General features: G+C 39.7%; 2 protein-coding genes across 10 annotated transcripts; one reads left to right on the forward strand and one right to left on the reverse strand.

Moving 5' to 3' along the window:
* Positions 1 to 23,661: 23,661 nt before the first annotated feature.
* Positions 23,662 to 107,385, forward strand: slc25a12 (solute carrier family 25 member 12). Of its 2 annotated transcripts, none has more exons than XM_073047229.1 (18): positions 23,662 to 23,720; positions 24,437 to 24,490; positions 42,509 to 42,651; positions 44,553 to 44,668; positions 56,073 to 56,212; positions 57,674 to 57,820; positions 67,158 to 67,296; positions 68,396 to 68,489; positions 68,757 to 68,841; positions 76,567 to 76,651; positions 80,093 to 80,251; positions 84,991 to 85,043; positions 87,699 to 87,779; positions 94,840 to 94,980; positions 99,099 to 99,237; positions 100,060 to 100,218; positions 100,326 to 100,416; positions 105,411 to 107,385. In XM_073047229.1, the coding sequence occupies exons 1-18, from the start codon at positions 23,709 to 23,711 to the stop codon at positions 105,601 to 105,603; spliced, it is 2,031 nt and encodes a 676-aa protein (XP_072903330.1). In that variant the 5' UTR covers positions 23,662 to 23,708; the 3' UTR covers positions 105,604 to 107,385. The 2 variants fall into 2 exon arrangements, with proteins under 2 accessions (XP_072903330.1, XP_072903331.1); XM_073047230.1 differs by lacking the exon at positions 23,662 to 23,720 and adding an exon at positions 23,787 to 23,813.
* Positions 107,386 to 107,685: 300 nt separating this feature from the next.
* Positions 107,686 to 214,433, reverse strand: LOC140728471 (cytoplasmic dynein 1 intermediate chain 2-like). 8 transcript variants are annotated; one of them, XM_073047234.1, is made up of 17 exons: positions 214,297 to 214,433; positions 193,239 to 193,362; positions 181,556 to 181,667; positions 172,714 to 172,801; positions 165,360 to 165,419; positions 165,003 to 165,118; positions 149,689 to 149,772; positions 133,001 to 133,163; positions 132,810 to 132,909; positions 125,822 to 125,947; positions 124,177 to 124,323; positions 121,085 to 121,198; positions 118,013 to 118,146; positions 113,763 to 113,907; positions 111,880 to 112,020; positions 111,566 to 111,691; positions 107,686 to 108,724 (listed from the first exon to the last, which is right to left on the reverse strand). In XM_073047234.1, exons 1-17 carry the CDS (start codon positions 214,356 to 214,358, stop codon positions 108,623 to 108,625), a joined length of 1,944 nt encoding a protein of 647 aa, XP_072903335.1. In that variant the 5' UTR covers positions 214,359 to 214,433; the 3' UTR covers positions 107,686 to 108,622. The 8 variants fall into 8 exon arrangements, with proteins under 8 accessions (XP_072903335.1, XP_072903334.1, XP_072903332.1 ...); XM_073047233.1 differs by having other exon boundaries at positions 149,689 to 149,769; positions 172,714 to 172,852; positions 214,297 to 214,432; XM_073047231.1 differs by having other exon boundaries at positions 172,714 to 172,852; positions 214,297 to 214,431.
* Between the last annotated feature and the right edge of the window lie 73,925 nt (positions 214,434 to 288,358).

A 288,358-nucleotide genomic window follows, 5' to 3' on the forward strand; every position in this document is an offset into this window, starting at 1 on the left:
TAGGCTTATTCCTTTTACAATGGATAATAAACTTTTACATAATTGGTTCCAAAAGGGGATTAAATATATAGGTGATTGTTTTGAAGGAGGTATATTGATGTTGTTTGATCAATTAAAAAATAAATATAAAATATCAAATAACACTCTTTTCTGTTATTTTCAATTAAAGGCTTATTTACGAGAAAAGCTGGGTCAAACAATGTTGATGCCAAAATCTAGTGAAATAGAAATATTAATTCGAAAAGGAAAAATTAAAAAATTTACATCTTGTATGTATAATTTGATTCAAAAACAGACAATTAAATTAGGAATTCATAAATTAAGACAAAAATGGGAATCTGATTTGAATGTTAAAATTGATGGAAAAAACTGGTCAAGATTATGTTCTGATAGTATGAGAAATACAATAAATGTTCGACTTAGATTAATACAATATAATTTTTTACATCAATTATATATAACACCACAGAAAATAAATAGATTAAATTCAAATATGTCTGACCAATGTTTTCAATGTAATCAAGAAATTGGTACTTTTTTACATTCTACTTGGTCTTGTTTTAAAATTCAACCATTTTGGATAAATCTAAGACTTTTATTGGAACAAATTACTGGAGTACAACTCCCACATAGTCCAGTATTATTTTTATTAGGAGACATTGAAGGGACAATACCAAAACTCACATTGAATAAGTATCAGAAAAAAGTTATCAAAATTGCATTGGCAGTAGCCAAAAAAGTTATCGCAGTTACTTGGAAATCTGATTTATATTTAACTATGGATCGTTGGAATAATGAAATACAGTTGTATTCCACTTGAAAAAATTACATACAATCTAAGAAATGAATATGATATATTTTTGAAAATTTGGCTCCCATACCTACAAAAGATAGGATTAAATACATAGGTCCTTTGAAGATAAAATTATAAAGTAATTGGGGAAAGTAAAAATAAATATTAAAATTATTTTGAACTCCATGGAGCATGTGGGGATCCTCCGATATCCAGGCAATCTTTCTCTCTTTTTTTTTCTTTCTTTAGATAAGGGTTGGGGGGGGAGGGTTAAGGGGAGGGGGGAGGGTTAATATTATTTTCTCACTATTTTATCATCACATTTATTCTTTGTAATTTTCTAAATTTTAATAAATAAATAAATATTTAAAAAATTCCTCAACTAGATATGTCAGTCATTGATTATACTTCACAACTCCATGGAAATTATCTTTGAGAATGGTCCCTTGACAAAATATATTTATCATTAATATTTTTTTCAGCAGACACTACAGTGACAAGTCTGTTAGTCCACTAATTTCTCACACCTTTCTTAAATATTGAAGTGGTATTTCCAAAAATCTAGAGAGATTTGAAAAATTAAGACTAATGCTTCTGCAGTGTCCTTATCTATTTGTTTTAATATTGGGGTAAATTAAATAAATGCAAATATAGTTTGCACTAGATCGGGGGCAAATTAAAAGGAATTATAACCTGAGAACACAGGAACTTTCACCTGAGCTTTAAATTTGTATCCCTCACTGGTAACACAAAATTGAAATAGCCAAATATACAAGTAGATGGCAGATTCACCAGCATGGACTTGATTGGCCAAATGGCCTTATGCGCAGAAATAATTCTATGATTTTAACTTCAAGATGAGCAATGTTTATGATTATTCCACCCCCCCAACATTAAAGAACCCAAAATTGGAAGACAAGGTAATACAGCAGCAGTAAAAGAGTAAGCATTTAGTTTCAATGTGAGACCTCTTATTTCCCCAAAACTCCTCCAAACCTCAGAATATTGAAGTTTGTAAATGTTGTAACTGTTCACTTGAATAAGTTAGTAGTATTATTCCAGAGTAGTCTGCGTTTCCAGAACTGGAGAGAGTGAGCAGTTTCAAGTTCCTGGGTGTCAAGATCTCTGAGGACCTAACCTGGTCCCAATGTATCAATGAAGCTACAAAGAAGGCAAGACAGCATCTATACTTCAATAGGAGTTTGAAGAGATTTGGTATGTCAACAAAAACATTCAAAAACTTCTATAGATGTACCGTGGAGAGCATTCTGACAGGCTGCATCATCGTCTGGTATGGGGGGGGGGGGGGAGTGGTGGTGGGCTACTGCAGAGGACTGAAAGAAGTTGCAGAGGGTTGTAAATTTAGTCGGCCCTATCTTGGGTACTAGCCTACAAAGTACCCAGGACATCTGCAAGGAGCAGTGTCTCAGAAAGGCAGCTTGCATTATTAAGGATCTCCAACACCCAGGTCATGCCCTTTTCTCACTGTTACCATCAGGCAGGAGATACAGAAACCTGAAGGCACACACTCAGCGATTCAGGAACAGCTTCTTCCCCTCTGCCATTCAATTTCTAAATGGACATTGAACCCTTGAACACTACCTCACATTTTTAATATATTTCTGTTTTCTGCATGATTTTTAATCTATCCAATATACATATACTGTAGTTGATTTACTTATTTATAATAATTTCTTTATTCTATATTATGTATTGCATTGAACTGCTGCTACTAAGTTAACAAATTTCACGACACATGCCAGTGATAGCAAACTTGATTCTGATTCTGCTTTATTACAAGTTAATTTTACAGTCAAATTAAGGATTAACACCATGACCTCTGTGAATCTTCAGAAGTCTTAATTTTGAATTTGGTCAGACCTAATGCACGTTTGAAATGAGTGACATATAAAGGAGCCGAAGCCATTGTGATGGGACTATTATAGATTTTAAAATTCCCGGATATTTTCTGGGGATCAACATCAACAGCGTTCTTCTAAGAATTCTGAACAATTCTTTCTGGGAGCTAACTCACGGTGCCATATTTATATTTGTACAATAATAGAACATAGTGGTGTGACAACAGTTCCCCCTTGTGATGTGAACTGGATGTTCATGCTCATGTGGATTCATTCTCATGTGGCTGGTAGGTTAATCTTTTTCAAAAAATGATTAAAAATTCACCAACTAAAACAAGACCTAATTTAAAAATAATAAGTTGACTCATTTCACATGAACAAAAAGACTTGTAATTAAGCTCAATTATGTCCATTTTCACAAATTACCTTATATAATAAAATGAAGTTCAGGTCATGATTCCCATGTTATTAACTAATATTATTTGACTTAAATTTGATGATTTTTAAAATTATCTTCCAGCTGTTCCAAACTCAATCATAGTAAAAGCGTTCATGGCTTCCTCTTTGTAAATCTGACTGCTGATATATCTTGTATTAAACTTTCTGTTTGGAGCACTGAGAGATGGTTAGTCACAGAGATACAGCATGGAAATGGAGCCTTTGGTGCTGATCATCACCGCACATGTGATCATAAGGAGCATTGAGCACCTGAACCTGGTCTCTGGCACTACAAGGTAGCAGTTCTACAATTTGTGCCACTGTGCCACTCTGTGCTGTCCTGGTTCTCTGGACATCTCCTCTTCGGTACATAGAATAAAAATCTTCCTAACCCAACAGATGTAAAATTTTCATCAATTCTTGAAATGTTAATTATTACTAATCATATTTACAATAGAATCAAGAATTTTAAAATTAAAAGGAGGCAATTCCACCCACTGTGCATGTCGCAACTTTTTGTTATTCATTTTTTGGAAGATAGGCATCAAGGACAAGGGCAATCTTAGTTGGATCTAACATACAAAATTCTGGTACTGATATCCTGGAAGAGTGATGATTGGCAACCAATCATCTTTCTATATGTGAAATTTGATTCCAGCCACATTAATTTAATTTTTGTCAGTGATTCTTGGTATCACACACAGTTAAGTATTGCCTTGATTTCAAGAACAATTCTTCTGGCTTCATCATTAGAATTCATTTCTTTGGTCCATATCTGGATCAAGCCTGTGATAATTTCTGGAGCCCAATAATCTTTCCAAAACCCAAACTGAATATCAGTAAGTAGATTATTGGAGAGTAAAAGCAGCTGATAGCATTATCATACCTTCCATCATTGTGCTGATGATTGAGTGAGTCTGGTGGATGGGATGTATCCAGTGATCACAATGAGGAAATCTGTACGTTATTAGTATAGTATGATTATAAGAAGCTGGCTGTAAGACTGATTGGACAATATTTAGCAAGAATGAATTTTTGCTACTGATAGTTCAGTGTCTTGTGGTTGTCCATTTTAAAATTCCCATTTAGCCACTTAAGATGGTTGTAGTTCCTCATAGCACAATGGTTGGTGAGAAGATAGGAATTTTCTTCTGTAAGGACTGTAGATTGGTCATTTCTAACCTGCTACAGCTACTTTGGTTAGAACATAATTAAGTAGATTTATTCCTTATATTCAGTCACTCACAATATACTGTAGACCCAGTCTTGCAGAATGCATTCAGGATTCAGTCAGCTCATGTCAACAGTCATGCTTCCAAGCTATGCTTCGTAACAGACATTGAGGCACCCATCCAGATTGAATACTATATTCTTGCTATTTTCAGGACTTCTTCCAAATGTTATTAAACATGGAGGAATACTGATTTATCAGCTGAAATATGACAGTAGGTGGTAATCAAATGAAGATATCCTGCCTATTTTTGACCTGATATCAAGAAACGCGTGGGGCCTGGATTCCATCAAATTAAGTTGCCTTCAATGATTTGTGAATTGCATCCCTGGGATATTGCACCAATCTACCATTTATATTATGACTTCTTGAATGTATTTTGATTAAATTATATATGCCAAATGTTTGTTCAATGTCTTTCTGGTCTCCTTCAATCTTGTTTAATAGTTATCACATTGCAAAGTTATGTAATAAACAGAAAATTCAGAAGTGTACGCTACAAATTCAAGTTCAGGTTTTTTTCAATGTGATAAGAAAGCAAAATTCTTAATGCACACCTTTCTTGGGTATCTGCTACAAATTTATGCTAGCTTTCCCTGATGAACCCAAATGACAGTTAATTTTGAAAATTAAAAAAATTGTAGAGTTGGAAATCTGAAATAAGAACCAAAAGTGCTGGAATTATTCAGGTCAGTCAGCATCACGGAAAGAAGCAGAGTTAGGATCTCAGCTCTTAGCTCATTTTATCCTTTCCATCACTAACACTAGGCTGATTGACCTGTAGCCAAATTTGGACTGGATTTCAAATGTACCTAATTAGCTGTAAAGTGTGTAAAAGGGCTGGATGGGAAAGAGTTTGTCAAATATGTTCGGGAAAGTTTCCTTAAGCAGTACAAAGAAACCCCAATTAGATAGAATGTGAAACTAGATCTCCCCTTAGGGAATTGAATTGACTTTATTTCTTACATCCTTCACATACATGAGTAAAAATCTTTATGTTACATCGCCATCTAAATGAGCAATCATAGTAATTTATAATAAATAGAACACACAATGTAATATAGAGTACACGCAAATCAGCATGAGTTCATCAGTCTGATGGCCTGGTGTAATAAGCTGTCCTGGAGCCAGTTGGTCCCGGCTTTTATGCTCCGGTACTGCTTCCCGGATGATATCAGCTGGAATAGATTGTGGTTGGGGTGACTTGGGTCCCCAATGACCCTTTTTACACACTTGTCCTTGTAAATGTCCTGAATCATGGGAAGTTCACAACTACAAATGCGCTGGGCTGTCTGCACCACTCTCTGCAGAGTCCTGCGATTAAGGGAGGACTTAAGAGACAAGCAACTTAAGAGGCAAGGAACAGAAATTTGTGTAGGGGGACACTTTGCATCTAGTGATTATAATGCTATTAGCTTCAAGGCAATTATGCAAAAGGATAGGTCTGGTCTTCAGGTTGAGATTCTAAATCGGAAAGGGCAATTTTGATAGTATCAAAAAGATCTGGCAAATATAAGACCTTGGTCAGACCCCACTTGGAGTACTGTGTTCATTTCCGGTCAAGTCAATATTGGAAGGATGTGAATACTATAGAAAGAGTGCAGTGGAGATTTACAAGGATGTTGCCTGGATTGGAGAGTGTGCCTTATGAGAATAGGTTGAGTGTATTTGACCTTTTCTCCTTGGAGCAACAGAAGATGAGAGGTGACCTGAAAGAGGTGTATAAGATGATGAGAGGCATTAATCCTGTGGATAGCCAGAGACTTTTTCCCAGGGCTGAAATGGATAACATGAGAGGGCATAGTTTTAAAGTGCTTGGAAGTAGGTACAGAGGGGATGTCAGGGTTAAGTTTTTCACACAGAGTGGTGGGTGTGTGGAATGCACTGCCAGCAACGGTGGTGGAGGCAGATACAATAGGGTCTTTTAAGAGAGTCTTAGATGGGTACATGGAACTTAGAAAAATAGAGGGCTATGTGGTAGGGTAATTCTAGACAGTTTCTAGAGTAGGTTGCATGGCACAACTTTGTGGGCCAAATGGCCTGTAACATAATGTAGATTTCTATGTTCTAAGTCCTAAATGTTGGATTGGGGTAGGTTGTTTCCTAGCAAAGGCGTACTTGGTAAAGTGAAATTTTGAGAGTATAGAATTTTTATTTTCCTGCCAAAATAAAAGCAAGGTTAATGATTTATGGAAACTTGGTTTTCAAGAGATTTTGAGGCCCTGGTGCATAGCAGGAATAGGTAGACAGGAACTAAATGAGTACTTGAGGAGTATTGGAAATGCAACAGAGCAGTTAAAAAGGAAATCAGGAAGGCTAAAAGAAGGCATGAGGTTGCTCTAACAAAGTGAAGGAGAATCCTAAGTGCTTCTCCAGATACATTAAAAGGATAGCAAAAATCAGAGTCATAATATATGTGTGGAGCAGAAGGGATGGAAGAGATCTTAAATGGATTTTTGTTTCTGTATTTAATCGGGAGACGGACAGAGTCTATAGATGTGAGGACATGCAGCCGTGGGGTCATTGACCCTATACATTACGGAGGAGGAGATGTTTACTATCTTGAGGTAAATTAGGGTGGACAAATCCCCAGGGCCTGGTAAAGTGTTCCCTTAGACCCTGTGGGAGGTTAGTGCAGAAATTGCAGGGGCCCTAACAGAGATACTTAAAACATCCTTATCCATGGGTGAGGTGCAGAGGACTGGAGGATAGCTGATGTTGTTCAGTTGTTTAAGAAAGACTCTCAGAATAAGCAAGGAAACTATAGGCTGGTGAACCCAACATCAGACATATTTGGATAGGCAGGAACTGATTAGGGATAGTCAACATTGCTTTGTGCATGGTAAATTGTGTATAGCTAATCCGAAAAAGTTTTTTGAGGAAGTTACCAGAAAATTTGATGATGGCAAGACAGTGAATGTTGTCTATGTGGACTTTAGTAAGGCCTTTAACAAGGTCCCGCATGGGAGGTTGGTCTAGAAGGTTCAGTCACTTGACATTTAAAATAAGGTAGTAAACTGGATTAGTACCATGCTACAGGGATTGGTGGTGGGCCTGTTGTTGTTTATAATCTATATCAATGATTTGGATGATAATGTGGTAAACTGGATCAGCAAATTTGCAGATGATACCAAAATTTGGGTTGACAGCAAGGAAGGCTATCAAAGCTTACAGCAGGATCTGGACCAATTGGAAAAATGGCAGATGGAATTTAATGCACTTCGGGAGGACCATCGAGGGAGAGGTCTTACACAGTGAGAGGTAGGACATGGAGGAGAGTGGTAGAACAGAGAGATATGGGAAAACAAATGATAATTCCTTGAAAGTGACATTACAGGTAGATAGGGTTGTAAAGAAGCTTTTGGCATATTGCCCTTCATAAATCAATGTATTAAGTACAGGAGTAGGAATGTTACGTTGAATTAATACGTTGTATTAAATACTTCTGAGTATTGTAAATTTGGAGTATTGTGTGTAGTTTTGGTCACCTACCTACAAGAAAGATGTGTAAATAAACTTGAAAGAGTGCAAAGAAAATTTACAAGGTTGTTTCAGGGACTTGTGGACCTGAGATAGAGGGAAATGTTGAATAGATTAGGACTTTATTCCCTAGAACGTAGAGGATTAAGGAGAAATTTGATAGCAGTATATAAAATTGTGAAGGGTACAGATTGGGTAAATGCAAGCAGGCTTTTTCCACTTAGGTTAGGTGAGACTAGAATTAGAGGTCATGGGTTAAGGGTGAAAGGTGGAATGTTTAAGGGGAACTTCTTCACTCAGAGGGTGCTAAGAGTGTGCAATTGGTGAATTTGGGGTTGATTTCAATATTTGAGATACAGTATTTGAATAGGTATATGGATGAAAGGGGTATAGAAGACTATGGTCCAGATGCAGGTCGATGGGACTAGTCTGGCATAGACTAACTTTTCAACTGATGATATCCATAATTATCCCTATGGTAAATGTGGCGTCAACCAGGAATAGTTCCTTTGTTCTACCTATAAATCCTAAATTCTCTGCAACTTCAAGCTAAATTGTTTTCACTCTTTACTAGTCTTGACAAAAGGTCTTTAACCTAAAATCTTAACCATGTTTCTCTTTCCCCAGTAGAGCCTGAATGTTTTCAGCATTTTCTGTTTACTTCATTCAGAGGCTGTTGATTTTTTTAAATAATTCTCTATCCCAAAGGGCTGTGAAGACTGATTGATTTATGGTAGTAATTCACAGGATTCTGAACATTCAGGGAATTAAGGGATATAGGACCAAAATATGAAAATGAGGCTGAGGGAGAAGATCAGTCATGAGCAATTAATGATAAGGAATGTTCAAAAGGCCCATTGGCCTACTCCTGCTCCTAATTCTTATACAATGGCAATTTGTAGTTATAGAGGGTCATATTTTATTTCTGTTGACTTCTCAGTCTTTACTGCAAATAGTAAAGATATATTTAATTCTTATGACTGCAGTTTCTCATTTTTTATTGGTTGGTTAACAGCATTCAGACTAAGTCAGTTAGCATCTGGAAGCAGATAATTTGCCAGGTACAGTAGATGCAAGTTCAAATGATCAACATAAAAAAGTTCATATTTTTATCATAGTAAACAATATTTAAGTTAGTGACCAACCATTTTACATTATGTTCTCACTGACATGAAAAAAATCATGCATATTTGTTCAAATTTTCAGGAGATTCCCTGTAGGAGTTAAAGAATGTGCTAAATTAATAATGAGACAAATTATCTCAGTTTGAGATAAATTTGCAGTGTGGTTTTCCATAATTAATTCCTGTTTAATGTTTATTTCCTGTAACTGAGAATGATTTTTGCAGTTATCTATAGGAAATTTCATAAATAATAGAAAATATAGTACACAATGTCCACTTTTTTCGACAAGTCAAAGACTTTTGGACTCAAATCAAAATATAGCACATTCTATTTCAGAAATAATTTTCTTAAGAGATTATTTGATTCATGGTATGCTTATTCTATTCAACTGCTTTCAGCTTTCATAAAGTGAAAGTAGTACTTTTTTAACCCTCACATAATCAATTTATTCTAACCCAAACTCAAGATTTAAAAATTAGATGATAACAATAATGTTAATACATTTTAAAATATGACATGGAAACAAGCCCTCGGCCCAAGTCATTCATGTCAACCATGGTGCTCACAAAGCTAGTCCCACTTGCTCACATTTGGCCTTTATCCCTTTGAATCCTTCCTATCCTTGTATTTATCCAAATGTCTTTTAAATGTTGTTATTGAAACACCTGCATTGATGTAAAAGTGTTTCTAGCTAAATTCCTTAATGTCAGGAATTGTAAAGGAGGCTTGACTCAAAAGCAGAGCAGAGGAGACAATTTAGCAGTAAACAGTATTTTATTAACAAATTGAAAAATAGTAAGTCACAAGGAGCCACAAAACAAGAGAGAACAGACATTTAACATGACAAGGCAACAAGATAACTGAAGGTGTTGAGCAACTGGTCGAGGCTGACTGGTTCAATGAGTGAACAAGGATTGTGGATGAGGATTGGGTTTAAGTATGCTGCAGGTGATGAGTTGGAAATGTGGTAGGTGACTCCTGTCTGTGCCGCCTAACACTTAACACTTGAGAAGGAAATATGCATCCATACTAGATATGTTCTGTATACCACTCCATGTCCCAGCAACAGTGTTGACTGAAGTGGCCTAGCAAACTGCTTAGTTGAAGGGTAATCAGGGACATATGATTATCCCCAAATGAACAAATGATCTGCCATCCCACACTTGATTCTTTCAATGCTCATTTCATTGGTGTTCCTTCCCTAATGGTTTACAAGCACCAAACAAAATGTAGTTGTATGTTTCCTGTCTGGTAGTTAGTACCAAAGTTCATCATTCCCATCTCAGAAATATCTTGAACAGCAGCACAGGAAATTAAATCTAATCACATTTGGAGAAGGACTTCATACAGTTGCTTTATCCACCTATCTGCATAAGCATGTGTTTTTAATGTATTCAATGATTATTTGTGGTGAAGGTCTCTGGCTCTGCTGGTTGTTCTTTGTGCACACACTTGCCTGAATACTTTTTCCACAATACATTTAAGTTCTTATTTGCTTCATCACCCCTCTTTACTTTCCATTGATGTTTCCTGGTCTCCTGTGCAGCCATGTCTCTCTGCTACTTGTGATAGTCTTTTCAGTTAAATGGGTTGTCTGTTCTAATTTCTTTCTCATTTGTTGAAACATTCCCAAACAATTCTTTATGCCTAAGTTTTAACTCTTCGAATAATTTTCTTTCAACACAGCATTCCATTTTTATATTCTAATTATTAAAAAAATTTGGTTTGGGGAAATTTTTTTTACAGTAAAAGTGTTAAGAAAGTTAAGGCTGTGTTGCTGATTTAGGGAACTTAACGAAGACAGAGGGAAATTGACAAATATTCCACCGCCTGCACTTACGTCCCTCATATTGAGATATCCAAAAATATACATGATTATCACATGAAACCTGAATGATTGAAATTATACAAGATATCCAAATTGTTAGAGCGATGAATTTAATCAGTAGAGGTTCTCTGCTGCCACATTAGGAAGTAGATGTCATTCATTACTTTCAGTAAATCTTTTCAGTATGTTAGCATTTTCCTTTGTCTATTGTAACAGCTTGTCACAATCTTCATTCAACATCAACTCAGTACTGGATTTAACTGCCATAAGCACTATGATAATTTCAACGAGAATATAGTATCCATTATAAGAAATTATATATGGTGGAGAGTGACTTTGAGATTGTGTTATATTGTTGGGCCCTTTTATTCTTCTAAATTATAATAAAGCTTTCACTTTTCATTGCTATCATAAGCTCTGATATAAATTACACTATGAATTATACCCAAACAGCAAAAAAAAGTTTAGTTTTGCATACAGACCTGTAATCTATTCAGTCAGAAAAAGATGAATTATGATGTTTCAGATTGTATTTTTATCTCCATCTGGACTTAATGTCAATAGTATATTTTTTGAAATAATTTTTTTCAATTATTTTGAAATTGAAATCTTTTCATTTTCACAATGACAGAAAGTAGCAAATAGCATATATTTATGTACACACTGGCAGCTGTTTCCTGTACCCAAGATGTAACCAGTGAAAAACTCCATTCACCATGCTCCAAAAATCACAGTAATATCCATTCTACCCCCCCCCAAACACATTCATTTGCACTTACTTAATGGAAGTGAACACCAACTCAATTTGAAAGCTGAGAACGTAAAACTAGAGATCAGAGGTGTTAAATTCCATTTACTTAGCAAGATTAAACTGACCGGTTTTTGGCATTGTTAGGTACCCCTAGGCTTCATATTTTCTGTGGACAACCACTTTAAAATGGCGGGAGAATGATATTGGCTTTTGGACATCTTGTGGGGAGGGAGGGAGAGGGAGAGAGGGAGAGAGGGAGAGAGGGAGAGAGGGAGAGAGGGAGAGAGGGAGAGAGGGAGAGAGGGAGAGAGGGAGAGAGGGAGAGAGGGAGAGAGAGAGAGAGAGAGAGAGAGAGAGAGAGAGGGGGGGGGGCACCCAGCGCAGATGTGAGAGAGAGAGACAAAGATTTAAAGTTATGGCTCCATAGCTGATTATTTAATTTTGCTCCAAGGACACTTTCTTTGCCTGCTTGTAAGATTCTTGCTGAGATAGTAAGATGTGACCAGGTGATGGACGTGATGGATGGCTGGTCCGCCGGCAGGGGAGATAAAGGGCAGGTCTGCTGAGACACAGGCAGACACGCCACAGGACACTGAAGGAGCATTGTGCACCCACGCGAAGGTGGGGGTTCGGAGGATCGATTCGGGGGAATCGATCAGAGGCTCACAGTATGTGAAGGCAGACCGGTGGGGGCTTGTGTCTGTGTCCACCCTCGCCTGGGTGACAGGCTCACCACTGAAGAATCGTCTGGCCAGGAATGGAGGGGTCACAGTCGGTGACCACAACAGCACAACAGGACAAGAAGATAATAGAAGGTTTGCCTGCTGCAACTGCTCACCTCTCGCTCGCTCTCTCTCTCTCTCTCCCCAAAGGTACAACAGCAACTGCCTCAACTTAAACTAAACTGAACTGAACTCTGCACCATCATAAGACTATTCATTTACCCCTAGACTTCGATAGAGTTTGGTTTTGATTCCTATTTCCACATTTCTGTATATATCATTGCTAACCTGTTTTATATGTATATTTGCATTATAGTGTACTGTATTACTGTTTACTAATAAACACTTTTAGTTACAGTACCACCAGACTCCAACGTATTATTCCATTTCTGCTGGTTTGGTAACCCGGTCACGGGGTACATGACAGCATATTGATCTAAAGAATATTTAGAAGGTAGAAATTCCAGTGTAACTTCCTGCAGCTTATCAATGCCAAACACAAATTGTTTGCTGCCATTTTTAATTCTGTCTTTTATAAGTAAGCCACAGTCAGAATCAGGTTTATTATCACTGGCATGTGACGTGAAATTTGTTAACTTAGCAGCAGCAGTTCAATGCAATACACAATATAGAATAATAAAAATAAAATAATAATAAGTCTTATTCAGTATACTTTATACAGTATATGGATATTGAATAGATTAAAATTTATGCAAAAAACAGAAATTCAATATATTTTTTTAAAAAGTGAGGTAGTATCCAAGGGTTCAATGTCCATTTAGGAATTAGATGGCAGCGAGAAAGAAGCTGTTCTTGAATCACTGACTGTGTGCTTTCAGGCTTCTGTATCTCCTACCTGATGGTAACAGTGAGAAAAGGGCATGCCCCGGGTGCTGGAGGTCCTTAATAATGGATGCTGCCTTTCTGAGACACCGCTCCTTGAAGATAGCCTGGGTACTTTGTAAGCTAGTACCCAAGATGGAGCTGACTAAATTTACAACCCTCTGCAGCTTCTTTCGGTCCTGTGCAGTAGCCTCTCTACATCAGACAGTGATACAGCTGTCAGAATGCTCTCCACAGTACATCTGTAGAGGTTTTTGAGTGTATTTATTGACATACCAAATCTCTTCCAATTCCTAATAAAGTATAGCCGCTGTCTTGCCTTCTTTATAACTGCATCAGTATGTTGGGACCAGTTTAGATTCTCAGAGATCTTGACATACAGGAACTTGAAACTGCTCACTCTCTCCACTTCTGATCCCTCTATGAGGATTGATATGTGTTCCTTTGTCTTACTCTTCTGGAAGTCCACAATCAGCACTTTCATTTTACTGATGTTGAGTGCCAGGTTGTTGCTGCGGCACCACTGCACTAGTTGGTATATCTCACTCCTGTACTACCTCTCGTCACCACCTGAGAATTTACCAACGACTGTTGTATCCTCAGCAAATTTATAGATGGTATTTGAGCTATGCCTAGCCACACAGTCATGGGTATATAGAGAGAATAGAGCAGAGGGTTAAGCACACACCCCTGAGGTGCACCAGTATTGATAGTCAGCGAAGAGGAGATGTTATCACCAATCCTCACAGATGGTGGTCTTCCGGTTAGGAAGCCGAGAATCCAATTGAAGAGGGAGGTACAGAGACCCAGGTTCTGCAACTTCTCAATCAGGATTGTGGGAATGATGGTATTAAATGCTGAGCTATAGTCGATGAACAGTATACTGACATCGGCGTTTGTGTTGTCCAGGCGGTCTAAAGCCATGTGGAGAGCCGTTGAGATTGCATCTGCCGTTGACCTACTGTGGCGATAGGCAAAAAGCAACGGGTCCAAGTCCTTGCTTCAGTCTAGTCATGACCAGTCTCTCAAAGCATTTCATCACTGTCGATGTGAGTGCTACCGGATGATAGTCATTACGGCGGCTCACGTTATTCTTCTTAGGCACTGGTACAATTGTTTCTTTTTTAAAGCAAGAGGGAACTTCGGCCTGTAGCAGTGAGAGGTTGAAAATGTCGTTGAATACTCCTGCCAGTTGGCACAGGTTTTCACAGCCTTACCAGGTACCCCATCGGGACCTTCTCCCTTGCAAGGATTCACTCTCTTTAAAGACAGCCTAACATCAGCCTCTGAGACAGAGATCGCAGGGTCATCAGGTGCAGCAGGGATCTTCACAGCTGTAGTTGTATTCACCCTTTCAATGCGGACATAGAAGGCGTTGAGTTCATCTATACATTTTGGACCAACCTTCTTTTGACAAAGGCTTTGCCAAAAGCCACATAAACCACATCAATCACACTGCCCTCATCAATACATTTAGTTAGCTCTACAAAAAATTCATTAGTCAAGTAGCATCTCCACGTTGACCATTCCTGACATTTCACAACTAAATTAATATTGATCCTCAAAGCTTTTACCAGTAATTTCCCTACCATTGATGTTAGATTTGCTGGCCTATAATTACATACTTTTTCATGGTTGAGCTTCTTGTACCACATTTGCTATCTTCTGGAACTTCATTTTTGGCCAGCAAAGATTTAAATATTAATTTAATTATCAATACATTTAACTATTTCACATATTACATTTTACTTTCTGGTTATATTAGTATAACTTTGATTTAATGTAACCTGTTAAAGAACCTGTTAAAAATGTTAAGGAAATAGTTGAAAAATTATCTCTACCATTTCAGATTTGGATGTGAATACTGTACTTTAGAATACCGCACCTGGAGAGGTGCAATTAATGTATCGGCAAAGTTGACAAACCAGTATCTGCTCCTCCATCAAAGCTCAAATCATATAGAGCCAGTTCTAGTGAGCAGACAGCATTGTTTTTTATCCCCGACACCAAACTCCTAAAGCAGATTCTTCACTTCAATGCCTTTCCAGGCAAAAGATTATGAGGAGAAAAGTAAAATTGATTCAAGGATGTTCTTGAAGTCTCCTTGACAAAACATAACGGCTAACCTCCTTGTGGGAATTCTTAGGCTATATCCATTCAAAATGATGAAGGACATCCAGAAAAACTGGTGTAATTTTGTCAGGAGCATGCAGAAGCTCAGTGAAAATATATCAGAAATATTTCTACACTATCCACCTCTGCCAAGTACCTCTTGCCTTCATTTGTGACAGTGTTTGCAGCTCCTTCATGGGACTCATCAACCACATAATCCCTACAGAAATAGAGTGGGACCCCAAGAGAATGCCTAAAAAGAAGAGGTGGAAGCAGGCTCAGATTCTATAGCAATTTTCACAATGGGATTTCACAAATCCTTGATGTGGAAAATGTGCGGGGCAAAAGGAGAAAGGTAGGACCGTGGAACTAATCTGACAGTTCTTTCAAAAGAAAACTAGTGCAAATGGATTATGTTTTCTTCCTCTGTTATATGCAATTTATAAATGTTCCAACCAAATATTCTCTGATTTGTAATCTGATAGTTATTAGGCAGGACAACAATCTGCATGGAACTGGTCACAGGATTCTAATTACTAAGGCAACCCTTCACCATCGCTTGCTGTCTGTTATTACTAAGCCAACAGGGGATTTAATTTGCCAATTTGTCTAGGATACCAGGGGCTGTAACCTTTTGGACCAACCTTCCATGCAGGATGTTTTCATAGCCTTAATGATATTGGCATTCTTTCACTTCTTGTAACTCACTCAGGCAGCAATGTCAGTGCTGAAGTGTCTAAGTTCTAGGTTGTGTTAGTGGTGTGATGTTCAGTTCTGGCACTATTAGATGTGAAATTCTAATTCCTAGCATCATTTTATTGCATAGATATTTGTATAATGGGCATAAACACTCACATATACTCTACTCATATTCACAAATACAGATGGCCACAGAACATTGGCACACTTAGCCTTAGATCTATTCCTTAATGCCCTTTCCCAGTTCCTTCCCTCTCTCAAGATGACCAGCCTCTTTCTTACATCCCCCTTTCTCCCTCACCCTCTGGCTAGTTCTATCCATGCATGTAATGCACAAAAGAATTGGGCTCAATGTGCAAAGCATACAAACAGCGCCATCCTGTCAAGCTTCTATGTCCAGACCACATCTCCATTCCAAGCAGGAAAGGCACAATGGCACAAATGACTTCTTTTATAAGAATCTGTGCTCAGTACAGATGATATTAACATAGAACAATACAGCACAGTACAGGCCCTTCACCCCACAATGCTGTGCCAACCCTCAAACACTGCCTCCCATATAACCCTCCACCTTAAATTCCTCCATATACCTGTCCAGTAGTCTCTTAAATTTCACTAGTGTATCTGCATCCTCCACGGATGCAGGCAGTGCATTTCACGCACCAACCACTCTCTGAGTAAAAAACCTTCCTCTAATATCCCCCTTGAACTTTCCACCCCTTACCTCAAAGCCATGTCCTCTTGTATTGAGCAGTGGTGCCCTGGAGAAGAGCCGCTGGCTGTCGACTCTATCTATTCCTCTTAATATCTTGTATACCTCTATGTCTCTTCCAATCCTGCTTCTCTGAAAAGAGTAAAGCCCTAACTCCCTTAATGCATAATTAATCCCTAACTCATAATGCATACTCTCTAAACCAGGCAACATCCTGGTAAATATGATATGAGTGAGGTTGATGTTCTGGAGCATGTTGATATTAAGGGAGAGGAGGTGTTGGAGTTGTTAAAATACATTAGGACATATAAGTCCCACGGGTAAATACAGAATATTCCCCAGGCTGCTCCACGAGGTGAGGGAAGAGATTGCTGAACCTCTGGCTAGGATCTTTATGTCCTCGTTGTCCACAGGAATGGTACCAGAGGATTGGAGGGAGGTGAATGTTGTCCCCTTGTTCAAAAAAGGTAGTAGGGATAGTCTAGGTAATTACAGGCCAGTGAGCCTTACGTCTGTGGTGGGAAAGCTGTTGGAAAAGATTCTTAGAGATAGGATCTATGGGCATTTAGAGAATCATGGTCTGATCAGGGACAGTCAGCATGGCTTTGTGAAGGGCAGATCATGCCTAACAAGACTGATAGAGTTCTTTGAGGAGGTGACCAGGCATATAGATGAGGGTAGTGCAGTGGAAGTGATCTACATAGATTTCAGTAAGGCATTTGACAAGGTTCCACACGGCAGGCTTATTCAGAAAGTCAGAAGGCATAGGATCCAGGGAAGTTTGGCCAGGTGGATTCAGAATTGGCTTGCCTGCAGAAGGCAGAGGGTTGTGGTGGAGGGAGTACATTCAGATTGGAGGGTTGTGAATAGTGGTGTGCGACAAGGATGTGTTGTGGGACGTCTACTTTTGGTGATTTTTATTAACAAACTGGATGTGGGGGTAGAAGGGTGGTTTAGCAAGTTTGCAGACGACACAAAGGTTGGTGGTGTTGTAGATAGTGTAGAGGATTGTCGAAGATTGCAGAGAGACATTGATAGGATGCAGAAGTGGCAGATGGAGTTCAACCTGGAGAAGTGTGAGGTGGTACACTTTGGAAGGACAAACTCCAAGGCAGAGTACAAAGTAAATGGCAGGATACTTGGTAGTGTGGAGGAGCAGAGGGATCTGGGGGTACATGTCCACAGATCCCTGAAAGTTGCCTCACAGGTAGATAGGGTAATTAAGAAAGCTTATGGGGTGTTAGCTTTCATAAGTCGAGGGATAGAGTTTAAGAGACGCGATGTAATGATGCAGCTCTATAAAACTCTAGTTAGGCCACACTTGGAGTACTGTGTCCAGTTCTGGTTGCCTCACTATAGGGAAGATGTGGAAGCATTGGAAAGGGTACAGAGGAGATTTACCAGGATGCTGCCTGGTTTAGAGAGTATCAAGTCAACTTTTATTGTCATTTCAACCATAACTGCTGGTACAGTGCATAGTAAAAATGAGATGTTTTTCAGGACCATGGTGTTACATGGCACAGTATGAAAAACTAGACTGAACTACGTAATAAAAAAACAACAGAGAAAGCTACACTAGACTACAGTATGGATTATGATCAGAGATTAGGGGAGCTAGGGCTTTACTCTTTGGAGAGAAGGAGGATGAGAGGAAACATGATAGAGGTGTACAAGATATTAAGAGGAATAGACAGAGTGGACAGCCAGCACCTCTTCCCCAGGGCACCACTGCTCAGTACAAGAGGACATGGCTTTAAGGTAAGGGGAGGGAAGTTCAAGTGGATATTAGAGGAAGGTTTTTCACTCAGAGAGTGGTTGGTGCGTGGAATGCACTACCTGAGTCAGTGGTGGAGGCAGATACACTAGTGAAGCTTAAGAGACTACTAGACATGTATATGGAGGAATTTAAGGTGGGGGGTTATATGAGTGGCAGGGTTTGAGGGTCTGCACAATATTGTGGGCCGAAGGGCCTGTAATGTGCTGTACTATTCTATGTAAATCTCCTCTGTACCCTTTCCAATGTTTCCACATCCTTCCTATAGTGAAGCAACCAGAACTGGACACAGTACTCCAAGTGTAGCCTAACCAGAGTTTTATAGAGCTGCATCATTACCCTGCGACTCTTAAACTCTATCCCTCGACTTATGAAAGCTAACACTCCATAAGCTTTCTTAACTACCCTATCTATCTGTGAGGCAACTTTCAGGAATCTGTGGACATGTAACCCCAGATCCCTTTGCTCCTCCACACTACCAAGAATCCTGCCATTTACTTTGTACTTTGCTTTGGAGTTTGTCCTTCCAAAGTGTACCACCTCACACTTCTCCGGGCTGAACTCCATCTGCCACTTCTCAGTTCACTTCTGCAATCTTAAAGAATCCTCTACACTATCCACAACACCACCAACTTTCATGTCGTCTGCAAACATGCCAACCCACCCTTCCACTCCCACATCCAGGTCGTTAATAAAAATCACGAAAAGTAGAGGTCCCAGAACCGAACCTTGTGGGACACCACTAGTCACAACCCTCCAATCCGAATGTACTCCCTCCACCACGACCCTCTGCTTTCTGTAGGCAAGCCAATTCTGAATCCACCTGGCTAAACCTCCCTGGATCCCATGCCTGCTGACTTTCTGAATAAGCCTACCGTGTGGAACCTTGTCAAATGCTTTACTAAAATTCATGTAGATCACATCCACTGCACTACACTCATCTATATGCCTGGTCACCTCCTCAAAGAACTCTATCAGGCTTGATAGACACGATCTGCCCTTCACAAAGCCATGCTGACTGTCCCTGATCAGTCCATGATTCTCTAAATGCCCATAGATTCTGTTTCTAAGAATCTTTTCCAACAGCTTTCCCACCACAGATGTAAGGCTCACTGGTCTATAATTACCCAGACTATCCCTACTACCTTTTTTGAACAAGGGGACAACATTCGCCTCCCTCCAATTCTCCGGTACCATTCCCGTGGACAATGAAGACATAAAGATCCTAGCCAGAGGTTCAGCAATCTCTTCCCTTGCCTCATGGAGCAGCCTGGGGAATATTCCATCAGGCCTCGGGGACTTATCCGTCCTAATGTATTTTAACAACTCCAACACCTCTTCTGCCTTAATATCAACATGTTCCAGAACATCAACCTCACTCATATTGTCCTCACCGTCATCAAGTTCCCTCTCATTGGTGAATACCGAAGAGAAGTATTCATTCAGGACCTTGCTCATTTCCACACCCTCCAGGCACATCTTCCCACCTTTATCTCTAATTGGTCCTATCTTCACTTTTGTCGACCTTTTGTTCTTCACGTAATTGAAGAATGCCTTGGGGTTTTCCTTTACTATGCACTATTTTCTACCATGTGGAACCTTGTCAAATGCCTTACTAAAATCCATGTAGATCACATCGACTGCACTACCCTCATCTATATGCCTGGTTACCTCCTCAAAGAACTCTATCAGGCTTGTTAGACACGATCTGCTCTTCACAAACCTATGCTGACTGTCCCTGATCAGTCCATGATTCTCTAAATGCCCATAGATTCTGTCTCTAAGAATCTTTTCCAACAGCTTTCCCACCAGACGTAAGGCTCACTGGTCTGTAACAGAAAATTTTCTATTTTCTATGCACTTTGTTCATAATACATTTAGATCACCAACCTAACACATATTACCTATCAGGGTTCGTGAGAGTTTCAGTTGACTTTGTTTTCAGATGTAGTTGAGCATTTTATTGAAAAACTACTGGTTAATATTCTAATTATTTTTTAACTTTCACATTCATCTTTATATCCAGGTATGGATATCATTAAGAATCATAAAGTAATACAGCATGGAACAGACCCCCTCAGCCCAAAAGGTCCCTGCCAGCCACTGCATCTTCCCTGCTAGTCCCAGTTCGCTGCATTTGGCCCATAACCCTCCAAGCCCTTCCCATTCATGTTACTTTCCAAATGCCTCCTAAAAGTTGCAGTTGTACCCATTGTGACCACTTCCTCTGGCAGCTCATTCCAGGTACTCACTACCCTCAAAGTTCAGATTTATTATCGATGTACATGTACAACCCTGAGATTTGTTTTCTTGTGAGCATACTGAATAAATCCAATAACCATAATAGAATCAATGAAAGGGTGCACCCAACAGGTGCAAAAAGACAACAAACTGTGCAAATACAAAAGAAAAAATAAACAATGAATATTGAGGACATGAGATGAAGAGTCCTTAAAAGTGAGTCGATAGGTTGTGGGAACATTTCAATGAGAGGGCAAGTGAAGTTGAGTGAAGTTATCCCCTCTGGTTCAAAAGCCTGATGGTTGAGGGTAATAACTGCTCCTGAAGCTGGTGTTGTGGGTCCTGAGGCTCCTGCACCTTCTTCCTGATGGCAGCAGTGAGAAGAGAGCATGATCTGAGTGGTGGAAGTCCTTGATGATGGATGCTGCTTTCCTGCGACAGCATTCCGAGTTGATGTGCTTAACAGTGGGGAGAGCTTTACCCATGATGGACTGAGCTGTATCCACTACTTTTTGTAGGGTTTAACGTTCAAGGGCATTGGTGTTTCTATACGAGTCTGTGATGCAGCCAGACAATATACTCTCCGCCACACAGCTATAGAAATTTGTCAAAGTTTTAGATGCCTTGCCAAACCTTCTCAAACTGTGGGCCAAATTGCTTATCAGGCAAGACTTAACATGTTTCATGACCAACCTCTCAAAACACTTCATCTCTATTGATGTAAGTGCTACTGGACAATAGTCATTTTACCCTCTGTAAAAATAGCATTAATTTCAAAAAAGACAGGTAGCAGATCTAACTACATTTATCCATTTACAGTAAAACTCTGATAATTCAAGAACCTCAGTTGTTTGATCTAGAAGATAATTGGAACTAATGGGTGGTACTTCCCAACACAATTTTAATTCTTTTTTTCTGTAATAATTCAAGTCTAATAATTTGTTTCCTAGTGAACCTGGTAAAGTTAATGGAAACATGAAAACTGGGGCCCAGTGAATTGAAAAAGAACGCTGCAAACTTCACCTGGTGACCCGGATGTCAGATTATCAGGATTTCCAAATAGTTGTACAGCAGATATAGGAGTGAGCCAGTATATTCTTTATGAGTTGTTTCCACCATCCATCAAGAAATAAATCAGTGCATTTAATCCACTTAATAACTTACCAGAAACGTTTCACATTATGGAGTCATAGAACACTACAGCACAGAAACAGACCTTTTGGCTCACCTAGTCTGTGCCAAACTATTAATATGCCTAGTCTCATCGACTTGCACCCTGACCATAGCCCTCGACACTCCTCCCATCTATGTACCTATCCAAATTTCTCTTAGATGTTGAAATCAAACCCACATCCACCACTTTTGCTAGCAGCTCGTTCAACATTCTCTGAGTGAATAAGATTCCCCTAAACATTTCACCTTTCACCCTTAACCCACATCCTTTAGTTCTAGTCTCACCCAACCTCTGAGAAAAGCCTGCTTGTATTTAACCATATAACAATCACAGCACGGAAACAGGCCATTCCGGCCCTCCTAGTTCGTGTGGAACTCTTAATCTCACCTAGTCCCACCTACCCGCACTCAGCCCATAACCCTCCACTCCTTTCCTGTCCATATACCTATCCAATTTTACCTTAAATGACACAACTGAACTGGCCTCTACTACTTCTACAGGAAGCTCATTCCACTCATTCCTCATTTACCCTGTCTATTCCCCTCATAATTTTGTACGCTGCTATCAAATCACCCTTCATTCTCCTACACTCTAGGGATTAAATTCCTAACCTTTTCAACCTTTCCTCAAGTCCTGGCAACATCTTTGTAAATTTTCTTTATGCTCTTTCAATCTAATTGACATCGTTCCTGTAGGTAGGTGACAAAAATGGCACAAAGTACTCCAAATAGGCCTCACCAATATTTTATACAACTTCAACATAACATCCCAACTCCTGTACTCAATAATTTGATTTATGATGGCCAGTGTGCCAAAAACTGTCTTTATGATGCCCTTTCAAGGAAATATGGAGCTGTATTCCCAGTTCATTTTGTTCTACCACACTCCTCAATGTCCTACACTGGTTTGTCCTAATCTCACACTTGTCTGTATTAAATTCTATCTACCATTTTTCAGTTTATTTTCGCCTCCGTTCCAGATGTCACTGCAAGTTACTTGCTGTCCACTAAACCCCATCTTGGTGTCATCCACATTACCATCCAGGTCCTTGATACAAATGACAAACAACAATGGACCCACCACCAAACCAGGCTGCACACCACCAGTCACTGGCCTCCAGTCAGAGAACCAACCATCTACCAGTCTTTTGCTTCCTCCGTGAAGCCAAAGTCGAATCCAATTTACTACCTCATCTGAATGCTAAGTGACTGAACCTTCTTGACCAACCTCCCATTTGGACCTTGTCAATGGACTTGCTAAAGTCCATGTAGACAATTCCCATGCCTTGCCTTCAACTTTCATGGTAACGCCCTCGAAAAACAATACAATCGGTTAGACACGACCTACCTTGATGACGACCCCCTAATTAGTTCCCGTCTCTGCAAAATCTTAGATATCCGGTCTCTTAGAATAACTTTCCCACTACTGATGACAGGCTCACCGGGCTATAATCTCCTGGTTTATTCTTGCAGCCTGTCTAAACAACGAAACAACATTCGTTATCCTCCAATTCTCTGGCACCTCACCCGTGGCTAAAGGACGTTTTAAATATCTTCACTAGATAGATATTTAAGCCTTAACCACGATGTAGCCTATATGTAAATTGTATCGTCTATATTATTTGCGGAATTGCGTTACGCTCTTAATCGCAAAGTGAAATCCTGCAACTGCAGTGGGTGAGCAGACTGCAAATGAAAGATGGATGTGCAAGATACGGTCTGAGGAGGGAGAATTCTCCTCGACCGGAAAGTCCTTTTGCGGTTGCCCGCAATTCTCATGCATTACCGGCAGCCGGAATTCCCCAAAGCAGAGCCGGCGAAGCGGACCCGTCCGGCGCTGGCGCGGCTCCTCCGGTGACCCCTCGACCCCTGACACGCTGACGCTCGCGCGCTTACGTCACAGCTTCTTGTGACATCAGAGCTGCAGCATGGCGGTCAAGGTGACACAACTGAGAATAACTATGATATTAGGTTTTAGAATAGTTGGAACTGAATAATTTGCTGGTTGATTTGCTAAGCTGATGAAGCTGGTGGTATTGTCAAGCCTTGTATAAGATTTTAATTGAAAAGTGAATGCTGATCTTTTTTTTTAAGCTTGTTGGTCTTTATCGTTTACAGGCCTCGCGCTAGTCTGGCCTTGAATTAGCTTTAAAATAATTTTAAGTAAAGGAGATTGTTAATTGATTTTAACGTCTGAATGTAAAGTCAAGATGTTGCAAGTTTTGTTTTGACATTTCGCTATCTTCTTCCAGCAACAAACTGTTTCTGTGCAGTTCTTTACAATGCTTTATGGTTCCGAGACGATAGTGGAACTGTCTTTCGACTGTCGGGGAGAAATACAATCACCAGTTTTGCAAATAAGAATCCTTGTAATATTTGGTAATACTTGGGTAATTTTTAAACGGCTAGGCTTGACGAGAGATGATTCGCGAATCTTTTTATTAAGGGGAAAATGTATTAATTTCAAGCTTGAGTTATTAGTTGTAAATTATGGGCAACAGCTGACCTCACCGTTCACATACATAAGGTAATCTGTTGTATATGAATAGCGAGACACTACAACTGAATATTGAGAAATGGAGTATTCCAATGAAATGAACACTTTTATCACTGTGTTCATTTTTATTGACAATGACAATGTTTTTTTTCCCCTCAGGTGCAGTCAACAAAAAGGGCAGAGGTCAGCGAATTAAAGGGAGTATTTTTGAAGGTAATTGACATTTTTATGGTGTTTAATAAACTACTTTTTCGCTGCTAATGTGTAGTTTTGCTTTCACACCAGGAGAACAATGGAAATCATACATCGTTCTGAAGTAACATACTTTTAAGTTGTGTTGTAGTGCTTTAATTTTTTCATATTTCTAGTTCTGTAATCTAGATTGTGAATTAGTTTAGATGGATGAGTTTAACTGTCTTGTTGATCATTGTAGCTAATGTCAAATTGGTAAGCGAATTTATTATTGTCACGTACTGAGGTGGTATTAGTGAGAGTGCCAGATACTATGGGGAGAAGTCAAGGAAAATGGGCTTGAGAGGGAAATATTCAGATAGCAGAGCATATTTGATGGGTGGAATGACCTAATTCTGCTCCTATGTTTTATGATGTTACACTTTGACACTGAGTAATTTAGTATTATGATTTCACTTCTAACATAATGTTTGTAATGTTAAAAGTAGAGAGGTATTTTTTAATGCACATCAGAATACAGTATTTGAATACAGTGTTTGAGATTTAAATTCAGTCTGCGATAGAGGTTGGTTTATAGCAAAGGGATTATTTTATTTGTAACAATTTTTACCTCTAATACAATGTTGCACAGAACCAATCCTTTCTAAAGTTAATATGTAGGAAGGTAGTTTTGGTAACTATCTTTTCTTTTTCTTCTATCCCTACCTGGAAATATAAAAATAGTTCCTTCTGATTGTTGATGATTAGATTACAAAATAGACAGCTGGCTTATCTGTTAGAAGAAAGGTCATTTTGTTTTGTAACCTTCACAGCCAAGGAACCATGATGTTTAACACTGTGTTTAGCTGTACTTCAGGAAACTTTTCTGGGGTCTTTAAAAGAGTCTTGGTGTGAACAGAATCAGAATCAGGTTTATTATCACCAGCATGTGCCATGAAATTTGTTAACTTAGCAGCAGCAGTTCAATGCAATACATAATCTAGCAGAGAGAGAAAAAATAGTAATAATAAATAAAATAAAACATAATAAACAAATAAATTACACATATTGAATAGGTTATTAAAAAATGTGCAAAAACAGAAATACTGTATATTTTAAAAAAGTGAGGTCGTGTCCAAAGCTTCAAAGTTCATTTAGGAATCAGATGGCAGAGGGGAAGAAGCTGTTCTTGAATTGCTGCGTGTGTGCCCTCAGGATTCTGTATCTCCTACCTGATGGTAAAAGTGAGAAAAAGGCATGCCCTGGGTGCTGGAGGTACATAATAATGGATGCTGCCTTTCTGAGACATTGTTCCCTAAAGATGTCCTGGGTACTTTGTAGGCTATTGCCCAAGATGGAGCTGACTAGATTTACAACCTTCTACAGCTTCTTTTGGTCCTGTGCAGTAGCCCCTCCATACCAGATAGTGATGCAGCCTGTCAGAATGCTCTCCATGGTACAACTATTGAAGCTTTTGAGTGTATTTGTTGACATGCCAAATCGCTTCAAACTCCTAATAAAGTATAGCTGCTGTCTTGGCTTCTTTATAACTACATCAATGTGTTGGGACCAGGTTAGATCCTCAAAGAATGACACCCAGGAATCTGATCCCTCTATGAGGATTGGTATGTGTTCCTTCATCTACCCTTCCTGAAGTCCACAATCAGCTCTTTCGTCTTATGTTGAGTGCCAGGTTGTTGCTGTGGCACCACTCCACTAGTTGGTATGTCTCACTCCTGAACATCCTCTTGTCACTACCTGAGATTCTACCAAGAATGGTTGTATTGTCAGCAAATTTGTGGATGGTATTTGAGCTATGCCTAGCCACACAGTCATCTGTATACAGATAGTAGAGCAGTGGGCTAAGCACACATCCCTGAGGTGTGCCAGTGTTGATCGTCAACGAAGAGGATCTGTTATCACCAATCCGCAGAGACTGTGGGCTTCCGGTTAGGAAGTTGAGGATCCAATTACAGAGGGAGGTACAGAGGCCCAGGTTCTGCAACTTCTCAATCAGGATTATGTGAATAATGGTATTAAATGCAGAACAATAGTTGAAGACGGCATTCTGATGTAGGTGTTCGTGTTGTCTAGGTGGTCTAAAGTCATGTGAAGAGCCATGGAGATTGCATCTTTCTGATCAAAATCTGACCAAAGCAGTCCCTTTGTGACCAAAATCTTAAGTTTGCAGTGTGCAATTTCTTGGTATTCTACTTGATTTTATAGCTAAATTAAAAATGGACAAAACTTCAAATGAGAATGAGATCCTGTTTCCATGCCTCCTTTTACTTTATAAGTACATCAGTGCTTCCAGTATTTCTTCACAGCACATGTGATACATGATTATAAAAAAATGCAAACACTGAGGGCAGGAGAAATTTTTTTTTGTAGTAAGAAAATAATGACAGTGCTCAACAGATATATTTACAAAGGGGAGGAGCTGGTTGAATAACTAAAGAGGATTAAAAAGACTATAGACTAAAATTGTTAATTGAAATTCAAATTAGTAAACGAATCATTGCTGCAAGACCAAGGAGGATTAATAAGTTATTGCCACTGCTAACAATTTTCCAAAATTAATTTTGAGAATTGTTTCACAAGCTGGAAAGAATAATATGGATGACTTTAGACCAGTAAACTTTGCTGGAGAGTCCAGGTTTGTGATAGTTATTTGTCAGACACATATTCAGACAATGTGGATTTGTAAAAGGCCAACCTAATTTAAGTTGTATAATTTAGATAAAGTGAAACCAGTGAGAGGGAGATTTGCTGGAGGTTAAAATCTGTGCAGGAAGTCCTTCATGGTTTATTCAGAGATAGAGAGTGGAATACAACCTTTGAGCAGCACCACTTAGCAACCACAATTTAATCCTAACCTAATCACAGGACAATTTACAATGACCAATTAACCCAGCTGGTATGTCTTTGGACTGTGGGAGGAAACTGGAGAAAACCCATGCATTCCATGGGATGAATGTACAGCTCATCCTTGTTGAGGACACCAGGATTGAACTCTGAATTCTGACCACCCTTCCCCCTCCACCCCCCAAGCTGTATTAAAGTCATGCTAACTGCTATGCTGCAGTGGTATATTTAATTACAGATGAAGCATTTGGGACTTTATTTTAGCACGGGAAATAGTAATTATTTAAAGTGTAGTTATTTTTTTGTGAGCGTTTGCAGTGAATTGTATTTTCTGTTAAACTTTCATAGTTGGAAATTATTAACTTATTGAAATCAACAATTGAGGTAGTCTCAGAAATTCTAGTGGGATGGTCTTGATTAGTCTTAGAATCATAGAGAGATACAATTTGAAAGCAAGACCTTTAATCCAGAGTCTACACCAATCCTTAACAAATCATTTACAGTAATCCTACTTTAATCTTATTGTCTTTTTTTAATTCCCCCACATTTTCATCAACTTCCCCAGATTCTTTCACTTATTTACACACTAGGAGTAGTTTGTGTTGACTGATTAATCAACTGATCTATGTGGGATGAAAGTAAAGCATGAGGAGAATCTGCAAACTCACAGGCATCATTTGGATCAAGACTAAAGCCAGATCTCTAGTTCTCTGGTAGATGTATCACTGTTATTTTACTTTTTTGTAAGCAGGCATGTTTGATGCCATTTTAAATTGTATGGAAGCAATTATCATCTCAACTATATTTAGCCATTTGCATATTGTCAAAATTGATTAAAAACAATATTATTGAGTCAGACCAAGACAGCACAGAAATAGGCCCTTTGACCCATTTAGTCTGTACCATAACCCTCCATATCCCACCCATCCAAATTTGTCCAAATTTCTCTTAAATGTTGAAATTGTTACTGCATCCATTACTTCCTCTAGCCCCTTGTTCCACACAATCACAACCTTCTGAAAGAAGTTGTTACCCCTGAAGTTCTGTTTAAATATTTTATCTTTTGCCCTTAACTTATGATTTCTAATCTCACCCAACCTCAGAAGAAATGCCTGCTTGAGTTTACTCTATCTATATCCTTCATAATTTTGTATACCCCTAATAAATCTCCCCTCGTTCTCGTACACTCCAAGGGATAAAGTCCTAACCTATTCAATCTTTCTCTATAACTTGGGTCCTCAAGTCCTGGCAACGTCCTTCTAAATGTTCTCTGTTCTCTTTCACTATTATTGATATCTTTCCTGTAGATAGGTTACTAGAACTGCACACAACACTTCAAATTTGGACAGGTACAAGCTGGAGGAACTCAGCAGGTCGGGCAACATCCGTTGAAACGAGCAGTCAACGTTTTGGGCCGAGACCCTTCATCCCCTGCTGAGTTCCTCCAGCTTGTTTGTCCCTGTTGATTTGACCACAGCATTTGCAGTGTACTTTGTGTTTACTTCAAATTTGGCCTCACCAAGTCTTGTACAACTGCAACATAACATCCCAACTCCTGCCTATTCCTTATAATTCTAGCTGGCTGGCTGTGCTTTGATCTAGAACAGGGGTTCTCAACCTTTTCTTTAATGCAATGGACTGATACTATTAAACAAGGGATCCATGGACCCCAAGTTGGGAACCTCCGATCATAAGGCTAAGTATATTGCTTATTAGAAGGACATGCGTGCTTGGTCTGAGTTTAGCATTGTACAAAAGTTGCTGAAGCCAGTTTAGTATGTAGTAAAAATCTAGAATAGCCTATCTTTTGAATCTTAATTGTCACTGGGGGAAGTGCAAAACTGTTCAAAATATTAATTGGGAGAAAAAATGAAATATCAACAAAAATTTATTTGAAATGCTTTCATTAAAACTATACCTTTAAAATAGCCTGGTGGCAGGGTTATTTGAATATGGTTATTTCGGATGTAAATGCCAACAAGCCCGCTGAGCTGGATGTATGCCATTTGCACTTGACTGGCTACTGAATTGGATGGCATATCAAATTAAGATGGTTGATTATGGGGGAAATGAAAATATGGACCAGCTGCACTATGACCTGTCATTAAATTGCAGTCAGTTGGCAAAAGGTATGATGACATCTGTGACTGCTTGTTTTCAGCAACCATTGCTTTTGGAGAAGTTTGGGAGGAAAGAGAGGATCTGGGAAGTTTAATGGTTGTAAACATTGCTTAATATATCTTTATGGAATTAGTACATCGTAAAGTAACTCATGAGACTTACAAATTTAATCCTTGGTTTTCTTGTTTTAAATGATGTGAATGAATGGTGGGTTACTGGTATTGCTTATCAGTCTAAATTAGTAAAATTTGTAGTTAAAAGATAAATACTAATTAAAAATGAACTTCTAAAATGCTTATGTAGATTTGTTATGCATTTTTTTGAAGTGTAACCCATACATTTAATGGTGATGATCAATGGTTATTGTGTAATAACAGCTTTGAATATCATAAAAATATTTGGCTTATAATAGTGGTGTTGACTGAATAAGAGCTATCTTGTTCATCCCATTTTTGTGCTCTTTTGTCATAGCTCTGCAAATTTGACGTCACTTTTAATCGTGTGGTATTTGAATGTAAATAGAGAAATTTTGATGTCATTTACAATTCATCGTAATGATCTACCATTGTTGCTGGAAGTAATCTAATAAAACAATAATTAGAATTTCCCTTGCATGCATAGCTTTTTACATCTTTTCCAGGACAAACAGTTGAAAGTGAGAGTTGAAAATGTCACAGGGAAATGCATGGATCTGGGACGTAAGCCAAAGAGTTAAGCAGTTAACTATCTCCTTAAGCAATAGATTGATAAGGAAGTGTCAATTAGAACAAGTGAATTCAGTGCCAGATTGTATAAAGAACAAGTTAGGAAAAGACAGATCAACATTAAAATGGCTCTGGATAAAAGAAGACAATGGAGAAGTAAAATGTGTTTGAAGTTTTCTTCAGTCAAAATCTGAAAATATGAAACTTAACAGTCCAAATTAATTGCATTTATAACCTTTTAACCATAAATGCTACCACAAATTGCATTTGAAGAGTGTCATATATATTTCTATTAGGCATATTGATAAAGTCTTTCTGATTAATTTTATGGCGATAGTTACTGATTTTCGTGTAGCAGTAATCTGTGATATCATCAGGCACAGGAGAAATAACTCTACTGCTAGAGGAAAGATCAGAGAGGTAATTTTCCAGTACTTAAATTAGTATGCTTAAATTCATGGAAAGTTCACAACAGAAAAGGTGATCATTTGGTCCATTATTTCCATGTGTCCTGCCTTTTGGAGCAACTCACTAAATTCATCTCCTGACCTTTCACCTTGCAAATGTTTAAAGTTTTAAATATTTTATCCAATTCCTGCTTTGAAGGGCACTGTGAAACTGCCTTCACTAGTTCTGCAGGTGCCAACCACAAGCCATGTTCTACAACTTAACAATTATACCAAGACAGCAGTATCCCTTCTTTTCTTGTAATTGTAGTTGCAAGGAGAATAATGCATGAGATTTGCTAAAAATGCTAGACAGCAGGCAAAGCAAAGGAAGTTAAGTGTTAAGCATACTAGAGATAAAATTGTTGTAATTTTAGGGGTTTGTGAAAAACAGGTGTTACTCTTAGAGTGGCATTCAAAGTAGTTATTGTGGAGTGGGATTATTACTTAAAGGTTACCAAGATGTGAAGGAAAGGTTAACAACTTTATTTAGTGGCTATATACATATCAAAGCTGGCGAAAAGCCAATTTCTATTTTCTATCCTCAGATTATTTCTGAACAGGCAGCTGGATTTCTGTCATTGACCTTCTGTACCAATGGTGACTTGGGAACTTATGAAGTACTCTGTGCTATTGGAGTCTGAATTTTTTTTTCTTGTTAGTCCAGAACATTACAGCACAGAAGCAGGCTCTTTGGCTCAGCTAGCCCATGCTGAACTATTGTTCTGCCTAGTCCCATCAATCTACACCTGGACCACAGCCCTCCATACCCTTCCCACCCATGTACTTACCCAAACTTCTCTTGCTATCAAACCCGCATCCTTCACTTCCACTGGCAGCTCATTTCACGTTCTCAACACCTTCTGAGTGAAGTTCCCCCTCAAGTTCCCCTTAAATATTTTACCTTTCACCCTTAACCTGTGACCTGCAGTCATAGTCTTGCCCAACCTCAGTGGAAAAAGCCTGCTTGTAGTTATCCTTTCTATACACTTCATAATTTGTATACCTGTACTGAATCTTCTCTGGTACAAGGAGAAAAAATCCTAACTTAGTCAACCTTTCCATATAATTCAGATCCTTAAGTCCTGGCAATATCCTTAAAATGTTCTCTGTATTCTTTCAATTTTATTGATTTCTGTAGGTAGGTGACTAGAACAGCACACGATACTCCAAATTTGGCCTCACCAATGTCTTGTACAGCTTCAACATGATGTCCCAGCTCCTGTACTCAATACTTTGATTTATGAAAGGCTAATCTACCAAAAGCCATATCTACCTGTGACGGCATTTTCAAGGGGGCAAAGAAGTGGCAGATGAACTTAATGGGTACTTTGCACCTGTCTTCACTGTGGAAGACACCAGCAGTGTGCCAGAGTTCTGTGAGTGCAGTGGAAGCATGGTCCTGGAGGACTGGAAGATTACAAATGTCACTCTCCTCTCTCAGAAGGGAAGAAGGCAAAAGAAAGGAAATTATAGGCCATTTGGCTTCTCAGTGATTGAGAAAGTGTTGGAGTCTATTATTAGGATGTTTTGGGGTACTTGGAGACAAATGAGAAAATAAGTCAAAGTCAGCATGGTTTCTGTAAAGGGAAGTCTTGCCTGACATATCTGTTAGAATTCTTCGATGAAGTAACAAGCAGGGTGGACAAAGGAGAGGCAGTGGATGTCATTTATTTGGATTTTCAGAAGGCCTTTGACAAGGTGCCACACTTGAGGCTGCTTAACTAGATAAAATCCTATGGCATTACAGGAGAGATGCTGGCATGGATAGAGGAATTGCTGACAGGCGGGAGACTATGAGTGGGAATGAAGGAGGGCCTTTTCTGGTTGCCTATGTCTAGTGGTGTTCCTCAAGGGTCAGTATTGGGATTGCTACTTTTCACATGGTTGTCAATGATTTGGATAATGGAATTAATGGCTTTGTGGCAAAGTCTGTGGATGATACAAAAATAGGTGGAGGGGTAGGTAGTGCTGAGGAAGCAATGTGATTGCAGTAGGACTTGGACAAATTGGACAGAATGATAATGCATTTTGGTAAAAGAAACAAAAGTGTGGATTATTATATAAATGGAGAGAAAATTCAAACATCAGAGTTGCAGAGGGATTTAGGAGGCCTCATGCAAGACTCCCAGAAGGTTAATTTACAGATTGAGTCTGTTTTAAAGTGGGCAAAAGCAATATTGGCACTTACTTCAAGGAGAATTGAATATAAAAGCAAGGAGATTATGCTGAGGCTTTCTTTATAAGAATAGTCAGGCTGCACTTGGAATACTGTCAACTGTCTGAGCACCTCTGTGACATTTTTCCAGAGTGATAATGCCGCACCTCCCCCTTTAATACGTCTCCCTCAATCATATATAAAATAATGAAATCTAAGACTAGTGAGCTGCCAGTCCTGTCCCTCCTGCAACCAAATCTCACTAATGGCTACAATGTCATAATTCCACATGTTGATCATCAGCCTTGGCTACAGTACTCAGTGCATTGAAATAGATACAACTCAGGACATAATTTCCACTATGCTCAACCTATCGATTCCTGTCTTTGTATGTAGACTTAACATAATCTTTTCACAAAATGACTCCACTATCTGCCTTGGAACTCTGGTTCTCATCACCTGTTACTCTAGCTTAAACCCCTTAGAGCAGCATGAGCAAACCTTCCCGCGAGGGTATTGGTTACCCTCCAGTTCAGGTATAAATCATCACATCTGTAGAACCTTCCCTAGAAGAAAGCCTAATGACCCAAAAACCTGACGCTCTCCTTCCTGCACCATTTTCTTAACCATGTGTTAAATTGTATTATCATCTTATTTCTGGCCTCACTAGCACATGGCACAGGATCCTGGAGGTTCTGTCCTTTAACAGCCTGTCCTGTTCTGCCTGTTATTTTCTCAAAGAATTTCAACATATTTCTCAGGCAATGTTTCCCCTCAAGGAAACCACGTTGACTTTGGCCTATTTTATCATGTGTCTCCAAGTATCCAAAACCTCATCTTAATAATGTACTCCAGCATCTTCCCAAACAAGCTCCCTATTCTAACCCTGTCTGCTCCCACAATGGCTGCTCCACCTAAACCCAACTTCTTTGTATTGGTCATTGCCAAGTGCCTAATTACCCAATGATTTCAAGCCCATTGAATATCCCAAATGGTTCCGCTCACACACACTCGTCACAAGCAACAGCTCACACGATCCCAACGCTGCCAAATTTATTCATCTTTTTCTCACAAGAAAGATATTGATTACATAAAATATAACAGTAAAGGTATTCTGCTGAAATAAGTAATAAACAGGCAATGGCTCTGAGCTTGCAGTAGTAATGTTGTGTGGCTCCCATGTATGAATATTTAATGGCGGAAATCTGTAAATTTGTGTCATAATACTGTTCCTCCATAGGGAGCACATTGACAGAGATATAACATCACCAAGTTTCAGTGATATTTAAAATTCAGTATTTAAAACAAAATGCTGTTATTCAAATGACTAAATTAATAGAAGTGGATAATTAATTTTAAGTGTATATAGTTGAAGGAAGTAAATTTTGTCATTATTAAATGGTCCTCAATTTACTTTCCTTCTGTTGCTGACCCTGGCAGCGTCATCTTATGAATACAAAACCACAGCAGATAATCAATAAACATTGAAAAATGGAGAAAAAATGTCAAATCATGGCTGTTGCACATGTTCTTTGCGCCTGTCTATGAGTACCTTATCCTGGCTGATGGACAATGTACATTTGCAGCTGGGTAGGTGGTGTCTGCAAGGAACAACATTCCTGAGCCAACTAGCCTTTTCTGTGGGACTTCATTAAATAATCCATGTTGAAAACACCTGATACATTCTCCTTTCCACTTCTGCTGCCTCAACAAAAATATTCTATCATGTTTTCTGAAACACTGTTCGCTATTTAACATATTGGGCTGCCTTTCCTTTGCCAATTCACACTTCAAGTGCCTTTTAATATTTCCCTTTATTATTCTTCACAAAAGCTTTCCTGGAATAGAAGTAAAATTGCATAGCATGCCTTTGTCTGCCCATGTCCTTGCACTCTGTTTGAATATAGGTTTTATTTTTGTCATTTTCCTTTACTCTGGCACATCTCTTGTCTAGGGAGAATTGAAAATTATGGCAAGACTTTCATTAGCCTCTACATCTAGTAACCTCTTTCAAACACCTAGGATGCATCCCAGTACATTTCAAGGATAGCCGGCCTTTCTAATATGCCATCCTTTCACTCTATTACTGAGTCTGCATTAAAGTTTTGACAACATCTCCTTCCCTGGGAAAGACTGATTTTAAAAATGACTTAATATTCCAGCCATACTTTCTGTATCAAAGGATAGACCAGTCTTTAATCAGCTTGCCTCATAAAACCAATTTGTGAGTTTTTTATACCTATAGAGACTTTTCTAGCAGGTCAGGCAACATGAGTGGAGAGAGAAAGACAGTTGATATTTCTAACCATTTGAGTTCTAATGAAAGATCATTGACCTAAAATGTTTATTTTCATTTTTTCCTTCCACAGATGCTGGCTACTTGCAGCATTTTCTGTCTTTATGTTGGATATTAAATGTTTTATTTTTCTTGTTTTCACATTAGGCTTATTCAGTTGTACCTGTCTATTGTTCATCACTTTTACTTTTTCCTCATGTTCTGAGTCTGGTTCCTTTAACTTTCCTCCTTTTTTTTTGCTTTTTATTTTGCACCAGATTGGTTTTATTGTTTACCAACAATCTGTTGAGAACACAGTGGATTGACCAGCATCTTTGGGAGGAAAAGAAGTTTTGACATTCGGGTCAACTATTGTATTGGGACAGAGAGATGGTCAGTACATAGGGCGTGGTGAAACAGGAGTCTGAGGTGATTAATAGATTTAGGAGGAGTGAAATTCAAAGTAAATTTTATTATCAAAGTACATATACGTCACCATATACAGCCCTGAGACAGGCAGATTGTGCTATGTAGGGGAGGAAAGCAAGGATGGAGTTAGGACAGTGGCAAGCGAATGTTAGTTGGAGGCAGATGAAAGGGAGAGGGGGGAGAAAAGGAAAAAAGGCAGGAGAAGGCGAGTGTAAAGATTGGAGACAACTGCTGCAGGCAGATAGGCAGGGACATAAAGGGCTACCAGTGCCGGATTCAATTAAGTAAAGGAACTGAGAATGGGAACCATTAGGGGCGAAGTGAATTGCATTTAGGACCAGACTAGATGGGGGAGGGATTTGTAGGTAAACCTGTGTGTGTCAAGAGTTGTTGAAGTCAGGATTGGAGGGGGTGAAGATGCATTTTCTCTTTCCCACCACTCTTGGATGGTGGTAACCAGTTTATGCTTTCCCGTTTCTGTCATAGCAGAATTTTAGAAGAAGGCAATGAATGGTTCCACAATTTATGCAGCCATTTAAAAAAAGTGCAATATAGGGCTTCAAATCCAGAGGATGTGTTTATCAGAACTGGATTTAATATCACTGGCACATGTTGTGAAATTTGTTATTTTACAACAGCAGTACAGTACAATATATTTTTAAAAACTCTATAAATTACAGTAGAGATACTGTAAAGTGGTGCAAAAAGGGAGCAAACAATAGGTAATGTTCGTGGATTGGGTCATTTTCTGTTAAGAAATCTGAATGGCGCAGGGGAAGAAGCTGTCCCTAAAACATTAAATGTGTGTCTTCAGGCAGGTCTATCGTTTGATTCAGAAAGTATGGCTGGAATATTGAATGAGTCATTTTTAAAATCAGTCTTTCCCAACAGTCCCTGATGTTAGCAAGGAGTGAATGTTCTGAGTGATGGAGGTCCTTAATGATGGATGCCGCCTTTTTGAGGGATCGTCTTTTGAAAATGTCCTCGATGCTGGGGAGGCTAGTGCCCATGATGGAGCTGGCTAAGTTTGCAACTTGCTGCAGCTTTTCCAATCCTCTGCAGTGGCCTCTCCATACCAGCTGGTTATGCAACTAGTTAGTGTGCTTTCTATGGTACATCTGCAGAAATTTGCAAGAATCTTTGGTGACGGTTGCAACTACATTAATATGTTGGGTCCCAGTTAGATCTTCAGAGGTGTTCCTGTTATTCCTTGATACAGTTCAAGGTAGTGCATCAGGCACATATGTCAAAGGAAAAATTAGTCCGTATTTTTTCTAATATTAATCCTATTTGTGATTGATGTAATATTGAGGTGGCTACTTTAATACATTTGTTCTTTAATACATTTGTTCTGGTCTTGTATCAAGTTAGATAATTTTTGGAAAGAAGTCTTTAAAACTTTATCAAAGTTTCTGAATTTGGACCTGCAACCGAATTTACTTACAGAAATTTTCGGGATCATTCCATCGGAAGCAGGAGATATTCCTGATTCCGCTCAACTGATGATAGCTTTTACAACTGTATTGGCTAGGAGAGCCATTTTGCTTAAATGGAAGGATTCTAATCCACCTACTGTTATTTATTGGCTTGCCTCCATTATGTCCTGTTTAAGTTTAGAGAAAATAAGAAGTTGGACATTTGATACATCCTCTAAATTTGAGGAAACTTGGCAACCTTTTATTCAATATTTTCATATGCTCTGACTTAACGGCCCTTCCAGTTATCTTTTGAAGTTTTGGATTTGATCAGAAAGTTTTTCCTTTTCGCTTTCACTATCAGTTTGAGCTGCCCAGTTCTTTTTTTTTCCTGTTTTTATTGTGTTTTGGGGTTTTTTCCCATACATTTCAATTATAAAAGTTTCTTTTTTTTTCTTTTTATGGATAAGAGAAGAATCAATTACCTTTCTCTTTATAATATACTATTAGATTAATACTATGTTTGATCTTGATAATGTTTATTTTTCCTTTTATTGGAACTGTTATTGATATAGATATTTGTGATAATTCTCCTCTTGTTTATATATAATGTACTTTTTAATTTAACTAATAAAAAGATTGATAACGAAAGATCTTCAGGGATGTTGACACCCAGGAACTTGAAACTTCTTACCCTTTCCACTGCTGATCCTCAATGAGGACTGGTGTGTGGCCCTTTGATTTTCCTGTGCTGAAGTCAACAATCAATTCCTGACGGTGACTGCAAGGTGGTTGTTGCGATACCATTCAATCAGCTGATCTATCTCGCTCTAGTATTCCTCCATGTCACCATTGTGAGATTCTGCCAACAACAGTTGTGTCATTGGCAAATTTATAGATGGCATTTGAGATGTGCTTAGCCACACAGTCATGGGTGTAGAGAGGGTAGATCAGTGGGTAAGCACGCATTCTTGAGGTGCGCCAGTGTCGATTGTTAGTGAGGAGGAGATATTACTTCTGATCTACACTGACTGTGATCAGTCAAGAATCCTGTTGTAGAGGGAGGGGCAGAGGACCAGGTTTTGAAGCTCGTTGGTTAATACTGAGGGTGTGATGGTGTTGAACACTGAGCTCCAATTAAAAAGTAGACACCTGATGTTCGCATTGCTGTTGTCTAGGTGGTTCAAGGCCAAGTGGAGAGTCAGTGAGATTGCATCTGCTGTAGAACTATTGAGGCGGTATGTAAATAGTAGAGGGATACGGTCCTTGCTTAGGTAGGAGTTGATTCTGGTCATGACTAACCTCCCAAAGCACTTCATTGCAGTATATGTGAGTGCAATTGGGTAGTTTAGCAGTTCACCCTACTCATCTTGAGCACTGGTATGATTGCCACCCTCTTGAAGCAGGTGGGAACCTCTAACTGCAGCAGTGAGAGATTGAAGATGCCCTTGAATATTCCTGGTTTTCAGTGCCCTACCAAGTACACCATCAGGGCCTGACGCTTTGCGAGGATTCACCGTTTTGAAAGATGTTCTGACGTCAGCACCTGAGTCAAAGATCACAGGGTCACCAGATGCTGCAGGGTGTAGTTTTATTATCCTTTTCAAATAGTGCATAAAGGCATTAAGCTTATTTAGGAGAGAAGCATCACAGCCATTCATGATGTTAGGTTTCGCCTTGTAGGAAGTAATGGCCTAAAAATCCGATTTTGTCTCTGAATTTCCATTGGAATTGTTACTTTGTTTTAAACTAACCTATCTTAGGTTATAACTGGTCTACTTGTATATTTCTGGATAACCGATCTTGAATACTATAGACCAAGCCTTCAGCAGACTACAGATGTCCTGGTTCATCCATGTCTTCAGTAGCTTTTGCATTTTGCTAGGAAGATATACAGAATATTTGCTTGATGTTTCTGTGCTTTTGCATTCCAGTTATTATTCCCTATCTCAGCTTGTGAGGACCACAGTTCACTAATGCAGTTCTCCCCTGTGTCTCTGTGATTGGGGGGCATCAGCTGGGACATTGAAATACCAGCTGTCAAATGTTTCATTGATTTGAGTTTACAAACTTTACAGGAGCTGGTAGTGCTGGAAAGGAAGGGCCGCAAGCTCTGAAGAGAGGAGCAGAAATGGAGGGGAAAAATGCGATGCATGCTTACGCAATATTCATATTATAAATTAAAATAGATTGTGAGAATTCAGTGATCTTCTCAATAATGACCAGTATGCTTTTCTGTCGAATTGTTGGGATACATTGTTCACTGAAAGTCAATTCTTGGAAGAGATCTTGAGCTACTACTACTTTATATGAGCGTGCTCATGTTGCAGTGTATCCGAATGATGTTCCAGCCACAATTGATTAACAAGGAATGTATGTTAAGTTGTGAACTCTAGAGTAGAGCAACCATGTCTTCAATTAGTGTGTCTTGATGAGACTGGATCAAAAGTTTGCAATGGAGCTGTAACTGGGAGATGAGATTTTCTTTAGTATTTTCCTATGAGATTATTCATCTTTTGGCACGGCATCCAGATTTTAACTTCATTCACCATTTCCATTCATTGGTACTTAATGATGGCAACCTGGAGATTCAAGGTTATAGAAGTCCTGACGGAGGGTCTCAACCCGAAATGTTGACTGCTCCTTTCAACGGATGCTGCCCGACCTGCTGAGTTCATCCAGCTTTTGTACATCAAGGTTATAGAAACTCTTTTCTATCTTATATATTGAGATGTCAGAGCAGCATGACAAAATTAGGGCACTTGTTCAAACGTGCGTTCCGGTACGGCTTTGTAACTATCTTACTGAGGATTTGAAATAATATTTGAAAGCAACAAATATTGCTTCTTTAAGTCATGGTTTCATTGAACTTGAGTAAGCATCCATCTCATGAAATTGCACTCCTGTAAAAGTACATGATAATTCTTTGTACAATTTCAAGTGCAATCTAATTTCTTTAAATTGTTGTCATCAACCTTTATTTTTAAATTATAGCATAATCTTGGCCTTCTCCACCACGCCAGTGCTCTTTCTCTCTGCTCACTTTGCTGTTTCTGGATAGTTTTGAATTTGGGAAATGATGTAAAACCAGTGCTAATGGTTTCAGCCGATAGCTGTGCTTCTTCACACTTTCATTTCTCAATCTCCCATACATCTCTTTATTCTCTTTCCTGAGAATTGTTAGTATATACTAACAATATTGTTTTAGGGAACACATCTATTTTAGCAGAATAATATTCTTGTGCAATGTGAATGTATAATTCAAAAACACCATAATTTCTTAGCTTGCAATTTAAACAAAAGTAGCCTTAATCACTGTATGAAAATAATTTGTCCTAGCTATCAAAATGTGACTTGTCAATTAAGAGGGATATTTCAATGTGAAAATTCAAAACAAAAAAACTTACAAAACACTGAAAATTGGGTCTAGCTTTCTGGGTACCTTGGTTGCATGTACTTGTTGATCAAATGGCTTATATCTATGGTTTATTGCTCAATGGTTTTGACTATAACACCATCACTGGCTTGTGAGAATCTCTGACCTATGATCACTCAAATGGAGAAAGAGCATTTGGGATGGTATTAAGAACTTCTAGTTTTTTTGGAGTCAGGGAACATAGAAGCCCAGCAAAAATGGCCTAAATAGCATAGTACCTCCCAAACTACACACCCTGCCCTCCCCATTTCTAACCTCCTGCCCCACTAACGGCTGAATCAAATGTGGAGTAGAAGTAAGTCATCCTCTATTGAGAGGCTGCATAAAATAATGGTGATAATCAGTATATTATATGTAAAATATGCTGTTTGAGATTAAGGCTTGCATTTGGAGCAGCGATGTTTGCATGAATTCTTTGGGATCTTTTAGATTAATGCTGATTTAGCTGTTAATTTTATGTTTAGGTTTGCTCTTTCATTCCCTATGTGTATGACCTTGAAATCATTGGGAAAAGCAGTTTCATGTTGTATTTGATTTGTCTTGGTTAATGATTTGTATATCTGCTGTGCACTGCATAGATGACTAGATCAGGCTCTATTCATTTCCAAATAATATAGTTGCTAGCAGCAGATGATTCTCAAAATGATAGCAATATGAAGGAAAGAAAGAAGTTGCAATCCGTGTGGGGATTTATGCCAGGTACTCCTGCACCCAGGTTTGTGACACAGCAGGATATGGCAGGGGGGAGGGCTGTCACTATAATGCTGTAATAGCTTTTAACATTGACTCCATTAGTACTGGGAATATGTCATAGGTGCTAAGTGAAGTACAGTGTCTTGAACATCCACAAAAAGTAATCTGATATTAACCATATAATCTCTCTTCATAATGTTGTTTGAGGACTAATTCCCACCATTGATCTTCAAAATAGTATCATTTTTTAAGTACTCATGATGGTATTGCTAGGGTCTCATTTTAAAGAGTCTCACAAAAGATGCACCTCCTACAGTGCACCACTTCCTCATTACTGTGGTGAAATCTGAACACCTTTCCCACATCCTCTTGGGCTCAAAGTTATCCTTCATCTGAATATCAGGCTCATTTGGTGTTGCGGTGGTATCACAGACACCCTCTGCATAATCTTCCCTGAGTGCCACTTCAAGCTTCATGATTTATGCCCTTTCATAATATCTTCCCACCAAGTCCAAAGCATCTTAGGCTGTAGGCATTTTGTTTTGAAACATTTCCCAATCCTAAAGTCAGCTAAACTTTCATTCCAGCTAGTGCAGAAAAGAAAACCTTTTTAAAAAAAAAAAATTTTTGAGAGAAAGTGACACTTCCAGATTCCCTAAACGTGAAATCTCTACCAACATTGCCAACTCTCTCCAAAACCCACTTTGTTCAAAATCGTAACCTTCAATTTTTATTGCTGAATAAATCTGGCACTCAGCAATGGATTGACTTTGAACAATCCTTTGAAGTTTGGGAAAGCTTCAAGTGATCATAAATGCCAGCCTTACCGGTGTCATCTCCATCCTTTGAACAGATAAATGCAAAAAATTGTTCATTGTGACCAATTTGGAAAACATTATAACTTCTTAATATGTCATCTGGAAATGGCATCTGATCAGGTAATGTTTGCTGCTGATTCCTCCATCTGGCCAGTCTTGATTCCTGTACTTCCTGACTTGCCATGTTCTAGTTTATCTGCTCCCTCGCAACTAGCTGGGGCTTCTTCAAAGCCATCTATAAATAAACTTATCAATGCCCTGCCATTTATAAGCTGAAGTGCCGATTCCATTCCTATACCATATAGGTTGATAACTAGTTGATAACAGCATAGTAGATCAAACTGTTCGTTTAAGGATAATTGGATTTTTTTTACAACAAAGAATATTTGCATTCATTATGAAGAATACTGAAAAGCAAATATTAATATGTATTTTCATGTTAGAATTCTTAGAGTTAAATACTAAAATATATGTAAACAATCATTTTGCTCTGAAGATACTGCATTATAAGACAGTTAGCATGAACATTTGATTGATGTCATTGGGAGGTTAGCTCATGGTTCCTGAATTAATGACTAAACTACCTCATATCAAAGTACTATTTGCAGCTTATATATGTATTGAACATTACTCCACTACAATCCTAGAATCCTTCCATTATCAATTATTTGCTATCGCAACTTTATTATTTCTCTTTTAGTTTTGCAGCGTGACCAAGGATGGGGAGCAGTACATGACTCCGGCAGACTTTGTACAGAGATATTTGGGCTTACACACAGATCCACTGTATAACCCAAAGACTGTACAGCTTCTAGCTGGGGTGGCGGATCAAACTAAAGATGGGTAAGATGCCAAATTAATAGCTAATTTTAGAAAAGCACTAAAATGTTTTTTGAAAAATGTTTGTCATGGTGGTATACTGTGTAAGCAACACTGGACCTTTGGGGAATTTGGAAGCATGGAGTCAGTTAAATTTATGATTTTACTATTACAGTAAAAGCAAAATCTATAGTTATTGGCACAAACATATGAAAAGCAACAGTCTAATTAAGCTATCGAAATTGTAGCAAAGTGTGTCGAATTTGATATGTTCTCTCATTTTGTCTATTTTACTTAAATATTCTGATAATTATCAGAATAAAGAAAATGTGATTTCTTTTGCAAGAAAGTTTTGAGATAAATTTCCAAAAAAGTTATCATTTCACTTGGTACCTGAAGTATAATTTTTGAATTTCATTCTGCAGGAGAGTTGGCTTGATACCTTAATGGAGTTTTTACCATTATTACTTTTAATGTTCACATCATTTCAGAGGAATATATTTTAACAGTTTTATTTAAGAGCTTAACAAAAATGACCAAGCTACCGCATTTGTTGTGTTCTCATTAACTTGGAAAGAAGACACCAGATGAAATTGAACCCTGATGGTTCAGATACTACATGATGAAAATTGCCACATCTTGGTTGAGGTGGTAATGCTAACAACAAATCAGCAGCCCTCATTCAAGATCAGTAGTGCATTCGACAGATTAGAAAGATTGCTTTTATTCTGTTGTTGCATTAATTTATTTTTGACTTTTTATTTCGTTTCAATATTGTAAACACTCTTCTCAGTTACTGAATAACCTTCCATTATCTTGATTTCTTAATTGAAGAATGGTTCTTGATAAGTTTAATATAAATATAGAATAATCAAAATATTAGTCATGATTAAGGGGTGAAATTTCAGCAAAATAGTAACTGTGCAAGTATAATTGGACACAGGAATGAGGCTAATGGACACTATTGGCTGCGTACTTTGTCATCAGCATACTGATGGAAGGTTTGCCAACATTGTGGTCAAGTGGCATTTACTCATTGATCGTTATACACACTAGATCTTTATTCCCTAGAGTGTAGGAGACTGAGAGGTAACCTCTTAGAAGTTAATAAAATCATGAGGGGCATGGATAAAGTTATGGAGTGCAAAACTAGAGAACACAGCTTTAAGGAGACCTGAGTGCAAAACTAGAGAACAGAGCTTTAAGGAGACCTGAGGGGCAACTTCTTTACTCACAGGGGAGTGAGTACCTGGAATGAGCTGCCCGATGAAGCGGTCAAGGCAGGTATAGTAGCAACATTTAAGAGGTTTTTGGAGAGGTACAGAGAGAAGGATCTTGGAGGATTATGGGCCGAACGCATGCAACTTGGGTTCACAAGGAGGAATCTGTGCTTGGCATGGACCAGTTGGACTGAAAGACCCATTTTCCCTACAGTTTTTTTTTATGACTCTATGTTGAGCACTGAGAACCATCAAGACAAATATAACCTTTCTGACACCTCAAATTTTATATTTTAATGCATTCCTATTCTTTGTGAAGATATTTAAAATATAATGAGCACGTTATCTAATTAGTTCAACCTACTTTAACTCTGCTTTGATTACTTAAATTGATCAGTTTAACCAGCTAACTACATCCCATCTTGGTGATCAGACTGCAGTTGAGCACTGTAATTAGCTCACTCACTGCAAAATAGCATTTCTTGTCTGCCGTTTGAGTACTACTCATAGATGGCATTTCCTGTAATTTAACGCTTCATCGGACGACTAATTTAATTCTCCCACTGCAATATTTATTGTGTCTTTGAAGTTAAAAAGATAAACATGAGTTATATTCTTTGTTTTGCTTTATAAACAAAAGAAATCCTTGAGGCATCAGCATTTTTGTTGAGTTTTCTTTAATAACTATTAATATTGAAATTGTAGGTTGATCTCCTTTCAAGAATTCCTGGCATTTGAATCTGTTCTTTGTGCCCCTGATGCCTTGTTTATGGTGGCTTTTCAACTATTTGACAAGAATGGCAATGGAGAGGTGACATTTGGTAAGTTAATCACTTTGATATTCATGTGCGTAGAAACATAGAGAACCTACAGCATGATACAGATCCTTCGGCCCACAAAGTTGTGCCAAACATGTCCCTACCTTAGAAATTACTAGGGTTACCCATAGCCCTCTATTTTTCTAAGCTCCATGTACCTATCCAAAAGTCTCTTAAAAGACCCTATCGTATCTGCCTCCACCACCATTGCCGGCAGCCCATTCCACGCACTCACCACTCTCTCAGTAAAAAAACTTACCCTGACATCTCCTCTGTACCTACTCCCCAGCACCTTAAACCTGTGTCTTCTTGTGGCAACCATTTCAACCCTGGGAAAAAGCCTTTGACTATCCACACATCAATGCCTCTCATCATCTTATACACCTCTATCAGGTCACCTCTCATCCTCCGTCACTCCAAGGAGAAAAGGCTGAGTTCACTCAAACTGTTTTCATAAGGCATGCTCCCCAATCCAGGCAACATTCTTGTAAATCTCCTCTGCACCCTTTCTATGGTTTCCGCATCCTTCCTGTAGTGAAGTGACCAGAACTGAGCACAGTACTCCAAGTGGTGTCTGACCAGGGTCCTATATAGCTGCAACATTACCTCTCGGCTCCTGAATTCAATTCCACGATTGATGAAGGCCAATACACCGTATGCCTTAATTGAAGTAAATGTTATACCGGGCTGAATGTTGTGGAGTAAATGATTAAATATGCATCAAAAGCAACAAGAATTCAATTAGTTGTTTAAGAATTGCAAATAAGCAGCCAAGGGGTATTGTTATATCTGTCAACTGTAACCCATTTTGCCAGTTAACTATCTTTGAACACAGTCGTAGTTCAGTAGTTTCCATGTATATATTTGGCAACTTTTACTACAAAGTGATTTATTCCATGGTTGTAGACATCCTTGATCAGAACTACTGAAACCCTGGGAGAATTGTGCAATAAAAATGTGTCTGAAAAGGTCAGTAGATTAAGCAGTGTCTGGTGAGGGGAACAGAGCTGATGTAGGTTAGTGGAATTTCAATAGAATTGTGAATTATATAGGTTTACCATAATGGAGTGCATACTCGTTTCATCATTTTATTCTTGCTGGACATGTCTATTAGTACACTGTTGATTTTTGAAACTATTTTTCATTAATTATTTTGTTTTAATTAAAATGGTTGCTGGTAACAACATGATTGCAATTTTTACAGGGTGTATGTAAAAAGATAGGGAAAATGTGAATCTAGAAGAAGATTGAGCAGAATAATTCAATTCTGAAAAGTTGTATTTGTTTAAATGTTTTTCAACAACAAAAATTGAGTAGCTTAATAAATGAAGAAAATGATCTGTTCTTTCAAGTTGTTTTAACTTTCCAATCTCTAAGTTTATTTTTTATATAATTTTGTTGCATGTTGCAAATTCCTGAGTGTCGAATTTTCCTTGATTTAGTGTTCTTGCATTTATTTAGCATTCAAGCATTTTGCTTTTTTTTTTGGAGAATTATGATGGATTCAGTGAGCCTAAAGATGTGCTGTGGGGCAGTTGTAGAGTTATTATTTACTCACAATTTCCTAGAACTAGAAAAGTGTGTGGATTTAGTCAAACAAAGAACAGAAGATAAAAGTTACTGATTTCAAAGTGCAGTATTTGCTTCCATGATTTTGCAAGTGTGGCTGACTTCACTTTTTAGTTTGTAAGCAGAGGTATACATTAACTTGCAATTTGTTGCTACTTGTTGAAAATGATAAGTGTGCAGTGTACTTCAGATGTTTGAATAGTGATTAAACGGTAGATTCTCAAATATTTTTTGATGTGATAATTCCTGGTCTGCAGATGTTGGTGAGGTTGAACCAGACTTGTTGCGTTTGGGTATGGGAGAGGTGATGGAAAATTGAGTGGGGGTGATGCATGTTGTTTCAGTACTGGATAGGAGGATTTTAAGGAGTGGCAAGCCTGTCAGGTTCCATAGCATAAGGTTTGTATTAGATTGGAACAATAGGGGAATATTAGCACAGGTGCAAGTTGAGGGACATTGAAGAGGTGATGGAAAATGAGATGACAGTGTCTGAAGCATTATTGGGGAAGAGAGGGGGAGCTTGTATCGGAATCGCTGAGCCTGGGATTAAGAGCCATATGCAAGTCTGCTGACAACTCCACTGTTGTGGGCTGTATCAAAGGTGGTGATGAATCAATATACAGGAGGGAGATTGAAAATTTGGCTGAGTAATGTAATGACAACACCCTCTCACTCAATGTCAGTAAGACCAAGGGACTAATTGTAGACTTCAGGAGAGGGAAACCAGAGGTCCATGAGCCAGTAATCATTGGAGGATCAGAGGTGGAGAGGGTCAGTAACTCTAAATTCCTGGGTGTCTCTGTCTCGGAGGACCTGTCCTAGACCCATTATATAAATATAATAGCAAAGGAAGCACGGCAGCGCCTCTACTTCCTCAGGAGTCTGTGGCGGTTTGGCATGTCATTAGAAACCTTGGCAAACTTTTATAGATATGTGGTAGAAAGTGTGCTGTCTGGCTGCATTATGGCATGGTATGGGAACACCAATGCCTTTGAGTGGAAAATCCTATAAATGGTAGATTCAGCCCAGTACATCATGGGTAAAACCCTCTCAACCATTGAGCACATCTATATGAAACGTTGCTGTAGAAAAGATTTTAAAAGATCCTCACCACCCAGGCCATGCTCTTTTCTTGCTGCTGCCATCAGGTAGCAGGTACAAGTGTCTCAGGACTCGTACCACCAGGTTCAAGAATAGATACTACCCCTCAACCATCAGGCTCTTAAGCAAAAAGGAATAGCTATACTCATTGTATTTGTGTTCCAACAACCGATGGTCTCACTTCAAGGACTCTTTATATTGTTATTTCATGCTCGTTATTTATTGCTATTTATTTATATCTGCATTTGCACAGTTTGTCCATTGATCCTGTTTACGGTTAATGTTCTATAGATTTGCTGAGTATGGCCATCAAAAAAGAATCTCAGGGTTGTATGTGGTGACATGCATGTACTCTGATAATAAAATTTACTTTGAAGAGGAAAATGACAAGTAAAAAGTGGGTGGAGTGCCTAGATCACTTGGGAGGACATGCCAGAGTTTATTGATACCGAGGCCAAATAGCTGTGGGATGTGACATACTAGTGGGTCTTTGAATCTTTATGAGTAGAGTACTGTAGATGTCGGATTATAAGCCGCTACTTTTTTCCCACATTTTGAACAGCTTTGAACACTGCGGCCTTTACTACGGTGCGGCTAATGCATGATTTTTTTTCATGCCGCCAAAAACATTTTGCCTCGTAACAGTAGACCAATAAAATTGATGAGTAGTTCACAGAGGTCCAATGAAATTGTACGATAAATCAAGCGCACTTTCACAATTAAATTATTGTAAATCAGTCATTTGTACTCACCCTCATCAACATGGAAAACACTTGAAGAAAAGCATTGTGCTGCCTTTATGGCAGTTATTTAGTTTATAATATTTTCGCTTAGTAATTCATTTGTTAGTATTTTCTAGTTAAAGTTAGAAGTACTACATCCCGGGATACTATGACGTCACATCCGGTTTCGCCGCGTCTTGTGGGAAATACCGGTTTGCGATAAACGGGAAGGTGGGGGGCGAGCGCGAAACGCTGCTTTTAAGTTAAAGGCGATCAATAACTTTTCCTGGTAGGCTGCAGTATATATTTTTTTACCAGTCGTTAGGAGATATTGGAATGTATACGCAACGTAATTTGTGTGTTACCGATACGTATGTATATTTAAAAGTAGCCGTGTTACAGGCACGGTTCGAAAAAAAGCATTTGCAATATGTATTTGTTTATGTTACCATATGGATTTAATTAAAAGTTAAAAAATCCTCACGTGTAATATCTTTCTGTGTAAATATCTCATATTACAACGTGGGACACCTGCGGCCGAAAATCCGGTGCGGCCTAAAATCCGGTGCGGCTTGTACAAGTACAAAATTGATTTTCTTTTTAAAATTAGAGCCAGCGGCTTTTAATCAGGTGCGCTCTGTAGTGCGAAATCTACGGTAAGTGCTTTTTTTACATTTGTGGTTTATTAGTTCTTGTCAGTTTATGTAATATCAAATCGTAAGTGTTTGTGCCTGAACATGGACTTTGCCCAGAAATACACCTTTGAGTTCACCAGTGTCCACACTAATCAGTCCCTTCCTAAAATACCACCTTCTTCTGTCTCCTTCTGTGCCTTAGTGGTTTAAGTGTTCATCGGGATATTTTTTAATTGTCACAGTAGTATCTGCCTCTGTCACCCATTTAAGCACTACATTCCTGATTCCAACCACCTTCTGGATGAAAAAGTTCTTTCTCCTCCTCGTCTGGATGTTTTGCATGAATATGGAAAATGGTTTAGAGTATTGCTAAATTTGGTATTTTATAAACCTTTGAGCTGTAATCCAATCAAATTCCTATATGGAGACCAAGACATATTGCACTGAGTAATTTGCATGTTTGTTTTTGGTAGTTGTCAAGAACTGGACGAAGAACAGACCGTGTCTGGGAAAATTTATTGAAGGAATTCTGATCACAATATGACCAGTCATATATTCAGTGATATAGGAAATACCTAATAAAATGGCTACTGAATCTATGTTTGTGTAACCCATCCACTTCAAGGTTCTCTGTGTTGTGCATTTAGAAATGGTCTTCTGCACACCATTATTGTAACCCATATTTATTTGAGTTATTGTCACCTTCATGTCAACTTAAACCAGACTGGCCATTCTCCTCTGACCTCATTAATAACGCATTTTGGCCCACTGAACTAGAGCTCAGGGGATGATTTTTCTTTCTTGCTCCATTATCTGTAAACTCGAGAAACTTGCGTGTAAAAATCCCAAGAGATTAGCAGTTTCTGAGATACTCAAACAACCCTTTCTGATACCAACAATCATTCCACGGTCAAAGTCACTTGGATCACATTTCTTCCCCATTCTTGTGTTTGATCTGAACCATTTGACTGCCATGCTTTTGTGCATTGAGTTGTTGATACACAATTGGCTGATTAGCTATTTGCATAAATGAACAGGTGTATATGTGTACCTAAATAAAGTGGTCACTGAGTGTATTAGGTTGGTTATTTTTTTCCAGTTATAATCTAACATTTTTATTTGTGTTAAATATAATTATTTCGAAGTACACACATTAAGTAAAGAAAACTGGCAACTAAATACATTTAAGAACATATTTTCCATCAATAACAGTTCACAAATTTATCTTCATATAAATAGCAAATCATGTGATTTAATTTATCTTTTCATTCTTGTTGCTTAAAGGTGGTAGGGATATTGAAGAGTGTAGGGGTGATAAAGGGGAAGTTATAGGTGGAAAATGTTGTAAGGAACTTCTGAAGTTAATTTCCTGTTAATGAATAGGGATATAATCCTGAAACATTTTGCAGGGATGTGGTAACTTAGGCAAAAAGCCGGTTAAGGGTAGTGGACATTAGTTTTCTGCTGGTTGAGACATGTGGTGGATCTCCCAGTGGAATGTAATTAGATAAAGTTCAGAAATTTAAAATAAGTTAGGCAATAGTAAATAGTGACCAAGTTCTTAACAAATCTGGGGGAAGTGAAAGGGACAAACATGGCAGCTGTACTTCAATATGATTAAATTTGAAGTAATCCACTTCGGAAAACCAAAATGAAAAGGCTGTGTAGTATAGATTACTCTATATTATGAAGATGAAGGAGTACATATCCACGTGGAGTTTTGAAGGTGACCAAGAGGTTATGGTATATGGCATACCTGCTTATTAAATAGTAGTATTGAAGAAGGGAACAAAGCCATCATGGTAAGTTATTACAAATCATTGATGAGGTCTTTTATGTATTGTATTTAACTCTGGGCCATTGCGCTCAGAGCGTATGCAATATCAAGGTGAGGGTACTGAGATGATTTTTGAACAACTGGAATTATCAGTAGAGTATAAAGCCCAAGGGGAATTCCTTTTGATTCTCAAAATGACACAGGATTTTAATAGAGCAAAGAAAGGATCAATGGCTTTCTTTGATAAGTGAGTTCATAACTGGGCGTCACATTTAAAATAAGTAGCAAAAGAGCTAGAGGCGGAATGGCAATTCATTTTACACAGGATTAAGATGGAAACTGCTATATACAAGTGATCGCAGGTTATTCCATAGTGATCTTTCAAGATCTATCGGGCATGTACTTGAAGGGGATAGAGAGAGGAATTGATAGAAAGAAGAGTAGTGGGAATGGAAAGTTATGGGCATTGACATGAGAGTTTTCAATATTCAATTTCACGTGCCCCCCCAGTGAGTTGGGAAGGTATAGGCGGCTTTTCTTAGAATGTGGGCACAGTGTCTTGAATCTATGCAGGGAGTACGTTTTGATCAAAAGGCTCAATTTAAATGTCAAAAATGCAAGTTGCTTTTGAGAGTGATGTATTTGATATGGAGCTGGACAAATTCATTAGGAGGCAAATGCAAATATAACACAAGAAGTTTCAAGAAGTCTTGGCAAGGGTAAAAAATGTGTATGAGAAGCAATTATGAAGCAGACCGATGGGACCTTTGGTTGTATTTGTTTGTCCTCTTTTTCATATATTGCTTTTAATAAAGTGATTACACAATTTCACAAGCTAAATGTTATTACTCTAAAAAGATCAACGCTAACAGTATAGTTGCTTGCATTAAAGCAGGAAATTGCTTTATGTCCAGAATCTGTTTCTAAATTGTAAGTCATGTATCACTTCTGTTTCTCGCTCTGCCCTAACACCTCCTGGTCCTCTGGTCCTCCTAATTTTATCCTCCAGCCCCACCCCCTTCCTTACCCATCCTCGTCCCCTTTCCCTTCCTGATCCATCCTTCTATTTCATACACATTCCAATCTGGTTTGACCTGACATTCATTTCTGCCCTCTTCTAATGGTTTCTATTCTCATATTTATCAGAACGTGGCACTGGTTCTGCTTTTTGTTCCTGTCTGTCAGCAGCTATCTTGCATCATCACACTCCCTCCCCACCCAACCCTGCCTCTTGCTCTATCTGTTATTGTTTTCTTTTTCCTTTCTCTACCTCCATCTATCATTCACCTGCCACAATCTTCAAAACTTTTCCTGCTCTTTTCCCCAACCTGGCACAACCTGCCCATCATTTCACACCTCTTCTCAGTCCACCTATCACTTCAGAATCCTTTCTTGCTATTCCCCTTCTTCCCTCTGCTGGTCATCTTGACTCTCCACTTTCAATCTGAATGCAAGAATTTGACCTGAAATAGCTTAGCATGGACTAGGTGGGCCGAGGGGCCTGTTTCTATGTGGTAATGTTTTATGTCTCCTTTTTTTTAAAAAAAAGGCAAAAGTATGAACATGTTCAGAGATGCTGAAAGCTAATTTTGTCTGAGTGATTTTAAAACAGCAGGAACATTTGTGGAAAAATTGCAATTAATTGAGTTACAAATTAATAATTAAAAATAAGTCACTGAAAATTCCCAGCCAACCAAACTTGAGTTTTACTCTAATAGAATAAAAAAAATCTAAATAGATGATAACAGAAAGGAAAGATCTGATAATCTAATTTGCTGAAGAACTCAGCCAATTGAGAACCATCTGTGGGAAGAAAGAAACTTAATATTTCAGGTTAAATCCTTGCATTCAGATTGAATGGGCAAAGAAATGGCAGATAGAATGTAGTGTAGGGAAGTGAATGGTCATGCACTTCGGTAGAGGGAATAAAGGTGTAGACCTTTATTTTCAAAATGGGGAGAAAATTCAAAAATCAGAGGTGCAAAGAGAGTTGGGAATCCTGCACAAGGGCTCCCTGAAGGTTAACTTGCAGGTTGAGTAGTGGTAAGGAAGTTAAATACATGTTAGCATTAAATTCAAGAGGACTGGAATACAAGAGCAATCATGAGGGTGTATAAGACATTCAGACCACACTTGAAGTACTGTGAGCGGGTTAGGCTCCCTTACCTCAGAAACTATTTCCTGGCATTGGAGAAGGCCCAGAGGAGGGTCACAAAAATCATTCTGGGATTGAAAGGGTTGATGTCTGAGGAGTGTTTGATTGCTCTAGGCCTGTACTTGTAATTGAAATCGATCAAATATTGAAATAGAGTGGAAGTGGAGGGGTTGTTTCCTATAGTGGGTGAGTCTAAAATCAGAAGGCATAGCCTCAATAGAAGAACGTCCCTTTAGAACAGAGGAGAGGGAATTTCTTCAGCTAGAAGGTGGTGAATCTGTGGAATTCATTGCCGAATCATTGAGTATATTGAAAGTCATGGTTGATAGTTTCTTGATTAGTAAGAATGTCAAAGATTCTGGGGAGAAGGCAGGACAATTAATCAGAAGGGAATAATAAATCAGCCATGATGGAATGGCAGAGTAGGCCCATTGGGCTGAATAGCCTAATGCTCCTCCTACATCTTATGGTCTTGTGTATACAGTTCTCTACTACCCTTGCATTTCTTGATTCAGTTTAGTAATTTTATAACTTCTGTACAGACTTTGTACCATTGACATGAATTGAATTTACTTTATTTCTTACATCCTTCACACACGAGGAGTAAAAATCTTTGTTATGTCTCCGTCTAAATGTGCAATCATAGTAATTTATAATAAATAGAACAGTCAATGTAATATAGAGTACACTCAAATCAGCATGAGTTAATCGGTGTGATGGCCTGGTGGAAGAAGCTGTTTCGGAGCCTGTTGGTCCTGGCTTTTATGCTGCAGGACTGTTTCTTGGATCGTAGCAGCTGGAATAGATTGTGATTGGGGTGACTCGGGTCCCCAATGATCCTTTGGGCCCTTTTTACACACCTGTCCTTGTAAATATCCTGAATCATGGGAAGTTCACAATTACAGATGCACTGGGCTGTCCGCACCACTCTCTGCAGAGTCCTGCGATTAAGGGAGGTACAGTTCCCATACCAGGCAGTGATGCAGCCAGTCAGGATGCTCTCAATTGTGCCCCCGTAGAAAGTTCTTTGGATTTGGTGGCCTATACCAAACTTCCTCAACTGTCTAGAGGTGAAAGAGCACTGTTGTGCTTTTTTCACCGCACTGCTTTTGTGTACAGACCACGTGAGGTCCTCGGTGATGTGGATGCTGAGGAACATAAAGCTGTTTACCCTCTCAACCCCAGATCCATTGATGTTAATAGGAATGTCTCCATTCGTCCTGTAACCCACAACCAGCTCCTTTGTTTTTGCGACATTACGAGAGGGGTTGTTTTCTTGACACCACTGGATCAGAGAGATGACTTCTTCCCCATAGGCCACCTCGTTATTGTTTGAGATAAGGCCAATCAATGTAGTGTCACTGGCAAATTTAATTAACAGATTAGAGCTGTGGGTGGTGACATAGTAATGGGGAAACAGGGAGTAAAGGAAGGGAGTCAGTACACAGCTCTGAGGGACTCCTGTGTTGAGAGTCAGAGGGGTGGAAGTGAGGGAGCCTACTCTTACAACCTGCTGGCGATCTGACAGGAATTCCAGGATCCAGCTGCACAAGGCAGGGTGAAGGCCGAGGTCTCTGAACTTCTTGTCGAGCCTGGATGGAATTATAGTGTTGAATGCTGAGCTGTAGTCTAAGAACAGCATTCTCACATTAACATCCTTCTTCTTCAGATGTGTAAGGATGGTATGTAGAGAAGTGGCTGTTGCATTGTCTGTCAATCGGTTGTGTTGGTAGGCGAATTGTAGGGGGTCCAGTATAGGTGGTAGCAAGCTGCAGATGTAGTCCTTGACCAGCCTCTCAAAGCATTTGCTTATTATTGAGGTGAGTGTGACAGAGCGCCAGTCATTCAGGCATGTTACCTTGGTCTTTTTTTGGTCAAGGGACAATGGTGGATGATTTGAAGCAGGGGGGTCACTCTACACTGGGCGAGGGAGAGCTTAAAAATGTCAGTAAACATACCTGCCAGCTGTGCTGCACACATCCTGAGTACTCGCCCTGGGATGTCGTCCTGTCCCGCAGCCTTGCGACTGTCCACTCTTTGGAAACATCTGCGTACCTCAGCCTCGGAGATGACCAGGTTGCATCTTTCCTTGGAGGCTCTGAGTTAGCGACATCGAACTGAGCATAAAAGCGTTTGAGCTCATCTGGGAGAGAGGCTGCGATGTTGGCGGCACCATGGCGTTTGGCTTTGAAGTCTGCGATGGAATGCAGCCTTCGCCACAAGTCACATGTGAATCTTAACTCAATCTTGACTTCCTGTTGTCAGAAACATGTAAAGTGCCAGCACTATTTAAAGTAACAGTGATTGTCCTTAGCATTTTATAGCTCAGGTGTAATAATGCAAAGACAAATTCAATTTGAATTGTTGCACTTTTGTTTATGTGTGTGAAGGCATTTCTAATTTTTATATTCTTGTTCATCTTTTTAAAATTACTGTTAAGGAATATTATTGTAGCTATCTAATTATTCAAAGATCAAATTTAATGTCAGAGAAATGTATACAATATACATCCTGAAATGCTTTTCCTTCACAAACATCCACGAAAACAGAGAAGTGCCCCAAAGAATGAACGACAGTTAAACATGAGAACCCGAAATACCCCCAGCTCCTCCCTCCCGCATGTAAGCGGCAGCGAGCAATGATCCCCATTGGCAAAAAAAGCCCATCAGTACCATCACCAAGCCCAAGCATGAGCTAAGGGATAGCAGAGACACAGACCAGAGTTACCCAAAAAGCTTTGCATTTCATTTGAAATTTGACAAATCACAGGTTCTCTCTCTTCCTAGCAAGGGAGAGGGAGGTGTCCCCCATTTTCACAGCGAGCGGGAGACATAACAACAACCCACTGGTTTATGATCTTAAAAGTCCATTTTGTCACTTTTTTGAGCTCTGTGTCCAAAGACTGCAAAGACCTTGGATCTTTGGGGCCACAGTGGAAAATTTTCCGGCCTCCTCAATGAGACACGAGTCTCTGGCCATGACACCAATCCTCAATCCACCCATCTCCAGAGCCCCAAAATCTTAGGCTTCTGAACATGATCGAGACTCTCAGGCAGTGGCCAGTCGTGGAACCCGGAGAATGGGTCCTATTCTCACAAAGAACCAAAGACTGAGTGTAACTAGCAGGTCAGGGTCTTCAAAAGAACCCTGAAAGTGAAAATTAAAGATATTAAAGGTAGAAATAGAGCTCTTTCCGAAGAGACAAGCAAAGGAGTCGCCATCATTCCTCCTAAGCTCTGCAGTAAAATAGGCTCTGACTTCGGGGATTTCAATTCTTTGCTTACTTTTTTTAAATACACTTAATTTTGTGATAAGATATTTGACAGATTTACCTTCAACATTTTCCATTGCCTAAACAAATCACAGCTTTAACAATTGGTAACATGCATGATTATTATTTGGAACTAATGTGAAATTTATGACATTATCTTTTAAATATTATTTTTAGAAAATGTTAAAGAGATCTTCAGCCAAACAATTATTCATCATCATATCCCTTTTAATTGGGATTGTGAGTTTATACGGCTCCACTTTGGATTTGACAGGAAAAAGCACCTCAGCTATTCTGAATTTACACAATTTTTACAGGCAAGTTACAATTTTTATAATTTATTTTGAACCTATAGTGAAGCTGTTTAAAGTAATCTATGTTTTAAATGTTAATCTATAACAAATCATTTTCCTTACTGCCACAAGCCTAATTTGTTTTTTTGCCTGCCTAATTAGCAGAGTATTTCTAGTATCCTCTATTTTATTTCAGGTTTCTGGTGTCTCATTTACTTTACCTCAGAACTGCATTTTGCTTTCATAAAATATAAAGCTACTTTGGTGACCTTAAATTTGGTATATTAAACTTCCATGCTTAAAAAAATCTTAATCAAAGAATTAGGTTCAGTGCCATTTATCACATATCTTTGGGGTTCTCCTATTCATATCATTCAAGGACAGTTGCATTTATCTTATCTCATGCACAAATAAACATTCAAAATGCTGAAAATCTCAAGTGGGGCTTAAAAGGAGTATTAGCCAGTGTTATTTTTGAATCAAGATTGCTGAGAAAAAAACAACATCTCTCCACTTAACTAGGACCTGGCTTTGTTTAATTGGCTGTTAAGTATCTTGTATTTTAATTGTAAAATACCAATAACACTTGTACATTAGGCTGTGATGCATGTATTAGATAGAAATACTTCATGAATTTGTAATTTTCACAAGCGTTATCTCCCGCTCCAGTGTTCACTCTCCCCCGCTCCCATCTTCACTCCTCCCCGCTCCTGTCTTGCTCCCTTTACCTATGTATATGTATCTCTCCTGATCTCACTGCCTGCCTTCCTCCCTAAGCCTCACACTGCTCACCTTGTGCTCTCTATCCTTCACGCTCTTCTGGCTCTCCTCATCGAGCTCCATTTTATTAATTTTATTTTAATGCTTTTGCTCTTTAATGGAATGAAATGGAATAAGTTGAACAACCTCGATGTACTGATGTATGGAAAACTGTTGGTATGGCACACAAGCAACTGTTTTTCATTGTATCTCGGTACATGCGATAACCTTCCAGTTCCAATAAATGGTGAATGACTCAGATACCAGGAACATAAGGTTAAAATATACATGATGGCACCAAATACAGAAATATCTTTGGAAATTTGTATCATGTTATGGAAGGTAATGAAAATTTGATATAATTTGAATGAGAGCACTACATCTCTCTCCAAAGAGAAAAAGGAATGGAAAAAGGAATGCATTTATGTAAGGGTGAGTTCTGTGGAACGAGCAGCGGCTTCTTAAGCTAATTTGCTTAAAGATTCATTTTTGTCTGGATGCTACCTTCCTTTTGGAAGTTGATTTCCCCCATTCTCTTTTTATAGTCATTTCCTTGGTGAGATTTGTTATAATTGATATGATGTATGCTGAAGACAGAGTTGAACTTATAATTTTTTTGTTGTATTATTTTTCTTGGCAGTAATGGATATCACCCCAATGAATTGAACAAATTTTTTTGTGAAATAATTCAATTTCTTAAAAATAATTGTATTTTCATTTTTGCAGGAACTACAACTTGAACATGCAAGGCAAGCATTTGCACTCAAGGACAAAAACAAAAGTGGTACAATTGTAGCATTAGATTTCAGTGATATCATGGTTACAATTCGTTCACATATGCTCACTCCTTTTGTTGAGGAGAATCTAGTTTCAGTAAGTGAAATAAATTCTTCTCTGAGAAAAGACCTGTAAATTGAAGTTAAATCCTAGTTGAAATAACCTGCTTTATTTTTCTTAGAATAATCCACTGATTGATTGTTCTTTATTAATGAAACCCCACTTAATACTGTTTTCTCACTGAGCTTTTATTCCGTTTTCAATTTGAAATAGAACATCAGACTTTGTTTTAAAAATAGTCATATTTCAGGAAGAAAATGCCATAAATTATTACATTGTTTGTTGCTTCATTCTCTGGTCTTCCACTATGGTAATCTGCTGCCAAAGAGATTATGCTTTGAATTGCCAGCATTTGTATGAATTGGGGGATACATACAAGCATGTGGAGAATTCACATTTTTGTTTTCTGTTAGTCACAATGATTAATTTCTAAAATCACATGAAATTTAACATAATGGACAACCCTGGCACTTCACAAGATGAACAGCTGCATTCCCTACAGTAACTATTCATTTCATATGGTTGGGTTAGCTTCAGACTTGTTTCTTGATTTAAATATTTAAATATGAGTAGCATCAATTTTTGATTTATTTTAAACAACTGTTTAATTGATCACAATTTTCTAAATTAACATCATCAACTTCAACTCTAGTCAAAAATATAACAAACCCTTAGACAGGAGTAGAATAGATTTTCCCTTTAATATTCTGTGTGAATAATCATCACTGCTGGTATACTGTTTAAATATTGGAAGTCATTTTAAACTTCTTGCTTCAGCTTTTTGAGATGTAGAATTTAATGGTTACTACAAGTATCAATAAGATTGGCCTAAAAGGATTTTCTTTGCTGAGGAACTGCTGATGAAGATTTCCAAAACATGTGGATTAGTTGGCATTTAATGAGGCTTTGATTACAGGAAAGCAAATTTTAAAAAAAATAATGCCCACTTTTCTTGAATATTCAGTTAATTTGGTAATGTTGACGGATTAATGTTTAGAGATTAAAAACACGTGTTTGTTCATTGGAAATTTTTCTGATTAGTTGCAAACAGTTTGAGATTGTCACATCTCTTGACAGGAATTTATAAAGCTGTATTTATGCAGCTTTGAATATAGTAGAATTGGATGCTTCCTACTCAACCCCTAATTGTCACATTTCATGGTGCATAAGGATAAATAGTATTGTTTCTATTCTTTACTCTTTTCATAGCTGTTTATTGTGTGATTGGTATTTAATGTATCATGTTAGATATGAAAGTGGTCGAAGTTCTTCTCTGCCATCTTTTTGTTTAGTTACTTTATTTGTGTTTGTTTGTCCTCCACTCCTGACAGTACTTCATATTCTCCATAGTTACTCGGGTACAGTGGTCAGCATCAATCCTACTCAAGCAATCGCTGCTGTTTCTTAAGCTTGTGAGCGTTGGCAGGCTCCTATAAGATGGTGTTAAAACTGAAAGTTATCTCTGAACAGCAGTTAGTGAGAATCTTGACAGCTTTGCAACTCTTACAAGTTCATCTTCCATTATACTTAATTATTTAATGTTATTCAATGCAAATTTTAAAAAAATTTGGAACAAAATACTAGATATTTCAGACAGCACTTGTGGAAAGAAAATAGAGATAATGTTTCAGGTTACCATTTGTTCAGAACAGTGATTATTTACCTGAAAGATTGACCCTGTTTTTCTTGCTTTACAAATACTGTTACCCCATGAGTAATTCCAGAACTTTATCTTTTTATTTGTACTCTCTGTTGGAGCACACTGCAGGATTCATTTCTGTGATGAAGTTTTTAAGTTTTAAAAAAAAAGTGAAGGTGATGGAATCTGAAATTAAAACAGAAAATGCTGGAAAATCTCAGCTGTCCTTTAAGCATTTCACTGGATCACCATGAGCACAGTGTGAAAATGATGTACATAAGATCTTGTCTCCTACCCTATCCGTATGATCCTTGATTTTAATATATTTAAGAATTCAGACATCACATTTTAATTGATCAGGGAGTTCCAGCAAAATTTCTCCTTGTCTCATTCTTAAATCAGTGCCCCCTCATTCTGTATTTAATACAGCATTCAATCTGTCAAAACCCAGAAATACTTCAGTAAAATTAGCTCTCATTTTTCTAATCCTTGATGAATGCAAACCTTACCTGTTCAGTCTTTTTTCATAAAATCATCTTTCCATGCCAAAATCATTGCAGTGAACCTTCTCTGAAATGCCTGCAATGAATACATATCTTTCCGGAAATGGGACAAAATCTGTACATAGTGCTTCAAATGTAGTACATACATTCAGTACAATGCAAAAGTATTAGGCATATGTAAAAAATTCTGTAAAGTAAAGAAGCTTTCTAAAATAATGAAATGAAAAATTTATAAATACCAAAAAATTTACTATAAAGAGTAATAAGAGGTAAAAGCACTAAATCAAATCAATATTTGTTGTGACCACCTTTTGCCTTTAAAACTGCATCAGTTTTCTTGGGTACACGGTCATTTAGTTTTATGAAAAAAATCAATTGGTAGGTTGTTCCAAGCATCTTGGAGAACTTGCCACAGTTCTTCTACAGACTTTCATTGCCTTGCTTGCTTCTGTCACTCTAGATAGTTCTAGGCAGCCTCAATGATGTTGACATCAGGGCTCTGTTGAGACCATACCATCTGTTGCAGAACTCCTTGTTCTTTTTGCTGAAAATACTTCATTATGACTTTGGCCGTATGTTTGGGGTCATTCTCCTGTTGCAAAATGAAGTTGGGACTGATCAGACACTTCCCTGATGGCATTGAGAAATCTGCTTGTACTTTTCAGCATTGAGGATTCCACTAATTCTGACCAGATCACCAACTCCATTTGCAGAAATGTAGCCCCCAACTTTCAGGGAACCTCCATTGTGTTTCACTGCTGGCTGCACTCAACCACATAGCGCTCTCCAGCTCCTCTACATAACAAACTGCCTCCTGTTTGAACCAAAAATTTCAAATTTCAACTCATTAGTCCTGAGCATTTGCTGCCATTGTTCTTGTGTTTATGTGCATAGGCGAGTCTCTTGGCTTTGTTTTCTCTTCAGAGGAATGGCTGTTTGGTAGCAACTCTTCCATGAAGAGTTCTGACAGGACTCCAAAGCAACACACACAAAATGCTGCAGGAACTATGGAAATGAATAAACAGTTGATGCTTCGGGCTGAAACTCTTCTTCAGGACTGGAGAAGGAGGAATCTGATAGAGGAGGAGAGTGGACCATAGGAGAAAAGGAAAGAGGAGGAGACCCAGTGGGAAATGTTAGGCAGGTGAGAAGAGGTAAAAGGCCAGAGTGGGAAATGGAGGAAGAGAGGAGGAGAGAAAAATTCATTTTACCTGAAGGAGAAACTGATATTCATGCATCAGGTTGGAGGCTATTCAGGTGGAATATAAGGTGCTGCACCTCCACTCTGAGGGTGGCCTCATCTTGGCACAAGAGGAGGCCATGTACCTACATGTTAGAATGGGAATAGAAGTTAGAATTAAAATGTTTGGCCACTGGGAAGTTCCGCTTTTGGCGGATGAAGTGGAGATGCTCAGTGCTTCTCCAGATTGTAAAAGGGTTGGATTGGGTTCCAGAGGTTTCTGTGAGTTCAGAGCCAATAGCAGTGTTGGACTACTGATTTAAAAGGGGTGTTAGTTTGATGTATCTCTTGCTTGCTGCAGTCAGCTGCATGCCCACTCTGTTTCTCTTCCTCAACCTTGCTTGCTTCTTTGGGCTTCTTCAGAAGAGCTTGGACAGCGCATCTTGAAACTCCTGTCTGCCACAAAACTTCTGCTTGGGAGGTACCTTGCTGATGCTCTTTGGAAGCCATACCATCTGTTGCAGAACTCTTTGTTCTTTTTGCTGAAAATAGTTCTTGGTGACCTTGGTTGTATGTTTGAAATCATTGTGCTAACAATGCTTGTTTCTATACTCATTCGGTTACCAACTGTCACATCCACCACACCCTCACCTTTTCAGTTTGGTTGTCCTCCACCCAGTTTGATTCCTTCTACACCCTTTTCTGTTTGAGTTAACCAGTTTAGTTCATTCAGTCCATTGTCATTGATCATTAGCACCTGTTTGTTACCTTTGTTTAATCATGCACTGGGCTATATACCTATCACCCCAGGAGCCTCCGCATGAAACACATCATTCTCTGCAACTTCTGCTGTCTTCAAAGGGATCCTACCATTAAACATATTTTTACCTCTCCCCTCCCTCTATTTACCACAGGAATTACTCCCTCTGTGATTTCCCCTGTCCATTCTTCCCTCCCTACTAATCTCCCTCCTGGCACTTATCCCTGCCAGTGGCCAGCAAGCTGCAGTTCTTCCAGCTGTAGCAACACTTCACCTGTGAATCTGTTGGGGTAATCTATTGTGCCTAGTACTCCAAATGTGGCCTCCTCTACATTGGTGCATTGTAAATTGGGGGTGCTCTTTTTTGAGTACCTCTGCTCAATCCACCAAAAGTGGAACTTCCCAATGGCCAAGCATTTCAGTTCAGGTTCCCATTCACTCCATGCCCTCCTCTTGTACAACAGTGAAGTTTCCCTCAGGGTGGAGGAGCAACACTATATATTCCATCTGGGTAGCCTCCAACCAAATGGCTTGAATATTGATTTCTCCTTCTCGTTTTAAAAAAACCCTCCCCGCTCCCCTCTTCTATTCCCCACTTTGGGACTCTTCTCTCTTCTCACCTGCATATCACCTCTCCCTGGGTCCCCTTCTCCTTCTCTTTTTCCTGTGGTCCACTCTCCTCTCTTATCACATTCCTTCCTCTCCAGCCCTACCTACCTGGCTTCACCTAACATCTTCTAGCTATCCTCCTTCCCCACCATTTTATTCTCGCATCTTCCCCATTCCTTTCCAGTCCTGAAGAAAGGACTGGGCTGTCAACTGTACTTTTTTTCCATAGATGCTTCCTGGCCTGCTGAGCTCCCCCAGCGTTTTGTGTGTGTTATCTGTTTTATCATAATTCCTTTCAAAATGAAAAACTTCATATTTTTCACATTAATTTCCATTTAGAATCTTCACATTATGAGAATCTTCACCTCCTTAAATGTTTCCAATTAATTGTCTAACTTGTTACTAATTGTCTAACTAATTCCCTTTCCACTTTATCTAATTCTATCTATATATTGTTTTTATCTTTTAATTTTATTTAAGTTTAACACAGTTGATACAGTTTGAAGTTTCTGACTCACATGTTCTATCCTGCTATGGTCACCATGACCTTAGGTGATCGTGTACTCTGAAGTTACACTTGCCTCATTCTGTGTTGCTAAATTTAAAATTCACACATTGCTTTAGGAGCATAATGCTTTAGGAAATTATCTTCAATACAGTCTGTGATTTATTGTTGCTGTTTTCTATATGTTAGTATACATAGTGCACCGGTTTATTATGTTACACAAAACAATATTAAATACTTTGCATTTCATCTGAAACCAGAATTCAATAAATACAACTCAATGTGCAAACAGCCAATGTATTGGTATGTTCGCTTGCTGTAACCTCCTGGCTGAATCCGATCTAGAGTATAAGTCCTGCTATTGGCTTCTTTAGAGAACTTATTGAAAGTTCTTTTGTAATAACTGACACAGTTTGAGGATCTTGATGCTAGTTTTCAGGGAATGTGAGTAATCATCCAGGTAAGGGAAGCTTAAAGTCAGGTTATGCCTGTGGTGTTGTTAAAGTTTTCTTCACTTTTGGAAAGAAAGAACACAGGTCTGGAGTGACATGGGTTAAACATGGGTGCTTTTGGGATGTAAGAATTTGTAGAAAGATCTTACAAAGGTAGATGCTTGATATTTTGGTCACTTAGAGGATCTAGTAGTAATTGTCTTGAGGGTGATCATGGCAGTCTTGAATCAAAGTAGACATGTTTAGCTCTCTTAACTCCATTTCTACTTATTTATTTCTCTGTAACCTATAATACATGCTTCCAAATATCAGCACTGCTGAATGTTATCAAATCACACAATCCTCTGCACGCAGTTGCTTTTGCCTAAAGCCTGCTAATGAAATCTTCATTTCTAATTGGGTTTTGAGTTTTAATAACAATTAAGGTAGTGACATAACCACAGACATGAAATGTCCTCGCAAAGTTAGCCATCTCTGCTTACTGGCTAGGGCCACACTTATCTGGAGCAAATTCTCTGGCAGCAGCTTCCAGAGCAGTCAACTGTAAAATAACAGGCAGAGCACTGCTGACCTTCTGACCATGTGTGCTCCAACATGGCAGGGCCAGCATAAGCCTTGGCCAAATATATGCATGTGGATAACTCTGACATTAGCAAACACTTAAAACCTTTAAAACGGATGGTAAAAAACCAACAGTAACTGACTTTCACTGGACACTGTCCAATATGGTGATACAACTCTCTCAAGGACAGTAATGCTGGCAGTTCACAGCATTGGTAGCATTTCTGAGAAAAAAGAAAGGCACTAATTTAAAATCAGAACTGTAATCGCACAATGTGCTGTAACAATCACATAGTTTAATGTATTAAATCAATGCCATAAAATATAGGTGCAAAATTAGGCCATTTGGCCCATTGAGTCTGCTCCACCATTTCATTGTGGCTGATCCAATTTTTCCTCACACTCCCAACCTCTTGCCTTCTCTCCGTATCCCTTCATACTCATCAAGAATCTCAACCTCTGCCTTAAATTTACATACAGACTTAGCCTCCACAGCTGCCTCTGGCAAAGTATTCCACAGATTCACCACTCTCTGGCTAAAGAAGTTCCTCATCTCTGTCCTAAAAGGACGTCCCTCTATTCTGAGGCTGTGTCCCCTGATCTTAGACTCTCACACCATAGGAAACATCCTCTCCACATCCACTCCATCAAGGCCTTTCACCATTTGATGGGTTTCAATGAGGTCACCCCTCATGTTTCTGAATTCCAGTGAAACAGGCCCAGAGCTATCAACTGCTTTTCATATGTCAAGCCATCCAATCCTGGAATCATTTTCATGAACTTCCTTTGAAACTTCTCTAGGTTCAATACTTCCTTTCTAAGATGAGGGGCCCAAAACTGCTCAGAATCCTCCAAGTCAGGCCTCACCAGTGCCTTATAAAATCTCAACATTACATCCTCTCTTTTATATTCTCATCCTCTTGAAATAACTGCTGACATCACATTTGCCTTCCTCACCACAGACTCAATCTGCAAATTAACCTTTAGAGAATCCCTTTAGAAGTCAGTCATTTGTATTTCTCTCTATTTAGAAAACAGTCAGCCATTTCACTTCTTCTACCAAAGTGCATGACAATATACTTCCCAACACACTATTCCATCTGCCATTTCTTTGTCCATTCTCCTAATATGTCTAAGTTCATCTGTAGCTTCTCTACTTCTTCAAAGCTACCTACCCCTCCACTTGTTGTCATATCGTCTGAAAACTTTGCAACAAAGCCATCAATTCCATCATCCAAATCATTGACATATAACATAAAAAGAATCGGTCCCAACACAGACACCTGTGGAACACCACTAGTCACTGGCAGTCAACCCAAAAAGGCTTCCTTTATTCCCACTCCTTGCTTCCTGCCAATCAGCCAATGCTTTGTCCATGCTAGAATCTTTCCTGTAATACAATGGGCTCGTAGCTTGTTAAGCAACCTCACGTTTGGCACCTTGTCAAAATCGAAGTGCAGAACATCAACCGATTCTCTTTTGTCTGTTCTGCTTCTTTTGTCAAAGAATTCCATCAGATTTGTCAGGCAAGATTTTCCTTTGAGGAAACCAAGGCCTCTGTTATCATGTCCCTCCAAGTACCCTGAGACCTCATCCTTAATAATCAACTCCAACATCTGACCACTGATATCAGACTAACTGGCCTATAGTTTCCTTTCTTCTGCCTCTCTCCCTTTTTGAAGTGTAGAGTGACATTTACAATTTTCCACTCTTCCAGAACCTTGAAATTTGAACCTTGATTCTTGAAAGATCATTACTATTGCCTCCACAATCTCTTCAGTCACCTCTTTCAGAAATCTGGTCCAGGTGATTTATCTACCTTCAGGCCTTTCAGTTTTCCAAGAACCTTCTCTCTAGTTATGGTAACTTCACATACCTCATGCCCCCTGACACCTGGAACTTCCACCATACTGCTAGTGTCTTCCACAGTGAACACTGATCCCAACACTTATTCAGTTCGTCTGATATTTCAGTGTTCCCCATTACTAACTCTCCAGCGTTGTTTTCCAGCACTCTGATATCCATTCTTGCCTCTCTTTTACACTTCAAGTATCTAAAGAAACTTTTGGTATCCTCTTGAATATTATTGGCTAGTTTACTTTTGTATTCTATCTTTGCATTCTTAGTGACTTTTTTAGTTGCCTTCTGTTGGTTTTTAAAAGTTTCCCAATCCTCTTAACTTCCCACTGATTTTTGCTCTATTATATGCCCTTTCTTTGGCTTTTATGTTGGCTTTGACTTCTCTTGTTGTTAACAGTTGTTAACACTGTTGTGTTAACTTTCCTCTTTGGGATGTATATATCATCTGCCTTCCGAATTGCTTCCAGAAATTCCAGCCATTGTTGCCCTGGTTGCATCCCTGCCAGTGTTCTTTTCCGTTCGGTTCTGGCCAACTCCTCTCTCATGTCTCTGTAATTCCCTTTACTCCACTGTAATACTGATACATCTGACTTTAACTTATGATCACTTTTCCCTAAGGGTTCTCTTACCTACAGCTCTCTAATCAATTCTGGTTCATTGCACAATATTCAATGCAGAATAGTAGGTCGTTTAGTGAGCTCATCCACAAGCTGCTGTAAAAAGCCACCTCTCCTGTAATCCAGCACCAGCATGATTTTCCTAAACTACCTATGTATTGAAGTCCCCCATGCCTATTGTAACTTTGCCCTTTTGGCATGCATTTTCTATCTCCCTTTGTAATTTGTAGACCACATCCTTATTACCGTTAGGAGCTTTTTTTTACAACTCTCATCAGTGTCCTTTTACCCTTGCCATTCCTTAGCTCTATCCACAATTATTCAACACAAATACAAATTAATTGTGCCATTTGCGATGAGAGAAATTATTATGGCAACATCCGATTTACTGATAATGTATGTGACACAATACATTCTCAGTATTAATACTTTTAAATTAAAATCCATCATGAATATCAGCTGCATATTCTAATTATAATCCAAGCAGTAATTAAACTGAATTGCTTGAGACATTTAAAAGGATTTGCTAATATAATGGGTCTATATTATATGGTATAATACTCTGATAATTTAGAATTTTTATCACTTTTAGTTGAGCAGCATTAATAGTGATTTCTCAAAGTTTATTTTTTTTGGAGGGTTTGGTTTACAGCTATTTAAAACAAGACTATTCTTTTTATTCAACAGGTAGCAGGTGGAACTAGTTCTCATAATGTCAGCTTTTCTTATTTCAATGCTTTCAACTCTTTGTTGAATAATATGGAACTGATTAGGAAGATATACAGCACTTTGGCAGGCACCAGAAAAGATGTGGAGGTTACTAAAGGTAAAAGCATTCTTTGATTTCCCTCCTCCAGACAAGTGAAAATGCAGTAAATTTATAATGGAAAGGATGGGAAAAATCAGGGGACATGTTAAATATGAAGACATCCAATTGATAGGTTAATAAAGGCAGAAAAGGAGAAAGAATGTCAATAAAGAACTTAAATACTTTTGGATAAGAGCAGTTGGAGAAAGAAAACATAAATCTAAAGGAATCTAAAAACTACAGTAGAAACTAAATGATTTTGTCCTGTGCAGTTTTACTAAATACACCCTATACAATGACATGGGTCCTACTTGATAATATGCCAGAATATCCTTGTTACTTCACAACTTTAAATCATTCATGAACCTGCAGTTGCTCTCAGTATGAACTTGAATAATCTGGTCCCAGCACAGGTACTCATGCTAAATTAAACTTAAATCTAATTTACTTGCAAATTATATTATAGAAGAACTTTGATGTTGATGACTTTGGAAAATTGGGTCTTGGCTATTTTTATAGCATTTATTTTAGAATTGTACTAGGTATTATCATTGTAGCACTAGACAAATAAACTGGCGTATCTCCCTCACTATCCTGAGTGTCCTCTGACTGGAGAGTCAAATGGTGTAGCTACGTAAATATCATAGCTACAAGGGAAGATCAGAAGTTGTCGCAGCAAATGACTGGCCCCCTAATACCACCATGCTTTTCCACCATCCACAAGGCATGAATCAGGAGCAGTACCACTGTTATAAAAGACATTGATGCTATTTGGGACAAAGTAATCTGATTGTTTGGCATCCCATAAATCACTCTAAGCTTTGATTATCCACTGTATATTATCCACAAAATGTATTGCAGTTACTCATACAAGTTACTTTGATAGCACCTTCTGAAAAGGAGTAGGTTCATGGCTCTGTACCCAATTGCAGGTTTCCCAACTTCTTGCAGACTTGGAAATGTACCATTGCTTCTTTAATTTCATACCAAGGAGCGCTGTGCTGTCTTGGTTTCAGGAAGAGTTTTATCCCAAATGCTAATTGCTTTTATCTGTACTATGTACTATATTTGTCATTGAAAATGACCTATATAATCTTTATTTTCTTTTGAAATTTAGAGGAGTTTTCTCATGCTGCCAATAAATTTGGACAGATTACACCTCTGGAAGTTGATATCCTTTTCCAGCTTGTGGCTCTGTATAGTCCAACCGGGTAATGCATTTTTTAAACAGAAGGATATTCTTTAATTTTTTAGTTTCATATTCATTTGTTTCACTTGAATGTATGGTAACCTTGGTGGATGATAACAAAATAAGTTGTATTTAGATATCAATTACAATTAAAATCTTAACTCTAAATAGCAAAAAAATCTTTCTCTGATCAAATTTGTTCTGTGTTATAATTATTGCAGCAAAACAAAGATAAGACATATTGAGCTCAGTGTGTGTTACACTTTTAATACCTGGGTTTTGTCTTCAGACGAGTCTCTCTGGCAGATATTGAAAGAATAGCACCATTGGAGGAAGGAGCCCTACCCTATAACCTGGCTGAAATCCAGAGGCAGGTAAGAGGCAAATTGAGATGAATACAATTGCTTAACAATATTGATGGAGAATATTAAAAGGACAGCAAAATTATGAATTTATACTACTGGTATTTTATAAGGCCTTGGAATTGCATTCTTAATTTGCTCTGAGTAAATGACTGTAAATATTCTGAAATCCTTGGTCATTTTGTTTTGAAGCTTGCATTAACATTTGAATGCCTTCATTCAAATAATGGCATGCATTAAAGGCAAATATGCAATCCATGCAAAAATAACAGGATGATTTAGAATAAGAATTTAAACAAAAGGCTTTTGGATGTTGGGAAAGGGTAGATTGGACAGAAGAGTAGATGGGCTGAGAAAGGAGAGCAAGAAATGGAGTTGAATCAAGGGAGTTTAAGTTTGCTGGAGAAGAGTGAAGATTAGAGAGTGGGGAAAGCAGATAACTGGTGGCAGAGAAAAATTATAGGCAAAACCTGGCTAGGAGAAAGCAAACAGAGGGTATAAAGCAAAGTGAGGGAAAAACTTCAGGTTGAGTGTCTGTGAGTGTAACAAGTTTGTACTAGCAATGGAATTTTTCCTTCATAAAATTGTATGTTGTCAGCAGAGGGTTTAGCTGAACACATTCCTGAATTGGTTGTGTATTTATCAAGGAATTAAGGTTATTCTCAAACCCGGATAAGCATTAGAGAAGAATGCAGCCTCTTTTGAGGAGATTAATGAGCCAACCATAAAAGGTTTTAAGTCTGGTTGTTAGTCCCAGTTATCAGATGAAATAAAAACAGTAACTGAGTCCACTAGAGCAAATGAGCAGAATTGCTGTAATAACAGCAAAACCAGTTAAGATTGAAAGTAAGTGTTCTAACATGTTCAGTCAATTTAACCAGTCAGACTTGCAGCAAATTGAGAATTTCATTGTTGCATCTCCACATTTTGACATAACTTCCTCTGGCAATGTAAGATAATTATGTGTTACTTTTGGAATGAAGTTTGGAAACATTAGATATTAACTAGCTTGTATGTATTCCCATAGGCCCTGGTGTTATCACGTTATTTTGCATGTTCTTTTCAATTTTGCAGTTTTCAGTGTCTTATTGGTTTAAATTCTGTGGATGCTGTAAGCATTTGCAGAGAAGTGCACATGCTCTCATTATTTTTCCTTTTGGATCTATGTTTCTGCAGTTTCTTAATTTACAATTTCAGCTGCCACTTTTAAAACAAGGTAACTGAGGAAAGTTATAGAGTCGTGGAAAAGTACAGGACAGAAACAGGCCCTTCGGTCCACTTAATCCATGCCGATCCATTTAAACTGCTTAGTCCCATTGACCTGCACCCAGACCAGTCCTTCATACCCCTGCCATCCATGCACCACTTGTGCTGGCAGCTTGTTCCACACTCTTGAGTGAAGAAATTACCCCTTATGTTCCCCTTAAACTTTTCACATTTCATCCTTAACCTGTGACCTCTAATTGTAGTCCCACCCAACCTCAGTGGAAAAAGTCTGCTTGCCCTATCTATACCCCCCATAATTTTCTATACCTGTTTCAAATCTCCCCTCATTTTTTTACATTCTATGGAATAAAGAGCTAATCTATTCAATCTTTCCGTATAACTCAGGCTTCTAGTTCCTGCAAGATCTTTGTAAATTTTCTCTGTACTCTTTCAACCTTATTGGAGGTAGATGACCAAAGCTGCACACAGTACTCCAAATTAAGCCTCACCAACATCTTATACAACTTAGACATAACACCCCATCTCCTGTACTCAGTACTTTAATTTATGAAGGCCAGCATGCCAGAAGCTTTCTTTACGACCCTATTCACCTGTGCTGCTATTTTCAAAGAAATTGTGGACCTGTACTCCCTGATCCCTTTGTTCTACCACACTCCTCAGTGCTCTATGTTTGTTGTGCAAGATCTACTGTGGATGGTCCTACTAAAGTGCAACAATTCATACTTATCTGCATTAAATTCCATCTGCCATTTATCAACCTTTTTTTCCCAGCTGCTCCAGTTACCGCTGCAAGCTCTAATAGTCTTCCCTGCTGATTATTACAGCCCCCAATCTTGGTGTCATCTGCAAATTTACTGATTCAGTTAACCACATTATCATCCAGATGATTGATATAGATGACAAACAACAACGGACCCAGCACCAATGCCTGTGGCACTCCACTAGTCACAGGCCTCCAGTCAGAGAAGCATCTATTTACTACCTCTCTGGCTTCTTCCACAAAGCCAATGTGTAATCCAATTTATTACCTTATCTTGATTTGACCAACCTTCCACGCAGGACCTTGTCAAATGCCTCGCTAAAATCCATGTAGACAACACACTGCCTTGCCTTCATCAATTTTCCTAGTAAACTTCCTTGAAAATACTCTAAGTTTAGCTAGACCTGACCTACCATGCACAAAGCAATGCTGACTATCCCTAATCAGTCCCTGTCTATCCAAGTATTCATATATGTGGTCCCTTAGAATGACTTCCAATAACCTTCCCACTATTGATGTCAGCCTCAGCAGCCTATAATTTCCTGTTTTATTTTTAGAGCCTTTCTTAAGCAGCAGAACAACGTTAGCAGTCTTCCAATCCTCCAGCACCTCACTTGTCACTAAGAATAATATCTCAGCTCGGGCCCCTGCAGTTTCTGCACTTGCCTCCCATGTGGTCAGAGGAACACCTTGTCAGGTCCTGGGGATTTATCCACCCTGATTTGCTTCAAGACAGCAAACACCTCCTCCTCTTCCTCCTCTCTAATCTGTATAGGGTCTATGAACTTGCTGCTGCTTTGCCACACTTCAATGGACTGTGTGTCCGAGTAAATACAGATGCAAAAATCCATTGAAGATCTACCGCATTTCTTTTGGCTCCATGCATAGATTCCCATTCTGATCTTCCAGTGATCAAAAGGAGAGAGAAAAGGATCAAAAAGAGAGAGAAATAGAGTGAAAACAGCTTAAGGTTTATTGTTCTCACTATATTAGCTGGTTGAGATGTAAGCAAATAACTCAATAGAGAATTTTTTTGTGTATTTAGACTTGCGGTGTCCTGGAATATTATTTTACTACTTTAATCTCATAGAAGTATTAGTTAAGAGTAATATTAAGATTAGTCAGTCAGGAGATCTCTTTATTTGATTATATAGTGTTATTAGTGGTGACCTTAATAGTCAAGATATTACAAACTACTTTAGTCCAATAAAACTCCTTATAGCCTGTTACATCTTTTAAGATGAACCTGCAGGCTTTGAAATTAGATTTGCTATCATTGTCCCTCACTGAGCCTCTCTAGAAATCTATCAATTCAAATTCATAGCTTGCATCCTATGTAAATTATTGTTCCTTGACTTCATTGATCTTAAAAATATATTTTGATGCAGCTTATCATACCATCCCACTCCACAGCCTTTGGTTTGTCAGTTAGTTGAGTCTGCCTACATTTGAAGGTATTCTTACCTGTTTGCTTGCAGCAAGAGGATCAGCTGTAATGGATTCTGTTTCTAAATTCCTACAGCTACCTTTGGTATCTCCCTCGGATCTACCTTGCTTTGTTCTATTTATCATCTGCCTGCTACTCTTGGTGACCGTGTCTGAACATGCATAATTTTCCACTTGTATATGAGAATGCCTGTTTCTACCTCGCTGTTATTGGCCATTATTCTCATTCCTCTATCCTTCTCCATGGTATCTGACTGAGGCTGAACTTACCTGCTCAAATATGATACAGTCTTGCATCCAAGATGAACTTTTATTTATAGATGTGCTCCAGCACATAAGACTGGTTATTTCCATCTCTACAGCATCACTGGACTTTGAATCTATTTTTGCACAGCTGCTAAACACTTCGTGCCCTTCTTTCTTCTAAAACTGGCACTGCCAATGCCTGATTAGCCAGCTTCCCAGTTCAGTGCTTCATAAGCTTAAGGTCCTAATTCAGAGCACTGCTGTCATTTTTGTGTGTACTTTCATCCTTATTGTAATTCCTCCATAGGTCTACATGTTTGCCACTCTCCAATTCCAACCTCAAAAAGAGCCCCCTTGTTAATTGCTGCACATTTTGCACATGTATTTGGAGCTGTTATTGTTAGCGATTAACTGGACTTTGACAACTTGCTCTCATTTCTCAATCATGCTTTATTTATTTGTGCACAGGGAGAAAAGTCCAGCCCTTGTCATCAAACCGTTCTGAAACTGCTCAGAATGGTCAGTGTTTGACCCAATTGAAAACTTTGTGCACTTTCTAATTATTTATTTGCTAATATGTAGCAGTCACAATACATTCTTCAAGTGTTAATAACCAAAAGAAACTATACATTAATGGCCATTTATACCTTAGTGCCCATTAGTTAGTGTGTGTCTTGCAATTTTTCATTTGCATCCATAATTTCATCTTGGTCTGCTGAGTTTCTCCTTGCTACTTCATAGCTGTTCACATGGAAGCTTATCGTCCCAGCAGCTGTCCTGTACAGCTGCAGTTTGCTGCCTATTATCTTAACCATTTCCATGCTGCTGTTTCAGAGCAATGTAACTTCTGGTTAAGCTGTAATTTTTTTTTGTGTTTGTATTTTCACCTTCATTGCAAATCTCCCATACCTTTTAGATACTTGTCACTCTTCAATTCCATCCTCTAAAGCAGGTCCTGTCTTAACTGCTGCAGCTTTTGCGCCTATACTGAGAGTTGTCAAATCCTTAAGCTTGGTAATCCTCTTTCAAAAGTTTATCTGCTTCTCTAGGATGTTACTTAAAACCAACATTTGATCATCTATGGTTATATATCTTTGTATTATTCTGTGTCAACTCTTCTTTGATTGCACTCATGTTTACCCTTTAGAATCAGAATCAGGTTTAATATCACTGGTGTATGTTGTGAAATTTGTTGTTCTCTAGCAGAAGTACATTGTAATACATAATAATAAAAACTATAAATTACAATGATGAGTATGCATAAAAAATTAAATTAAATAGTAGGGCAAAAAGAGAGGGTAAAAATACTGAGGTAGTGTTCATGGATTAATTGTCCATTCAGAAATCTGAAGCTGCTCCTGAAGCTTTGAGTGTGTGTTTTCAGGTTCCTTTACCTCCACCTTGGGGTAGTATTGAGAAGTGGACATGTGCTGGGTGATGGGGTTCCTTAATGACAGTTGCTGTCTTTTTGAGGCATCACCTTTTGAAGGTGTCCTTGATGCTGGGGAAGTTGGAAGTGGCAAATGAAATACAATGTTGGAAAGTGTATGGTCATGCATTTTGGTGGAAGAAGTAAACGAGCAGACTATTATTTAGATGGGGAGAGAATTCAAAATGCAGAGATGTAAAGGGACTTGGGAGTCCTTGTGCAGGATACCATAAAGGTTAACCTCCAGGTTAAGTTGGTGGTGAAGAAGGCGAATGCAATGTTGGCATCCATTTTTAGAGGTGTAGAATACAAGAGCAGGGATGTGATGTTGAGGCTCTATAAGGCATTTGTGAGACCACACTTTGAGTATTGTGTGAAATTTTGGGTTCCTTGTTTTAGAAAGGATATACTGACATTGGAGAGGGTTCAGAGAAGATTCACAAGAATGATTCCAGGAATGAAAGGGTTACCGTATGAGGAACGTCTGGCAGCTCTTGGGCTGTATTCCCAGGAGTTCAGGAGAATGAGAGGGGAGCTCATAGAAACATTCCAAATGTTAAAAGGCCAGAACAGATTAGATATGGCAAAGTTATTTCCCATGGTAGGGGAATCTAGGACAAGAGGGCACGACTTCAGGATTGACGAAGGAAGGACGACCATTTAGAACAGAGATGCAAAGAAATTACTTTAATCAGAGGGTGGTAAATCTGTGGAATTTATTGCCACAAGCAGCTGTGGAGGCCAATTGAAGGTGCATTGAAGGCAGAGATAGATAGGTTATTGATTAGCCAGGGCTTCAAAGGGTATGGGGAGAAGGCAGGGAAGTTGGGATGACTGGAAGAATTGGATCGGCCATGATTGAATGGTGGAGTGGACTCAGTGGTCCGAATGGCCCACTTCTGCTTCTATATCTTATGGTCTTATAATAGAGCTGGCAGATTTTACAACTTTCTGCAGCTTTTTCTAATCCTGTGCACTGGCCCCTCCATATCAGACAGTGATGCAGCCAGTTAAGAATGCTCTCCAAAATACATTTAAGGAAACTTGGGAATCTTTGGTGACATACCAATTCTCCTCAAACTCCTCATGAAATATAGCAGCTGTTGTGCCTTCTTTGTAATTGCATCAATTTGTTTGGCCCAGCATAGGTCCTCAGAGAAGTTAACACCCAGAAACTTGAATGCTCACCCTTTCCACATCTGATCCCTCTGACTTCCACTTCCTGAAGTGCACAATCAATTCGTTGGTTGTACTGGCGTGAGTGCAGGGTTGTTGTAACACCAGTCAATCAGCTGATCTACCTTGCTCCTATACACCACCTCACCACCATCTGAAATTCTGCTATTGTTGTATCATTGGTAAATTTATGGATGGCGTTTGAACTGTGCCTAGCTTCGTAATCGTGGGTGTAGAGTGAGTAGAGCAGTGGGCTAAGCACTAAGCACACATTCTTGAGCTGTCCCAGTATTGATTGTCAGCAAGGAGGAGATGTTATTTCTGATCTGCACGTTCTCTGGTCTTTGGATGAGGAAGTCAAGGATCTGGTTGCAGAAGTGAGGTATGGAGGTCCAGCTTTTGGAGCTTGTTGATCAGAACTAAGGGTATGATTGGTATGAGGATATCATTTAGGACTGTTTTACTCTGCTTTATATTCATTTTATTTATCCTGCTCAAGTTTATTTTATCCTGCTTTCTAAAATACTTTTTGCTGTGGATTACTGATGTTGTGCCTGTTTTATGGAACATCAAGTTGATGAAAAAGGGGAAAACTGAACTCACTCTGCTTACTTCGTTCAGAGATGAGAGATTAGAAAGGTTTGACATGGACAAACAAGTGGGCAGCCCTGAGAACCTGCAATGCCACAAATTCACTCGAGCCACATACAGATATTCCCCCCACCACCCATGTGTTACAGCTGTTCAGGTTATCGATTTCACCCTTACACAGCTGACAAATTGCTATCCAAAAATTTGAGATACCAAATCACTCTCACAGAATTTCTATGTGTATTAGTGTGGGGATGGGGTGTAAATAAGTCAAAACTATTTCTTTTGCAGCTTGAGTTGCTTTCACAGAAGATATGCCTTATTTATGGAAAATTTGGATACAGCCAGTATCCCTTCAACCAACTTGCTGTACTCAGTTTTACTGATCACAGTAATGATAGCTTTGTAAGCCTGTTGAAAATTGTATTGAAGAAATATAAAAGAATAAAATTCAGCATACTTAAATGCTTTAGATATGAACTGGTATATTTTTCATTTGCTTGAAATAATCCACATGGAAAGAAGGTTCCAAAAGAATAGGTTTTATCCTTAGGACAGCTGTATTCAGCAAGGCAAAAGTATTGTATGTTGGTTTGTGCTTTTCATTTGTCTAAATAAAACTTGGTTATGGAAATGAAATGAGCATAACTAGTTAAGATGATTATTGCTGCTTTTTGCAATATATTCTCCTACTAAAGAAGTAGTTTTTATATAAATTGAAGTTAATCCAAATGTGAAGTTGCCTGGTTTTATATTATAGTAACTTGTGTAATTCCAAACAAGATTTGCGGTAATTTTTAAGCAGAAACATATAGAACAGCTAACTTTCCCACATTCCACTCCTTTGTCTTTTCTGTTCCAGCAATCATTCAGTGATACCAGCAGGCCTATATGGCTCCAAGCTGCTGAATCTGTTTACAGGTTCACTTTGGGCTCAGTTGCTGGAGGTGAGTGATATGTCGCAATGTTGTTCAAAAACCTTGGCTAATAAAACAGGATTTCATCAATCCAGTCCTGTCCAAATCAGCTAAGGTGCAAGCTATTGAAATAAAGGGACGTATCTGGAAGGCTTTGTAAAGTTCCTTTTATATGTATTTGTGATCAGAGGATTGATATAATACTGCAATTCCACTTCTGGCTCCAGACTGTCTTTGGGGCAAAAGCTCAATAATTGCAGCAGACTTCCGGATCAAGTTATGAAGCATATTAATTATACTTAATGGGAAAAATTATCTCAAGTGTTTCAAGATGAATTTAAAAGAAAATCCAAGGATTAAGATAAAATCTAGATTTGTGTGCTGTTTTAAAAAAATTCTGTATTATGATATGCAAGTGAAGTCTTTTTTTAAAGCACACAGATATTCCTCTCTGGCTTCATGTTTCCCTTGCATTTTGCATGTGCCTTGTCTACATTACATTGAGAAAAACTTCTGGAATTGGTACCAATTTTTATAAGCCAATTTCATTAAAGGTGCAGTTTAATCTAATTGGATTCAGTAAAGAGTTTCATTGAGATTTATCAGATTGCAACTTGAACAAGAAATTGTAAAACTTAGAGTAGAACTTTCCCATTCATTTTGATTTGTTGCATGTATAATTTTCCATTTCTAGAATATTGGTTCTTGTTGGTATTTTAGTGTTTTGTATAATTGCATGAATTCTCCAGACAGCTTAGCTAGTTGGATCTTAAAAGTCATCATTCTATCTACCACCCAGTCACTGCAAGATTGCATTTTATGTTTACTGGATTGAAGTTGGTCATCATTCCTGCAGGATAGAATTTGCATATTAAGGTGTTTGTCTGGTGTTTAACTGACATTAGTGTAGCATTTTAACTTTGGCAGGAGACCTGCAAGGGCAAGTGTCACAGCCAAGAAATGGTAGCAATTACAGGAAGGTCAAAGGAGGCTACAGTACAAGTAGCTGGTGTTTGCTTCTTTGTTGATGCAAGGTTGCAGTACTGTTATTCAGAGATAAATTTGATCCCAGTAACTGAACTAAAGAGTGTTGTACCTGTTTGGAGACCGTATTTTGATCTTAGCAGCACTGCTGTTGGTCCTTACCAAGATTTAGTAGTGCAATTTTGTTAATTCTTGTAAAGAATGCAGCAATACCTGTTATTATTTTTCTTCCTCTTGCACAGTGTGCTTTGGGTCATTGTCCTGCAAAAAGATGAACTTCCTCTCCAGATTAAGCTTTCTGGCAGAGGCAAGCAGGTTTTTACCCAAGATCTCTCTTTATTTAGCAGCGTTCATCTTCCCATCAATCTTGACCAGATTTCCAGTCCCGGCTGCTGAAAAGCATCCCCAGAGCATGATGCTTTACAATAGAGATAGTGTTACTTGGCTGATGAACAGTATTAGATTTACCCTACAAGTACAGCTTAGTATTGAGGCCAAAAAGTTCCACTTTAGTCTCATCTGACGATAAAACCTTCTTCCACATCTTTACAGTATCTTCTAAGTGATGCTTTGCAATATCTTTATGGGCAAGGATATGCTTTTTTTTAAGCAGTGTGTGTGGCCTCTGTTGGTCGTGGTTGACCATGGGTGTTGTGCCTTTGGTAGTCACTGAGAGTGGCTTCTCCAGGGCGCAAGCCAGGGCAAAGTTGACATGGAGATCAGTCTGTTTGCCTATGCAGTGGGATCCCCCCCTCTCCATGCTGATGACAGGTCATAAGGAACGACGAAAGTCGATACAGTTTGGTGCCAGCAGCATCGCAGGAGTTGCCGTGCTGGTGCTGGGTACAGCAGTCAGCCGCCTTTGGGACTCCAACTCCGGATTTTTCCTTGGGGTTTACTCCTAAAGCCTTTCCCGTGAGTGGATATAACCGCAAGGCAGCGGAGGTTTGAAATCGGAGTTTTCCCTCTCCTAGATGAGCTACCATCGGTGGTTAATGAGCCCCAAATGCCTGGAGCAGCTGGTTTTAAGGCGCCAATGGTCCACCTTTGCCACTTCTCCTGTCAGTGAGAACAGCTCCGCCAGGCATAAGAACTATGCCACACATGAAGGCCAGGAGTTGGACTTGGTTGTCAGAGGCTGTTTGAGACACATGGCATGAAGAGCATTTGTTTAGCAGTGGGAGCTTGTCCCCACCACCCTTCGGCTATGGCTACCCTTGGAGCCTTTAAAGCAGTACATATATGGTATAAGTCTAATACTGCACATCGGTCAAGGAACACCATTCCTAATGTAAAGTATGGTAGAGGCAAGAGGTAGTTCAACTAAGTACTGAGCAAAGGGGGATGAATACTTTTGAAGTGCTGACATTTAAGTTTTTGAATTTTTAGTTTTACAATTTTCCCTGTTTTCTTTTGGCTGTACTATGAAAATAGGAGCATTGGATTCACAATTAAGAATTCTCAGTTAAATTGATCAAAATCCCTAGTTGTAATACTCATTTATGTGATCAAAGGGTTGGGGGACTGAATAATTTTTCAAGACAGAGTATATTTGTTTATGCCTGTACAGCCTGCATAGTTTAAAACGGACACATTGCCACTATTGGACAAAGTCTTCGTTGCCCAAGACACACTGCAAGGAATTTAGTGTGTAATTGAAAGCTATTAAGTAAATCCAGTTGGGTTAAAGCTAGCAGCATGTAACTCATTTACTAAAACTACACAAAATAGTGCTAGCAATTAAGTATGTGCCTTGCTGTCGTATTACATATTACCTAAAATTTTCTTTTTTCAAAGGTGTTTGTTGTAGTTTAGGAGGCTTGAAATTAGTTAGTTTACAATGTATATGAAGAACTAACGCTAAAGTTTGCCTTGCAGCAATTTCAAATGACAAGTATATAAATTTGAGTGTAAAGAGTAAGTAACTGGAAATATCTCTTCAAAAAATGCAGTAAATTTATTGAGTTGCTCAAAATAGTTGCTGCACTTAATATCTTGCAAAAATATGGGCATGGCCCAACAGTTAAATGAGCTGATCAGTAATCCAGGGGCTGAACTAATAATCTAGAAAACTGAGTTCATATCTAAACTGCTGAATATAAATTCAGTTACTAATATTGAAATTAAAATGAAACTACTAGATTTGTAAATGCCCATCTGTTTCCTTAATGGCTTTTGGGGAAGGAAATCTGCTGTCCTTGCATGGACTCATCTATGTGTGTCTTCAGTGCCACCAGTCTTGTTCACACAAGTGCCCTTTGAAATAGCCTGTTGAGCTACTCAATTCAAGGGAAGATAGAGATGAATTAAATGTTAGCCTTGCTGGTGATACCCAGGTTACCACTTTGTAATTAGTTTCTATAATCATGGAAAACTATTGTAAAAAGTTACTTGCTGTAAACATGGGCATTGTAGGTAGGGATAATATTTAAATAGTGGCATTTAGTACTGTTATTAAACTTACTTTGGCCTTTATCTCTTTTGCAGCGGTGGGAGCAACTGCAGTTTATCCTATTGATTTAGTGAAGACACGAATGCAGAACCAGCGCTCTACAGGATCCTTCATTGGAGAACTGATGTACAAAAATAGTTTTGACTGTTTCCAGAAAGTTGTGCGTTATGAGGGAGTTTTTGGCCTTTATAGAGGTAGGTCTGTAGTGGAGTTATGCAACTATCTGGTTTACTGAGTATGAAGCTTTACTATTTCTTTGTCAGAATGAGAAGGTATTTGAAGTATTTGATCCTAAGTTCATACTCTGTGTGCACAACACGTAGGGTTTCTACTTCACAACTTTGCAAACCTGCGTTTGATGCTTTTCCTCAGTGCTGTCTATGTGGAGTTTGCCCATTTTTCCCTTTTACTAATTGGGATTCCTCCAGGTGCTGCAGCCTTCTTCCATATCTCAGAAACGTTTACTGGTTGGGAAGTTAATTGACCACTGTAAATGATGCCTAGTGTAATATTACAGTTAGAGAATCAGCCAGTGGAGAAGACTGGGGGAGGCAATTGATGAAAATGCAGGCGAATAAAAAAGGGGCATATAGAAAGTGATGATAAAAAACTAATCACTTCTGTCTGCACTTGATCCATATCCCTCTACTCCCTGCACGTTTATGTAGCTCTCTAAAAGCTACTTATTAGCTACAGTAACAGAGTTGGGTATCTTCTAAAAGTTAGAATTCAGGGAATAGCATGATTCACCAAAAACAAAAGTTATCCGAATCACTTAGAAGTATCTTGTAAGGGACTGGCATGGGACAGAACAACACCATGCATATTAGACTCAAGTTCCATAAATCTGCTTTATCCAGTAAAGATAACTGAATCATAATGAGACTGAAAAAGCAACATTTAAAAAGTGTTGTAATAAACAAGAATATAACTCAAATTGTTACCACATATTAAAAGTTTTTTTTTTCAGTCTCATTATGATTCAAATTTATCTTCACTGGATAAAGTAGATATATGCAACTTGAGTCTAATATGCATTGTCTTGTTCTGTCCCAAGTCAGCCCCTTAACAAGATGCTTTCAAGCGATGCAGATAACTGTTGTTTTTGCCAAATCAGGGCATTAAAATAACTCAATTGTGCCAATGAGGTTAAAAAATTTTTTAAAACATTTGCCATTATTAAGGTAACCATGATACTGTAGTCGAAGTGTCCCTTCATTTGAGTAGATCAGCAGGTATTTTGCCAAGACCACAGTTGTTTCATTTGGAGAAAAATAAATCAGCAACATGATAAATTGGGATGCATGGCCTTAGTTGTATGCTCAAATGAAGGAAAGAATGCCACTCAGTGATGGGTTATTTAATTAATTGTTGCACTGATAGTTATCTGAGCACGTTCAGCTATAACTGAGAACCTTTGACTGGCAGCCACAGGTATTGTCTGCATTGGCTGAGTAGCAGCAAAAATCACTTGACCGTTTTGTTTTCAAAAGCAGATCAGGTTCACTGGCAGACATCATTAAACAAGTAAAGACCAAAACACTGGTTAGGTCACACTTGAAGTATTATATTTATTTCTGGTTGTCACACGACAGGGAAGGATATGATTGCATTTGAAAGAAGGCAGAGATTCACCAAGATGGTTCCTGGATTGGAGGACTTTAGTTATGGGAAGGGATTGGATAGGCTTGTCTTGTTTTTCTGGGAGTGAAGTAGATTGAGGGGTGACCTGATAGATGTATGAGAGGCATAGGTAGGGTAGAAAGTCAAAAACGTTTTTCCATGGGAGAGGTATCAAAATCAAGAGGTCATAAGTTTAAGATGCAAGGAAGGAGTTTTAAAGGGGATCTGAGGGATAGGATTTTCTTATACTGAGAATGGTTAATATCTAGAATGTTTTACCAGAGGAGGTAGTGGAATTGATTACATATACTATATTACAGAGGCGCTTAGACAGATGTGTAAATAGAAGAAGAAGGTGCAGAAGAATAGTCTTATGGGGTTAGAGTAAATGAGCAAAAGGGACAGATATGGTGGCCAAAGTGTCCATTTATGTGCAGCATTTATATAAAAAAGCAGGCTTGCTGCATAGGGAAATATTGCAGCGATTCATTAAGTTTTACTGTTAATTTGGTTAATGTGACTTTACTTGAGTCCTCCTTGTTCCTTTCTTAATCTTATCACATAAGTGATAAAAATGCACATGCTAAACAGAATTGGTGCTTCATAGAGGTAGAACACCATCATATTAGTCACCAGGAGATGTTCTGTCAGAGCTGGCTGTTATAAAATTTTGGTGTAATTTTTTTTTGTTTTAAGTTGATGAACTTGTTTCTTCATGACTTTGTAACTTTGAAAATAATATCATGTTCATTTACCAAGGCAGCTAATATCAGAACTTTGGCAACCTCAACTGCCAAAGAGCATAGATTTGATGTGAGAGAGAGAAGTTTAAAGATTTGTGAGGCAAATTTTTTTTCACACAGCAGTAAGTGCCTGGAAAGTGCTGTGGGAGATATGAGAGGCATGTTTGAGGCATTTAAATAGTCACATGAACAGGTAGGGGATTGAGGGGTACAGACCATATGTGGGCAAATGTGGTTAGTTTAAATTGGCATCAGGGTCAGCACAGACAGTGTAGGCCAAAGGCCAGCATCCTATGCTGTATTTTGAGACTTGCTGTTCTAAGCATTTTTATCTTCTTTCTGTCTCTATGTTGACTGGACATTTTCTTGAATATGATTAATGTGTATAATTGCGTCTTCATGAAGAACAAGGGAATAGGAGGTAGTTTTTATTTCCACTATAACGGGCAAAGCAAGGTCTGTTCAGCAGGATCTAATGGAGTTTAGTGATAGGCCCTCAATTCAAAATAAAACTGTTTCATTGCTACTGCTAAACAAAAAGTGACTTGGCAACATCTCTATTGGCAAGTTGCTTACTTATTTAGCAGTAGCAGTGCAACAATTTTATTTATGCTATTCCAAGGACAATTGGTTTGATTGCAGTAAGCTTCATCCAAAAGCCACCTAATTGGATTACTGTCATTTGTTCTTTGTGTGTAAATTGTTCAGAAAAAAAGAGTTATCAATGGACTTGTGGCAGGTCTACATAAATGCCTGAACTTCTTGAGTGCCTGAGACTGCTACAGACAAACCCATTCTTCAGCCTTAAATACCCCAGGAACCTTACTTGGATAGCAGTAAGGAGTGATGATAGAGGTGGGCCGAATAGTGCCTAATTATAATAAGATAGCGATTAAAATTCTACATCTCTCTCCTATCCTGTCTCTAGAATTCTAAAGTGATTTCACAGACTACTCATCTAAATTTACATAGCCATTTGAAGCAGAGATTTCCAAACAACCACCAATCACAATCCTAAGTGGCCAACTTCCATTCATCACCTCTTCAACTAGCAGATCAAAGCCTATTAAGAAACTTACGTTTCCATAATTTTGCCTCTTATTTTATTTTAAACCAAGAAATACAGGCCATTCTATTCAACATCTTTTCATAGCACATCCCTTTGATAGCAGAAATTAATCAAAGCTGCAATTAATCAAAGAGCCATAACTTACTGGAGCAAGGTTCCATGTAAATCTTGCATCTGATTCTCAGCTAAGAGCAGTTGTTGACACTGTTTATGAAAGAAATTAGAGTTGCTAACTGACATCTAAAAGTTTTCAATAGGGCAGCACGATAGTGTAGCAATGAACACATTCACATTACAGCACTTGCGATCATTGATCCGGGTTCAATACCTGCTGCTCTCTCTAAAGAGTCTGTACGTTCTGTGTGTGACTGTGTGGGTTTCCTCTTGGGTGCTCTGATTTCCCCACACATTCCATAGCTGTACAGTTAGGCTAAGTGAGTTGTGGGCTTGCTATATTGGTGCTGGGAGTGTGGTGACACGTGAGGGCTGCCCCTAGCACAGTCCTCCTGATTTGATTTGACTTGATGTAAACTACACATTTCACTCTATGTTTCAATATACATATGACAAATAAAGCTAATCTTTTTATTTCAATCTAGCACTTCCTCTGTGGCTAAGGATGTTTTAAATATTTCTGCCAGAACCCCTGCAATTCCTACACTAGCCTTTCACAGGAAGAGTTTCTTTAGCCAGAGGGTAGTGAATCTGTGGAATTCATTGCCATAGATGGAGACCAAGTCATTTGGTATAGTCAAGTGGAGATTCTTGATTAAGGGTGTCAAAAGTTACAGGAAGAAGGCAGGAGAAGGATGTTGGGAGGGATAATAAATCACCCATGATAGAATGGCAGAGCAGACTCAGTGGGCTGAATGGCCTAATTCTGCTCTTATGTCTTATGGACACCTCATCAAGCCCTGAGGATTTATGCACCTTGCGTATATTTACCTCAAGATAGGATGCACCTCCTCTTCCATAATTAGATACAATCCATGACCTCGTTACTCTTTTGCCTCAGTTCAATAGTCTATGTGTATTGCCTGAGTAAATACAAAAGGTAAAAAAAAAAGTCATTTGAGCTCCCTATCTCTTTTGTCTCCAAGCATAGATGACCACACTGATCTTTAAGAGGACAAATTTTATCCCTTGCTGTCTTTTCGCTTGTCATATAGCTATACTTGTTATCTAAATTTATTGATATTTTCTATAGTCAACTGAATTGAGGTAGACATCAGGGATAATATGAGACTTGATAATTGTTTATCCATAGCACAGTTAAAGTAATTCAAATTTGCTTTTGGACCTGAGTTTTCAATAATAGAGTCATCAGATTTGTATAAAGCCTTGCAATAAGGAAAATAAAAAATGATTTGATTTGTATAACCTGTGCAATTACAACAATAGTCTGAGGCAGCTCCAATCTTAAAATTAAGACTTTTACAAATACTGTTCATTCTCCATTATTATCAATTGGTTTTATGATGTATGTCTCTACCCTTAGGTCTTTTACCACAGTTGTTGGGTGTTGCTCCGGAAAAAGCCATTAAACTTACTGTAAGTGTTTATTTTGTATTTAATTCTTTGTTTTGTCTTGTTTTTATTTGTTGTTTGCATCATAATACAATAACTAGGAATTCTACAACTTTATTAGATCCTGTAAGGTAATTTGAGTTTCTCCATTGTTATGTAGGTCTTGCTTGTACATAGGAATATATAGTGCTACTTGCATTTGACTTTTCAAAAGCAAAGCTAATTATGCTTTCTGTATTATCGTTATGTAAATAGCTCATAAAATGTTCCGAGTGAAAATAGCCAAAGAGCATGATTGTTGATTATCACCTAGTGCATGCTAAACTTCTTTCTTCCATTGCCCATATCCAATTTATTCCCATTGAACCTGTAAAGAGATGATATGATAATTTTTTGTAACACTTCTTAACTTATGGGACTTATTCTAATATATTGTGCATTTGTTTTTAAATCACTAATTAGGTATCTTTGTAGCTGTAGAAATTTTGAAAGCTCAAATAGGATTTTATGAACATGTGTTCCAGATTGTAATGTTTGAATTAGATTATAAGAAATGTTTCAAAATAAAGAGCTCTCCTCAAAAGTCATAATAGAGTTATCAGTTCCTGGCAGGATGCCTCCAAGTGTTCCCTTTGTGTGACTTCTGTGGTTTGCTCATCTTTTACAAGTTGCAACTTTGCCCTCTCCTCATGCCACCTTCCCATCAGCAACATCACCTCTCACTTCAGGTTGTTGAAATCCTATCCAACCTTTAGCCTAACATAGGACAGCTGCACAGAACCTCATTTTAGAGAATGGGACCCTTAAATGTCTTTGGCTGCTTATAATTGCTTGCACAGTGTTAATTTTTGAATAACTTTAGAAATAAGGATCCAGTGCTTTCCTGGCGTATATGATGAATAAAAGCTTCTCTGGCTTCCAGCCAGGTACAAATATCGATTATAATTGACATTTCGATGACAGAATTCTTTTCCTTTATTTTTATTTCAATGGCTTCTTTTACCAGGTGGTCTCAAAAGCCATTAGTGCAGCACATTAGTTTTGTGCCATTGAAGTCGATCCTATGGCCATTGTGAATGCAATGTTCTGCCACCAGTGATTTCTCCAGGTAACTCAAACAGAGGCACCTCCTGTGCTCCTTGATGTCTGTTTCATCCGTGCACCCCATCTGGCCCATATGCACTACTCTGCCTTCACAGGGAATCCTGTAATGCCAGCTGTCTTGAGTCCCAGGTCATCTTTGACCTGCATAAGCTGTGACTTAAGCTTCCTTACAGGTTTGTGGATATTTCTTCAGGATCCTGGCGATCCTTCCAGAAGCCGTAGAAATACAGGGAAGACAGGTAGTAGCGATGGGTTTAAGTTAAGTTTCCTGGTTTCTTTGGTCAGCCCTTTTAAAGGCCCGATTGATTTCCTACACCTTGTAGCCATTCTTTAGAAACGTCGTGTGTAATCGTCCTTGGGGAGACTCTGGGTCCGAAATAAACTTCGCACTGGGAGGCATGATGGTGCTGTTATTGTTGAGGTATAAGCAATGAGAGAGAGTTTCCGATAGGTGCCATGTCCGAGGCTACTGTCCAGTTTCTGACGTATTAGAATGTCCAGCAAAGGGAGGCAACCATTCTTCTCCATTGTAAATTGAATGTTTGGATATATACTGTTCAGATGGTTGTGGAACTCTTGGAGAGCTTTGTGTTTTAAAGTTATAGTGGAAGTTACAGCACAGAAACAGGCCCTTCAGCCCACCAGGTCCATGCCAGCTATCATTTACACTAATTCCACATTTATACTCTTAAGTTTATTTTCACCACACTCCAATTAATTACTTGGGGAAACATAGGGTCACATTAAGAATGTGCAATTTTCACAAAGGCGGCACACCCAAGGTTACGATTGAACCTGGGTTTCTGATACTAAAGTTCATCTTAAATTCGTTATAATTATAGTCTGGAATTGAATTTAAAACTTTAGATATGATGCATTTATTCTGTAAGCTCCTTCATCCAGAAAGAGGCAAATTCCATTGTGTCAATGTAAATACTTAAATGGTTTTTTAAAAAAAGACTAGCGTATAACCCAGAGAATAGTGTAGCCTGTATTTTCATCATTTGCACAATCCAATTCATTTTAAAAGTCACATACAAACCAGAGAGAAATCCTTTCTTGCTTGAGTTTATTTTTGGCCCCTTTGGGTTAAATGGCTTCTGTACCATGCAATTCCATGATTTTGTGCCTGTAATGTCAGTTGCTGTGGGTGTTCCGGTTTGCTAATTGCATGTTTCCTGAAAGGTTATAAAAATGCTCAGTTTAGTTATTTATCTTTTTGATATTGCTTTTTGTCCACTTTTCAATTTGTGAAATAAACAACTTGAAAAGAAAAATATTTCATTGCACCAGTTTGGAATTTAAACCACGCAAAGCAATGGGCCTTTGTGTTAATAGAAACACAGCCAATGAGTAGCAACCTTTCGTCTCATTGATTTTTGGAAGAAGGTAATATGAGGGAAATTATAGTGGATTTTCATATTTTGATAAGTGGGTTCAGCACAGGTTGTGCTGGGAGGCTTGGTAAAGGAGGAGACAGACAGGGAACTTATTTTTTAATTAAAAGTTTGTCATCTTGCATGAATGCATGTCCTATAAGCAATACTTCTTATTGCCCATTTTCCCCTTAAACAGGTAAATGATTTTGTGAGAGACAAGTTCACACAAAGAGATGGCTCAATTCCTGTACTTGCAGAAATCTTGGCTGGTGGCTGTGTAAGTATTGTATATGATTATTTTACATTTCTATAATGTGTATTTAGAATATTATAATTTTGGAACCTATAAGTTATTCTGATGAACTGGGAAATTAGTGATGTATGTTTTTAATATTACTGACATTTACACTACACGCTACATCCGCAAAGCAAACAGCATTATGAAGGACCCATGCCCCCCTCATACAAACTCTTCTCCCTCCTGCCGTCTGGGAAAAGGCACCGAAGCATTCGGGCTCTCACGACTAGACTATGTAACAGTTTCTTCCCCCAAGCTATCAGACTCCTCAATACCCAGAGCCTGGACTGACAACTTACTGCCCTATTGTCTTGTTTATTATTTGTTGTAATGCCTGCACTGTTTTGTGCACTTTACGCAGTCCTGGGTAGGTCTGTAGTCTAGTGTAGTTTTTTTCTGTGTTTTTTTTACGTAGTTCAGTCTAGTTTTTGTACTGTGCCATGTAACACCATGGTCCTGAAAAAACATCTCATTTTTACTATGTACTGTACCAGCAGTTATGGTCAAAATGACAATAAAAGTGACTTTACTCGACTTGAGTTAAAGTTGAATGTTTCTGCTTATAAACTGCTATGTAAAGCTAGCAAAAGAATTACAATGGGCTTTTGTTAAGCATATTGTCTGTTAAATTATTAAAACTGAGGATAGAAACATTTTTAAATTCATGTGTCAACATAAACTGGAGTTTTAATTTGGATATAAATCTAATTCAGCAAACCAATTCACATTGCTTTACCTGACACACCTACATCTAAGTGTACAACAAATTTCCCTCTCTTTTTGCTTTCCTTTTTATTTATCTTTTTCCTTCAGTAAGTTTCCTGTGATCAGAGCAGAATCAGATGATGCTTCCTGGTGATTTTATTCTGAGTGTACTGCCAATGTCTGTTGTCCCTGTTCTTGATATTTAAGGGCTTCATTGATGTTGTGTGTGCGTCCATGCCAACATGATTCACCCTGAAGTTGGTTCCAATCCTGCGGTTGGTCTGCCTCTCATCTAGAGTCCTCATATGTGATTTACAAGGCAGTTATCTGGGCTCTATTTCTAGTCAATTCTCCCATCCCTGATGCTGCTTTAAACAACAAACCTTGGGATTAGTAATAAGCTTCCTCATGTGAAACTGGTGTACATGAATGGCTCCACCCTGACACTCAGCAGCAATTTCCGTAGCTCCACAGCTGAAAATAACCAGCTTAAAGGAATACATTCTCGTCATCCCAGCTGCACATCCTGCTTTCTTCCAGCAAGCCACCTGTGGGAAACTAAATACCAGCATTTTTCATGCTAGAAAATAAATTTAATTTCTCCTGCCCCATTGTTGCAAAATTATTTTTCAGTGTTTTCCAGACTGTTTAATTGCATATGACTCTTCAGTTATTCAGTTTTGCTCCTTCTGAATGATTCTATCTTTTCAAAATTGGTTCAGAGTAAAATATTTTCCTCTGGGGTCAGTCAAATTTGCTATAAATAACGTGCTATCAAGCAGCAGAAAGTGTCCCAAGTTATGAAGGCTAATGTTTGAAACCCTACATATGAACAAGCTCAAAAAATAGTAAGTTCAGAAGTGTTGTTCATACATATATTCTTTCCTACAAATGGAAGATAGTGTCCTCTCTCCACTTAGCGTAATTATTCTTATGAGTTTTTACATGTTTTTGATACCATTCACAACAATACGGTGGAGGTGTGGTTACCGCATCGAGTAATTTTTAATTGTTTTTTGACTAACACTCAAAATTAAACATGTAAAAATTGAACTTTTTTTTAACCTGGTGACAGCCTGCATAATCCTCTAACTTAATTTTGCATTTTACCTGCTGTGAAAAGTCAGAGTTATACAGTATAGAAGCAAGCTCTTCAGTCCACTGTACAGTTCACTATATCTTTGCTCACCATCATATCTATCTGCATCAATGTCACTTACCTACATTAATGTCATATCCTCACTCATTCAATTATGTGTCCAGATACCAATATTGTTGCCTGTAGCAGCTCATTCCACCTACCAATTAGTCCTTGCATAAAAATGATTCCCTTTAAACCTTCTAGTTTTCGACAATGCTACCATCAAGAACACACTCCATTAACCCTATCATTGCCTCTCATAATTTGATGTACCTATTATGTCTTCCTGCATCTTATCCAATCTCTTCTTGTAACGTAAAGCCCTCTATTCCAAGCAACATCTGTATGAATACCTTCTACATTCTCTCTAACTAAATCTCATCATTCCTGTAGTGTGGCAACCAAACTGCTCACAGTCATATTTTCATAAGACCATAAGATATAGGAGCAAAAGTAGGTAATTTCACCCATCGAGTCTGCTCCACCATTTAATCATGGGTTGATCCAAATTTTCCAGTCATCCCCACTCCTCTGCCTTCTCCCCATACCCTTTGATGCCCCGGCTAATCAAGAACCTATCTATTTATGCCTTAAATACACCCAATAACTTGGCCTCCACAGCCGCTTGTGGCAACAAATTCCACAGATTTACCACTCTTGACTAAAGTAATTTCTCCGCATCTCTGTTCTAAATGGACGTCCTTCAATCCTGAAGTCGTGCCGTCTTGTCCTAGACACCCCTACCATGGGAAATAACTTTGCCATATCTAATCTGTTCAGGCCTTTTAACATTCGGAATGCTTTTATGAGATACCCCCCTCATTCTCCTGAACTCCAGGAAATACAAGCCAAAAGCTGCCAGACAGTCCTCATATGGTCGCCCTTTCATTCCTGGAATCATTCTCGTGAATCCTCTCTGAACCTTCTCCAATGTCAGTATGTCCTTTCTAAAATAAGGAGCCCAAAACTGCACACAATACTCGTGTGGTCTCACAAGTGCCTTATAGAGCCTCAACGTCACATCTATACCTCTAGAAATGAATGCCTACATTGCAATCGTCTTCTTCACCACCGACTTAACCTGAAGATTAACCATTAGGGTATCCTGCACAAGGACTCCCAAGACCCTTTGCATCCCTGCATTTTGAATTCTCTCCCCATCTAAATAATAGTCTGCCCGTTTATTTCTTCCACCAAAGTGCGTGACCATACACTTTTCAACATTGTATTCATTTTTTTTTACTTCTTTGCCCATTCCCTTAAACTGTCTAAGTCTCTTTGCAGTCTCTCTGTTCCCTCAACACTACCTGCTCCTCCACCTATCTTTGTATCATCAGCAAATTTAGCAACAAATCCATTAATCCCATTGTCCAAATCATTGACATACATTGTAAAAAGCAGCGATCCCAACATCAACCCCTGTGGAACTCCGCCGGTAACCTGCAGCCAGCCATATTGTATAACATGACGTTCCAATTTTCGTATTTGAAGCCTTGGCTAATGGAGGCAAACACACCACGTGCCTTTCTTCGTCAGCCTGTCTAGCTTTGTTGCTACTTTTAGGAGGTACCTAATAAAGTGGCCACTGAGTGCATTTTGCTTCATTTATCTCCATTATCTCACTGATAGTATCAGTAATGCTTAATAATCAAGATCTTCCTTGAGGACAAATTCACGGAGTGGTCAGTGCGCAAACTGTGACTTTTTTACTCGTGGATTTGACTGTCGCCAGGGCTACACAAATAAATTCTGCCATCCAATCTCCTGTTTTGCTTGATCTTAAAGGAAATACTCAAGAAAACATTCCCTCACACATATAAAAAGGTAGCTGTGAAGAAAAGTCAAACACTTTCATTAGAGATGAATTTAAACTCTCACTGATTGAGAGAATTGCTGCTCTAAATAATAAAAGGTTAGATAGTTTGAGAACTATATCATCTGTGCCAAGAAGATACACCTGTGTGCTCAAACTATTAATTCCTGAATAGACTTGAAAAAACAATTTGATGGAAAAAATGTTTTCAGCAGCAATTGTTACCTCCAGTCTTGATGTGCACTAGTCATATAAATTACTAGTTGTTAGATATATCCAGTTTTTATTTTCCTACACCAAATATAACACTGCACTTACTCAAATTTCGCATGACACATGTAAGGCCAACCTTCCAGCATGCCTACATATTCTTTATGCCCCCCCCTCGCCACCCTCCCCCCCAAAAAAATTACAGTAGGTAAGTCAAATAATTTTTGCTTAATAAATCTATGTTGACTCTGCTCAATCTGTTCTGAGACCTCTGCTCTTTGTGATTTTTATAAATGACTTGAATGAGGAAGTGGAAGGGTGGGTTAGTAAGATTATAAATGACACAAGGTATTTGATGTTATGGATAGTTTAGAGGTTGTTGTAGGTTACAGTGGGACATTGATAGGAATCAGAACTGGGCAGAAAATTGACAGATGGCATTCAATCTGCAATTGATGGTTTGTGGCCGAGTTTACTGATGATACGAAGATAAACCTATCAAATATTGAATGGCCTAGATAAGGTGGATGTTGAGCAGATGTTTCCTATGATGGGGGAGTCTAGGACCTAAGGGTTGAGCACAGAATAGAAGGCTGTCCACTTAGAACAGAGATGAGGAACTTCTTTAGCCAGAGGTGAGTGAATCTGTGGAATCCATTCCATGACCCATTGTGTAGGCCAAGTCATTGGTTATAGTTAAAGTGGAGGTTGATAGGTTCTTGATTAGTCAGGGTGTCAAAGGTTACAGGGAGAATGCAGGAGAATGGAGTCAATAGGGATAGGTCATCCATGATAGGATGGTGGAATTGGCTTGATGGGCTGAATGGTCTAGTTCTGCTCCTGTGTCTTATGGAAAACTGAAGAGCTACATCTTGGAAGACAGAATACAGAGTTACTTAATGGCAGGATCCTTAGCAGTGTGGAGTAACAGAGGGATCTTTGGGTCCATGTCCCTTAAAGTTGCCGCACAAGTTGATCAAGTGGTTAAAAAGGTGTATGGTGTGTTGACCTTCACTAGTCGGGGGATTGAGTTCAAAAGCCATGAGGTAATGATGCAGCTCCATAAAACTCTGGCAATACCACACTTTGTGAGTATCATGTTTGGTTCTGGTTACCTTATTATAAAAAAGATAAGGAATCTTCAGAGAGGATGCAAAGTAATTTTACCATGATACTGCCTGGATTAGAGCAGATGTAATATGAGAAAAGGTTGATCAAGCTAGAGTTTTTTTTTCTTCGGAGGAAAGGTGACTTGATAGAGATGTATAAGATGATAAGAGGCTTTGATAGAATGGCTGACCAACATCTTTTTCCTAGGGTGGAAAAGGCTAATACAAGAGGGTATAATTTTATGGTGATTAGAGGAAAGCATAGGGGGAATTTCAGAGGTGTTTCTTTTTACACAAAGTGGTGAATGTATGGCAAGCTCCTCAGGGGCAGATACATTAGGGACATTTAACAGACTCTTAGGCATACGGATGAAAAATGGAGAGCTCTGTGGGAGGGCAGTGTTAGATTGATCTTGGAGTAGGTTAAAAGGGTGGCACCACTTCGTAGGCTGAAGGGCTTGTACTGTGCTGTACTATTCTGTGTTCTAATATTATTATTCTTTGCAAGGTGTTCTGTTATTACATCCTTTATTTTCTATTCTGGCACTTCCCCACCACTGACATTAAGGTTTCTCTCTCTGAAATAGGATATGTATCTGGTCTCCAGTCTGCTGGAATATTTCCAGAATTTATCAGACTTTGGAGGATTATAACCAGAATGTTTAGTACCTCTTTGAAAGCTCTAGGCTGCAGTTCATCACGTTCTTCAGCTTTTAGTCTTTTTAACTATTTATTCCTTCAGATTTTCAACCTTGCTGGACTCTTTCTACTATATTTCTGGCAGGTTTGTAGTTTTCCACAAAAACAGAAACAAAGTGTTTGCTTAATTCCTGTGTAGTTTCCTTATTTATCATGCTAAATTCTCCTGCATAAGGGAGCCACATTTACCCTCAATAGACTTCCTTTTACATACCTAGGGAAGGTCTTTTTTTAATTGCCAGTTTATTTTCACATTCTGTTTTTTGCCATATGATTTTAAGTTAATTACTTAGTTTCCTTTAGCTGAGTTCTAAAATGCTGCCAATCCTCTGGGTTACTGATTTTTCTGGCATATTCTACATGGCTCTAAATTTGAACACTATCTTTCTGTTGCCATGAGCCGCTTTACTGCTTTGAATTTTATTCTTTTAAGGAATATGTTTTATTTTACAAAATACGTTATTTATTTAAACGTTGGCCATTTTCAGTCAACTGTCAAACGTTTTACTCATTCAGCCACACTCAATTCTCTGGTCATACTTTCATAATTCTGTTTGTGTTCAGATTATGACCTTAGTATTGTGTTGATTTCATACACATTGTAAAATTTTATCATACTTTCTCATTACACAATTTGAGATCTGAAATAGCCATTTCCCATCTGGTTGCTCAATGTGTTGATGTAGAAATCCATCGTGTATACATACTGTGAATTAATACGCCTCTTTTTTACTAGTCCAGTGTACCTCTAGTCTCTCTTGATTATGTTATACAGTATCTCTTTGATTTCTTGAATTATGCTTGGTCCAATATTAGAGGTACTGTTGGTGATGATTGAAAAACAACTTACTAATCTTTTGTCCTCTGCTGCCCTTATCATATGTTTATTAGCTGTTTTGAAAATTTCTGCTCAGCTACTGTTGCCTGATCTACCCGGTAATAGATTCTTCCTTTTAAGATTGTGTTATTTCATTGTCACAGATTAGCTTTGAATTACTGTTGAAAGACGAGTTTCAGATGTAACAATGGATGTCAGCAACTCCTAGGGTCTTCTTTGGTTGGAATATGTTTATCTTACTGTTCTCATTGTTTTTGGTATGATTCATTTCAAATGGATGTGTTATGAAGATTTTTTTCTTTTATTCTTGGTCACCATTTTGTGAAATCTAGTCACAGGGAAGATTAATGATGCATTGACTACTGCTGTGGCAACTCTACCATTTTATCTCCATATTGTTTAGTAGGATGTCATAAAATATATTAAGTAAAATTATATATTAATAAGATAAAACATGGGGAAACTGGAATGAATCAAAGTAAAATGCAAGCTTTAACATCTAATTCTTTTTCTAATTTTCTCAGGCTGGAGGCTCTCAAGTAATCTTTACAAATCCATTGGAAATAGTGAAAATTCGATTGCAAGTTGCAGGAGAGATTACCACTGGTCCCAGAGTCAGTGCACTTTCTGTAATGCGTGACCTTGGATTTCTGGGTTTATACAAGGTGGGTGGTTCTTTGTGATAACATAGCTGTCCTCGTGCAAGTGGTCGAACATTTAAATTTATTAGTTACTTGGAGAATAATAGCTGAAGTGTTCATTATCACTTGTGAATTTATTTATTACGTATTTATTGGATGATATCTCACCAGCACACAGCATTCAGTCAATACACATTTAAAATCCCTTTACATTGCTCCTCAGATATGTTCTACTGCTTAGTTTCATCAGTGCTGATCTTCTATCTTGTTGACTTTCTAGCTAATTCCCATCTCTCTTGATTCTCTAAATTGCCCAAAGTGTGCTGAAGTTCAGCTTGAATAAACTGAGCATTCACATTTCTCTGAAAAGAGAACTTCAAAGATCCATATTTTTCTTTGTCTGGAGCCTCTGATCTTAATTCTAGGCTCAGAAGCCATTGGAAACACTATTTTAACATCCGTCTTGCCAGTCCCTCTCAGAATCTTAAGGGTTTCTGAATCTTATGAAGTTCACTGATTATAGTCCCATCCTACTGAAGTCTGTCCTGTGGAGACTGCAGATGTGCAGTATGTTTTTCCAATAGCATAAACTCTTCATTTTGTAATTCTAATGAATTGATGCTGCACCCTAATTTGTGTGATCAAAGCTATATGCACTATTCATGGTAATTGCATAATTGCATCCAGATTTTCTTACCTTTTGAATTCCAAGTCTTTTGTAAAATACAGTACATCATTTGCATTTCTAATTGATTGCTATACACTTTTTTTGCATCTTTACATCCAGCTACCCCCAGACATCACTATACTTTTTTTTTACTGTTTTCTGTTCTTCCTACTGGAATAGCATCAGCTTTACCCACATGATGTGCAAACTGTTGCCCTCTTTGATACTTTCAGCCATTTTCCTGCTATTGTCAGTAAACCAGAAAACTATCTGCTTTGAAGTATTAGATTATTTTGGAATTCACCTGCTGATGTTTGAGTTACTCTTCAGTTTGCTTTTATTTCATTTTTAAATTTCTGTTCCTTTCTATCTTTGGTCATCAAAATATTTTTTTTATTTTCCAACAGAGATATTTTTGGTAATTAATGTTGCATTTCTTTCATTGTGAGTTTCATTTAATGTTTCTGTGAAATCCAGAGGATAAATTGCATGTGTATGTTCACTGTCCCGTTCTCACATTTTTAGTAACTTAAATTTTGAATGATTGGAGTCCACAGAATAGTGAACTGCTGATTTTACACATAGTACCAGTGTGGGGAAATTGCAATCCAGATGGAAAGGCTTGCAAAGCTAGAAACTTGGCAGCCTCTACGTGGATAGCAATATGCTAGGTAAAAACCATAGGGTTTCAACATCAAAATAGTGGAAGGGGCTAGACCACAAGACATTGTGTACAGAAAATAAGTCCAATAAATGGATCTGGTTCTGGTTTAGAGTGTGGTGGTGGCAGGAGTGAATTTTTGTTGGTTTTAAACCTATGTAATTACTCCCTGCAATTTTCGACATCTTCAGTGTGATCCCATCACCAGGCACATCTTCCCCTCCCCGTTCTGTAGAAGTCACTTTCTCTACTACTCCCTCATCTGCTTGTCATCCCAAACAATACCTCTCTTGACTCTTATCCCTGCAACTTCACTGAGTGTTAACACCTGTCCCTACACCACCTCCTTCACCACCATTCAGGGCCCCAAACAGTCCTTGCAGGTGAAGCAGTGCTCACAGGTGAATCTCTCTTTCATTTATTGTATCTGGTACTCCCCGTGTGGCCTCCTTTACATTGGTGAGATCTGATGCAAATTGGGGGATCACTTTATTGAGCACCTTCTCTCTGACTGCCATAATAGCCAAGATCTCCTGGTATTTTAATTCCATTTCCCATTCTTACACTGGCATGTCTGTCCACAGCCTCATCTTCTGAGTTGAAGCTAGATACAAATTGGAGGAACAACACCATATTCTGCCTTGGTAGTCTGCGAGGATTTTCCTTAATCCCTCTGGCCCCTTCACCTCTTCTTTTTTCCCCTCTCTAACCTCATAACCTATCCATCAACTACACCTTCCTCCCTCACCTCTTCTTTCCCTTTATTCCAGGATTTACTGTCCTCTCATATCAGATCCTTTCTATTTCAACCCTTTACCTCTTCCTAGCTTCTCATACCATATCCCCATCTACCTGCCTTCACCCTCTTGATGGATTTATCTATCATCTGCCGGCACAGCTCCTTCTCAGTCCAAAATGTCTGTTCATTTGTCTCCATAGATGCTGCCTGACTCGCTGAGTTTCTGCCACATTTTTTGTATATTGCTGTAAGAACTCTGGGTCAAGCAGCATCTCTGGAGGTAAAGGGGTGGCCAACTTTGTGTCAATACCCCACATCAGTGTAAAGGGTTAAAGTGAAGATAACTAGCGTAAAGAGGTGGGTGGGAGGAAGGTGTGAGATAGAGGCTGGTAGGTGATAGGTGGAACCAGATGAGAGGGAGGTGATGGTGATGATGGGTAGATGGAGCCAGCTGTGGGAAGTGTGTGTTGACTCAACAGCTGGTGAGTGAGTGGAATCCATAAGGGAGTGATGGTGAGCAGATGAAACTAGATAGATGAGGGGATGGAGAGGTGAACTGAGGACAGAAAAAACAGGTAAGTAGGTATATTGGGTGGTGATGGGTCTCATCAACAAGGTGAGGGGATGGAAAAGATAACAGAGACCTTGGAGGATTGGTGGGGGTGCAAAAGGAACAGTGGGGAGTGGGTTACCTGAAATTGACAAATTCAATATTTTGCAAGTTCTCAAAATGGTGGAGAGCCTAAAAGGTGTCCTAGATATAGGTAGGAAGAAATTGGACAAGGGGAGACAGGAGAGGGACTAGCTATGAAGAGTTGAGCGGGGCAGGCAGGAACAATGGATCTACCAGGGCAGTACCTTTGTGGATCTTGAGTAAGACATAGAAATGTACAGTGCAGGATTGGGACACTGTCAGATTGGAAGCTGTGCAGGGTAGATCTCTTGATTTGATAAGATCTGTAATGGTCCAGGAGATGGTGGGCTGGTGTCTGTCATGCTCCAAGACCGGGTGTGAGGAAATGTTGAGAGCTGCCATCTTGTCTCCGCAAGGTATAGGTCAGTGCACTAAACTATATCAGTATCACTCGTATATCTTTTAAGTAATGGATATTTAAAAATCATTTTTTGATAGGTTTCAGTTGGTGACACAAACTTGCAAATAAAGTTTTCATTAATTCTCCACTAGGATTTCTGGTTTAGTGGAATTCATCTCTGTATTTCAAGTTTTTCAACTTAATCAGTCTATTTGTACATCATTGTTGTTTTCAGTGGCTTTTTTTTTTACATTAAAGGAGGTTCAAAATTTCCCAAAAAGGGCATTGTCCTTACCAATGTTCATTAGGTCTCCATGAGTGAAGAAATATAAAACCCATGTTAGCCTTTTAATCTGCATATTCCGGCTTCATCTACCTGCAATATTTGGATGCACATATTTCTCTATTTGCTACTTTTCCATGCTCTCATTTGTTTGTTCATTCCAAAAGTATTAAGCTCTCATTTATTAATATTTAAATTACTTCTTAATCATGTCCTCCTAAGTTTGTCATTTTATTCTCCAATATTTAAAATTTGTGCTGTTGATGCAATCTTCACCTATTCTGGAACTGTGATCCTATATGGAAGTAAGAACCTCTTTAAGTGTTCTGATAAAACTAATTTTTGTTTAAGTTTATAGAATGGATAATTAAGAGTGACATGAGGAAAATCTAAGGCACAGTATAGGGTTGGAATCAGGAATGCACTGCCTGCAGATGTTCCATTGTAGTTTTAAGAGGTAATTGGATAAATAAATGGTGAAAAAAAAATCCAAAGCTATGAACGCAAGGGGCCAGTGAGTGTAACTAGAGTTTCCCTGATTGATAGTCAATTTGGGCATGGCCTGTAGTAACCATGCAAATATGCTGTTTAATTGTGAATTCAAGTTGTCATGGGTTTAAAGACCAGAAATTTAAGTTAGCATTTAATATTGGGTTAACATTTTTATTTGAAGATGTTTAGTTGACGATTACTTGTTTGCTAAGAAGTGGCAGCTTGTGCCTAAATCTTGATTTTCTTTTTTTGTTTGTTTATGATAGGGTGCTAAAGCGTGTTTCCTTCGTGATATCCCATTCTCTGCAATCTACTTTCCTGTTTATGCTCACACTAAGCTATCCTTTGCAGATGAGCAGGGTAGGTTGGGTGCATTGCAACTTCTTGCAGCTGGTGCTATTGCAGGTAAGAATGTCAGACTACTACAAACCTCAAATTAGGTTGGGAGTTAATATTACATTTCTGTATTCTATATCAGAATTGCATTGTACTTGTTAATATCAGGTACTTAACCTTTCATTTTAGTTTAGCAACTTGAGAATGTACTATGTGTTTCAGACTTTTTATAGTGAATATGATAACTCAAGATTAATATTGCTGCTAAATTAAAATTTGTCAGTATTTGCTTAACAATTTTTGATTCCAGGCTACTTGAGTCCTTCTTAGCCTAGCCAACAGTTTTTCTTGTCAACATCATTAAAATATTTTGCCGGGTCATTTATCGGATGGTACCCCTGCCATGTAAAAAAATTCCAGTAGTGACAGCACATTATTGAAGTACTTTGGTGCTTTTCATACCAAATGATGTCCTTTTGAAATGCTAGTTCTTTCCTTTGTAAATGGGGAAACATTCAAAACATTTTCATTTATATAGTTATCAGTGGCATTAGTCCCACAAGGCTTTCACCTCTTACTTGGTCAACCTGAATAATGTCAGCTTAAGAATTTGTTTTGTCTACATTTTATAATTAGATTTTAGTATTAAAATAGATACTAAAACTGAGCATAGTTAATTAACACACTATAACAATAAGATACAACAGGGTCTTTTAAGAGGCTCCTGGATAGGTACATGGAGCTTAGAAAAATAGAGGGCTATGGAGGCCTATGGGTAACCCAAGGTAATTTCTAAAGTACATGTTCAGCACAGCATTATGGGCCGAAGGGCCTGTATTGTGCTGTAGGGTTTCTATGTATGTATAACATGGTTATTCTATTTTATTTTAGGTGTTCCAGCTGCTTCATTAGTAACTCCTGCAGATGTCATCAAAACAAGACTTCAAGTAGCAGCTCGTGCTGGGCAAACTACCTACAGTGGTGTTATTGACTGTTTCAAAAAGATCTTTAGAGAAGAAGGTCCTAGAGCATTTTGGAAGGGAGCAGGAGGTATACATACGCTATCAAAATAATTAAGCAAGTCTTGAAATAGTAAACATCTACCTATATATTAGTCAAACAGCCAACTATAATTGCTTTTTCATTTTTTCTCATAGCCCGAGTTTGTCGGTCTTCTCCTCAGTTTGGTGTAACTCTGGTGACATATGAACTTTTGCAAAGATGGCTTAATATTGACTTTGGGGGAATGTAAGTATGCTTTGAAACCTCTTCACAAAATACAGTATTTCTTGCCATTTCTTAATTTCTAATCTTTAAAATAAATTTCTGGATAAAATGTACTTGCCGTGCATTATAACATAAAACAGAATTGTAAAATGTTTTCATTGCTTCTTAATGTATGAAGTTCTTCTCTGCCAAGAACTTGCAACTTCAGCAGGGATAACATTTGCTCCTGAGGGTTTATATTTGGTGGTAGTTAGGACTGGTTGCACCTTGTCAAAACAGTTTACTGAGCTGTTATAAATGAATCAAGGTTGAGGAATTCTTTGAAGAAGATGCCTGTCTCCCTCAGGATAATGAGCTGTTGGGAGCAATAACCTTAAGATGTATGAGGTCATGGCAATTAACAAGTTGCTGGACCTCCAGCACAGAGAATGAACACAATCTATTATTTTGGTCACAAGTAATCTTATACCTATGCCTTTTGGTCCTTTTGAAACTTGTTTGTCCACCTTGAAGCATTGTGCATTTTCCAATCTAGAAAAAGGCTTGGAAATGGAGGAAGCAAATTTAGAATATGACGGTAGGATGAGAAGAGGGCTTGTCCTGGATCATGGATGTTGCTTTTTTTGAGGCATTGCTATTTGAAGATGTCCTGAACACAGGGAAGGCTAGTGCCCACAATGAAGCTGGCTAAGTTTACAACATTTTGTAGCATTTTTCAATCCTTTGCAGTTGCCTCTCCATACCAGATAGTAATGCAACCAGTTAGAATGCTCTCCATGGTACATCTTTAGAAATGTGTATGACTTTGGTGACATACCAATTTTCCGCAAACTCTTAATGAAATACATCCACTGCCGTTCCTTCTTTGTAATTGCATCAATATGTTGAGCTCAAAAAATATCCTCAAATATGTTGACAACCAGGAATTTGAAACTACTCACCCTTTCCACTGTTCTTCCTTCAATGAGGACCGGTGTGTGTTCCCTTGAATTTCCCCTCCTGAATTCCACAATCTGTTCCAGGGTCTTACTGACACTGAGTACAAGGTTGTTGTTGTGACACCGCTCAGCCAGCTGGCCTGTCTTGCTCCTGTACACCATCTCGTCACCATCTGAAATTCTGCTAACAATAGTTGTGTCATCAGCAAATATATAGAATGCATTTGAGCTGTGCATATTCACAAAATTATGGGTGTAAAGAGAGTATGGCAGTGGGCTAAGCAAGCATCCTTGAGGTGCACCAGTGTTGATTGTCAGTGAGACGATATTTCCAATCTGCACACTGTGATCTTCTGGTGAGGAAGTCATGTAGCCAGTTGCAGAGGGAGGATTTTGGAGCTTGTTGATTAGAACTGAGAGTATGATTGTGTTGAATACTCAATTAATATTGGTGGTCAATTAATAGCACCCTAACATAGGTATTACTTTAATCCAGGTGATCCAAGGCAAAGTGAGATTACATCAGCTGTAGACCTACTGTGGCTATAGGCAAATTGCAGTGGGTCCAGGTCTTTGTTTAGGCAGCAGTTGATTCTAACCTCTCAAAGCACTTATCACAGAAGATCCGAATGCTGCTGGGCAATAGTCATTGAGGCAGCTCACTCTGCACTTATACACTGGTATGATCGTCCCCCTTTTGAAGCAGATGGGAACCTCCAACTGCAATGGTGAGAGATTGAAGACGTCCTTGAACACTCCCGCCAGTTGGTTGGCACAGGTTTTCAGAATCATACCAGGAACACCATCAGGCCTCACTCCTTGCAAGGGTTCATCAACTTGAAAGATGTTCTGATACCAGCCTCCAGGACAGAGTTCACACAGTCATCAGATGCTGCTGGGATTTGCTCAGGTGTAGTTTTATTCTCCCTTTCAAAATGCACATGAGACATTAAGCTCATCTAGGAGTGAAACATCACAGCTCTTCATGAAGTTGGGTATTGCTTGTAGGAATAATGGCCTGCAAACCCTGTCTGAGCTTAAGTGCATCCAATTCCGTCTCTAACTTCAACTGGAATTGTTTTTCACCCTTAAAATATTCTTCCATAGGTCATACCTTGACCTTTTGTCCAGTTTGCATTAGTTAATTAGCACTTGGCTCACTTAATCTCATCAGATAATTCATGGTGTTTTCTAGTAGCGAAGCAAGATGGCCAATGTTGAGACAGCCCAGTCCTCATGGAGACAGAATGTGTCCAGTTAGTTGAGGTCATGAAGTTGTCTATTAGCTGCCATCTGAGAAGAGCTATTCTGGAATGTTGAGACCATTAATTTTGCATTCCATGCAGCAACATTTCTATTGCCACCTTTGTTTAGGTCTATTGAGTAGCAGTGATCCCTTCTAAAACTTATATGTTAGAGTTGTTGTCTACCTAGAACAGGTGCATCTAAGCACCAGATACCACCAATACTGCTTCCATAATGTCCTTAAACTGCACCAAAACTTCAGCATTGAAGTCTAAATTAGAGTCGACTCCAGTGGACAAAGCATATTGTTTAGATGTCCAGCACCAGCAAGAGATCTCCAGCTGTGCAAAATGATTCAGGGATATCCTCAAAAGCTCTTTTGTGAAAATGTATTGACTACATTATTTATGAGAATTCTAGACTGTGTTTACTCAAAAATGCAGAGCTCAGGATGGCATTGAGAACTTTTTTTTTTGGGGGGGGGGGGGGAACACCCAGAAATTTAAATGGCAGATGGAATGGACCAATTCCAAAATGCCAACTGGGCCACTCAACCCAGAATATCTCTGAGAACCTAACCTGGACATAACATACTGATGCAGCTATAAAGAAGACAAGACAGTGGCTATATTTCATTAGGAGTTTGAAGAGATTTTTTGTCAACTAAAATACTTTAAAACTTCTACAAATGTACTATGGAGAGCATCCTGACTGCCTGCATCACTCACTGGTATGGGGAGGGCTATTGCACAAAATCGAAATAAGTTGCAGAAACTTGTAATAGTCAGCTCTATCATGTGTACTAGCCTCTGTAGTATCAAAGACATCTTCAAGGGGTGGTACCTTAAGAAGGCAGCATCCATCATTAAGGATCCCCACCACCCAGGACATGCCCTCTTCAACACTGTTCCAATCAGGAAGGAGGTACTGAAGCCTGAAGGCACACACTCAGCAATTCAGGAACAGCTCTTCCCCTCTGCCATTTGATTTCTAAAGGGGCAGTGAACCCATGAACACTACCTCACTGCTTTTTTAATGTTATTTTGCACTACTTATTTTAACTTAACTAATAGGCGTGTATACTTAATGTAACTCGATTTTTTTCTCTCTATATTTATCATCTATTTCTTTGTACTTCTGCCATAAAGTTAACAAATTTCATGACATATGCTGGTGATATTAAATCTGATTCCGAAATATCTAAATCTCAATAGTCTCTCAAACACCCCAGAATGTGAATGACAGCAAGACATCCTTGATCCTTGATGCAAAATGTAATTGAATTACAAAATGAGTAAATTACTGTGTAGGGGATTTGAGTTTAACTAGTCATTCCATAGAGTGAACATATGAAAAGCATCGGTTCAGATGACTCTGGGCGTGTCCTTAAATCCTTCACAGATCACCTGGCACAGTGGTATTGGCAGACATTTTTAACCACTTCCTACTTCAATATGTGGCTACAAGAAATTGCAGAGTTGTAAACACAGCTCAGCACTTCATGGAAATCAGCCTCCCCTTTGTGGTCTATACTTCTCGCTTCATCCAGCGGTAAAGCAGCGAGCATCAAAGTTCCCACCCACCCTAGGCATTCTCTTTTTCCCTGATCCATCAAGCCTTAAAACACATACCTCCAGGCTCAAGAATACCATTTATCTGACTGTTGAGACTATTAAGTAGTTCCCTAGTACAAGAAGATAGACTCTTGACTTCACAATCTACCTTGTTGACATTGCACCTTGTTTACCTGTACTGCAATTCCTCTGCAGCTGTTGCACTTTATTCCACATTAATATTGTTTTACCTTGTGTTACCTCTTTGCACTGTGTATTGATTTGATTTCTATGAATAGTATTTAAGACAAGCTTTTCACTGTATCAGTACATGTGACAGTAAAATTCCAATTCAGCTCTCTCTGACAATAACGTTTTGGAAGTTTGAACCAGAAGGTACATAGATATAAAAGTTTATTAGGATAGCTGTGTTTGATCCTAACTCAGCACCATCTATAAACAAAACATCATACTTTGCAATATATTTATACAGGAGCATACAAGTAACTAAGGCCACAAATGATGAAACAGAATTTTTATTAAAGCTAGAAACTGTTTATAGCAGGTTTTTAATTAATTCAAAATAAAATCTTATTTATTATTTTGGTTTAATCTTGAATTATATAAAAACTGAGGACAAGGGTATAGTACAAATTCACTAGAGGCAAAAATTATGAAAAACAAGTTAAATTGATGCATTTTCATGGATAAGTTTGGCCTATGTCATATCACTTATTTTAATGTCAAGGACCATCAGTTGACAGTTTTATAAGAATTCCATTCTCTCCAAAGCTCAAATCCCAAACCTGAAAGTATATCATTACTAATGAACACATTGGTTTTTCTCATTAATCAATACATTTTAACTATTATCTAAGCTGATAGTTCCCTTCATCTGGGGAAACTGATCTTGAGAGTAATTCAGCTGAACAATATAACAGCAACTTTGTGTATGACCAGCAGTGGAAGAAATGTAATTATGAAAGGTGTGACTAAAATATTTACAGTTTAATGCTTTGAAGAGACAATGTACCAATGTACTCTACTTTGTTTCATTATGGAGAAGAATAGAGTGCTGTTGATCTTGGAAGGTATTATAGGGGAAGAGGTTCACTATTCCTGTTTCACTGTAGCATTTTCCCTGCTAATGTTAATTTGAATAGCTGAGTCTGATGCCGTTCTCTTTGCAAAAAAAATATTGTTAATTAGATCAATCTATTGAATGGACCTGTTTTGCTAAGAGCTATTTACTAAAATCTGTTACATATTTACTTAACAGCAAACCAGTTGGTTCTGAGCCTACACCAAAATCTAGGATTTCTGACCTTCCTCCAGTCTCTCCTAATCATATTGGAGGATACAAACTAGCTGCTGCTACTTTTGCTGGTATTGAAAACAAGTTTGGGCTTTACCTGCCTAAATTTAGATCTTCAGACCATCCACAGGTATTGGCTGTTTCTCCGAAGTCTTAGGAGATCTCTTTTATGAGGTGCAATCAAGTAACATGGAGCAATGTTGAAAATAATAGCTGCATATTGGTGGAGGTCAGTTCAAATTTGATTGAAATCATGTATTTCCTAATTAAATTTTTGTATTAATATGTCTGAATTGTTTGCATTGCAGAGAAATTTGTCATCAGACATTATTTGTATAATTTTAGAAATCATAAAAGACAAAAACAAGGAAAGTTAATGCAGCTAGAAATACTTAAAACAAATTAAGTAATGATTGTTTCAGAAAGCAGTGTATACAGTCGGTGATTCTGGTTTGAAGAGTTAATACTTCTGTTATGCTAACTCATGATCACTTTAAACAAAAATTATTGATGTGCTTTTCCTTGGTCAGTCATTTTCCTCTGTTGCTTATTGATGCATCAGAAATAGTTCAAAACAGTACTTGTTGAGAACAGTACTATATTAAACGGTATTCATAAAAAAATATCTAATGTTACAAAGACTAATGCACATCTTATTTTGTTGTCTCAATGGCTTATTTTCTGTTTATTAAAATTGTGGTATACAAAGTTATAAAAATAGTTTCACAGTAATATGACTGGATCTAAGAAAAATACCTACAAAATTGAAATCCACCTGCTTTCTTGAAACTGTGAATAAGAACAATAAACTGTGAATGTGGCAGGTTGGTTATGTTGTTTAAGATATCAAGATTCCAGCTCAGTTATGGATCATGATTAAAGAACACTCTCCAATTATTGGCAATGAGTTATGGCATTTCGCAAAGAACAGTTGCAGCAAAATATTTTTCCATTAACTTTTTTACGCTCTTCACCTTATCCTGTGTAATAGAGTTGCCTACTTCTAGGATTTTGCACAAAATCTGCATGTTTGACATACAGTGAAAGCATGATCTTCATGCTAGGTTTAAGGAGGATTCCAATTCATGGACCCTGTGGATTACACTATGAGGCAGAGGTAATAATAATAATATTGATTTGTTACTCTAAGAGGAAGGCAGAAATATTCAGGTTCAAGATATTGTGACTTATGGCATTCATCAAGGGTATTGTCTTTGGTGGAAAAGTATACCCATGCATAGTAGAAAAGTTGGTCACTTCAAGTCTATTAAAGCCAGTAATTGCAAGATAAATAAATAAATTGATATTATTCTTTGTGTTTACCTTTATAGCTGATTTTAAATAAAATTATTATCCATGTATGATCTTTAATTTAAAATATCTGCGGCGTTACTTTAGTCTTTGCTTTGCACAGCTTGCACTTAATAAACCTGTACATATTGTACATCTGTACAGACACATCATAAAAGACAGAATAGATCACTTGACACTGGGGCAATATGCTTGAGTTAAAGGGTTGCTGAAAAATATTGTACAGATTGTTTTGTTAAATCATGGCATTTAAACTATAAACTGTTACCATATTACTGTTTTAAAGAATTATTTTTACTGCATTGATTTGTTTTATGAAAATGTGCTATATTTGGTGTCTGAATTGCAAGGAAAACTCGATCTGACTAAGCTAATTTTAGGATATCAGCAAAGCCCAAAAATTTGCTTTTTATTATTATGTATACTTCAGCATATTTGCTGAAAGGAATTCTTTAATTTTGTAATTGGGAGTTTCTCAATGATACGAAGTTACATTTGAACTATGTACAGATTGTTTCCTTGGGCACTATTCAAGTATGTACATTAACCACCAGCAGTTTACCTGTGTGAGAAGGAATACACCTAATGTGACATTTCTACAATTAAACTGTATATATGGCGGATAAAACCAGTTGCATTTTTGATGTTTCTGTAGTAAACTCAAATATATTAACAGTAAATTTGATATTGCCTGTTGAAAAATATTGTTTATTGTACTCTAAATTCCATTTAAAGGTACCATGTAATAGTTCAAAAAACTCATGGCATCAAGGAGAGCCATAAATTACTTTACAAAATGAGCACATATACTCTCATCTGATGCTAAAACATCAAACTCAGAGGGGTAACTGATCAAGTTACACCATGAAAAGGATAGTATGTGTGTGTAAATGCTTGTGCAGTTCAATATAAAACATCACATCAGATATTTACTTTCCTGTATATTTATTATTTGTAGCAATTTTAATGCTAATTTTACATAATTTTTGTAACTATTGTTAAAACTTCACATTAGATCAAAATAATTTTAAAAATGACATTAATTACAAGACTAATATGCATGTGGTATTTCCAAAACTACAGGAGAACAAACTTCCCACAATGACACTTGCTTTTGTGGCCAACTCCTGCAGTCTACATGCAATGGGATAAATTTGGTGTACAGATGGAGGCTGTGGAAAGAATAGTTAGAGTGGATGTGGAGAAAATGATACCTATAGTGGGGGATTTTCAGACCAAAGAGCAGTCTCAAAATAGAGAGATCTCCACTTTGAATGGAGACGAGGAGAAATTTCTTTAACCAGAGGATAATAAATCTCTGGAATTCATTGCCCACAGGTGGCTGTGGAGGCCAGGTCATTGGATGCATTTAAGGTGGAGGTTGATAAGTTCTTGATTATTCAGAGCTTGAAAGATTATGGGGAGAATGCAGTTGAGATGGAAAATAGATCAGCTAAGATGAAATGACGAAGCAGACTTGATGGGCCCAAATGGCCTAATTCTGCTCCTATGGTCTTAAAAATTACAAATCTAATACAGGAAAGTACAATTTTTGTAATTGTAGCTGTCAAAAATACAACAGCTATAATTAGTTCCCGAAGTATGAATGTTTATAAAACTGCTAAGAATTCTTCCCTATCACCTGCTGTTGCACATATTGGTGACACTTTAAATATTCAATCGACTTTTGTGATGGGGCTAGTTATTTCACTGAAATATGGGGAGAATGAAATTTAAGAAATTTGTTGCACGAGTTCCTGTGCCATTTCATTGTTACCAACCAAGATACTAAATTTAATTGGACACAATTGAATTGCTGTTTCCTACTCTACATACAGGTCTTGGCTTGAATTCTCATCTGCTATTCATGCTGCAATTTCTTCCTCTGCATCAGCTCTGTTGGCATTTATTTCTGCCAAAGTTCGAGCGAAGCGTGTCCATTCATCACTTCGAGGAACTGCTATTTGCTGTTCAGAAAGAAAGGAAAGTTTTAAATTCTCACACCCTTCAGTTAGATGGGTATGTGGACAATTTAAAATGACAGAACCAACAGTCAAGAATAGACAAAGTATCATCTTCCAACAAAGGAAATGTCTAGAAATGTTAAATTCTAATGGTATAATTTGAAATACATCCAGTTACTTGAGTGAATTACAATTTTATGACGCCTTTGGTAATAAAGCTTGAGGCACAATTGGCTGAATGATTTCCCGTACTCTACCATTCAAATGAAATCTCATTATGATGGGCTTTCTGAACTCAAATGAACAGTTAGCCCACCATAGATAAATCATCCTTTACTACATATCAGATTAATTGCCCATTAGCATTCCTACTCAAAAGAGATTGTATGGTAGCAAAGTTATGAACTCATTGACCTGTTTAATTGTGAAAATAATGCACTTCTGGTGAATGAACAAGGAGCCAATGAAGGTTCACAGGCAAGTGATCTAAACCATGTAATTTTAAAGTCTACTGATAAATAGTGGTAAAAATGTAGCCTTACATCTTCTATGCAAATGGCAAATCAGCTGGAACTGGATAAATGAAGTCAGGTGAAAGAGACAGACTTAAATAAATACAGTAAATATTGTAAGACAGCCCAGGGTAATGTGTATCCGTTCTTTGCTCAGGAGGCAGTCATTCTTGTTAGATTAAAGTACAATGGAACTGGTCTTCCAAGACAGACAGAAAGTGTAATTAAAAATGAGGCAGGTAAAGGGATCCCAAATGTAGCCTGTCCTAGTAAACTATGAGCCAATTTAAACAAATCATTAGTACAGGGAGTAATTCAAGTTGAAAGACTGAAAAGGTATAATGATAATGCTGCACTTTTGAGAGAACAAATACTGTTCTCTACAGTGATAAGTGCAAGTGCCTTGTGTTAGGGTTAAGAGTGTCTTCTTGAGGCTGGATAATGGAAGTATAATCCAGCTGTAATGATTTGTGGGGGACCAATGGTATGAATAGAAAAGAACTTTTACTGAAAGGACATGAGCAGTGAGGGGTTGAAACTGATACAGATTAACTATGATGTAAGAGTTCAATATGTATAAAAGAAATGGATTTCAATTCATAAGATATTGGCAATTTCACTGATGAGCAGTCTGTTCCATCGGGAAGGACTACATTTGAATTAAATAGCTCCAAGTTTTCAATAAAACTTTAAATTGAATAGAGGGGAATGCGGAAGTTGGGGGGGGGGGGTGGGGAAATGGTTCTTAAGAGATAAAAATTAGTAATTTTAAGCAAATGAAGGAGGTCATACTGCCAGATTGCAACATGGACCAGGCTCCAACTTTGACTACCTAAATTCAAAGTTAGTATTGAATTAAAAAGGACGGCTTATTCTGCTGCCAAAAAATGAAGCAAGTGTGAGGACTGGGAGCATTTCAGAATTCACCAAAAGACCAAGCAGAAAACAAGGGTAGTCCACTGAGAAACAAAAAAGTCTGTAAATATGTAAAAATGAAAAGATTTGCTAACATTAATATCCTATGTAGATTAAAGAAATTATATTGGAGTAATCAGTAGAGAAACTAGCCAAACATGTGGAATAATAGATCTATCAGTTTTGTGGGAATGGGAAGGTCAAAGAAATCGATGAGATTGAGTAATAGTAAATCCCCAGGACATGATAACCTGCATTGTGGACTTGGAAGAAGGTGGCAGGTAAGGAAACAATGGATGCATAAGGTTGTCATTTTTCAAAATTCCATCAATAACCAGGTTTTTTGCACAGATTATAAGGTAGCAAATGTAAACTCATTGTTAAATAAAGAAGGGTGGGAGAACACGGAATTATATAAATAATTCTACTAGAGTCACCATGGATTTATTAAAATAAAATGTTTTACAAATTATTCAATGTTTTTTTTAATTGAAGTAACTAAAAAATGAAGCAATGCAGAAAATGTGATGATTTGGACTTGCAAAAGAAGTCTTTGAGACTACTGAACAAATGTACAGCCTTGGTATGATGAGTGATGTCCTGACATTGAATGAGGGTTTTGTTAATGGACAGAAAAAGTGAGTAGGAAGTAAAGGGTCTTCTTTGTATTGGAAGCATGTTGCAGTGAGCCAGAAAGCAGGGTAGGGAGAGGCTTCAGGAAGATATAAACAGATTAAATGAATGGGCAGCTGCAGTACCAAGAGGAAAAGAACTTTTTTAAATGAAGAGAGTTTGAAAGGTTTTCGTATTCAGAGGAACCTAAGAGTATCTGTATAGAAATCACAAGTTAACATGGAGAGCAACAGTTCGGAGGGCAGTCTAACTATAATAGCTTTTATTGCATGAGGATTGAGTACAATAGTAGACAAATTTTACTCCAATTATCAAGGAACCTAGTGAGGCTGCATCCAAAATATAATGTACAAGTCTTGATACCCTACCTGAGGAAAGATATACTTGCAAGAGAGAGTGCAGTAAAGATTCACTTGACTTCTGCTATGATAAGTTTATTCTATTAGTTAGCACTAATATTCTCAAATCTAAAAGAATGAGATGTAACTTTGCTGAATTGTACAAAATTCTTAAGAGGCATTAAAGATAATGTTTCACTTATCTGAAAAATCAATGGTCACAGTCTCAAAATAAAGGACTGTCCTTTATAAACAGATGATTTAATTTCTCCCCCCAGAATGAAGAGTTCAAAGTGAAAAAGCTGTTGATAATATCATTGCTAACAATTTCCTACCTACTCTTTTTGCAGAATCTCACATACGTGTCTACCTTTACCGACCAAATCCAACCTATTCTGCATTGCTGTGTTATATATACAATCTAATAGCAAGAATGAGATACTCACCTCTCCTACATCATAAATTAGTATTTGCCCTTCTGAGTTACCCACAGCAATTTCTCTTCCAGTTTGAGTCCATTTCACACGGTTCAGTGCAGGATTTTTGTCCACTGTTATACTTGCTGTTGGTACCTAGAGAAGTAGATTAGAAATTAATGCTTGAAATACAATAAGGTTTCACAAAATGTACCAGGAAAAGTGTTGAAAAATGATTTTATTTCACACTGATTTTGTTTAGTCTTTGCAGTACTTATCTGAAATCACATTCATACAAGTCAAAAAAATAGTTTTGATGGCATGAACTAATAGATTTTACTTACCTCTGTATCATTATTTAGATTCCATAAATCAAGTCTTCCCATTCCATCAACACATGCAAACATGGCAGGATGGGTGGGAGACCACATAACATCATAAACATAATCAGCATTGTCTTCAAAGGAATACAGAGGCTTGTTATTCTGAAAAAGTTTTGACATCAGTTAGAAACTAAATTATATTGTTCTCAAAACAAAAAAAATAACCAGTTCAAAATAAAGGTACTCTGCAAACTCTTGTCTACCTACATGCAATTTATACTGTTTTAGCTTGTGTTCCTTGTACCACCTGATGTTAATGTGAAATACTGCATATAAAATATAACCATAGAATATTGTTGTACAACCAAAGTCTTCTTGGACACAAAATTAAAATCTAACTCCAGCCCATGCTAGAATCATATTATTCCCTTCCTGAGATGAAAAAGGCACTTCAAGCCCACATGGAAAACATCTTCAAGGTTCATATCAGCAGTAATTTGTAGATTAACTGCATCAATATAATGGGAACAATTAAGAAAACTATAGGGCATTGCTTGACACTGGTTCACACTGATTTAAGATTCTGGCCCATATTGTCATTCTGCTGCAGCTATAAAATGGAACCAAGTTTTGTGGCAATTTATATCAGAGGACAATCATATTCTACACCCCCTCTTGACTGACGGAGTCAAAGGGTTTTGTGAGGTCAAAATAGATCACATTTAATCTAATCTTGGACCAGTTGGTAAATAGCAGATGGATTTTAATGCAAACAAGTGTGAGGTGTTGCACTTTGGGAGGACAAACCATTGTTAGACTTACATAATGTTTCATAGCTCCTTGAAAGTGGCATCACACATAGATAGTGTTTTGGCACATTGTCTTCATAAATCAGGGCATTGGGTAGGGAAGTTGAGATGTTATGTTGAAGTTGCATAGGATGTTGGTGAACCCAAATTTGGAGCACTGTGCAGTTCTGATCAACTACTTCCAGGAAAGATGTCAATAAGCTTGAAAGAATGCAGTGAAGGTTTACAGGGATGTTCCTGGTACTTGAGGAGCTAAGTTATAGGGAAACATTGAATAGGTAAGGACTTTATTCACTGGAGTGCAAGAGAATGTGAGGAGATCTTATAGAGGTATGCAAAATCATGAGGGGTTATAGATAGGGCGAATGCTTGCAGGCTCCCCTCGGGTTGGGTGACCCTAGACCCAGAAATTAGGCTTAGGGTCATTGGAGAAATACTCAAGGGAATCTGAGGGAGAACACTTTACTCAGAGGGTAGTGCAAGAGTGGAAAGAGCTGCTAACAGAAGTGTTAGATGGAAATTCAATTTGAATAAGTACATGGATGACAAGCACATGATGGTTTATGGTCTGGGTGCAGGTAGATAAAGACCAGGCTGGTGAAGACTATATGGGCCAAAAGCTTCGTTGGTGCTCTACAGTAATCAATTCACTCTACTGTAAGGGAGAAAGAAGTGAAAGAGAAAATACAAAATGGTTGTTGTCATCTTATGCTGAAAATTAGTCCAGACTAGAGAGAGAACAAGAAACTCCAGTGATAAATAACCTATGAAATAGATTCAGTGGTGTGACACAGGGTGCAGGGAAACTTCTAAAACAAAGTACATAATCAGCTATACTACAATTAATGAAAATTCACTGCACAATTATACACATACAGATGATTATATAAAAACTATAAGCAAACATAGAAAAGTTAGATTACAAGAAAAATAACAATTCTACACTCTAATCCATGATGGCACCAAGTGTCAAAACCAACCTGGATAAAGTACTAGCCCAAACCAAAGACAAATATTTTTAATGAACTGAGCCCAAGATTCTCGTTAGCCATGTTCTCATTCAGTTTAGTAATATGAACAGTAATATACACCTACCTTGGTTGTCCATAATTTGACTGTCCAATCAAAAGAGGAGGTTACAAAAAGATGAGAGAAGTCAGCTGGACCAGCTGCAGTGTGATAATGAATACCTGTGATTGGTCCTTGATGACCATCAAAAATCTCACTAATTCCAGCTTTGCTGCAAAAGGTAGAAAGTCAATTATGTAAATCAAACTGACACCAAATCATATGAGTACATTTCAGAAGGACATGAGGTTTGAAATGGACTGACACGGGGTATACGTAATTAAATATGAGAGTAGTGTGAGGGAACATTTGAAAAATGGAATTATTCCAAGGTTGCTACAGGAACTGACTCAAGATGTATGTTCACTAATCTCAAGCAGTAGAGGAACAAGTCATTAAGATAGGATATGATACTTTGTGTAAATATGACAGATTAATACAAAAAACAGAACTTTGTGCTTTTACAAATCTGGCAAGGCCTCGGCTGAAATAGTTGGTATAACTGACACCCATTTTGAAGAAAAATGTCAACGCGTGCAGATACAGAGGTCATTACTGCAATGATCCACTGAAATGGAAGCACCCTCATGCAGGGAAGTTGGAAAACAATTGCATCTTTCTCATTATATCAGAAGGCATGTATAGATATATCTACATATACAAAATTATAAATGGCTTTCTATATTAGGTAGAGTAAAACATTCCTTAGACAATCAGAGAATATAAATTTACAGTCTGTGAATATGGTTATCCTGGGAGCCATTAAGAAATTAAATTAGAAAAAAATAGACTAGAAATAAACTAGATTCCAAATGAATTTTGGAATTGGACATAAACCCGAAAGACTTGAAATCTGCATGACATGGGTGGAAAAATTCTCGGACTGGAAATGAATTGGATAGCTGTTGTAAAGGGTGAATAGCTGGCTTCTTTCTGCACTATAAAGTGCTATGATTGTATTGATATGTAACCCAACTGATTAATTTTGTTGTTTAAAAAAAAATCACTATAGAGAGGCCTCCGTTGGTCTGGTCAACCATGGATGTTGTACACTAGCTGTCTATGATCAGTCAATAATACACAAGCCACTATGATACAGAAAGCAAGCTGCTGACCATGCAGCAAGATCTCCCCCTCCATGCAGCTGATGAATCCAAAAGAACGGCAGAGACCAACACAGTTTGAGACCAGTGGCGTCACAGGTGTTGCCAGTCAGCATTGAACTCAATGTAAGACTGCCCAAGGGACTCCAATTCAGGAGTTTTCATTCAGGTTTACTCCGAAGCCTTCCCTATGAGTGGGTATAGTGCAAAGCAGCAGACATTTGAGTCCAGAATGGTCCTTCTAGATGACCCATCAAGTCGCATCTGCCTGAAATCACTGTATTCTTAAAATTACAAATAACAACCTTCTTTGTCCAGGTACAGGCAGAATAATTTTAAAGGAACAGCAATAGACCAAGTACATAGCTATGGACACAGTAGCATTAGGAAGTGCAGCGAGGTTAGAAACTAGTAAAAGTAACAGAAAAGCTGATAAACAAAATTATATTATTGAATATAAAAATGTATTCTGAAAACAAATTACATGACTACTAAAGAGACAAGATGACTTCACTAATTGCAGTGATATGATGAAATATGCATAATTATAATTATTTACCAGGAAAATTAACATGGGCATGACATCATTAGTGATTAAAAGAATCAAGATAAAAGGAGGGAGATAATTAATGAATTGATCACACTTGTGAACTTAAGATCTCTGATCCATAAAAGTTGTAAAAGGTAAACAGTACGATTACATTAATGTAATAATATAAACAGTGCAATGGTAAACAACTTGTGTTGCTCTTGTACTGAAAAAATTATCAACTAAATGATGGACTTGTTAGTCTGTCATGGAAAGCAAAGATTACGCAATCCTTACTCAAAGATGCAAAATAAATAGAGAATTTTTGTGTTGTTACGAATGTGCCACAGCTCTGAGGGGCCGAAGGGTGCGGGGTAGCCCCCTCCTTTGTGAGAATCGCAAGATCACTATTAAGTCAGTTCAGGGGACACAGGAAATGGAGAGAAAGACATGCAGAATCTACAAAAGGGTTGGAATGTGTCCTGGCCTCCGAAAGGCGGACCCATTGATACCGGCTATTGTCTCTTGGAGACGGACTTGTGTATTGCATCCTGCACGATGCATCGAAGCCCCCCCCCCCCCCCTCCCCAGGCAATGAACCGAGGGGGAGGTTGGTGGAGGGATTGCATCATCCCAACCTGATCGACATCTGCGACCCTGTGAGTCAGGATAAAAAGAGGGTCTGGGGGAAACAGCCCCTCAGACGCACCAGAAGAAACACTAGCGATCCCGTAATAGCGAAAGCCGGTGGAAGGCCACGTGCGTCCGCTTCCATTTGCCTCGGAATCGGTGGCCTTTGCCACAGAAAAACGGTTTTTTAGCTAACAACGGGGAACTCAACTCCCAACAACTCTAGAAGGATTGACATCATAAAAGGAATCGGCAAGTTTTTCTCTAAATCTCTCTCTCTCCAACAATTGCCACACAGGGTCCCCAACGGCTGCAGCCTGTATGAACTGAACGAACTATATATTTCCATCGGACAATTCATTATCCCCTAGACAACGATACAGCTTATTTCTTATTGATTATTATTATACCCGTGCTTTTAGGTTTAGTATTGACGACGTATATTATTTGTGTGTTTGCATTGATATTATTTTTGTGTATTTCTATCAATAAATACTGTTAAAAATAGTGCCATCAGACTTCAACGGACCTCTCTATCTTTGCTGGTAAGTGACCCAGTTACGGGGTACGTAATAGTATATTCACTGCCAGAAACAAATCCCAGACTCACTGACAGGTTTAGTACATCTTCCAGCTCAGACTAAATGCAGGATCCAAGACTTCATCAATTTCAATAGCAAATCAGATTGTGGGTTAGGAAGGAAAAGTTTAGATAAGTTTCATTAAAGAAGTTGTCAGCACATTTTAGCTAGCTCTGCTTTCATTTAATAATTTTTGACTAATCCCTCAAAGTAAACTTCAACCGCTTTATAGTCATTGCCACCTATACAAGATCATCTTTTAATCACATCTCATTGACAATACTGAGTCTCATATAACCTGCTGTTTGGTCTCAACTAACCTGAGAATATTCGATTAATCTGTCATCTAGGCTATTTTTGCCTATCTAACTTTCCCAAACCTCGTGTTGATTATGATCTCCCACGATTATTACTGTATTCTTTCCACAAGCTCCCATCACTTCTTGCCTGTTCCAGAGTCTGGTTTCTGTTAGGGGACCCCAAACTACTTGCACAAGTGACTTCTTGTCTGTCTTTCTCATTTCAACCCAACTGTGTATATACACTACATTGGTTTCCTGAACTAAGTTCATCTTTCTTTTGCACTATCATTAACTAACAAAGACACACCCCCTCCTTTTCCTAGCTTCCTGTCATGCATCCTTGAATATTCAGTCCCAAACCTCCTCAACCTGCAGTTGTGCTTTTATAATGACTATCAGATCATAATAGCATTTATATAGACATTTTCTTGACCCTGTAATGTTCCAAAGTGTGTAACCACAAATGGTGCCCTTTGCGAAGTGCTGTTATGCCTGCATTCAATGAACATAGCAGCAAATTTAAGCAACACAACCAACACAGAGATTTGTGTTTTCCATTTGGAAAGAGGAGGGTGGGCAAGGATTGAGGAAATTAAAAATTAAACAATTATTTAATGACAGCTTTTATTCATATAATTTTATAAGATTCAAATTTTAAAGATCATAAAATTCTGGTACTTGTAGTATTTCTGTATGAAACTTATTTTACATCATAATGTGATCAACCCTAATCTGCGCACCATTTTATAATGAAATGGTATGGGAAAATAAAGGTAACATATTGGCACAGGAATTAGTATTGCTGTCACTACTCCAGTGACCCAGCTCAATTCTGAACTGAAGAACCGTCTCTGTGGAATATACACATTTTGGGTGCCTTCATGGGTGTACTCCTTTGCTCTGGTATCCTCCCACATTCCAAACAGAGACAGGTTAAATAGCTATTGTTGATTGCCCCTAATAAAGACAGATGGCAGGAGAAACAGAGATGACGGACATCAGAGAGTATAGATTACTGGAAAGGGCTGTGGATGTGAGACTGATGGGAATCAGTCTGGGAGTCAGCCAAATAGCCATTGCGAGGAAATATTAGAAATATTTTATGTTTTTTTAAACACCATTTGCACCTTACCTCCCATGACGGCAAGCAGTGTATATAGAGCCTTCCTCACTGCCAACTACAAAATTGTTGACGTCACCCAATGGGAAGGACATACAAGTAGCAGCTACTGCCTTTGACTGCTTATGCATCAATTCCATGCTATCCTGCAAAAAAAAAATTTGTAGATTCAACATTTTGTTTCATTTGTTGTTCCAGAATCATGAATTCAAATGAAATAGAAGTTTTTTTTTACTGAATTCCAAGCTGTTGAGACAAAATGTGAGGGGGAGGTTGGGGGATTGGGTGGGGGGGGGGGGGGTTAGGAATCACAAAAGTGAGAGAAAAGAAGCACAACTTAAGTATATATAAAACCCAGAGGTACCAAAACTTAGTGTCCCCTTACAGACATAATCTGATTCAATTATGCGATTCCTGATTCTCAACTATTTCATTCACAATTCTGTCCAAAGTTTTCAAATGTTGTCTTTGTACTTCTCAGGAATTTTGTTACAAGGGACAATACCGAGTTGATTAATCACAAAAGAGAGTTTATATTTATACAAGTTAGGTAAACTGGATCACGATTTTCTATGGAGCCAATACCAAGTTGTTTCATTATTAGAATATGTGAATTATGGTTTGACCATACCAGCTATTTCAATGCATTCTATAAGACCACAAGACATTGGAGCAGAATTAGGTCGTTCTGTCCATTGAGTCTACTCTGCCTTTCTATCATCACTGATTGTGCCACAGTACCAGGCTTACTTTTTGGGTAATTAACCAACTCCAGTAGGAAACGGCATCTGGGATTGCATGATCTTCATCAGTCCATCTCCCAGACCCACACCACGGGTCTTCTCATATGCCCATTCTCACCTTCCCATAGTCTTTGGAAAGCAAAAAGGTTTTAACCCAATTCCATCATTCTTGATTTTACTGGATTACAAAGAGTGAACAATACACATAAATTTTGCTATGTGTCTCTTATAAAAGTGTCAAACAATACAGAAAGTTCTTGTAAGCTAGTTAAATTCAAACTTAGAGGGAAACATTTCATTCCTCGTGTGAATCAATCAGAAAAGTTTAGAAAATGTTCTCATTTATAGAGTAAGTTGTTTGCTGGCAAAACCTGCAATACTGCCCAATAGTAATGCTAAATATATATGGAAATTCAGAGATGAGGATATCATAGGGTGATGGAGATATTGGTTGGTGGTCAGGAAGAGTTCGAAAGATGAAAATTTAGAAATGATGGCAAGATCAATTCAGGAGCCAACACCAGTCAGCAAGCACATATATGGTTGATGAATGACTAGAATCTAATGCAAGTTATAGATGTAGTTATAAAGAAGGCAAGACAGCGGCTATACTTTATAGGCGTTTGAAGAGATTTGGCATGTCAACAAATACACTCAAAAACATATACCCGGTAGTTGTACTGTGGAGAGCATTCTGACAGGCTGCATCACTGTCTGGTATGGAGGGTGTACTGCACAGGACTGAAGGAAGATGCAGAAGGTTATAAATCTAGTCAGCTCCATCTTGAGCACTAGCCTACAAAGTACACAGGACATCTTCAGGGAGCGGTGTCTCAGAAAGGTAGTGTCCATTGTTAAGGATCTCCAACACCCAGGGCATGCCCTTTTCTCACTATTACCATCAGGCAGGAGGTACAGAAGCCTAAAGGCACACACTCAGCGATTCAAGACCAGCTTCTTCCCCTCTGCCATCCAATTCCTAAATGGGCATTGAATCTTTGGACACTACCTCACTTTTTTTTTTAATATACATTATTTCTGTTTTCGCATGTTTTTAAAAATCTATTCAATATACATACACTAATTGATTTTACTTATTTTTTTTAAATTTTATTTTTTCTCTGCTACATTATGTACTGCATTGAACTGCTGCTGCTAAGTTAACACATTTCATGTCACATGCCGGTGATAATAACCTGATTCTGATTAGGGTATGAACTGCAGTTTTAAGTAAGCTTGAATTTATGGAAGTCATCTAACAGAGAACTGAAATTATTGATATAATGCCAAGGACAGTTTCAGCAATAGATGAAATGAAGCAGGAATGTAGATAGCAAAATTCCAGAGGAAGAAGTAGGGTGACTTGCCGATAGAATGTCTACAGGTTTAGAAGCTGAAAAGGGGGTTAAGTGGTTTGCCTTGTAATCAGCGTAATGTACACTGAGAGTCCAATGGTCTACAATTTCCACAATAAACTATCACCTAAATACTAATGAAAATTGCAGTCCTCTGAAGCCACTTAGCACAGTGAAAAATTGATCTTGAATTTAAATTTCAGTTATCTGCTAAAAAGGAAAGATTTTCATTTAGTATTGAATAACTGAAAGCAGCATAAACAAGAAAAAAAAGCAAAAGTAACAAAGTCCTTTCAGCTTGCCACACCATTTAATAAAATCACGGCTGATCCAATCTTTGCCTTGATATAATTTTCCCACTCTCTTCCCATATTCCTTGATTCCCTTGTAGTTCAAACATGACTTTCCTCCTTAAATATATTTGATAACTCCCTCCACAGTTGTCTAGTACAGAATCCAAAGTATCATGACCAAAAGTATGAATTCCTCTCTTCATCTCCATTTTAAATGGGTAATTCGTTATTCTGAAACAACAGTGCCCCCTAGTTCTACAAATTAGCACAAAGGGAAATATTTTCTCAGAATAAAGGCACAATAAATTAGTGTTTCAGTGCATTTTATCAGAAGGAAACAGAACACAGCATCACATCTATAGATCTCATCCTGAGAATTTATGATCGCAAACCTTCCATCAGCAAAAGCTGTCAAATAACAGATGTGCGCCTCAGGAAGAGACCTGTCTTTTTTTTATCACCAAAGTAAATAGGCAGAAAAATACTCATATTTCTTACTGTTTTAATATTAATTACTATATACAAGACTAACTTTGTGAATCATTTCAGCCTTTTTAGCTTTAGTGATTTTCCAGATATTTTTCTTAATCCTAAAAATGCTTAGGAGTGTATGTAATAAAGGATTATATACAGAAATAAATAAACCGACTAAAAGTTAACACCATCTGCTTTTAATTAATTTATTTACATTACCTGTGGTTGTGAAAGCATATCCAGACTCCAAGAACAGATCTTCCCATCAGTGGAAACACTAATCAGGTTATGGGCATTTTGAGAACCAACCACATTCACACAGTAGACAGGATGCTGCAGAAGATAAAGTTTAATAATTTTTAAAATCTGATTAGTGCAAAATCATTCAATGATTCAAAAAAAACCAACTGACGCTGAAAATCCTTAAGTATAACAGGAGGCACGCAACATTTGTGGAGAGGGAAACAGAAAACATTTCAGATTGATTACTTTTCAGAACTGAGAACAGGCATGCTTAAGTTGAAGAGAAGAGGGATGGAGAGAACAAATGAACTTCCTGAATGGTCACAAGAATCTAAGTGATACAGATACAGGTTTCCCCCACTATCCGAAGGTAGAGCGTTCCTATGAAATGGTTCGTAAGCCAGAATGTCGTAAAGTGAAGAAGCAATTACCATTTATTTATATGGGAAAAATCTGTGAGCGTTTGCGGACCCAAAAAGTAACCTACCAAATTATGCCAAATAACACGTAAAACCTAAACTATACTAAAAGCAGGAATGGTCTGATAAATACACAGCCTATATGATGTAGGAATACTTTTCTACAATTATTGCAGCACTGCCCACCATAGCGAAAATCTCACGCAAGCGCTCTCGGCAGCATTCGCAGCAAAAACACACGGCGCAAACACTCCCGGCAGAAGCACTCTTTCCAGTAACCCTTAAGCTATGAAGCTACCAAATAACACGTAAAAATGCACGGCCTATATAAAGTAGAAATAATGTACGCCCAGTGTATTTTCACTTACTTACCCGAATCGGGAAGATAGTGAGCAGACTGATGATGGTGTGTTAGGCTGAGTCGTCGGAGGTTGGGGTGGTGGGAGGTAGAGGAGACTGGGTGTCATCTCATCGTTTCCATCAGGGCAGGCAGGTCATCTTCTTCTATGTCTGCCTGCCTCAATGTCAAAGGTCAAGTTACATCGTCGGCTATGGCTGAAGTGGAAGGCTTGAAAAACGACAGTATGCTTGACTGCTTAGCCTCGCGTATTTTTCTACCATACAGCTCTTTGTAAGCACTCAAACAATACTGCAAATACACCCTAAACCTACGTACCCTTTCAAAATTAAAGTCATGCTTTTCTGCAATCATTGCAGCGTTGTCAATTACAGCGAAAATCTCACGCAATTGCTTCCCGTTCAGTTCCTGGACTTCTTCACTTTCGGGCCGTTCACTTTGTTATCCTTTCCTCTTCATCAGCTCTTCATCTCTCAGTTCTTGGTCATGGGATGCCAAAACCTCTTCAACATCATCTTCGTCAACTTCCACAAACCCTTAGCCAAACTCACTATGTTCTTAGTTCGTTCACTACGATCGAAACGCTTAATTATGTCTAGTTTTACACTGTGTAACACCCTTACACGCTCTTTTAGGCTTTTCCGATATCTTAGAACTCATCTTGCTAATGGATGCACAAAATAAATCGACATAAAGCACAATGCTCACAGGCGCGTGTTTAAGCAATGCCAGCTAGAATGCTGCTCGGCGCGCGCTGCCAACAGTGAAAACACCTTCTGTTAGCGAAAACAGGTAACTAATGTCTTTCGTAACAACGAATTGATGTAAAGCAAATGTTCGAAAAACGGGGGACACCTGTATTGTTGGTTATCTGAAAGAGGAGATGAAAGATGTCTAACTATAGCTGATCATTCTGGAGCAACTGTACTTAGATGGTCCATGATGAACAAGGATATTGAGATAAAATAGAATTCTGGAAAAACTCAGCAGCTCAGATAGCTCTACAGAGAAAGACAAATTAAGTGAATTTACATATTGATGGCCTGGTATCTGAACTGGCCAGTTCTAACAAAAACAGTTTATCTGAAACTGCTGAATTCAATATCGAGTCCCCAACAGCTGCTGTGTGTTTAACAAGATGATAGCTTGCTTTCTGCTCTAATCTCACTTTTACATGGTCCTCATTTGATTTTCCCTTCCTTTTAACTCACCTACCTTCATTTCAAAGGATGGACTAGATATTAATAACCATTACAAGCCAACAAACTCACAGAGCTATCTTGACTAACTTGCTACCTATTAAGATTTCTGTTCTGTTCTCCCAATACCCCCTGCTCCATCAAGTCTCATCAGCTAATGACACTTTCCACTCTACTACTTCTGGACTATCTTTTTCTTTATAAGTGGTTTCCTCTCTACCACAGCAGACAGGTCCTTAACTGTATCCATTGCAGTTCCCAAAAGTTATGTATATATGCATTAGAAGCAGCAGTAGGGCACTCAGTCTCTCAAGCTGCTCCTTCATTTATTAAGATCATGGCTGATAAGGCTGTGACCTTAACTCCACATTCCAGGCTACTCATTACTCTATTGCACATCGAGAATCTAGCTAACTCTGCCTTTATAAGCGTTCCAAGCCTCTGCTTCCATCTCACTTTGAAAAATATTTCCAAAAGCCTAAAGAATTTAGTCTGAAGCATCAACTATTTTTTTCCTTTCCATAGGTGCTGCCTGACCTGCTGAGTTCCTTCAGCATTTTTGCATGTGTTTCTCAGTTTTTTACCTGCCCAACTGAGTATTTCCTGTTCTGTTTTATTTTAGATTTCCAGCAATGGGCATATGCTACACCTGAGAATTCCAGCAAATGTTTTCTTCTCTTACTTCGTCATCATTTCCTTCTATTTACAACATTCCCAGATAGATTGGATAAGATTTATCAACTTTCTCTTTCACCTTTCAGACAACACCAACCACACATTTGAATACTCCTGGTCTTCACATTGTCAGACATTCACTTTGTTCTTCACTTCCCTTCACTGCATCTTAAGTTATGTTCATTTTCCAACGAAACATTATTCACCTGAAATGTTAACTCCATTTCTTCCTGAACAGATGCTGCCTGACTTCTAAGTTTCACCACTTTGTTTCATTATTGATTCATTTTACAAAGTATCAGAAGATCTTCTTCATCAGTTTTTCCAAAATACATTTTAATCTGTGACTTTTAAAATTATAATTATACTTCAGAATGCAAAGAGCAGTTTTCAATGCTTGAATGTTCTAAACTGTACCGTATGAGCAGCAGCAGAGAGTGGTGTTCTCTGGACTGGCGTCCTTTTGTTACTGCGATTATCCCATAGCACAATCTGACCAGAATATGTTCCTCCAACAACCAGATTTGGATGAAATCGTGCAAAAGAAGCTGACATTACAGATGACTGTTGAGAAACAAAATTAGTTTGATATCAACAACAGTATTTTTCAATATCATGTGATTGGTAGATACAATAATTAGAACCTGTTGTTCACTAATATGATTTCCTTACAACTCAATGTCCCATCTAATGCATAATTAAAAACACTTTGTTAAAATTTATTAGGTTACATTTTGTTCCACCAACATTCATTCCCTTTATAAAACATATTCCAGTAATTTGCTCTTTGAATCACAGAATCAGCCATTAAGCTCAACTTCTCCATACCAATCTTCCACATTCCACCTCCTGCATTTGGTCCATGGTCTTCTTTGTAAAATTGTAAAAATATTACAACTTTCAAGAACTGAATATACTTCAAACTTATAGTTTTTCTGAAGACCCTAAAGGTGATGTTTTGGTCAGTGTGATCCTTTTTTTGTGGTATAACCAACTTTCTGGAGCCATTTAATGAGAATAGCAGAATGGAAGAGAAAAAAGAAACTTTCATTTTTCATATTCATTCCTTGCCAGCTGGGAATTGAAAGTATTCTTCGATTGCAATTGGATATTTCTAATTTTCGTAAAATAGATGTTCATATTCTGGAAATTCTATTGGCTACATTGCAAAACTTATTTGTGTAACCTGTGAGTTCTATTAAAAAACAATCATGCCAAATTGATGAGAGTCCCAATACTTTAAAGGCAACATTTACCTATTCCTCAGAAAGAAAATTAGGGATGTAAGTAAACTAACACAAGGGAAAATTCAGACTTCTACAGTTTAAAAATCTTAACAAGTTTAAAACACTGACACGGAAAATTGAAGTAATTGCTCATTGGCCAAACACCATCTCGCTTGCACTTGCTATTTTGAAATCAAATCATTTAAAAAATGTCTTTTTATGAACAACAAAGTATTTAATTTTATTTTTACTTATTTATCTGTAGAAAGTTGTAATATATACTATGCATAAAACATTAATTGCTTTATCTTTTATGAATATCATTAAATTACCATTTAGTCTCTAGATTTTTAGTCAACTAATGGATCTCTAAGGCTACAATTATACTCTGTTGGTGGTTGGAAACAGGTTAACAACATTGAGCACTTCTCAACTAACACCAGTAAATTTATAATGCAAGTCTAAGATCTAAACAGCTGTCATTGGGTAATCTTTCTACATTCACTACGAAGCAACAATGGAAAAGTGACACTATAATCTGCATGCTTAGTCCTGATAATGTCATTAACATTAGAATGTGTAATATTATCTGTACGTCCATCAATCTGATCTATTTTCATTGCTATTAAAGTCTGATAAAGTCTTGCATGTTGATAAACATTCCTCATAGATATACTAAAATGTTTAAGTGTTAAAAATTACCATGCTAGACTGATGAAATGACATTGACAATCATTCAAGAATCTCTTGCAACAGTCCAGTCTTCTTTAAAAGCTATCCAGCAAAATTCCAGTTTTTTTTCAAAGGACACCATACCCAGACAAGATGTACTATACCTGGCAGTGGAAGACATACTCTGGAGTTGTTTTCTTAAATTTCATGTTCCATACAAGAGCTACACCATCTGGTTCATGGGGAGCATCCTCATTATTGTTGTACGAAGCAACAAGGAGCTCTGGGTACTGTTGATAGTGAAACCAAGAAAGAAAAGGAAAATTAACATAAACGCTAAACACAAGAGATCCTGCAGATGTTGGAAATCCACACAAAATGCTGGCAAAACTCAGCATGTTAGGCAGCATCTATGGAAATGATAAACAGTTGACTGTGACTGAGACCCTTCATCAAGACTAGAAAGAAAGGGGGAAGGTGCCAGAATAAACAGGTGGGGGGGGGGGGGGGGGAGAAAAGAGGACAATCTAGAAGGTAACAGGTGAAGCCATCTGGGTGGGAAAGGTAAAGGGCTGGAGAGGAAGGAATCTGACCGGAGAGGAAGGTGGACTATGGGAAAAAGGGAAGGAGGATATGAGGCCGAGGTGACAGGCAGGTGCGGAGAAGAGGTAAGAGTGGGGAATAGAAGAAGAGGGAAGGGAAAAGAAAAAAATATGAGAAGGAGAAATCGATGTTCATGCCATCAGGTTGGAAGCTACCTAGATGGAATATGTAGTGTTACTCCTCCACCCTGAAGTGGCCTCATCGTGGCAAAAAGGAGATCACAAACCTACCTTTCGGAACGGGAATGCGAATAGGAATTAAATAATTGGCCACCGGGAAATTCCATTCTTTATAGATGAAGCAGAGGTGCTCAAAAAAGCACGGAGATCCCCCAATTCACGTTGGGTCTCACCAATGTAAGAAACTGCAATGTGAGATCCTGATGGGAGTTGTATATAAGTCTCCAAATAGTAACTGGGATGTGGGATATAAATTACAATGGGGGACAGAAAAGGAATGTAAAAAGAGCAATGTATGATAGTCATGGTGGATTTCAATATGAAGGTAGGTTGGGAAAATCAGGTTGGTGCTGGATTACAAGAGAGGGAATTTGTAGAATGCTACGAGATGGCTTTTTAGAGCAGCTTCTGGTTGAGCCCACTAGGGAAAAAACAAATTTGGACTGGGTGTTGTGTAATGAATCAAATTGATTAGGGAGCTTAAGGTAAAGCAACCCTTGGGAAGCAGAGATTATATTATGCAGTGCACCAGAAATTCGGAGTGCCGGGGGGGGGGGGGGGTGTTGGTACAGAAGTACATGTTGATGCTCTTAAGGAGAAAGTGCTTGGGAAGATGAAAGTTCTGGAGGTAGATAAATTGCTAGTTAGAGATGGACTACATCCCAGGGTTCTGAAAGAGGTAGCTAAAGAGATTGTGGAGACATGAGTAATCATCTTTCAAGAACCATGAGATTCTGGAATACTTCTCCACTCTTTACAAAGAGAGGGAGGGAGAAGAAGGAAATTACAGGCCAGTTAGCCTAACTGGTTAAGAAGATGTTGGAGTCTATTATTAAGGGGAAGGTTTCAGGGTACTTGGAGGTGCATGATAAAATAGGCCAAAGTCAGCATGGTTTCCTTAAGGGGAAATCTTGTCTGACAAATCTGTTGGAATTCTTTGAGGAAACAATAAGCAAAATAGGATTAGAGGACACAACCTCAGAATAGAAGGACATCATTTTAAATGAGGTGGAATTTCTTTAGCCAGAGGATGGTGAATCTGTGGAATTCATTACCGCATATTTCCTCTTTCAGGACATAACAGAATCAGTGGATCTTGTTTACTTGGATTTTCAGAATGTCTTTGACAAGGTACTGCACGTGAGTCTACTTAACAAGTTAACAGCCTATGGTATTATAGGAAAGGTACTAGCATGGGTAGAAGATCCGCTGTCTGATAGGAGGCAAAGGGTGAGAATAAATAAGGTCTTATCTGGTTGGCTGCCGGTATCTCATGGAGTTCCGCAAGGGTTAATGTTGCAACTGGTTCTTTTCACATTATATGTGAGTGATTTGCATGATGTAACTGATGCCTTTCTGGGCAAGTTAGCAAACGATACAAAGATGTGGAAGGGCAGTAGTGTTGAGAAGGCAGGGAGGCTGCACAAGGACTTAAGACTGATCAGGAGAATGGGCAAAGAAATGGGAGATGGAATATAGTGTAGGTAAGTGTATGGTCATGCACTTTGGTAAATGAATAAAAGTGTAGACTTGTTTTCTAAATGGGAAGAAAATTCAAAAATCAGAAGTGCAAAGAGACTTGGGAGTCCTTGTGCAGGATTCCCTAAGGATTAATTTGCAGGTTGAATCAGTGGTAAGGAAGGCAAATGCAATGTTAGTGTTCATTTTGAGAGACTAGAATATAAGAGCAAGGATGCAATGCTGAGGCTTTATATGGCATTGGTCAGACTGCACTTGGCTATTGTGAGCAGTTAAGATGTGCTGGCATTGAAGAGGGTTCAAAGGGGATTCACGAGAATGATTCTGGGAATGAAAGGGTTAACATATGATAAGCCTTTGATGAATGTGAGCCTGTACCCACTGGAATTTAGAACAATGTGGGGGGGGGGGAGAATCTCCTTGAAACCTTTTAAATATTGAAAGGTCTGTACAGAGTAGATGTAGGGAGCATGTTTCCTCTTGTGGGTGAGTCTAGGACCAAAGGGCACAGCTTCAGACTATAGAGGGACATCCATTTAGAACAGAGATGAAAAGGAATTTCTTTAGCCAGAGGGTAGTTAATCTGTAAAATTTATTGCCACAAGCGGCTGTGGAGGCCAAGTGATTGAGTATATTTAAAGCAGAGATTGATAGGTTCTCCATTAGTCATGGTGTCAAAGGTTACAGGAAGAAGGCAAGAGAATGGAGTTGAGAGTGATAATAAATCAGCTAAGATGGAATAGCAGAGCACACTCTGAACTGAATGGCCTAATTCTGCTCTTCTGTCTTATGTAGAGGAGGCTGCATCAGGAGCGCTGGACACAATAGACAATTGCCGCGCTTGGAAGGGATGTTTGGGGCCCTGAATGAAAGTGAGAGAGGAAGTGAATGGGCAGGTGTAGCATTTCTGTTACAAGAGGGAGATTACAAGGAGCCTGTTATAAGGCAGGACAAGTGGACAAGGGCATCACAGAAGGAGCGTCCCTGTAGAACACAGTGAGGTAAAGATGTCTCTAGTGGTAGGGTCCCATTGAGATGATGGAAGTTGCAGAGAATGATGTGTTGGATGCAGAGGTCCATGGGTGGTTGGTGAGGCCAAAAGGCACTCTTTCCCTGTTAAGGCAATGGGAAGATGGGGTAAGCATGGATGTCTAGAAAGCTAAACTGCTTCAGTCATAGAGAGAGTACGCTGAATGGTAGTTAAAACTTTGTTGTGCATCACTTTCAAACAGATGTAGCTGAAGTCTGCTGCAAATATTAAAATGAGCAAAAGAAAACATTTGAGGAATTCAAAGAATTCATGTTGAGTCATAAGAAATATAAAATAATTGTTTATTACTAAAGATAATCATGAAATTCATAAACATTAAAGCTGAAAATTTAACATGTGATCTTAAGTTGCTAGAATTACAACTGCAGTTTACACTATGGTTTAGGTTTTGTTATTGCTTTCACCAATAAAGAACAAAGCACTTTAGAAGTTTAAAATCTGAATCTAGGCCTATATTGAGTGTTAGATCATAATAGGGACATTTTTTAAAGTCATCCATGATGTGGCTATCAGTACAAAACCACCATTTACATTTTATAGCCTATCCTTTTTGCAAAGATAATGCCAGAGTATGTTGGATGTTTACGAAATTAAATTTTTCATGATTAATTATCTGTGAATAGTTTCAAAATGCCTCTATCAAAATCTTTTCTCTGCTACTAAGCCACTAAAGTAATCAGAGTGTCCAGGGATAGCGCCTCAGAATATGCTGTCTGATGTCTGCTAGACCTTGAAAGCTACTTCATCAGATGAAGCCCTCTGACAGGAATAATACCCAATAGCCTGGATTAACCCTAACCCAACACATCTTTAATTTGTGCAGCATTATAATATTCTCAAATGAATCCACTGTTGAAAGAGAACAAGGAAATGGGGTCCTGACAAATTTGAGGGGAGCACAGGAAGCTGATCCTATAGTGTCAAGGGAGTGCAGCAAATATTGCCTGATATTTCTGATGCCAAGCCATCTGGATTCCCAATAGGAATTACAGTTGGAAATTACACAGCAAATTGTATCTGCCGTGTTCTTGTTGACTCACTCATCTTGTGATTATCTCCTTGAAGTGTCTTTACATCCTTTTACCTAATCTCAATCTCACTTATCTTTTTTAAAAAAAATATCATTTCTAATACAATTTGCTGCACAAATTAAATATTCTGCATGGAGGTTGGTGACCAGTGGTAAGCCTCAGGGATCTGTTCTGGGACCTGTTCTGGGACCCCTATTCTTCGTGCTTTTTATAAATGACCTGGATGAGGAAGTGGAGGGATGGGTTAATAAACAAGCTGATGACACAAAGGTTAGGGGTGTTGTGGATAGTGTGGAGGGCTGTCAGAGGTTACAGTGGGACATTGATAGGATGCAAAACTGGGCTGAGAGGTGGCAGATGGAGTTCAATCCAGATAAGTGAGGTGGTTCATTTTGGTAGGTCAAATACGTTGGCAGAATATAGTATTAATGGTAACACTCTTGGCAGTGTGGAGGATCAGAGAGATCTTGGGGTCCGAGTCCATAGGACACTCAAAGCTACTGCGCAGGTTGACTGTGTGGTTAAGAAGGCATACGGTGTATTGGCCTTCATCAATAGAGGGCTATGGGTAACCCTAAGTAATTTCTACGGTAAGGACATGTTCGGCACAGCTTTGTGGGCCAAAGGGCCTATATTGTGCTGTAGATTTTCTATGTTTCTAAAAACATTCAAAGCAGCAAGGTTACAGCAGAATGTTTAGGTGGTGAAATGGTTGTTGGGAGCTTAATCTGAACAAGTGTGGGAGATGTGCACTTTAGGAGATCTAATATAAGGGGAAAGTAGTCACTTAGCTGCACTAATGTACAGATGGGTCTTTGGATTCAGGTCCATAGCTCACTTAAAGTGGCCATGTAAACAGATAGGGTGGTAAAGAAAATATATGGTATATTTACCTTCATTAATTGAAGCACTAAGTTTAACAGCCAGGAAATCATGTGGTAGCTATATAAAGCTTTGGTTGGGCCATGCTTGGAGTATTGCATGTAATTCTCGGTAGCCCTGTTACAGAGAGGATGTGGAGGTTTTGGAAAGGGGAAGAGATTTACCAGGATGTTACCTGGATTTCAGGGTATGAACTACAAGGGGAGTTTGGACAAACTTATGTTGTTTTTACTGGAGTGGCAAAGGCTAAGGACAGAACTGACAGAAGTTTATAAATTCATGAGAGACAGAGGCAAAGAGTCAGAATCTGTTTCCCAGGGTAGAAATATCATGTACTGGAGGATATGCATTTAATGTGAGGGAAGAAATGCAAAACGAGAAGCATTGAGCAAGCTCTCATTTTGCCAAGATGATGTAGGTGTCTGGACAGGCTGCTAGAGTGGTAATGGAAACAGATACAATAGTCATATTTTAAGAGACTGTTAGATAAGACACATGAATATACAGGAAATGAAGGATCACATACAGCTGGAAGAGAGTTGGCTCAATGTGGCATCATTCTGTACAGACATTGTGGACTGAAGTGCCTTTTCCTATACTGCACTGCTCTATATTCAAGATGGTTAACACTAACCCTTGAAACTAAACTGCTTGCAAGCCCCATTCAAATGATATTGTTAATCATCAAACTGTTTTTCACCTTTTACAAATTTACCCTTAATGCACAAGTATTGTGATTTTAAAAATGTTATTAGAAAATCCATATAAATGACATTAGTACAATAAATTTATTTCATATTTGTTATTTTCTCAGATATTTGTATTTGATGCATCTTTTTGCCCCTACAAATGAGCACTGACAACCCATAACCAACCAGAACTTTGAAATTCTTCCTTTTTTTTTCTTGAACAAATGAGTAATATTGAAACAGAATCCAGGTAGGAGTCTGGAATGTGCTGCCAGGTAGAGGCAGATATGATTAGATAGGCAGATATTTAAGAGGCACTTACATGGACATATAAATATGCAGAGAATGGAGGGATACAGACCATGTGTAGGCAGAAGGGATTAGTGAAATTAGGCATCATTAGTTTAATTAGTTCAGCACAGCCTCGTGAGCTGAAGGACCTGTACTGTAATGTCCTCTGCCTATGAAACCTATCTAAAAGCACAAAAATTCTTTTTCAGTTGGACAAAGTCTACTCAGTCCATTAATGTTTATTTTTTTTTGTTCAGACAAGTCAATCCCACAGTCTATGAAAGATTAAACTTAATTTTATCTAGATTATAGAGCTCTTAATTGATATGATGGCAACAAATGTGCAAAACTGAGTTTCTATAATCACCAATTTCTATACCAGAAAGTGGAAATTCCACTTTGACATACAAGCTCTAAAATTCTTATATTGAACATGGATTTAAGCTACATTAAAATAGAAATAATTGTGTTATTTTATTTAATTCTGTGCTTTATGTCAAATCAACAACAGAATCAAAACCAGACGGAATATTACTTTTGATGATAGTCGATCAATTTGACTTGAACTAGTACCTGCAAAAAGGGTCTCTAGATTGATTCATTGCTGGTTCTTGTTTAACTTCAGTTAAACAATCAGAGTTCCCAGCAATGGTTAATTTTTAACAATAAGAAAAACATAAAACAGGATCCCAGACAGGTGTAATACAAAAAGTTGGTTTCACACATTTTTTAAATTTAGGATCATGTTGGATTACTTAAGCAATGTGAAGTAATGTCAATTTAAAAGTTTTTTTGGGACTAGACTTTAGTTATCTTGACATTTTAATCCAAAATAATAAATACTAAAACTTCTCTGGATCAACAATAAAAATCAGACTTTTCAAAAATGGCCCACTTTTAAAAGATATTTTGTACAATTCAAATGCATGAAAAAATCTTCAGTTTACCTGAGGTGACCAGTCCATGCATGTAACAACACGATGTTTTGACCAGCGTTCATCAGAAAACTCTCTATTTAAAGATAGTTTAGCTCCACCTTGGAGTTCTCTATTAGGAAACAAAATGCAGTCAAAACCATTGATTAGTTTATCAGAAATACTGTATTCACTAGAAATGCAGTAAAGAATTTAAATATTACCCTTCTTTTTCTTCTAAATCCTTGCCACTGTAGTCAAAAAACAAGTCTTTATGCTCTGCAAGAGCTCGTTCAATTATTCTAGTGCTCTGATCAAAGAATGTGAGGAATTCATCAGAATGAATTATCTGCTGTTTTTCTTCTTCTGTAAGTTCATGAGGTACACCTATAAAATGAGGTAAACAAAGCTTTTTTCCTCCTTCAGAATCTCATAACAGTTTTCATTATATAATTATTAAATCTATTTAGCATCTTAATCTTAGCAAAATTTTAAGTCAGGAATAAATCTTAAAAACCAGATGACAGTTCTCCCCCCCGAATTGTGTTACTGAACTACGTGGATTTTTTATGATGATCTAGTTATTTTATAATAATTAACTATAAGGCAAACTGCATTTAATAAAAATTCAGAATTGCCAGGTTGAAAGCCATAGCTGCCACCGCGGATTTTAAATTCAAGTCTTGATGGACCCAGGAACTTAATCGTTGTGCTATTCCATACTAATTAGCCAAAAGTGTCCTTACATAAGTGTCTCCATGTGATGGTGCACAACAAGGATGAACCTTTAGAACCTGCAATGGAGTAGAAATACATAGTTCGATATTGATGGGCAGGTGAAGTGAGAAAGAAGGGAAAGAAGGGCAGACAAACACAGTGGGTGAACAGATGGAAGAAAGTAGGCTCTCTCCTACCTTCACTTTCCCCTCCTCATTTTCTCTCTCTCTCTGTACACCCTCATCCAACATGATCTCATTAACTCTCAAGCTTGCCTCTTATTCAAATCCTGACACCGCTCTGCAACATCCTTGCTTCTCTCCTTTTGCAATATTGATTTATGACAAAACAGCAGTGAATGAAGAAACCTATCTGATGATGGGCAACATGGTCCCAAGCCAATGGCAGGAGGCAAAGGAAAGTATTGATGGTGTGTGCAATCTCAAGGCTGTGGAACTTAAAGAAGTTACCAAGGAAGTACAGAATTAAAGCTATTTTAAAATTTATTGACAGCCCTAAAAATTAGACTATAGGACACAGGAGCAGATTTTGGCCATTCAGCCCACACTATTCCATCATGGCTGATTATTTTCCCTCTCAACCCCATTATCATTGATGCCTTTACTAATCAAGAATTTATCAACCTCCATTTAAATATACCCAATAACTTGGCCTTTGCAGCCATCTGTGACAATGACTTCTACAGATTTACCAACTTCTGGCTAAAGAAATTCCTTCTCATCTCTGTTCTATAGGGACGTCCTTTATATTCTGAGGCTGTGCCCCGGTCCTAGACTCCCCCACTATTGAGAACATTCTCTCCACATCCACTCAATCTAGATTTTTCAGTTTTTGATAGGTTTCAACAAAATCTCCTGTCATTCTTCTAAACTCCAATGAGTACAAGCCCACAGCCATCAAACACTCCTTTCATTCCTGGGGTCATTCTCGTGAACCTACTCTGGACCCTCTCCAATATCAACAAATCCTTTCTCAGATAAGGGCCCCAAAATTGTTCACAATACTCCAAATGCAGTCTGACCAATTACAAAGCCTTAGCAATTAAACTTGTGAATATCAAGGAAAAGATAAGATTAGATTCAATTAGAATTTTCATCCAACCTCTAATCTAGTCTATACTCCCAAGTCATTCTTCATGTCCTTTCCAAGCTTTGAATTGCCACTTAGACTAATTTATTTAGTTATTGAGATCTGTCAACTGGTACATCTTTGGACTGTGGAAGGAAACCAGTGCACCCAGAGGAAACCCACACAGACAGAGGGAAAATGTATAAACTCCTTACAGGTAGCAGCAGGAATTGAACCCAGGTCACCTGTATTGTAAAGCACTGTGGTAACCACTACGCTACTGCGTAATGCAACAACTGGCAACAATGAAAGCACACCATATCACAAAATATTGATGGAAATTAAAAGGAGCAACAGGGAATGTTAAAACTCAAAAGATAAACATTGCTTAATTTCAGTAAGAGCACAAAATGTTTAATGCAGCCTTTGTTAATGCAATATTGCATTCAACTGGAAATCTATGGATTTTTTGCTGAGACATTTAAAATAGTTAAACTGAAATATATCTTTGCATTAAAAAATGTTATAAGAACAACAAATATGATCTCAACTAATAAAAAAGTCAAATTAAGTAGACCAAGGAAATACAAACTCTAAAAGGAAATCAGTATCAAATAAATTTTCAAACAACAAATCAGGGAATATGTGATCTCTTGGGAAATTATAAGATGCTTTGCAAATATACTGGGGTCACTTAAACCCAGTCTCATGTGTTACGTACACGTGACTGGGGTTGAAGCTATACTGGACTTGAGGTAGTGGTCTTGTGATGGTGGAGTGACGTCATTTTCCCGCCAGTAGAGGTCATGTGACAGGTTTTTTTTACAGGGTATAAAAGGAGGACCCTTCCCTGTGAGGAGGGGCAGTTCGTGGCTGGATTTGTCATGTTGACTTCATGCCACTGCATGATTTAATGTTATGATGCAGTTTAGTTGAAAGATGAAGTTTTATTTAATGCCTAAAGTTTAAAAGGTCATTGCCAGCAGTTTCTTTATAACACTGTTAGTTGAGATTCAGTGGAGAGTGAAGATCGGAGTTCGGGAGATAAAAGATCGAGGAGAATCGATTTCGACAGTGAAACAGGTTCGACCTTGTTTGATCCTTATTCGGAAGGAATTCGTTGACTATTCTCATGTTAATCCCTGTGAAATATCAGAAAAGATTGGGAACAGTGTTGTAAAGGAAAGGTCAGTGCCTTTAAGCCGTTTCGTTTCATAAATTCTTCGTGGGAAAAGTTCGATTTGGGAACCGAAGCAACACGACGTGAAAGAGAATTTAAATCGTCTTAAAAAAGTCTCTCCCTTAAATGGACTGTGAGCATTTTGAACTTTTGCAATACTACTTTGAAGAACTGTTTTTGCAACATCGCTTTAAGAACTGTTTAAGCTTCATTGCTTTAAGAACTGTTTAAGCTGCCGCACAGCAGCTGATTTCCGGTTACATGAGTGGTTTGTTTACTTTTGGGGGGGTTGTTTTCAGTTTTTAATAAACGTGTTATTTGTTATTAAAACCCCTGCCTAACTCATATATTTATTGTTGCTTGAATCCGTAACACATGGGAGAATACTACTTGGATAAGGCTCAATCAGAAAAATGGCCGTTCTAACTCCTGACATTGTTTTGCAAAATTTCAAAATCTGTCTTCCCCAGGATGAATTTAAGAACCTCAAACCCAGCTAATAAATACTCATTATTTGCAATATTTTTGCTTGCCTGATTTATAAAGGAATTTTCTGCTGACATAAACATAATGCTTTGGGGCACAATAGCAAATACCAAGAAATCAGGAACCATCCTTTCCATTACATCGTAAACACGAGATTCTGCAGATGCTGGAAATCCAAAGCAACGTTTATAAAATACTGGAGGAACTCAGCAGGTCAAGCGGCATCTATGGAAATGAATTAATAGTCGACTTTTCAAGTCAAGGTCCTTTATCAAGACTGGAACGGAAGGGACAAGTAGCCAGAATATGAAGTTGGGGGAGGAGGGAGGAATACAAACTAGAAGGTGATAGATGAGGCCAGGTGGGTGTGGGAGGGGGGGATGAAGAAAGAAGCTGGGAGGTGATAGTTAGATAAGGTAAAGGGCTGGAGAAGAAGGAATCTGATAGAAGTGTGAACCCTGGAAGAAAGGGAAAGAGAACAGACACCAGGAGAGGTGATAGGCAGACAAGGAGAAGAGAATAGGCAGAGAGGAGCCAGAGTGGGAATTAAAGAGGAGGGTAGAGGAAGGGGGAAATTTATCCGCCATTTCTGAAGACAAACTGTCTACCAGTATCTTTAATAAATCTATCAACTCCCATGGCTATCTTGACTATACCTCTGTCCCTGTTCTCAGCACCTTCATCTCCACAAGTGTTCCCAGCACGAGGCTTTCCTTTCCAGGACATTAGAGATGCCCTCCTTCTTAAAAGGACTGGGTTTCCATTCCTCCGTCACTAATGCTACCTTCAACTGTATTGCCTCCATTTCCAAGACTTCTGCACTTACCCCATCTTCTTGCCACCTTAACAGGGATAGAATTTCTCTTGTCCTCATCTACCACTCTATGAGCCTTTGCATCCAAGATATCATTCTCTGCAATTTCTGCCATCTTCAACTGGACCTTACAACCAAACACATCTTTACCTCCCTCCCACTCTCTGCTTTTAAGCAGATATTGTTCTTTCCTTGAATCCATTGTCCATTCATCCCTCCCCATAATCTCCCTCTTGGCACTTATCCCTGCCAGCAGAAGATGTGCTACACCTGTCCTTTCACCACCTCCTTCACCTGCACTCAGGGCCCCAAACAGTCCTTCCAGGTGAGGCAACAGCTCACCTGGAAATCTGTTGGGGTTGCCTACTATATCCTGTGCTCCTCATGCAGCAGCCTCTACATTGGTGAGACCCAACGTAGATTGGGGGGGGGGGGGGGGGGGTCCCTTTGTCGAGCACCTTTGGTCAATCTGCAAAAGGCTGGATTTCCCAGTTGCCAACCATTTTAATTTTAATCTCCATTCCCTTCCAACATATCAGTCTACGGCCTCCTCTACTGCCACAATGATTTTTATAGGTGCACTGTAGAAAGCATTCTTCTAGGGTGCATCACAACCTGGTATGGAAGTTGTCCTGTCCAAGACCGGAAGAAGCTGCAGAAGATCGTGAACACAGCCCAGCACATCACACAAACCTTGGACTCACTTTACACCACATGCTGTCGGAGCAGTGCTGCCAGGATAATCAACGGATGCTCAAGGTTTCCTGGATCAATGACATTCTATTGGGCTGATCAGTGTAATTTAGCCTATAGATTTGGATCTATTATGGATTGATATATGGGTCCTTTCTTTTTTTTTTATATGGCTTGCATATATTTTTTTATATACGATTAAAGCTTTCTTTTTTTTCTGCTGGGTTTATGCTGATTTTATAGTTTTTCATATTATTAATCTATTAGCGTTGAAAATGACCGATTAGGGTCTCTCTTTTGTTTTTCTTTTTTTTAAAATAAAAAACGATATACGCTTTCTTTTATACTTTTAACATCTGAATATTAAGACTGAGGGAAAAAAAATGGCGTTTCTTCTTCCCGAATGACTCCAGTGTTTGGAGCGTCATAACTGTTTTGATGTATTTGAAAGTTTGAAACTTTTATTTATTGTTTTAATTCTTTTCTTTTAACTTTTTTGTTTATATACATTTATAACACTAATTTTATATCTTAACTATTGTAGTATTAACCCTTTTTATAATGTGGGTTGTTTGTATTTTCTTAACTCTATTACGTTCGAGTTGCCGTCTTGAGACATGGGGGTAGTTTTAGTATTAGCTCGCTCGCTTGCCTTTTTTCTTGGGGTTTCAAGGGTGGTGGGAGGGGGATTTTTCTTTCTTTTTTTGTTTTTTGCTTAGTTTTATTTTATGGGTGCATATGAAACTACAAAAATGGCTGCAGTGCTATGACTTCCGGTTTCCTTTTGAACTTATTTCCTTCTTCCGGGTTCATGAGTTCACTTTTCTTTCGAACTTATGTATTAACTGTAATATATACTGTCAAGATGGTTAAGACTATTAATTTCGTTTCTTGGAATACTAATGGTTTAAATCATCCGATCAAACGGAAAAAAGTATTCAAAGTATTCCATAGAATTAATGCTAATGTTATCTTTATACAAGAGACTCATGTAAGGAAGATGGATAGTCAGCGCTTGTTTAGGTTCTGGAAGGGCCAACAGTACCACTCAAATGCGCAAGCCAAAGTGAGAGGTGTGTCTATTTTTATAGACTCATCTACTGCTTTTATACATCATGAAACAATTTCAGATCCGCAGGGTAGATTTTTGCTTATTACTGGTTTACTTTGTAATCAAAAAGTTCTTCTAGTTAATGTTTATGCTCCAAATACTGATTGTCCTGAATTTTTTAAATGTTTATTTACATCCTTTCCCAATCTGAATCAATATAGATTGATAATGGGCGGGGATTTTAATTGTTGTTTAAACCCTGTGATGGATAGATCCAAGCCCATTCAAATTTTTCCGAATAAATCGGCTTCTCTTATTAATTCCTTTATGATTGATTCAGCTATTTGTGAAATTTGGCGGTTTTTACACCCTAATGACAAAGAGTTTTCATACTTTTCCCATGTCTATCATAGTTATTCAAGAATTGATTACTTTTTCATTGATCAGCATTTACTTACAGATGTCATGGATTGTAAATATGACTCAATTACCATATCTGATCATGCACCTTTGAAGTTATCTATTAAGGTGACGGATTCATATATTAGTACGAAAAGTTGGAGGCTTAATCCTGTTCTTTTGCAGGACTCTGACTTTATTAACTTTATTAAACAGCAAATTGATTTGTTTTTCTCAATAAATTCTACAGCAGAGATCTCTAGTGGAATTTTGTGGGATACTTTTAAGGCATATATTCGTGGACAGATTATTTCATATTCTGCTGGAGTTAGGAAACGAACTAATTCCAAAATATTAACATTAGTTGATAAAATTAAGGCAATTGATAAGATCTACTCATCAACTCCTAGTAAAGAACTTTATAAAGAAAGAGTGGAACTCCAAATGGAACATAGTTTACTATTAACCTCTTCGATTGAAAGTCAGTTAATTAAATCGAAAGCTCAATTTTATACATATGGAGATAAGTCAGGTAAACTACTAGCTAATCAATTGAAAATTGCTTCAGATAAGCGACAAATTACTAGGATTCGTAAACAAGATGGTACTTTGACGATTGACCATAAAGAGATAAATAAAGCCTTTCAAGATTTTTATAATTCCTTATATCAATCAGAATGTACTAAGGACTCTTCTATTATGAATGAATTTTTAGGGAAATTGAATATTCCAAAAGTAACTGTTGAAGATAATGTATTTTTGGATACACCTATTACCGAGTCTGAAATAGAAAAGGCTATTTTTTCAATGAACTCGGGTAAAGCTTCAGGTCCAGATGGTTTTTCCGTAGAATTTTTTAAATCCTTTTCTTCTATACTTTCTCCTTGGCTTTGTAAAATTTTTAAAGATGCATTAAGTATAGGTAAACTACCACAATCTTTTTATGAAGCTTCTATTTCTTTAATTCTTAAAAAAGATAAAGACCCGACTGAATGTGCATCCTATCGACCTATATCTTTGCTGAATACGGATTTTAAGATTTTTAGTAAAATTTTAGCTATTAGATTAGAAAATATATTACCTCGGATTATTTCTGAGGATCAGACCGGATTTATTAAAAATCGCTATTCATCTTTTAACATTAGAAAATTAATTAATATTGTTTACACCTCTACATCTAAAATCCCAGAATGTATTATCTCTTTGGATGCCGAAAAAGCATTTGATAGAGTCGAATGGTCATATTTATTCAATACATTGCAACATTTTAATTTTAGATCAAAATTTATATCATGGATTAAGTTAATATATCATAAACCTTTAGCTTCGGTTTTTACCAATAATCAAAAATCCCCTTTTTTTCAATTATTTCGCGGTACAAGGCAAGGTTGTCCTTTGAGCCCTTTATTATTTGATATTGCTTTAGAACCCTTGGCTATAGCTATTCGTGAATCACCCAATATTTTAGGCATTACCCGTGGAGAGACGATGTATAAGGTATCATTATATGCGGACGATTTGTTATTATATATATCTGATCCTGAAAGATCTATTCCTGCTATTTCTTCTTTACTTGCTCAATTTAGTAATTTTTCTGGTTATAAATTGAATTTTAATAAGAGTGAACTTTTTCCATTAAATATGTATATTCCAATTTATAATCATGTACCATATAGAATCGTTACAGATTATTTTACCTATTTAGGTATTAAAATTACTAAAAAACATAAAGATCTGTTTAAAACTAATTTTTTACCCTTAATAGATCAAATTAAGCAACTTGCTAATAGATGGTCCCCACTATCTTTGTCTTTGGTAGGCAGAGTTAATGCCATTAAGATGATGATACTACCTAAATTTCTATATTTATTTCAAGCATTACCAATTTTTATCCCTAAATCTTTTTTTGATATGGTTGACTCTAAAATATCTTCCTATTTGTGGCAGAACAAAAATCCTAGATTAGGTAAAAAATATTTACAGAAGCCAAAGAAGGAGGGCGGCTTGGCTTTACCAAACCTAAGATTTTACTATTGGGCAGTTAATATACGGTATTTGATATTTTGGACACAAGAATTGACTACAGTAGCTGGTCCACAATGGGTAAATTTGGAATGTAAATCTGTGCAAGATTTCTCATTGATCTCAATCTTAGGATCTTCACTTCCTTTTTCGTTACTCAAAATTAATAAACAGATAACTAATCCCATAGTTAAGTATACATTACGAATCTGGTTTCAATTTCGTAAATCTTTTGGCTTGAATAAGTTTATACTGTCAAGTCCTATAATATCTAATTACTTCTTTCGGCCATCATCTATAGATCAAGCTTTTTTCCTATGGAAAACAAAAGGTATAACATGTTTTCGTGATCTGTTTTTGGATGATAACATTATGTCCTTTGAACAGTTATCTAACAAATACAATTTATCTAAAACCCATTTTTTTAGATACTTACAAATGAGAAATTTTCTATATAATGAATTAAAGTCTTTTTCGAAAGAATGTCCATTGGACATTACAGAGAGAATTCTAACTCTTAATCCTTATCAAAAGGGTTTAGTAGCTATCATTTACAATATGATTATGAAGGTACAGCCAGATATATCAGAAAAAATTAAGAAGGAATGGCAGGAAGAATTGCATTGCCCTATATCTACTGAGCAATGGGAAAAAATTTTATTATTGGTAAACTCATCCTCTATTTGCGCTAAACATGCTCTAATACAATTCAAGGTTGTACACAGAGCCCACATGTCTAAAAATAAACTTGCTCGATTTTATTCTTATGTTAATCCAACCTGTGATAGATGTCATTCTGATATTGCTACATTGACCCATATGTTTTGGTCTTGTCCTTGTTTACAAAGCTATTGGAAGGATATTTTTAATATCATTTGAAGAGTTTTAAATATTAATCTTCAACCGCATCCTTTTACTGCAATCTTTGGTCTACCTATGATAGATAATATGTGTCTATCTGCTTCATCTCAGCGAATGATTGCATTTGTTACACTAATGGCTAGAAGATCTATTTTATTGAACTGGAAAGAAATTAATCCTCCAACTGTATTTCAGTGGCTCTCTCAAACCATTTCCTGTTTGAGTTTAGAAAAAATTAGAAGTGTGGTCTTTAACTCCTCAGTTAAATTTGAGGAAACTTGGAGACCATTTATTCAACATTTTCATGCGAATTAAATGGTCTGATCCTGAACCTTATTGTTCCCATCCTGAATTGTATAAATGGAGGTTCGGAGTCATTGGCACTACTGTATGTATTTAACATTATACAATTGCCCATGTTAGTTGTTTTTTTTTATATATATTGTTTTTTTTTCTTCTTTTTTGGGGTTTTTTTTTGCTTTTCTTTTTAAATCCTTCATATTAATATTATAAGTTTGGGAGACTTTTTACATTGATTAATACATAATTGATTATTAATGAATCTATTGTGTACTCTCAAATGTTTTTGTACTTATATTTTACTTATGTTTTTTTCTCAAAATCAATAAAAAGATTTGAAAAGAAAAAGGATAATCAAGGACTCGACCCACCCAGCCAACACACTTTTTGTCCCTCTTCCCTCCGGGGGAAGGTTCAGGAACTTGAAGACTCGTACGGCCAGATGTGGGAACAGCTTCTTTCCAACTGTGATAAGACTGCTGAACGGATCCTGACCCGGATCTGGCACATACCTTCCAAATATCTGGACCTGTCTCTTGGTTTTTTTTGGCACTACCTTACTTTCCCTTTTTTTAATTTATAATTTATAATTTAAATTTTTATTATATTTACTATTGATTTGTACTCCAGGGAGCGCAAAGTGCAGAATCAAATATCGCTGTGATGATTGTACGCTCTAGTATCAATAGACAATAGATGCAGGAGTAGGCCATTCAGCCCTTCAAGCCAGCACCACCATTCACTGTGATCATGGCTGATCATCCACAATCAGTACCCTGTTCCTGCCTTCTCCCCATATCCCTTAACTCCGCTATCTTTAAGAGCTCTATCTAACTCTTTCTTGAAAGCATCCAGAGAATTGGCCTCTGCTGCCTTCTGAGGCAGAGCATTCCATAGACCCACAACTCCCTGGGTGAAAAAGTTTTTCCTCAACTCTGTTCTAAATGGCCTACCCCTTATTCTTAAACTGTGGCCTCTGGTTCTGGACTCCCCCAACATCGGGAACATGTTTCCTGCCTCTAGCGTGTCCATCCCTTAATAATCTTATATGTTTCGATCAGATTCCCTTTCATCCTTCTAAATTCCAGTGCATACAAGCCCAGTCACTCCAATCTTTCAACATATGATAGTCCCACCATCCCGGGAATTAACCTCGTGAACCTACGCTGCACTCCCTCAATAGCAAGAATGTCCTTCCTCAAATTTGGAAACCAAAACTGAACACAATACTCCAGGTGTGGTCTCACCAGGGCCCTGTACAACTGCAGAAGGACCTCTTTGCTCCTATACTCAACTCCCCTTGTTACGAAGGCCAACATGCCATTAGCTTTCTTCACTGCCTGCTGTACCTGCATGCTTACTTTCAGTGACTGATGTACAAGAACACCCATATCTCGTTGTACTTCGCCTTTTCCTAACTTGACATCATTCAGATAGTAATCTGCCTTCATGTTCTTGCCACCAAAGTGGATAACCTCACATTTATCCACATTAAACTGCATCTACCATGCATCTGCCCACTCACCCAACCTGTCCAAGTCACCCTGCATTCTCCTAACATACTCCTCATATTTCACACTGCCACCCAGGTTTGTGTTATCTGCAAATTTGCTAATGTTACTTTTAATCCCTTCATCTAAATCATTAATGTATATTGTAAATAGCTGCGGTCCCAGCACAGAGCCCTGCGGTACCCATAAAACCATAGAACATTACAGCACAGAAACAGGCCTTTTGGCCCTTCTTGGCTGTGCCACACCATTTTCTGCTAGTCCCACTGACCTGCACCCGGGCCATATCCCTCCAAACCCCTCTCATCCATATACCTGTCCAAGTTTTTCTTAAATGTCAAAAATGAGCCCACATTCATCACTTCATCTGGCAGCTCATTCCACACTGCCACCACTCTCTGCGTGAAGAAGCCCCCCCCAATATTCCCTTTAAACTTTTCCCCTTTCACCCTTAACCCATGACCTCTGGTTTTTTTCTCCCCTAGCCTCAGTGGAAAAAGCCTGCCTGCATTCACTCTATCTATACCCATCATAATTTTATATACCTCTATCAAGTCTCCCCTCATTCTTCTATGCTCCAGGGAATAAAGTCCTAACCTATTCAACCTTTCTCTGTAAGTCAGTTTCTCAAGTCCCGGTAACATCCTTGTAAACCTTCTCTGCACTTTCAACCTTATTAATATCCTTCCTGTAATTAGGTGACCAAAACTGCACACAATATTCCAAATTTGGTCTCACCAATGTCTTATACAACCTCACCATTACATTCCAACTCTTATACTCAATACTTTGATTTATAAAGGCCAATGTACCAAAAGCTCTCTTTACGACCCTATCCACCTGTGACACCACTTTTAGGGAATTATGTATTTGTACTCCCAGATCCCTCTGTTCTACTGCACTCCTCAGTGTCCTACCATTTACCTTGTATGTTCTACCTTGGTTTGACCTTCCGAAGTGCAATACCTCACACTTGTCCGCATTAAACTCCACCTGCCATTTTTCAGCCCATTTCTCCAACTGGTCCAAATCCCTCTGCAAGCTTTGAAAACCTTCCTCACTGTCCACTACACCTCCAATCTTTGTATCATCAGCAAATTTGCTGATCCAATTTACCACATTATCATCCAGATCATTGATATAGATGACAAATAACAATGGACCCAGCACTGATCCCTGTGGCGCACCACTAGTCACAGGCCTCCACTCAAGAGTAGCAATCGTCCACTACCACTCTCTGACTTCTCCCATTGAGCCAATGTCTAATCCAATTTATTACCTCTCCATGTATACCTTGCAACTGAATCTTCCTAACTAACCTCCCATGCGGGACCTTGTCAAAGGCCTTACTAAAGTCCATGTATACAACATCCACTGCATTCCCTTCATCCACTTTCCTGGTAACTTCCTCAAAAAACTCTAATAGATTGGTTAAACATGACCTATCACGCACAAAGCCATGCTGACTTTTTCTAATAAGTCCCTGTCTATCCAAATACTTGTAGATCCTATCTCTTAGTATTCCTTCCAATAATGTACCTACTACCGATGTCAAACTTACCGGCCTATAATTTCCTGGCTTACGTTTTTGAGCCTTTTTTAAACAACAGAACTACATGAACTATCCTCCAATCCTCTGGCACCTGACCCGTTGATATCGACATTGTAAATATTTCTGCTATTTCAACACTAGTCTCCTTCAAGGTCCGAGGAAATACCTTGTCAGGTCCTGGGGATTTATCTACTCTGATTTGCTTCAAGACAGCAAGCACCTCCTCCTCCTCTTTAATCTGTATAAGTTCCATGACCTCCCTACTTGTTTGCCTTGTTTCTATAGACTCCATTCCAGTTTCCTTAGTAAATACAGATGCAAAAAACCCATTTAATATCTCTCCCATTTCTTTTGGCTCCGTACATAGCCGACCACTCTGATCTTCAAGAGGACCAATTTTATCCCTTACTATCCTTTTGCTCTTAACATACCTGTAGAAGCTCATAGGATTATCCTTCACCTTTACTGCCAAAGCAACCTCAATGTCTTCTTTTAGCTTTCCTGATTTCTTTCTTAAGTATTTTCTTACTCTTTTTATACTCCTCAAACATCTTATTTCCTCCCTGTTCCTATACATGTTATACATCTCTCTCTTCTTCTTCATCAGAGTTCCAATATCCCTCGAGAACCAAGGTTCCTTATTCTTATTCATTTTACCTTTAACCCTGACAGGAACATACAAACTCTGCACTCTCAAAATTTCTCCTTTGAAGGCCTCCCAATTACCAATCACATTCTTGCCAGAGAACGACCTGTCCCAATCTACATCTTTCAGATCCTTTCTAATTTCTTCAAATTTGGTCTTTTTCCAGTTTAGTACTTCAACCCGAGGACCAGATCTATCTTTATCCATGATCAAGTTGAAACTAATGACGTTATGATCACTAGAACCAAAGTGCTCTCCCACAAACACTTCCATCACCTGTCCTAACTCGTTTCCTAATAGGAGATCTAATATTGCATCCTCCCTAGTTGGTACATCTATATATTGATTTAGAAAACTTTCCTGAACACATTTCACAAACTCTAACCCATCTAGACCTTTAAACGTATGGGTGTCCCAATCAATGTGTGGAAATTTAAAATCCCCTACAATCACAACTTTCTGTCTGTTATCTCTCTGCAGATTTGCTCCTCCAATTCTCGCTGACTATTGGGTGGTCTATAATACAACCCCATTAATGTGGTCATACCTTTCCTGTTTCTCAGCTCCACCCATATGGCCTCAGTAGACAAGCCCTCTAATCTGTCCTGCCGAAGCACTGCTGTAATATTTTCCCTGACTAGCAAAGCCACCCCCCACCCTTCATCCCTCTGCCTCTATCACGTCTGAAACACTGGAACCCTGGAACATTGAGCTGCCAGTCCTGTCCCTCCTGTAGCCAAGTTTCAGTAATGGCTATGATGTCATAATTCCACGTGTCACTCCAGGCCCTCAGCCCGTCTGCCTTTCCCACAATACTCCTTGCATTGAAATATACACACCTCAGAAGATTATTACCACCACACACAACCTTACGATATGTGACTTTACATGAATTACTAACATCATTTACTTTTACCCCCGTTCCACTATCTACTCTGGCACTCTGGTTCCCATCCCCCTGCATATCTAGTTTAAACCCTCCCCAATAACACTAGCAAACCTCCCTGCAAGTATATTGGTCCCCCTGTAGTTCAGGTGCAACCCATCTCTCTTGTACAGGTCCCACCTGCCCCAAAAGAGGTCCCAATGATCTAGAAATCTGAAACCCTGCCCCCTACACCAGTTTATCAGCCACGTGTTCATCTGCCACAGCATCCCACTCTTACCCTCACTGGCACGTGGCACAGGCAGCAATCCGGAGATTACTACCCTTGAGGTCCTTTTTTTCAATTTCCTACCAAGCTCTCTGTACTCACTCTTCAGGACCTCCTGACTCTTTCTACCTATGTCATTGGTACCGATGTGTACCACGACAGCCGGCTGATATCTCTCCCACTTTAGAATACTGTGCACACGATCAGAGACATCCCTGACCCTGGCACCCGGGAGGCAATAAACCATCCAGGAGTCTCTGTCACGACCACAGAATCTCCTGTCTGTACCTCTGACTATGGAGTCCCCTATCACTACCGCTCTCCTCTTCTTCCTCCCTCCCTTCTGCTCAGCAGAACCAGACTCAGTACCAGAGATCTGGCTGCAGCAGCTTGTTCCAGGTAAGCCATCCCCACCAACAGTATCCAAATCGGTATACCTGTTTTGGAGGGGAATGGCCACAGGGGAACCCTGCACTACCTGCCCTTTCCCCTTCCCTCACCTGACGGTAACCCAGTTACCTGTGCCCTGTTTCTTAGGTGTAACTATCTCCCGGAAGCTACTATCTATAAACTGTTCAGTCTCCCGAATGATCCGGAGGTCATCCAGCTCCAGCTCCCTAACGCAGTTTATTAGGAGCTGCAGCTGGATGCACTTCTTGCAGGTATCGTTGTCAGGGACACCGGATGTCTCCCTGACTTCCCACATCCTGCAAGAGGAGCATTGCAACATCCTGCCTGGCGTATTCTCTAGTCTGAACAAAAAAAAAAGGAAAACAGAAACTTACTGGAACCTACCCTCGCCTCTGCCTGTTTCTCGCCGAAGCCTTCCCACTCTGACTCAGTCCACTCCGATGATAGCCGCTGTATATGGCGGTCTTTCTTTTAAACCTAGGCGCGCTGCGTCACACGCTTGCGCAGTCTAGCTTCTTTTCCGCACTAGTCACTGCCTGCCATTCTGAAAAGGACCCGTTAAGCCAACCAATTTTCTATCCATGTTATTACCCTACCCCCAATACCATGTGCTCTAATTTTACCCACTAATCTCCTATGTGGGACCTTATCAAAGGCTTTCTGAAAGTTCAGGTACATTAGATCCACTGGCTCTCCCTTGTCCATTTTCATAGTTACATCCTCAAAAAATTCCAGAAGATTAGTCAAGCATGATTTCCCTTTCGTAAATCCATGCTGACTCGGACCGATCCTGCTATCCAAATGTGCCACTATTTCATCTTTTATAATTGACTCCAGCATCTTCCCTACCACTGATGTCAGGCTAACTGGTCTATAATTCCCTTTTTTCTCTCTCCCTCCTTTCTTAAAAAGTGGGATAACATTAGCTATCCTCCAATCCTCAGGAACTGATCCTGAATCTACAGAATATTGGAAAATGATTACTAATGCGTCTATGATTTCTAGACCCACCTCCTTAAGTACCCTGGGATGCAGACCATCAGGCCCTGGGGATTTATCAGCCTTCAGTCCCATCAGTCTACCCAACACCATTTTCTGCCTAATGTGAATTTCAATTGTTTGGCAACAATAAAGAAAGTAATTAATTAATCAATCAATCAATCAATCAATTACATGATAGATAGATAAATAGAGTGATTGATAAATAAATAAAGGGAGGGAAGGAAGGAAGAAATAAAGTGATAAATGAATGAATGAATGATCCCACTCTCAGGTTGGAGGAGAAACACTTCATATTCTGCTGGGTAGCCTTCAACTTGATTGCATGAACATCAATTTCTCCAACTTCCAATAGTTCCCCTCACCCACAGCTTCACCTATCACCTTCTAGCTTGGACTACTTCCCCTCTCACCACCTTCTTATTCTGACTTCTTCCCCTTCCTTTCCAGTTCTGATGAATGGTCTCAACCCCGAAACATCAGTTTGTGCATTCATTTCCATTCATGCTGTCTAACCTGTTGAGTTCCTCTAGCATTTTGTATGCGTTACAATGGATTACATCTATAGTTCAGAGATTAGGTAAGAAAAACAGAAAAAGATCATCTTCTCCTCATCATGCCCTGTAATTATAAGAGTCTGGCTTTTATCGGCACTGAGTTACCTGATCAGTCATAGGACTGACTGAGTTTCCTAACTGGCTTTGGCACCAAAAGTAAAATGGAGAAAGCCAGTATTAATGTGAAATGAAACCATTTAACACAAAATTGTAATTCGGTACAATTTAAAGGATAAACAGAATTGCTACACAAGATCTAAAGGAAAATAATATGACCCAAGGATAATCTTGAGGCAAAAAATATTCTTTCATTGTTGAGAGCTCTAGTTTTGTATAAAATATTTACTATTAGCAACAGACAGTACATGGTCATCATTAGGTATAAAGCTTTTATGGACTAAGCACCCAAAGCATTTAAAACAAATTTCAATTTTAAAGAACTTTTCAAAACAATTTTCACCCCAAAATACCTTCTTTATCTTCTTCTTTCTGTACTTGTACTGGTTCTGGTTCAACTACTTGCTTGGGTACAATTTCCTCCTCCTCCTCTTCTGCTGAAACATAACAATCATGAAATTCAATACTGTAGCCCTTCAGACATCCTGAAACACCTCATCTCCCATTACATTGTTTTGATATTGTCCTGAAGTTTTCATATTAAATGTGCCTTTTCTGAAGTTAATATCATGTAAATTTTGATTATCTCAAGAAATATTTCTAAGATCATTATTAAAAATGGAGAAAGATAAATTGCAACTGTCTGAAGAGCTACATGATTACTCATAATCTTCAGGCCATCAATGTCAAGGCAATGAACTATCTAATAGCTTCATTCTATCTTGAAAATGGCATGACAATCACTTCATTTGACGTTTCTATTGTCAGATGTACTGACACTTAGCAGCTTTTTATCTTGTTCACAGCTTATTAGCTGTAAGTCAAATAGATTTGAAAATTGGGAAAAAGTATGTTTCACCATACACTTGGACTCCATTTAAGATATGTAAAAAACACCAAAGAAGCCAATCTGAATATGTTCAATTTTCTGATGGTACCGTAAGTTAAAATACTTCAGAATTTCAAACATGGCTTTTGAACTTCTATCATTTTATCATTCTATAGACATGAGTTATCATTGCAGCATCATAAACAAATACAATAGGAAAGAAGTACAGATAAGAGGAAAGAGAAAATTGTCAGAAGAAAAATATGTCAAACAACATGCACATTGACAATCCTTATCCTTCCAGAATCTGAATCAGTTTTATTACTACTGATATAAATGGTGTGGGGTTTTTTCGGTAGCAACAAAAACTTAAAATTGCTATATATTATAAAAAAATACATAAAACTAACAAGGTAGTGTTCATGGATGATTCAGAAATATGACAGCAGAGGGCAAAAAGCTGTTATTAAATCGTTGAGTATGGGGCTTCAGGCTCTTGTACCTCTTCCCTCATGTTAATAACAAGAAGAGGCCATCTCCTAAATGCCGAGTGACCCTTGTAATGGATGCCACCTCCTTGAGGGATTGTCTCTTGAAGATGGGCTCGATGGTGTGGAGGGTGGCACTCGTAATGGAGCTGGATCCAGTCATTTCAGTATTGGGATAAAAGCACTTATTGCCAGGTAATGCTTTATTTAACAATATTCAACAAGCCTTTTGAAACTCTTCAAAAATTCTGCATACAGCTGTTCGGATAACAGAAATTCTACCTTATAGAATTTACAAATCTTACCGAAAAATTTGAAACATTGTAAAATTCAGCTTTGAGGAGTGTTTTAAACACAAATTTTATGTATTATCAATTTACATTTCTCGGCACGAGCAAATGACACAGATTCATACTGAGGAAAGTAATGAAAAGTACCTTTCCCTATGAATATAGCACCTAGCCATCAGCCCCACCCCCCCAGCCAACCCAATAATACTGGGGTTGACAGACTGAGCAAAGATTTTCCAGATGTGCGGTATCTTCCAGAACCTCAATATTTCTCTGTTCTTATATTCTGCTTTATTAGATTTCTTAAAACCTTTTATATCAAAATCAACAAGCAGAAGCTTCAGCTCTCAGTTAGACAGTCAAACATTACCTCTCATTTAATATAAAATAAGGTATAAGCACATGATAACGTTTAATGCTTTAAACAACAGCCCTCTACCCATACTCAGGATTAAGCCTCGTGACCTAGTTCTGATTTATACTAACCAAATGAAAGCAGATCATGGACTCTTGTATGTTGTAGAACATCAGGGGCAGCTTTTACTCTTTATAAAATGGTGTTCCAGGATTCAACTTACAATTTAAAAAAATAATAATTTTATCACCAATAAGGAGACTTTCTAGTAGGGTTTTCCTTCTGAACAGCACATTCTACTTAATTGTGTTCTGGACCTGATGTTCTAAAAAGAACTCAGTTAATTGATTGCAAAGAAATCTGGTTGATAAAACAAGTTCTAGTTTTATTAGAAAAGGCAATAACTAGGTCAATTTAAAATAGCAAAAATTGGAGAAGAAACCATTGTCAAACAATACAAGGTAAAAATTTGCATCGGCTATCCATAATTAAAACAATCTGCTTTCCATCTCAAATTTCCACATGGTTCTCTCAAGCAAACTCCACAGAATGAAATAAAAGTATTCGATCATTCAATGGGAAAAGGGGTGAAAGCTTGTCGTAATGCTGCCATTTCTTTGACCAACTGCCACAGAAGTATCCTATCACTTTATTCAATTCTCTTGAGATCTTGGTCTTTGATATCAGAGTCCTTCAGTTGAAGTCTGCTTCTAATTCGGGAGTCCAAAGACTCTTTTAGTACTGTTCCTGCTTTGGTGTTCCAGGAATACTGGCACTTAACTGGAAATCCACAGAACACAGCATCCATGTCAAACTTTCTTCAATGTGATTACAAAATGCCTCAGGGCCTGCTAAAGCATGCAACTTCTCAAAATTTACCATGATCGCTTGGTAGATTTAAAGGAATTAAATCTGAACCAAAACGAATGAATCCCTCTACTAATATTGTCTTAGTAATCCCTTGCAAATGTGTGTAATGCAAAACATTCTTAGTGACACTGGGAATATATAACCTCTTATTAAGAGCTGCAATTCTTGTGTTGATAATATTCTCATAACACTGATAAAGAATTTTAGAATTTGCAACAAGCCAAAATGAAGCTATAATTTCACAAGCACAATTTGGAAGCAAAAGTTTTCCATTTGTTGCTTTTATTGTCCTTGATCGTGGGAATTATGGAACTGATTGCATTGTTAAGCAATAAGCAAGCAGAAGATGAGTCTCTATTGGACAATCTTGATAAACATATAATCCACATGACCAAAGTTTATTATTATTAAAATTTAGTTCTACTTTTGCCATCCTCCTTCTGTTGCCTTGATTCATGTGGTTTAAATTTCAAATTCCACACTAGTTCATTACATGTTTCTCATTGCTCCTACCTCCTAGAAGGTTTCCTATACTTAAAGAAACTGAATACAAAGATTTTTGGAAGCTATTGGTTTGACAAGTCAGTTTATTTACTGAGGGCTACATGAAATGAGTTGGTCAAAGAATAGGAACCAGCTGCCCAAATCAGGTCTCAGCAGCTAGTCCAGATGACTAGACAACAAAGAACAGATGGTACTACTGAGATTATGTTCTCCAGTACAAAGTGGCACTGGGATGGCACAAAATTTTCTGCCTGACTGCCTCCAATCACATTTTCTCCAACAGCAAGACTGTAATTACTGGCCCACCAGGGGAGTTAAAGGCAACTATTCAGGCTGAAGACTGAATAAAATACATCATGAAGGCTACAACAGCTGCCAAGCCACACTAACACAAATGTGTTTGTTATAAGGATTTTTGTGTCCTTACAACAAACACATTTATGCAGACAATAAATGTAATTAAGCCACCCCCAGAGTTTAGAAAAATAGTGGTGAAATGCACACTACGGTATTAACTTTTGCTTTATAAAAATGATAATCGTATGTGTAAATTTAGCAGTAAATATAAATTGAATTTGCCTACCATTCTGACAAGTTTACAGAAATGGGTTGATAACATGAACAATTTCAATATCCTGCAGATATGCTCATACTTGCAACCAAATTGGAAAGTTAAAATTTTTCCTTTCAAGGGCTTCAATCAGCTGCAAAGGAAAACAGTAATCACTGCCTTTTGAGCAAGCACTGCTGCATTTGTCAGCCCTTTCTCTGAGAATGTAGCCAGAGCAATCAACCTGCAATCCATTCAGAAAGAAAAAACAATCTGAAAACACAGGGTATAATACACCTGCCAGAGAAAATGGCCATTTCAGGAGAAGCTAGTGATCTGCATGACCCCACTGAGGAGGCGGTGGTGCAGAGGGGAAGAAATGCTTAAAAAGAATTCATAGTGATTCCAATCTCTCATACACTGACACTTCCGTACAAAGTGTACCAATTATAGCTTTTGTGCTACTTAAAAATGAAAGCTTTTTTTTCAAAAATAATCACACTGAGACACAGAAGACGCACATCCTTTCACAGAAATCACTTATACACTGAACAATCTATTAATCTGAAAGCAGTCTGTCATAGTAGGGGTCCAAAGCTGTTCAAGCACAAAACTAGAAACGCGACACCAAAGATTAAAATAATCTCTGCAGGTGTGCTTGCCACCCCATGTCACTTTGTTGACAGCTTTACATAAAATCAAAGCCAAAACCTTAACATTACATAATTTTAAAATGAACATTTTCTCAAGACCAGAAACTCTATACTATAATAACTATATTTTACATCACATGGAATCATCTTAAAGTGGAAATACAGATACATTTATTGAAAAATAATATATACACAGAGACAGAATGATTACCTTAAGTCAATATTACCCTGTAATAGTGGTATCTCTGTTGAAACTGACCAGTGACACTTCAAAATTTCTGTACACATCATCATAAAGTATCTGTTTCTAATAATAGAATACATATTTGAAATTACATAAAACAGAGCCAATTTAATTCTGAAGTTAATCTGAAAGAGAAAGTTATTTTATTATTATAAGAGATCTGAAAGGACAACAATCATAAAATGGAAGAACACATAACTGTGAATGATTTGTTGAACAAACAACCAAAAATACTATTTTCAGTAGTGCACATTGTATACAGTAAAGTTACTGGAAAAAAATCTTTAAAAAACTTAAAATGCTGTAAATCTGAAATTAAAAAAGTGCTGGGAAAACTCAGCATGCCTGAACAATATCTGTGGAAAGAACAGAGATATTGTTTCAGGTCAGAGACACCTGTTGGGGGTTTCCAGCATTTTCTGTTTTTATGGCAAGTTTGTTTTTCTGTGCTAACTTGACACATGAAACACTAATGACTACAGCACAGGGAATTCTAAAGCACATTAGGCCACTTTCAGAGAACACTTTAGCAAGGTCTTTGACAAGCTCAGTCATGGCAGACTAGTCTGGAAGGTCAGATTGCATGGGATCTAGGGGGAAGATAGCAAACTGGATTCATAATTGGCTCAGGGGTTGATGGTTGAGGGTTGTTCTTGGATTAGAGGCCTATGTCTAGTGCTGTGCCATGTAGCTGGTACTGAGAACTTTGCTATTTGGATGTGAATATACAAGACATAGTTACTAAGTCTATGAATACTAAAATAGGTGGTGGTATAGATTGTGTAGACTGAAATGAGGAAAATAATTTTTTGACTCCAAAAATTGGAGAGCTTTGGAACTCATGATCTGAAGTGGTGGTAGAGGTAGAAACACCACTCACATTTTAATACTACTGGATGTGATCTGCAGTGCAATGGATCACAAGCTGTAGGAAGGGATTTCCTCTTTTAGTACCAGCACAGAAACATCAGGTCAAATGGGTCAATTTTGCTGTGAAATTCCTGGGTTGAAAGATCAGATTTCATAGGGTTGAAATCTGATCTTTCAATTACTGACCAATTACCTGAACAAATTCTGAAATCCTAATATTGGCAAAGGCGACATTTGTAATCCTGAGTTTTGGTTAAAAAAATAGAGATATGAAACAGCAGCAGGCAATGAACGACGGTTATTCACTCTGGTGTCTAATGCTATGCCACATATAAATGATCTGGATGTGGTTAGTAAGTTTTCAAATAGATGGTGTTGCAGACAGTGTACAGTTACGTTCCCCAGTAACCGGGTAATTTTCCAGCAAAGATAGATGGATCTACCGAAGCCTGATGCTACTATTTTCAAACGTTTTTATTTATAAAGGGGCACAAACGTATGGTTAATACAAAACATTCAGATCATATACGTCGTCACAACTCAATCTAAAGCACAGGTATAGTAATAATCAATCAGAAATAAGCTCTATCGTTGTCTAGGGGTAATGTAGATATATATTGTTTACTGGATATTTAAAAGTCTTTTTGCGGTCACTGCAGTTCCACCCGCTGCCGTTGTCGTGGTGTCGCGTTGGTGCACTTTTGTTAGAAAGAGAGAGAGAGAATGAAACATTTACCCGACAGGTTTTCCAACCTGTAGGAGGTAGTCGGAAGTCTCGTTGGGGAATGGACTCTCATCTGTGGCTTCCCCTGTAGCTAGGCCGTTCTTCCGTGGTGAGGTCGCCAATCCCAGGCAAGGAAAGGACGCACACGAATCCCACCACCGGCTGTCGCTCTCAAAACGCGGTCGCAGGAATTCTCGCGTATCTTCTGGTGCGTCTGGCGCCCCGCCTCGGCAGCCCACCTTTTATCTGGACTGGCAGGGTTGTAGATGTCCATCAGGGTGGGGGGCGAGGCAATCCTTCCCCCATCACCCACCTCACATTGCCCTGAAATTTTGCACGTAGGCCAGTTCCTTATCCCACAAAGGTGTCTCCCAAGACAATGGCTATGTCCGAGGTTTTTGTCTTGTTGAGCGACCAGCCCACTTTGCCCGAGGGCTTTACACGTGGTCTTCATGAGACAATAGTCAAAGAGTCGCTTTATTCTGCTTCCCGGGGGAACGTGGTCTTCAGCACGTCTCCCTCTCTCTCTTGGGTCATTTGACCCCCCCTTGACTAGGGCTCTTGCGAATCTCACAAAGGAGGGGGCTGGGGTCATAACAGTACAATGTATGAAAAATTGCAGGAGGATCTCAAACAGCTTAGTATGTGGACTGAGGATTGGCAAATATTTTCCGATCCAGACAAATGTGAGGTACTTGCAATTTGGGAAAACAAACCAGGATAGGAATTATACAATGAATGGTAGGGCCCCAGGAGTGCTTTAGAACACAGGGACCGAGGAGTCCAAGTGCAAAGATGGCTGAAAGAAGCATCGCAGGCAGATAGGGTAGTAAAGAAGGCATTTGGCATGCTGGCCTTCATCAATCAGGGCACTGAGTACAGGAGCTGGGAACTTATGTTGCAGTTAAATGGGATGCTAGTGAAGTATTGGAGTATTGTGTACAGTTTTAGTTGCCTTCTCATGGGAAAGATGTTATTAAACTAGAAAGAGTGTTGAAAAGATTTACTAGGATGGTGCCTTGGGAGCCTGAGTTACAAGAAGAGGTTGTGTAGATTAGGACTTTATTCCCTTTAATTTGAGACTGGAGGGAAGGGGTGACCTGACAGAGATACAGAAGATTTTGAGGGTGAAAGCCCACAGTGTTTTCCCCAGGAATGGGGTGCAATAAACGAGAGGACATGGTTTTAAGATCAGAGGCAATAGATTTAAAAGGAAAATCAGGAGCAGCTTCTTCAAGCAAAAGGTGGTGCCTATTTTGAATGAAATAGTGGTTGAGGTGGACAACTGCAACAGTTAAAAGAAACCTAGACAAGTACCTGGAGAAGAGAGTTTGAGGGTTATGGAAAAGGTGGTCCGAAGAGCCTTTTTCCGTGCGATAGACACTATGACTGTAATCCAAATAGGAAGCAGATTGCAAGGGGTCAAAATAATACTGAAAACTGTAAGAGGCTCAAGAAATTTTAACTTTCAAGCTTTTTCACCAGTCAAAAATCTACTGGAGGAACTCAGCAGGTCAAACATTATCTGCAGGAAGAAAGGAATTATTAACATTTTGAGTCAAAACCCAGCATCAAGAGAGAGTGGAGAGGTGAGATAAACAGGATAATGAGGAAAAGGGGAGTGGCGGAAAAGGAGTGTGAGATGATTGGTGGATTGAAAAGGGGAGTTTGATAACAGGCAGGTTGTGTCAGTTAGGGGAGGGGAGCCGAGGTAGAGTTGGAAAATAGCAGCAGGTGAATAACAAATTGAGGCAAATAAAGAGAGGAATGTGGAAAAAGGAAAAGCAGATGGAGCAAGGTAGGGGGAATGGAATGTGAGACTGGAAGCAGCCGTTGGAAGGAAATAAACAGTGACACAAAGGGCTAAAAGTGCTGAACTCTGATAAGGTGCTGAGAATGGAAACCATTCTGAGAGATGTGAACGGCAGATGGAACCAGTTGAAAGGGTGGGGCAACTGTAGGTGAACAGTACGTACGTAGTGGGTGGATGGAAACAGGAAAGGGACAGGACAAAGATGGATGAAGTGGGGTTGGTGAGTCATGAGGTAAAGACAACAAAAAACGAGAGGACTGCAGGAGGATCAAAGGGTGGGGCGACAGTGGAGGGGGATAAGTAAAAAAAAAACATACCAGAGAAGAAAGTTACCTAGAAATGAAAAAATAACTCAACATTCATGCAGTTGGGGTGTAGACTATTCAAGTGGAATATGAGGTGCTGTTCCTCCAGCTTGGACCACATCCTGGCAGTAGAGAAGGCTAAGGATGGTCACAGCAGTGAGAGATTGGGAAAGGGAATTTAAATGACATGCAATGGAGCTCAAGCTGGGCAGTGTGATTCCAATTGTTAGTGCTCTGCGGAACTGATGCACAGTTTGCACTTGATCTCAAAGATGTGGAGGAGGCCACAGGAGCACTGAATGGAGTAGTTGAGGTTGGAGGAGGTGCATATGAACCTCTGTCTCACCTGGAATGGCTGTTTAAGCAACCTGGAAGGTGGAGGGGAGGACAAGGGTTAGATTTACAGCAATGGCAAAGGTAAGTGACATGGTTCAGTGAGGGATGAGAACCAGAGTCATGGAAATTGATGTAGCTGGTGATGTGGGTCTCATTGCAGTTAATAGCAGTGAAGAATGATATCATGGTTCATAGGGTGAAAGGTAAGGACAAGGGATATATCTCTATTCTGTCTGGGAAGAGGCGTGGTGAGAAAAGTATGAGAAACAAAGATGATGCAAGAGCGGGCTCCGTCAACCACAGCACAGGGAAGCCATAATTCTTGGAAAAGCAAAAACAAAACAAAAACTATTGATGATATAATGAGATATATTGTCAATAGTTTTACTGGTGTTAAGAGAAAATTGAATGTACTTAGGTATATTTTTGACAGTATTTCTATAGTCACTATTCATATGCAAATGCTGTGCCAAGTAATGAAATAATTTTATTTTACTTTTTTAAAAATCTAATTCCATTCTTTTGGTTTTGTTATTCAATCCCTTAACAAATTCTATTTTCTAGTTTCTAATCACAGAAGAGGTGTTTAATTTCAGAACCATGCAGACAGCCATTTTTTAAACTTCCATTTTGTACGCTAACTTTCAAATTAAAACATTACAAAATTGCAAATATTCAAATTCTGTTTTGAGAGCTTTCAGTAATTAGCTATGATAATCAGTTCAACATTAATATTGGTTGCTGCTGAATATTCACAATTTCGGTCTTTTGTATAGAAAAGTACATGAAAATACCATATTGCAGGAGCTGAAGAAAATATTTCCTTTTCTGAAATAATAACATACCTAACAAATTTAGAGTACAAGAGGGCAGCTACCATCAAAGCAGTTTTGTGCCATATTGTCAATTCTAAAATAAAATGCCACTTGCTTTTAGATTTACTGCAGTCTAGCTTTCATCAACAGATTTATCTCCAGCAGACTTTACAATAAAGATTCTGTACTGAAATAGCAGTTACTACCAAAGTGATCAACTGTCGTCAATGAACACTGAACACAGGGTTAATCAACCACTGAGTTTTAACTCTGTCTTAACATCAAAATTGTGATGTATTGCATTGAGGTGGAAAGAAAAGTATGGCTGTAAATTAGAGTGCATCTAACAATAACCAGGAGTTGAAGTTACAGCTGTCTAGATGATGAGCTTCTATGGAGTGGGTTAATCAAAGTTAAATCATCTGTGAAATAGTTGTTTTGTTAACTCATAAGTCCTTGTGCCCTTCTAGGCATAAGGCATTTGGCTCAATTTATTTCCTACAATCACAACACAATCAAACATACAAATTTTTGCAGCACTGAATGATTTTAGCTGAGAAATTAATTATAAATGCAGTTCAAAATCATAAATTAAAACTTATTATTGGAAAGAGCATCTTTCAGTTTAAGTGTGTAAACTTGTAATGTTTATAATGCTTCATTTAGGAAACTGTGGGTTGTAGTTCCAAGACTTTATGTAATCGACATTTAACCTTCATTATTTCAGGTGAGCTTTAAATTGAGGGCCTACTTGTCTGCTTACAAGTTCAAGTGATCATTGAAAATCTTACAGCACTATTCACAGTCACATCCTAAACTACAAAAACCAGTTCTGATAAAAATGCAGCTTTAATCACCTCACATTTCCAAGCTCCACCATGGACACTGGCCTCCCAAGCAATGAAGATATCTTCAAAATGTGATGTCTCAAAAAGGCAGCTTTCATCATTAAGGACCCCCACAATACATGATGTGCTCTGAAGATGCATACTCAATGTTTCAGGAACAAATTCTATCTTTATAATATTCAGTTCAGTTTCACTTTATTGTCATTTAGAAACCACAAATGCAATGCAGTTAAAAAATGAGACAACGTTCCTCCAGAATAAAATCACAAAAGCACACGACAAAACAGACTACACCAGAAAAGCCACATAACGTTTGGTAATCCCCAAATCCAGAGTCCAGAGAGGCTGCTGCATATTAATATCACGCTACCATCTTAGCGCGTTCCCCGGAAAGGAGCTCCAAACCCACCAGACAAAACAAGACTACCCAGACACAGCAAGTCAGGAGACCAACTCTACCACCCAACAAACCAAAAACTAAAGCTACAAGACCTACACAAAACCACATAGTTACATATAGTTATAGTTAACATATAGTTACAACAGTGCAGACAATACCATAACTGATAAAAAAAACAGACCATGGGCACAGTAAAAATAGTCCAAAGATGTTAAAAGACTATAAGTTCGAAAGAAACCACCACACAGTTTCCACACGTCCTCAGGATCCCAATATTCTCATCGTCTCACGCAGGCGGCAGAAGGGAATACCCCTACTATGGACTTCCAAGGCACCGTCGGACCCAGCCTCGCAGCCGCAGCACACAATTAAAGCACCCTGACCGCAGCAGACTCCGAGTCTGTCGAACCTCTGAGCCTCTGGCACAGCCTCTCTGAGCACCATCCTTTGCCAAGCGCACTACGACACCCCTGCCAACGGCCACCAGCAACGCGACCCCAAGGACTTATTCTTATTATTGGTCTTCTTATTGTAATTTGTAGTTTTTTTTAATGTATTGCACTGTAATGCTGCTGCAAGACACCACATTTCACAACATACGTCAGAAATATTAAACCTGATTCTTCTCAAGTAGCAGGAGGAGGAAGGTAAGCCACAATTATTTTGACAATTCCATTTATATCAACATTGATCCAGAATACTGTCATGAAGATGAGTGATCACCATAACGTGCCTTGAGCTCACAGTCCATGGAGCTTTGTAAATATCAAAGTTAGGCCTGGTCTTTCAGATTTGAGGTAAGTTCAATGACTGGAGGTGTTCTTTACTTTTGGGAACTATATGACAGTTTAGTCATTGAATCAGGTTTCCAAAGCCAACAGATCTAGTTAGCAGAACCATCGAAAGCAATTGCTTTTGGGTACAGCTGAAGTACAGTAGGTGGATTAAAAAGTAAAGAGCACACGAGGTTCAAAGCATTAATCAACACTGCAACATTGAAGAGTCTCCATTATGAGCTAATTTGGTTTCTTCTTCTGTAGATAAATCCCCCTAATTACAACAGTTAACAAATACATCTCAATTTTAGGATTTGATTTTGTAATCTATGAAATATTCAGACTATGAATGTATGGTTACAAATCATCTAGGAACTTGAAAAGATTAATGTCAATTAGCATTTAATACAGAGAAAAGAAGAAACATTCTGAGGAAGAATAAGCAATGCAAATACATGCTAACAGGAGAAAATGTAGCCCCAAGCAAAAGTGCATTAATTTATAATTCAAAAACACATAAAATTAAAAGGCCAAGTTTATAAAGTTGTTTGCCAAAAGTGTGGAAGTTCTACATTCCTTTGAATAAGAGTGCCGTGTACAAAAATAAAGCCAATGATAAATCAATTCACTATTAGGTGGTTAGGCTGAAATATTCATACAGTTTTGGGCAACTTATTCTAGTTAGGTGATAAAGTCCAAACAATGTTAACCAAGATGATCAGATGGTTAAGGTTTTGGTTTTAAGATGACACTGGAGGCACTGGAAACTTTTATATAGCAGAGAAATTCAAGGCAAGATTTGATAGAATGTTCAGAATTACAAAGAATTTCCATAAGATATTTTAAAAATTCAACAGATGGTGAACAAGCTAGTTGATGATATAAATATATCAAAAGGAAGAAGATATTTTATTTTGGTGAGGATTGTTAGGATATCGATAAACTAAATCAGGTAAGATTTCTTCATTTTTACAAAGAGCAAATGAGTTCAGGAGTAAGTCAAGATGGATCATTTGTTCATCGTTCTCCTTGAATAATCATTGTTGTCTCAGCCTTCCCTTTAGCACATACATGCTATGTTCTACCATTGATGATGATGGGAATTCAAGTTTGTGGTCTTATAATTTGGAGACAATGGAAGAGTCAAAATAGGTAGTAAGAAGTAGAATACAGTGCTGTCAAATGACATTACTGAGGACATGGTAAACATGAAAAAGTATGCATGCACAAAGAAGATCTTTTGCAACTTTAGAGGAAACTTGTAGATCCAGGAAAGAAAACCTGGATACTAATATATGGAGGACTTAAATGCTCATCACCAGAAACAGTTTAGCAGCACTATCATTGACATAGCTGATTGAAGAACGTAGCTCCCATACTGAGTTTCAGCATGAACTAAGCACCTTTCTTCCTCTTGCTCCTCCACACCCCTCTCCTTCCGATCCTTGTCCATCCTCCCATTTTTATTCCTTCCACCTCACTCCACCCCCGGCCCATGTACCCATTGTTAACCTACTACTCTTTCTGGCTCCATCTATTTAGTACACAGTTCACCCACAGGATCCACCATAAGCTCCCATCTGGATCTGTGTCCATCTGTCATTCACCTCTCTCCTCATGGTTCCCATTATTACCTCTCTTACTTATCAGATTCCAACATTAGTAGCTTTCTGACTAACAGACCACAATCTGTTAAATTAGAAAACCTCTCCTCCTCAATTCTCACCCTGAATATCGGTGTGCCTCAAGGCTGTGTGCTGAGCCCTCTTCTGTACTCACTTTTCACCTATGACTGCTTTCCTGTACATGGTTCTAACTCCATAATCAAGTTTACCGACGACACCACGGTGGTTGGCCTGATCAGAGGGGATGACAAAACGGCCTAGAGGAACGAGGTCCAGCACCTGGCCGCATGGTGCGCCGACAACAACCTGGCCCTTAACACCCAGAAGACCAAGGAGATCATTGTAGACTTCAGGCATGCTAGGAGCCACACTCACATCCCCATCTACATCAACAGAGCTGTAGTGGAGTGTGTATCAAGCTTCAAATTCCTGGTGTCCACATTTCCGATGATCTCACCTAGTCCCTGAACTCCTCCATCCAGATCAAAAAGGCACAACAGCGCCTTTATTTCCTGCGGAGCATCAAGAAAGCTCACCTCTGTCCCAGGATACTGACGGACTTTTACTGTTGTACCATTGAGAGCAAACTCACCAACTGCATCTCAGTGTGGTATGGCAATTGGCCGGAATCGGACCGCAAAGCACTCCAGCGGGTGACGAGAACTGCCCAGTGGATTATCATCACCCAATTGCCCACCATTGAGAACATCTACCATAAATGCTGCCTGGGCAGGGCAAAAAGCATTATCGTGGATGCATCTCACCCTAACCATGGACTTTTTACTCTCCTCCCATCCAGTAGGTGCTTCAGGAACCTCTGCTCCTGCACCAGCAGGCATAGGAAGAGCTTCTTCCCTATGGCTGTGACCCTGCTGAACCTCACATCACAGCACTAAGCAGTATTGCACCCATATTGTACTGTCTCAGTACTTTTATAGTTGGTATGCTGTAGCACTTACTTTTTATTTGCAGTTATTTTGTAAATAACACTATTCTTTTGCACTTCTGGTTAGATGCTAATTGCATTTAATTGGCTTTGTATCTGTACTCAGCACAATGACAATAAAGTTGAATCTAATCTAATCTTCTGCATTCCTGTTTATCTCCCTCTAGCAGTTATCTCCAACTTCACCCTCCCTTCTCCCCTCCACCTTGCTCCATCTGTCACTCCTTTCTTTTCCTCTGCCCTCATCAACTCCACCCTTGCCCTCCTCTACCTGACCTCTCCTGCCTTTGATCCCTCACCCCTCCTCAGTTCATCAATCACTTTGAACTCTTGTGTCTCCACTCCCCTACTCCTCTTTATACTGGCCATCTCCCCTGTCACTTTCAACCCAGATGCAAGATGTGATCTGAAACAATAACAATTCCTTTTCGTCCAAAACAGATTGTCTGTTCAACATGAGGGACAAATCAACTTGGCTTCATCCTTACAGATCTACCTGTTGTAGGTGCACATGTCCATGACAGCATTAATGGAAGCGTCCACTGCAAAAACATTGCGGAGCTCGTCACACCTGCACCCCCTCCATTCTGTTGTAAGGCGATACAATTGTGCTAAGTGGTATAGATTCAAAGTAGATCTAGCAGCTCAAAAGCAAGCATCCATCTGCAGTTTGAATAATCTGCAGTAGAAGGGTTTAGTGAAGACTGCAAAAGGGTTTACTGGAGCAGCATCTGACATACTTAAACAAAAAAGGTCTGCCAACTTGGTGAAAGTGCAATACAGAACACTTACTAAACAGCAAAAGTAGCAAGAAATAAACAGAAACACAACCAATGAATCAGATTAAACTGAACCTCTATAGTCTTACCACATCTAGTTATAGACAATTCAAAAAAAAAACATGGGGCATCAACTGGCTTACATTACATTATGAAATATAGTTAAATATAGTTCACCTATTCAAAAAAAGTGCAACTATGTATGGCAAACTACAAAACTACAGAAAGAAATATGCATAAGGTCATGGCTATTACCAAATTCACCATTAGTGGCAAGAGATGTGAGGACTATTATTGAGATAAATGGAATATATTGAAATCACCAAAGCTATGAGACAGCTGCACTACCTGCAGCTCCACTGTGCAGCCACTACATGCTTTATTATATTAAACTAATCTAACCTCTGTGGATTTTGCTGTAAATTGAACTTTAGTACAGTAATATCATGATCTGGAATATTTTACTTCTGATGAGCATATATCATTTGTAAAAAAAAATGCAAGAATATGATTTTGAAAAATATTACAACAAACCTTACCTGCCACATTACTGAAAAACAATATTTTTAAAACAGAAAAGTATTTTTTATTTTATAGTTCTTCAGTAATATCTAAAATTAGTATCTTTATTTTAAATATCAACATACCTTCAGCTTTCTGTGTAATAACTGGAGTTTGCGTTCCCTTTGTATAAGTGACAATCTCCCGTGGAAGAAAATCTACCTGTGTGATCTTTGCCATCTCCAATTTGATTGCTCCACGCCTGTCAACAAATGTTCAGGATAGGAAATGAAATTTATGTTGTAAAATAATCATGTGAGCATTTTGAAGATTTAACAAAACATCAGTAAGAGTGCAGATTAAAAATATAGGCTGGTAAATTTTTAAAATGTACAATTTGTAGCTGTTATATTAAAGTTTTTCATAAAGTAGCACAAATGAGATCAGAAATATTTGTTAATTAATTCTTAAAAAGTAGAAAAAATAGAATGAGTAAGCAATACCCAAGATCAGATTCAGCTTGAAGCTGCAGAACTGAAGGATCGGTATCCCAATGAAAGGTCCTAATTGATTGACAAGTCAACCATGCAGCATTATCAAAAAGAGTTTAAATTAATTATGTTAGTATTGATGAACATATTACAGACAATTATAAATTGAGTATTATATTTGCTAATGTACATTCACACAAATACATGTTACAGCAATCAATAATGTTAAAACTTCCAAGCTATACAGGAAGAAATAATAATCTAAGGAATTTCTATCAAAAATTAAGATAAAATCAACTAAAAGAAAAACAAAACTAACAGATAAATTCTTAACCATCAGAGAAAAGAACTTAAAAGACTAGTTTCAAAAAGTAGCAGAGTTAAAGCAGCATGGAATGTGAAAATTATTAGGTCAAGTAGGTTAAGAAATATTCAATGATAGATTAAAATAAGCCTCAATAAAGGGCTATCCAATATGGTATGCAGCAAATTGAAAATTTTTTTTAAAGGTTTTGAATTGTGTGTCCTTTAGTTGTGAATGATCAGCTCTGGCACATATGGAAAGAGAGATACTCATATACAAATAAAATTTCCCACTGCGACATTTCAACTGGGGCACTAGGTTTGAAATTCATTGACCCTCTCCTTCTAATCCAATAATAAGATTTTCATTCAAACTTCTTTTACTGAACTTACAGATAACTAACCCAGATATAATTTCCTGCAGCTAAGTTCAAACACTTTTTACTGTCACACTTTTGTTAAATACTAAGGGATAATCTGTTTCCTTAAAATATTAAGTTCTCATGACTTAAAAGAAGCTTCCTTATGTGTTTTTAACCAATTATTAATTTTAACAACTGAACACCTATTAAAATTAAAGAAGTTCCATTTGACAAAGAGACAGGATTTTTTTTGGGCCAAAATCTAGATGATTAATTCAAAAGGTATGCATTGGCCACTCCCAAAAAGTTAAGATACAGACTTTCCCCAACTTTTTCCTCCATTTACCAATACCAATCACAGTGTAATGGTTTGAACAAACTATATCAATGGACCGTATCTTATTACCTCATAGCAAAGGAGGCTGCCATGACACCTATCAAATAAATACTAGTTACCAGAGCATTCCCATCTCTCCACATATTTCCCTGTAACCTATTCTTTGTAATGTGCCCATCACCCCCCCCCCCCATTTCACTCCTACTTACACTAATGGTAACTCACAGTAACCAATTAGCCCACCAGTACTTCTGTAGGATATAGTAGGAAATAAAGAATCAGAAGAAATTCACCAGGTCACAGGTAGCATATGCAAATTCAATGCAAAGCAGAATCAAACCCAAATAAGCTAAAGGTATGTTACCAAACCAGCTAATTTTTAAAATAAAGCACTTATGTAACCAGGGAGTTCTTAGAAATTCACCCATACTATATTTCAGGTTAGCAAAAGTGTAGAAAGGTAACACTTAACAATATTCTAATCTCACTAACATGCAAAGTGCTGAATCATTAAACAAAAATGCCTTTTGGTAGATTAAATAACTTTGCGTGGTGTGGAGCCAGCAAGGTTTTGATGGCCTTTTGACAACTTACTGCTGCCCTAGTTCTTTACCGACAGACAGTTGACACAAATTTCAGAGTAATTTCAGAATAATCCTGCACAAGTTTAAACCTATCCAGAAATCTAGCACTGGCATTTATTCAAGTATCTGCCTTTCATCTATCCAGCATCAGTCTCCCTTGTGTATTCATCTCCAATTGATGGCTTATTCATACAATCAGCATGTACCAAAGCTGCATTTTCACTATAAAACTGCCTTCTCTCAACTTCAATATTATCCTAAAAAATTCCTCTGATCTTTTCTTTAGTTAATATCTGTTATTTTCTTACCCACTATTGTTCAGTTTCTAATTATATTTTGCTAAGACATTTTGGCTATTTCATTAGGTGAAATTTACCACTAAACTTGCAAGTTGTGGTAGCAATACATTGGGCTAGATTAAAAGCTGATACTGAAGTAATGTATGATAGTTACTGTTATAATTTGTTCAGCAATCTGTGCAACAATTATACTGCCCTGTCTCTAAATTTCACCAAAGTAGGAACTACTTTCGGTGAGCTCATCACTGTATCATCTTGAATCTCACCGTGTATTTTAGTCCAGTCTAGTGATTCATGCTTCTCTGTGGTTGTCTTAGAATGAAGGTACTACAGCATCCTAACTGGATTGACTGTTCAAACTTGTTTGGAAACTACATAGCTCATCTTTCAGACATCTAGAAGTATTGTGCGCCAGCTGGTGTTGCACTGGCATCAGTTCTGGGCATCGAGGCGAATGGTCCCAGCTTTGAATCAGGCCAGCTGCTTGCACGTTTCCATCCATACTGGGGTGAGCATCAAGCTAGCAACTCGTCCTTGTAAAAATCAGACAATAATACTAACGAAACAGCAAGGTTGCTACCCGATAGGCCACAAGGCGCGGAAAAGAACAACAAATGAGCATTGTACTATAATTTCAATCAGTAAATAAAGTATGACACTGAATGCCAATAATTTGCAAATGTATATGTGACATTTATAACAGTTATTTTGCCATGCCAATGAGTGAACAAGAGGTTAAGCAATTAGCATCTTTGACACGTGTATCTTCAGCACAACGAATATCAAAAAATTAAATAGGTTGCAGCATAAACATTTTCCTTCAATTTTAATTGAAAGAAGAATCAGGCAGGCACTTTTTCCAACTTTTGACTTTCCTACATTCATTGTGCCACCACATGAACTTAGATGAAGATTCAGAAAAATAAACCCTTATAAGAATCTTAAAATGTATACATAGTCTGCTAATTCCAGAAAATACTTCTATATACTCTCTGGACATTATTGCTATTTTATAATTTGGTAAATATATTGCTTTGTTTCACATTTTAAAACACAATGCTGAATTTCTCCATCCAAGTATGCTGAAATATTCATAGAATTAACATATGGTTTTCGTTAAAATGGTCAGCCACAATTGACTGCTGTATTTATTTAAAGTTGCTAAAACTGATTAAAACTCTCTTCTGAATACTTTATACTTAAGCTTTAAAAAGTGTGCATTTAAAATGGACCTATATCTAAATTAACTTCTCAGTCCCAGCGAAAAATGCATTCTATCTTCTTCGGAATTAACAGATTGTTTCCATTTTTAAAAATGCATACAGGAAATTGTAACATTTGTACAGGAACTGGGTTAACAAGTAACCCCACAGGTAAAGAGCATCTCTGAGACTTGACTGGCTTTTGAAAATATGTTAACAGTTGCCAAGTCGTGACACCGGTGTAATTATAGGTTAACTATAGCCCCAGGCATTAGCAGAAATGTCTGTGCTTTTGCACTCTTGCCAAGGTTCCCTTCTAAATGTTAAAGTACTCTGTAGAATCTAGGTTTTTCAATGAAAGTTATCTAAATAATTAAAAGATATGCAACCAGGATGCAAGTTAATAATACTCTTCCAATAGTTTTAGTCCTGATTGGCAAATTTAAATATTTTGCTTTTACAATTATGTCTTTTTTAATTTTCTTGGCAGACCAAAAACTGATTACTGAATTTCCATCATCGGTATAGAACTTATATAGATGGTACAAAGTATCAACCAGAATTTTACTTTCAAGAATATTTAAGAACTTCTCACACAAATTAGCACTTAAAAGTCTTAACACTTACATAAAATTTATATTATGCCAATAATGTTCAGTTATGTTTATTTTAAAATGAAGCGATGTTATTCACTATATTTTATACTTACTACAAAATTATCCAGTATTTATATAAAAAAAAGTAACTTCTTGTTAAGTAATGTAAATATTCAGGTCTGCAGAAAGTGTTTTAATACAAACCTTCAGTATACATTTCAAAATTAGATGGACCAAAAATAAGTTATCTAAAATGAAGCCATCTCCTTTACACATGATAAATTAGATTCAAAGTTCAACGATCAAAGTAAAGTAAATTTATTATCAAAGTACATACATGTTACCATACATAGCCCTGACATTCATTTTCTTATGGGCATTCACAGTAAATTTAAGAAACACAACAGAATCAATGAAAGACTGCCTCCAATACCACGGACAACAATGAGGAAACAAAATAACAATAATAAATATCAAGAAAATGAGTTGTCGAGTCCTTGAAAGTGGTGCCATAGGTTGAACGAACAGTTCAGTGATGGGACACGTCAATTTGCTTGACATTATCCACTCTGGTTCAAGACCTGATGAATGTTGGGTAATAACTAATCTTGAACTGGTGGTGTGGGTCCTGAGGCTCCTGCACTTCTTCCTGATGGCAGCAGCGAGACGAGAGCATGGACTAGAAGACGGGGATCCTTGCTGATGGATCCTGCTTTCTCAGGGTAATGCTCCATGTAGATGTGCTCATTGGTGAGGAGGGCTTTACCAATGATGGACTGGGCCTATCCACTACTTTTTGTAGACTTTTCCATACAAAGGCACTGGTGTTTCCATACCAGGCCATGATGCAACCAGTCCATTTGTAATAATTTGTCAAAATTTTAGATGACCTGCTGACTCTTCACAAACTTCTAAGAAAGTTGAAGCACTGCTGTCCTTTCTTTGTAAGGGTACTTACAGGACTCAGGACAAATCTCAAAATTATAACACTGAGGAATTTAAAGTTGCTGACTCTCAATCATCAATAAGTCAATTATTACTTATCAATTCAATGAAGTAAATAATCATCTCCTTGGTCTTGCTGACTTTGAGTGAGATGTTGCTGTGGTACCACCCAGACAGATTTTCAATCTCCCTCCTATATGCTGATTTGTCACCTCTTTTGATTCGGCCAATGACAGCAGTATCATCTGCAAACTTAAATACCGCATTGGAGTTGTGCTTCGCCTCACACTCTTAAGTATAAAGCAAGTAGAGCAAGGGGCTAAGCACACAGACTTGTGGTACACCCGTGCTGATAGAGATTGTGGAGATGTTGTTGCAAATCCAAATTGACTGGGGTCTGCAAGTGAAGAAACTGAGAATCCAGTTTCACAAGCAAGTATTATGGCTTAAGTCTTGAAGCATATTGATGAGTTTTGAAAGGATGATAGTATTGAATGCTAAGCTGCAGTCAATGAAGTGCATCCTGATCTTTGCTACACAGGTATTCCAGGGTTGAGTGAAAAGCCAAAAAACGTGGCATTTGCTGTTGACCTTCAACTTGTTTATATCAAGAATATTGTCATGTGATTGATATTCTTGCCCTGGGAGAAATTATGCACTACCACAAGTTCAATATATTTTCATAATATTGCAGAAATGTAATGCTGCATTATAATCTGTAATTCTAGGAATCTATGCAGCATTGCACCTGGCTTCAGAGTCACCAATTTTTTTCTGACCTGGGACTAAATGATGTGCATTGATTAGTTTGTGCCTAATTTACAATAAACTCCCAAGGCCCTGCAGAGCCCGAGAAGGTAGCCCAATGACACTGAAGGGTATGGAAGGAAGAGATCTTTCATCTTTATTTAACTGTTCTCAAGGAGATTACAACACAATATGACTAAGGAGACAATGAATCCAGTAACTACAACAGATTCAGAAATAAAATCAAACCAACGTTACTTAGTAATTCTCAAAATTATGTTGCTTTTCTCCATTTCTTAATTTGTGTGAGGATAACCATGTCAGGCTGCTGCCTGAGTAATATGTGGGATGTTGCTTCCAATTTAGACAAAATTCCCAGATGTTTTGTGATGAGAACTTTGCAAAGTCAAATAATCTGGGAGCAAGTTTGCTCATCTGAATTTGGTAACAAGGTCAATACTGGGTGGTCCACCAATTTCAGTCTTCCTCTGTTTCAAAACAGCATGGTAATAGGCTTTCTAATACTATAATTGAGAAGTTAATCAAGATTCTCAAGAACTAGACTTGGAGCAGCTTCCCTGAAATATAGCAGCATTGCAGAAAGGATCTAACCATCCAGGTTGAAGCTGCTTTGTCATCAATTCTCTTGTGTCTTCGTATCACAAGAAATAAATTGCTAGATGTGTTCTGACTTCTGAAAATTACATTGCACTTAATGCAAAGCACTTTACAGAAATACACGCACTTTACAAGGTGACATTTCACCCTAAGTCATTGCATTTCAATTACCAGCCTCTCAACTAAAATGTTCTGGTTCAAGCAGAACAATCAGCTATAACACATGATCCTCCTTTTATCATAAATAGAAGTAGGATCTTGTGCTCATTGAATGTTAAGAGATCCACAGCTTACAAAATCAGCTTTGCATCCTGCTAATAGTTTTAGCTTTTCTTTATTTGCACCTCTTAGTTGACTTGAGAGATCATGAAAAATGGTGACACTAAATACATATGTGCCTCCTTTTTAATCTTGATGAAAGGCAGAAGGATCAAGTTTTTTGGAGAGGTGAACATTTTGCTTCTAGGATCCATCAAATCATATTTCTTGAACTGTCCGTTGTATTTTCTACTGCAGGAAATGTTGATAGAACAGACACTATCTGTACAACATGGTCACCTTACTGGATTAATTAGACTCTAGTCTGATAGAGGGAGCATTCATTATCATGCTAAGCTATGATAATGCAAATCTACCATTCCCTGTTCCAAATATCTAATGCACCAGCTGACATGACATCTATCTGGATTATACCCTAAGTGTAGGAGCCCCATCATAGTTATGTCACAAGTTGAAAGCAATGATGTGATTTTACAAACTGAAATTGATCTCAATGTTTATTCCTGCTTTAATTTAACATGACCAATTGTGAAAGGTGGTAAATCTAGTTCACCAATTGTCCATGATTTTATTTCTAAGCATCAGATTAAAGAAGAGGTCAAAAATAATATGCATATAACAGAACAACAAATTATTTTATTTTGGTCCCCTGCATTTATATGTGAAGAATAGCTATATAAAATATTTATGGGAAATATGTCACCAAAGAACCCTAAATTAAAATAAATATGAAGGATTATTCACAAACTTAGTTGCTTTAAGCTCCAACTTTCTTAGTACTGCAGAAAGGTACCTCTCAAAGAAAGGAAAATAAATGTAAACAAGAAAGTTACCATTAGGCTCACATTCCATATCATCTAGCAGCAGTGTGAAGAAAGGCATTCATAATCACTTATAAATCACAAGAGACCTCTGAGAATTGCACTTGGAGTAAAATTATGGGAGCATACAAATTTCAGGAGGCTTGCTGTATATCAAACAGCAGCATTCACATCAGGAGAATGGAACAATAATGGAGAATACAAACAGTATGAATCACACATTTTACTAGTACTTAAGAATACAAAGGGTAAATATACAGTATGCTGACATACCTTGGTCCAAGAGTGCAATCAGCAGAATCCTGGCTTCCAGCCTCACTTGGTGTACTCACCGATTTTGAGGGAGGAGACGTAGGAGGGACTAAATAGTGAAACAGACAGGTATCCGCTGTTACTACCCGTAGTGGATGCACTGGTAATGATGTTTCAAAATTAATTTACATGAAGTATTGAACAAAAATGTGATGGCATTAAAGAAAAATACATGAATGAAATGAAATTTAAAAGAGAGAAAGGAAAAGCCACAGTTAAATTCCATGCTGAATTTCCATGCACAATACAATGTAAGCATTCAGTTGGTGGATGAGAAACCCGAATTCTGTACTTTAGTCATGCTTTTATTGAATATGGGAAAGGTGCATTGCCACTGGTCATTTGAAAGGCCTAATAAAAGTAGTATCCCTTTTGCTGACATACAGTTGTGCACAAATCAAAAACTAATACTACCATATTCTTAAACATTTTACTTTATAAGAAAAATAGTGTTCAGACTAGATATTGCATTAATTTGCCAATTCACAGAATTAAATATTGTGCATTACCTATGAATATCTTTATGAAGTATGCAATATTTCCTTTTAAAAACCAAATGCTTCAAATGCAGTCAGAGAAAAGGGATAAAGTTTGTTTTGTTCTGTTAACATGCTTTTGCCACTCAGGTGAATTCAAAAACAGGTATTACAAAGGTGACAAAAGGTTTTGCTTACAGATTGGTGAATAAATGTAAAATGTGTAAAATAGAACAACTCACAGAAAATCCTATCTTCATCATCATGAATAACATATTAATATAGAAAGTGATGACATATACAAAAATTATATACAAATTACATGCAATTAGTAGGCTTCCAGATCATACAAGAATTTAACTTTTTCATTATATTTTCTTGCCAAATGAATATCTTACGTAAAGTTACACCAATGAACTCATGTGCTTGAATTGTGTGTCACATACTCAAAACACTTGTTATAGATGGAAATATTTTATCAGAAAGATATTAAAAATAAATTTATTTTGAAATACATTAAAACACTATAAAATAAAAAACTAAATGCATCGGTCCCTCAGGTGAGGAACTTTCCAGAATGGGAAATCAGATGAAGTATGGTCTGATTTTCAGCTCACCCAACTTCCATGACACACGCGCAGATTATAGACGAGCTGACATATCCCTGGCTGTTAGCTGACAATTCTCCACAGAATTTTCAGCTAAAAATTTATACATGCCAGACAAATTATTTTGCTATGACTCTGATATAATTAGGGCTCATGTCTTTGCTCATGGTAAACTGGATGAAAAGAGAAGCAAGTCCAACAGTAAAGGATTTTATGGGGATTTTTAAAAAATTGGTGGTGAGCCATTATCTTGAATGAACAGTTTTTTCTGCTTACGGTATTCCTATAGGAATTGCAGAATTTTAGCACAGCAGTATATTTAAAAAAATCATGATATACGATACTTGCAAGTTAGCAGGATGTGTAATTTAGAAGGGAACCTGCAAGTAGTGGTATTCTTTCTTGGAAATAGAAATTGTGGGCTTGGAAAGTGAAGATGAAATGATGTTATGTACTACAGACAAGGTATGCCAGCGATGGGAATAAATATTTAGGATGGTGGCGGGGTGCAAAACTGGCTGCTTTATCCTAAACAATATCAAGTTTATCACTGAGTATTGCTGAATCTACACTCATCCCGACAAGTTTAAACTATTCTAAAACATTTCTGATATCCTTTGTAAATGGTGAAATGACACCAGAGTATTAGCAGGTGAGTTACTGGCATAGTTTTCAGCCTGCATCTTTGGTCACAGTGTTTCTGTGATTGATCTAGTTGAATTTTTAGCCAAGATGTTAGTAGTGAGGGTTCCATTAGTGATAATGTAGGCCTCCGTTAGTCTCAATAGACCATGGATTTGTACCTTGGAAAGTTTTCAGGGCGCAAGCCTGGGCAAGGTTTTTTTTTATGGAAGATCCGCAGTTGCCCAAGCTGCAAGTCTCCCCTCTCCACGCCACCAATGTTGTCCAAGGGAAAGGCATTAGGACCCATACAGCTTGGCACCGGTGTCATTGCAGAGCAATGTGTGATTCAGTGCCTTGCTGAAGGACACACACGCAAGGCTCGAACTAGTGACCTTCAGATAACTAGACGAACGCCTTAACCACTTGGCAACGCGCCATGAAATATCAAAGGTGGGAAAGTGGCTAAACACAATTCAATTGGAAATGGTCACTGCATGGCACTTCTGCTTACCAAATGTTAATCGCCACTTATCAGCCTGTGCCTGAATATCATTTACACCTTGTTGCAGGCAGTTGTGGAATACCACATTTGCTGAGGAGATGGTAATAGAACTGAACATTCTGCAATTATTAGTGGACATTCCAATTCAAATGTTATGACTAAGGTTATTAATGAAGCAACGAGAAATAATTCAAATTCAAACACTGTATTAAAAAAAATCAAGTAGATATATCCTAGGGCTGAAATAACTGACTTCCACATGCGCCACTACACTCTTTTAGCAATTTGAATCAGTTTGCTCGCTCTCCCACCCTCTCACAGATGTTGCCTAACCTAGCGAGTGTTTCCTGCACTTCCTGTTCTTTTTTAAACATCCATCTTCCTTTGCAAGATTCTTTCTGTGCAAGATTCAATTCCAACTGTTTGAGTGATTTCCCTTTGACATTTAGTTCTACCAGGGCTTAATGCACAAGGATCAATAGGTGGCTTTGGCTTGTACAGGATTGAGTTCAGAAAGATGGGAGTGGTGTAACTTTCATTGAAACCTACTAGATACTGAAAGGCCTGGATAGAATAGATGCTGAGAGGATGTTTCCAATAGTATAGTTGTCACAGATCCAAAGGCAAAGCCTCATAATAATGGGATATCCTTTTTAAACTAAAATGAGGCTGAATTTCTTCAGTTGGAGAATGGTGAATCTGTGGAATTTATAGCTACAGAGGGCTTAGGAGATCAAGTAGCACTGAGTACATTTAAGACAAATATTGATGAGTTCCTGATTGGTAAGGGGGTTAAGGGTTACAGCAAGAAGGCTGGAGAATGAGGTTTAAAAAATCAGCTATGATTGAGTGACAGAGCAGACTCAGTCCCAATGACTTAATTTTGCTTCTGTGTCTTATGGTTTCATGCCTCACTGAGCTATACTCAGTAAAATGCTACTTTGACGTCAAGGGCAATCGTCCCTCCTTGGAATTCAGATTCTGGAGATAAATCCCAGATACAGAAATGGTGATCAGGCTAACCAAGACTGTGCCACTGGACAGAACTATATGGACATTTTCCATCATTTTCCTGATATAGGTACCTGATTGGGCAGTTGTTGGCTAAATTGGATTTGTCTTGCATTTACTTAATAGGGTGAACGGCAGGTTTCCACATAGTCAAACAGATATCTTGCAACTGTACTTAAAAAAAAATTCATCTTTTTGAGGCATAGCGTTTTGAAGGTGCACTCCATACTAGGGAGGCTAGTGCCCATGATGGAGCTGGCTAAGCTTACAACTATCTAGCTTGCTCCTGTATGCCTCCTCATCACCAAATAAAATTCTGCTAAAAATAGTGTGTCCTCAACAAATTTATAGATGGCATTCGAGCTGTGCCTAGCTACATAATCGTGGGTGTAGAGTAGAGCAGTGGCCTAAGCACACATCGCTGAGGTGTGCCAGTGTTGCTTGTCAGTAAGGAGGAGATATTATTTCTGATCTGCACAGACTGATCTCCTGGTGAGGAAGTCAAGGATCCAGTTGCAGAAGGAGATAAAGGCCCAAGTTTTGGAGCTTGTTGATTAGAACTGGGTGTTGAACTGATGGTGTTGAACGTGAAGCTATAGTCAATAAACAGCTGCCTGATGTAGCTATTACTGTTGTCCAGGTGAACCAAGGCCAAGTATGGGCCAGAGAGAGTGCACCCACTCTAGACCTATTGTGGCAATAGGCAAATTGCAGTTGGTCCGCATGACAAACCCATCAAAGCACTTCATCACAGTAGATGTGAGTGCCACTGGAAACAGTCGTTGGGGCAGCTCACCCTATTTTTCTTGGACACTGACATGATTGCACCCGTTTATCCAAAAGTGAATGTGAAATAAATGTGTTAATAACTCACGGTGGAAGGATTAAGAGCTGATAATAAGATGGATCACTGTCCTTTCTCCTCTTATCTGCTCACTGCTGTTCAACAACTTCATAGATACACATATAATAAGACTACAGATGTTAACAAGAAGATATCATGATCTATCTCATTATCAGCTCTGAATCCTTCCACAGCAAGTTATTTACACATTTATTTCACATTCACCTTTGGATAAAACCTTAAATTCCTCCAATTAAATGTAAGGTGAGCTAAAACACATACTTCAGCCTAAATCTCACACACTCTTCACTTTGCATATTGTTCTCTTTCTTTGTCATTCTCTTAAAACTACTTGCAATTTCAAAAGCCCTCTATGACCATCAGCAGAACTTATAACCATATAGTTTTGCTATTAGGAGTATATAACCACTGCTGAAACCTATCCATGATTTTGTGATCTCCAGTATCAGTTATGCCAATGCTCTCCTATTTATACTTCCATCTTTCAATCTCTAAGTTCCAGATGAAAATTTTACTGTTCACACTTCTAACCTGCACTGTTTCCATCTCATAAATACATTCATGCCCACTGGCCCAAACTAGCTCCAAGTTCACCAATATCTTACATTTTTAATTTTCATTCACTCATTCAAACCTTCTGAAGGCCTCAGCTCACATTTCCCGCCTTCAGCCCTGTAACCTCAAGAACTCTTTGTTTTTCCCACACTATCAATATTCCCTTCAGCTCACAATTGTGCTTTCAGCAGTATAGACACAATGCACTTAAATTCCCTCTTATAACCTCATTGTGCCTTTACAGATTTTTCCTTCTTTTAACCTCCATGTCTCTGATTATAATTTTGACCAACCATTCTAATATGTTTCTCTGGCTTGGTATCAATTTTGTCCAAACCCAATGTAAACTACCCTAGGACATTTTCTTACATTAAAGTTAATTTATAAAAGTAGCTCTTTGTTTCAGTATCATCAATCAATTGTCTCATATTGTGCTGCTCCTGCTCCATTTTAGCTCCCCTGACCTGCTAATTTTACTTTCTAATAAGTCTTAAGGTCACTGTGTTCAATTTCCTCAAAAGTGTTTGCTAATTTTCTTCAAATCTTCCTAAAGATAAAGCTGGGAACAAGCAACCTGTTAAACACTCTAGCATTATGTGCACCATTTAATGATTTTCAGCTTACTCCTGGTTAGTTAGCTTTGTTAATGGCACTGTAGTAGAGTTTGACAAGGAGAAAGGGTATTTTGATAGGAGCCACAACATTTCTCATGCTGAGAAAGAACACAAGGTCATATGAAAATAAGAAATGGAAGCAAATGCAAGTCGTTCAGCCCCTCGTGTTTGCACAACTACTGAACTGTAATATAGCTAACCCCATATCCCCTTATTCCCTTAATATGTAAAAAATGATCAAATCACTGTCTTAAATTTATTTGGTGACTGAACCTCCAAAGACCTACTACCCTCTGGTGAAGAAATTTCTTTACAACTCAATCTTGATTGACTGACCCCTTGTCTTAAGGTTATGAACTCCAAATTCTAGGCATATTAATAGAAGGAAAAAATGTACCTCTATATCTAAAATGGAGCTTAGAAAAATAGAGGGCTATGGGTAACCCTAGGTAATTTCTAAAGAAAGTACATGTTCAGCACAGCATTGTGGGCCAAAGGGCCTGTATTGCACTATAGGTTTTCTATGTTTCTAAAATGTCAACGTTCCATCAGAATCTTGCAAATATAATTGACATTCTTCTAGGGTATATACTTAGTCTGCTTAATCTCTCCTCTTACCAGGAATTAATCTACTGAATTTTCATTATACTCCCTACATCTTTAAGACCAATCTTGAACACATTCTAGGTATTACTAGTGACCTAAATAATTGGACTAAGATGTATTTGCTATTGCACTCAAATACTCTTGTTACAAAGACTAGTATACTGTTTGCCTTCCTGACTAATCTCCCCTGCACATTACTTTTCAATGAAGGTGCAGCATGTTATCAATTGGAATGACCACAGTACAGCATGCTGCAGAGAATATGAAGTGTGCTGGGGCAAGTTTAAAAATAACAAGGAATGCAAGTGTGAGGAGCAAAGAACATAGAGGATGAGAGCAGGGAACTGTACATGTAGAGGACATAGATGAGATGGCTTTGTTCAAGCAATAACATATCCTGTTAAAAGCATGGACAAAGCAGAGAAAAGAACAGTGAGTTAAGTGAAAAGACTAATGAGTGGAATAATAAGTGAATGGAGAGTTAACAAATAGATGGAAAAGTTGAGATAGAGGTTCGGGGCAATTTTTAGGACAGAATTGCCAATAGAGTAATTGAGAAGCAGGGGAGTATAAATGGAAAAGTTAAATTGATACAGAAATACAGTGGAGTGTAGAGAAAAGGGGCAAGATTCAAAAATAAAAATGATATTTGATAAAGGTATCAATATAAAGAAAAAGGATTGCTAAGAAATGAATGAATGGATTATTATGGAAGTTGTGACATAAGAACAAGAAGAAAACCACACAGTTGGCTACAGCCTGCAAATTTTGCAGTTTGAATCTGATTTCCATCTTATCCATAATCAAGAGACCAATCACTCATCTGAAATTGAAAAGCAAGTAGAAAAAGAGCAAAAAAAACCCAAACTGCTGAAGGAACTCTGTAACTCATATATCAGGGGTTGGGCGGGGAGGGTATGGTTAAATGAACAACAATGTTTCAGGAGGACTCTTCAATTGAACTGAAAGATAGAGGGGAAATAGCCAGTATAAATAAATGAGGGGAAGGGGGTGAGCAAGATCCAGGCGAGGAGGGGTGATAAGCAGATGGAAGAGAAAAGAGTAGAAGTAGTGACAGATGCTGGAAGGTGATTGATGGAGGCAACAACGGACTGCAGGTGATGGAAGTAGAACTAATCTGAAAAAGGTGTGCACTATCTGCCAAAGATGGAACAGTACAAGGGATTTACTTAAACACATATCACTACTTCCTTAAGACCACTGGAAATCTTCTATATTGTAAACATAATATTTTGCTGTCAAACTGTTCACAACCTTTCTTTAAAAATAGCATGAAATCTGACTCACCATGAGCAACAAGCATGTATCACTTCATGTCTTTGTAGCAACCAATACAAAAATAAATCTATATCACTATCAAACTCAATTAACACAATCAACTCAAACAATTGCTGAGTTTGTGGTTTAACTCACAATAAATTGCTACTTGATAAAGTTAAATGAAATATGACAAGATAATGTTTTCTATTTTTGCTACAAGTTCTCTAGCTGAACTTCACAAAAGCACTTTTTTTCCCCAGAACAAATTCTGTACTGAGACAAGATAAACATAATGATGCTCTACTGCCCTCTACTGATACCCTAGAATTATTAGAAAATAAAGGGTTTAGAAATTTCAATGCCTGAAAAATTGGCAAATTTTAAGAAAGGAATAAAATAAAAAGAAAAAAAGGAAAAGTTTTCACTTCAATGAACACTTCACATGGTTGGCCAGTTACATCAAAGAAACCTGACACATAAAATTCATCTGTGCTGATCTAAAACATAATTTCTGTTATCTTTCAACAATTCAAGCAAAGAAGCATATCCTAAGTGCAGAATCGGTGAAATGCAACAAATCTTGCTATACCCTTTGTGTATTTTAAATAATAGTTTCATCCCCATTACAATCCAAATTCAACTTGCATTTTGAACTGGCCTCAATGTGGCCCTCAGTTGGTCGAGATCGACCATGATTGTTGTGTCCAGCTATCTGTGTTGTTGGTGTGGCTAATGAGACCAATATGAGAGTGGCAGTCTCTGTTGCAAGATGCAGCGTTTACTTCTGTGGGTCCATTTGTTTTCTGTTGCTTTCAGGAATTTTTCCTCGCCTGATTTAAGGTGTTGTTTCAGGGTGCACCTGGCGCAGTCAGCTGCAAGTTCCTCCCAGAACTCAATGTTTATGTCCAACTCTTTCATGTCCTGCTTGCAGACATCCTTGTAGTGCGGTTGCAGGCGACCAGTGGTTCTCTTGTCTGAAGCCAGCTTACCGTAGAGGATGTCTTTTGGGATGCAGCTATTCTGCATGTGGCAGACATGGCCCGATATGGCTATGCTGCTGGAGCAGGGTGTACACACTAGGGAGGTTGGCATGAAAGAGAACCTCAGCACTGTACTCTGTTTTTTTCAGAAGATGCCCAAGATGCAACAAAATCACTTAAATGGAAGGTACTGAGCCTTTTCTCCTGCTTAGCATATGTTGTCTAGGTCTTGCTGCTGTACAACAGTGTGCTAATGACACAAGTGTTGTACACCACCATTTTTGTTTTGACTTGAGAGCTTGTGTGGTGAAGCAGGGAAGAGCTGGTGCAGCCTTCCTGATGCACTTGTCGATTTCTGTGCTCAAGGAAAGGTTTCACTGATGATGGACCCTAGGTATGTGAACGGATGAATAACATCCAGTTTGTAGTTATCAATGGTAATGACTGGTGGTGCCTCCACATCTTGTCCCAAGACATTTGTATTTTTCAGGCTGACAATTCAACCAAATTCCTTGTAGGCCTGGTAGAAGCAATCCATCAGGCTCTGGAGGTGTTGTGGAGAATGGGTTGCAACTGCTGCATGTCTCTCAGCATAGCCTCAATGAAATAAAACAAAACTGCAGTGACTCAAATTATACTTTTAACAGAAACATACCTCGTAAAATAAGTCCACATACATACCAACAGAGGGCTCAGATGTAATGCCCATGCTCTGGAGCAAGGCTTCAGCTTCCCTTCGTTTCTTCTCAATATCAGTTTCTTCATTCTGTGGCAATTCCTTCTTCTGATCAGCCTAAAACAAAATATAACATTAGAGAAAAAAACACCAAATAGGATTACATGATTACATTATTTTTGATCTATAATTACTGTATTCTGTATTAGAAGTCATGTTATCAATATTTTTGCTTTTAATTAATTTTTTGTGTCTTTCTTAAAGAAGATAGAATATAATTCAGTTGATTCCATACATTCTTGGACGGTAGTTGCTCACAATTTAACTATTAAATCAGCAACAGATTAATCTTCAATTGTTATTTGTAGTAGAGAGTTCCAAATATCTACCAGACTAACCACCCCTGAGAAGCTTGGCTCCAATCCACCCCAATTCTAAGACTTGCCAATCAATGGAAATAGCTTATCTATCTTACCAATTATGATTTTCATCTTAACAGCTTCAATCAAATCAAATTTCAGGAAATACAACCCAAGTTTCTTTAACCTCTCTTTGTAATTTATTCTTTGAAGCTCAGTGTTATATTGGTAAATACGCACTACCTCCCTCAGAAGCCAATATTCAAATGTTGGACATAGATCTGCTCAAACAGTGGTTTGAAGCTTTGTTTATAACCTCCTCATAGTCAGTTTTCTAGAAAAGGCAGGCTAGCTTTCTGTAGTTTTTAAAATTATTTTCAGCAATTGTTATTTTAATAATCTATTTACCCGAATCCCCAAATTTCTTACAACCTTCATTAGCTTCAGCTTTTCATCATTTTGAAAGTCCATTATTGTTCATTCATTTTTAGGTCTAAGGTGAATCACTTTTCATTTGCCTGCTTTTGTCTTTTTGCTTGTTATTACTTTATACCAATGCCACTTAATTTCATCAGTACATTTAAAAGTGATATTTAAATACACTCTGTACATCATAATGCATCCTGACAACTTAAGTGTGCCTCTGCCCAAATATTCATATTCCCTTCCCTACACAAGTCAATAATTCAACCTCAGCTCAATGAGATTCAACTTAAGCAAACAGTCCCGCATGAGAAACTTTATTATAACTTTATTATGACTTTCTGGAAGTTCTTTAATTGGCATTTTGCTATCTGACCTCAAGAAAATTCTCAGCCTTAACATACCATCACAAATTTACCCTGGCTCTCAGTCCAGATGAAAAAAATTCTTGTCATTCTACCTTAATTGTAGATTCTAGAGTTGTAAATTCTGACACAGATGTTAAACTGACTCGTCTATAATTCTCTGGACATCACCCACCTCGTACATCCCACTACTTTTCTTATTTAGAGTACAGACATGAACAGATCATCTTATAGAAGAATAGTACCCAAGTCAGAAGAACTTCACAAAATTATATTACTAGGGTTTACATTTCTCTCACCTGCTTCATTCTAAAACCTGAAAGCTAAACCACCTGATCCTGCGGTTTCATCTTTCTCAAACAGCACCTTGTGATTTAAGATGGTGCTGGTCAAGCTCAGTGACAACTTGCTGGCAGCAAACAAAACTAGCAACTACTTTATTAATCATACTTTTTCTGGAAAATGCTCACTGCAAGCAATAGCCTGTAACTTCCTCTTCGGAGTTGAGCTTTCGAACTGCCTGCATGACCTGGCATTTTTGCAGTCTGAACAAAAGTCATGAAGGTGCAGAACAGTTGTGGCGTGGCGTGGCATGGCATGGCGAGTACAGGCCAAATTGGGGCTGCAGGGTCTGGGCACAAGAGTGGAGAATGAGCCGATGTTTGAACATTGCTGGAGCAGACTTGGAGCCGAATTATAGTGACAGAACTGAGGCAAGACAGAATTGAGGCAACAAGGCCTAGGTCCCACAGTGAAGAACAAGCCAATGTTTGACCAATTTAAGCACTGTGCCAAATTGGAAAGGTTATTTATGGGCTGAATTGAGGTGGCGGGTCCTGGGCCCAAGAGCATATTGAAGTGGCAGGGCAGGGTCTGACAGCAAGGAACAGCGTGCTGTCTGGCCAATTTAAGTGCTGGGCCAGATGGAAAAGGTCAGAGTATCAGCGCCAGAGGAAAAGGACGGGCTGGTGTTCAACTCCCTGCTCTGTGAGGTTTATCGTCTCTGAGCTGAACTGAGACTTCGGCAACTAAAAGACTCCTGGATCTGCTGCAGCTGGCTTCATGGCTGTGGACACTTTAGTGAACTTCAGTTCTGAATATTATCTGCTTCCTTTTATTGTATGCACCATTTGTTATTTCTTCTACACACTGGGTGTTTTGATGGTCTTTATCATTGGGATCTACTGGGTTGCTTTGTTTTGTGGCTGTCTGTAAGGAGATGAATATCAAGGTTGTATATAGTATACACTCTTTGATAATAAATGTACTTTGAACTATTTTCTAATTACCATTAATTTCCATATGCTAATCTTGGTCTGTCTTTGCCAATGACTCTGAATTAGTTCTCTCACCATGCCCAAGATTTTATTCTCTGATACAAATGTATAAATGTACTAAAAGTCCAAAGTATTGTCAATTTATTTTCAAAGTATGTATGTGTCACCATGTTACTGAGATTCATATTCTTGTAGGCATTCACAGTAAAACAAAGAAATACTATGTACAAAGACTTACAAATAAGCAATGTGCACAAAAAAAATGTGTAATAAACAAACAAACCAAACTGATCACAGTAGACCCCTTGAAAGTGAGTCTTTAACTTATAGAATCAATTCACAGTTGAGTGTGTGACTAAAAGGATGGTGGTACAGGAGCTTTAGAACACACACCACCAGGGTCAGGAACAGTTACTACCCCTCAATCATTGAACCAAAGGGGATAATGTCACTCAACTTCACTTGCCCCATCATTGAAATGTCCCCACAATCAATGGACTCACTTTGAAAGACTCTTCATCTCACGTTCTCGATGTTTATTGCTTAGTTATTTATTATTATATTTTCTTCTTTTTGTATTTGCAGTTTATTGCTTTCAGCACTCTTGTTGAATGCCCTAGTTGGGCAGTCTTTCATTGACTCTGTTATGGTTATTATTCTATAGACTTATTGAGTATGCCCACCTTACTGCCCTATTGTCTTGTTTATTATTTATTGTAATGCCTGCACTCTTTTGTGCACTTTATGCAGTCCTGGGTAGGTCTGTAGTCTAGTGTAGTTCTTTTCTGTGTTGTTTTTTTAAGTAGTTCAGTCTAGCTTTTGTACTGTGTCATGTAACACCATGATCCTGAAAAAGCGTTGTCTCATTTTTACTATGTACTGTACCAGCAGTTATGGTCGAAATGACAATAAAAGTGACTTGACTTGAAAAAATGAATCTCAAGGGTTGTATATGGTGACACTGAATATGGGAGCAGGCAATACTCCCTCGGTACCAATGCCTCCTCTCCTCCCTCCTCCAATTCTACATGTGGATGAACCACACAGGCTACCACTGTCAACATCCCTTATTTGCCCTGGACCTACCATCCACACCTCCACATTCCAACTGCTATCATCCCCCAGCCCCCACCTTCCAGCAACACCCCAGTCATCATGGATTGACTTTCACTACTGTGCAGGTGAGAAAGGCTCTGGGGAAACTCAGACATGGCAAAGAATTGGGACCAGATAGTGTGAACCCCAAAGTCCTGAAGGAGTGTGCTGAGCAGTTGTATGTTCTTCAGCACATTGTCAATCTAAGTCTCAGCCTGGAAAGGATCCTGACTGTGTGGAAAACATCATGTGTGGTCCCAGTACCTAAGAATGGCCAACAGAAAGCCTTAAATGACTATTGTCCAGTGGTCCTGAACTCACACATCATGAAGACCAAAGAGAGGCCAGTCCTGGCTCACCTCCGACCCCTGGTCAGACCATCTCTCAATCCCCTGCAGCTTGCCTACCAGAAGCACACTGGAGTCGACCATGCTGTCATCTACCCGTGAAACAGAGACTACTCCTATTTGGATAAGCAGGGCAGCATTGTGAGTATCATATGTTTTGATTTCTCAAGTGCCTTCAATACCATACAGCCCTCATTGCTGGGGGAGAAGCTCTGTTCAATGCAGATTGGCACTTCCATTGTATCCTGGGTAATGGACTACCTGACTGGCAGCCAAGTCTGTGTGGCTTCAGAGCTGTGTGTCAGACATGGCAACAAGCAACACTGGGGCCCCATCCACAGGGGACTATATTGGCTCCCTTCCTGTTTACCCTCTATACCTCAGACTTTAGATACAATATTGTCATATTATTAGCAGAAATCCTCTGATGACTCAGCAATAGTTGGGTGTTTAAAAGGAGGATGGAAGGATGAAGGACTGGAAGACTGCTGGAGGACTTTGTCAAACGGTGCAAGCTGAATCACCTGCAGCTCAACATTAGTAAGACAAAGGAGATGGCAATGATGGAGTTCAGGAATACTAACCATGCACCTACATGACAGACTTGAGTGGAGTACCAACACAGAGGCTGTGTACTATTAGGGCCAGAGTTGCCTCTACTTCCTGAGGAGACTGAGCTCCTTTGGAGTATGCAGGCCTCTCCTTCACACATTCTTCCAGTCTGCTGTCGTCAGTACAATCTTCTATGTGGTGGTGTGCTGGGGCAATGGAATCAACATAGGTAATGCCAACAGACTTAATAATCTGATTAGAAAGACTGGCTCTGTTATAGGAGTTAAACTGGACACACTGGAGACTGTGGTAGAATGACGGCCCCCACGGAAAATCCTGGTAATTCTGAACAACATTTCTCCCCCACTGCATGCCACCTTGATGAACAGAGGAACACTTTTAGTAACGGACTGAGGTCATTCTTACCCTCGGTCATTAGGCCCTATAATGATAACCAGGAAAGTGATGACCCCCTCCTGTCAGTCTGTTTGAGGTAACTTATTTTTTATTCTTTCTATTTCTCTTCTAATATTTATATCTATGCACTTGTAATGCTACTGTGACACTGTAATTTCCTGTGAGATCAATAAAGTATCTATCTATCGCTTTGTACTTTAGTAACAAAATTTACTTTGAACTTTGAAGTTACCCACACTGGTTCAGGAGCTTGATGGTCAAACTGTTCTTGAACCTGGTGCTGTGGGACCCAAGGCACCTGTACCTCCTGCATGATGGCAGCAGCAAGAAGAGAGCATGGCTTGGATGGTCAGGGCTATGGATGATGGAAGCTGCTTTTCTGTGACAGTGCTCTTTATAGATATGTTCAATGCTGAATAAGGCTTTGCCTGCAATGGACTAGGCTGCATTCACCATTTTTTATAAGCCTTTCTGTTCCTGGGCATTGGTGTTTTCATACCAGGCCATGATGCAACTAGTCAGGATATTATCCATTATATATCTACAAAAGTTTATCAAAATTTTGGATGACATGCCAATTCTGTGCAAACTTCTAAGAAAGTAGAGGCACTGTGGTGCCTTCCTTGTGATGGCATTTATGTACTGGTCCCAGGACAGATGCTCTGATATGATAATACCAACAAATTTAAAGCCACTGACCCTCTCCACCTCCTATCCCCTAATGAGGACAGGCTCATTAACCTCCAGTTTCTTCTTCCTGTAGTCAATAATCAGCTCTTTGGTTTTGCTGATGTTGTTGTGGCACCATTCACCAGATTTTTAATCTTCCTCCTATATTCCGGATCAACACCATCTTTAACACAGCCGGTGACCAATTCGGCCATCAGCAAACTTAAATATGCCATCAGAGTTGTACTTAGACACACAACCAAGGATATAAAGTGAGTAGAGCAAGGGGCTAAACACAGAGTCTAGTGTGGTACCCATGCTGATGGTGATTATGAAGGAGACGGTGTTGCCAATCCATACTGAGTGGGGTCTGCAGGTTTCATCATTATTTGTCATATCTATCTTCTCCTTATTTTCAATTCTATCCTTGCCTTTCAGTTTATGGAGCCTAATATCACTGCTGGCAACCTGTTAGTTTGTAATTTAGTAAATATGTTTGTAGTTAAATGCTTATATCCTTTGATTTTATCATTTTTCCTCTTTTGTGGCTCTAAGCATGTGTTTTGTTTTATCATCATTGATTTGGGTATCTGCGTATCTGCCTCAGCCTTCAAAATCTGTGCTTGTGGCTTAACACAACTGCATCCTTTTTATCTGTCTTTTCCTTTACTCTTAACATTTTCCCAATACCTCAATTGTTGTTGTTGACTCTTTTAGGCATCTTTTCTCTTTTGGGGTGTGATCTGGTTCATTATCATATACTTTTCCGAACATTTTTTTATGATCCACTGATGTCTAATGCATTAGCAAATTTATGATGGTTATTTGTAATCACATCATATGGTAATCAAGTTTGCCCAAATATAGAATTTTATCAGCTATTTCTCCCTTTGTGGATCAAAATCGTCAGTTAATACTTCAGATTGAAGACTCTTCAACAGAAAAAGGAAAGATAGAAAAGTTAGTTTTAAATTGCACAAAAGGCTATGAGGGAGAATGAAGATGGAGCTGGAGGGGATGGATAGGATAAAGTGAGTATGTGTGATAAAATTATGTTACCATGGGAGTAAGTTGTATCAGTCCTCTGATCAATGGAGTCAGAAAAAGGGTAAGAATACAAAGAAAAGTCTTCATATTGTGAAAGGTAAGGCACTAGAGTGTAATGAAAGAGAATGACTGAGGAGTATAAATGCATAGTACATTGAAAGTGTATCACAGGTAGACAGGGTAGTTAAGGGGGCATTGTGCATGCTGGCTTTCATTGGCCGGGGCATTGGGCATGGGAGATGGGACGTTTTTGTTGCAGTTGTCTAAGTCATTGGTAAACCTGGAGTTGGAGGACTACATACAGTTTTGGTCACTCTGTTATAGGAAAGATGGGGTTTAACTGGAGAGTGCAGAAAAGATTTGTGAAGATGCTGCCAGAACCATAGGGCCTGGGTCATAGATAGAGGTTGGCTAGGCAAACTTATCTATTAAGTTAATTCCTTGGAACGCAGGAGAATAAGGAGCGACATTACAGAAATGTTTAAAATCATAAGATACAGGTAAGGTGGATGGTAACTGTCTTTTCCCTAGGGCAGCAGAGACCAAAACTGCAGGGCATTGGTTTAGGATGAAAGGGAGAAGATGCACAGAGGGACCTTCCCATGCAGAGTGTAGTGACTGTATGGGATTTAAGAAGCAATTGCATAGTTATATGGAGGGAGGAAGCTTGAAGCAGTATGGGCCAATAATAATGAGCAATAAATGACCCCAACAGACTCACAAGTGAAGTGTTGCCACACCTGGAAGGACTGTTTGAAGTCACGGAAACCGGGAGATCTTGTCTTTTGTGGCAGATGGAGCGGAGGTGCTCGACGCCCTATTCCCAGGACTATTTTTGTGAGCCTCCTCTGGCCCATCACATCTTTCCTTATTCCTCAGGGCTGTTCCTTGGGGAGGTACCTTAGTCCCAACCATTTTTCAACTGCTTTATCAATAATCTTCCTTCCAAATTTCATTAGTGGAGATAATTAATTCTATTCACACCTCCTCATGCAGTTACACAAAAGCCAGATTCAGAATCAGGTCTATTGTCACTTTCTTATAGGGCATGAAATTTGTTATTTTTCCACCAGCAGTACAGTGCAGTGCAATGACAAGCTTATAAATTACCTAATCAATAAATAGTGCAAAAAAAGGGAATAAGGAGGTGGTTGTGATGGACAAGAATAAGTTGTTTTGAATTACCGAGAGTGGATCTTCAGGCTCCTATCATCCACTACCCTCTCAAACGATAGCATATATATTAGACAATGTATATGTCCATAAATTAAAGTTTGTTATCTGATGTTTGTGATATTTGTAACATAATGTGCTGCTGTAAAAAGTCAACCCCCATTGCATCCACACCCTGGTTATGTATGCCTATGGCAACAACAAAAATGAACTTGAACCTGATGACTCACAGATCCCAAAAGTGAACACAAAGAGTGATGCTGTCTGTGTGGAGCTTGCACACCCTCCCTGCAAACATTCCCCAAGGTCTCTCCAACATCCTAAAACATGCAGGTTGGCAGGCCAATTGACAGCTGCAAATTGCCCCCAGAGTGAAGGTGAGTGGTAGAGTCTGAGGGGAATCGATGGGAATGTAGAGAGAATACTATTTAATTAGTGTAGGAGTAGTGAAAATAGTGATTGATGGTCAGCACGGACATAATAAAAAGAGAGATGTGCAGACACAAATGTGCAGATACTGGATTCTACAGCAACAAACAAGATGCTGGAGGAACCCAGCAAATCATTCATGATGCATGTCCTAACCTCATTAGTGATCCTAAAATACTAATTTGGTGGGACTAAATCTCACCTACCATGTTTCACTCCCAATTTATCAATGCCAACTTCACTCTGCAGTTTAAAAAGGAACTTTCCATACAATCAACAACTCCAACAATCTTCATGTCCATCACAAACTTACAGATCTTGACTTCCACAGTAACATTCAAGTCATACACAAATATATCAAACAAAAGGATTCCTGCCCCAATCCAAATGGAATACCATTAGTCATAGACATCCAGTTGCAAAATCGCTACCATCACCTCCTATCTCCTATTGCAAAGCCAATTTTGAATCTACTTGTAAGTGGGGGGGGGGGGGTTTCTCAGTAATGTTAACTACTAAGGCTTATAAAATGGCTTCTCTGTAGTGCTATATTGAAATGGCTTCTCTGTATCGTTAACTGATGAGTTAACGTCTCTCTGTAGCTGCAATGTTTGAGTTATAACTACGAATAACGGGGAACTAGCCAATGGAAGTCATGTTGTTCTATCTTGTATGTGTGGGAACCGGAGTTAGTGCATGGGCTTGCGTCGAGGAGATGAGGAAGGACGCATGTGGAGCACTTTGGTAGACCACCCCTGTGGTCCCAGCCGAGGGTCGCCGGAGCTCGGAGGAGATCAATTGGTGGAAAGGAGACCTGGTTCCGTGAGCTCCAATGAATTTACTTGTGGACAGACAGGTTAAAATCAACTGAAGTGGCACCCTTTTCTTTACTATTTTGCTTTTCTACTAACCACAGCACAAAATAAGAGTTATAAAGTGTAATAATTCTATCGGATTTTGTGTACTGTCTGCTGTTTTACGTTGTGGGTTTGTACCGGGGTGCATTACACAACATCTACGCAAACGTGAGACACAGTTTGGTGGGCAGATGGCAGTTTCCCCTAGACGAACGTGAGTTGATCGAGCCAAGTGTTATACTTTTTTGCCAATTAAATGCAGTACACAATAAAACAAATCAAGCAATAACTTTGCCTAACAGCTACTTCTTTCTTAATCCCAATTAATTCAAATGGCTCAAAGATTCACTATTTAGCTTCAAACAAGTTTCATTAACTGTTCACAACTCTTACAATTTCCAATATTCACTACTTACACTTTGATGTCACCTACTCTTGGTGAACCCAGCTGGGATTCAATTTTGGCAAGCTTTTCTCTGAGTCTCTGACCTAGGGTCTTTTTTGTCAGTGTATGGTCTCTCAAGTGACTGCTGCTGATCAACCTTTAGATATATTTTCCAGCACTGATATAACTGCAATTCCAATCCTCATCCATATGTGTTTCTTAAATTATTGAAATTTCTGCTGGTACAGAAATTATTATCAGAGTGTTTGTTTGAGCTTCTTGTAATTTATCACATTGTCCTCTCCTAAAAAGTTCCCATTTACCTCCCGATAGCTTGCACCGGCATGGTTTACAATGGGATAGTTCACAGGGCAGCACACCTATCTCAGCTAATCTGTCAATCGATACTGACCAGGTGTCAATTACATGACCTTCTTCCACTGTTCACTTTTGTTCTGTGGTTCCCAACATCTCTTTCTGGCCAGTACAGCATCCTTCCAAAGCATGATGGGATACTTGACATTGCTCTGACTTCTATAAAGTTTGCCAATTTGTCCGTGGATTCAATGGGCCCTAACCTTTTAGACCAGTTGCCCATGTGTGACAGGTACAGGAATTACTGAAGTCCATGTAAATTACATCTACTTGTGAAAAGAGTAGCTTTATTTTTCACATGTACGTTGAAACATACTGTAAAATGTATTGCTTTATGTCAACAACCAACACACTTCAAAGATTGTTCTGGGGGCAGCCCACAAGTGTTGCTGTGCTTGCAGTGCCAATGAAGCATGCCCACAACTCACTAACTATACGTCCTTGGACTGTGTGAGGAAGCTGGAGTACCTGGAGGAAACCCATGCGGTCACACGGAGAATCTACAAATTCCTTACAGACAGCAATGGAAATTAAACCTTGATTGGTGATTACTGGTGCTACCTCTTCACTGAATTTTAATCAATTTGCTCAGATAGGATCAGCTCCTAACAAAGCCATGTTGGCAAACTCTAAGTCATCCTTGTCTTTCCATGTGATCATTGGTCCTCTCCCTACCCCAAGTTAGGCTCACACGTCTATAGTCATCATGCTTTTCCTGGAACCTATCTTGAAAAGGAGGACCATGTTTGCTGCTTCCAGTCACCTGGTACCTCACTTGCGGCCACTGAAGATATTAAAATCTTACCCAAAGTACAAGCAATCTCAAGGCTCAATTCCATTTGGTCCTGGGGATTTATACTTCCATCTACCCCTTCAATGAATTTTCTAACTGCAGTCTCCTTCGGGAATACTGCTGAAAAATATTTATTTTAGATCTATACCTCCTGGCTCTACACACAGGTTGCCTCTGTTGTCTCTAATGGGCCCTACATTTCCTTGGTTATTCTTATACCCTTAATATACATAAAATGTCTCCAGATTTATCTTAATCCTGTCTGTCATCAACTTGTCATGACCCTTCCATTCCTCTCTAATTTACTTTTTAAGCACCTTCCTACACTTCCTATATTCTTAACAACCTCCCCTGTTCTTTGTTCCCTATACCTTAAATATGGTCAAGTCCATATGAAAGGGAAGATTCTGAACTTTACCCCACTGAATGCTGTATCCTAATTCACAGGAATTGCATCACTGGGTGATTAGATTATGAGAATCGCACTAACACTGTACTACAGTAGCGAATAGTTGGTTGCGGAAATCTTCAGTCTAGATTTCTCATCACTTGTCATATTCAGAAGTGTAACATTGCTTTTCAACAACTATAACACATTTCAAGCAAAGTCTAAGAGAACAGTGAGTTAGCAAGAGATGAGGTGATTACGTGATAATTGTAATTATTATGATACTGAAGATCAAATGCTTATAATAAGTAACTGATTTCTTAAATTAGGCCTGTAATTCCTCAGCTGCTCTCCTTTATCTTTATCATCCCCCTTACAAACTCCCATCACTGACTTTAGGAAACACTGCTCTAGCAGATTGTTCATTGACTGCACAGAAAAGGCTGGAACAGGGTTCTGAAATTAAATGATTAACAGAATGTCAGTGCAATCTCAAAGAGAAGAATAGCCTTCTCCAGTTCTTGTTTTCTGGGGCTGTATGTTCTGTTTAACTCCCATTTGTTTTGAAATACAAATTCTTAAAAAGCAGGTAAATGGGTATTCTCCATAAAGTCACACAAAAATAAATAGGATTGTAGCACAGGAAATAGATAATACAAAAATAATTCAAATCATAGATGTACATAGAGAATACCTCAATAGAAGAAATACATGTACAGGTTAAATTTACGACTTACTTCCTTTTTCTTTCTCTCCTCTTCTTTCCTTTTCTTTTCCTCTCTGATTTGAGCCAACCGCTGTTTTTTACGCTCTAATTCTGCTTTAAGCTCACTTTTATCTTTGTCTGACATGACTGTAGCTCTGTTTATAAACAAAAAGAGATCAGCAGAATATCATAAATAGCACTTTTGTATTTGTATTTCATATTCAAAAGTACAATATATTTTTATTAATGTACCTCACAGCCTAAATTAAGAAAAAACTTTAAAATGCCGATCTATGCGCAGTACTTGCTAAATATTTAGTAGTTTACAAGAGAAAACCAGTTGCTACCAAAGCACATTTAACTATATGGTAAGAAAAATGCTGCAACAGTTATAAACTACAGGTTGACCACCGAATTTCTGGCATCCTTGGTTTCTGAGCCTTGCTGGATTAATATTTTTGCCAGATTATAAGAGGTCACACAATAATAAAGGCAAAAATGGACTGTAGAAGCTTAAAAAGGATTATTAATTAAACAAAAACTAAATGTAAATTTATTCATTACTGTGCTTAGAAAAACTAACTGCCAGCCACTGGGTCAGGTGATCGGGTCAAGTAATTCACTAACTTTGACTCTTCCTCCCTAGTCCTTCTAATGTTCACCTCCCAATCCTTAAATCACATTTGGTGAAGACGACATTCTGTTGGTTCATAATTCACAAATTTCCAGATATCCTCTTACCCTTGGCACACATTAATCAGCTTTTCTTTCAATAATTTATAATACAAATGACTTTAAGGGGAAGAATACAGGTAAAAGTCTTGTATATATTTACATAGTCATCAAAGAGATACATAAAATATAAAGGGCAGAGCACAAGCAGCTGCCATCTTGCCCTCTATGCACATGTCTAGTATGTGAAAAGGCCTTCTAATTGGACTTAATTCTCTACTTTGTGCCTGCAGTACTTCAATTTCTCCTTTTTAGGTTCCTTTCAGTTATAAATAAGTCAACTTCCATTGCCATTCCAAGTCATCAATGACTTATGTTAACATCGTGAGTGTTTAAAAACTCTCCCTCATCTCTTGTTCTTTTGCTATCCACTTTAAATCTATGTCTAGTTATTGAATTTTCTAGGAATGAAATCTTCATTTACTTTAGCAAAACCTTTGAATACCTCTATCAAATCTCTCCTTATCCCCTCTATCCTAGACAGAAGAAAACCATTTGTCTATTCGCTCCATATATCTGAGGAATTGTGGAATTGTGTGCATTCTAGAAAATCCCAGCATTCCCAGACCTTGTACATCTAAAATTCCTGACGAAGGGTCTCGGCCCGAAACGTTTACTGTTCATTACAACAGATGCTGCCCGACCTGCTGAGTTCATCCAGCTTGTTTGTACGTGTTGATTTGACCACAGCATCTGCAGTGTACTTTGTGTATACATCTAAAATTTGATGCCTAGAATTGACCATAAATGTCCAGCTGAGCCTTCAGTACAAATTCTTTGCTTCTCTCCTCTTACCTTTCTACTCAGAAATCCCACATGCTGTTATAAATAGCTTCCTCAAAATGGCTAATCCTCAAGAATATGCCTCTATTCTTGCATACTATTTAAAATAGCACTATTTAGATTGACTTTAATTATCAATATCAATTGATTCCTACCTGTGTTAAATATCATTCATTTACCTGCTCATTTCATTGGCTTCACTATGTTTTGCCCTCAATGTTTCAAACATTTTCAAGAACAGAAGTATCATGTCATGCGAATCACCAGAAAAGGCAATCGGTATCTAGCAGAAAAATGTTTGGCCCAGAATATGGAATACAAGGGTGATGTCAACAAGGTTAACAAAATACAATTGTTCTTTATGAAAAATTACAAACGGACCCTTGTCATTTTATCATTCAAAGTGTAGTTGGTAGTTGTTGGCTCGAAAGACGGTGGTTAGTCAGCTCATGGTGGTGTACTTCCTACAGTGGCTGAGGAGTCCCACTCTGCAGTGGCAGTCTTCCACAATGGCTGCAGGTGAAGGAAGGCAGGCAACTGGCCCTCTCAAAGTGAACAGTAATGGATAGTTCACACTTACTGTTACTTCAGTACCTAGTTACTACCAAAAGTAAAAAGATTTTTTTTTGCAGTCTTAGTTCACTTTTGGTGTTCAGTAACCAAGGTACTCAGGTGCATGAATTCAAATGATATATCAAAATTAATTTTGCTTCTAATCTGAGGATTGACATTGTTGGTTAGTTCTATATATTGTCAATATTTCAAAAGCTGGTATAAAGAAATTTGTGCCTATGCAGAAGAAAAACCCTCATGTAACATTCCAGGAGAGATATTTAATATAGTTCATATTATGAAATTCAATTTATTTTCAATATGTGAAATCAGTTCATCTGTCAATGGCAGTTATGCACTTTTCACAAGTGCCGATCAGTGTCACAAAAGAACTGGATAAAAACAGATCGGGGTCCAGCTTATTCATGTAAAACCATCCCGGTAGTCACACGATAACAGAACTATTGAATAATTGCAATGATCAACTCTTTGGTAAATCTCTAACAATCCAGACACACTACGTGAAAAAAATATTGAGATCTGCTTAAGGATCTTGAGACTTAAGGTCCAAATTATCCATTTTTCATGAGTTTGCCGCACTATACTGCAGCTCATTTTACATTTTTTTTTAAAGAGAACCACTTAACTTCTATTTAAATTAATCAATTTTAACTGCAATCATGCTTGGGGAACTGGGTCATAAAGTGACCATCTGCTGAAATACTATTTTAACATCATTAATTTCTCGATCATCCTAAGCAGCATTCTCCTACTCCACCATCATAGAAGCAGTGATACAACTTATTTCATTTAGTCCCTTTACAATCTGAAAAAAACAGCTGTTACATCACCTCTTAACTTTCTATAATGCACTAATTGGTTCTTAAAATACAATTATCTTCCCTATCTGTACCTCTTCAATGTTGCTATCTTCTTTTCATACAGCACTTACTTATTTAGTTTAAATGTGGTTTGCATCAATAATATATAAAACATCAAAATTACTACATTATTTTTGGGCCATGTTGATCAATGACTACCACCAGTTTCACTCACATCTATAGTGACAAAGTGCAATCAGAGGTTGCTCATGCCAGAATCAACTCTTCCCTAAGCAAGGACCTAGACCTACTGCAATTTGCCTACCACCACAATTGGTCTATAGCAATACAATCTCACTGGCTCTATGCTCAGCTCTGGACCACATGGCCAATAGCAGTACCTACATCAAGCTGCTGTTTATTGATAACAGCTCGGCGTTCAACACCCTTATACCTTCAGTACTAATCAACTAGCACCAAATCCTTGGCATCTGTACATCCCTCTGCAACTGGATCCTTGACTTCTTCATCAGCAAAACAACAGTTAGTGCAGATCAGAAATAACATCTGTCAACACTGGTGACCTCATGAATACCCACTGCTCTACTCACTCTACACACGACTGTGTGGCTAGGAACAGCTCAAATGCCATCTGAAAATTTGGGATGGCACAACTATCATAGGGAGAATTTCAGATAGAGATGAGGAGGTGTATAGGAGTGAGAAAGATCAGCTGCTTGAGCGGTGTCAAAACAACCTTACACTCAACATTCCTCAGTAAGACTAAGCAATTGATTGTGGACTTCAGGAAGGGGAAGTCAAGGGAACAAACACCAGTCCTTATCTAGGGGTCAACAGTGAAAAGGGTGAGCAATTTCAAGTTTCAATGTGTCAACAACATTGGAGATCTATACTAGGCCCAACATATTGATGCAATTACAAAGACACAACAGTGGTAATATTTCATTAGGAGTTTCTGGAGATTTGGTATGGCTCCAAACACTCGTGCAAAATTTCTGCAGATGTACCATGGAGAGCATTCTATCTGGCTGCATCACCATTTGGTATGGAAGGCCACTGTACAGGATTGGGAAAAGCTGCAGAAAGTTGCAAACTCAGTCAGCTCCACCATGGGCACCAGCCTCCCTAACATTGAGGACATCTTCGAAAAGCGATGCCTCAAAAAGGTAGCATCCATCATGAAGGACAGCCATTACCCAGGACATGCCGTCTTCTCATTGCTACATTAAAGAGGAGATACAGGAACCTGAAGGTACAGGTTCCTAAACCTCAGTGTTTTAGGATTCTTCCCCCTCCAAGATCAGATTTCTGAATACACAATGAACCCATGTGCATGAACTTACTATTTCTTTTTGCACTACTTTCTTTGTTTAATTATATGATGTGTGTGAGTTGTGCAAAAGTCTTAGACACACACACAGAGCTAGGGTTCCATAGTAATTTTATGTATTACACTGTACTGCTGCCAAACAAAAAAAAACAAATTTCATCACATTTGAGGTTTTGATAAGCAACACACACAAAATGCTGGTGGAATGCAGCAGGCCAGGCAGCATCTAAAGGGAGAAGCGCTGTCAACGTTTCGGGCCGAGACTCTTCGTCAGGACTAACTGAAAGGAAAGATAGTAAGAGATTTGAAAGTAGGAGGAGGAGGGGAAATGCAAAATGATAGAAGACCGGAGGGGGTGGGGTGAAGCTGAGAGCCAAAAAGGTGATTGGCAAAAGGGATACTGAGCTAGAGAAGGGAAAGGATCATGGGACGGGAGGCCTAGAGAGAAAGAAAGGGGGAGGGGAGCACCAGAGGGAGATGGAGAACGGGCAGAGAGAGAAAAAAAACTAAATATATCGGGATGGGGTGAGAAGGGGAGGGGCATTAACGGAAGATAGAGAAGTCAATGTTCATGCCATCAGGTTGGAGGCTACCCAGCCGGTATATAAGGTGCTGTTCCTCCAACCTGAGTGTGGCTTCATCTTGACAGTAGAGAAGGCCATGGATAGAATGGGAATGGGACACGGGAGACCATTTCGCTGAACACCTACTCTCTGTCCGCCAGAGAAAGCAGGATCTCCCAGTGGCCACACATTTTAATTCCACTTCCCATTCCCATTCTGTATGTCTATCCATGGCCTCCTCTACTGTCAAGATGAAGCCACACTCAGGTTGGAGGAACAACACCTTATATACCGGCTGGGTAGCCTCCAACCTGATGGCATGAACATTGACTTCTCTAACTTCCGTTAATGCCCCTCCCCTTCTTACCCCATCCCTGGTATATTTAGTTTTTTCTCTCTGCCCATTCTCCATCTCCCTCTGGTGCTCCCCTCCCCCTTTCTTTCTACCTAGGCCTCCCATCCCATGATCCTTTCCCTTCTCTAGCTCTGTATCCCTTTTGCCAATCACCTGTCTGGCTCTCAGCTTCACCTATTGGAGTATAAAAGTTGCATTGTTTGCTGTGTAACCAAAACTATGTAGTCAGCTTTGATGTAGATTAGATAGATAGATGATAGATAGATAGATACTTTATTCATCCCCATGGGGAAATTCAACATTTTTTCCAATGTCCCATACACTTATTGTAGCAAAACTAATTACATACAATACTTAACTCAGTAAAAATATGATATGCATCTAAAATCACCCTCTCAAAAAGCATTAATAATAGCTTTTAAAAAGTTCTTAAGTAGTTTACTTAAATACATTGAGTCCTAACCCCGGCACTTTAACATATCTTACTCCTGGCGGTTGAATTGTAAAGTCGAATGGCATTGGGGAGTATTGATCTCTTCATCCTGTCTGAGGAGCATTGCATCGATAGCAACCTGTCGCTGAAACTGCTTCTCTGTCTCTGGATGGTGCTATGTAGAGGATGTTCAGGGTTTTCCATAACTGACCGTAGCCTACTCAGCGCCCTTCACTCTGCTACCGATGTTATACTCTCCAGTACTTTGCCCACGACAGAGCCCGCCTTCCTTACCAGCTTATTAAGACATGAGGCGTCCCTCTTCTTAATGCTGCCTCCCCAACACGCCACCACAAAGAAGAGGGCGCTCTCCACAACTGACCTATAGATCATCTTCAGCATCTCACTACAAACATTGAATGACGCCAACCTTCTAAGGAAGTACAGTCAACTCTGTGCCTTCCTGCACAAGGCATCTGTGTTTGCTATTTGCTATGCATGTATCCAATTTAGTAGGAGAATGAAATCTTAAGAATGTAGAAGACAATGGTGTGTTAATGAGAGGTGTCTGAGTTTGCTATTTGCTATGCAGGTATCCAATTTAGTAGGAGAATGAAATCTTAAGAATGTAGAAGACAATGGTGTGTTAATGAGAGGTAGCTAAGAGATGTAGATTAGAACAGGATTAAAGTCAATAGGTAGAAACAATAGTGGCGGATGTACTTGTGATACACAACTATAGACCTATTGGATATGCTAATACAACTAAACCAGGAGATTGCTATAAAAAATGCTATGTACAAGGATCGGTGGGCAATCAGCGACTAGCTCAATGACTGTCTCAGCTTTGATACTTTAATACTTCAAGAATCTTCTGCGTCTCCTGGTAGTTTGTGGGGCACAAGAAACCACGACAATATTGGCGACCGTGACAGGACCGGAAAGAGACCCGCGGAAAGGAAACTGCAGATTGGGGACGCTTCCCAGTCCTCTAGGGACCCCCACAAGGCTAACAGAATTAAGGGTGCACCCAAACAAAAGGTAAGTGCTTTTGGTGACAATTTGGACTAATAATTCTGTTGGTTTTGGGGAGGTCTTGGAGTCTCAGAAGTGTGGAACCACTGCCGAAGGGTCTCTCCGGTCCAAAGAATCTGGCAGAATTGGGGGTTAACAGGAGGCTCAGAGGATTGATCAAGAACACTGCAGTGAGGGTAAGTACAAATAAGTTAATAAGAAGTTAAGAAAAATTCCACGTGGTGTTGGTAAATCCCTGTGGATACCGCTTTGTATAAAACGAAGGTCTGAACGGGCAGGGAAAGGGAAAATAGAGAAAATCCTCGTGGATACCGCCTTAAGAGATAAGGGTCTGAATAGACGAGGTGCAAAGAGAAAGTTCTGTGGATACCGCTCTGAATAGAGGTCTGTACGGGCAGAACAGAATAGGAAACAAGGGCAGTCCAATATATAAAGTGCTGGTAGATAGACGATAGACTAGGCATAGAATTAGAGTAAATAATATTATCCAGTAAACGAACTGTGAATCTCTGAAATACTTTAAAAAGAGAGAACAACATGACAGGTAAAGGAACGGCAGTAGAGATTCTGAGCAAAAAAATCCCGGTAAATAAATATGAGATCACAAAAACATCAGAAAAATGGGAAAAGAGAACCAAAAATCTGGTCACAAAATGGCCAAGAGAAGGAACGTTTGACGTAAGCTTGTGCGAAGAAATGGAGGCACTAATTAAAAATTACAAACCAAAAGATAAATCTAAGAGGGCAAAAAAGAGAATGAGAAATGGAAGTGCTAAAACTCTTCAGAACGGAGGGAGAAAGGCTGAGGAGGACAGGTAGAATATTGATTACAAGCGAGGAAGACACTAAGGTGCTGGAGAAACAGCCTGTTAGAGAGGAAGGTACAGTGAGAAGCTGGCTTCAGCTCCGTACCCGGATGTGAAAGAAACAGTAAAGCCCCCTCCCTATAATGAGGAAGGAACCCCTAAGCAGTGCCCCCTGCTGACGGGAACAGTAAACATGCAGGGAGAAGTACAAGTTTGGGATAATGAGGAGGAAAAAAGACAATACGAAAAGGAAAAAGCGGCGATATGGAAGGAGATACAGGCAGAAAGGATAAAGGTGGAACAGGCAAAGCGAGAAATGAAAGAAGAGATTGAACGGATGAAATACTTGAGAGAGGAAAAGGAGTATGAGGAGTATCGGTTATACCATAGAAATAAACAGACTAGAAAGGAAAGTGGCTCATCAGGGCAGGAAGAGATGAGGCATTCAAGAGGAAGTGGAAAAAAGATAGGCGATGAGAGTCTTGGAGAAACACAAGAGAGAAGGGAATCAAGCACGAGTAAGGATCATGAGGAGTCCCTGCCACAGGTGTACAGACACGGACAGGAAGAAAGAGAAGGTGACTCATTGGAGGAGCAAGAGTTAAGTGGAGAGAGGGAGGATGTGAGAATTTGTGGGGAAGAGGTAGGAGGCAGAAGCCTAGAAGAGCAGAAGGAGGCGGTAGGGGAGCAACTTGCGGAAGTAGAGAGAGAGCTAGATAAGTTACTGAGAGGGGATTGCCAGAGGTGATGCGAAAAATACTCCAGGGGCCAACCAAGTATTGAATCAGGACAGAAAGGAAGGACTCCACAGGGAGACCGGGGGAAGAAGAGGACCCCGGAGAAATTTGTGTGGGAGGCAGTAAAGACATAACCTGAGACGGATGGGGAGTCAGGCAAGGAGGAGAGCCAGGGCAGGTGGGAAGAAGGAGGAAGAATGATGCCTTTGTTAGTTAAAGGATCAGGACAAGTGCAGTATATCCCTTGGGGATCCCAGGACCTAGAAGGGCTGAAAAACACTCTGCCAAATCTACATGAAGGAGCAGGGAAATGGATTAGAGCCTTTGAAGAAGAAACGGCGGGACGGTTATTGGCTATGGGAGATTTGAAGGCACTATTGATAAGGTTGATGGGAACCTCCAAATTTAACGAACTAATGGAAATGGCTGGCATAGTAAACTCGAACGACCCGAGAACTGATGGAGACGGGTTTGACAGAGTGAGGCAGAGGGTATGGCAGGCCCTCAGGAAGCTTTATCCACCCAAAGTGGACCCCAAAGCCTTAAAGGGGGATCCACTGGAAGACACTGAAAACCCAGCAGCCTACGTAGAAAACCAGTTGAAAAGGTGGAGACTGGAGACTGAGCAAGAGCTGGAAAATAGCTTATTTATCACCACACTGTTCCAACATAGCATTTTGGATGAAATGCCTCCGCAAGTAAAATCCAAACTGAAGGAAGTGGTTGGCCTGACGTCAATGACCCCACAAGAACTTAGAGACCACGTAGTCCATGCGGTTGAGAAATACAGGAAAGACAAACGAAGGTTGGCTGAGCAGCAGGAAGAGGTGCAAAGAAAGTTAATACAAATGCAGCTCTAAGAACTCAAAAAGAAGGAAAAAGAGAAAAGCAAAAAGATACAGCCATCGAACTGGATGAAGCACCACTATATGGAGGAACCGATCACACTGTAAGACAAGGGCCGGAAAACCCCATGCCAATAATCAACGTCTTTGGAGGAGCATTCCCGCAAATGCCCTATCAGGAACAAACTAAATTCAAACAGCCCAGACAGGACTAGAAGTCCCAAGGAGGGGGACAGAGGAGCTATGGGCAGAGGGGACCAGTGAGGAAACAGGGGGAAAGAGAGGTAGAGAGACTGTGCTGGGGATGTAATCAGCCAGGTCACATGAGAAGAGATTGTCCGTTTACACCATGGCCTGTCACACACCAGCAGGAACCGATAAGAAGGGAACTAAAGTTTAGCCAAGTACCGGCCCCCACAGGCCCAAGCAGACCTGTGAACCCCTATGCGAGGTATTAGGGGTGCCCCGAGAACTCGAGTGGGAAAGGACATTACCCAATGATAACAAGGGAGGCAGACGAGGAACCCATTGTTCAGGTAATGTTAGAAGGGCAACTGACACCAATGATGATAGATACTGGAGCCACGTACACTTGTGTACAGCCACAGTATGCCCTTCACCTTCCCATGTCAGGAAAGTTTATTAAGAAAGTTTATTAAGGGTTCTCGGGGAAAACACAATTGACACAGTGCACGGCTCCAGTGCAGTTAGGAATGGGAAATAAAGGAATTGTTTTGCCGGTGCTAGTATTTAAAGGAACTCCGATTAATTTGTTAGGCAGAGATGCCTTATTGAAACTGGAATTAAAATTAGAATGCACCAGAAATGGGCTGAGTGTGGAAAGAGCAGGGGCTCAATTGATAGTGCGAGAAGACAAGAAGGCTAATGTCTTTTGGATAGGAGACATCGCAGATCAGATTCAGGAAACCTGGGGAAAATGGAACAAGGGCGTGCAGGCTATATTACCCAGGGCTGTAATGCCCAAATCTGAGCTACGCTGTACAGTGATTTTTGACGAGACTCAGAACAGGGAGTTAGAGGAGAGATGGCACCTGGAGGCATGTACCCAACAGCACCTGGAGGGGGAGGCTGTGATAATTGGAAAGCAAGGGGCAGATTTACAAGTTAAGTGGAAAAATTTTAGAAAAATGGTACAGGATACGTAACGTTGTTGGTAAACAAGGGATATCAGTCTAAAGACTTAGGACCCTTAGTTAAGAGTGCTGAAACCGTAACAGTGTGGAGGAAAATCACGCCAGAGGTGTGGATATCAGAAGACAACAATTGCATTAAAATAATGGTAAGTGTAGATATGGTAGGGACAGTGAGAGAGGTCGAAATAACTCCCCAACCACACATGCCATTGCTGGGAAAGAGGCCAGCAGAAAGATAGAAGGTTAGATGAGTTGCCATCTATTCTGTGGTCACAGCATGACACGGACGTAGGGAAAATAAAAACAGCTAGTCCGGTGGAAATAAGGCTGAAAAAAGGAGCAATTCCACCCAGGAGACCACAATACCCTCTATGACCAGAAGCAGAAGAGGGAATAGCATCGGCAGTGCAGGGGTTGCTTGAAATAGGAGTGCTTAAAAGAACAAACAGTCCATGCAATACCCTGTTGTTGTCGGTCTTAAAAGCAGATAAATCTAAGTGGAGATTGGTGCATGATTTGCGAGCGGTAAACAATGTGGTACAGGACTGGCCAGCGGTAGTCCCCTACCCACACGCTTTTGACTAATGTTCCACCAGAAATTACTTTTCAGTGATTTGTGTTCAGCTTTCTTCAGCATTCCTCTGGCCGACCAGTGTCAGTATCTGTTTGCATTTACTTACAGAGGTGCTCAGTATACCTATACCAGAATGCCGCAAGGGTTTAAACATTCACCACATGTTTTTAATCAGGTGTTGAAGGCAGACCTAGAGGGCATACCATTGGAAAGTACATTGTTACAGTATGTGGATGACCTGTTGATTTGCTCCCACAGTAAGGAACAGTGTGAGCAGGACACTATAACTCTGTTAGAGAAGCTGGCGCATGGAGGACATAAAGTATCCAAAAAGAAACTGCAATTTTGCACGCGGCAAGTGGAATACTTAGGCAGGGTAATATCCAAGGGAGTGAAGGCAATAGCACCAGATCAGATTGAGGCAATAACTAAGGCCCCAAAACCCCATACTGTAGGGCAGATGATGACTTTTTGGGAATGGCAGGGTACAGCTCAGATTGGATAGGAGAATATGCTGAGATTGTGGCACCTTTGAGAAAGATAATGAAAGAAGGACATACAAATTTGAAGAATGGCTTACAGTGGAATGAAGAGGCGGAGATAGCTTTCAATACTACTAAGCAGGAATTGCAGTCAGCACCAGCATTAGCTTTGCCTGACTACGAGGTTTTTCGTTTGTATGTATCCAACCGACAGGAGGGTTATGTCACAGCGGTTCTAACACAAGAGACAGGCACAGGAAAAGCAAAGCAGCCGATAGCATACTATAGTACGAGACTAGATGAGGTGGCTCAGGGGTATCCACCCTGTTATCAGGGATTGGCGGCGCTGTACTATGCATATGAAAAGGCAACATCTGTAACCCTGGGCTACCCTGTGACTCTGTACACACACCACAAAGTAGCAGAATTGCCGGAAAGAGGGAAATTTGTGCTGACACCAGCCAGGATAGCAGCGTATTAGATGCTATTGACATTTCCAGACATAACTATACAGAGATGCACTACCAGTAATATAGCCGATTTTGTCCCTTTGGGCTATGAAGGAGAACCCCATGATTGTGTAGGGAAGACAATGGCATTTGCCAAATTGAGAGCAGATTCACAGTCAGAACCACTAGAAGATGCAGATAAAAAGGTTCTGTTCGTAGATGGCTCTTGTTACAGGGATTATGATGGAAATCATGCAGGGTTCTCAGTAGTGCAGCAGGATCAGTCGAGCTATAAGATTATTAGGATGGAGTCCTGTCCCCAACCGTGTTCCACCCAATTAGCAGAAATCAAAGCCCTGACAGCTGCGTGTGAAATGATGGAAGGTGAGAAAGTAGACATCTATACTGATTCAGCATATGCTCATGGAGTATGCCATTTGTTCAGGGCAGTGTGGAAGCAGAGAGGTTTTAAAAAAAGTAGTGGAGATCCCATACAACATTGTCAGCGAATTCTAGACTTAATAAAAGCCATGATGAAACCTAAAGCATTGGCTATAGTAAAATGCCAGGCACATAAAAAGGGAAATGATGTAATAACAAAGGGAAATCAAGCTGCGGACGAGGCAGCCAGAAAAGCGTCTGGATGTACATCAGCTGGCATTGCCCCCCAGGTAAGCCTAGCTCTAGAACCTGTGGTAGAGGACCTAATTGAAATACAAGGTAAGGTAACTTTGGCAGAACAGACAATGTGGAGACGAAGGGGGGCCAAGCAGAACCCGGAAGGCTTGTGGAGCATGGAAGACGGTTTGTTGGTTGCGCCAACCCCTCTACTGACGATTCTGATTTCAGAAGCGCATGGGATTGACCACTGTGCAAGGGGGGAAGTGATAAAGAAAATAATGAAGGATGGTTTTTGGTCACCTTATTTACAGGCTTCAGTGGACTTTGTCTTGTCACAGTGCGAGGTATGTGCACAGAATAATGTTCAGAAGGGAAATACAACCCTAATAGGTCACATTCCTGTACCTGAAGGACCATTTAAACATCTAGTGATCGATTACATAGACATGATAAAGACAGTGAGAGGAAAAAGATACATGCTGGTAGTAATTGATCGATTTAGCAGATGGGTGGAGGCGGTACCTTCAAGAGATCATGGGGCAAAGACAGTGGTAAAATTTCTGACAAATGAAGTGATCCCAAGGTTTGGAATACCTACAGAAGTTAGCTCAGACAATGGTTCAGCTTTTATCCAGAAAGTGGTCAAATTGGTACTACAAGCACTGAGGATAAAGCAAAGATTTGGATGTGTATACCACCCTCAGTGGCAGGGCATGGTAGAGAGAATTAATGGAACCCTGAAAGCCAAACTGAACAAAATTTGTGCAGACACTAAACTTAATTGGGTCGATGCTTTTACCGTTAGCATTGATGAGTTACCGCATGCAAACTAATCGAATGACGTGCCTGACACCGCATGAGATGCTCCTCAGTGGAGAGGGCCGTATAAAGGACCTAGTTTGGAACAGTTGGAAATAGAATTGAAACAATACATGCAGCAGCTAACTATGATACATAGGTCTATTTATGCACAGGAAAAACAGAAAGAGCTGGAGACCGTACAAGGGGAAGGACCGATCAAACCAGGAGACCAGGTTTACGTGCAAGTTTTTCTGAGAAAGTGGAACGAGCCAAGAAGGGAACGACCCTTTACGGTGACCAAGGCATCACCCACCGCAGTTCAGGTAGAAGGACGCTCCACCTGGTACCATCTGAACCACTGCACGAGGGCAGTCCCACAAGGGCAATCAGGTGAGGTGTCCGAGGTAAGTGATGCAGAAGAGCAGTTAGTAGGAGACAGACAGGAGGAACAAGAAGCTGACACTGCACCTCAGGAGTTTGATCAATTAGTAAGGGAAATTTTTTATTCTGAGGACGGGCCTGAAGACCCTCAGGATGTGGTGGTGGATAGTAGGGCTTCTTCAGATCATGGGGATGAGCTGGGAATGACCAGTCGTGCCCCTGGGGACAAAGCACCCACATACTCCAGTGCAGACTTGGAAACCATTAGTGTTGCAGATATGGAATGGGACTGGTAAGTTCCCACAGAACCTACAGAAAAGAAGTAAGAGGAGCACAACACTTACCTCCTCGCCATGGTTACAGACACGTACTAATCAGTGGTATCAATGGGCAACTTACACGGCAGGAATGATGAAGAGACAGAATTGTTACCTGTGCTCAAGGGAAAGCCCCACTCAGCATGTAGTTCCCATGCCTTATAACTCCTCCACCTGCACGCGGTGGCGAAGAGAGCACAGGGAACAATGCGAACGACAGTGTCCAGGTCCGTTAGGGCTTGTTTCATGAGGATTTGCATTAAAGCAGATCCCTGCTATCAAAACTGTATGAACAATGCACCAATGTGCCCCTATTGGTGTATGCTATATCAGGCTTCCTCTCAGTTTGATCAAAGCAAGCTTGCCTCTGAATGCAATTACAGCAGACCATGGGCTATAAATAAAAGAAGCCAGACACCTACACTGCAACAGCTTATAATGCAGGACCATCTGAGTTATGAATGTTTCATGCGGTGGGCACTCACCCAGTTGGCCACTTCCGAGGCAACTGCACTCAGACGTGGGATGTAACCCCAGGTAAAAGACACTTAACGGGTTCCCCTCCTTCTGAGGGTGCAATGGACTCTCAGACTACACCATTAGCAGACACTTGGTGGCTGTGTGGATAGGAAGCAGGTCTGAGATCTACGCTCCCCCTCAATTGGGCAGGAACATGTACGCGTGCCATGCTGCTTCAGGAAGTTATAATGTCCCCTGAAGTACAGTCCAACGCTAACTTCCCTGAGCAGCGGATACTACTACAGCGGAAGAGAAAATATGAACCTGACCCGACAATCCGGATTGACAGTATAGGACAGCCGAAAGGTATACCTAACGAATTCAAGGCACGGAATGAGATTGCTGCAGGCTGGGAAGCTATCATACCTGTGATAGGGGTAAGCAAAAATGTTGAATGGATAAACTATATATACTACAATCAACAGAGATTCATCAACTACACCGATGATGCATTGGAGGCCTTAGGGCAACAGCTGGATGCAACTAGCAGGATGGCGTGGCAAAACAGACAGGTACTGGATTGGCTTTTGGCAGAAAAAGGGGGTGTGTGTAATGTTTGGAGAACAACGCTGCACTCTCATACCGAACAATACTAGCCCAGAAGGGTCTTTCACCAGAGCAATGAATAAATTAAAGAATCTGCAGACAGAGGTCAAACAGAATGCAGGATTTGGACATCAGTTATTTGACTGGTTAGAAAGTAGACTCGGAGGATGAGGAGCATGGCTGACTAAAATGGCAATAACTGTCAGTATTGTATTGTTGAGCTGTGCGCTTGTGCTGTGCTGTTTTCTTCCTTGTCTCAAGTCTCTTGTAGTGCGTGTTGCAACCAGCTTCCGATGCTCGTGGCAATTACTGAAGCAAGCTTAGTGGAGAAAGAAACACCGAAAATGTATCGTTACAGCCTACAACACCTGCAGGATGAACAAGAGCAAAACGGCAGTGTGGGAGTAGATTGTAAGGGCTTCTGAGTTTTTTCCCCGTCTCAGTTACAAAGGGACAGGTTTTTGGCTCAGCGGCCCAGGGTAACAGGGAGAGAATACTTTGAGGTCTTGGCGCAGAAAATTATAATTTAACCTGAGATTTGGGAATAATTGCTTGAGTTTATTGGGGCTTTTGTGCGCAGACTCTTAGTCTTCTTTCTCTGTGTGAGTATATATATTGGAGTATAAAAGTTGCATTGTTTGCTGTGTAACCAAAACTATGTAGTCAGCTTTGATGTAGATTATGTAGTCTGAGTTTGCTATTTGCTATGCATGTATCCAATTTAGTAGGAGAATGAAATCTTAAGAATATAGAAGACAATGGTGTGTTAATGAGAGGTAGCTAAGAGATGTAGATTAGAACAGGATTAAAGTCAATAGGTAGAAACAATAGTGGCAGATGTACTTGTGATACGCAACTATAGACCAATTGGATATGCTAATACAACTAAACCAGGAGATCGCTATAAAAAATGCTATGTACAAGGATCGGTGGGCAATCAGCGACTAGCTCAATGACTGTCTCAGCTTTGATTTGCAAATTAAAGTTTAATACTTTTTGAAGAATCTGCTGCGTCTCCTGGTCGTTTGTGGGGCACGAGAAACCATGACACACCCCACCCCCTCCGGTCTTCTCCTATCATTTTGCATTTTCCCCTCCCCCTCCTACTTTCAAATCTTTTACAATCTTTCCTTTCAGTTAGTCCTGACGAAGGGTCTTGGTCCGAAACGTCAACAGCGCTTCTCCCTGTAGATGCTGCCTGGCCTGCTGCATTCCAACAGCATTTTGTGTGTGTTGCTGGAATTTCCAGCATCTGCAGATTTCCTCGTGTTTGAGGTTTTGATAAACCTGATTCTGATATGGGTCTCTTGTGGACAGAGGGTGGGGAGAGGGGAATCATGGTTAGGTAAAGGGGAAAGGGAGAGGGGAGAGAGCAGGTTGCATCAGAGACATATTCTGTAATGATCAAACAAATCGCTTGAAGTCAAATTACCTTGCCTGGTTTCTCAGGGCTAGGTCTGTCTGCATCCACGCCAGCCTCTACACTGGCACTCCTTTTCTGCCACCTGTTTCACATTCCTCTCATGGTGCTCCACCCTTGCCATTCTCAACATCCTTTGCTCCTGCCAGATTTATAAACTCGCCCTCTGCTCCACACTGACGAATGCAATACTGTTCAAGTCTTAGGAACCCTAGCTGTAAATGTGCCTCAGTACTGTGATTGTGTGTATATATCTTCTTATTAATAATTTTTGTATTAAGTATTACACTGTACAGCTGCAAAAAACAACAAACTTCATGACATATGCCAGTGATATTAAACCTGATTCCGATTCCTTTAACACACCCCAACACCTGTTTTGTTTCACTTACTGTAAAAGGAAATGTAATCGTTTCAATTTAGTACTACTCTACTAAAACAGTTAACCAATCTTGAATTCCTTTAATCTTGAAATGAAGCACTTCTTATTTTTCTGTACTGAATTTCACATGTTATTTATGGTCTAATTTCCAAGTTTATTTATGCAACCAACCAGGTTTCTCTAGAAAATGATAGCTTTCTCTAGAAAAGACTGAGAACTTACTTTATAGAACTTCAAATTTTGAAAGAATTTGATGAAATTATTGAAATGGTTACACTTGGTAAATTATATGTTAGTTTCTATTATGGAAAGATTTCCATACAGGAATAAGGAAGTCCAATTGCAATCATACCAGGCCTTGGTGGGAACACACCCAGAGTACTGAGTAGTTTTGGTCCTTATGTAAAAAGATATGTACTTCCCTTAGAGGGAATGCAGTGAAATCTCATTGAAACATACAAAATACTTCCAATACCCTGACTGCTTAGAGGCAGGGAAGGTGTTTCTTGTGGCTTAGGAGACACAGTTTAAGATTGGGGTAGGCCATTTAAGACTGAGAAATGTATTTTATCCCACTCAGAGGGCACTGGTGAACCTAGTTGGACTGTGAAGGGTGAAGCTATTTGTTGATTCAAAACATAGATTTCTGGACATTAAGGGAATCAAAGGTTATGGGGATAATTCTATAAAATGGCATTGAGGTGATCTTAATGAGCAGATTAAGATCCAGTTAAAAGGTCTGGTTGGCCTTATCATGCTTCTATTTTTTGCTGTTAAGATTAGAACAAGGGATCATCATTACAAGCTAACCATTAATAAATAATGAACTGAATAAAAATATTTACTTCAGAATCAAAGAGTAGCACTCACTATAGAATAGGGAGTATTTGGCGTAAAGTGTACAGATGGACTCAAGGGAACCTAAATAAACAAATGTGGGGGTAGATAAAAGCACAGGAGGGCACGGTTATTAGTGTAAAAGGTTGAAAGAAAGCAATATAAATACAATATAAACAAGACCATGGAGTTGCATCAAGTTTAAGAGCTTGACAACATGAATGGAAATGTCAAGATTACCAAGATTGTAAAACAGTGTTGAGAGCAAGAGAAAATAAATCATGTGCATTGAGAACTGGAAGAGCAGGGATGAGATAGCTTGAGAAGCGAACAACTGGAAAGCAAGTTAGTAATTAAGGATTAGACAGCATGGCTTTACAGTCTTAAAGGTGTGATCATTCTCAGCAGTGACACAAACTGAAAGCTTAGCAAGGAAAAATCGGCACAACAGAAGGAAAAAGTGCCAGGATGTACGATGATTTCTTCAAATCCTGATTTAAAAATTAAATAAATACAATGCCTAAAAAAGTGCAAGAAACAAATACCTGAAAGACACATAAAAATAAAAGAAATCCTATTTCATTATTTACATGCAAATGGTGTGGTCTTATATACAAAGATAGCTACACTCTGGGTGGTGCAAAACATAGAAACATAGAAAATAGGTGCAGGAGTAGGCCATTCGGCCCTTCGAGCCTGCACCGCCATTCAGTATGATCATGGCTGATCATCCAACTCAGAACCCTGTACCTGCTTTCTCTCCATACCCCCTGATCCCTTTAGCCACAAGGGCCATATCTAACTTCCTCTTAAATATAGCCAACGAACCGGCCTCAACTGTTTCCTGTGGCAGAGAATTCCACAGATTCACCACTCTCTGTGTGAAGAAGTTTTTCCTCATCTTGGTCTTAAAAGGCTTCCCCTTTATCCTGAAACTGTGACTCCCTCGTTCTGGACTTCCCCAACATCGAAAACAATCTTCCTGCATCTAGCCTGTCCAATCCCTTTAGAATTTTATACGTTTCAATAAGATCCCCCTTCAATCTTCTAAATTCCAGTGAGAAACAAAGAAACATTTGTTTTGGTAATTCACTATATACAGGAGGAGTAAAAGCTGATAACTTGCCGTGGATGCCAGGAGCATGCAGGCAGCTCTACTTCAGCTTGAGGAGATTTGGTATGTCACCAACACTTGCGAATTTCCACAGATGTATAGTGCACAGCATTCTGACTGGTTGCACCACAGCCTAGTAGAAAGTCTTCAATGCACAGGATCATAAGAGGCTGCAGAGGGTTATACTCTTAGTCAGTTCCATTACAGGCACAATCCTCCCCACCACTGAGGACATTCTTAAGAAGGAAGCATTGATCATTAAAGACCCTCACCATCCAGGACTTGCTCTCTTTGCATTACTACCATCTGGAACGAGATACAGGAGCCTGAAAACCTTTCAAAAACATTTCAAAAACAACTTGTTCCTTTCTGCCATCAGATTTCTGAACAGTGCCTTATTTTTCATCTTTTGCACTATTTATGTTGCAACTTTTGGTAATTTTTATGCTTGCGCTGTATGCTGCCACAAAACACGTTTCACACCATCTGTCTGTGATAATAATGTTGTAAAAGTAGCTTCTGGCACATTGGCCTTCATAAACCTAAGTACAAGAGTTAGAATGTCATGTTGAAATTGTATACGACAATGGTGAGGCCTAATTTGGGAGTATTGTGTGCAGCTTTGGTAAGATGTCAATATGATTGAAAGAGTGCAGAGATAATTTATAAGGATATTGTCATGACTTGAAGACCTAATTAAAAGGGAAGCTTGAATAGGTTTGGACTTCATTCCCCAGTGTAGAAGAATGAGGAGGGATTTGATAGAGGTGTGCAAAATTCGGGGGGGGGGGAATAGATAGGCTAAATGTGAGCAAGCTTTTCTACTGAGGTTGGGTGAAACTAGAGCTAGAGGTCATTGGTTAAGGGTGAAAAGTGAAATGTTTAAGGGGAACATGAGGCATTTTTTACACTCAGAGGGTGAGAGCAACAAGCTATCAGCTAAAATGGTAGATGTGAGTTTAATATCAACATTTAAGATAAATCTGGATAGGTACATAGCTGAGAGGGGTATGGAGGGCTATGGTCCATGTGCTGGTCAATGGGACTAGGCAGTTCGGCATAGACTAGATGGTCTGAAGGGCAGTTTCTGTGCTGTAGCATTCTTTGATTCTAATAAACCTGATTCTGATAATCAGGTTTTGTATGGAATTTGATGGGTAAGCAAACCATTCCTCCACTCATTAGCCTCATGTGATGTGTCTACACTGGTGCATTCCACAGAACCAATGGCTTAAATGTAGACAGCAGTATTTCGTCCTTAGATGATTAGCAGAGTGATCCACATCATCATCCACTGCCCGCCCCCACACACCTCTTTCCATTAACATCCGCTTTCTTATATTAATTTTCATTCACACATTCATTCTAAGAGATTGTAAAGTACAACTACTTCCTAATAGTGGGGATTTCTTTAAGCCAAATGGGGATGTCTTTGGATGAAATAACTTTTTATTTGTACATTGTGAAGGGACTTTTGAACTTCCTTCATCAGATCATGGAAATCGACCCTACAGCCCAATTCATCGATGCAACCACGCCGCCTACCTGAACTAGCCCCATTTACACCTGATTCTTCTCTAAATCACTCCTATCCGAGTATCTGCCCGACTGTCTTTTGCATGTTGTAATTGCACCCACTTCCTCTGGCAGCTCCGTCTTTCCAGCCGTCTACCTGAAAAAGTTGTTTCTTGTATCCCCTTTAAATCTTTCCCCTCGCTCCTTGTACCTATGTCAAGGTTTTGACCCCCTTACGGGGGGAAAAAAGACTGTACCAAGCCACGGTTTCCATGCCCCTGAAATTGCTACAAGGAATCCTTTAAGCCCTAAAGATCTCGGGAACAGAACGGAACCAACTGATGATCTGGAGCAGTGTAAAAGGCCAACGCAGCCTGGTGTGGATAACAGATGGTGTTATCAGAATAGCTACCGTACAATTCTGCGAAATGGAATAAACGAGTATCTAACATGCAAAGGAAAGTAGTTGCAATGGCATACACAAGACCCTGCAGTAAGCATTAGTTTCCGCAAGGAAACCGGGATTATTGTGCAGGAACCGACGCCCTGCTCGCCACACCCCGGCCTGTCGGCGTCGCGCGCGCGCTCCCGCGCACACGGCCCGTTAAGCCTCGTCCTGACCTCGCTGGCCCACAAAATAGCTCGGGGCCGGTTGAGGAAAGGCAGCGATACCGACCAGCGGTTTTAATCTGAACTGTTCACCAGTGCCTGACTGACCTGTGAGCCCCGACGCGTTCCAGTCACCGCTCTGACTGACGTAAGATGGAGCCGCGCGCAACTTCCGCCCAGCTGACCCTGCGCCTGCGCCTGCGCGGGACCCAGGTTCCAAGCTCGAGCTGCCCCGGTAGCTCTGCAGCGAAATGGTCATTCCAATCTAAATCACCAAAGATACTCCCAACAAATGAAGATTTACACAGATAGCCATCCGAATCGAGACAAAAGATACAAATTATAGAATGCTCACAAGGAAACAAAACTATCTGATATTTTCAGGAACACATCTGTAGTGAAATACAATGAGGCCATTCTCAAGTTGAAGGAGCAACACCTAATGATCCCGTCCTATCCACATCCGTGACACTTTTCAATGACTGCGTTCCGTGGCTCCGATTCTCTCATTTTCACAATGGATGCCCAGCCCCTATACACTTTCATCCCTCACCAGGAGGGCCTGAAAGCTCTCCGCTTCTTTCTGGATTACAGACCCAACCAGTTCCCCTGCACCACCACTCTCCTCCGTCTGGCGGAACTGGTTTTCACCCTCAATAACTTCTCTTTCGCCACACCCCCCCCTCCTTCCTTGAAACCGAAGGGCACGCCCACGGTACTCTAGCCTGCCTTTTCGTCCGCTGTTCCAAGACTACACCGGTATCGCTCCCCAACTCTTCCTAGGCTACATCGACGACTGCATTGGTGCTGCTTCCTGCACCCATGCTGAGCTCCTCGATTGCAACTTTGCCTCTAACTTTCACCCTGCCTCAGATTTACTCGGTCCATTTCCGACACTTCTCTCCCCTTTCTCGATCTCTGTTTCCATCTTTGGAGATACTGATATCTTTTTATAAACCCACTGACTGTCAAAGCTATATAGACTACATTTCTTTCCCACCCTGTCAATTGTAAAAATGTCACTCCCTTCTCAGTTCCTCCGTCTCCGCCGCACCTGCTCTCAGGATAAGGCTTTTTCATCCCAGGACAACTGAGATATCCCTTCCCTTCCTCCACCATCAACGCTGCCCTCGCTCGCCTCCCTTCTATTTCACGCACATCGGCCCTCACCCCATCCTCCCGACACCACACCAGGAATAGGATTCCTCTTGTCCGCACTTAGCATCCCACCAACCTTCACATCCAGCACATAATTCTCCGTAAGTTCTGCCATCCCCAATGGGATCCCACCACCGAACACATCTTTCCCTCCCCACTTTCTGCTTTCCGCAGAGATCACTTCTTACACGACTCCCTTGTCCACTCGTCCCATCCCACCGATCTCCCTCCTGGCATTTATCCTTGCAAGCGAACAATTGCCATACCTGCTTCTACACCTCCTCCTCACTACCATTCAGGGTCCCAAACAATCCTTCGGGTGAGGCGACACTTCACCCGTGAGTGTGTTGGGGTCATACTGTGTCCGGTGCTTCCGAACACTCGATTTCTCGCTCCTCACCCCTTTCACCATTCCCCATTACTGTTTCCCTCTCTCTCCCATCTCCTTACCTGCTCATCATCCGGTGCTCTTCCCATTTTTCTTTCTTCCATGGTCTTCTGTCTCCTGCTATCAGATTCCCCCTTCTCCAGCCCTTTATCTCTTTCACCTATCAGCTTCCCAGCTCTTTAGTTCACGCCCTCCTACTCTCCCAGTTCCACCTGGCAACCGTCACTTTGTACTTCTTCCTCTCTTCCTCCCATCTTCTTAGTCAGACTCCTCCCCCTTTCAATCTTGCTGAAGGCTTTTGGCTTGGAATGTCGACTGTTCACTCTTTTCCAAATATGCTACCTGGTCTGCCAGTTCCTCCAGCATGGTGTGTGTGTTGCACCTAATATTCTGCATTGGCAGTCTCCAACCTGATGGCTTGAACACTGATTTCTCCAATTTTCAGTATTTTTCCACTACCCCTTCCTTCTTCATTTCTCCACTCTGACCTCTTTACTCTTCTCCTCACCTGCCTATCACCCCCTCCTGGTGTCTTTCCTTCTTCCTTTTCTTCCATGGCCCACTCTCCTTCTCCAGCCCAGTGCCTTCTCCACTATCACCTCTTACTTAATGCTTCTTACTTCATCTCACTTGGCTTCAGCTATCACCTTATAGCTTGTCCTCATTCTGTCCCCCTACTTTATTATGTCATCTTCCCCCCTTCCTTTCCAGTACTGATGAAGGATCTTGGCCTGAAATGTCAACTGTTTATTCATTTCCATAGATGCTGCTTGACCTGCTAAGTTACCCTAACATCTTGGGCGTACTTATCTGATATTTACATTAACTTTTACTTATTCATTTTCCAGGATATAGATGGTGCTGTCCTCAATGGGCCCTGGGAAGATAGTGGTGAACTGCTAAATTGAACTGTTACTGTCCTTCTGGTGAAGGCACTCCTACAAAATACACTTGGGCACAAGTTCTAGAACTTCAACTCCATGACAATTAAGATGTGGCAATCTAGAACTTCGACTCCATGACAATGAAGATGTAGCAATCTATTTCTATATTAGAATAGTAACGATGTTCCTGGATTCCTGCAACCCATGGTGATGGTAGAATTTGCAGAATTTTATGGATGTAGTCAGAATAGTCTTGGCATATAATTGAAGTGCACATTGTAGATCATACACGCAGCATACATTTTGTAGCAGGACCTGAAGGAGGTGTACGTTGATGGGTTGCCATTTCGGTGAGATGTTCTGTCCAAGGTGACGTCAAGATTCTTGAGAGTGATCGGAACTGCATTCATTCATAGAAGTGTTTCCCATTACTGTCCTGACTGTCAGATGGTGGAAGGATTTTGGGGTGTCAGGACATGAGTTATTCACCCAGTCTCTGAAAATATTTATGTGGCTGGTTCAGTTATGATCTCGATGGGTGACAATAATGTTACGTATTCGGGCAACAATAATATAGATGAGTTAGGCAAGGGGTTTTATAATGAATAACACGTTTATTAAACACTGATAACAAACCCCCTTCAAAAGTAAACAAACCCAAACAATGATCCGAGCTCAGCTGCTGACAGCTGGTCAGACAGTTCTTAATAGCTTTGCAGTCACAAACAGTCTTTAAAGTAGTATTGAAAAAAACTCAGTTCGTTAAAACGGTATGTCGAAAGAAAACAGACTTTAAAACGATATGCCGACAGTTCAAAAGCTCACGGTACTTTTAAAAGGAGAGACTTTTTAAAGCGATGTAAATTCTCTTCCACGTCGATGTCCTTCGATTCCCAGCGTCGAACTCCCACGTCGAATTTTATTAAATATAACAGCTTAAAGTGACTGACCTTCCTTCCACAATATTCTCAATCTCCCGCTTTTTCCAGCGGAGACTATCGTGAGAATAGTAAACGAAATCCTTCCGAACGAGGATCACACAAGGTCGAAGTCAATCCATCGAAAATCGATTTTTCTCGATGTCCATCTTCCAAACTTCTCTTCACTCTCCATTAGCAAAGAAACCGTTGGCTCTGACCTTTTAAACTTTAGGCATTATATAAAACTTCATTTTTAACTAAACTGCGTCATCACATTAAATCACACAGTGATATGAAGTCATCTTGGCAAATCCAGCCACGAACTGCCCCACCTGACAGGGTGGGTCTTCCTTTTATACCCTGTAGAAAAAACCTGTCACATGACCTCTACTGGCGGGAAAATGACATCACTCCACCATTACCTCATGTCCAGTATAACTTCAACCCCAGTCACGTGACAAGGGTACCACTGTCACGTGTCACGGGTACGTAACACCTCCCTCCAAAAAAAACATTTTTGGTCTGTCAAGAACAAAAATTTTTAACAATTACTTACAAGAAAAACAAATGTATAAATTATATAACATACACAATATACAATACAGTAGGAGTGTTACAATAAAAAAAAAACCACTCCAAAAAAAAAACATTGTACAGTCAACATCGAGATAGACAATCAGCAACCACATTATCTTTACCTTTAATATGAGTTATCACAATATTGTACTCTTGTAACATCAAACTCCAATTTAACAATCTTCTGTTTTTGTTTTTCATCTTACTCAGAAAAACTAACGGATTATGATCAGTGTAAACAATAAGTGGTTTTTGAGTTGTACCAACATATACCTCAAAATATTCCAAAGCCAAAACAAGAGATAACAATTCTTTCTCTATTGTTGAATAGTTTCTCTGATGCTTATTAAATTTCTTAGAAAAGTAAGCTACTGGATGATCAACCTCATCACCCTCATTCCTTTGCATCAATACTGCTCCCGCAGCTTCATCACTAGCATCCACAGCTAATGAAAAAGGTTTTTCAAAGTCAGGTGCTTTAAGCACAGGTTGTTGACATATCATTGTTTTCAATTTTCCAAATGCTTCCTGACAAAACACTGTCCATACAAACTTCACATTCTTCTGCAGAAGATTAGTTAATGGAAGGGCAACATTAGCAAAATTCTTACAAAATTTTCGATAATATCCTACCATTCCCAAAAACCTTCTGAGAGTTTTTTTCCCCGTCGGAGTGGGAATTTCCAAAATTGCCTGAACTTTTGCCTGAACAGGAACTACCTTACCTTGACCTACAACATAACCAAGGTAAGTCACAGTAGCATGTCCAAATTCACTCTTGGCTAAATTAATAGTCAAGTTAGCTTTTGAAAGCTTTTCAAACAATTTCTCCACCGCAATAATGTGTGCTTCCCAAGTATCATTTCCTGTCACTAAATCATCAATATAAGCATCAGTATCTTTCAAACCCTGAATCACAGAATTAATCATCCTCTGAAAAGTATCTGGGGCATTCTTCATCCCAAATGGAAGAACATTATACTCATATAACCCAGATGGAGTTACAAATGCAGAAATCTCTCTACCTTTGTCCGTTAATGGAACACACCAATACCCTTTCAATAAATCAATCTTTGTAAGGAACTTTGCTTTCCCAACTTTATCTACACAATCATCTACTCTAGGAATTGGATATGCATCTGTTTTCGTTACAGCATTCACCTTTCTATAGTCCGTACAAAACCTAATACTACCATCAGGTTTTGGCACCATAACACATGGCGAACTCCAATTCGAGTTAGAATGTCTAATAATATCATTCTCTAACATGTATTCAATTTCTTTCTCAGCAAGTTCACATTTTTCCATGTTCATTCTATATGGATGTTGTTTAATAGGTTTGGCATCTCCAACATCTACATCATGTGAAGCTATAGTAGTCCTTCTCGGAACATCTGGAAACAAATCCTTATACTTAAAAATCAATTCCTTCATCTGTTGTTTCTGCTCTAGCTGTAAATGTGCTAATTTCTCATCCATATTTTCCAAAATAGTCGAATTAGGTAACCTAACAGAAACAATGTTAGATTTAGAATGAAAGTCAGATGAATCATCTATCATGTTCCCAGTTAAATCCAACTCATTCTCACTAACCACAACAGTCACAGTATCAGATTGTTTCTCAAAATATGGTTTAATCATATTTATGTGGCAAAGTTGTGTTGACCTTCTACGATCTGGAGTTTTTATTACATAATCCACATCATTAACTCTAGACACAATTTCATAAGGTCCATGAAATCCAGCTTGTAAAGGATTTGTCTGCACTGGGAAAAGAACCAACACCTTATCTCCAGGCTTAAACATCCTCATCCTAGCTCCCTTATCATACCAAGTCTTCATTTTCTCCTGAGCCAACTTCAAATTTTCCTTGGCTAAGCTACAAGCTCTATGTAACCTGTCCTTAAATTTCAAAACATAGTCCAACAAATTAGTATGCACTTCCTTACTAATCCACTGTTCCTTCAATAAAGCTAAAGGTCCTCTAACTCTATGTCCAAACACAAGTTCAAATGGACTAAACCCTAAAGATTCCTGTACCGATTCCCTTACTACAAATAAAAGTAAGTTTATACTCTCATCCCAGTCACTTTCATTCTCCACACAATATGTCCTAATCATATTCTTGAGAGTAGAATGAAACCTCTCCAAGGCACCTTGCGATTCTGGATGGTATGCAGACGAAGTAATTTGCTTAGCTCCCAATTTATAAACTATCTGTTGAAACAATCCAGACATAAAATTACTGCCTTGATCAGTTTGTATTTCCTTAGGCAATCCAAAATAAGTAAAGAATTTTATAAGAGCCTTCGTCACAGTTTTAGCTTTTATATTCCTAAGTGGTACTGCCTCTGGAAACCTAGACAAAGTACACATGATAGTCAACAAATACTGATAACCAGTTTTTGTCTTTGGTAATGGACCAACACAATCTACAATAACTTTAGAAAACGGTTCACCAAATGCTGGAATAGGTTGTAATGGAGCTACTGGGTAACCTGATTTGGTTTACCCACAATTTGACAAGTATGGCACGTCTTACAAAACATCACCACATCTTTTCTTAAACCAGGCCAGTAAAAATGTTTTAAAATCTTGTCCACAGTTTTCCTTACCCCTTGATGTCCACCTAAAGGCACACTATGAGCTAAAGTCAAAATCTCATTCTGATAAACTTTAGGAACAACCACCTGGTAAACAACATTCCATTCCTCACTTGCAGGAATTGTAGGCGACCTCCACTTCCTCATCAACACTCCTTTTTCCAAGTAATATCCTACTGACACCTTCTCAATTTCACTACCTAGTAAAGCTTGTTCCCTTAATTTTACAATCTCAGGATCTCTATTCTGCTCTGCTATCATCTCCTTCCGAGACAGAGATAAATCTTCATAGTCAGACTTACTCCCAGAATCTTGTTCAAACAACGAAGGTAAGAAAGTCTCCGACACATCTTCAAAACTCGAATCCTGAGTTGAACAGTCATGAGTAACAACCTCATTCTGCACATCAATCTTTTTAGCCATAGCTCTAGTCACAACACAAGAAAAATCTGTGTTAGAATTCACCTCAGGTACCTCTGATTCCATTGTCAAATGCACTTCAGGAAAAACTTGTCCACCTGCCAAGTCATTACCTAACAATAAAGAAATACCCTTCACAGGTAAGCTATGCTGTAATCCTACCTTAACAAATCCTGTAACTAACCCTGACTTCAAATTTACTTCATGTAAACGTACAGGCATAAAATCACTTCCAACACCTCTTATGTAATTCACCTCACCAGTATCACTCTCTTCATTAAACTTCAACACACTATCTAACATCAGTGATTGAGAAGCACCAGTATCCCTAAGAATCTTTATTGGCACCAGAGTAGATCCTTCTTTCAAGGATACAAACCCTTCAGTTATAAAATGATCATATCCCTTTCTAACTTTGTCAGACTCTAACAAATCCTCATTTGTGTTTACCAAACCCTGTAACTGTACAGGTGCTTCAGTATGTTGCACACAAGCATCCGGAACTGCTTCCTTCTCTTTCTTTTTCAATTTGAAACAGTTAGCTATTACATGGCCAGGCTTCTTACAATAGTTACAAATAAGACCAAACTGTCTTTCCTTCACAGGTTTTCCTTCCTCCTTACCTCTCTCATTAACCTCTGATTTAATTTCTAATTTACCTGGAGTCTCCATATTATTTTTCCTCTTGAAAATTCTACCCTGAGGAAATTTATTCTTATGGATTAAAACATACTCATCAGCTAATCTAGCACAGTCCTGCAATTTATCAGTATCCCTCTCATTTAAGTAGGTCCTTACTTCAACAGGAATGCTTCTTTTAAATTCCTCCATCAAAATCAGCTCTCTCAATGTATCATAGTCCTTATTTACATTTTTAGAAGAAACCCATCTCTCAAAACACATAGCTTTATCATAGGCAAATTCCACATAAGTCTTTTCCACAGACTTTTTCAAACTCCTGAATCTTTCCCTATACGCTTCTGGGACCAATTCATACGATTTGAGAATATTTTCTTTCACAATATCATAATCTAATGCTTGCTCAGCAGTTAAAGCTGTGTAAACGTGTCGTGCCTTGCCTTTGATTACACTCTGTAATAACACTGACCATTTATCTTTCGGCCACTCTGACATCCGAGCAATAGTTTCAAAATGTTGAAAATATCTTTCCACTTCTGTTTCACTAAATGGAGGGACCAATTTAATTTCTTGGCTAGCAACAAACGGTTTTTTAGAATCAGCAGACTGTTCTACAGACCTTAATTTCTCCATTGCATATTCAAAATCTCTCTGCTTTTGTTCAGCTTCCAATTTACACCTTTCTAACATCATTTGTTCAATTTGCAACTGCATCTCCAGATTACTTATTGGAAACGATTCTAAAATCGATTCTTCAAAATGACCCGAAGCCACAAAATGTGATGCGATCTTTCTCTGTATAACAGCTTTTGATGTAATTGGCAAAATCCCTTTAAGATGCAAACGATTAGCAAGTTCAGAGACTTCAGTTTTTTTCGCCTTCGCTAACAAATCCGCGACTGGCGAATCCAGAAACTCATCAATATTCATCGTTGCCGAATACCACTCACAAGCCAATCAAACAAAAAAAAAATCGAGCAATCCCCGTTACCAAAACACCGATTCAAAATTCAAAAAACTTTTTAAACTCAAATAATTCAATTCCGAACGTAGCCCCCATAATTATGTTACGTATTCGGGCAACAATAATATAGATGAGTTAGGCAAGGGGTTTTATAACGAATAACACGTTTATTAAACACTGATAACAAACCCCCTTCAAAAGTAAACAAACCCAAACAATGATCCGAGCTCAGCTGCTGACAGCTAGTCAGACAGTTCTTAATAGCTTTGCAGTCACAAACAGTCTTTAAAGTAGTATTGAAAAAAACTCAGTTCGTTAAAACGGTATGTCGAAAGAAAACAGACTTTAAAACGATATGCCGACAGTTCAAAAGCTCACGGTACTTTTAAAAGGAGAGACTTTTTAAAGCGATGTAAATTCTCTTCCACGTCGATGTCCTTCGATTCCCAGCGTCGAACTCCCACGTCGAATTTTATTAAATATAACAGCTTAAAGTGACTGACCTTCCTTCCACAATATTCTCAATCTCCCGCTTTTTCCAGCGGAGACTATCGTGAGAATAGTAAACGAAATCCTTCCGAACGAGGATCACACAAGGTCGAAGTCAATCCATCGAAAATCGATTTTTCTCGATGTCCATCTTCCAAACTTCTCTTCACTCTCCATTAGCAAAGAAACCGTTGGCTCTGACCTTTTAAACTTTAGGCATTATATAAAACTTCATTTTTAACTAAACTGCGTCATCACATTAAATCACACAGTGATATGAAGTCATCTTGGCAAATCCAGCCACGAACTGCCCCACCTGACAGGGTGGGTCTTCCTTTTATACCCTGTAGAAAAAACCTGTCACATGACCTCTACTGGCGGGAAAATGACATCACTCCACCATTACCTCATGTCCAGTATAACTTCAACCCCAGTCACGTGACAAGGGTACCACTGTCACGTGTCACGGGTACGTAACAATAAATATCAACAGTAGGTGGTTAGACTACCTCATTGAAAATTATCTGGCAAGATTATGATGCCAATGTAACATAATGTATCACCCCATTGTATACGTATGTGGATTGCATAATTTGCTTCAGGTTTTAGTAGAATTGAACATGGTGCAACTATCAGCATAAACTCTGCTTCTGACCATACAATGGATTAACAATTGCTGAGCCTGGGATACTGTCCTAAGGAGCTCCTACAGAGTGGGATGATGCCCCTTCAATAACCACAGCACTCCTTTGTGAAATGTGCGAACCCAACCATGAGAGTACTTTCTGCTTGATGATCTTTGATTTCAGTTCCACCAGCACTCCTTAATGCCACAGTCCATCCCAATTCTCCTTTAATGTCAGTTTCACCTCACTTCTGGATTTAACTCTTTATTTATGAGGAAATCTAGACAGGGCATCTGATTATTGATCAAGGTTATTGTTGAGTATACACCATCTAGCACTGGTATTTACACCTTCTAGTACTTTGCTGATAATTGGGACTAGATTGATTGGATGATAGTTAGATTAGACTTATGCTTTCTGTGAATTTTCCACATTCTCTAGTACAACGGCTAGAATTTTACCTGTATCCTTTGTTGTATCCAAGCTCTCTATTAATGTTTGTTGCTCCTCTCCATGCCTTGTGGAACATCAGGCAGCGACCTTTGGCATTTGCTCGATGCAGAACCCAGCACAGATGGAAAGCATGCAAGAAACCAGCCAGATTCGAACCCGGGACCACACACCTCGGTCTAGTGTGCATGCCACTACACCACTATTCTATTTTTATAAATGGATTGAGTCAAAATGATTGAAGAATGGCTTCTGTGGTGGCGATCTCAGAAGAAGTCTGTGATTGGTCATCTACTTGGCACATCTCATCAAACAGCCTTGTCTCTAGTGCTGGAGTGCTGGCCTTTCCATTCTTGAAGTGGGGGGGGGGGACATTTGTGAGGCCTTCTCCTATTAGATGTTTAACTAGCTACCACCATTCATAATCAGATGTGGGACTGCAGAGCCACAATCTGATCTGCTAGTTGTGAGGTCACTCAGCTGTCCCTATTGCATGCTGTTTTGATATTAAGCACACATGGTCATCTGTTGCAGATTCACAAAGCTGAAGCATTTAAGTGCCTGGTCTGGCTCCTGGTATGCTCTTTTGCACTGAATTAAAATTGATCTTATGTCACAATAGTAATGTAGTTTAAGGGATACATCAAGCCATGGTATTACCACTTATGGTGCATCCATAGAGGCTACTGAATGCCGTGTTTTGAGATGCCTTGTTGATGAGTCTCCTTGGCCCTACACTCATCCTTGGAGCATCTGGACAGTAAAGACACCCATGACAGACTATTGTTTATTGACCACAGTTCTGCCTTCAATAATACTGTCACAAGCAAACTCATCACAAAACTCCAGACTTTCAGAGTCAATGCCTCCCCCTGCAACTGGATTCTTGACTTCCTGACCAACAGACCGCAATCAGTCAGGATAGGCAGCCATGATTATTCTAAACACTGGTGCTCCCAAAGGTTGCATCCTCAGCCCCCCCCCCCCCCCCCGGACTCAACTCCCTGTGTACTCCTGATGGCATGGCCAGATTCTGCTCTAACTCCATCTACAATCCACCTACTAGTTTGCAGGTGTTAATACCACAGTGTGCTGCATCTCAAATAACAATGTGTCAGAGTACAGGAAGGAGATGGAGTGCATAGTGACATGGTGTTATGGCGACAACCTTTCCCTCAATGTTAACAAAACAACAGAGCTGGTTATTGACTTTAGAAAGGGACAGGGGTGGGGGGAGCATGCACATGTTCCTGTCCACATCAATGGTGTTGCGGTCGAGAGGATTAAGGGCTTCAAATTCCTAGGCGTGAACATCACCAATAGCCTATCCTGGTCCAACCATGTTTATGTCACAGCCAAGAAAATTCACCAATGCCTCCACTTCATCAGGAGGTTAAAGAAATTTGGCATGTAGGCAATGGTGCTAAATTAAGACTCTTTCACATTCATTTACGAAAACAGCTTAATTTCTACTGTTGATGTCTTTTCCCTTTCGGGGTGGATGGGGTTCTGTTAAAGACCTTCTCCTAGAGTTACATTTAGACTTCAGTTCTTGGTAGTGCTGGAGCCTTCTCTCAGGGACTCATGACTGGCCATTTTTTAATATCCCCGGGACACGGCCTAGAAGCCAAGTGTGGCTTTGGGGTTTCGAGGTTTCATTGCCCTGTGGACGGGCTGATTGTAAGCCAGTGTCACCGACAGAAGCTTCACGGGACAGAATGGAACATCTGGAACAGTGGATCAGCTGTTGGAGGCTGGGTACTCTTTCTCTCTCTCAGTGGTGGGGAGGAGATTGTTGCCGACTTTCCGATCACAGAACTCGGAAAAATGGTGTTACAGACTTTTAACACCATAAACAGAGATTTGTTTTGTTTTGTCTCCCCCTCTCACTATGAAAGGGGTCACTTCTTTTTCCCTTTGTTAGGGAGAGAGAGAGAGAAAGAAAAAGAGAGAATCTGTGGCATGTCGAATTGTCGGCTAAGCGATGAGTTTGTTGTACTGCAGATCATGGTCTTTACTGGAGGCTTTGCTATTGCATGCTTGGTGGGTGGAGGCTGCTGATGCTTTATTGAGGAAGTGGGTGTGGCTGGGGGAGGGTTGTTGCTTTGCTACTGCTTGTGTGTGTGGGGAGGGGAGTAGGGGAGCTTTGGGGTTCTAACGTTTTTACTGTCATTTATTCTTTGGGGCATTCTTCTGTTTTCATGGATGTCTGCAAAGAAAAAAGAATTTCAGGATGCATGTTGATTCCATTTCTCTGATATTAAATGGAACAACTGAACTCATGTACCCATTGACCCTTACCAATTTTTATAAATGCACCAAAAAAAGCATTTTGTCTGGATGTATAATGGCTTTGTGTAGCAACTGCTCTGCACGTGACCACAAGAAACTGAAGAGTTATGGACACTGTTCAGCACATCATGGGAATCAGCCCACTCTCTATGGACTCTGTCTGTGCTTCTCACTGCCTCAGTAAGGTGGCCAGCATAGTCAAAAACCTCTCTCTTCTTCCCTCTCCCATCAGCCAGAACATACAAAAGCCTGAAAGCACTTACCACCAGACTAAAGGGCAGCTTCTATCCCACTGCTATCAGAGCCTTGAACTCTTGTATAATAAGATTGACTCTTGGCCTCACATTATGAACTTGCACTGCATGTTTTGGGTAATGTATACATTTCATTCTGCATTGTTATTGTTTTACCCAATTTCAGCTCAATGCACTATGTAATGATTTGATCTTTATGAACAGTATGCAAGACAGACTTTTCATTATATCTTGGTACATATGATACTAATAAACTATTATCAATCCCACTTCTTTTCTGAGTCTTTCCCAATTACCTTGATTGTGGTTATTTAGAATTTATTATTTCTAACCTTTTAAAATGTGTGCCAAGAATGGTGAGATTTCAGTTGATGATTTATTCATCTTAATTGACAGTCAAATCTGTAGAAAGAAGAAAACATGAGATAGCTGTCAGCAGATGCAGAATTTTTCACAGTGTCCTTGTCAGAGTCTTTTAACCCAACAACAGTAGTAATATTATTCTTCTGGGTTTTTCAGTCAACTAAGCTAAATGACTGTGATGACAAATCACCCAAATCAAATCTCAGCTCCACTATTTTACGGTCTAATTTTCCAGCTGGTCCAGATAATGCAGCCAGCTTTGATAGAATCACAATCAGGTTTAATATCACTGGCATACATTATGAAATTTTTGTTTTGCAGCAGCAGTATATTGCAATACATAATAATAAAAGCTGTAAATTACAATAACAAATATATATTAACAATTAAATAAATAGTGCAAAAAGAGAGGAAAAATAGTGAGGCAGTGCTAATGGATTCATTGTCCATTCAGAAATCTGATGGCGGAGGAGAAGAATCTGTTCCTGAAACATTGACTGTGTGTCGTCAAGCTCCTGTACCACGCCCCTGATGGTAGCAATGTGAAGAGGGCATGTCCTGGGTGATGGGGGTTCTTAATGATGGATGCTTGAGGAATTGCCTTTTTGAGGAAGGCATCCTCGATGCTGGGGAGACTAGTGTACACGATGGAGCTGGCTGAGCTTGTTACTTTCTGCAGCTTTTGTCAATCCTGTGCAGTGGCCAGACAGTGATTCAATCAGTTAAAATAATGTCCATGGTACACCTTCAGAACTTTTCTAGATTCTTTGATGGCATTCCAAGTCTCCTCAAACTCCTAATGAAATATAGCTGCTGTTGTGCCTTCTTGGTAATTGCATCAATATTTTGGGCCCAGGATAGATTTTCAGAGATGTTGACACCCAGGAACTTGAAACTGCTCACCCTTTCCACAGCTGATGCCTTGATGAGGACTTTTAGGTGCTCTCTTGACTTTCTCTTCCTGAAGTAATTCCTTGGTCTTACTAACGTTGAGAAAAAGGTTGTTGCTGTGACACCACTCAACTAGCTGATCTATCACACTCATGTATGCCTCCTCGTCACCATCTGAAATTCTGCCATCAATAATTGTGGCATTGACAAATTTGTAGATGCCGTTTGAGCTCAGCCTAGCCACACACTCATGGGTGTAGAGAGAGTAGAGCAGTAAGCTAAGCTTGCATCTTTGAGGCATGCCAGTGTTGATTATCAGTCAGAATCCACTCTGAAGTCAGGGATCCAGTTGCAGAGGGAGGTACAGAAGCCCAAGTTTTGGAGCTTGTTGATTAGAGCTGAGGATGTGATGATGTTGAATGATGAGTTGTAGTCATTAGTCTGCAGCCTAATGTAGATATTAGAATTGTCCAGATAATCCAAGGCTGAGTGGAGAACCAGTGTGATTGCATTCACTGTAGATTTATTGTGGCAACAGGCAATCAGTCCGTTATTGCTTAAGCAAGAGTTGATTCCAGCCATGACCAACCTCTCAAAGTACTTCATTCCAATGGATGTGAATGCGGTATTCATTGAGGCAGCTCACCCTGCACTTCTTGGGCACTGGTATTATTGTACTTTCAAAGCAGCTGATGAATCCAAAGGAATGACAGAGACCCATACAGTTTGGCACCAGCAGCATTGCAGGAGTTTCCAGTCAGAGTCAAACTCAACATATGACTGCCTTAGGATTTTTCATTCAGGTTTATTCCTGAAGCCTTCTCCATAAGTGAGGATAGCTGCAAGGCAGCAGACACTTAAGATCAGAGTGGTCCTTCTCCTAGATGAGCTGTCAGCCTTGGCTAGTGAAGCCAAACCAACTGGTTTTGAAGTGTGAGTAACTCACCTTTGCCCCTTCTGTTGTCGGTAGAAACGGTTCTGCTTGCCTTACTAGTTAAACCACATGTGAAGGCCAAGAGCTAGACTTGGTTATCAGAGGCTATTTGAGACACACACCATTGGGAGCATTTAATCGGTAGTGGGATTTTATCCTCACTGCCTACCATGGCTAAGACAACCATAAGGAACCTCAGAAGACCTCCAGCCCTCAGCAGACTGGTTTATCCACAGCTTTTGGTTTGGGTATGTCCAGTATGTTCACGTTGAGTTAATCATAAAGCATACTCCACCTCCTCTAACTTTAAAAGACTCAACTTTATGGAGAATGGTGAAGTCATCGGGCTACAGTTCTGCGCAGGAAATGGCACCTTGGAGTCATGTTTTCATGAAGCAAAGTACACAGCAGTCTCTGATGTCCTCTGGTGCTGCAATCATGCTCTGAAGTCTTCTATTTTACTTCCAGAGGCTGAACATTTGCCAGCAGGAGAGTTTGGGAGTGGGGGTTGGAAGCCGCTGCATTTCAATCGTACCTGTAGACCAACATGCCAGCCCCACTTGTATTTTTGTAAAGGGGACTGCACTCGCAACCCGAATCTGCCATTCGGGGTCCACTGAATTTTAGTATCTACAGATTTTTTAAACATTTCAAAATGATGCTGCTTACCCATGGTTGTGACTGTGAATTTCAGCTGTAATACTCTGAAGTGGGAATATTTAATCATTCCCATCGGAGCTGCATGCAAAGTGTTACCACTTTTCAGCGGCATCTTAAATGCCTTTCTCGCTGTCCACCACACCCCCAGTTTTGGTGTCATCACTTGCTTGCTGATCCAGTTTACCACATTATAACCCAAATTGTTGACATAAATGATAAACGTCCCTGTGGCGCACCACTAGTCACAGGCCTCCAGTCAGAGAAGCCAATGTCAAATCCAATTTACTACCTCATCCTTCATGGCTGAAAAATGGCAGAAGGAATTTAATTCAGAGAAGTGTGAGGTGTTGCAGTTTGGGAGGACCAACCAGGGTAGGTCTTACACAATGAATGATAAGGCACCAAAGAGTGTGGTAGAACAGAGGTATCTGGGAGTACAGATTCATAATTCTTTGAAAGTAGAGTCACAGGTAGGCAGGGTCATAAAGAGAGCTTTTGGCACATTGGCCTTTATAAATTAAAGTCTTGAGTATAGGAGCTGGAATGTTACGTTAAAGTTGTATAAGACATTGGTGAGGCCAAATCTGTACTATTGTACACAGTTATGGCCACCTACCGACAGGAAAGATATCAATGAGATGAAATAGTACAGTGAAAATTTACAAGGATGTTGCTGGAACTTGAGGACCTGAGCTCTTAGGAAAGATTGAATAGGCTAAGACTTTGTTCCCTGGAGTGTAGGAGAATGAGGGGAGATTTGATAGAGGTATACAAAATCATGAGGGTATAGATAGGGTAAATGCAAGTATGCTTTTTCCACTGAGGCTGGATGAGACTAGAACAGGAGGGCAGAAGTTAAGGGTGAAAGGACCATTAGCTTCTTCCTCCTGTAATCAATAATTAGCTCTTTGATTTTGCTGATGTTGAATGAGAGGTTGTTACAGCAATACTCAGCCAGATTTTCAGTTCCTCTCCAATATGCCAATTTGTCACCACCTTCAATTTGGTCAATAACAGTTCTGTTGTACTTAGCCACACAATCGTAAGTATAAAGTGAGTCGAGCAAATGGCTAAGCACATAGCCCTGTGATGCACCTATGCTGATGGTAATTGTGGAGGAGATGTTCCCAATCCATACTAATTGGGATCTGCCAGTGAGGAAATTGAGGATCCAGTTGCACTTTTCAACAGTCAGTCTGCTTTCATTCAGTCAAGACAGTGAACATCAGTGAAATCTGATCCTCATGATGTCTGGTCGTTCATCCCCAATGGCTAAATCTTTGGCTTTCTTAAATTGGACAATGGAGAGGGATGGGAAGAAATTCTGCTGGTAGCAGTTTGAAGTTGGGGAGAGCCAGCTCTTCCTTCATATTAAGTAGTGCCAGAAAGCGGCTTGCCTCCTTCCCAAAGCACTCTTGCTTCCTAACTCCTGTCCAGGCAAAACTGAAAACCCACCATAAAATGAGTAAAACAGCTTAAATTATTCACTTCTGGCCTCATTACAATATTTAAATCCCCAACAGTCTTCATTAATTACTTAAGTAGGTGGTTTAGAATTACATTCCAATGTTTTAAGAATTTTAACATGATTCTTGGAGCAATTTTTTGGCTGCTATAATTAAGTCCAATGCAACTATTTATAAAACAGAAACCCAAATGCTTTTTAAAAAAGTCATTTTTCAATGTATCCTATCGTTTGTAATGATTTGTTTATGTGAATGCCAAATCCAGATGATAGGACCTCCAGCAATACTTCAGTTTACATTACCCTACTGAAGTGAGAGTCTGGATTTTGTCCTTGGGTTTTAATGGGACTCATGCTCCTGATAAGAGTTACACCACTGAACCAAATCCAGAATTCACATCTTCATGACTGAAGAGAGGTTATTATCTTGTCAGCTGTTTTTAATCATTAAAACCTCACTGGCAGCAGGAAGCTAGTGAGTAATATCCTGCGTGTGCATTTCATTATGCACACATCACGGAACACTGCCTTTGGTAACTACGCAATAATGTCAGGAAGCAATGAAAGCATAATTCCCATTTACTGTACATTGCTATTAAAAATAGATCCAATTATATCCTCATTTATCTACTTAGACAGCCTGCACGTATATTAGATTTGTAAGGGCTTCTCTATGTTTTCTCTTTAAGAGAGGCCAAAAAAAACTGCCACAAAACACTATGTTCATGTTGGGGGGGTGGGTGGGGGGAAGGAATAATCCCTTCAACATCAACCTGGGTTTCAGCACCTAAGTTACAGAGAAAGGTTGAACAAGTTAGGTCTTTATTCTTTGGAGCGTAGAAAGTTGAGGGGGTCTTGATAGAGGTATTTAAAATTATGAAGGGGATAGATAGAGTTGACGTGGATAGGCTTTTTCCATTGAGAGTAGGGGAGATTCAATCAAGAGGACATGAGTTGAGAGTTGGGGGCAAAAGTTTTGGGGGTAACACGAGGGGGAATTTCTTTACTCAGAGAGTGGTAGCTGTGTGGAATGAGCTTCCAGTAGAAGTGATAGAGGCAGCTTCGGTATTGTCATTTAAAGTAAAATTGGATAGGTATATGGACAGGAAAGGAATGGAGGGTTATGGGCTGAGTGCAGGTCGGTGGGACTAGGTGAGAGTAAGCATTCAGCACGGACTAGAAGGGCCGAGATGGCCTGTTTCCGTGCTGTAATTGTTAAATGGTTATAAAACAAATTCCATATTGAAAGCTCTTTAAATAAGCTTGCAATTTATACTTGTAGGATCTACCATTTCAGAGAAAGTTCAAATAATGAATGGAACATACAGTAAGTATGAGAGTACTCCTGCAATTCCACTCATCCATGACTGATCAAAACCCTAACTGCACTAACCCACCTTAGTTCTATGTCCTGCAATACACTAGTTAGCAAAAACCTATCAAACTAGAATAAATTTCTGGGGGAGAGTGTTTCTGAATTCCATTACTCTTTTCTGTGAGGAAGGAGTTCCTGACATTGTTTTTTTTTCCTGGATATACTCACCAAAGGAAATATATCATAGAGTCAGAGAGCACTACAGCACAGAAACAGACCTTTGGCCCATCTAGTCTGGGTTGACATGTAATCCTGCCTAGTCCTATTGACCTGCACCTGGGCCTATAGTCATCTATATCTTACCCATCCATGTACTTTTCCAAACTTCCCTCAAATGTTGTAATGAAACCCACATCCACCACTTCTGCTGGCAGCTCGTTCCACACATGCATCATCCTCTGAGTGAAGAGGTTTCCTTAAATATTTCACCTACCATACCTAATCTCTGACCTCTAGTTCTGGTCTCACTCAACCTCAGTGGAAAAAGTCTGTTTGGCCCTATCTATACCCCTTCTAATTTTTTTATGCCTCCCAAATCTTTCTTCATTCTCCTGTGCTCCAGCGAATATAGTCCAAATCTATTCAGCGTTTCCCTATAATGCAACACTTCACATGCATCTGCATTATATTCCATCTGCTATTGTTCAGCCCATTTTTCCAACTGGTCCTGATCCTACAGCAAGCTTTGATAAACTTTCTTGTTGTCCACTACATCCCCAATCTTCCAAAAATTTACTGATCTGGTTTACCACATTATGATCCAAATCAATAATATAGATGACGACAATGGACTCAGCACCACTCCTGGCAGCACTCCACTAGTCACAGGCTTCCATTCAGTGAAGCAACTATCTACTGGCCTCTGCCACTTAGCCAATGTTGAATCCAGTTGACTGCTTCATGCTGAATGCTAATCAAATGAGCCTTCTTGGCCAACCTCCCAAGCGAGACATTGTCAAAGGTCTTGCTAGCATTTATGGAGACAACAACCACTGTCTTTCCTTCATCACCTTTTCTGGTAACCTCCTCGAAAAACTCTAATTGGTTAGACTCAAGCTACCATGCATGAAGCCATGCTGATTATCCTTAATCAAATCCTGTCTCTTCAAATATTAAAAATTCAGTCCCTTAGAATAACTTGCAATAACTTACCCACTATGAATTGTCGGCTTATTCTTAGAGGCTTTCTTGAACAACAGAACAACATGAACTATCCTTCAGTCCATTGGCGCCTCACCCATGGCTAAAGGCATTTTAATTACCCCTACCAAGACCTTTGTCATTCCCGCTCTAGCATTCCACAAGATCCGAACGGATACCTTGTCCGGCCCTGAGAAATAATACATCCTCATTTTCTTCAAGGCAGCAGCCATCTTTTCTTCTGTAATCCTAATAATCTCACCGCTGCTTTGCCTCAGTTCTATAGATGGGTGTATCCATCACTTAAAGGACTCTTCATATCATGTTCTCAATACTTATGGCTTATTTAATTATTATTATTATTATTTATTTTGTATTTGCACAGTTGTCTTTTGCACATTTGCTTGTCCTGTTGGGTGCGGTCTTTCATTGATTCTATTATGTTTCTTGGATTTACTGAGTCTACTCACAAGAAAATGAATCTCAGGGTTGTAGATGGTGAGGGTGGAATACAGTGTGGTACAAGTGGCAAAGAAGGGGTGCCAGGGATGGGGGGGGGTGGGGGGGGGTGGCATTGGTGCAGACATGCCCAGCTCTGAGATACCAAGTAAGGTCATTTGATTCTAAACAATTGGTTTATTAATCATTACACAACATCTCTCTGGTGCTTTCTACTCCCTCCCCTCTCCCTGCCCCATTCCCAGTCTCTATCCACAATAGAGATCCATATCAGAATCAGGTTTATCATCACCAGCATGTGTCGTGAAATCTGTTAACTGAGCAGTTCAATGCAATACATAATATAGAAGAAGAAAAAAAAACAAATAAATAAATTAGAATATATGTATATTGAATAAATTAAAACTAATGCAAAAACATAAATATATATTTAAAAAGTGAGGTAGTGTTCACAGGTTCAATGTCCATTTAGGAATCAGATAGCAGAGGGGAAGAAGCTGTTCCTGAATCGCTGAGTTTGTGCCTTCAGGCTTCTGTAACTCCTATCTGATGATAACAGTGAGAAAAGGGCATGCCCTAGTTGCTAGAGGTCCTTAATAATGGACACTGCCTTTCTGAGACACCTCCCCTAAAGATGTCCTGGGTACTTTGTAGGCTAGTGCCCAAGATGGAGCCGGCTAAATTTACAAACCTTTGCAGCTTCTTTCAGTACTGTGCAGTAGGCCCTCCGATACCAGATAGTGATGCAGCTTGTCAGAATGCTCTCCAGGGTACATCTATAGAGGTTTTTGAGTGTTTTTGTTGACATACCAAATCTTTTCAAACTCCTAATGAAGTATAGTTGCTGTCTTGCCTTCTTTATAACTACATCGATATGTTGGGACCAGGTTAGGTCCTCAGAGATCTTGACACCCAGGAACTTGAAACTGCTCACTCTCTCCACTCCTGATCCCTCTATGAGGATTGGTAAGTGTTCCTTCATCTTACCCATCCTGAAGTCCACAATCAGATCTTTCATCTTACTGATGTTGAGTGCAAGATTGTTGCTGCAACACCACTCTACTAGTTGATATATCTCACTCCTGTACACCCTCTCATCACCACCTGAGATTCTACCAACAATGATTAGGCACCCAAGCTATAAAAATGTGCCTAAAACTTTTACACAGGTCTGTATGTACTTTGATAATAAAATTACTGTGAACTTTGAATACAGATGCAAAAAGTCAATTTTAGATCTTCCCCATCTTTTTTGGCTCCATGCTCAGATGACCATGCTTATCTTCAAGTAGACCAATTTTGTCCCTTACTATCCATTTGATCTTAATGTATCTGTAAAAGCCTTAGGGATTCCCCTTCTTCTTGTCTGTCAGAGAAACTTCATACCTTCATTTAGCAATTCTGATTTCCCTCTTAATTGTTCGCTTGAATTTCTTATACTCCTCAAATGCCTCATTTTTTTCCCTTGCTGCCTCCTCCTGTCACCCTTGCCTCTTATTCCAGCAAGAACACACAAACTCTGCACACTCAATGTTTCACTTTTGAAAGCCTCCCGCATACTAATATCACTTTGCCAGGAACAACCTATTGCAATCCACAACTGACAGAATGGCCTTTCTCCAATTTAGAATCTCAACCCAAGACCCGCCTATCCTCCTCCATAATTATCTTGAAACCAATAGATTTCTGATCACTAGATCCAAAGTGTCCCCTACACACTCTCCTGTAACCTGGCCAAAGGATTTCCCCTACACACACTCCTGTCACCTGGCCAAAGGGTTTCGCTACACACACTCCAGTCCCCTGGCCAAAGGGTTTCCCCTACACACACTCCAGTCCCCAGACCAAAGGGTTTCCACTACACACACTCCAGTCACCTGGCCAAAGGGTTTCCACTACACACACTCCAGTCCCCTGGCCAGAGGGTTTCCCCTACACACACTCCAGTCCCCAGACCAAAGGGTTTCCACTACACACACTCCAGTCACCTGGCCAAAGGGTTTCCCCTACACACACTCCAGTCCTCTGGCCAAAGGGTTTCCCCTACACACACTCCAGTCCCCTGGCCAAAGGGTTTCCCCTACACACACTCCAGTCACCTGGCCAAAGGGTTTCCACTACACACACTCCAGTCCCCTGGCCAAAGGGTTTCCCCTACACACACTCCAGTCCCCTGGCCAAAGGGTTTCCCCTACACACACTCCAGTCACCTGGCAAAAGGGTTTCCCCTACACACACTCCAGTCCCCAGGCCAAAGGGTTTCCCTACATACACTCCAGTCACCTGGCCAAAGGGTTTCCCCTACACACACTCCAGTCACCTGGCCAAAGTGTCCCCTACACACACTCCAGTCCCTTGACCAAAGGGTTTCCCTACACACACTCCAGTCACCTGGCCAAAGTGTCCCCTACACACACTCCAGTCACCTGGCCAAAGTGTCCCCTACACACACTCCTGTCACCTGGCCAAAGGGTTTCCCTACACACACTCCAGTCACCTGGCCAAAGGGTTTCCCATACACACACTCCAGTCACCTGGCCAAAGTGTCCCCTACACACACTCCAGTCCCCTGTCCAAAGTGTCCCCTACACACACTCCAGTCACCTGGCCAAAGGGTTTCCCCTACACACACTCCAGTCCCCTTGCCAGAGGGTTTCCCCTACACACACTCCAGTCACCTTGCCAAAGGGTTGTTTCCCTACACACACTCCTGTCACCTGGCCAAAGGGTTTCCCCTACACACACTCGAGTCCCCTGGCCAAAGGGTTCCCCTACACACACTCTAGTCCCCTGGCCAATGTGTCCCCTACACACACTCCAGTCACCTGGCCAAAGTGTCCCCTACACACACTCCAGTCACCTGGCCAATGTGTCCCCTACACACACTCCAGTCATCTGGCCAAAGTGTCCCCTACACACACTCTAGTCCCCTGGCCAATGTGTCCCCTACACACACTCTAGTCCCCTGGCCAATGTGTCCCCTACACACACTCCAGTCCCCTGGCCAATGTGTCCCCTACACACACTCCAGTCACCTTGCCAAAGGGTTGTTTCCCTACACACACTCCTGTCACCTGGCCAGAGGGTTTCCCCTACACACACTCCTGTCACCTGGCCAAAGGGTTTCCCCTACACACACTCCAGTCCACTGGCCAAAGTGTCCCCTACACACACTCCAGTCACCTGGCCAAAGGGTTTCCCCTACACACACTCCAGTCCCCTTGCCAGAGGGATTCCCCTACACACACTCCAGTCCCCTTGCCAGAGGGTTTCCCCTACACACACTCCAGTCACCTTGCCAAAGGGTTGTTTCCCTACACACACTCCTGTCACCTGGCCAAAGGGTTTCCCTACACACACTCCAGTCACCTTGCCAAAGGGATTCCACTACACACACTCCAGTCACCTTGCCAAAGGGTTGTTTCCCTACACACACTCCTGTCACCTGGCCAAAGGGTTTCCCTACACACACTCCAGTCACCTTGCCAAAGGGATTCCACTACACACACTCCAGTCACCTTGCCAAAGGGTTGTTTCCCTACACACACTCCTGTCACCTGGCCAAAGGGTTTCCCTACACACACTCCAGTCACCTTGCCAAAGGGATTCCACTACACACACTCCAGTCACCTTGCCAAAGGGTTGTTTCCCTACACACACTCCTGTCACCTGGCCAAAGGGTTTCCCTACACACACTCCAGTCACCTTGCCAAAGGGATTCCACTACACACACTCCAGTCACCTTGCCAAAGGGTTGTTTCCCTACACACACTCCTGTCACCTGGCCAAAGGGTTTCCCCTACACACACTCCAGTCACCTTGCCAAAGGGATTCCACTACACACACTCCAGTCCCTTGATCAAAGGGTTTCCCTACACACACTCCAGTCACCTGGCCAAAGGGTTTCCCCTACACACACTCCAGTCACCTGGCCAAAGTGTCCCCTACACACACTCCAGTCACCTGGCCAAAGGGTTTCCCCTACACACACTCCAGTCCCCTTGCCAGAGGGTTTCCCCTACACACACTCCAGTCACCTTGCCAAAGGGTTGTTTCCCTACACACACTCCTGTCACCTGGCCAAAGGGTTTCCACTACACACACTCTAGTCCCCTGGCCAATGTGTCCCCTACACACACTCCAGTCACCTGGCCAAAGTGTCCCCTACACACACTCCAGTCACCTGGCCAATGTGTCCCCTACACACACTCCAGTCACCTGGCCAATGTGTCCCCTACACACACTCTAGTCCCCTGGCCAATGTGTCCCCTACACACACTCTAGTCCCCTGGCCAATGTGTCCCCTACACACACTCCAGTCCCCTGTCCAAAGTGTCCCCTACACACACTCCAGTCACCTTGCCAAAGGGTTGTTTCCCTACACACACTCCTGTCACCTGGCCAGAGGGTTTCCCCTACACACACTCCAGTCCCCAGACCAAAGGGTTTCCCCTACACACACTCCAGTCCACTGGCCAAAGTTTCCCCTACACATACTCCAGTCACCTTGCCAAAGGGTTGTTTCCCTACACACACTCCAGTCACCTGGCCAATGTGTCCCCTACACACACTCCAGTCACCTGGCCAAAGGGTTTCCCCTACACACACTCCAGTCCCCTTGCCAGAGGGTTTCCACTACACACACTCGAGTCCCCTGGCCAAAGGGTTCCCCTACACACACTCTAGTCCCCTGGCCAATGTGTCCCCTACACACACTCTAGTCCCCTGGCCAATGTGTCCCCTACACACACTCCAGTCCCCTGTCCAAAGTGTCCCCTACACACACTCCAGTCACCTTGCCAAAGGGTTGTTTCCCTACACACACTCCTGTCACCTGGTCAGATGGTTTCCCCTACACACACACCTGTCACCTGGCCAAAGGGTTTCCCCTACACACACTCGAGTCCCCTGGCCAAAGGGTTCCCCTACACACACTCTAGTCCCCTGGCCAATGTGTCCCCTACACACACTCTAGTCCCCTGGCCAATGTGTCCCCTACACACACTCCAGTCCCCTGTCCAAAGTGTCCCCTACACACACTCCAGTCACCTTGCCAAAGGGTTGTTTCCCTACACACACTCCTGTCACCTGGTCAGATGGTTTCCCCTACACACACACCTGTCACCTGGCCAGAGGGTTTCCCCTACACACACTCCAGTCACCTTGCCAAAGGGTTGTTTCCCTACACACACTCCTGTCACCTGGTCAGATGGTTTCCCCTACACACACACCTGTCACCTGGTCAGATGGTTTCCCCTACACACACACCTGTCACCTGGCCAGATGGTTTCCCCTACACACACTCCTGTCACCTGGTCAGATGGTTTCCCCTACACACACACCTGTCACCTGGCCAGAGGGTTTCCCCTACACACACTCCTGTCACCTGGTCAGATGGTTTCCCCTACACACACTCCTGTCACCTGGTCAGATGGTTTCCCCTACACACACACCTGTCACCTGGCCAGAGGGTTTCCCCTACACACACTCCAGTCACCTGGCCAAAGGGTTTCCCCTACACACACTCCAGTCCACTGGCCAAAGTTTCCCCTACACACACTCCAGTCACCTTGCCAAAGGGTTGTTTCTCTACACACACTCCAGTCACCTGGCCAATGTGTCCCCTACACACACTCCAGTCACCTGGCCAAAGGGTTTCCACTACACACACTCCTGTCACCTGGCCAGAGGGTTTCCCCTACACACACTCTAGTCCCCTGACCAAAGTGTCCCCAACACACACTCTAGTCCCCTGGCCAATGTGTCCCCTACACACACTCCAGTCACCTGGCCAAAGTGTCCCCTACACACACTCTAGTCCCCTGGCCAATGTGTCCCCTACACACACTCTAGTCCCCTGGCCAATGTGTCCCCTACACACACTCCAGTCCCCTGTCCAAAGTGTCCCCTACACACACTCCTGTCACCTGGCCAAAGGGTTTCCCCTACACACACTCCAGTCACCTTGCTGGAGGGTTTCCCCTACACATACTCCAGTCCCCTGTCCAAAGTGTCCCCTACACACACTCCTGTCACCTGGCCAAAGGGTTTCCCCTACACACACTCCATTCACCTTGCCAGAGGGTTTCCCCTACACACACTCCAGTCCCCTGTCCAAAGTGTCCCCTACACACACTCCAGTCACCTTGCCAGAGGGTTTCCCCTACACACACTCCTGTCACCTGGCCAAAGGGTTTTCCCTACACACACTCCAGTCCACTGGCCAAAGTTTCCCCTACACACACTCCAGTCACCTTGCCAAAGGGTTGTTTCCCTACACACACTCCAGTCACCTGGCCAAAGGGTTTCCCCTACACACACTCCAGTCCCCTTGCCAGAGGGTTTCCCCTACACACACTCCAGTCACCTTGCCAAAGGGTTGTTTCCCTACACACACTCCTGTCACCTGGCCAAAGGGTTTCCACTACACACACTCGAGTCCCCTGGCCAAAGGGTTCCCCTACACACACTCTAGTCCCCTGGCCAATGTGTCCCCTACACACACTCCAGTCACCTGGCCAAAGTGTCCCCTACACACACTCCAGTCACCTGGCCAATGTGTCCCCTACACACACTCCAGTCACCTGGCCAAAGTGTCCCCTACACACACTCTAGTCCCCTGGCCAATGTGTCCCCTACACACACTCTAGTCCCCTGGCCAATGTGTCCCCTACACACACTCCAGTCCCCTGGCCAATGTGTCCCCTACACACACTCCAGTCACCTGGCCAAAGTGTCCCCTACACACACTCTAGTCCCCTGGCCAATGTGTCCCCTACACACACTCCAGTCCCCTGTCCAAAGTGTCCCCTACACACACTCCAGTCACCTGGCCAAAGTGTCCCCTACACACACTCCAGTCACCTGGCCAAAGGGTTTCCCCTACACACACTCCAGTCACCTTGCCAGAGGGTTGTTTCCCTACACACACTCCTGTCACCTGGCCAAAGGGTTTCCCCTACACACACTCTAGTCCCCTGGCCAATGTGTCCCCTACACACACTCCAGTCCCCTGTCCAAAGTGTCCCCTACACACACTCCAGTCACCTTGCCAAAGGGTTGTTTCCCTACACACACTCCTGTCACCTGGCCAGAGGGTTTCCCCTACACACACTCTAGTCCCCTGGCCAATGTGTCCCCTACACACACTCCAGTCACCTGGCCAAAGTGTCCCCTACACACACTCTAGTCCCCTGGCCAATGTGTCCCCTACACACACTCTAGTCCCCTGGCCAATGTGTCCCCTACACACACTCCAGTCACCTTGCCAGAGGGTTTCCCCTACACACACTCCATTCACCTTGCCAGAGGGTTTCCCCTACGCACACTCCAGTCCCCTGTCCAAAGTGTCCCCTACACAAACTCCTGTCACCTGGCCAAAGGGTTTCCCCTACACACACTCCAGTCCACTGGCCAAAGTTTCCCCTACACACACTCCAGTCACCTTGCCAAAGGGTTGTTTCCCTACACACACTCCAGTCACCTGTCCAATGTGTCCCCTACACACACTCCAGTCACCTGGCCAAAGTGTCCCCTACGCACACTCCAGTCCCCTGTCCAAAGTGTCCCCTACACACACTCCAGTCACCTGGCCAAAGGGTTTCCCCTACACACACTCCAGTCACCTGGCCAAAGTGTCCCCCACACACACTCCTGTCACCTGGCCAAAGGGTTTCCCTACACACACTCCTGTCACCTGGCCAAAGGGTTGTTTCCCTACACACACTCCTGTCACCTGGCCAGAGGGTTTCCCCTACACACACTCCTGTCACCTGGCCAGAGGGTTCCCCTACACACACTCCTGTCACCTGGCCTGTCTCATTACTTAATAAGCGAAAGAATCACACTTTCTCTAGTTGTGATTAAGAAGACTTCCCTGAACGCATTTGTCAAGCTCTGTCCCATGCAGTCATTTTACAATATAGGAGAACCAGTCAATAAATGGAAAGATAAAATCAATTACCATCATGAACTTGCTCTTCTTGCAACTGTCTCCTATCTCTTAACAAATGTGCTCCTCTAAATCCCATTTTCACTGACTAGTAATACCACCCCCCCCCCCCTTTAAACCCTCCTGCTCTCTCATGTTAAAAACAACAGAACCCTGGAGCATGTGTGCCTAGACTGCTCCTCCTGCAGCCAAATCTCACTAATGGCTACAATATAATCATAATTCCACATGCTAATTCATGTTCCGAGATCATCTTCCCTGCCTACAATATAATTTGCATTGAAATAGATGCAACTCAGAACATTAGTCCCACCATGTTCAAATTTTTGCTCCTGTCTTTGTTTGTAGGATTAACTTTACTTTTCCAGAATCATTCCGCAAGCTGCCCTGGTACCCCGGTTCCTATTTCTCGTGCTGCCTATGTTTTCTTGATCCAACCAGAGAACTATGAAGATGAATCATTATGTATATTCCACCTGGGTTAGATAGCTTTTCAGTGCTGTTTGGCCCTCTTCCTATTCTTCCTTGATAGATTTCTCCTCACTAAGCTACCTATGATAAAATAATGGCAATATTCCTCCAAGTAAAGATAAAGTTAGGATTGAAGAGTATGATGGCTATTCACTTCTAAGCCAATAGTTTTCTTTCTTGGTTGTTTGTTAGTCTTGCTTTCTAAACACAGCAGTTGCCACTTGCCAGATATGAGTATACTTCTAACAGATACTGCTTTGTTTAACTTCTGGTTGTAAATGAGTCAGTCTTCAGTTCTTAAAATGTAAATGAAAAGCAGTAATCAGCTTTGCAAATAAGCTCTATATTTATGGCAATGGGTCCTCTCTCTGTAGAAAGTCACAATGCCTGATTTATTGCTTCTCAGGGGTGCATTATATGTCAAAGGGTTATTTAATTTGGCTTGCTTCAAAATAGACAAGATGACTAAGTTACTTAATTCAAGGAAGCTTGCAGACCAGAAGTATAATATCATTTAGATGATCAAATAACTGATCTATTAATGTTGGAAGTTTTATGTACTCAAGGAAGTTAGCTTCACACCGTTAATTGTGAACTATGAACATTAATCTGAGAACTATGCCTTTAGGCCGTTTGTGTAAAAAGGCCTTCTGAGGAAATATATGCATATGAAGTCATCCAAGTGGGAGAGAAAAGGGTAGACAGCAGTTCAGGCTTATTAAGAATGGGGTAAAGTAACATCAAGAAGCATTGGAAATCACAGAGTGAAATAGAGACCATTCCTCTGGGTTCAGTTTTCGTAATGGATGATTTCTTTGTATGCATCTTTGGTAAGTCTTTTAGTTTATAGGAATTGTACCTGAGTTTTGGAAATCCCTTGTGCTTTGTCCTTTGTGTTTTAGAAATGGTTTGTAATTTGGAAATGTTTAATATAGAAATCTTCTGTAAGTTTTAAATGTGTATTACGAATGTGTATTAAGAATCAGAAATATGAGATAATACCCTGAGTGCTCCTCAAAATGAACATGATGAATATTTTATTCTTCAGGTCAGAGACTGGAAAGATGAAGGACCATAGTTAGTAAAAAAATACAGAGACAAGTTCCTGTCCAAGGAGCCACTGCCAAGTACAAACTTCCTATCAAGTTTTTGGACCTTTGGTTACTCAGAGTTTGCAGGCAGAATCCGGCACTTCTCCAGCTGATGCTGAAGGAGTTCTGAAGTGACTTCTTCTTCAGAATGCCAAGACATTACAGGCCTTCTGGGCCAGGCATACTCCACAACATATTCAGCAATTTGAATTAATATTATTTCCCATAGCCTTGGTACCGCCTCCACACAAGTGTGAAAATCCATATCAAAGATATGTATGGATTTATAAGTAAGTAAATGATGCACACTGAGGACTCAGTACTGTATTGAGTAAAACAGTCAAAAGCCAGGGCTTAATAACAGCTTATATGACTGGAGAACAAATGGCCAAGGCAAACTGTGACCAAGTACATTCACCCCTTTATCTTAGTGAAAAACTCCGCACCATGTGTGGAATAGCTGTTAATCAACACCCAATACATGAATGATTTCAGGTCATTGAAGAAAGCACATGGTGGTTGTCACCAGGTGCGGACATGGCCTAAGGGTGGAGTGAGAGACACTGAAGCAATATTTCACAGACTTTAGTGCGAACAACGTTAAAGGAAAAAAAGAAAACAATAAACTCTGGGCCAAACGGGGCTGTTGACTAAAACACTCAAATGGAAACGAAGCCTACACTGCAGCTGAAAAGAACAACTGAGAACACAACGAATACCACTAGTCTTCAGTCAGTTGACTCGACAGTCCAATTTCTCAGGTAAGGCGGATGCAGATAACAAAGCGTAGCTATGCCCTGGATTCAAGTCTCAGCAAACACTACGATGGAACAAATGGAGTTAAATAGTATCACAATGAAATAATAATTAGCTGACAGGTGCATATTCACAAGCGCAATTGCTGAATCTGCTGTGCTGCCGAATCCGTGGTTGTGACAGCGCCCCCCTCTCTAAGCGCAGCCCCTGAGGCACCACAGACCTGTGTCCACTGGAAGTCCTGGATGAGGGACTAGTCCAAGATGTCCTTCAGTGATGCTGATAGACAAGTGCCATGGTGTGCAATGCCAAAATTGGAGCCAAAGACTTTCACGTAGAGACAGAAACAAAAGCTTAGACAGAGGTAGCTTGACCAAGTGACACCGTGAGACAAATCATTCTGAAAATGAGGACCCTCTCATTGGAGCTAATCCACCATCTGCTTCAAGAATAAAACTGACAGAATCTGAATTTATCAAAATAAACTTAAACATAAACTGAAAGCACCAGGAAACCGCATTACAAAGAGCAAGTCACTCAAGAAAAACACAACAAGCTCTAAAACTATTAATAACTGTTAAGCAACAACTAACCAATTCAAGTGCTCTAAAAAACCTCAAAGCCCAAAAGCTCTCTGATGTTCTGCACAGGGCTGAAGTCACAACAGGAACCCCTTCCTTATAGCTGGCACCTGATGGCCCAGGAAGACCCAAAAACTTGAGAGACCTGGAGAACTTGAGAGAGAGACCTGGGAACCCCAACAGACAGAGAAACTGGGGAACCCTGAGGGGCCTGGGAACCCCAACAGACTGAGAAACTGGGGAACCCTGAGGGGCCTGGGAACCCCAACAGACTGAGAAACCAGGGAATCCTGAAGGGCCTGGGAACCCCAACAGATAGATCAAGAAACCTCAGGCGGGGCCAAGAGGAAGGCTTGGGAGTCCAAAACGGGGAGGACATTGAAAAACCCTAAACACATTAAGCCTTGGAAACAATCAGAAAAAGAAAACCCTGGGAACATAGAAGAAAGTCTTTGGGAAACCTTGAAACCATGAAACTTGAAGCCTAGAGAAGGAACCTTTTCAAATCTTGTTCACAGTGTTTTATCCTTCACAAGTTTTTTTCCAGAGACAATTTGGATATACTCTCAGTTTTACAGATCAAAACAGCATAGGCAGGTTTCTTTCATCGCCAAGCTAGGTGGTTTTCTGTAGATCTGTTTAATTTGCTACATGAAAGTTCAGCTTTCCCAGTTAGTACCATGACTTTCATCAAGGGGTTAAAAATTTTTTTGATAGGGTTACTTGTATATTTGCACACTCCAGCCAGTAATCAGCTTTTGGAGTAGGGCTCTTCCAGAATTTACACTTTTGACTTGAATGATGATTTGTTGAATCAATTGATAAGCTTGCTTGAAGCGCTCATTTATTACGCAGACCTGAGTCACGGGACCACAAAGCTGGGAACCTGGGTAGTTGTGTCTTGAAAAGCTTGGAATGGATACCGGAGGAACTCAATGTAGACTAGAGAGGCTCAAATGTAGACTTGGGACTCTCGGAATGTACAGTCAGGATATGCACTCAGAATAAAAGGCACTGTCTCCTCAAGCCACCAATGTCAAAGCGTCTCTGTTCAAACTTCGCTGGGTCCATTACCTGGCAAGATCCTTGTGTCATGCTGGAGACAGAAACAAGAATTTATACATAGGAATTCCAACGGAATATTGTTGCCTCGATGAATCACTGACCAATGAATCGCATGGCCAAGGTCAACTGCTCTCTCTCCGCTGGGTCCATCTTTGTGTGGTTTGAGACTTGCCGTCACCAGGTGTGGACATGGCCCAAGTGCTGAGAAGAGACACTGAAGTGGGTTGATTTTTCACAGCCTTTAGTGCAAACAATGTAAAAGGGAAAAAAGAAAACAATAAACGCTAGGCCAAACAGAGCCGTTGACTACAACACTCAAATGGAAAATAAAGCCTAAACTGCAGCTGAAAGGAACAACTTAGAATACAACGAATACTGCTAATCTTCAGAGTCGTTGACTCAACAGTCCAATTTCTCAGGCAAGGTGGAATGCTGATAATGAAGTGTAGCTATGTCCAAGTCTCGACAAAATACTGCAACAAAATGAATGGAGTTAAATACTATCACCATTAAATAATAATTGGCTGACACGTGCATATTCACAAGCACAATTGCCGAATTTGATGCGCTGCCAAATCCGTGGCTGTGACAGTGGTAGCAGGATTACTGCTCATTCCTATACAAGGGCAATAAGATGCTGGCACAGGGTCCTCCTCTTCCCCTCCAAGGCAAGGATTACCAACCTTTTTTATGCCATGGACCAATACCATTAAGCAAGGGGTCTATGAATCCCAGTTTGGGAACCCCTACCCTAAAGGGAATGTAGGGTCAATAACAAAGTCATCAAACCAACTTTATTCCTTGGGTCAATTTCCTTCACAGTGTTGTTCTACACCAGTCCCTCAGCAGGGAAGATGTATTCAACAAACCAAACAAGTTCCCTGGAGATCACCTGCCTTTGAAAGAAAATTCACCCAAAATTGAGATACTAGACACTAGGTATAGGCCATGACCTTTAGCACCACCACCTTTCTTTGTGGAAGAAAGTCTTAGACCAAGGTACTCCTTCTGGGACAGAAGGAACATTCAGAGGTCCCATCGATATTATGGAGAAGGGTATGGCACAGAGCACACGCCTCAAGGCCCGCCTCGTCCTTCACTCTCTACATATACAACCGGAAAGGGTCCAACCCAAACGTCCACTCCCTCCCCGCAGCACGAGGAAAACAAAATGTAAAGAAGGGAGAGGCCAACGTTAATGTAATAAAAACTGCGCAACAGAATTTTAGTAACAACTTAACTGAAAATGCTCCACCTGACGAATAGGATTCAGGCATTTCCATTTGCCAAAGTTAGTATTTTTGAAAAAATTCAAAACCCTGTCGTTTTGATTCAGCAGCAGACATTACAACAAATGCTTCAAGGATTGTCTCATTAAAATGTATAAATCTGGCAAAGATCTGGCTTCTGGTCACTCCCACTTCTTGAAAGGTTGACAGAGACTAAACAATTAAAATTTAAAAATCTCTACTCTGTCATACTTCCTAGGTATGACAATTACCAATCAGGGTCATGGTTTAACCACTGATTTTAGACAAAATCTTGCTTGAGTAGGAGATCCAAAGACCTTAAAAGCCTTGTGATCAACCGTAGGCCTATTGAATTATGTTAGAGCTTTCATATCTATCTATATTCAATTGTTAAAACCATTATACAGCAGATAAATGAAAAGCCTATTGTTTTCACCCCAGAAGCTTACAAAGAATTACAAAAATTGATGAATGCAGCTCAGCAAGCATTAGATCTCCAGTCAAGAGACTTAACAAAATCTCTTGTTCTCCAAAAACTGCTGTAGCCATCTGCTGTAATGAGGGGGAAGAGACACAAGCCCCCATACACTTTGCCTCATATAATTTCACCTCAACAGACCATAAATTTACTGCCTTAGGATGCTGTCTTACTATAGTTTTCTGTATATTTATTGCAGTAAGACCACTGCAAGGAGACAAACCAATTATTATACAGAGTTTGCAGCTTTGAAAATGATAATGTTACCAACAAGTGATCATACCATAACTAGATATGAGAAATGGAAAATACCTTTACAGGACACCTTAGAGTGGGAATACATTCCTGAGAGCTATGACTTACAATTCTCACCTGTCATGGAAGATGCAGATCCATCATCTCCACGACCTAATGTAGTATGTATGACGTCCTTCAGAGCACTATCCTCATGTATGGTACCGTGATGAACCAGCTATGAAATCCACAAAGATGGATCCACTCAGTTATAATCACTACTCCAGATTATAAACAACAACTTTTTTTATGGAAACTGAATTTGAACCACATGAGTTGCAAGTGCATCCTTTCAGGAATCATACAGAGGCTAAAGCCCGAGAGTGATGTCTAAAACAAGTAAATACAACCAAACCAGTCTTGATATATACTGACTCTAATCATGTTAGGAACATGGTAGAAAAGGATCTTCCCATCTGGTTAACTACTGGATGGAGAACACACAGAGGTAAACTGCTTCCACATTTGTCCTCGTGAAAGAATATTTCTGAATTATTACCGTATTGACTAGGCCATTAGTTTAAGTGTTACACATCCCAGGATGTACTGCAGTCCTCTTACACAGCCGTGGTAATAACCGAGGCAATAGACAAGTGAAAAAAGGAGTTGTGATGGACCTTACTAAGGAAGGGAGGCCAGGATTTTCTTAGTAACTAAGTAACACACACACACACACACACATATATATGATAGATAGATAGATAGATACTTTATTCATCCCCATGGGGAAATTCAACTTTTTTCCAATGTCCCATACACTTGTTGTAGCAAAACTAATTACATACAGTACTTAACTCAGTAAAAAATATTATATGCATCTAAATCACTTTCTCAAAAAGCATTAATAATAGCTTTTAAAAAGTTCTTAAGTCCTGGCGGTAGAATTGTAAAGCCTAATGGCATTGGGGAGTATTGACCTCTTCATCCTGTCTGAGGAGCATTGCATCGATAGTAACCTGTCGCTGAAACTGCTTCTCTGTCTCTGGATGGTGCTATGTAGAGGATGTTCAGAGTTTTCCATAATTGACCGTAGCCTACTCAGCGCCCTTCGCTCAGCTACCGATGTTAAACTCTCCAGTACTTTGCCCACGACAGAGCCCGCCTTCCTTACCAGCTTATTAAGACGTGAGGCGTCCCTCTTCTTAATGCTTCCTCCCCAACACGCCACCACAAAGAAGAGGGCGCTCTCCACAACTGACCTATAGAACATCTTCAGCATCTCACTACAGACATTGAATGACGCCAACCTTCTAAGGAAGTACAGTCGACTCTGTGCCTTCCTGCACAAGGCATCTGTGTTGGCAGTCCAGTCTAGCTTCTCGTCTAACTGTACTCCCAGATACTTGTAGGTCTTAACCTGCTCCACACATTCTCCATTAATGATCACTGGCTCCATATGAGGCCTAGATCTCCTAAAGTCCACCACCATCTCCTTGGTCTTGGTGATATTGAGATGCAGGTAGTTTGAGTTGCACCATATCACAAAGTCCTGTATCAGTTTCCTATACTCCTCCTCCTGTCCATTCCTGACACACCCCACCATGGCCGTGTCATCAGCGAACTTCTGCACATGGCAGGACTCCGAGTTATATTGGAAGTCTGATGTGTACAGGGTGAACAGGACCGGAGAGAGTACGGTTCCCTGCGGCGCTCCTGTGCTGCTGACCACCGTGTCAGACCTACAGTCTCCCAACCGCACATACTGAGGTCTATCTGTCAAGTAGTCCACTATCCAATCCACCATGCGAGAGTCTACTCCCATCTCCGTTAGTTTGTGCCTTAAGATCTTGGGCTGGATGGTGTTAAAGGCACTAGAGAAGTCAAGGAATATATGTGTATATATATATATATATATATATATATATATATATTAAAAGACAGGATAATGTTTTAAGAATTCTCCTAGATACAACAAAACCTAATTCCAAACAATTTCCATAACAGTACAAATATGAAGTTGATGATGAAGGTAAAGTTTAAATCTGCCACTCTAAAAAAATAAGAAGCAAATAGTTCCTGCCCACAGGTGGGAAAAACTGATTCAAGAAAGCCACTGAGGATTTGGACACAATCATGATGGCTTACAAGGCACCCGTGAAATTAGCCATATTGTATTTTTGGCCTTATATGTTGAGTGATTGTAAGTGGTTCATTGCACCAATGCTGGTGTGGCAAATTGATTATACAGGCCCATTTCTGGCATCTCAAGGCAACCCAATTTATTGTAAACCTATCAGGTATATTCTTGTGATAATTGATCTCTGTATGGGATGTATCAGGTTAGTCTCCATAACATCTTGTAAAGAGACCCCAACTGTCACAGCACTCCTAAACTCCATATTCTCAAACGCTGGTAACACTGCCTGCATACATGCCGACCAAGGGTCTTCCTTCAGAGGTAAAGGCTTTCAAGCCATGTGTGCACAAACAGGCAAACAAGTTGAATCGGAGGCCTCTGTTGGTCAGGGTTGACCGTGCAGGTTGCATCCTAGCTATGTAGATATGCAAGCCAGGACAGTACAATATGGAGAGCAAGCTGTTGTCCATGTAACAAGCTCCCCTTCTCTACGCATCTGATGAACCCAAAGGAATGGCAGAGGCCGATAGAGTTTGGTACCAAAAGTGTCACAGGAGTTGCCAGTCAGTGTTGAACTTAAATGCAAGACTGCTTTAGGGGCTCCAGCTCCGGATTTTTCCCTCATGGCTTACGCCCGAAGCCTTCCCCATGAGTGGGTATAGCTGCAAGGCAGCGGAGGTTTGAGATCAGAGAGTTCCTTCTCCTAGGTGAGCTGCAAGTTGAGTATAGCACTCTATTCCAGCTGCAATTGAATAGCATGGTGGAGCGAAGGAATCAAGATATTAAGGAGGCAGAACTGGTTACTCTAGAGGCAAGGTAGGCCACACCAATCCTTGAAGTGCAATTGTCTGTAAACAACTTGCTAATTGTGAAAATAGGGGTATACAAGAACATTACACTTCATTTCTTAATGTACAATGCCTACCTAAATACACCCTTGATCGCTAACTCAGGCCAACCATCGCCCACACCCAATGCAACTCTCCTCAGGGAAATATTTAAAAATTTATGGGAATTCAAGAGAAAGTAAAAGAACCTGACAACACAGGTTGGAGACCATAAATAGAGGACTGGGTCCAAGAAAAGAAATTCCATGAAAATAATGCTGACCCTAGTTTCCATCCTATATGGAATCCTGCTTGTCTGATTACCCAGGTTATCAACGATAGGGCCGTGGTAATTGAGACCGGGAGGGAAACAAGACTGTATGTAAAGCTGCCTCTATAGAGAATATCAAACCTGCCCCAGCAAGATTTATTGCCCAGGTCTGAGTGGAACCCTTACATTAGACCAGTAGATGGGTCCAGTGTGGAACCACTACACCCTGACAGGAAGTGGGTGAGATGTATTGAAAAGATAAAGTACATATTTACATCTGAAAAGCCAAGAAAAAAATTCATATTCCCTTGAGAAAGCTCTTACAGGTACATTGCCAGTTAAACATTCACTCTGACCACGTTGCAGACGAAGTGAACATAGATGGATGGGAAGGCAAAGAATCACTTGCAGAAATTATTAATTACACCCTTACAAAACAGAAAACTGAAAGATTCCAGCCAGATACTGAAGGTAAACCAATAGAGGAATCCTTTGACATAGATCCCTCTACACTTGAAGAAAAGTATAGACACTGTTCTGCCATTGAATGATCCCACGCATGGAAATATGACATTGAAGCCATTAGACTAGAACTTTGTGAAAAACTATTTTTTAATGATGATTTCTCCATTAGACAGATATCTTACTGCACTTTCCCTTCATGGCCAACAAATATAAGAACTAAGAAATAAAGATATTAGATGCTTCTCTTTCTCCAATTATGGCCACTATTCCACACCATTATTAAATGACGGTAGCATGATAATTTTTTGCATTTTGGGTTGCATTCTAAATGGTTCAGCAAAGACCTTGATCTGGATATTTTCATGGGAAGGTAAGATGGAAAGATGCACTGAAGCAGAAGCTAAGATAAAACAACAATGATTTCCTCCCTGGTCAACTGAAACTGATAAATTTTAGTCGCATAGATTATTGTATCTACCAAGGTTTTCTATTTGCTTTTAATCAAACATTCGTAACTAGTCATGCTGTGGTGCAAATGGTACCTTACAATGAAAATTATTTTAGCATTATTGGTGTCCTTGTGAATTCAATTATATTTCAGATAGACTTTGATTGCAAGTTGAAAACGGAAACAAGACAATGACAAATTTTACCGTTGGAGACCAATTGATAATGCTGAATTTTGGGGTTAATCAGAGAACATTACTTCCCAAATAGATAATGTTATACACACAGACAAGCCTTCAATTATTGCTGTGTGTTCAGTCGCGTGTTGTTATTAGCAACCCGCAGAGGGAAAACAATTTGACTCAAAACAATTTTCATGATTTAAAAAATATATATATCTTAGAATAAAACTGCCTTACAGCCATGCCTTGATAGTACCCACTCTCATAATAGCACTAATGTAATCCTTTGTTTCACTTGGGAATAGAAATTTTTGATGACAAAAGCTTTTCCAACATACTGTTATCAGAGGATTATCACTTTTTAAGGTTTGTAGAGGAAATGACTCTTGGAGTAATTCAATAATTTAATCTATGTTGCGCATCTCAAGACAAAACACAAGTCCAGTTTTAAGGATAATTTATGATTGATACAACAAATAATATTCTTGATTTTTGTCAGCAATGACTACAGGAACTCAGACAAATTAAAAGAATATTTCTCTATATATTACAAGAGTAACTGAACTGACATAATCAGACAGGCGAGGCACCTCCTTTCACAAGTTTCCTCTGCAGATTCATTCTCTAAGCCCCTGACTGGCTTAATGCTCCAGCTGAAACTACAGCTAAGACCTTTCAAGCTGCTTCACGTTTGCACATTTTGCTTCCATAACAGTAAATACAGTTTATGGGTGGTTTGGCACTACTTTAAATTGGGTTAAAGTTTTCTTTTCAAGTTTTCCAATGGACCATTCCCCTAGCCATTGGAATTATTGCCTTTGTGTTGCTCTTTTTGTTGAAATGTTAAAGCCTGCAAGAATGGAAGATTGTTTATTTTTGCTTTTTGTATAACGGTTCCTCTCCTAGGAGTCTGTTAACTCCCATACATAATCTGTACTATTATGGGTTAACTCTCACATGACTGCTTAGCTGTCCCTGCCTCGTACTCGCCTCTTTACTTATTCCTCTGGTTCGTCCTTAACCCTGGAAGAATGAAGAGCAGGTACTGCCCCGATCATGTTATCCTTGTTCCTCTTCTTTTCCTAGACCTGATCACTAATGTTGCGTATGAGTATTCATGTTTCTCACCTCATCTTGAGGGTCTGGGATGTGTCTGTCATGAGTAATTGGTCTAATAACATAAACCCACAGAAAGATGAGTGAACAAACTACTATTTTTTACTGACCTATTTGGATATTGCATATTTACTTTCTAAAATGGGTATCTTTTTATATATATAGTCCTTAAGATTTCATATAATGTACTTTGTAAATGTATTATGATGGCATTATAATATCATGGTTTACATTTTAAATTTTTATATTCAAACCATTTACCTTGTTATATTTTGTGTGTTCTGTTATACAATGGTAAAAGATTTACCAGGAGGAGAAAGGAAGCTTCCCTGAGGAACGCTAGACTCCTGATAACTTTTTAACCTATTCTGTTGTGATTTCTTCAGAAAATGAGAAGTAATCCTAGGGACTCTGAGTTATATTGTCACAAGATAGAACAATTTGAATGTGTTTTACTTATTTGGGTATGTGTTTATTGTGGATGTTGTATTCCTACAGTGCAACAAGTGAGACCACTAAGCATATTAATACTGCTATTTGTGTTATACAATGTCATATAGTCATAGAGTCATAGAAAAGTACAGCATAGAAACAGGCCCTTCAGCCCATCTAGTCCATGCCTAACAACGTTACCAGAACTATTTGTGTATTTGGTTGATAAATCCATGGTCTGTCAGAACAGACTGGGTAGTCCTTGCTTAGTTAAAGTTTTCAGGGAAGTCACAAATGTTAGGAAGATACGTCAGTTCTTCTCAGTTAAGCCCAATCCTTAACAAAGCAAAGGGGGAAGACTTGAATGATTAATACAGAATCCAAAATTGTTCACTCCCATGTGAGGGACATAACTCTTCCCTATGTTTTGACATTTTTTTCTGGGGGCTTAGAATTAAAGTTATAAACAGAATCCTCAACAGGCGAACTGTACTCTTCCTTACTTATGTAACTTTTATGTATACTATTATACTGTGAAATCATGTAACAGATGGATTTAATTTTCTACAACTAAAATGTGAAATTATTTATCTTTAGGCAAAAAAGACAGCAACACACAATCAGTAATTTATTCACAAGAATTGTTTTCAGGAAACTTGAGTCAAGTTGTGCACCACATCGAAAGCAATATGAACACCCCTGTGAAAAAGATGAGTTAGTTTCAGCTTAGTGAGAGGCTTTGCCAGCTGACCTGATGAACTATTGGCAATAGAGTCAATCATTGCATCAAGGTAATAGTAAGAACAGTTTGTGGGGAAGAAGATATTAAAGATGGACTGATGAGGGCTTATAATATGGACATTGACACATCATTGTCATGTGTTTATGGAAAATGATAATGATAACAATCAGTGTGCAGCTGAGAATACGGAACTGCATACTCTAATATTAGAAAAAAATCACACAGAAACCCCTACATTGGCAAGTACTCAATGAATGGAGCATCAGATCAGAGAGGGTCTTTCTAGCAGTAGTAACCTACTGGAACAATTGGAGGAATGATAGTCTGTTCTCAAGTGGAGTGTTGATCTTGAAGCTGATGTCTGGTAGGGAGGAGCTGGGTTAGAAATCTTTGCTTAGGAAGAGGAAGGTATGATGGATGTTCACTTCCAGGCCAGTAGGCTTCTTTCTTGGTGGTTTGCTAAGCTTGCTTTCTAAACACAGCAGCTGCCACTTGTGGGATTAAACAGATGTAAATAAACTTCTAACTAATATTGCTTTGTTTAACTTCTGGTCATAAATGGGAGTCAGCCTTTAGTTCTTAAAATGTAAATAGAAAGCAATTATCAGCTTGAAGTTTGAAACACAGCTTTACAAACAAGCTCTGTATATAGAAGATGCTCTGTCTGTAGAAAGTCACAGCACCAGGTTTACTGCTGCTCAATGTTGCATTATAAGAGAATGGGTTATTAATTTGGCTTGTTTCAACTCAGGGCAAGCTGACTAAGATGCTTAGTTCAAGCAAGCTTGCAGATCAGATGGATTAAATAATTTAGTACATCGAATAACTCATCTTCTAATGTGGGAAGGTTTATGTACTCAGGGAAGTCAACCACACAGCATTAATTGTGGACTGCAAAAATTCAGCTGGGTATTTATTTTTTAGACCTTTTGTGTCAAAAGGTTATCTGAGGAAATATCACGGACATGTTAAGTCATCCAACTTGAAGAGAAAAGGTTTAAATGCAGACAACAGTTCAGGTTTGATGGCCACAGGCAGGAATGACTTCCTATGACGCTCAGTGTTGCATCTCGGTGGAATGAGTCTCTGGCTGAATGTACTCCTGTGCCTAACCAATACATTATGGAGTGGATGGGAGACATTGTCCAAGATGGCAGGCAACTTGGACAGCATCCTCTTTTCAGACACCACCGTCAGAGAGTCTAGTTCCATCCCCACAACATCACTGGCCTTACGAATGAGTTTGTTGATTCTGTTGGTGTCTGCTACCCTCAGCCTGCTGCCCCAGCACACAACAGCAAACATGATAGCACTGGCCACCACAGCCTCTTAGAACATCCTCAGCATTGTCTGGCAGATGTTAAAGGACCTCAGTCTCCTCAGGAAGTAGAGACGGCTCTGACCCTTCTTGTAGACAGCCTCAGCACTCTTTAACCAGTCCAGTTTATTGTCAATTCGTATCCCCAGGTATTTGTAATCCTCCACCATGTCAACACTGACCCCTTGGATGGAAACAGGTGTCACCGGTGCCTTAGTCCTCCTCAGGTCCATCACCAGCTCCTTAGTCTTTTTCACATTAAACTTTCATTTATAGGTATTGTACCTTTGTTTTGGAAATATCTTGTGTTTTGTCCTTTGTCTTTTGTGTTATAGAAATGATTTGTAATGTGGAAATGTTTGAGATAGAAATTCTCTGTGAGTTTTAAATACTGTATGTTTTAAGAGTGTTGTGTGGATTTAAACATGTATCACTGAAAATAAATTAAATGTGTTTTAAGCTACTTTAGACCATTAGACATAGGAGCAGAATTAGACCATTCAGTCCATTGAGTCTGCTCTGCCATTTCATCATGGCTGATCCAATTTTCCTCTCAACCCCAATCTCCTGCCTTCTCGCTGTATCCCTTCATGGCCTGTCCAATCAAGATTCTATCAACTTCTGCCTTAAATATACTGTACATAAAGACCTGGCCTCCACAGCTGCCTGTGGCTAAAAATTCCAGATTCACCAGCAACATCTGTCTCCACAACTTCTCCACTAACTGTAGGTCGCACCTTCTGTGGAAGAGAGCCCAATGATCCAAAAATCTTATGCCCTCCCTTCCACACCAACTCTTTAGCCATGTATCAAACTATATAATCTTCCTATTTCTGGCCTCACTAGCACATGGCATGGGTAGCAATCCTGAGGTCATAATCTTGAAGGTCCTGCCCTTTAACTTGGCACCCAACTCCATGAATTCCCTATGCAGAACCTCATCCTACCCATATCATTGGTACCTACATGGACCATGACTTCTGGCTATTCACACTCCCACTTAAGAATGCTGAGGACTCGATCTGAGATATCCCGGACCTTGGCACCCAGGAGGCAAGAAACTATCTGGAAATCTCATTCTCACCCACAGAACCTCCTGTCCATTCCCCTAACTAACGAATCCCCTATCACCACAGCGTGCCTCTTCTTCTCCACTTTTCTTCTGAGTCACAGAGTCAGACTCAGTACCAGTGACCGGGCTACTGTGACTTTCCTCTGTTAGGTCATCCCCCCCGGAGAAAGAGATATCTTCCTTTTTTAAACAAAGGGGCTTCCCTTCTTCCACCATCAACTCTACTCTTAAAAGCGTCTCACACATTTCACGCACATCTGCTCTCACCCCATCCGCCCGCCACCCCGCTTGGGATAGGGTTCCCCTTGTCCTCACCTACCACCCCACCAGCCTCTGGGTCCAACGTATAATTCTCCGTAACTTTCGCCACCTCCAACGGGATCCCACGGCCAGGCACATCTTTCCCTCTCCCCACTTCTGCTTTCCGCAGGGATCGCTCCCTACGCGAATCCCTTGTCCATCCCTTCCCAACGATCTCCCTCCTGGCACTTATCCTTGTATGCGGAACAAGTGCTACACCTGCCCGTACACCTCCTCCCTCACCAACATGCACGGCCCCAGACAGTCCTTCCAGGTGAGGCGACACTTCACCTGTGAGTCGGCTGGTGTGGTATACTGCGTCCAGTGCTCCTGGTGTAGCCTTTTATATATTGGTGAGACCCGACGCAGACTGGGAGACTGTTTCACTAAACACCTACGCTCTGTCCACCAGAGAAAGCAGGATCTCCCAGTGGCCATACATTTTAATTCCACATCCCATTCCCATTCTGATATGTCTATCCATGGCCTCCTCTACTGTCAAGATGAAGCCACACTCAGGCTGGAGGAACAACACTTTATTTTCTGTCTGGGTAGCCTCCAACCTGATGGCATGAACATTGATTTCTCTAATTTCCATTAATGCCCCTCCTCCCCTTCTTACCCCATCCCTGATTTATTCCCCCCTCCTTTTTTTCCCTCTTTCTGCCCATCGCTCTTTGCCTGTTCTCCATTTCGCACTGGTGCTTCCCTCCCCCTTTCTTTCTCCCTAGGCCTCCCGTCCCATGATCCTTTCCCTTCTCCAGCTCTGTATCCCTGTTGCCAATCACCTTTCCAGCTCTTAGCTTTATCCCTTCCCCTCCTGTCTTCTCCTATCATTTTGGATTTCCCCCTCCCACTTTCAAATCTCTTACTATCTTTTCTTTCAGTTAGTCCTGACGAAGGGTCTCCACCCAAAAAGTCGACAGAGCTTCTTCCTATAGATGCTACCTGGCCTGCTGCATTCCACCAGCATTTAGTGTGTGTTGCTTGAATTTCCAGCATCTGCAGATTTCCTCATATTTGTGATAGAAACAGGCCATTTGCTCCATTGTGTCAAGGCTGATCATAATAAACCATTTACACAAATCTTATCCCAGTCCAATTTTCTTCTCTTCACATTCTCATTAACTCTTCCAGATTCTGCTCACTGCAAAACTAAGCATGGAAGATTGACCTGCATATCTTTGGGATGTGGGAGGAATCCGTAGCACACAGAAAAAAATCACATACCCAGGGAGAACTTGCAAACTCCAAATGTTTACCACATTAGAATGGGCAAATAAGTGGCAGATGGAATATCGTAGAATATCTTCTAAACAGGAAGAAAATTCAAAAATCAGAGGTGCAAAGGGACCAGGGAGTCCTTGTGCAGGGTTTCCTAAATGTTAACTTGCAGGTTGAGTCAGTGGTAAGGAAAGCAAATGTGATGTTTGCATTCATTTTCAGAGGACTAGAATATAAGATCAAGAATGTAACATTGAGGTTTCATAAGGCATTAGTGAAGCTGTATTTGGAGTAACGTGAGCAGTTTTGGGCCCCTTTTCTAAGAAAAGATGTGCTGCCATTGGAGACAATCCAGAGGAGGTTCATGAGAATGATTCAGGAATGAAAGGGTTCATGTGTTAGGAGCATTTGATGACTCTGGGCCTGTACTGGCTGGAGTTTAGGAGAATGAGGGGAGACTCTCGTTAAAGCCAATCAAATATAGAAAGGCCTAGACACAGTGGATGTGAAGAGGATGTTTCCAATAGGATCAGAGCGTGCAGTCTCATGATAGAGGGTCATCCATTTAGAACAGAGATGAGGGGGAATTTCTTTCTGGGGGCTGGTGAATCTGTGGAATTCATTGCCACGGATAGCTGTGGAGGCCAAGTCATTGAGTATATTTAAAGCAGTTTGATAGGTTCTTAGTTAGTTAGGGCATCAAAGGCTATGGGGAGAAGGTAGGAAGAATGGAGTTGAGGTCAGTTTGGTAATCTATGCAATGAACCAGAAGAGATGGGAGAGATTTTAAATGGATTTTTTGCACCTCTTACTCAGACGACAGACACAGAGTCTATTGAAGTGAGGCAAAGTGACATCAACTTCATGAACCCTATATAGATTTCAGAGGAGGAGGTGTTTGCTGCCTTGAGGCAAATTAGGGTGGATAAATCCCCAGGGCCTGACAAGGTGTTCACTTGACCCCATGGGAGGCAAGTGCAGAAATTGCAGGGACCCTAGCTGAGATATTTAAATCATCCTTAGCAAGAGGATAGCTAATGTTTTTTCCTCTGTTTAAGTAAGATTCTAAAATTAAACCAGGAAATTATAAGCTGGTGAGCCTGGCACCAGTAGTGGGAAAGTGACTGGAGGGTATTATAAGGGACTGGATATAGAAGTATTTGGATAGACATGGACTGAAGAGGTGATCAGAATAGCTTTGTGCATGGTAGATTGTGTCTAACCAATCCTATAGAGCTTTTCGAGTAAGTTACCAGGAAAGTTGATAAAGACAGGGCAGCTGATGTTGTCTACATGGACTTCAGTTAGGCATTTGACAAGATCCCACATGGGAGGTTGGTCAAGAAGGTTCAGTCACTTGGCATTCAGGATGAGGTAGCAAATTGGATTAAACATTGGCTTTGTGGGAGAATCCAGCGAATGGTAGTAGATGGTTGCCTCTCTACTGGAGGCCTTTTAGCAGGGATTGGTTCTGGGTCATTGTTGTTTGTCATCTATATCAATGATCTGGATGATAATGTAATCAATTGGATCAGCAAATTTACAGTTGACACCAAGATTAGTGATGTAGTGGACAGCAAAGAGTACTATCAGAGCTTGCAGTGGGATCCAGACCAGCTGGAAAAAATGGCAGATGGAATTTAATGCAGACAAGCATGAGGTGTTGGACTTTGGTAGAACCAATCAGGGTAGGTCTTACACAGTGAATGGTAGGGCACTGAGAAGTACAGTAGAACAAAGGGATACACACAAAATGCTGGAGGAACTCAGCAGGCCAGGCAGCATCTCTGGAAAAAAGTACAGACAATGTTTCAGGCCAAAACCCTTCGAGAGGTCTCAGCCCGAAAAGTCGACTGTACTTTTTTGCATAGATGCTGCCTGACCTGCTGAGTTCCTCCGGCATTTTATGTGTTGCTCAGATTTCCAATATCTGCAAATTTTCTCTTGAATACAGGTCCATTATTCATTGAAAGTTGCGGCACAGGTAGGTGGGGTCATAAAGAAAGTTTTCGGCACATTGGCCTTCATAAATCAAAGTATGATTACAGGAGATGGAAAGATATACATAAGGTTGAAAGAACACTGAGAAAACTTACAAGTATGTTGCCAGGTCTGGAGGACATGAGTTGTAAGGAAAGTTTGAATAGGTTAGGACTTTATTCCTTGGAACATAGAAGACTGAGGGGAGATTTTAAACAAACTATACAAAATTATGAGGGTATAGATAGGATAAATGCAAGTAGTCTTTTTCCTCTAAGGTTGGTTGGGACTACAGAGGTCATGGTTAAGGGTGAAGTTGAAAAGTTTAAGGGGAACATGAGGGAAAACTTCTTCACTCAGAGGGCCATGAGAGTGTGGAATGAGCTGCCAGTGCAAATGGAGCATGTAAGCTCAATTTCAATGTTTAAATAAGTTTGGATCATTACATGGATGGAGGGCTATGGTTGGATACAGGTTGATAGGAGTAAGCTGTTTAAATGGTTTAGCATATTCTAGATGGGCTGAAGAGCCTGTTTCTGTGCTGTACTTTTCTATGACTCTGTGAGAGGGATAATCAATCAGCCACGATGGGATGGCGGAACAGATTAGATGGGCCGAGTGGTCTAATTCTGCTCTTATGGCTTATGGTCTTATGTACTGCCAGACTCATCCAGGCAACTAATGTGTTGTTTCACCATGCCTATGGTGTTCTCCAATATATTCTCATGGAGTAAAACTGCTTTGCTCTGCTTCTTGCGGCCCTGAACTGAGTTAGTAAATGGATGTAAGTAAGGCATCTCCCCAAAGTCATTTGCTTCTGGCATGATGGTTAGATTTTGATGGACATAATTATCTGCCCAACCACAAAGAAATCGTGCAAGCTTCTGAGCATCTTTGTTTGAATGTTCTCTTGATTGCAGAAAAGTGAGTGATTTAGGCTGTGAACCCCCTTGAAGATCTGTATGAAGTTCTGTTTTGTTTGGTGAATTCTTGAAAGGAATGTGGGAGCAATTAATCTCCTCTTGCCTGTTCTATGTCTGTAATAGTCAAACTTGTGGTAGTCCTTAGTTTCTTTGTTTTTGACTCCTTCCAGACTGGAGCTGGACATATCAGTATTATTTTCCAATCTGCAGCCAGCACTGCAGCAATTCATCACCAGATTAATTACAATGAGGCCTGTGTTCTATTTTAGGATGCATATCAGTGTTACTATCGCACATAGAAACCTTTTGGCTAAGATTATCCTAAGAACATTAACGCTCCCCAAGCTATAATTGGCAGATGTATAGCCCCAATCGCAAGTATGTAGGCACAATATTAGTTAAAAGGCCAACGTTCCATGTGCACATACAGTTCCAAGTTCAGGTGACCCATAACTTCTGATAATGTCATCAAAGACCCAGTAATTTTCTGGAAAAGGAAAACAGAACATGAGAAATATGAGGAGCACAACTCCTCAATCCTCTGCTTATCAATAAGATTATTGCTGATTGCCAAGACCTGTAGTTAAACTAAGAATTTTACCAGTAAACTTACTATTTGCATGCATGTTTTTTTTTTATGGTGTACATCCAAAATGTGGTGTCTCTAAATTTGAGAATAATAGACATTACATTGTACTGCATTATCATTTGTGGTTTCCAATATGGTATTTTATTATTCCACTTCTCTTCACATTTCTGACAAGAAACTCCATCTCAAATTGTAATGAATGAAGGAGAATTTAACTATGCCTTAAGAGAAGGAAATTACACTGCAAGCCTGTTCTATTCATCCTGCCAAATCTTAAGACATTTTTTCAAGAGCCAGAATGATTATATTACAATGAATATAATACTCAGGGTACGCCAATAGTAATTTAGGATATAATCAGATGTTAAGTCAAACATGTGTGTTCTCAGTAATGGCTCTTGAAATGTATTTTTTTTTTTTGCTGCTTATTTAAAAAAATAGAAGGGTTTTATTTTCCAACAAGAGTAACTACTGATTACACAATGCTACTATGGTATTTGGATGCAGTTACTGAGCCTATAATTAAAGGAACTCCACTCAATTAAATAGTGATGATACACTGCTCTCTTGAACTACTTTAATGCCGATGTGGGATTTCTCATTGTTCATAGTGTTTCTATTGTTAATATTAGTGAAAAAGTGTTTGTAAATGCTCAACCCGTGGTCCTTCATGGGTATTACTTCCACAACAAAGATATAACAAGGAGATAATATGGTTGCCTGAGTTTATTGATCAAGCCTGTGGATAATACTATTCACTTTATCTGTATGATTAAAAACAGGAATAACATAATGATGACATGAAAAAGAAATGATTGTCAAGGCCCTTCTCTCAGAGATAGTACAAAGTTTTCAATGAGATTCCCCCCCATTCTACTAAGCTCAAGGGAGCGCAGGCCTAGAGACATCAAATACTTCTCATGCTGTATGCTAACCCTTTAATTCCTGGCATCATTCTTGTGAACTTCCTCTGGACTCTCTCCAATGCCTGCACATCTTTTCTTAGACAAGGGTCCCAAAACTGCTCACAATATTTCAAATGTGGTCTGACCAGTGCCTTACAAAGCCTCAGCATTACACCTTTGCTTTTATATTCTAGTCCTCTTGAAATTAATGCGAACATTGCATTTGCATTCCTTACCACCAACTCAGACTGCAAGTTAACCTTTAGGAAATACTGTACAAGGACTCCCTGGGCCATTTGCATCTCAGATTTTTGAATTTTCTCTCTTTTAGAAAATAGCCTATCCCTTTATTCCTTCATGAGCATACCCTTCCCTACACTATATTCCATCTGCCACTTCTTGGCCCATTCTTCTAATCTGCCCAAGTCCTACAGACTCCATGCTTCCACAATGCTACTTGCCCCTTCACCTATCTTCGTATTGTCCACAAACTTGACCACAACATCATCAATCCCGTCATCCAAATAATTGACTATAATGTGAAAATAAGTGGTTGCAACACCAACTGCTGTGGCACTCCACAAGTCACCACAGCCAACCAGAGGTGGCCCCTTTACTCCAACTCTTTGCTTCCTCCCAGTCAGCCAGTCTTTTATCCATGCTGGTATCTTTCCTGTAATTACATAGGCATTTATCTCGTTGAATAGTGTCATGTGCAGCACCTTGTCAAAAGCCTTTTGAAAATCTAAGTAAACAACATTTACTGACTCTTCTTTGTCTATCCTGCTTGTTATTTCCTCAAAGAATTCCAATAGATTCTTGAGGAAACTATGCTGACTTTGGCCTATTTTATCATGTGCCTCCAAGTACCCTGGAACCTGTTCCTTAAAAATGGACTCCAACATCTTCCCAACCACTGAAGTTCAGTGAACTGGCCTATTAATATCCTTTTTTTTTGCCTCCCTCCCTTCTTACAGAGTGGAGTGACATTTGCAATTTTCCAGTCCTCCGGAACCATTCAGGAGTCTAGTGATTCTTGTAAGATCACTTCTAATGTGCCCACAATCTCTTCAGCCACCTCTTTCAGAACCCTCGGGTGTAATCTGTCTGGTCCAGCTGACTCATTAACCTTCAGACCTTTCAGTTTCCCAAGCACCTTCTCCTTAATAATAGCAGCTACACTCACTTCTGCCCCGTTATGCTCTTAAATTTCTTGTATACTGGTCGTCTTTCACAGTGAAGACTAATGCAAATTACTTATTAAGTTTGCCTGCTGATTTTTTGTCCCCAATTACCCCCTTACCAGCATCACTTTCCAGCACTCAGATATCCACTCTCGCCCTTTTTTTTATTATTTACATATCTGGAAAAAAGTTTTGTATCCTCTTTTATATTATTGGCTATTTACCTTCATATTTCATCTTTTCTCTTCTTACAGCTTTTTATTTGCTTTCTGTTGATTTTAAAAGCTTTCCAAAACTCTTAATTTCCCACTAATATTTTGCAATATAATATGCCCTCTCGATTGCTTTTATGTTGTCCTTAATTTCCCTAGTCACCCACGGTTGCCTCATCCTCCTTCTTCATCTTTGGGTTGTATTCAATCCTGGACCTTCTGAATCGCTCCCAGAAACTCCAGCCATTGCTGTTCTGCCATCATCCCTGCTAGTGTCACCTTCCAATTAACTTTGGCCAGCTCCTGTCAAGCCTCTGTAATTCCCTTTATTCCATTGTAATCCTGATACATCTGACTTTAGCTTCTCCCTTTCAAACTGCAGGGTGAATTCTATCATATTATGATCACTGCCTTCTAAGCGTTCCTTTAGCTGAAGACCTGCAATCAACTCTAGTTCATTACACAACACCCAGTCCAGGATTGCCTATTTTTTGGTGGGATCATCCACAAGCTGCTCTAAAAAGCTATCTTGTAGGCATTCTACAAATTCCTTCTCTTGGAAGTCAGCACCAACCTTACTTTCCCAATCTACCTGCATATTGAAATCCTCCATGACTATCGTAACTTTGTTCTTATTACATGCCTTTTCTATCTCCCTTTGAAATTTATATCCTACATCCTGACCACAGTTTGGGTGCCTATATATTACTCCCATCAGGGTCTTTTTACTCATGCAGCTTCTTGACTCTGCTCATAAGGTTCTACATCTTTCAATCCTATATCACCTCTTTCTAAGTCTTTGATTTCATTTTTACTAAAAGAGCCACCCCACCACCCTGTCCTTTCTCCATCCCTGTCTGTCTACCTCCCTGTCCCTTCAATTCAATGTGTAACCTTGGATGTTAAGCTCCCAACTATGATCTTCTTTCGGCCACGACTCAGTGATGCCCACAACATCATTCCTGCCAATCTCTAACTGAGCTACAAGGTCATCTACCTTAAGCCTATACTGCATGCATTCAAATATAACGCCTTCAGTCCTGTTTTCATCACAGTTTTCGATTTTGCCCCTATGTTAAACTTCAACTCATCCCACTGACTGTAATTTTGCCCTATCATCTGCCTGTCTTTCCTCACAGTCTCACTACACACTGCATCAACTAGTATACCAACTGCCTCATCTTCAGCCCTATTCCTTCTGTTCCCATTCCCCTCTTGAAATATTTTAGACACTCACCAACAGCTCTAACAAACCTGCCTGCATGGATGCTAGTCCCCTCAGATTCAGGGTACCCTTTTGTACAGGTCATACCTTCCCCAGAAGAGATCCCAATGATCTAGAATCAGAAGCCCTGCTTCCTACATGTTCCTCAGCCACACATTCATCTGCAAAGTCATCCTATTATTAACCTCACTGGCACGTGGCACAGGCAGCAATCCAGAGGTTACTACTCTGAAGGTCCTGCTTTTCAGCTTTTTATCTAACTCCCTAAATTCTCTGTTAAGAATCTCCTCCGTTTTGCTACTTATGTCATTGGTGTCAATATGTAACAAGACTTCTGGCTGCTAACCCTCCAAATTTAGAATGCTGTGGACCCGATCTGAGAAGTCCCTGAGAAGGAGGCAACAATTGTCTCTTTTATGTCCATAGAATCTCATGCCTAATCCTCTAACTATGGAATCACCTACCTCTACTGTAGTCCTCTTTACCCCATTCCCTTCCAAGCCACAGCACCAGACTCAGTGCCTGAGACCCAGTCATTGCCTCTCTATGTCCACTCTATCTAGGTCTTTCAATATTTGATAGGTTTCAATGACATCCCCCCCCCCCCCCATTCTTTTAAACCAACAAGTACAGCCATTAAGCACTCCTCTTACTTTAACCCTTCTATTCCCAGAATCATTCTTGTGAACCTCCTCTGGACCCTCTCCAATGCCAGCACATCCTTTCTTAGATAAGGGGCCCAGAATTGCGCATATTGCTCCAAGAGTAATCTGACAGATGCCTTAGAAAGCCTCAGCATTATATCCTTGCTTTTATATTCTTGTGTCTTTGAAATTAATTCTAACATTGTATTTTCCTTCCTTACCACCAACTCAACCTGCAAGTTAACTTTAAGGGACTCATACACAATGACTTTGTGAGTCCCTTATCCCTCTGATTTCTGAATTTTCTCTCTGTTTAGAAAGTAGTCTAGACCTTTATTACTTCTACCAAAGTGCAAGGCCATATACTTTCCTACACAGTATTCCATCTGCCACTTCATTGCCCATTCTCCTTATCTGTCTAAATCTTTCTGCAGACTACCTGCAGCTCCACCTAACTTCATATCATCCACAAACATGGCCAAATAAACATATCATTCTGTCACACTTCATATAAGTAAAAAGAAGTGGCCCCAACACCTACCCCTGCAGAACACCACTAGCCAACCCCTTATTCCTATTCTTTGCTTTCTGCCTGTCAACTAATCTTCTATCCATGCTATTATCTTTCCTGAAGTACCATTGGCTCTTATCTTGTTTTGCAGCCTCATGTGTGACAGCTTGACTCAGGCCTTCTGAAAATCTAAGTAAAAACATCATCCACTCAATCTCCTTTGTCTTCTATAACAACTACCTGTACCTGATCCTCAGCCTTATCTCCTCTAGTCCCATCCCCCAGCCAAATTAGTTTAAACACTCCCCAACAGCTCTAACAATCCTACCCAGAAGAATATTGGGAACCCCTCAATTTCAGGTGTAAACCATGCTTTTTTTACAGGTCATACCTTCCCCAATAAAATTCCCAATGATCCAGAAATCTGAAACCCTGCCCCCCCCCCCCCCACACCAATTCCTTAGCCACCCATTCACCTGCCAAATTATCCTATTCTTACCCTCACTGGTGAACAGCACAAGCAGTAATCCAGAGATAACTACACTTGAGGTTTTCCTTGAGGTCCTGATGAAGCGTCCAGGCCTAAAACATTGACAGTTTGCTCTTTTCCATTGCTGCTGCCTGGCCTGGTGAGTTCCTCCAGCATTTTGAGTGTGTTGCTTGGATTTCCAGCATCTGCAGATTTTCTCTTGTTTGGGATTTTGCTTTCTACTTAGCTTCCTACAATCTCTCTTCAGGAAAGAGAAAAGTTTCAATGTTTCAGGTCAGAGATTTAATGCTTCAGCATAGCTATTATTATCACACTTTGTAAGTCTTTGGCTCTTCACAGTTGTAATTTCCTGAGCTATATTTACAACTTCAGCTAAAAGCAAAACAATGTGCTAGAATCATTGGCAGACCCGTTGCATCATTTGTTTCTAGGCTGTACAGGGATAATGATATCTAGCAGCTAGATAATCATTATTCCTGTACAGCTAAGAAACAATGGTGCAATGGGTCTGCCTTATCTACCTTATCATCTTTGTCCATCCAGTGGTCACCAGCTTTTTTTCTCAACCTTTAAGACAGCAGTCTGGTTACCTCCGAATCATGCTGTATTCCATTGGCATTTTCTGTTCCAGCTCCAAATACACAACCTCAAGACTGCAAGACTGGTTTACTGGCGACAATTGAAGAAGAGATTAAATACCTGTGCACTTCTCAATTTCACGTTAAAATCCATTCCTAAGTGGCCGTTCCAGAGTCACTAAATTTCAGTCTTCCTTAGACACCAAACCCTGATCTCTGGATTTCCAACCCCAAGAATCGCATTAGTATGTATACTTTGAAAGCTGATAAATGTTTTATAGTAATCCATTACTAACTCCAGCTGTATTCACCTTGACATCGTTACCACTCAATTTACTTGAAAGGCTGCAGTTAAGAGGGAGCATCTGAACAGCAGGAAGAAGAATCGTATTACTATCGCAATCAGAAATGACACTTGGAGAAGGGCAATTTGAAATTACAAGGCACCCAGATTCTCAAACTTGTCTGGGTTAGCTAAAATGGGATTTGAAAGAGGTAATTGGTCACATGGTGAAGACAGAAAGTCCAAAAATTGTTAAATAACTGCACCTCATTCCAAATTCTCTGGTGATGCAGAACGATTTTAGCCTCAAAAACAACAGGCTTGCTATAGCACTCTCAAGCTACCAGCCTAAACATCCACAGGTATGTCAAAGTCAAGCTCAAAGTTATCTTGAGATTTATTTTATTGCAGGAATTTACAGGAAAATATTGAAATACAAAAGAATTTATAAAAAGCTATATATACACAAAGACTGACAAACAATCAACGTGCAAAAAAATACTGAGAGCATGAGTTATAAAAAGTTCTTGAAAGTGATTCTATAGATTGAGTTGTGTTGGATTGTGGTGAATGAAGTTATACATGCTGGATCAGGAACCTCATGGTTGTAATATAACTGTTCCTAAACCTTTTGGTGTGGGAACTAAGGCATCTGTACCTCCTGCCCAATGGTAGCAGTGAGAAAAGAGCATGGTCTTGATGGTGGAAGTCCTTGATGATGGATGCTACCTTCTTGTGGACAGTGCGCCATGTAAATGAGCTCAATAATGTGTAGGACTTTCCCTGTGACAGACCTGTTGCATGCATCACTTTCTATAGATATTCCCATTCCTGGCATTGGTGCTTCCATCCCAGGCTGGAATGCAATCAGTTAGGATGCACTCCACTGTGCACTTATAGGAGTTTATCAGTTTTTGGTGACATGCCAAATCTACGCCAACTTCTAAGAAAGTAGAGGAGCTTTGTGTTCTTTTTTTGTCATGGCACTTATGTGCTGATCCCAGGATAGATTCTCTGATAGATAACCCCAAGGAATTTAAAGCTATTGACCCTCTCCAGCTCCGAACCCAAATCAGAAATGGCTTTGGACCTCTGAACCACATTATCAAGTTCGCCGATGACACGACCGTGGTGGGGCTCATCAGCAAGAATGATGAGTCAGCATACAGAGAGGAGGTGCAGCGGCTAACGGACTGGTGCAAAGCCAACAACCTGTCTCTGAATGTGAACAAAAGAGATGGTTGTTGACTTCAGGAGGGCACAGAGCGATCACTCCCCCTTGAACATCGACGGCTCCTTGGTAGAGATCATTAAGAGCACCAAATTTCTTAGTGTTCACCTGGCGGAGAATCTCACCTGGTCCCTCAACACCAGCTCCATAGCAAAGAAAGCCCAACAGTGTCTCTACTTTCTGCGAAGGCTGAGGAAAGTCTATCTCCCACCCCCCATCCTCATCACATTCTACAGAGGTTGTATTGAGAGCATCCTGAGCAGCTGCATCACTGCCTGGTCGGAAATTGCACCATCTCGGATCACAAGACCTGCAGCAGATAGTGAAGTCAGGTGAGAAGATCATCGGGTCTCTCTTCCCACCATTACGGACATTTACACTACACGCTGCATCCACAAAGCAAACAGCATTATGAAGAACCCCGCGCACCCCCTCATACAAACTCTTCTCCCTCCTGCCGTCTGGGAAAAGGCTCCAAAGCATTCGGGCTCTCATGACCAGATTACGTAACAGTTTCTTCCCCCAAGCCATCAGACTCCTCAATACCCAGAGCCTGGACTGACACCAACTTACTGCTCTCTACTGTGCCTATTGTCTTTTTTACTATTTATTGTAATGCCTGCACTGTTTTGTGCACTTTATGCAGACCTGGGTAGGTCTGTAGTCTAGTGTAGTTTTCTTTCTGTGTTGTTTTCACGTAGTTCAGTGTAGTTTTTGTACTGTTTCATGTAGCACCATGGTCCTGAAAAATGGTGTCTCATTTTTACTGTGTACTGTACCAGCAGTAATGGTTGAAAAATAAAAAGTGACTTGACTTGACTTGACATCTTCCACCTGTAGTTGATAATCAGCTCTTTGGTTTTGATGGCACTGAGTGAGAGGCTGTTATTATGGCACCTTTCAACCTCCCTCCTATATACTTATTCATCATCACCTTTGATTCAGCCAAAACAGTGGCATCATCAGCAAACAAGTACAGCATTAGAGCTGTCCTTAGACACTAAATCGAAGGTACTTGTATGATAACTATTATATGAATCATAGATACTTGGGGAGGACATAAGAGATTTACTAGAAAGATTCCAACAATGTTCTCCACTGAAGATGTGCGCCAAGGCCGTGCACTGATGTACAAGGAACCAGGTGCCAGCAACTTGCCATGAGTCCTTGCCTCCTGCTGACGCTCTCACTCTTTGTCTACCTCTATGTTGTTCTATAAGTATTTGAAGATAAATTACCTAGTACAAAAAGCAGGGGTGCGGTACTGAGTAAATTTAGAAAGGGCAATCTAAATTTTTGGCAGACTTTGCATAATACATTGTTGTGCAAACTTAAGGTTGAAAACTGTATCCAATTAAAAGCATCATTTTAAAGTTCAAAGTTCTAAGAAAATTTATTATCAAAGGACATATCTGTCACCATATACAACCCTATGAGATTCATTTTCTCAATAAATCCATAATAGAATAATACCTATCATAGAATCAATGAAAGACTGAACCAGATTCCTGAACTAGATTGCAGGAGGCAGGTAGCTGGGTGACTCTTAGGAAAAGGAATGGGATGGTGAATAGGCAGTTAGTGCAGAACACCCCTGTGGCTATTCCCGATAATAATAAATATACCATTTTGGATACTATTGTGGGGGATGACGTCCCAGGGGAATACCACGGAGACCAGGTTACTGGCACTGAGCTTGTTCCGTGGTGCAGAAGGGAAAGAGGGAGAAGAGGGGAGTGGTAGTGATAGGGGACTCGATAGTCAGAGGAACAGACAGGAGATTCTGTGGACGTGAATGGGATGCCCAGATGGTATGTTTCCTCCCAGGTGCCAGGGTCAGGGATGGCTCGGATCACATCCACAGCATTTTGGAGGGGGTGGGGGAGCAGCCAGATGTCTTGTTCCATATTGGTACTAACAACATAGGAAGAAAAAGCAAAGAGGTCTTGAAGAGAGGATTTAGAGACTAGGCAGAAAACTGAGAAGCTGGACCACCAGGGTAGTAATTTCTGGATTGTTACCTGTGCCACACGCCAGTGAAGGTAGAAACAGGATGACTCGATAGATAAATGCATGGCTGAGAAGCTGGTGCAGGGGGCAGGGCTTCAGGTTCTTGGATCTCTTATGGGAGAGGTATGACCTGTACAAAAGGGATGGGTTGCACCTGAACCCGGGGAGGGGGGGGGGTCCAATATTCTCATGGGCAGGATTTAAACTAATTTGGCAGGGAGATGGGAAATGGAGTGAAGGGACTCTGGGTAAGACGGATGATAAAAAAGCAAAGATAACGTGTATTCAGACTGTCAGGAAGGGCAGGGAGATGATAGGACAAAATTGCAGCCTGCAGGGTGAATCCCAGTGCATTAGGGATGCAGAATCAAAAAGGGTAGCACATACAGTACTCTGTTATATCTCAATGCATGAAGTATAAGAAATAAGGTGGATGATCTTGTTGAACTTTTAGGTGTCAGGTGTGATGTTGTGGCCATTACTGAATTGTGACTGAAGGATGGTTGTAGTGGGAGCTGAACGGGAGCTGAAGGTTACACATTGTGTTGGAGGGATAGGAAGGTATACAGATGGAGTGGTATGGTTCTGCTGGTAAAGAATGGAATCATATCAGTACAAAGATGTGACATAGGATAGAAAGACATTGAATCCTTGTGGGTTGAGTTAAGGAACTGTAACGGTAAAAGGACCCTGATGGCAATTATATACAGACTTCCAAAGAGTTGTTGGGATGTGAACTACAGATTAAAACGGGAAGTAGAAAAGGCATGTCAAAATGGCAATAATATGATAGTCATGGGAGACTTTAACATGTAGGTAGACTGAGAAAATCAGGATGGCAATGAATCTCAAGTGAGAGAATTTGCCTACGAGGCAGCTTTTTAGAACAGCTTGTCATTGAGCCTACGAGGGGTCAGCCATACTGAATTGGGTGTTATGTAATGAAATGGAGGCGATTAATCAGCTTAATGTAAAGGAACCCTTAGGAGGCAGTGATCACAATATGATTGAGTTCAACTTGAAATTTGATAGGGTGAAAGTAAAGTCTGATGTAGCAGTATTTCAGTGGAGTAAAGGAAATTAAAGTGGTATGAGAGAGGAGTTGGTCAAAGTAAATTGGAAGGAGATGCTGGAAGGGATGACAGCAGAGCAGCAATGGCGTGAGTTTCTGGGAAAATGAGGAAGGTGCAGGATTGATGTATTCCAAGACAAAGAAATACTCAAATGGCAAAATAGTTCAACTGTGGCTGACAAGGGAAGTCAAAGCTATTGTAAAAGCAAAAGAGAGAACATACAACAAAACAAAAATTAGTAGGAAGACAGAGGATTGGGAAGCTTTTAAAAGCTTACAGAAAGCAACTAAAGGAATCATTAGGAGGGAAAAGATGAAATGCAAGCTAGCAAACAATATCAAGGTGGATAGAAAAAGCATTTTCAAGCATAAAAAACATCAAAGGGAGATGAGAGTAGTAATAGGACCACTCGAAAATGCGGCCGGAGAAATAATAACGGGGGACGAGGAGATGGCAGATGAACTAAATGAGTATTTTGCATCAGTCTTCACTGTGTGTCAGGTGTTGAAGGGTGTGAGGGAAGAGAAGTGAGTTACTATTACAAGGGAGAAAGTGCTCAAAAAGCTGGCAGCCTGAAGGTATATAAGTCTTCTGGACCGGATGAACTGCACCCTGGGGTTTTGAAAGAGGTAGCAGTAGAGATTGTGGAGGTATTAGGTCTATCAAGAATCATTGGACTCTGGTATGGTTCCAGAGTACTAGAAAATTGCAAATGTCACTCCACTCTTTAAGAAAGGAGAGTGGCAGCAGAAAGGAAATCATAGACCAGTTAGCCTGACCTCAGTAGTTGGGAAGATATTTGGAGTCAATTGTTAAGGGTGAGGTTATGCAGGTTGGTGACCCAGCACAAGATAGGACAAAGTTAACATGGTTTCCTTAAGGGAAAATCTTGTATGACGAACCTGTTGGAATTCTTTGAGGAGATTACATGTAGGAAAGATAAAAGGGATGTGGTGGATGTTGTATATTTAGACTTTCAGAAGCCCTTTGACAAGGTGCTGCACATGAGGCTGCTTACCAAGTTAAGAGCCCATGGTATTACAGGAATGTTATTGGCATGGTTAGAGCATTGGCTGATTGGTAGGAGGCAGTGAGTGGGAATAAAAGGATCCGTTTCTGGTTGGTTGGCTGCCAGTGACTATTGGTGTTCCACAGGGGTCGGTGTTGGGACTGCTTCTTTTTATGCTGGAATAAATGGCTTTGTTGCCAAGATTGCAGATGATATGAAATTTGGTGGAGGGGCAGGTAGTGTTGAGTAAACAGAAGCTACCAGAAGGACTTAGACAGATGAGGAGAACGGGCAAGACAGTGGCAAATGAAATACAACACTGGAAATGTGCAGACTATTTTCTTGATGGGGGGGAAAATGCAAAAATCTGAGATGCAAAGGAACTTGGGAGTTCTTGGAATAACACCCCAAAGGTTAACATGCATGTTGAGTTGGTGGTGAGCAGACTAAGTCGGTTCTGAGGAAGGCAAATGCAATGTTAACATTCCTTTCAAGAGATCTAGAATATAAGAACAGGAATGCAAATCTGAGGCTTTACAAGGCACTGGTGAGGCCTCACCTTGAGTATTGTGAACAGTTTTGGGCTCCTCATCTAAGAAAAGATATGTTGGCTTTGGAGAGTCTTCAGAGGAGGTTCACAAGTACGATTCTGGGAATGAAAGGTTAATCACATGAGGAACATTTGATGACTCTGGATCTGTATTCATTGGAATTTAGAAGAATAAGGGGAGATCTCATTGAAACATTTTGAATGTTGAAAGGCCTGGACAGAGTAGATGTGGAAAGGACATTTCCCATGGTGGGGGAGTCTAGAACAAGAGAGCACAGCCTCAGGACAGAGGGGTGTCCATTTGAAACAGAGATGTGGAGAAATTTTTTTAGCCAGAGGGTGGAGAATTTGTGGAATTTGTTACTACAGGCAGCTGTGGAGGACAGGTCGTTGGGTCTATTTAAGGGGAAGATTGATAGGTTCTTGATTGGCCACAGCATCAAAGATTACAGAGAGAAGGCCAGGGAATGGGGCTGAGGAGGGGAAAAAAGTATCAGCATGTTTGAATGGCAGAGCAGACTCGATGGGCCAAATGGCCTAATTCTGGTCCTACGTCTTATGGTATTATGGTCTTATTTAGGCAAATGGCAAAACCGCAGATGGCATTGGGAAAACTACTTTAAATACCATGAGCAATTGATATTTGGAATGTTCAGTATGATAACCTGATAGAAATTGGTTCAGCGCTGGACTGGTTAAATGGTTTTTTAAATTACGGAGGTACAGACAAAGATTGGAGTTGAAGTCTACCTAGGTTGTTTTTCATAAGAGCAGATGAGTTGGGCCAGTCTCTGATGGCATGATTATTTCAGAGGTAATTAGATGCAGTAGAATTTTAAAAGGTTTTCATTTAAAAAAAATACTGCCTTTTCTATAAATAGCTAGTTATCAGGTGGAAGGAATAATAATTAGCATTGGCAAATCAAAGGTGTTGCCATTTGGGACAGATTTGCAATTGAATTTTACCAACTAGAAGTATGCATATTTTTCTGAGTAATGTCAGCAGTTCCACATAGATCAGTAGAATCCTTCAGTGCTGCTAGCTTTTACTTAAAAAAGTCACATTGTTCATCCATTGATTTGATAAATATGTCCATTACCCATGTCCACATTCCTCTATGCAAGATTTATTTGTCCTTCATATGTTCAAGGCAACAGTGAAGATAAAAATGTAGGAGATGATACGATTCAAAAACGGACAGTGGTGCACTGTGCCATGACCCTATCTTAAATTGAATGTCGAGATCCAACAATTTCAACTGCTCTTATTTTTTTTCTATAAGATTTAGAGAAACGGTGCAAGAGGGAATTTACCTTATTAAGTTTGTTAAATGCAATGACAGAAAATTATATAATCAATCAATGTATATTCCTGCACAAGATAGAGATGTAGAAACCAAGTGTTTGTCCTACTTGGATGAAACAAGACAGTTAAATTTACAGTAAGTTCAAATGCAAGCTTGTTGATATCCGACTGTATGTATATACAACCAAACATTCCCCCGGACCACAGTGCACCCACAAAGTATATACAAGACAGACAGCACATAAAACTAAACATTAGCACAAATAAGTTAATGAAATATAATTCAAAGTTCATGTAGTGCACAGCACAGGTGAACAGTAAACAGCTCGCTGTCCTAGTGACAAGACTTTGGTGGTGGCAGGGTATTCATTAGTCTCACAGCCTGAGGGGAGAAGCTGTTACCCAGTCTGGCGGTCCTAGTCCTTCCTGAGGGTAGTGGGTCAAAGAAATTGAGGGATGGGTGGTAGGGATCCTCAACAATGCTCCTGGTAAATGTCATAAATAGGGGGAAGGGAGATCCTGGTGATCCTCTCAGCTGTTTTTACTATCCTCTGTAGTCTTACAGTCTGTTGCCTTGCAGCTTCTGTACCACACAATGATGCAGCCAGACAGGATACTCTCGATAGTGCTCCTGCAAGAAGTTGTTACAACCGGGCCATGAGCCTTGCAAGCCTCAATCTCCTCAGAAAGTGTAGACACTGCTGTGCCTTCCTGACTAGTGAGGAGGCATTGTGGGTGCAGGTTAGATTGTCAGTTATGTGAACACTTAAGAACAAGTCTCTTTGATCAGTCAGTAAGGCACGTTTAAAGGTTAAATTTGTTATGCAATCTACAGTAAAGAGAAGTGAACTTTACAAAACTGAATGCAAGCTAATACAATGATAATATGAAGTTCTCAGCAATGATGGATATGAGACGGAGGATATTTAAACACTAGCTCTAGCGCTGGCTATAGAAAAGTTTCCTTGTGAGACAAGAAATCAAACACTGAACCATCAGACACCACTTTCACAGTCACCAAAACCCTTTACTAAAATGATCATTTATGTGCCATTGATTGACCAGAGAGAGCAATTCCTTTGTTTCTGCTCACTGTTTTGGAACATATGTGATTAGGGGGTGATGGCGTTTGCTATGGAAGCTGGGTTGTGACCCAGCCTTCTCGCTGATTGACTGCCATCTCACCCATTGATTGAAATTCTCTGTGGGGTCTTTCATTTTTGTTCCAATAATAAATGAAATTGAAGGTTTTTTTCTTTGCTCAGAAACTTAATCTTTATCATGTTACTGAGCATCTCAACTCTGAGAAATTCATCTGTCACACACACACACACACACACACACACACACACACACACACACACACACACACACACACACACACACACACACACACACACACACACACACACACACACACACACACACACACACACACACACACACACACACACACACACACACACACACACATCAAAATAGCAAAAAACATTTTATTTGATCTTAAAATGTCCTAACATTGAGAATGTCCTATTTGTTGGATTTTCTTTTTGTCAGCATGGATGATTATTCTACATTTATTAATTGTGGAGCATGCATTACTTAAAGTAAATGGCAAGCTAAGCAAAGCAATGCCATACACAATTCATAAATATAATTTCCAAATGTTTCAATAAAGTTTAATATCAAATTCATAACTATCACCCATTCTTCCACCATGGTATGCTACTTCTGTTTAATTATATGGTTTGAAATTTATTCCTGGTAAGAGAAATTATTTATCAATAAGTATTAAAGTACACCCCATACTAAAATACTTCTTACGACACAGGAAGAAATTTCATACTAAAAATTTGAAATGGAAATATGCTAGATGACTTAAAGCAATTCAAATGTTAATCATGTTTGTACTGTATTTATGTCTTTGTTTATTTGTTCATCCGTCCATTTATCTATCTATGGTCTGATATTTCTGCTCCAATTTGGGAAAACCATATTACCATTATATTTATTTTTCTAGAATGAGTAGAGTAAATGATCAAGTTTCTTTCTTGTCAAGTTTGATCCTGTAACATTATTGGCACATTAATTTCATTGCGGTTTTGTGCCTTCCTATTCAGCAGATGTTGACACCATTTTGGAGAAAAATGCATGCCCACATGTTCTGCCCCTCAGTGCCTTACTTAAGCAGCCATTATTCATTTATGAGCCTTTATATTCTCTCAGGTTTTGCATCTCAACCTGGAGTCAGCAGTAGTCTGTTGGTTGCACTATTTCAGCCCTCGAAGAATGATGGAGTAAATTTCTAGCTTTTTGTAAGTTCTGACAATATTTGGAAACCACACCAGTCCAAGCACTGAATCATTCATCATACAGACAAGCTGGATGAACTCAGCAGGTCGGGCAGCATCCAACGTTTCGGGCTGAGACCCTTCGTCAGGACTGAAGGAGGGGGCAGGGACCCTATAAAGAAGGTGGGCGGAGGGGGAAGATGCAGGTGAAAAACCAATCAGAGGAAAGATCAAGGGGTGGGGGAGGAGAAGCAGGGAAGGGATAGGCAGGAGAGGTGAAGAAGGAATGTAAGAGGAAAGCACCATGGGTAGTAGAAGAAGGCAGAATCATGAGAGAGGTGATAGGCAGCTAGAAGAGGAGGCAGAGTGAAAGTAGAATGGGGGAAGGGAGAGGGAGGGAATTACCGGAAGTTGGAGAATTTGATGTTCATACCAAGGGGCTGGAGACTACCCAGATGGTATATGAGGTGTTGCTCCTCCAACCTGAGTTTGGCCTCATCATGTCAGTAGAGGAGGCCATGAATGGACATATCCGAATGGGAATGTGAAGCAGAGTTGAAGTGGGTGACAACCAGGAGATCCTGTCTGTTGTGGCGGACAGAGCGGAGGTGCTCGATGAAGCGGTCCCCCAATCTGGATGTATTGGAAGTTGCAGAGGATAATATGCTAGATCCGGAGGCTGGTGGGGTGGTAGGTGAGGATTTCTGGTAGGTTTCTGCTCCCAGGATGAGGCTTTCCATTCCAGGACATCTCAAATGTCCTCTTTCTTTAAGAATCGTGGTTTCCCTTCCGCCGTCATCAATGATGCCTTCACCCACATCTCCTCCATTTCCCGCACTTCGGTCCTCACCCCATCCTCCCATCACCACAACAGGGACCGTGTTCCCCTTGTCCTCACCTACCACCCTACCAGCCTCCGGATCCAGCATATTATCCTCCACAACTTCCGCCACCTTCAACAGGACCCCACCACTAAGGACATCTTTCCCTCTCTACCCCTCTCTGCTTTTCACAGGGATCATTCCCTCCGCGACTCCCTGGTCCACACGTCCCTCCCCACAGATCTCCCACTTGGCACTTATCCCTGCAAGTGTAAGTGCTACACCTGTCCCCACACCTCCTCTCTCACCACCATTCAGGGCCCCAAACAGTCCTTCCAGGTGAGGCAACACTTCACTTGTGAGTCTGTTGGAGTCATCTATTGCATCTGGTGCTCCCGGTGCGGCCTGTTCTACATCGGTGAGACCCGACGCAGATTGGGGGACTGCTTCGTCGAGCACCTCCACTTCGTCCGCCACAACAGACAGGATCTCCTGGTTGCCACCCACTTCAGCTCTGCTTCACATTGCCATTTGGATATGTCCATACATGGTCTCCTCTACTGCCATGATGAGGCCAAACTCAGGTTGGAGGAGCAACACCTCATATACCGTCTGGGTAGTCTCCAGCCCCTTGGTATGAACATCAAATTCTCCAACTTCCGGTAATTCCCTCCCTCTCCCTTCCCCCATCCCACTTTCATTCTGCCTCCTCTTCTAGCTGCCTATCACCTCTCTCATGATTCTGCCTTCTTCTACTACCCATGGTGCTTTCCCCTTACATTCCTTCTTCACCTCTCCTGCCTATCCCTTCCCTGCTTCTCCTCCCCCACCCCTTGATCTGTCCTCTGATTGGTTTTTCACCTGCATCTTCCCCCTCCGCCCACCTTCTTTATAGGGCCCCTGCCCCCTCCTTCTTCAGTCCTGATGAAGGGTGTCGGCCCGAAACGTTGGATGCTGCCCGACCTGCTGAGTTCATCCAGCTTGCTTGTATGTGTTGATTTGACCACAGCATCTGCAGTGTACTTTGTGTTTACGAATCATTCATTAGCTGTGAAGGAATTTTTGTTACTTGTCTGAGGGTTATAAGTCAGTAAATTTAGTTTCCAAAGCTGTAGAAAAGTAATATCTATAATTATTAGTAGAGGAAGTACATCACCATTTCTAATTATCTGTATGCCAGTTTTAAATCTAACCAACCAAATAAATGGTATATGATAATAGTCTAGCTTACTTCTCCTTTTATCATTCACCGTTTGAGCAGATACAAGTACAATAAAATTTCCCATGATATATCTGCAAATTGAAGTTTGCTGAATTAGAATTTCTGGGACCAAAAGAATTGTTTGAGAAAGTTGTGGCAGGTCAGGAAAGTAGGACAGTAGATGATTAGAACTTCTCTCCCTGTGGATGTGAACTCTCTGAACTCCATGCCACTGGTTCAGTCAAACTGTTAGAGCTTGCCTATAACCAAGGGAGTGGCAACAATGTCTTGAAGCCAAATGCACACAGTAAAAATAATAAGGGGCAGACAACAGTTCTCTAAAATCATGAGTTCCATAACATTGTCTTAGAAAACTTACATGAACTTAATGGCCATCAATTTGTAAGTACTTGACTGCGCAGAGGGCCTAAAATGTCAAAATGTGATAAAATGTTAAAAGACGATTCCTTCATATTTATCAAGATCATCTTTGGAAAGGGTTGGCTGGTTACAAGACTGGTTTTTTGAAGCACTTTAACCATACCTGGAAGTTTGTACAAGATACTGATATACAATTCATGGTTGTCAAAATTAATGTTTACAAAACATTTGTTTATTTAGGTATTCAGGATGATCAGCTTTAAGGCTAAGTTTTAATCTAGTTGGTTTCAACCAAGAATCTAAAAGTTCTGATGCTACCTCAAATTCCATAACATATGCGAGTCAGTCAACAGTAGCGCTAGACTCTGAAACCTGTGCAAGCTGCTAAAACTGCAGGGACCTTAATTAAATAAATGCCACCCTCACACCACCACTCCCCCAGCTGAAATGATGAAGGCACATGAAATGATGAAAAATATGCCCAAAATATCATAATGATCCTTACATCATTACTTCAAAAGTCAGGAATCCATCCTTTCAATCCTATGTCTTTCTCCACCATCTTTTCGAGCAGCTGCTCCGCTGTGAATTGCCAAACCCTGACATACTGTGTTTGGTTTGAAAGGAACATCTGCTAAACAAACACCAAAACCACCATATTTGTGAGATACTTATGCAAGAACCTCAAGATTATGGACATTTAATATACATCCAAGCAATTACATTATTCTTCATAAATTAATGGCATTCATAAATTGAGCAATTGTAGCTATATATTACAATTTTCTTCATGATTTTGCTGCATGTTGTATCAATTCATATATTAAAGCATTGTGAACCGATCAAATGCCAACTTCTGCAGCAATTGAAAAATAGGCAAGCATAGCTGAGTTGTTTTGCTAGGACATTAACGTGTATTCTAAAGAGCTTCAATATCATTTTTCTTTCAAAATATATTAAATTCATTATTTACAGAATAACAGGCAATACTAGCACGTTGCAATCCCAGCATTAAAACCACTGTTCAATATGTCAGGCTCTGTCCGCACCCCAGCTCGTTTGTTTATCTATTTTTATGTTTGAATCGTTTGTTGCTTTATCAGTTAACCCAGTGGAAAATATCAGGATCGTAGAATCTCTGAACAGCCTATTTTGATTAAATCACATACCAGTCAGATGCAAAATATATTACTAATTCAATTATTCTGCCCAAGAAACTGATGAGAAGATTGACTGAAATGAAAGAAGCTCTGAGCTGCTGACCATCTGGGAGTTGTCAGCAGCAGGATATTTCTGGAAATTGATGTTGATTCAAATTGAACGTGAAGTGACAATTTTTCCTTTAACCCTTTCAAAGCTGATTGAATTCTGAATTATATAGTTTCAATGGCTCTCAACACGATAGCTCTCTTCACCTACCTTTTCAGTTAAGAGGGAAGTGCAGGTGATGTTCCTACCCTGACTATGAACATTGTTGAACAATGCAGGGCCTATAGCTGCTCTTTAAACAGGTACATTCTTCTTTATAGTGGAATACAGTGAAGACGCATGATTTTTCTCCCAAGTTCATGAGAGGTGCTGGTGCAAATCCAGTGCACAGCCACAGAACATAATTATAGTGATAATTCCTTGCAGATGATGTGAATAAAGTTAGGCATCTGGCATTCCATTTCTCCAGCTGAACATGAGCCCTAATGGCTGGTCTTCATATTACACAGTACATTGGGCTTAAATCCTGCAACTCCTTACCTTCCAAAACTGTGAGGCTATTTCACTGGCTACTTCTCCAGCTCTCACATATTTGAAGAAAAATTCTGTACCTTCATTGTATTCCACAATAAAGGAAGTAAACAGTTATGAATCACACATAATTCAGGAATACTCTTTGTTCACACAGAAACATTATACAGTGTATACAAATGCACATACAGGTGCAGCAACACATACACCGAGCTTCCACAAAGGTTACTGGAGCAGAAACAGGCAGCAGAATTAGTTTTCCATTTTCCAGACTGGGTGCACTTTAACTAATTTACCTGTCTAAGGTGAGTGGAATTGAGTTTAGGGGAGATGACAAGGGGAGTTTTTAAATTACACGGAGTATGGTAAGTGCCTCAAACACACTGCTGAGGTTAGTGGTAGAGGCTGATATATTAAGGTTCAAAGTACATTTATCATCAAAGTATGTATGCAGGATACAACTCTGAGAATCGTCTTCTCCAGACAGCCACGAAACAAAGAAAACCATGGAAGCCATTCAATGAAAAACATCTCACACACAAAAATCAAATCGTGCAAACAGTAACAAGAACATCAAATGCCCCCACATGCAAAAAAAACCCAAATCATGCAAACGGCGACAACAATATCAAACCCCAAACCTCAAATAGGGACATTTAAGAGAGTCTTAGATACGCACTTGGTGAAAGAAAAATGGAGGGTCATAAACTATGGAGGAGGGAGGGGTTAGATTGTTTGTGGAGTAGGTTAAGAGGTTTGCACAAACTCATGGGCAAAGGGCCTATACTGTGCTGTGCTGTTCTGTGTTTTATGTTCTACATACACAATCAACCTTGCTGACATCAGTATACTGGTTGGCATCCGTCTGCCTCAAAGGACACTGGGTGATGATCATTATCACAAGCCCAGACAGAAGGTATGGAGATCCTGAGATGCCCAGTTGTCAAGAACCCCCTTCTCGGTCTCACCAGTGCAGTCCAAAGGAAAACCTATGAAGCAATACGTTTGGGTCCGGCTTGGCTGCCAGAGCTGCTGGAAGGATGTCCAATGACGTCCAACCGCCTTAGGGGCCCCACTCCAGATTTGCTGTCTGGGTTTACTCCTGTAGCCTTATATTCCCAAGGCTGCCCACAAGGCAGTGGGGCTATTTACCCATGATCTGGAGATCATGCCAGTGGGCCTGTGTGCTATGTGTGCAGGAGCCAGACCTCCACCCCATCCTTTGTAGTTCAGCCTGAGTCCAAAAGGAGTTCAGTTTCCGTGTGTCACCAGTGAGAAAGCACTACATGAGGCTTGCTGTTGGTGAGGCTATGTGCTAGTGGGGAGAGACTTACACACTCGGCTCTTCTTTTCTTCTTGCCAGTGGTGGAAGCTGAAAGTGAGAGCAACAAGCACTACCCACTACACTGCCACACTAGACATGTCACAACTATCTTGACACTATCAGTATACCATCATTGCTTTATACTGAAATGCCATCCCTCAGTTAATGTTTTCTGCAAAGAATAAAATTCCTCTACCTCCAATAGAAAAATAAATCAAATAACAAAATTAATTGTGGTAACATAAACATTTCCCTGGAAGCACAACCAAAATCTACTGATGCTGGAAATCCGAGCAACACATGCAAAGTGCCAGAGGAACTCAGCAGGCCAGGCAGCATCTATGGAAAAAAAGTACTGGCCTGAAACGTCGACTGTACTTTTTTCCATAGCTGTGCCTGGCCTGGTGAGTTCCTCCAGCGTTTTGTGTGTTGCTTGGATTTCCAGCATCTGCAGATTTTCTCTTGTTTGCCATTTCCCTGGGACAACACTGCTTATTGGCTATTATTAACTGGGCAATCTGAATTTGAGGCCACTTGTATATCAGTCATATTTTGCATAACGGTATTCAGAAATATGGTTAGTGTATCAGCCATTTTTGAAAAAGTTAAATAGAGTGTCAGCAGGAGGTCAAAGAATAGATTGCCATTTTAGAGAGATTTCATTCTGAATATTTTTAATGGCAGAGATGAAGTTTTTCCTTTCTGTAATGTCATAAAGGGCAGCACACTGGCATGGCAGTTAGTTGTGCAACCTCACAGTCCAGTCATCATTTCAATTCTGACCCGGAGAGCTGTCTATGTGCTGTTTGAAAATTCTCCCTATGATAGCTGGGTGATCTGGTTTCCATCTGTTAGAGGCATGGTGCTGCTTGGTGAATTGGCTGCTTTAGGTAGCCCCAATGTAGGTGGGCAGCAGGAAAATTGGGAGGTGCATGTCAAAGAATTCATGGGAAATGAAAGGGAATTTGTGTAGATAGGAACTTGATAATCAGCATGGATGTAGTGTGATAAATTGCTACCCAACTCTGTGACTCTGATGGAGGATACCATAGAAACATAGAAAACCTACAGCACAATGCTGGGCCGAACATGCACTTACTTTAGAAATTACCTCGGGTTTCTCATAGCCCTCTATTTTTCTAAACTCTATGTACCTATCCAGGAGCCTCTTAAAAGACCCTATTGTATCTGCCTCCACCACCATCGTTGTTAGCCCATTCCACACATTCACCACTCTCTGCATAAAAAAACTTACTCCTGTCATCTCCTCTGTACCTACTTCCAAGCACCTTAAAACTGTGTCCTCTTGTGCTAGCCATTTCAGCCCTGGGAAAAGCCTCTGACTATCCACACAAACAATGCCTCTCATCATCTAATACAACTCTATCAGGTCACCCTTCATCCTCCATCGCTCCAAGGAGAAAAGTCCAAGTTCACTCAACCTATTCTCAGAAGGCATGCTCCCCAATCCAGGCAACATCCTTGTAAATCTCCTCTGCACCCTTTCTATGGTTTCCACATCCTTCCTGTAGTGAGGCGACCAGAACTGAGCACAGTACTTCAAGTGGGGTCTGACCAGGGTCCGATATAGCTGTAACATTACCTCTCGGCACTTGAACTCAATCCCGCAGTTGATGAATGCCAATGCACTGTGTGCCTTCTTAACCACACAGTCAACCTGCACAGCAGCTTTGAGTGTCCTGTGGACTTGGACCCCAAGATCCCTCTGATCCTCCACACTGCCAAAAGTCCCGTCTACAACCACTCTTTGCCTTGTGTGTGCAAGCCAGTTCCATATCCACAAAGCAAGGTCCCCTTGGATCCCATGCCTCCCTACTTTCTCAATAAGCCTTGCATGGAGTACCTTATCAAATGCCTTGCTGAAATCCATGTACACTACATCTACAGCTCAACCTTCATCAATGTGTTTATTCACATCCTCAAAAAATTCAATCAGGGTCGTAAGGCATAACCTGCCCTTTACAAAGCCATGCTGACTATTCCTAATCATATTATACCTTTCCAAATGTTCATAAATCCTGCCTCTCAGGATCTTCTCTATCAACTTATCAACCACTGATACCTTCCAAGCATTTCGTCCCACTGTCCAAAAACAGTTGGGCAGGTTAATTGGTTATTGTAAATTGTCATGTGGTTAGGTTAGGTTTAATCAGGTTTGTCAGGGGTTGTTGAGGTAGCATGGCTCAAAGAGCCAGAAGGCTGTATCACTAAATAAACAAATAAATAAATGGACGTCCCTCTATTCTAAGGCTATACCCTCTGGTCCCAGACTCACCTACTATAGGAAATATCCTCTCCATATCCACTTTATCTGGGTTTTCAATATTCAATAGGTTTCAATGAAATCCCCCCCGCCCCCCCCCCCCCCACTGAACTCTGGCAAGTACAGGCCCAGAGCCATCAAATGCTCCTCATATGTTAACCATTTCATTACCAGAATTATTCTTGTCAATCTCCTCTGGACATTCTTTTCTTAGCCAACACATAGTTTCTTAGATAAGGGGCCAGAAACTGCTCACAATACTCCAAGTGTGGTCTAACCAATGCCTTATAAAGCCTCAGTATTACATCCTTGCTCTTATATTCTCATCCTCTCAAAATGAATGCAAACATTACATTTGCCTTCCTTACCACTGACTCAACCTGCAATTTAATCTTCAGGGAATCCTGCACAAAGACTTCCAAGTCTCTTTGCACTTCTGATGTTTGAGTTTTTTTCCCTGTTTAGAAAATAGACCATACCTTTATTCTTTCTATCAAAGGGAATGACCATACACTGTATTCCACCTGCCACTTCTTTGCCCATTCTCCCCATCTGCTAATACCTTCAGCAGAATCCCTGCATCCTCAACACTACCAACCCCTCTACCAATCCTCCTATCATCTGCAGACTTGGCCACAAAGCCATCAATTCCGTCATCCAAATCATTGACGTATAACTTGAAAAGAATTGGTCCCAACACAGACCTCTGTGGAACACCACTTGTCACCGGCAGCCAATCAGAAAAGATCCTCTTTATTGCCACTGTTTGCCTCCTGCCAATCATCTAGCCATGCTAGTATCTTTCCAGTTAATACCATAGGTTCTTATCTTGTTAGCTAGTCTCATGTGTGGCACCTTGTTGAAGGCCTTCTGAAAATCCAAGTAAACAATATCCACTGACTCCTTTGTCTATCCTGCCTGTTATTTCCTCAAAGTGGAAAGATGTGGCAATCAATTCCACAGATTCAACCCCCTCTGGCTAAAGAAATTCCTCCTCATCTCTATTCTAAAGGGATATCCTTCTATTCTGAGGCTGTGCCCTCTGGTCTTCAACTCTCTCACTACCGGAAACACTCTCTCCATGTCCACTCTATCTAGACCAGGGGTTCCCAGTCTGGCGTCCACAGATCCCTTGCTTAGTGGTATTGGTCCATGGCATAAAGAAGGTTGGGAACCCCTGATCAAGACCTTTCAATATTCAATCGGCTCATTCTTCCAAACTCCAGCAGGTACAGGCTCACAACCATCCAACACTCTATATCCCTATCATATCTGTTTCAAGTAGGATTCAAAGGCAGTCAGAACATGCATTGTATTTGTGTGAGTGTATCTTTTAATGGCTGATGAACCTGGTCTCATTACATTCTTCATCATTATCTTCTATGTAACAGAATGGAAAAGATACCTCACAGGAAAACTGTTGACTGCTCAGTATAGATGGAAGTATGTCCCATAACAAAAACTGAGGAGTTACCTACTTAAACTGAACCTTTGAGGTGTGGGGGGGGGGGGGTGCTATTCCCATCAGCTAATACTCAAGGTTCAGTCTATTGGAACAGTGATTCATATCAGTAGCCCATTACATTATTTCAGTCTGATACCTAATAACAGGGACATTTTTAAATTTGTTGCTGTTTGCACTAAGAGGAATAGAAGTTGAAATTCTATTCATTGCAATTTTAAAAACAGCCAGCCCACATGTTCAGGTGTGTGTGTGGCTGCTATGATCACTTACAACAAAGCAAGGCCCTTCTTGTGCATAGGATGCAACATGACAAGCCTCTGCCCCATTTCCCCCCATGGCTATCCATAAATGAACATTAGGAGATCCTGTCCTGGAGCTGACCTTAAGAATCCTGTTGAAGTGAACTTTTGAGCTGGAAGTTACAGTGGCTCCCCTCCATTGGAAGTAGCATTGGAAAGGATCATGGCCAAAGGATACCCAAAAAGCAAAGTTTTTTTTGAAGTTCCTTTGGGGCTGAGAGGAAGGAGGAGAAATAATTCTATGGGCCACACAGAGAGAATATAGGCCACCCTGCCTACATACTCGCACCTTCCCTCCCCCAATTCCCAATTATGACATTTCTACAAAAGACCTACCAGCTGATTACCCCCAGCTACCTTGTATCAGAAGGTAGAAATTATAGGAAGAGAGCTTTTCAGATACAGTACTGCTGTTCTGCATGTAAATTTGTGATTACGTTATTTTGTTTAGACATAACCATTTATAGTAGTGTGTAATAATCTTGATATTAACTCTAGTTTAACTTAGTGAAATCTGTTTTGCTAGCTTAAAAGAATGACCAAATGTTAAATATTCTGAATTTAAATGTACAGAGTAATGTGCTAAGGGAAATCTTGGATGCCAAATAAAGGTGCAATTGCTTTCTTGTTATCGTAAAAAAAAATCCAAAGCTAGTAAGTATTTGTTTTAATTTTTGAAATGATCTTTGATTTATACTTCAATTAGTAAGTGAATGAAAGGCTCTGTTTTCTCAAACACGCACACTCACACAAACACATTTACAAACACACACACACACACACACACACACACACACACACACACACACACACACACACACACACACACACACACACACACACACACACACACACACACACACACACACACACACACACACACACACACACACACACACACACACACATGACTTGGCACAGATCTCTGGTACTTGGATTCCTGGAAGATCAGAGACTTAGTGAAAAGAGTTTCTTAATGACCATCTGACTAACGTATGATATACTTTTCCTTTAGCACCATGTATTATGAATTTATTTTTCTGAAATGCAGTAAATGAAATACTTACACAGCTCTTGCTGTGAGAAAGAACAAGTCTTCCATGCCTTTGAAAAAAAATTGAATATTTTTGTAAAATTATTGTACTTTGTTCATAAAATTTTACTTAAGTAAAATGGGTTCTGTAAAAGAGAATAATTTTGTAATACAATATTGTCACAAATGTTGCCCTACATTTATTAGCTTCCATTCCCTGCTAGTCCTTTTCTATGAAGTTGATCCTGTAATTAACCTTGTAGACAGCAGCTTTCCGGAGAGCAGATTGCTTGCAGCACTATTCTGAGTGAACAGCAAAACATTTCCAGATGTACCTATGGTCGCAAATTACAAGACCTCCAGATTTACTTCATATGGAAAACATCACAACACTACATTTATTTACAAAACAGTCTTTAGGGTCTAAGAAATGTAAGAGCATACATAAATTCTTTCTACCTATCCCTCCCCATTTAAACTCCTTTACAACCAGGAATTAGTTCACCAAAAGGACA

This window comes from Hemitrygon akajei, chromosome 5, assembly GCF_048418815.1.
Source record: "Hemitrygon akajei chromosome 5, sHemAka1.3, whole genome shotgun sequence".
Lineage (NCBI taxonomy): Eukaryota > Metazoa > Chordata > Chondrichthyes > Myliobatiformes > Dasyatidae > Hemitrygon > Hemitrygon akajei.

What these genes read in the sequence shown, in the direction of transcription:
- slc25a12 (XM_073047229.1), top strand. An exon ending in TGGCTGAAATCCAGAGGCAG is followed by an intron (nt 68,842 to 76,566) that starts GTAAGAGGCAAA and finishes TTTCTGTTCCAG; the next exon opens with CAATCATTCAGTGATACCAG. An exon ending in TTTGGGCTCAGTTGCTGGAG is followed by an intron (nt 76,652 to 80,092) that starts GTGAGTGATATG and finishes TCTCTTTTGCAG; the next exon opens with CGGTGGGAGCAACTGCAGTT.
- LOC140728471 (XM_073047231.1), bottom strand. Translation starts at nt 214,358, where the DNA reads ATGGCCTCATTGTATTTCACTACAGATGTGTTCCTGAAAATATCAGAT. An exon ending in TCAGATAGTTTTGTTTCCTT is followed by an intron (nt 193,363 to 214,296) that starts GTGAGCATTCTA and finishes GTTTATAAACAG; the next exon opens with AGCTACAGTCATGTCAGACA. An exon ending in GATTGCACTCTTGGACCAAG is followed by an intron (nt 165,420 to 172,713) that starts GTATGTCAGCAT and finishes TCAATCAATTAG; the next exon opens with GACCTTTCATTGGGATACCG.